The following is a 278,507-nucleotide window of genomic DNA, read 5'->3' as shown; positions in this document are numbered from 1 at the left end:
CTGAGGGAGGCTGATTGGGTAGTCAGCCACAGGTGTGAGTGTGGCTGAGTGTGGGGGCACTGCTGCGGGGCAATACCCTAAGGGAAGGGGCACTGTGGGCCGGGAAGGCCGCTAGGCCTGACGTGCAGTGTGGTGGAGATTTAGGAACAGGAGGTGAGAGCAGGAGAAACACCAGCCAGCAGGGGGCACTCTGAGCTGAAACTGAACTAATTCCCAGGAGCAACCAGCAGGAGGCGCTGCAGTGGTGAGTCTTGACTTGCTACAGCTGTAAATGAGGAAAAGCTGCACTGGCACAGCTCAGGCGATGTTGAATTTCTGCATCAATATCTGCCTTGGATGAGAGATGACTGCCAAGGTAGAGGAAATGATCGACATTCTCCAGTGCCACCCCATTGATTCTGATAGATGGGGCATGTGATTCCTCATTTGGAGAGGACTGATGGAGCACTTTAGTCTTCTTGATATTAAGAGTGAAACCAAGACGTGGGTAAGCATCAGCAAACACATTCAGGATAGTCTGAAGATCTTTCTTAGAGTGGGCAAAAACTGCGTTGTTATCAGCTTATGGAAGTTCCAGAACAGATGTGATGGAAATCTTACTCTTGGCTTTCAGCCTGCTAAGCCTGAACAGCTTTCCATCCATTCTGTGAATGATTTCAATGCCAGCTGTGAACTTCCCAGCAATTAGGTAAAGAATGATGGCAATAAAAACTGCAAACGTGGTTGGAACGATGATACAGCCCTGTTTGACTCCTGTTTGTACTTTGAAAGGTTCAATCTGGGAGCCAGTGCTGCTCAGAACAGTCGCTTTCATATTAACATGAAGCAACTTTAGGACATTGATGTATTTATCAGGACATCCAATCTTAGAAAGTACAGTCCAAAGGGCACAGGGATCCACTGAATCAAAGGCTTTAGTTAGATCAATAAAAGCCATCTACAGTGGTCGGTTTAGCTCCCGACACTTTTCTTGCAGCTGCCATACTGTGAAGATCATATCCGCAGTTCCATGACATGGTCGGAAACCACTCTGTGACTCCAGTAAAATTTCTTCTGATGGGGCAGAAGGCGGGTTGCAAGGATCCGCGCCAGAACTTTGCCTGCAATGGCTAGGAGGGCGATACCACGATAGTTTCCACAATCTGCTTTATCCCCTTTCTTGAAGAGGGTGACAATCAGGGCATCCCTCATTTCACTGGTTATCTCCTCCTTTATCCAGATTTTAAGGATAAGCAGGTAAAGCTGTCAAATTAGCTCAGGTCCTTCGTCTTTAAAGATTTCAGCAGGGATCCCATCTAGACCTGCTGCCTTGTTGTTGTTCATCTGCTTGGTGGCATTGTGTACCTCATACAAATTGGGAGGGTCTCCGAGCTCATCCCTAGTCATTGAGGGATTTGCTCAAGGACTTCATCTGCAACCATAGAGTTACGGTTAAGGAGATCTTCAGAATGTTCTCTCCCATGAGAACTGATGGCTATGTTGTCCTTCAGAAGTGTGGTTCTGTCCTTAGAGCAAAGGGGATTCATACCATGATGAATTGGCCCATAAACAGCCTTGGTGGCACTAAAGAAACCACATGTATTGTGGTAGGTTTCAGCATGGCAGCCGTGTTAGTCTGTATCAGCAGAAAGAACAAGGAGTACTTGTGGCACCTTAGAGACTAACAAATTGATTTGAGCATAAGCTTCCGTGGTCTAAAGCCCCTTTCATCAGATGCATGTAGTGGAAAATACAGTAGAAATGTGTGTGTGTGTGTGTGTATATATATATATATATACAGAGAACATGAAAAAATGGAGTTTGCCATACCAACTCTTAACGAGACCAGTCAACTGATGAGCTATTATCAGCAGGAGAAAAAAAAATTGTATTGTGGATGTCTGTGAGATGTTGGAGTTCTTGCACTTTCTCAGTCCATTTGTTCTTGAGTTCTCTAGCTTTACGTTGGACTTCCACCCTCGCCTTGGCATGGGCTTCTCTCTATATTACACATTGGAAAAAATAACCCCAACTATACATACAATATGATGGGGGCTAATTTAGCTACAACTAATCATGAAAGAGATCTTGGAGTCATCGTGGATCGTTCTCTGAAGACGTCCACACAGTGTGCAATGGCAGTCAAAAAAGCAAACAGGATGTTTGGAATCCTTAAAAAAGGGATAGAGAATAAGAAGGAGCATATCTTATTGCCGTTATATAAATCCATGGTATGCCCACATCTTGAATACTGCATACAGATGTGGTCTCCTCATCTCCAAAAAGATATACTGGTATTAGAAAAGGTTCAGAGAAGGGCAGCTAAAATGATTAGGGGGTTGGAACGGGTCCCATATGAGGAGAGATTAAAGAGGCTAGGACTTTTCAGCTTGGAAAAGAGGAGACTAAGGGGGGATATGATAGAGGTATATAAAATCATGAGTGGTGTGGAGAAAGTGAATAAGGAAAAGTGATTTACTTGTTCCCATAATATAAGAACTAGGGGCCACCAAATGAAATGAATGGGCAGCAGGTTTAAAACAAATAAAAGGAAGTTCTTCTTCACACAGCGCACAGTCAACCTGTGGAACTCCTTGCCTGAGGAGGTTGTGAAGGCTAGGACTATAACGGGGTTTAAAGAGAACTAGATACATGCATGGAGGTTAAGCCCATTAATGGCTATTAGCCAGGATGGGTAAGGAATGGTGGAGATGGATGGCAGGAGAGAGATCACTAGATCATCACCTGTTAGGTTCACTCCCTCTGGGGCACCTGGCATTGGCCACTGTCGGTAGATAGGATACTGGGCTGGAAGGACCTTTTGGTCTGACCCAGTATGGCCATTCTTATGTTCTTATGTACAGTTTGTCATTCTGCCAAGCTCAAAATGCCATTCTCTTCTCATTGATGAGTTGCTCGATTTCAGCATCATTCTCGTCAAACCAGTTTTACTCATATAATAAAATATAATGAAATGTTATGAATGTTGTTGTCTTTATTTACTCATAAAATAAAGACAAAAACATTGATAACAACATTTCACTACCCCTGCGTTCAGTACTAAAGTGATTTGTAAACCAGCACCAGCCAAAGTTGATCACTTGAAGCTACACAGCTCCTGCCTGCTGGATACCTACACATAGTAGGTGTTCATGTAAATGAAGTTTGCTCCTGAAGTTTCTCCCCCTCCCCAAGTAGCTGTCATGAGAATTCATTCACACCCTGCTTACAATAATTCAAATTGAATGAACTCTCTTCAGTGCTGCCTGGTGAGCGAAACATGAAATACTGTACTTGGCTAACAGCAAGTCAGATCAGGGATTTTGCTTGTTAAAGGACAGTCATGTCTCTGGTTAGGAACAAAGGACTTGGGGGAGGTGCAGCTCTCTAGTTCAGCCGTTCTCGAGCTATAGGGAGGGCCTTCTAAGGAAGGTGCAGGAATGTGTCAAGGGAGGTGTGAGGTGTGTGTGTGTGTTTGGGGGGGGTGTATTTTTTTTTTTTTAACAAGCTCGGCTGTCAGCCCTGGATGGCTGGGGCTCATGCAGAAGGGCTGTGCACACCCGGAAATGGGGATAAAGGGGACAGCCAGAGCCTTGCTGCCTGGGCTTAGACTCTCTTTCCCACCTCTCACTCCCACCCCCAACCCCTCACCAGGAGGCAGCCCGGGCTCAGGCTCTCCTTCCCTCACCTCCCCCACCTCATTTCGTCACTAAGAGTCAGATGGGCTCAGGCTGTCCTCCCCTGACCAATTCCTCACCTGTAGGCAGAGGGGCTCCGGCCTTCAGCCCTGGGATGGCAGCAGCAGCAGCGCAGAAGTAAGGGTGGCAATGGGGCTCTGAGTGTGTTGTGAAAAGTGATATTCCCATTGCCTCCCTTACTTCTGTGCTGCTGCTGGCATGGCACTGCCCTCAGAGCTGGGTGGTGGTATATGTACTTGTTGGGGGGAGGGGTAAATGACTACAGACACAATGGAGGGGAGCCTGATCAAATAAGTTTGAGACCCACTGCTCCAGATCCGATCCCAGGACTGTATCTGCTGTAGTCTGCACACATAAATATCTAAACGGGAAAGGAGAGGAATGTTCTACCCTTTGCTCTGGTTCCAAGAGGTCTCAGCAGCTCTGGGTGTGAGTGAGGGGAGGAAGGAAGTGCGAGCATGAGCCTTCACGTAGGAACGCTGAGTGCAGGTTGAGCCCCCGGTATGGGGGGTTGTATCCTGAGAGCCATAATTCTGAAATGGATTTTGGAGTCAGAGAGGACGAGCAACTCAGCATGAACCCCAATGTGATGCTGTAGCACAAATGGCTAAAGGAATCCTTCTGAAGTGTGAACAGGGGATAGTGAGCAGGGCTAGGGAGATGATTTTATCTCTGCGTACGCAGGCGCTGGCTTCTCATTTTCCCCAGGGTGCTCAACCCCTGCTCAGACACAGGCCCTGCACTCACTCTAACCCTTCCCCCAAATCCCCAGCCCCACCCCATCTCTTACCACTCCCACTCCATCCCCGGCCCCACCCCCAATCCAACCCTTCCCCCAAATCCCCAACCCCACCCCACCTCTTCCCCATCTCTTTCCACCCCCTCTGCCGAGCGCTCCCCATCACCACTCCTCCCTCTCCCTCCCTCCCTTCCAGTGCCTCCTGCATGCCGCTGAACAGCTGTTCCATGGCGCAGAGGAGGCACTGGGAGGGAGGGGGAGGAGTTGATTAGCAGGGCCGGCAGCAGGTGGGAGTAGGAGGTGGGAGGGGAGCTTGGCTACCGGTGGGTGCTGAACACCCACTAATTTTTCTCCATGGGTGCTCCAGCCCTGGAATACTGAGTCCAGTTCTAGTGTCCACATCTTAAAAAGGACAGTGAAAAACTGAAGAGACATAGTTCTGTTTGAGGGCTGGAGAAAAATGCCTTACAGGGAGATTTAAAGAGCTCAGGGATTACAAGTCCCCCCTGCTACCGCAGAGACTGGGAATGAGCAGAGCAGAGTCGGGGTTGGGCTGCAGGGCCCAGATCTTTGGCTCCTTCTGTTCCTGAAAGGAGCTTCTGTTGCACTTCTGCATTTCTTGTCTGAAACCTGCTGGAGAATCATGATGGTGCGAGTTAAGGGGTCGTCTCCGTGGGGAAGTTGCACAAGTTTAACTTAAATAAGCTTTTAGAAAGGAAGGATGGTGCAGGGTCAGCACCCTGGCCTGGACATTGGGCACCTGGTTTCAGTTCTCTTCTCTGTGAGAGACTCCATGTATGACCGTAGACAAGCCACTTAGTTCCTCTGTACCTCAGTTTCTCCATTTGTAAAATGGGGATAACAGCACTGCCCTACCTCAAAGGGGGGTTGAGAGGAGAAATACATGAAAATATTGAGTTGCTGAGATACTATGTTGACCTGCCAACATTTGCACAAACACTGGATACAAACAGAGCCACTTACTGCACATACCCACCCCACCCGTTCTATAGCCACCTGTGCCCCCTGCACACACCCATTCACATTCAATTCAGCGCACACATCGCCCCACTCGTTTCATGCAGACGTCACCCGATACACATCACCCCCATTCATCCTGTGCACACGTCCCATCACCTCCAGGTGCAGCTCAGCAGTTGCCTCCACCGTACCAACCCCCAAGCTACACAGGAACAGGAGAGCACAGCCAGAGGCCTGGCCCTTTACAGGCAGATCCCTGGAGAAGGAGGGGTTTTCATGTGTTCAGTGCAAGTCTTATCCTTCCCTGTGAGCATCTCAGCCCATGGCTCCCGCCTCTACCCCTGTGTCCCAATTCCATGGGCAAGAAACTGGCAGAGGCCTAGTCCTCCATGCAGCCCACAGGCTTGCCTCTCCCAAGTATCTGGTCTCCCAAGTTTAATGCCTGGTTCCCCTGTCTCTGGCCAGAAAATCCCCTGCTCCAGTGCCCCTCTATATCCCCCAACCGAGGGATCACTTAGCCTTGCTTACCCCAACCTTCCAGCACCCACATCCCCACTTTCCCTGTGCTCCTAGCTCCCTGCTTCACCCCCATGTGGGCTGGACTTTGCCAGTGAGGCCCCCAGGATCCCCACCTGAGGTGACTGCCAGGGGACTCCCAACCCCTGACCCCCTCTGTGTGGGGTGCGCCTCTGACCCTCGGTCCTCTCATCTGCCATCCTATGTGGCTCTGACCCACGGCTCTCATGTACCTGTGACACCTCATGTGACTCTGCTGCCCCCTCTGCTCCCCGCCCCACGTATCTGCACAGCCCCGTGCTGGGGGAGGTGTGGAGCAGCACTGCCCCAGGGCGAGGGCAGGGAGGAATCCTGGGTTTGTAGACAGACCACAGCACCTGCTGCCCCCTTCAAGGTGTGTTACACGCTCCCCCTCCCCCCTGCTATGTGCCAGTCCCTCTCTGTGGGCTGGTGCCTCAGCCCCACCTCTCCTGCTCCCTGCCCCCTGGGGTGACGTGAAGGGAGCAATCGCTGCACTGCCCTGAGCACAGGGGCTACAATTGTGCCTGGCCTCACACGGCTCCGGCAAATCGCAGGCTGCTGCTGAGAGCGGTGGTGCCCTCCAGTCCTCCTCTCCCTCCTCCCCTCCAGAACCCAAACCACAACCCCGCCTGTACCTAGTGCCACGTGGGGTGGCTGGCTGAACGGAAAGCAAGGCAGGGAGCCAGCAAGCACCAAGCACATGTGCAGCTGAGTCCACCTGAAAGGCAAAAGGAAAAATCAGGACCCAAAGGCAGCAGCCTTCCAAGCTTTTCTTAGCTCTGTGCTCTCACGCAGACAAGAAGATTGTGCAACTAAGAGTCAATCACGGTCTCGGGGGTGGAGGTGGGAATTTAAAAAAAAGCAAACCCCAAAATATGGCCGGCAGGTATCAGAGGCAGGGGGAGGCAAAGCCTCCCCAAACAGCCAGGTGAGGCCTGCCAACACTCCGCCCCCAGTCCCCCTCCTGCTTCCGGCTCTCCGTGACTGGCCACCCAGCCTGCCCGGTGCTCTGGGGCCAGGAAGGCTGGGGCCGTGCTGCTCAGCACTCCAGTGCTCCAGGGCCAGGGGCGCTGGGTCTGCGCTGCCCGGCCTCCCCGCAGTCTGGGGCCAAGGCCGCGCTGCACAGCCTCCCGGCACTTGCGGGAGACGCTAGCCTGCAGCAGGGGCCAGTGGCCACAATGGGGCGGGGGTTGGGCTCTGGTGGGCGCAGAAGGGCTGGGGTCTTGGGTGGAAGGGCAGGGCTGGGGGGCTAGCCTCCCCAAGCCAGCAGTTCACCCAGCTCCCATGCCTCAAAACAACAACAAAGTGGAAGCCACCACCCTTCAACAAAAAAAAAAGGCCCTAAAGTAGACAACAAGTTGTACAAGTTGCAGAAGTGCCTTGTGCCTCTCCCACTCTGTGCACCTGTGTAACAGCCAGGCTCAACTGAGCCCCGGGAGGACGGGGCAGCACTGAGGGTGAGTGAAGGGTTAACTCTCTGAGTGGGTTGCTCTGAGTTTCACTTTCACAGGTGAGTTTTCCTCACTCAGTGCAGATTCTGCAGGTGGGGTGAGAGGGAGCCAGCGCTGCTCGTTCCAGGTCTTGGGCTCTTGTCTCTCTATTTGTGGGTCTAAATAGTAAGAGAACGGAGGCAGAGAAAGGAAGCTGGATACCAAGTTCTGTCTGGACTCCCCCGTCTCACAGTAAGTGTCTCTGTGTTCCTGTAACTCAGCTCAGTACATCTTTGTATGGGTCAGCAGGGAATTAGTTTGTCCTGCCTGGCCTTTGTCATTACAAATGTCTGGCTGCATTAAAGAGGAATCTTTTATCTGAATCCCCTAACATCCTGTATCTTCCTGCTTCCCTGACATCTCTGCATGTGACAGAGACTAGGGAGCTATGGGTGCTGCTGTGCCCCCTCTGCCTGGATTAGCCCCGCTCTGAGCACTGCTGCTCTGTGATGTGGCAGCTGGAAGTGAGTTAAAGTATGTCTACACAGCAAAAAAAAACCTCATAGCTGGCCATGGTCAGCTGACTCTGGCTCGCAGGGCTTGAACTCCAGAGCTGAAAAACTGCTGTATTAGATGTTCGGGCTGGAGCCTGGGCCTAGCATTCTGCTAGGTGGGAGGGTCCCAGAGCTTTGGCCACAGCCTGAGTCTGAACCTCTATTAACTGCAATTAAACAGGGCCCTGTGAGCCTGGGTCAGCTGGCATGGCCCAGCCACGGGTTTTGAATTGCTGTGTAGACATACCCTCAGTGACCTGGATGCTATTCCCAGGTCTCTCTGAAGTGGCCTTGTCACTTATCAAAGTCTATGTCTACACAGCACAGTTAACCCAGGTGACTGGCACCCGCATTGGGTTAGCCTAGCCTGGGTATGAGTGTCCCCACAGTAAAGCCCGTGTTATCATGTTACTGTGTTCTCACTGTTTCTGCACTCATCTGTTTTTCATCTGGGGGGATATCCCAGGGCTCTCTGTGCAGAGACACTCTAGGACTTTTTCCTAATCAATTGTGGGAGAACATATTTGTCCTGCAGGGGATTTGTGGGAAGGGCGTTGGAGGACTATCAGCACTCAAGTGATTTTTGCCAGCATCCTTACAAGAAAGTGGGTGGGTTCCAGCCTGACTTAAAGCAGAGCCTGGGTTTCCCCAAGCCGGGTGAGCTCACCCAGCCTTACAGCACCTCCAAATCGAGGTCAAAGGTTTTACTGGGTGGATGTCGGGGAGGGGTTAAGGCTCAAACCTGGGTAAGAGCCTGGGTGAACTGTGCAGCGCAGACATTCCCTAACTGACAAATGATAGTGACCTCCAAGGTATGAGAGTTTGGCTTAGAATAAGGGTTAGAAAGGCAGGGGCCACTCTAGCTGTAGATAAACGAGGCAGCTGCCTACGGTGGCAGATTCTGCCTGGGGCAGCCAGCCAAAACCTGAGTGGCTCTGCAACCCTGTGTGTCAGGTCACAGGGCTGCTCACTCAAATGTGCCTAGGCCACCCTCTATCATGACCACACCTGAGCGAGTGGGGCTGCGACCAGGTGTTTTTCCCTCACCCTACCTTCTACCATAACCACTGAGCCATCAGAAGGCTCCCCACATCCCTTTGCCTGGTTGAGAACCCCCATTCTAGGGTGCAGGATGGGGGCACCACACTGAAGTTTTGCTAGGGTGGCAGAATGTCCAAACGATCTCTGTATAAAGGGTGCAGAAACATTAGCAGTAAGTGAAAGAGCTGGGAGTGGAAGTCATGGTTTTTCATTTTGCAGTTCAGTGTACTTTCCATGAGGCTACAGAACATTGGATGGGAAAAGGGTCTCTTGTTTTGCTTCCCAAAATTGTGAAAAGGCTGCAGTGATGTTTCACAACATCACAATATGGACTAAAGCTGGGGCCAAAATCACATTACTCACAATAAATTAATGAGTTAGCAACTCTAGTTGTTTTCTCCCTTCCAGCCCTTTCCTGTAAGGTGATAGTTTTTTATTCTGAAAGAGGCCATGGCGGGGAGAGGCTGCCTGTTTTTCTTACCACTTCACCAACAAAAGTCTTCCCTGTGACACCGCTGACAAAGGGTCTCCCAGGTTTTCACTTTTAAAAATAAGACCAATGAAGGCTGTGTGCACACTGTGGGTGGTACCTGGCTACCTGCAGGCCCACCAGTTATTCTGGACACCTGCTGACACTGCATAATTAACCTTATCTTCAATTTAAGAGTGTTTCTCCCTATCTGGGATGGGGCAAGGCTAGTTCTAATAATAACTGATTTCAAAATGTCAGGATATGCAGAGGCAATTTGCAAAAGTGAAACTATGCTCTGATCATAGCAGACTGCGGAGAACAGCTGTCCTCCATTTCTGGACGGAAAAAACATCTAAAACTCAGTCGAAACAAGCTGTCGCCAGTGCCTCAATGTGAGTCCACAATGTATGGTATTTTTAGTGAGCTAAGATCATATTACAGTCAATCAAATTCCATGGAGAAAGCCAGAATCTTCAATGCAGCTAGCAAAGGAAGATATGGGTGTGGCAAGCTCTCTGCTCCCTCCTGGAAATGGAGGGCATATGTTTGCAGGTTTATATATTCGTATTAAAGCCAGAAGGGAGAATAACGGATTCCATTTGCTCTGGTTCCAAAATATCTTGAAAGATCTCTGGAGCTGTGTTAGAAGAAGTAAAAGAAAGTAACTGGGATGGGGCAGTGGGGGTATGAGCTGTAACAGTATGAAGGATGAATTGTTCCTCTCTGTTTCCCCAAGTGAAGGGACAACTGAACCAGACATTCCAGCCCTAAGAGTGAAGAAGGGAGGAGCACTTGCATATTCCATCTTCCTCTTCCTTCCCTCCACTCCCCTGAAAGCCATTCTGTGCAGGTCTGGCTCCACTGAGCTGAAATGGGAGCAGTCATGCTTTATGAGCGAAATAGCTCATCTCTCTGATATTCTCCAAACCTACCAGGCAGCTTGTAACTCCTCCCTTTTGAAAGAATGTTTGTGGGAACTGGGGGCGGCAATGGAATGTACATATAAATTTTACCTTAGTAAGGACTGCAGGATTAGGTCCCTAGTTTGTTCTTTTAACTTTGTGTTTTGCAGATGAAGTAGTTAATGTTTAGGGTAGACTGATTTGCATTATCTCTACAGTTTTCTCTTAACATCTGTGATAGACCAGTCATCTCCACATTCCACTGCATTAAACATTGTGCATTTGAGAATTGGTAGGGTTAGTAAAATGGCCCCTATAATGGTGACAAGATGGCCACTGCAATGTCACAAAATAAACCCTGTCAGATTTTGCTTCAGGAGATTGAGAGAAAAAAAGCAAACATTCTTTCTACAATTTAAGCTTCCTCATCAAGAAATATTACAAAAGGAAAAGAAGTAGAATGTGTCTATTTTATTTTTACTGGAAGTAGAAAATTCTGAAAGTTCCCATTACAGGTCTTTCCTGCATTTTCTTTGCTAGTGCAGCAGGTACTGTGCCAAACACTGATGAGTGTTTATAATGTCAGATTATTCCGTCCTTACCACTTCCCTTGTTTTGTTTTTAAGGCATTTGTATAATAAGTAAGAAAAATAAAAACCACTCACATGCACAAATACTACAAATCTAAGACTTTGGACGAAACTAAAATTTGTGGAAATTCATATTAACCTGTAAATGGGCCATCAGTTTACTGTGGATGAATGAGCTCCATTCCATTTCCAACATTTATCTGTGATCATTAAATCCTAAAACCACTTCTCTCTGAAGACTTTTCCACAATATAATATGGTAGTTCTCACATTCAGGAAGGTTTTCCTGGGGTTCAATCTGTATTTTCCTATTCAATTTCAGCCCATTACTCCTAGTTGTATTCTTCTGGACCAGCCTAAACAAACCCTCTCTTTTGGAGTGTTCCTTTCTGATACAGTGTTTCCAGAGAGTGATCATGTTCTCATTTAGTTCAGGTTTAGTCATGCTCTACAGTTGAGCCATATTCTTGTGTCCAGCTGAGTTCCAGTTGTCATAGTACTCAAAAGGGTGTCAAAGACAGATGTTTGCCATGTTTCTGTCCCACTTCAAACCAGGGATTATCGGAGCACAACAATGCTCCAGATGTGCCTTCTTTTCCTGGCCATATGTCCTATATCAGGGCTAGCAGAGTGGTGGTATAGAGTCCCATCCTGGGAAACCCACCTGGCCAGGGCAATCCTGAGATGGCCACCTACGCTGGCTTTACAGTGCCCAGGGAAAAGATGGATTCTCTATCTCTTACAGTCTTCAAGACTGTGTGCCATTCTGGAAGATCTACTTTAATCAAATGCAAGTTGCTGGGCTCAATACAGGGGAAACTGGATGAAATTCAGTGGCCTGGGCTATACAGAAGGTCAGACAAGATGAAGTAATGGTCCTTTCTGGACTGAAAATCTCCGAATCTGTGTGTGGTTCAGTTTTCTCACCACTTTTTTTTTTTAACTGTTACGGTCCCTGTTGTACAATTTCCTTCTTTCTCATTTTGATCCTGGCTTCTTTGTACTGGTGGTTGAAATGTGGATTGTTTTGTAGTTCTGTGCAGAATTCTATTTAAGGGCAAAAATGCCTATGCTGGCTCTGCCAGGTCTGGCCAGTGCTATTGTTGTGTTCTTACAGCCCCTGTCTGGCCGAGCATTGTCAGGGCCGTACCCAGAAGGAGTTTGTTATTCAGGGGAAACATGATGTAAAACAGCTCTGTGGGTGCAGGGGGAAGCCAGGCAAAGCCAGAAAACCAGCAAGGGGGGCTGGTTTGGCCATGTGTGATGTTATCTGATTAAAATATGACCATGTAGATCATTGTTGCTACCACTGTTAAATAATTGCAACAAAGCTGATACGACGTGTGTCAAGTAAGGTGTCTATGGAAAGGTTATGATTTGCTGAATATGATTATGCTATTTGTATGCATGTATCATTTTTGTATCTGAAGTTATGAGTATTGGCTCTATATCTGTATTTCTAATGTGTTTGGTTCTGGGTAGCACCCAGAAGTTATTTAGCCTGCACATCATGAACGGACTATACAAGTTAAAAGGCTTATTAAGGAACACTTAACTCACAACGGACCATGGGAGAGGCCTATCTACACTTAATGGAATTTCATGAGAACAACTAGAGTATGGGTAGTGGCTTCTCGTGTGACTAAGCAAAATCATGCATGGACATGTGACTTGCCCATGTGACCCCAAACACCATCTTGTTCCCTGTAATTTTCCACAGTGAGAACAATGGGATTCCCTTCACTTGTCAGGGGCTATAAAAGGCGCTGGAAACATCTCCATTTTGCCTCTTTCCTGCTCAAGCTTCTGGACTATGAACATATGCTAATGGGAGCAGTCTAACCAAGGGACTGAGGTCCTTCTAATGATTTGGAAGCAACCAGAGACTTGACTTAAACCAGCAGTTTATTCCATCACTGCTACAAGCCTGATCCAAGAACTTTGCAATTATTGTATGTATTTAATTCCTTTAACCAATTTTAACTCTCATGTTTCTTTCCTTTTTATAACTAAACCTTTAGATTTTAGATACTAAGTGATTGGCAACAGTGTGATTATTGGGTAAGATCTGAGTTGTATATTAACCTGGGTATGTGGCTGGTCCTTTGGGATCAGAAGAAAAGAACGTTTTTGTTTGATTAAATTGGTTTTAAATAACCACTCACCATTAAGTCTAGTGATTTTGGTGGCGATTCAAGGACTGAAATCCCTAAGGAGGCTGCTTTTCTGACTTCTTGTTAGCCAGTGTGGTGCAACAAAAATTTACTTTTGTTGCTGGTTTGGTATATCTTATGGAAGAATAACCACCAGTTTTGTGGTGTATCTGTCTTATTTTTCAGCAGTTTGTCCTGAATTTGGTATTTTCAGTTGTGACCCACTGAGGCACGGTGACACCCTGTTCTACGGAGAAGGTGGGACTGTGATTGGCTGAAGCTGTCTGTGGAGGCCTAGCAGGAGAAGTCTGTGGGAGAAGTTTTAAGTAGCCCTGGGCCCCGTAAAGCATAACAGGTCAGAGTTTGAAGGTGGGCAGGTGCTCCATAACATGTGGTCCCACAGCTGGAGCCTGAAGCAGAGGGAGGGCTTAGGAACCAACTAGAGGTGCAACCGAGGGCTGAAAAACTTTGCCTTTATGCCAGAGCTCACAGTACCCCTGCAATCAATGTGTGTAGGTCTTGAGGAACCCCTGACAGAAAGTGTTAAGGTTTGTGGAAGTTGTGTGTTGAAAGATTGCCCCTCTCGTAAGGGGGCTGTGGAGAATAAAATCTTCTGTAACATGCACTCCTTCACCATTTCTCTTGGCTCTAATTTAGCCTAGAAGTTGGGAAAGTAGAGCTAATTACACAACACCATCATTGTTTTCTGGTTAAACAGATGGTACCATGTGGTGCTTACTTACGCACAACTCTAATTTATAAATTGGGTTTATGGCCAGTAGGAATATGGATAGAGGGCTTTAAACTTACCAAATATCCCCTGCTCCCTGTAACTCTAAGTATAATATTTTCTTTTCCTCCTTTAAAAAAATATTGTCCTGCTTCTAATACTAAAAAGGGGATAAAATGCACAAAATACCATAATCAATATTGCAGCAACTTATATAGAAGCACACAGCCTGCAATACCCTATAGCTTATAGTAAATTCATATAATAGTAGGCCACAAACCAGTCTCCACTTTCCAAAACTACATATAAAATGTGTAACTGGGAAGCCTTCCAAGGTTTAGAGTCTAAGAATCTGGACACTTAACCCAACCTACAGAGGCTCCCACCTGGCCCCGTGACCATCTCCATGAGGTCCTAGTGGACCTGGTAGAATTTTTGGGGGAGGAGAAGTTGCTTGCTACCCACTGTCTTCTGGTGCCCTTAGAAGATAGTGGGCCTGTGGCCTCTATTAAGGGTGTCTCTTCTCTCATATACCAGTAGGCTCCCTTGGTCTCACTCACAGACCAGACGTAATCCAATCTAGGTCCTTCCATTGCCCGACCCCACAGGGTCTTCGCTTCCCATCCACAGCCATGTGCCTTCTAAATAAAACCTCCTCAATGGTTCTCTTGCTCTTTCAGGCCTTGACATAACTTAACTATATAACACAACATATATTGTGCAGGAGTACAATTCAATTTAATCCACCACTAACAAGCCTGGCAAATTATAAACTCAAACCCCACCCAGTAATTCCCTATTCTTGCAGTTCCCCTCTTCAGATGCCCCAGGCAAAAGCTAAGCTTTGCTATGTACCCCAAAGAACATTAAATTTGGGTTATTTTGAACCAAGGGACAGGGAGAAAATTACTAAGTTGTGAGGCCCTCACAGAGAATGCTTTGCTAGCAGCCCCTTGTTTATACTAGCAGGGCTTCAGCATCTCTGCTCAACTCAGCTGAGGTGCTATGGCATGAGGAGAGATGGGGGTGGAGGTGTCTCATAGATAGGAAGCTCCTAAATCATCTAGTACTAATGTTTAAATTCCCATCCCACTGTTTTAAGGTTCTTTCATGATTTCACCTTGCTGTGAGGCAGATCAGTATTATTGTCTCCATTTTATAGTGAACCAGTGACAAAGCCAAGAATAGTACCCCGGAGTCCAGGTTCACAGGCCTGTGCATTAGTCACAAAATCATCCATCCCCTAATTTATCCCTGTTGGATTTCTTTTTCCCTTTTCCCCTGTCTTGATAGCAGTCTCTGTTTTTCAATCTCATCACACTATCGCTGTCTTTGACAAGGCTGAAGTTGGTTCCTTATTTCCTGTTCCTTATTTGTGGCTCCCTTATTCAAAGAACAAAATTTCCTAAATATTCAATGGAAAATTAATTTTTCAAAGATTTCACCATAATAGATGTGAATGAATCTTATAATAATTGATATTGGTGATTAATAAATTAATAATTTAAATAAAAAAACTGGGTTTTGACTGGCTATGACAAAATATTTCTCAGGTCACTGCAAGTGACATGTCGCTACAACCATTAGACTGCTCTGAAGTAGCTGGGGTAGGTCATTTCCGAACCTGAAGCTTTATTCCTGACCAATATGCTGACCTAGGTCTAGGTCTTCTTTTTTCAGGGTTTATTAATTTCATTTGGTGGGGGGGGGGCTTATTTTTTTTAGCAATTTTTGAGTCTTACGTAGATGTTTAAAAATTAGTGGGTTCCAGGTATTTTTAGTATATACAATAATGAGTAATGTACATTATACAGTATTATACAGTCAGATTTACTGTAATGAGTAATCACCTTATAATGTTCCCTAGTGCATTTTAACATAGTACTGTTTCAAACCTTTAGTGTCCACCAGCACGGTCTACATAGACCACTTAATGCACAACATCTTGGTGCGCTTTAGAAATTGCATGCCTGTAGTCCGCATTACTGCTTTTGTGTACACAAGCTCCTAATACAAGCAACCATATCCGGTGTTTTGGCTGATGTTTATTGGATAAACACCAATTTTAATCTTTTGTACTGGGGGTGTCTTTGTCTTTACTTATCAGTTAAAACCTAAAATCAGAAGTCCTACATATGTCACCCCCCCCCCCAACATTCCATTTTGTAAATGGTGCTTGAATAAGGAACTGGGTTTTGACTGCCCCTAAGTGACAAAACACTTCTTGGATCACTGCAATTGACACTTCCCTGCATCTGAAATGCATTATGAAGGCATGAAGCTATGCCACTCCCAGAACTGAAGTTTCATTTTAGGGCTCAGCTCTGCCAGATATTGTACTCCCATTTCTATTTTGGGTTTTCTTTCTTAGTATACATACAATATTCACGTAAAATCAAACAAAAGCATTATTCAATGAATTTGTTGAAAATCACGGAAATTATGTAGACAGCTGCAAATTATGACATCTATAGGAACCCGGGTTTGTTCATAGACAAATTAAACAGGAAAAATGGCTAAATTTATCAAAACTTGTTTGTTACAAATATAAAAATATTTGTTATGATTAGTGTTGTGTCTTTTGCTCATTACACAACAAACAAAATATGAAGAAACTCCATGGGCACAGCTGGCTCCTGTTGCGATGGTGCCAAATTGGTGTCGCTGTACTGAATAAGTGTGGTGAATATGGCTTGTCGTGGCATGACATGACTGAACTGCCAAAGGGGATGGGGCAGGAGTTCTTAGCAGCAGTTAATTTTGGAAAAGTACTGGCTACTCTGTGTGGATGATCGATATTGATCTTTGGGTCAGTAAATATGCCAACTTCAAGAGCAAATAACATGTGTAGAACATCTAAGTTTGACTTGACCTTACCTGGGGCATTGTATCCCCCTGCTGGAGAAACATCACATGGGGAACCAAAGTGAATGATTAATGAGTTGGTAAATGTGGCCTGGTCTGGCACCACCCCATAGTCTTCTCCCAAAACACTAATTAGGTAAAAATTAGTAATAACATGCCCACAGGGCATGTTTCTGGAACATGTGACTCCTTTGAGAGCAAAAGGTATAAATGTTAAGCAAAGCAAAGTGTGATGGGATGGTTGGTCCGCACTGGAATAAAAGGGGTTAAAAACTGCCCTGAGAGAGCGCTGCTCCAAGAGCCAATCAGAAGAAGGCTGAAGGCAGCCAATCAGGGCCAGGCTAGGTCCTGTAAGAAGGGCTGCTGGGCGGAGAGAGCTCAGTCTCTCTCCAGCTCTGGAGAGAGATGGACAAAGCTGCCTGGTAAAGTCTGATACCATGGACAGAGCAGTGATGGGAGAGGCCAGAGAGCCAGCAAGGCTCCAGCCTGATTAACTGACAGGCTCAGGCCCTGACTAAGGGACCTGAGGGCTACTAGGGCTGTAGAGGGCAGCCAGGGGAAAGAAACAGGCAGCAGGTCCACCCCCCCATCAATGATGAGAGTGGCCAATTCAGACAGCAGTTTGCCCCTGTGGCGAGGGCTTGCTTTAACCTGTGAATATCTTAGTTATTGAATCTGCAGTTAGTTTGCTATAGAATTGGCAGCTAGTGTTTTCTGTGGTGTGAGGTCTAAGGTGTGAATCGACCTAAGATAAATGACTGGCCCTTAGGGACGGGAACAACTTGTGTATTTTGTGATTTTTGGAGTAAAGCAACCATTTATGACATAAGTTGAGCTGACCAAGTTGGCAGGATAGACTGGAAGGATCAAGGACACTGACTTCATGGTAAGTCAATTCTAGTGCTTCAGGGGTTCACCTTTGTTACAGGGTTGGTAAAATCTAATCACAGAACATACATACTCTGAGGTTTCAGAAGCTAGGATTCCCAAACTTTGCAGAAGCCATAGATGTTACCCATGTGAGCATAACCTGGCCCAAAGAAGTGCAGATAGGTACACTGGCAGAAAGGGATATTCTCTAGTGTTGCAAACCTTGGAGGACCACTCAGAGAGATCCACTAACATATGTATTGATAAAGTACATGAAACCAGGGTGTTTAGAAACTTGAGACTCCTTGACAGTGGGCAGGAAGGTACCCTATTCCTACAGAACAAGGACATCAAAATAGTCACTGTTTCCACTATAATTCTAGGGGTCTTGGCCTACCCACTCTTCCCCTAGGAGGTTCTTCGAGTGATGTTCCCAGGGGTGCTCAACTGTAGGTGAGGCAGCACCTTCGCATTTGGAGTCAGAGATCTTCGATAGCGGTGCCCGTCAGGCACACCTCACCTCCCCTGCCCCGTGCACAGGTCATATATATAGTGCTGTGTGGTCCAATCAGCCTTGGTTCCTTCTCCACCACCTGCGGTCTGGAATGGAACACTTAGCAGAGCCCAAGTTGCTCTTTAGATAGTAGCTTTCCTGTTTTCCTCTCATAGTTGTTCATTTCCCTTTTCTCTTTTTTTCTCCTAAAACAGAAGAAAAAACAAAAATTAGTTCATTCTCCCATTTTTCCCTACTTTTCCTCAGGGAAGCTACCCCCTTTAATGCTTGGTTCACCTGGGTTTAAGCGCTATGTCTCCTGTGGAGCTGCCTTCTCTATAAATGGATGGCCACGCAAAGTGTATCTGCTGCTTAGGAGAGGGACACATTCCTCAAAAGTCATCCCATTGCCTGAAAGGCAGAAGTGGGGACCTTAAACTCAAATTAATTCTCATGGAAAAATCCCTGTGACTGACGTCGGACCCCGGTTCCTTTTCCTCACTGGAAAGATCCTCACGCTTGGCAAGGTCGTCTACTGAACCTCACTCCCCTCGCACCAGCAAGAGACAAACATCCTCTGATAGGTGTGAGGTAAGAAGAGACCATCCTCTTCCTCCGTTTCTGAGGCACAAACAACAACAATGCCATCCCCAACTTGGTCTGTGGCTTCAACGGCCTCTGACAAGGGGCACAAATCTGCACCCAGACTGACTCCCTCAGTGCCTCAGAGTCAGTCTAAGGAAGCAAATGGGGTGAAACAGTATCAACATCACCTTCTGTTGTTGGCAACCAAAGTGGGTCCTCTACCTCATTTTAGCTCCAGGACCATTTCTGGCACTGAAAAAGTCATTGGCACTGACACCGGCACCAGCAAAACAGCCGGCTCCAGTGAAGTCCTCAGCCCAGATGCTGCCCCACGGTACCGAAGCCCTATTCACACAAATCCTTGGCACTGAAAATGCCATCTGCATCATTGCAAATACCAACTAAACCTATGGTGCCAAAAAGCTCTCTGGTGCCATCTGCTGACTCTTTTCCATATCACACCTTGGCACCGTACTCTATATCGGTACTGAGGAGAACTTACTCACAAGACTTCACACATCTGTCAGATCTCACTATATCTGACCCACTGGATTCTCCAGTCCTCAGACAGGAGCTGTCAGGGTTCCTTCCCCGCTCTGAACTCTAGGGTACAGATGTGGGGACCTGCATGAAAACCCCCCAAGCTTACTTTTACCATCTTAGGTTAAAACTTCCCCAAGGTACAAACTATTTTACCCTTTGCCCTTGGACTTCCAGTGCCACCACCAAACGTTTGTCTGCGTTACTGGGAAAGCATTGTTTGGAAACGTCTTTCCCCCCAAAATCCTCCCAACCCTTGCACCTCACTTCCTGGGGAAGGTTTGGTAAAAATCCTCACCTATTTGCATAGGTGGCCGCAGACCCAAAACCTTGGATCTTAGAACAATGAAAAAAGCATTCAGTTCTTGAAAAGAAACATTTTAATAGAAGAAACAGTAAAAAAGAAAAAGGATCACCTCTGTAAGATTAGGATGGTAGATACCTTACAGGGTAATTAGATTCAAAACATAGAGAATCCCTCTAGGCAAAACCTTAGGTTACAAAAAGACACAAAAATCAGGAATCTATATTCCATTCAGCACAGCTTATTTTCTCAGCCATTTAAAGAAATCAGAATCTAGATTACTTATTAAGTTCTAAGACTCCATTCCTGTTCTGTCCCCGGCAAAAGCATCACACAGACAGACCCAGACCCTTTGTCGTTCTCCCTCTTCCCAGCTTTTGAAAGTATCTTGTCTCCTCATTGGTCATTTTGGTCAGGTGCCAGCGAGGTTATCCTAGCTTCTTAACCCTTTACAGGTGAAAGGATTTTTCCTCTGGCCAGGAGGGATTTTAACGGTGTTTACCCTTCCCTTTATATTTATGACAGGAGCTATCCCAGGTCTCACCCACTTCTTGATCAAGACACTCTTTACACTCTCCCACTACTTTCCCTAGTGACATCGACATCAGGACAATTGACATCCACTTACGGCTTTGCCCTGCTGCGGTTCAGGGCACCCAGCCTTTTCAGGGGCCCCCATGGATGCAACCACATGTTCCCTTTCCCCCTAATTGGCCATATTGGCCTGCAGGTTGAAGAGTGGCCATAAAGCAGACCACTTCTTCTCTTTCGCCTCACTGAATGAACTGACACTTTGACCCACCCTTTAACTGCCTCCAGAGACTGTAGAGACTGGACTATTGTTGTGGGCATCATGTGACTCATTGCTGCTTTTCCCCACTCTGTCCATAGGCTATCCGAAGGACAGAGGAATAAGGCTGATTGTGGGACTGGCAGCTGAGGAGAACAGAAAACTGCGGCCAATGGGAGCTGCGGGAGCGGTACCTGCAGGTGAGGGCAGAGCACGGAGCTGCCTGCCCGCCCCCACCTGCACAAGCCATTGCTGCACATGCTGGCCACTTCTGGGAGCAGCACAAGGCCAGGGCAGGGAGGAGCCTGCCTTAGCCCCGCTGTGTGCCGCTGCCACCCCTGAGCCACCCGAGGTAAGCAGTGCCTGGCCGGAGCCCACACACCAAACCCCTCCTGCATCCTGCACCGAGCCCCCTTTGGCACTCTACACCTCCTCCTACAACCCAATCCCCTGGCCCAGCCCCCTGCCCTGGAGCTCCCTCCTTCACCCCAACCCACTGCCCCAGCCCTACAATCATGGTCTGCCATACAATTTCCGCACCCAGATGTGGCCCTTGGGCCAAAACATTTGCCCACCCCTGGTATTATATGATACTTCTCACATTCTGGAAGGATTTTCTGGGGTTCAGCCTATATTTTCCTTCTTAATTTCAGCCCATTACTCCTGGTTTGTATTGTGCTCGACCAGCCTAAACAAACTCTCTCCTTTGGAGTATGACTTTCTGATACAGTATTTCTAGTGAGTGGTCATGTTCTTGTTAAGTTCAGGTTAAGTCATGCTCCACAGCTGAGCCCTGGTCTTGTGTCCAGCTGAATTCTAATTGTCACAGTACTTAAGGGGGTGTCAAAAGCAGCTGTATGCCATGTTTATGTCCCATTTCCAGCCAGGGATTATCGGATCACAGCAATGCTCCAGTTGTGCCCTCTTTTCCTAGCCATATGTCCTATATTGGAGGCTGGGGTGGTGGTGGTATAGAGTCCTAACCTGGGAAACCCACCTGGCCCAGGAAATCCTGTGATGACCATCTACTATGGCTTTAGAGTGCTTTTGCTTTACCAGAATGTCTCATTCCCCTTTACCCAGTCCCTAGTCTGTTCTAGTTCAGATAAAAACTTATTATACTGGAAATTCATGTTTCAAAAACAAAAAAATAGAAGGAATAATAATAAGGTAACAATTACATGAATTATGCAACACAGATCACGTTTATGTAACCCTTCTGCCAGGTGGAGCCAGTAGCAGCCAGGGTTGCGTTCAATATCTAGGGGTTCCTTTCCATCGACCCACCACAGAACTGGCTCGAGCCCCCACCCAGTAAACTGGGAAATTTACACACCACCCCTGGGTGCCTCTGAGAGGCAATACTTCCCCTCTCGCAAGCACAGAGTCTGAGTGTAGAAAAGAAACTTTTAATAAAAGGAGGGAAGTAACCTGGCATTAATTTGGAAAAACACCACAAACGGGGTTCATAAACATAAACCATAAGTAAAAGTCCCACTTCAAGTAGGTTGGGCAGTGTCCTTTTCCCCTCAGGTTCTTACATCCAGCAACCCAAATGTCCCCTTCACATGCCTGACCCTTCTCTGCACCCCACTCACAGTTGTTGGCTGTGGTCAGTGCAGACTCAGAGTTCAGAGGTGCATCTGCAGGTTTACCTCCCACCCTGCGTGGGGGAGATAAAGAGGCATCTTACTCGTGACGATGGCTGCTCGCCATAGTCACTGCTTTCTGCTGCCGCTCTGCTGGTTGCTTGTCGTGCCTCTCTGCCGCTGCCCTGCTGGCTGTCGGTCACCATCTGCTGCCATCCACCTCTCAGCTGTGATCTCTGCACTTCAGTCTCTTAGCAATTTTCAGTTATTTTTGCAGACTGGACAGAAATCCTGCCCCATCTCAAGTGATTTCAGCTCCTAGTGATTTTAACTCTTAGCAGGCAGGGCAGAAACACAGCTCTACCATAATTAAAATAATAAAAAGGCTCCTAATGAAGCCTATTTCACTCTATTCTTAGAACGGGGGTGGGGGGAAAACAGGTCAAACCAGTCCAGGCAGTACCCCCGGGAAGGGTGCATACAGGGCCATCCCTAGGCATACGCAGAATATGCAGTTGCTTAGGGCACCACAAAATGTGGGGCACCAAATTGCCCCAAATTTTGTGGTGCCCTTAGGCAACTGCATGCTGGTTCCACCACGGGCTGCTGTGCCCATTTCAAGGGCTGTCCCTAGGGTGGGTGCGGAGCCCGGGACATCTCCTCTGTCCCACCTCTTCCTGCCCCTGCTCCGCCCCCGCCCTGCCCCCATTCCACCCCTTCCCCTGTGCAACTGATGCAGCCCAGGGTATTAGCGGGGGACCTGGCGCTGGCAGCAGGGATCGGGCCTTCCCCCGCACTCACCAGCGGCGGCGGGAAGCAGAGCGACCTGGCCCCAGCCTGCTCCACTCTGCCAGCTCCCAGCCACATCAGTCCACTCTGCTTCCCACTGCCGGTGAGTGCGGGTGGTGGTCACGCCCCTCTTCCCCCAAGCCCTCTTCCCCGAGTGACGCGGCTGGGAGCTGGGGTGGGATTGCTCCGCTTCTTGCTGCCGGTGAGTACGGGGGGGGATGATCCTTTCCCCAATCTCCCCCCCCCCCCCCCGAGCGGTACAGCTGGGAGCTGGGGTGCGGGGAGCGGAATAGAGCAGGCTGGGGCTGGGTTGCTCCACTTCCCACCACCCGTGAGTGCAGGGGGGCAGTCCTGCCCCCTCCCCCGAGTGACATGGCTTGGAGCTGGGGCGGGGGGAGTGGAGTAGGCTGGGGCTGGGTTGTTTCACTTCCCACTGCTGGGGCGGGGGCAGGCCTGACCCCCGCTGCCAGCGCCAGGCCCCCCACTAATCCCCCGGGCCGCTCTGGGGCCCCCCCAAAGCAGTCCTTCCCAGCTCCTGCCTCCACAGCCCTGCAGCCCTTGAGTGCAGTCCCCTCTCCCAAGGACAGGCTGGACCACCCATGGACTGGCTGCCAAGTGCTCAGGCTGCCTAGGGCACCACAATTGGTAGGGATGGCCCTGGGTGCATAGCCTCCTTACCAGCATACTTACCCACACCTTTCTTACTCTCACAGGGCTCTGAGAATTGAGCCCCTGCTTAGGTTAGTCTCTAAGGTGCCACAAGTACTCCTTTTCTTTTTGCAAATACACTAACACGGCTGTTACTCTGAAACCTGCTTAGGTAGGTCCTTTCTCCTAAATGTGAGCCCTTTCCTTTAGAACAGATTAAGCACAGTTCTGCTTTTCTGTATTCCCACAATAATTACAAACATTGGTAACCATATTTCAGCTATTCCTGCATTCAATACAAACACAGCTGGTGTTGGGTCATAAATTAAGTTGATTACAATGAGCAAAACGTCACTCCATCTGCTGAATATCTAGCCAATCTAAGCAAAGCAGGATCAAACTGTATTTACATAGACACACCCAGGGTGTCTCCCCCCCTTCCAGCTAGCTGTCAGGGAAGCATTCTTTCAAACCCTGCTTACATCTACACCACGTTATGTATATTTAAATATTATCAACAGTTATTGAACAAAATACACACAAAAATTTACATCATGCAGCCTTAACTGTGCTTTATCCCTGTTGCATTGATTGGAATGTATATAAAGAAAGTAAGACAAGGTAAAAAAAAATTGCTTTCAAGCATTTTGAGGCAGAGACCATGTTTTGTACACATTTTTGAGATATCAAGCACATTTGGGGAGTACATAAATAACACAATTCTGAATTATATTTCAGATAAATCCTATATCAAGAGAAATTACTTTGTTTATTTAATTAGATTAGTTGGGAAAGATTGTTAGGAATCCTTCAAAAAGTGGAAACATGGACAAATTGCTAATGAGGAGTACCAAAGAATAGCACAAGCATGCGAGGATAAAATCAGAGGCGCTAAGGCACAAAATGAGTTACACGTAGCAAGGGACATAAAAGGCAATAAGAAGAGATTCTTTAAGTACATTAGGAGCAAGAGAAAGATGAAGGAAAGTGTAGGTCATCTGATTATTAGAGAAAGACAGCTAATAATGACATCAAGAAGACTGAGATGTCTAATACCTGTTTTGCTTCAGTCTTCATTAAAAAGGCGATCAGATACTCCACACAATAAGTATTAACAATGGGGAAGGAATGAAATTGAAAACAGGGAAAGAACAAGTTAAAGAAGATATGTTAGATGTATTCTAGTCGGTGTGGCTTGATGAAATTCATCCTAGGGTACTTAAGGAATTAGTTGAAGCAATATTGGAACAGTAAGCAATTATCTGTGAGAACTCCTGGAGGATTGGTGAGGTCCCAGAGGACAGGAGAAGGGCAAACATAGTACCTATCTTTAAAAAGGGGAGCAAAGAGGATTCTGGCAATTATAGACCAGGTATCCTAACTTCAATATTGGGGACGATACCGGAACAAATGACTAAAGATTCAATTTATAATTTATAAGAGGATAATGTGGTCATAAGGAACAACCAGCATGGATTTCTCAAGAACAAACCAGCCTAATTTCATTCTTTGACAGGGTTACTGGCAATGTTCCCTCTAATTTTTGACAGGCCGTGTGCGCAAAAAATTTCTTCTATGCAAATTGTTGTGCTTCTGTGCAAATATTTGTGCATGTAGTGTTTCACTGTGTGCGTGGGGTTTAGGATCTGTGTGCACATGCACAGCTTAGAGAGAACAGTGGTTACTGGTCTAATGGATAGAGGGAAGCAGTAGACTTGATATATCCCCCATGACATTCTCATATGCAAACTAGGGAAATGTGAGCTAGACAAAATTATTATCTGGTGAGTGCACAACTAGTTGAAAGACCATACTCAAAGAGTAGTTATCAATGGTATGCTTCAAACCGGGAGGGTATATATAGTAGGGTCCTGCTGGGGTCAGTCCTCGGTTCAGTACTATTGAACAGTTTCATGAATAACTTGGATAGTAGATTTCAGAGTAGCGGCCGTGTTAGTCTGTATTCGCAAAAAGAAAAGGAGGACTTGTGGCACCTTAGCAACTAACAAATTTATTTGAGCATAAATGCATCTGATGAAGTGAGCTGTAGCTCACGAAGGCTCATGCTCAAATAAATTTGTTAGTCTCTAAGGTGCCACAAGTCCTCCTTTTCTTTTTGGATAGTAGAGAGTATGCTCATAAAACGTGTGGATGATACTGAACTGAAAGCAGTTACAAGCACCTCAGAGGACAAAATTGGAATTCAAGGTGACCTTGCCAAATTGGAGAATTGGTCTGAAATCAACAAGATGAAATTCAATAAAGACAAGTGCAAAATCCTTTACTTAGGAAGCAAAAATCAAATATCCAGCTACAAAATGAAGAATAACTGGCTAGGTAGTAGTACTGCTGAAAAGGATCTGGGGGTTATAGTGGATCACAAATTGAATATGAGTCAACAATATGATGCAATTGTGAAAAAGGCTACTATCATTCTGGGGTGTATTAACAGGAGTGTTGTATGAAATACCCACGAAGTAATTGTCCTGCCCTACTTGGCACTGATGAGGCCTCAGCTAGAGTATTGTGTCCAGTTCTGGACACCACACTTCAGGAAAGATGTGAATACATTGAAGAGAATCCAGAGGAGACCAACATGATAAATGATAAGAGGTTTAGAAAACCTGACCTATGAGGAAAGGTTTAAAAAACTGGGCATGTTTAGTCTTGAGAAAAGAAGACTGAAGAGGGGACCTGAGAAGAGACTTCCAATATGGTAAGGGCTGTGTGATGCGGTGTTCCCCCACATTGGAAAGGAAGGGGTTAAAAGCAGCCGGGGCAGGGTGGGGGGGGAAGGGCTGTGCAGGGAGCAGCCAATCAAGGCCCAGCAGTATTACATAAAAGGAGCTGCAGAGCAGGGTCAGTGGCTTCAGGGAGCTCAAGGTGAGAGGACTGTCTTCCTTGTGGGGTGCAGGAAAGTAGAACCTTGGATAGAGCTGTTGCTGGCAGACACTGAGGGAGCAAGAGGGAGCTACTAAGTTGCTGTGGGGACTTGTGGGCTGGGGGCCCTGAGAAGAGGGTGAAGAAGGGGCTGGGGCTGGGGCTGCGGGGAAGTGGCCCAAGGAATAGAAGCAGCATGGAGTGGAGTTAAAGAGATGCAGCAGGAAGCTGCTACCTACAGTGTCCCTGAGTCAGGACCCAGAGTAGTGGGCAAACCTGGGTCCCCACCGCTCGGCACTGGGGAAGTGGCTTGTGTGACAATGGTGCCCGTGGGAGCCAGCTGAGGTCACTCAATTAGAGTGAACTGCAAACAGAATGGGGCGGACAAACCCCAAGCACTGGTGGATATTTCAATATTTAGATTTACCAAGCCAGAACAAAACAGCTTCTGTATTACCTCACTGGATACTCAGAAGTCCAAACAACACAGTTCCTTTAAAGTGTCCAGCTTCAGGCCTCCATCCAGGTACACATGTCCAATATGATGATGTCAAGGTTCCTTCCCCACTCTGAACTCTAGGGTACAGATGTGGGGACCTGCATGAAAACCTCCCAAGCTTACTTTTACCAGCTTAGGTTAAAACTTCCCCAAGGTACAAATTATTTTACCCTTGGATTTCCACTGCCACCACCAAACTTTATCAGGGTTCCTGAAAAAACATAGTTTGGACACGTTTTTCCCCCCAAAATCCTCCCACCCCTATCACCCCACTTCCTGGGGAAGGTTTGGTAAAAATCCTCACCAATTTGCATAGGTGACCACAGACCCAAACCCTTGGATCTTAGAACAATGAAAAAGCATTCAGTTTCCTTACAAGAAGACTTCTAATAGAAGTAAAGGAATCACCTCTGTAAAATCAGGATGGTAGGTACCTTACAGGGTAATCAGATTCAAAACATAGAGAATCCCTCGAGGCAAAACCTTAAGTTACAAAAAGGACACACAGACAGGAATATTCATTCCATTCAGCACAGCTGTTTTCATACCACTCCATTGACACAGGTAATGCTCAGCCAATTAAAGTCCAACCTTACGGGGTGTCTCCTCAAGCTAAGACTGCTATAGAACGGGAGATCCAGGATATGTTACAGATGGGTGTAATCCGCCCCTCTGGAAGTGCATGAGCATCTCCAGTGGTTCTAGTTCCCAAACCAGATGGGGAGATACATTTTTGCGTGGACTACCGTAAGCTAAATGCTGTAACTCGCCCTGACAACTATCCAATGCCACGCACAGATGAACTAGTAGAGAAACTGGGACGGGCCCAGTTCATCTCTACCTTGGACTTAACCAAGGGGTACTGGCAGGTACCGCTAGATGAATCCGCCAAGGAAAGGTCAGCCTTCACCACACATCTCGGGCTGTATGAATTTAATGTACTCCCTTTCGGGCTGCGAAATGCACCCGCCACCTTCCAAAGACTTGTAGATGGTCTCCTAGCAGGTTTAGGAGAATATGCAGTCTCCTACCTTGACGATGTGGCCATATTTTCGGATTCCTGGGCAGAACACCTGGAACATCTACAAAAAGTCCTTGAGCGCATAAGGGAGGCAGGACTAACTGTTAAGGCGAAGAAGTGTCAAATAGGCCTAAATAGAGTGACTTACCTTGGACACCAGGTGGGTCAAGGAACTATCAGCCCCCTACAGGCCAAACTGGATTCTATCCAAAAGTGGCCTGTCCCAAAGTCAAAGAAACAGGTTCTATCCTTCTTAGGCTTGGCCGGTTATTACAGATGATTTGTACCGCAATACAGCCAAATCGCCGCCTCACTGAGAGACCTAACCAAAAAGAAACAGCCAAATGCCATTCAGTGGACCGAAGAGTGTCAGAAGGCCTTTAACCAGCTTAAAGCGAACTCATGTCTGACTCTGTACTAAGGGCCCCAGATTTTGACAAACCATTCCTTGTAACCACAGATGCGTCCGAGCGTGGTGTGGGAGCAGTTTTAATGCAGAAAGGACCGGATCAAGAATTCCACCCTGTAGTGTTTCTCAGCAAAAATCTGTCCGAGAGGGAAAGCAACTGGTCAGTCAGTGAAAAAGAATGTTACGCCATTGTCTACGCTCTGGAAAAGTTACGCCCATATGTTTGGGGACGGCATTTCCACCTGCAAACCGACCATGCTGCGCTACAGTGGCTTCATACTGCCATGGGAAATAACAAAAAACTTATTCGGTGGAGTTTAGCTCTCCAAGATTTTGATTTCGACATCCAACACATCTCAGGAGCTTCTAACAAAGTGGCTGACGCCTCTCCGTGAAAGTTTCCCAGAATCAACTGATTAAAATCGTCCTTGAGATGTGGAAAAGATTGTTAGTCTTTATGTACTTGGCAGTATATTTAGAGGTGCGTGTGTCGTATTAACTCTGTTTTTTCCTAGAGCTCCAGGAAGAAATCCCAGCCAGCGTTTCACCCTAGCTGAGATTTGGGGTGTGTGTCATAAATATAAAGGAAAGGGTAAACCCCTTTAAAATCCCTCCTGGCCAGAGGAAAAATCCTTTCACCTGTAAAGGGTTAAGAAGCTAAAGGTAACCTTGCTGGCACCTGACCAAAATGACCAATGAGGAGACAAGATACTTTCAAAAGCTGGGAGGGGGGAGAAAAACAAAGGGTCTGTGTCTGTCTGTGTGATGCTTTTGCCGGAGACAGAACAGGAATGGAGTCTTAGAACTTAGTAGGTAATCTAGCTAGGTATGTGTTAGATTATGATTTCTTTAAATGGCTGAGAAAATAGCTGTGCTGAATAGAATCAATATTCCTGTCTGTGTGTCTTTTTGTAACTTAAGGTTTTGCCTAAAGGGATTCTCTGTGTTTTGAATCTAATTACTCTGTAAGGTATTCACCATCCTGATTTTACAGAGGTGATTCTTTTCTTTTTATTTCTATTAAAAGTCTTCTTGTACGGAAACTGAATGCTTTTTCATTGTTCTAAGATCCAAGGGTTTAGGTCTGTGGTCACCTATGCAAATTGGTGAGGATTTTTACCAAACCTTCCCCAGGAAGTGGGGTGCAAGGGGTGGGAGGATTTTGGGGGGGAAAGACATGTCCAAACTCTGTTTTTTCAGGAACCCAGATAAAGTTTGGTGGTGGCAGTGGAAATCCAAGGGCAAAGGGTAAAATAATTTGTACCTTGGGGAAGTTTTAACCTAAGCTGGTAAAAGTAAGCTTAGGAGGTTTTCATGCAGGTCCCCACATCTGTACCCTAGAGTTTAGAGTGGGGAAGGAACCCTGACACTGTTTGATCTGGAACTCTTCCCTTGATGCTGGAGACATCAGTTCCTCATTGGATTGTGGACCTATGCTTGGTTCCTCTGGAAGCGATGTAGGGGATGGGGCTGTTTCCATTGACTGTGAACCGCCCTCCGCTGGGACGCTATGTTGGGGTTCAGGCTCTGGCTGAGCCTCTTGTGAAGGGTTATGGGCTGCTGCCGATTCAGGTTCGGTGGGGCCCTCTGGTGTTGAGGTTGCAAGTACTGGGTTCAGTGCTGGCAATGCGTCTGGTGCTGGTTGTTGTGCTGGTTCTGGTTCTGGGATTGGTGCTTTCTGGGTCTCTGGGACTGGATCCACTACTGCTGTTGCAGACATTGGCCTGGGGTCCGGGTCCATCACCTCTGACCGGGTCCTGATAGAAGTTTCCAGAACAGAGCTAGGTGTCACAGCTTGTTTAGCCTGGCTGCGGGTGACCATTCCCACCCTCTTGGCCCGCTTTGCATGATTGGCCAAGTCTTCCCCCAACAGCATGGGGATGGGATAATCATCCTAGACTGCAAAAGTCCACGTTCCTGACCAGCCCTGGTACTGGACAGGCAACTTGGTTGTAGGCAAATTGAAAGAGTTGGACTTGAAGGGTTGAATCGTCACTTGCATCTCTGGGTTGATTAAATTGGGGTCCACTAAGGAAGCATGGATAGCTGACACTTGTGCTCTGGTGTCCCTCCACGCGGTGACCTTCTTCCTGCCCACACTCACAGTTTCCCTCCGCTCCAAGGGTATCTGGGAGGTATCTGGGCCTAAGGATCTCTGGTGTGATTCCGGTGCAATGAACTGTAATCTGTTGGGGTTCTTCGGGCAGTTGGCCTTTACATGCCCCAGCTCGTTACATTTAAAACATTGTCCAGCTGATGAGTCACTGGGGCGAGGCAGGTTGCTGGAGAATGGGGTGGTGGGACGATAAGGTGCCTGGAGGGTTCTTTGGGAGGTAGGTGGGGCCTTGGGCGGCCCCCGGTAATAGGGTGTGGTCTGGGGTTGTCCCTTCCGGTCTCCGCTCCAACTGCGACCAGTTTGCTTCTTCTCTGCCACCTCTACCCATCTGGCTCCAATCTCTCCTGCCTTGATTACAGTTTTGGGCTTCCCATCTAGGATGTATCTTTCTATTTCCTCAGGAACACCCTCTAAGAATTGTTCCACTTGCATTAGGAAGGGCAAATTTACTGGAGATTCAACACTTGCTCTGATATCCAGGCATCCCAATGTTTCACAATGTGGTAGGCATGTCAGGTAAATGACACGTCTGGTTTCCACCTTAGGGCTCCGAACCTCCGACGAGAATGCTCAGGTGTTATCCCCATTCTGACTCTCTCCTTGGATTTAAACAGTTCATACTTGTTCATGTGTTCTTTAGGCATTTCAGCCGCCACCTCAGCTAAGGATCCACTGAGCTGTGGCCTCAGCTCTACCATGTATTGGTCGGTAGAGACGCCGTACCCAAAGCAGGCCCTTTCAAAGTTTTCTAAGAAGGCCTCCGTATCATTGCCTGCCTTGTAGGTGGGGAACTTTCTGGGATGGGAAGTGGTACCTGGAGAAGGATTGCTAGGGTTTGTTGGTATATTCTGCTGAGCCTTTATCTTCTCCACCTTCTCCACATGCTTCCTCTCTTTTTCCTTCTCCTCCTCCACATGATTCCTTGCCTCCATTTCCCTCTTGTGGGCAGCCTCCTGTACCACCTCCTCCATCCGCATGAGTTCTATCTGTCTTTCATGTTCCTTTTGTTTTTCAGCAGCTCAAATCTGGCTAATTCCAGCTTTTGTTGAGCCATGGAGTCTGTCATCCTAACCTCTCTGTTTTTAAACTAACTTTACACCCAAGGTTTAGAAATAAAACAAACAAAACTTGGCTTGTAAAATTTTGCTGTGCTGGAATAGGATACCTATTCTCTGATAGTGATTGTCAGCCTACAGAAAAAGACGATTCCCTTTTGTCTCTGCTCTGGCCCCAAATCAAAGCAAAAAACCTCCAGCTACTTGGAAACCTGCTTTCCAGCAGCCTAAAGGAAAAAAAATTTCCTTTTCAAATCTGTGCTCCTTGTAAAAAAAAAAAAAAAAATCAAAATCCTAAAAAAAAACAAAACCCTACCACTTTTCACAGAATCATAGAATATCAGGGTTGGAAGGGACCTCAGGAGGTCATTTAGTCCAACCCCCTGCTCAAAGCAGGACCGATCCCCAATTAAATCATCCCAGCCAGGGCTTTGTCAAGCCTGACCTTAAAAACTTCTAAGGAAGGAGATTCCACCACCTCCCTAGGTAACTCATTCCAGTGTTTCACCACCCTCCTAGTGAAAAAGTTTTTCCTAATATCGAACCTAAATCTCCCCCACTGCAACTTGAGACCATTACTCCTTGTTCTGTCATCTGCTACCACTGAGAACAGTCTAGAGCCATCTTCTTTGGAACCACCTTTCAGGTAGTTGAAAGCAGCTATCAAATCCCCCCTCATTCTTCTCTTCCGTAGACTAAACATCCCCAGTTCCCTCAGCCTCTCCTCATAAGTCATGTGTTCCAGTCCCCTAATCATTTTTGTTGCCCTCCGCTGGACTCTTTCCAATTTTTCCACATCCTTCTTGTAGTGTGGAGCCCAAAACTGGACACAGTACTCCAGATGATGCCTCGTGTCGAATAGAGGGGAATGATCACGTCCCTCGATCTGCTGGCAATGCCCCTACTTATACATCCCAAAATGTCATTGGCCTTCTTGGCTACAAGGGCACACTATTGACTCATATCCAGCTTCTCATCCACTGTAACCCCTAGGTCCTTATCTGCAGAACTGCTGCCGAGCCATTCGGTCCCTAGTCTGTAGCAGTGTATTGGATTCTTTCGTCCTACGTGCAGGACTCTGCACTTGTCCTTATTGAACTTCATCAGATTTCTTTTGGCCCAATCCCCCAGTTTTGTCTCCAGGCAAATGGGTAGAACACCCCCCTATTTACTTTTAGGGGAAAAAAACCCTCAGGTTTGTGAAGACTGTGAATTTCCCTGCAGGAGGTTAACTACTCTGCCTCCAGGCAAAGAAAACCTGCAACTCACAAAGATAATCCGCTTTTGTCTCTGCTCTGGCCCCAAAGCAGAGAAAAAACTAGCTGCTTTCAGTTGGACCTCCTTTCCAGCAGCCCCAAAGGAAAAAATATTTCCTTTTTAAAAATCTGTTTTTCTGGTTCAGAAAATCTCAAATTGATCTCAAAAGGATTTCAGGTTAATCTCACCACTCTGCCACCATGTCAAGGTTCCTTCCCCACTCTAAACTCTAGGGTACAGATGTGGGGACCTGCATGAAAACCTCCTAAGCTTATTTTTACTAGCTTAGGTTAAAACTTCCCCAAGGTACAAACTATTTTACCCTTTGCCGTTTGATTTCCACTGCCACCACCAAACTTTATCTGGGTTCCTGAAAAAATGGAGTTTGGACATGTCTTTCCCCCCAAATCCTCCCAACCCTTGCACCCCACTTCCTGGGGAAGGTTTGGTAAAAATCCTCACCAATTTGCATAGGTGACCACAGACCCAAACCCTTGGATCTTAGAACAATGAAAAAGTATTTAGTTTCCTTACAAGAAGACTTCTAATAGAAGTAAAGGAATCACCTCTGTAAAATCAGGATGGTAGATACCTTACCGGGTAATTAGATTCAAAACATAGAGAATTCTTCTAGGCAAAACCTTAGGTTACAAAAAGACACAAAAAACAGGAATCTACATTCCATTCAGCACAGCTTATTTTCTCAGCCATTTAAAGAAATCGTAATCTAACGAATATCTAGCTAGATTACTTACTAAGTTCTAAGACTCCATTCCTGTTCTGTCCCCGGCAAAAGCCTCACCCAGACAGACACAGACCCCTTTGATGATCTCCCTCTTCCCAGCTTTTGAAAGTATCTTGTCTCCTCATTGGTCATTTGGTCAGGTGCAAGTGAGGTTATCCTAGCTTCTTAACCCTTTACAGATGAAAGGATTTTTCCTCTGGCCAGGAGGGATTTTAAAGGTGTGTACCCTTCCCTTTATATTTATGACAATCCATTAAATAGTTCATATACACGTCACCACAACCTTCAAAGAGACATATAGACAATAATACTATTTCACTTAAGTGTCATCATAAATGTTAATATTCCTTTTTTGGTCTTTGAATCAAAGCTATAGTAATAGACAAGAATTGTTTGCCTACATTAGAAGACCTGAGCAAACATCTACCCTTCTATCTCTAACAATGCAGGCTTGCATTTCAAAGTTCTATTCTAAGCTAATGCAATAACCCAACTATCATTTACATATTTTCCTAACAAGTCTTTAAAGTTTGGCCATGGGTCATGTCAGTCTATGAGTTAGTTAACTCTTTCTGGCCCTGTGTCACCTTTCAGTGAGATATTATATTACACTTATAACATCACAGCTGTACTATAGAACTGGGAGATTCTCTATCCACCTATGCCCTCCCCATCCCTGGAAGGGGGAAAACACGGATGGTGACACAGCTGTAGGGCTGAGTCATGAAAAGGACACTGCGGTTCCTGGGTTGAGATGGGTCTGCAGGCGGATGGCAGGACAGGCACCACCAGGAGAGGGTGTGCTGCCTGAAAGAGCTACTCCCCAAGACAACCAGCAGGAAGCGCTGCTCTGCTGAGTGAACCCCACCACAGATTCTTATAAAGGAGATGGTGATCAATTATTCTCCATGTCTGCAGGCGGTAGGACAAGAAGTAATGGGCTTAATATTCAGCAAAGGAGATTTAGGTTTGATATTAGGAAAGTATTTCTTATTGTAACAATAGTTAAGCTCTGGAACAGGCTTCCAAGAGAGGCTGTGGAGTCATTGGAGGCTTTTAAGAACAGGTCGAACAAACACCTGTCAGGGACGGGCTCGCTTTACTTGTTCCTTCCTTCATGCAGGGGGCTGGGCTTGACATCCTCTCAAGGTCCCTTCCAGCCCTACATTTCTATGATTCTGTGACTGAGATTCAAGGAGCTTGTTATATGATACAAGGTTTTAGAAACAAACTAGAGATACAGGGCCCGATCCGTCTATCTGATGGCTGGAGTGTGCATGAAAGGGAACAAGAAACACACCCTCCTCTCAAACAGAAAGTGAGTTACAGCAAACCGAATTCAGCCCTCACTTCTTGCCACAGACAAGGAGCTGGAGACAATACAAAGTACGGGGATTATTCATGTCTCTGGTGCTCTGTAAAAAGACATGTGAGCCTAATACTCTAGAGCTACTGTGTGCGCACAGTAATCGGAGTCAATGGAAACTGAGTAGTGACAGTAAAACAGCAAGAGGGTTGAGAGTGTGGGTTTCCAAAAAACTAGGCATGGCCAGAGTCAAGTCCCTGTACTCATTATGGTGGAATCCAGAGGCACTGGGATGTACAGTTAATGTTCAGCTTTAGATCTCTGCTGGGACATGGGGTGGGGGCGATGTACATGACAGAGCTGGTTCCACTCCTCTGGTATGAATATGATCCGTTTCTCTAACGGTAATGCTGATCTTTCACTACACATTCCTGCATATGGCCTTTCCTTTCCCATGGACATCAGTGAGAACACAGTTGAGGGTGATATACAGATACAGCAGACTCGTTGTTTAAAATGCTATTTGAGGAATCTTTATTAGTTGTTATCTGTGAACATTCAGATAAGTGCTGGATTATTCAGGAAAATAATTCAATAACGTAAAATGCAATAATCTGAAATGACAAATGTCTGGATAAATAATTATTGACTGGAAAATCTGTGTGGAAGCGCCTTAGTCATTATGTGATCTGTCTCCTGTTTAAAAAAATTAAAATATCCTTTCATGGAGCATGAACAGTGCCGCACAATATAGGTGACAAATAACACCCTGTAAATAATGATGCTGAACATTTGTGAAAAAACCCAGAGTCTGAAAATTGTGTGGCGAACAGTTACAAACACTGAATCTGTCAATACAAATCAGGGAAGCATTACGATTATTTGTTACCCCGAATGGGGGCTGGAATGATACAGAATGTTCTTTGTTCTGATTCATTTTGACCTCCTCTGAACTCATTAAACAGTAGGTGAACATTAAAGATATGGAGTCAGATGTTGCTTGCTTTCCTCTCACAGCTAGTACCATTGGCTTCAACAGAATTACTCTCATTAAAATAGCAGAGGATTTGATCCTAGACCTGTAATTCAGTGATTGTGGAGGAACTTATGTTTGACTCTTATATGGTTGACCCTTGTTGCTGTTTAGAAAGGACATGCCTCCTGTGCTGATGATACTGTAGAAGAACTTGCTGCCATTTCTGACTACACAGAAACCTTTTGTATTTGCTTTGATCAAGAACATCTGCACTTCTGTCAGTGGATGTCTGTCCTTCAGACCCATCTGAACAAAGCACCTGGAGTTTAGAAGACTTGTGTCTTATGCCCAACAACAATCTCTGGGCGTTGAAAGACTGACAGCAGGTTTCTTCCATTTGGTACCTCATCCATGTCTGGACTGAATCTCTGGGGAATGGAATTCTCTCCCTGGCAGGCAGGCAGGCAGGCAGTGCTTGCTCTGGTGCCCAAGAAGGGGGATCTCCATGACCTGAGGAATTGTCACCTGGTATCACTCCTCTATATGGACTAAAGCTTGCAGTGAAGGCTATTTTGCTGCAACTGCAGTCCATACTGATGGCAGTGATCCACCCTGACCAGACCTAAGCCCCCAAGAACAGACTGTATTTAACAATCTGTTTCTAGGCAGGGACTTGGTCTGTCATGCACTTCCTTGACTCCCAACCCCAGAATGATAGTAGCCTTTTTCACAATTGCATCATATTGTTGACTCATATTCAATCTGTGATCGTCGGAGCCCTGGGCGCATGGGACCCTGGTAATGAGCAAGTGCTGAGAGAATGTGGAGTCAGTCAATGCTACGTTCGGCTGATGTGGCAACTCATGATGTCAGACATCATCAGGTGGTCGGGGGACATCTACATAGGACACATCACCAGACAACGGCAATACCAGGAGTGATGAGTTTAGGATGACCAGATAGCAAGTGTGAAAAATTGGGACAGGAGGTGGGGGGTAATAGGTGCCTATATAAGAAAAAGCCCCCAAAATCGGGACTGTCCCTATAAAATCGGGACATCTGGTCACCCTAGATGAGCTGGAGTGCCAATGAGAAGCGCAGTCAGGAAAGTAACTCAAATACTTTCCTGATGGACTGCATTTTCTAACAGACAACCTGCCCTAAATTCTCAATTACTGAGGGACAATCTCCACTCATGGATATATTTTGCTTTCTGCCCCCAACTCTCTGTATAACTTTTTTTCATGAGTGATGTACCCAAATACTTGGATGCTAATATCTAAACTATATTGTTAAATCTATTCTCTAAATTTGGGTTATTGCTGATTATGTACTTCATGTATTTTTGACGTTTTAAACAAACTTTGTATTTGTGGATAATCTAAGCACTATACCTAAATGTACGCACACTCTTTTCCTAACCTGTGCATTATGTACATTTTTAACATTAGCTTTAATAAAATTTTTATACCCTGGCAACTCTGGGTTCAGCTTCGGGCCTGGTTTGTGTGGACCTTCTGGGTGCTGTGCACCTCTGTGCAGTGCTTGGTCAAGCTCAATTGGGCCCTGACTGAACCCATCACCTTCAGATGAGGGGTGTGTGTGTATAAGGGAGGCCTTCTGTACTGCCAGCTCTACTCTGTAGACATTGATCCCTCTACCGATGGCGTTGGTGCTCAGAGACAGCTGTGGCCAGAGCTTTGCCTGTGGCTGGTGTTTCAGAGAGTACCACCAGGTATCTTGTCTCTGGTCTGATCTTGGGTCACAGGGCTGCCAAGTATTGAATCTCTCTCAAGACACTCAGGCATCAGGCAGCCCTGTCCCACCTGCCCACAGCTCCCTCTGAACATCACAGACATTTGGCAGAGCTGTGGACAAGGGCTGCACTTGTGCATTGTGTCTTCTAGAGACCAGTGTGGCACCGGCTGAGCAAGCAGCCGGTCACCTTCTGTCCTGCTATTCCTTGCTCTGGCTGAGTCCTGGGTAGGAAGGAGCAAAGAGAGGTGGGAGCAGCACAAGCTGGGAGGCCCAGTATTGGTGCCCGGCCCCCACCAATCCCTGCACCAGAAGTGAACACCCTCCCTGCCCAACCTACCAGCAGCCACCCTCGCACAGTCACCAGCACCACCCCCTCCCTTCAGCCGTTGCCACCCTCATCCCAGCACCAGCCATCCCAGCACTGACCCAGCAGTCAGCAATGCCCATCTCCAGTAACCCCAGCACTCATCCACCCCATACTCCCAGCCATCCCAAGGTGCCCCAGCACCCACCCAGCGACTCAGAGAGCCACCAACTTCCCCCAGGCATAGCTGCCAAGTTTTGTACAGCAGTGTCATACCCCTGCCACTGCTTGGGCCAGGATGTGATCCCCACAAGCTGAAGCCTGTTATTATGTGAACTTATAAATGTACAAATTATCTCAGTAAGTAACTTGGATAAAATGTGACACATGGAATTGCACAAAACGTGGTAGCTGTGGGTAGATGGAAACGTGTTTTTGTGCAGTCACTGGGTGCACTTAATTGTTGGGATCACAACTTTATGATGTCCAGAATTTAGCATTAATCCTCTAATGTTCTTGTTCCCATTTCAGATAGTTCCTAATAGACTCATGATGAGCAGAAAGACACTGAGTGACGTCCTCATGCAGGCACTGGAGGATCTTGCAGAGCAAGACTTTAAAAAATTTAGACACAAATTATCCGAGTTTGCCTGTGAGGACAAATCCCCAATCCCCTGGGGTAAACTGGAGAAGGCTGACAGGATAGATGCTGCGAGACTCCTGAAAAAACACTATGGTCAGGAGAGTGCTGTGGACGTAGCTATCAAAATCTTCTCTACCCTCAATCTCAACAACTCTGCCTTGAAACTCGAACAGGGAAAAAAGACAGGTAAAAAAATCCAAAGTGACTCTGACTCCTGAGTTATTTCTCCATGCATATCCCCCACAGCAGCTGTAGCAGGAGCAGCAGCAAACTAATGACAGCTAAGAGATTCCACAACCTGAGGGGAGTCAGAGTGAATCCGGGGAAACTGCAGAGTAGGTGAGGCCTGACCTCCCAGATTACACATGCATTTTTAGGAATATAGGAGCTACCATGCTACCACTGGTCCATCCAGTCCAGTATTCTGTCTCTGACAGTGGCCCCTGCCAGATACTTCAGAGGAAGGTGCTAGAAATCCTACAGTTATAGGATAATCTGCCCATAGAGTGAGTTTCCTTGTGACCTCAATAGTAAGGCAGATATGGGGGGAGTTGGGGGAGGGATTAGGTCTTATGCCCTGAAGCACAAGTTTATATCCTTTCCAGAACTCTTGTTCGTTTTTTAAATGTTTACTATTATAACTAGATAGGCCTATTATCCCTATAAATAATAATTCTTTGTTTAATTCTGCTAAACTTTCAGCCTCAATACACTGTGGCAATAAGTTCCACAGGCTAATTAAGCATTGTGTGGAAAATTTATTTTTATCAGTTTTTAATTTGCCGTCTTTCAAGTTCATTAAATGTCCTCTTGATACTGTATCAGACTGGGAACTTCTATTCCCCCTGTCTTCTATCTTCTCTATACTAGACATTGTTTTGTCATTTGTCTTCTCTCAAAGGCAAAGAGTTCTAGTCTGTTTGGTCTCTTCATTTGAGTTTTTCCACGCCCCGAATCTTTCTTGCTGTTTTCTCTGAACTCCCTTTGATTCTGCTATGTATTTTTGGAGTTGGGATGAACAGTATTCCTGGTTAGGGCCCACCACTGATTTATGTAATGCCATGTATTTTGTGTATTTTTTCCACCCTGTTTCTTATGTAATCTAACATTTTGTCTGATTTTTGTACCACTGCTACACATTGAGCAGAAGTTGTCACTGAGCAATCAGCAGTTGCCATTGAGCTGTCCACAGTGAAGCCCAGGTCTTTTTCCTGAGTTGAAGGGGCAACTTGGATTTTCCAGGGCTTAATTTGGCTTTTGTGAACCAACTTGAAGATGGGGCTTTGCCTTCCCTCGAGCACTTTGATTTCATATGCTACAAGGGAGATTTTGCCTGTGGTGAGGTAACGCCCTTTCCAACTAGGTTGGAACTTTTTGACCCTTCTCGTCTTTTTGATATAGTCAAAATAAAATACCCTGTCTCAGTATGATGTTCCCTCAGAAGCGTTTGTATCATAACAAGGCTTTTGTTCCTGGGCACTCTGCTCTGGCTTCTGTCAAGCAAATGAAAATATGGTTTTGCAAGAGATGCTTTAATTCTACTAAGCATTGTTGGATGACCGTTGTAACTCTTGTGTCTGGAGTCTGGAATAGCAGATTCATGGGGAGGACTCTAGTCATACCTGTCAGAAGCTTGAAAGGGGTGACATTTGTGGATTGTTTGGAATTGATCCCATGGCCAATTAATGCTAGTGGCAGTTTCAGGTCTCAGCCAGTGGTGGGCATTTTCTGAGGCCAATATCTTCATGATAAATATCCTTGTCCGGTTCATGTACTTGACCTATCTGGAGGATTGAGGGTGATGTAGAATATGGAGCTTCTGTTTTAGCCCCGGTTGTCTTGCACAGCATATGTATCACCTCTGAGATAAAGTGAGATCCTCTGTCTGAGTTTCTGCCAAGGGGCAGACGCCATCTACTGAAAACATGATTGAATGGTAGTGTGGCTGTTGTATGAGCTGTATCATTGTCCGGTAAACCTTCCTCCCGCTCTGAGAACTGGGGCAGGTTATTGTGAGCATATACGGATTTCATTGGGAGGAACGGGTCTCTGGGAGTTTGAATGTCTGACATGGGGAAGGAGATTCCCTAGCCCTGTGGGGTGCACGGTGTGTAGGTTGTGCAGGCTGGAACTTAATGCAGCTGAGGCTTCCCTGGACACAGCTAGCTACTTTCTTACTCCGGTCAGAAGGACTCTGTTTCAGATGATCATACATGGTCTGGGGGCAGGGATGTCCTCAGCATGTCTCACTATGTGCATGGAGTAGCATAATCCCACAGTAGGACATGGATACCACATGCTGGGGAATGTGGTTTCATTCATGGCTGTAGGTCAGGGTTAGTCTGCATAAAAAATCCTCTCTCTTAGATTGAACATGGTCTCTGGTTGTTCATCCTTTTGCCAGTTTCTCAGATGTGATAGGATGGGTAACAGGGTCCTCTATGTATTGATAAAGCTTGGACACCATTAGGTCCTTTTAGATGTGCCTCTGCAAAGTCTTCATAGGCAAAGACCAGGGTGTTTTGAGAGGATCCTGTCTTCAGGAGTGACTACCATGGTTTCTGGTTCCCAGTGCTTAGCTTGCTCTTGGGTAACTATGGTTACTGTAGCTTTAGGAAGACCTTGGAAATCCAGGGAGTACAAGTCAGGGCTCTCACCCAGCTTAGCTGATCAGCCATATCATTCCCTGTTTGTCAGGGCCTTTCTTCTTCCAATAGATTCCCAGGTCATTATCCTGAACTGATTGATCCACTGTGGAGATTAGTTTGGTGCGAGCATGATCTTTAATTCGACTGTGGAACTTATTGCCAAGAATTTAGTAAGATTCACAGAAAGATGGGATGTTTATATGGATAACAGGAATATCCAGTGTTGTAGTTAATGCTAGAAAATGAGTTTTGGAAGGGATATAAAGCCTCATACTTCCTGGTTTAAATCAATCTCTACTAGGAACCAGGAGGAGCCCTTCATGAAGGGCAGAGGAGCCCACATCTGCTTACTTCATGGTTATTGTACTCTCCTCTGAAACATCTGGATCTGGCCTCCTTTGGAGACAGGAAACTGGACTACATGGGCCTTGGGTCTGATCCAATATGTGCATTCCTGGGTCCTTATGCTTCACTAGGGTGGGTTTCCATTTTCAGAAGGGTGTCTGTTTGGCTCCAGTAATCTTTCTCAACTTGCTGTTTAGCCATATTGGTTCATTTCTTGCCTTCCTGTTTCCTTTTATTTATGGCCATTCATGCTTTTTTGACTATCATGGTGTGAGGATGCAAAGCAGAGAAATTGCCATCTGGCACAGTGGGGGTTAAAGAAAATCTTTGGGTTCAGCTAGCCCCACCCCACTATACCTGCGTCCAATGCCAGGCCTGGAGAGGGGGAGAAAAGAAGGGAGCCTGGCTCAGTTGGGGACTAAGCATGATAACTGACAAGGAGGCAGGAGCTCTCTGCCTGCCTGCCGGAAGCGGTGGATCAGCAACCTGCCAGCCAGCACAGCCACTTGAGGCAAGTAAGGGCTCCCCTGCCAAGGGGAGGCTGCAAACAAGCCCCAGCACTCAGGGCAATTGGACTAGTGGGGCCATACCCCACACTGAAGAGACTTGTAGGAAGTAGCCCAGGGAAGCGGGTCTCAACTCCTCACCAGGAGGGAGACCCATCTCCCCTGTTTAGAGGGTTGATCTACACAGGGCCCTGGGCTGCGACTCAGTAGAGAGGGAGGGTCCAGGTCCCCCTACACTCACACTCCTAGCTGGTCTTTCAGTCTGTAAGGCCAGAGATCTAGCCACTAGGCCACTTTGCCACAGAAGATCCTATCAGAAAGGCTGAAACCAGTCCATCACTGCTCAAAGGTGGTCCAAATGAAATCAGACTCTGTGTCACAATTGTTATGACTTGGCAGGCATTCAGCCCCCTGAAAATATTGGCGTTTACTCAACTAGACCTAAGGCAATTTCCATAACCTGCTTTCTTACTGAATTCATTAGCGAGTTTACAAGGCTGCTATCTGAAAATCTGTACGTGCCTGAGGCCGTTTTTTCCCTTCAACTGAAATCTGATTTGGAAGAGCAAGGTTGCAGTTGTTACTAATAGTCTTAATCTGGGACCCAGAGCTGCTGTGTGCAATGTAGTTGTAGCCTCATCCAGAGCTGCTGCACATTGTTGACCTGGAACTCCTCAGCCCTGATTCCTGGGGTTGTACCGCTCGCTAAATGCGCACGGGTGGGAATGGGTAGAGGCACCCTGAAGAAGAAGGAGAAGTTACCTATCAGTAACTAGTTCCCTCTGCGAATTCACAGTCCCCACCCACCTCACTTCTTTAGAGTCGTAGGTTAAGTATTCCTGAATTAGTGGAAGAGCAGTGGGGGACACTCCCCACTTTATGCCCTAGGAACCCTGCATGAGGGAGGGAAAGAGAGGAGTGGCCCCAGTGAATATTGCTCTTTAGAGGATTTTGGAAGCTCACAGCACAGTTCCTTTGCAGGAACACGCTTGAACAACCCCCAGTTACTGTTCAATAATTTCTCTTTAAGCACCTGAAAACAGGGGCTAAGGATGAAAATTCTATCACATCCAGAAATAATAGCATTGTGTTAGCCACACAACATTCCAGGAGGATGTGGTGTTAGGAGCACACTAATGGGCCTGATTGTAAACTGCTTTATACTTTGTGTAGCCATTAATCTCTGCGTAAAATGAGCACTCAGTGGATGCTCAATGCTCCATTCAGTATACGCTGAGTGGAGATTTCTGATTTGGTAGTTATTTGTAACCCCTTTGCACTCACTGGGCTCAGTCCTCAGCTGTGCTAGAGCAGCACCTGATGCAGCTGATGGCGGGAAGACAAAGGTGGTTTTACAGTAGCTCATTCTGGCAGCGGAGCCATAAGGATCCATTCAGGCAGCTGGCAAGGCACACGCTCTTTCCCCAGCCACGCCCCCAGCACCGCTCCTACGCTGATGTGCAGTGTGGTACTGCTGGTTACATCGGCCTTCCCTGTCCCTCTCCCTAAGGATTCCCCCACACACTGGAAATCCCCAGGAGGCTGCTTACGATGGCTCGATGGCCCTCCGGTATCCTCAAAGAGGCACAAATAAGCCATATCAAGGCTGATGATGTGGTATGCTTTGCACAGGTATAAATGGCTACCCAAGGTGCAGGACAGTGGTGAATCAGGCTCCCTGTTTTCAGGTATTAAAAATTTCTATAAAATATTATTTGTGGATTAAATTCCTCATGCCATGTGACAGCCCAAAAATAAGTTTTAGGAAGTATCATAATAAATTTACCCTCTTGAGCTGCTTACCTGTGGGCGGAAATTGGTCTATTAAAAAAAATTCTGTCCTGCTTATTATATATAAAGAAGGCTTGAGTGTTTAAAGTGTTTTTTGTTCAACTGAAGCTTCTGATATACAGTTGCAAGAAAAGATATCTTCAGAACTAATGCCCCTTTAATTATAGGACTGAAAAAGCTTCCAAACCACTTCTCTGGGCTTGCAGTGAGACCCCTGCCAAAATTGGGGATGACTAAATGCAGCAGTATTGAAATTTCTATTTTTTTCTTTTTAGAAGAAAACCCCCACTTCGTTAATGTTATTTGTCTTGTTCTTTGGTGGGTTGCTTCCAACCCTTTCAGATTGTTTTTTTGTTTTTTATAATAATACCCAGCTCTAATATAGGGCTTTTCATTAGCAGATCTCAGTGCTCAAATATCATTAAGAAAGACACTATGGCTGTGTCTACTTAGAAATGTAAGCCTAGGGTTCGTGGGATTTGAGTCAGCTGACCCATGTCAGGGAACCCTGGGTTTGAGCACCTACACTGCATTTTAACTCTAGGTTAAGGATTTTCTGACCTGTGCTTGAACCTAGGTTCTAGACTCCACGCTGCAGTGCACAGACCTGAGTCAAAGTAACCCTATCCCTGAGTGCCTGGTGCCCCCCCCCCATCCCAGAGTCAGCACTCTAGCCCTACGAATATGTTCCATTGTGGGGAAAAACTAATGCCCACCCTCCCTATCTGTTAACTGTAATGGTGCTGTTGATGGGATTCAGGCTCCCATAAGGACACATGAGTACATCAACTGCATAATTAGAGCCTTTGGTGGCTGTCTCAGTAGAATGACTGCAGTTTGTGAAGGCTTGATACTGAACTACCATCTAATCTGAGAGTTGGGCTCTCCACCTCTCGGCTGAGTCACACTGGCAGGAAAATTCCCATGTGCTCCTGGTCTGTGGATAATTATGATGTCAGTCTTCAGGGCTGCCAAACTATTAAATGAAACTTTGCAATTCTTAATTTTTAAAAATGGGCTATTCAATGAAGCTGTTTTTGTTTGGGTTTTTTAATTTATTTTTGTCTGTTTTGAAGTTTGACATAAAATGACGGTATCAGAGGAAAAACACCTCCTCCCCCAGGCTGGCTGCTGCCGGCTACGGACTGCTGCTGTGTTTCCCCAGGGCTTGGGGTGAAGTGTGCTCCACCTCCCCACCCCGCCAAGGATCCCTTATCCCTGCCCCCACCGCACCCCGGGAGACAGAGATAAAGGATCCCTGGAGTTTGTGGGGAAGTTTTGGGACTGCTCCCACTCATTGATGGATGGTGTGGATGGTGTGCATTGCACTCTCAGCAAATTTGCGGATGATACTAAACTGGGAGGAGTGGTAGATATGCTGGAGGGGAGGGATAGGATACAGAAGGACCTAGACAAATTGGAGGATTGGGCCAAAAGAAATCTGATGAGGTTCAATAAGGATAAGTGCAGGGTCCTGCACTTAGGACGGAAGAACCCAATGCACCGCTACAGACTGGGGACCGAATGGCTAGGCAGCAGTTCTGTGGAAAAGGACCTAGGGGTAGCAGTGGATGAGAAGCTGGATATGAGTCAGCAGTGTGCCCTTGTTGCCAAGAAGGCCAATGGCATTTTGGGATGTATAAGTAGGGGCATAGCGAGCAGATCGAGGGACGTGATCGTTCCCCTCTATTCGACATTGGTGAGGCCTCATCTGGAGTACTGTGTCCAGTTTTGGGCCCCACACTACAAGAAGGATGTGGATAAATTGGAGAGAGTCCAGCGAAGGGCAACAAAAATGATTAGGGGACTGGAACACATGAGTTATGAGGAGAGGCTGAGGGAGCTGGGATTGTTTAGCCTGCAGAAGAGAAGAATGAGGGGGGATTTGATAGCTGCTTTCAACTACCTGAAAGGGGGTTCCAAAGAGGATGGCTCTAGACTGTTCTCAATGGTAGCAGATGACAGAACGAGGAGTAATGGTCTCAAGTTGCAGTGGGGGAGGTTTAGATTGGATATTAGGAAAAACTTTTTCACTAAGAGGGTGGTGAAACACTGGAATGCGTTACCTAGGGAGGTGGTAGAATCTCCTTCCTTAGAGGTTTTTAAGGTCAGGCTTGACAAAGCCCTGGCTGGGATGATTTAACTGGGAATTGGTCCTGCTTCGAGCAGGGGGTTGGACTAGATGACCTTCTGGGGTCCCTTCCAACCCTGATATTCTATGATTCTATGATTGCCCTCACAGTGCACGCTGCCCAGGCATCTCTAAACATGCAGCCCCAGGGAGGGCAGTAGGGGCCTGGGAGCAAGGGTCAGAGAGTAGAGTGGGACCAAGTGGCTGCCCTGCAGGGAAAGGATAAAGCTGAACATCCTGGAAGCTGGGAGCCATCTCCCACCTCTCAGCTTTGTTCCTGGCAAGCTCTGCACAGCGGCAAGGAAGAGCTGGAGCCAAAGCCACCGCCACCACCATAGGAGTGTGATGGGGTGCACTAGGCCCAGAGGCCCCCTGCTGGAGGCCTCAGGATCCTGCCACTCTTGTCCCAGGAAAGGAGTAGTAGAGGAGTCCTCCAAACAGCCTAAAGTGGCTTCAGGGGACACAGCCAATCAAGGCACAGGAAGGCTGTCTAAAAAGGACCTGCAAAGCCAGACACCGGCAGTTCCTTGCTGGAGCCAGAGGACTGGCCAAAGGGAACTGCAGCACCATGGACAGATTTGTGCCAGCTGGGACTGGGGGAGCGAGCGAGAGAGGTCCTGGCTGGCAGCTTAGTTAAAGGGACACAGCGACATGTGGCAGCTATTCTTAGGGTCGCTAGGCTGGGACTTAGAGTAATGGGTGGACTTGGATGCCCCCCATAGGCCACTGGGAAAGTGTCCTATAATTGGACAGCCATAACTCTCAAGAAGGGGATCTGAACTACGTAGTGGCCTGGCTGAAGAGCTGGGGCCAGAAGGGTGCACAGAGGATGTATCTATTGCTGCCAGGGAGGAGCCCTGGGGCTACGGCCTGATACCGGGACTGGAGCTATTTAAAGACTGAAGATGCACCCGACCAGAAGGGGCACTCGTGAGAGGTCAGTGCCAGGCCGTTACAAGGAGGCTGCGGGGAAGGTTTGTGGCTGGTTCCCACTTACCATCCTGACCTTGCCACAGCTGGGGCACCCCTGCACACGCAGCCCCAGGGGGCTCGAGAGCAAGGGCCAGAGAGCACCGTGGGAACAAGCGACTGCCATGCAGCAAGGAGGAGCTGGAGCTGCTACCACTGAGGGAGGCAGTGGGGGAATTTGGGGGGCTGACTCCCACTCAGTCCCCTGACAGTGCGTGCAGCCCAGGCAGCCCTGCACATGCAGCCCCAGAGGGGCTGGGGGCAAGGGCCAGAGAGTGGAGTAGGGACCAGGCAGCTGCCCTGCAGGGAAGGGGAGCAGCAGGGCTCCCGGCTCAGCATGGCCAGGAGAGGGAAGACTCCCAACATACCAGTGGCTGGGAGCTGCCTCCTGCCTGGCGGCTTTGCCCCTTGGTTCGGGGAAGCTCTGTGCAGCAGCGAGGAGGAGCCAGAGCAGGAGCTGCTGCCACTGGGAGAGGAGCAGGGATCGTGTTAGGCCAGGCAGTAATGGAGCTTCCAGCTGCTGGGCTGGCTGCCTGCAGCGCTGCTCCTCTGCCACCTGGATCTCTGGGATACACCCAGAGGGCTTCCAGGACCCAAGGCAAGCCAGGGCTCTGTGCACACAGGAAAGCAATAGGGCTTGGATCCTAGGTCCCAGCTTAACACGGGCTCAAACCCTCCAGCCCTGCAAGGTCCTGGGACCCTAGATCTGAGGCCTAGGTTAGCACAATTGGTGCATGGACACAAGGGAGATTAGACTGAGCTCAGGCTTACATTGCTGTGTAGACATACCGTACGTGGCTACTCCAGTGGTTTTAAAAAAAAGAGTATTGCTTCTGGTGGACGTTTTGAACAAGTCATTGAACCAGTGTCGCCAAAGAAATTCTCTTTGTCTGCCTCAATCGTGGGTTTACTAGGGAGCTTATTACTGCAGAGACCCCTGAATGAATGACTTGTCCCAATGTCCTGAACTGCGTGATACTCTGTGATTTTTGTTGCACTAACATTCATGTGAAATTTCTCTTTCAGCTTTGGGTCCTCAGCAAACACCTGAAACATCAGCAAATGGTATGTGACATTCAATAAGGAATTGCATTGCATGATTACCAGTGATTACCAGCATTAGGCTAGGTCAGCCAGACATTGGGTTTATTAGTAGAAATAATAAGTAACCCCTCAGAGCGCAGTCTCGTCAGATCACGCCGGTTACGCAGGGTTGGATGGGGGACGAGGAAATGCATGGGGAGATCTCCAGGAAAGAATCAGGGGCTGCAGAACATGGTGCTGGTGAGTAGGTGGAGCTCTTGTCTCAGGCAGTACTGACCCCGTGCAGCAGCATGATGCTGGAAGGCCCTCTCCTGCTAGGGACGCCATCTTTTAAATGAGGTGAAATAACTAGAGGTCAACATTTGTGGTCACTGAAGGTGCTTTGGGACTTTTTTAAACCTCTGAGCCCTGGACAAATTTTAAGTTATATTTAGTTCTGTTCTTTGCTCCTAAATTCCCATTACTGTTTCAGTTATACCTGTCATCCATTGCTTTGTTACAGAGTGCCATTGTGCACTGTTAAACACCTGACAGGTTTCATCCTAGATATAGCGACATTTCAGTAACTGATGAAGTGATTCTTATATATATAAATGCACAGAGGGCACGAGCCTATGCTTTTTTTCCTCATAAGACTAATTTCAGTGGGGCCACTGCTGTGAGTAAGGACTGGGTCCAGAGTTAATTTATATCAGGATATCTTATAATGAAACATGCACTATTGACTTACAGTATTATTGTTTAAATAGCATTATTGTAGCATTACAGTAATATCTAATGCTTCATGTCACTAACTCAGCTTACAGAGAGAAGTATAGAGAACATATACGAAACAAATACAGCGCAATAAAAGACATGAACGCTCGTCTTGGTGAGAATGTGAAGCTAAACAACAGATACAGAAAGCTGATCATTGTAAAGGAACATCGTCACAAAAAGCAGAGAGAAAATGAAATAACGGCCTTGGGACGGAGACATGCAGAAATCATGGCTGAGCATGCTAGTCCTATCACCATAGCCAATTTATTTGACTCTGAGAAAGATGAACAGTCACCACAAATTGTCGTGCTGCAGGGAGCTGCAGGGATTGGAAAAACACTGACAGCAAGAAAGATCATGGTGGACTGGGCAAATGAAGAACTGTATCAGAGCAGGTTTGATTATGTTTTCTACATAAATTGTAGGGAACTTAACTTTGTCAGTGAGCAGGGATGTGTTGAAGATTTGATCTTCAAGAACTGTCCTGATCAAAATGCACCAACTAAAGAGATTCTGATGAATCCAGAAAAACTCCTGTTCATAATTGACGGTTTTGATGAACTGAGTTTTTCCTTTAATCGGTCAGAAAGTAATTTCTCCTTTGATCCCTGTGAGAAGCAGCCAGTGGAAATTATACTGAGCAGTTTATTTAGGAAACAAGTGCTTCACAAATCCCACTTAATAATTACTACAAGGCCAACAGCTCTGGAGACACTCAGGCAGTGGTTGGGAGATGAACGTTGTGCATATGCAGAGATCTTGGGATTTTCTAAAGATGAGAGAAAAGAATATTTCTCCAACTTCTTTGACAATGAAGAACAAGCAATAAAAGCCTATAACTTTGTAAAAGATCGTGAAATGCTCTTCACCATGTGCTTTATTCCCATTGTGTGTTGGATCATCTGCACTGTTCTGAAACAACAGATGGAAGCAGGTGAAGATCTTGCACAAACTTCAAGAACGGTCACTGATGTCTACATGCTCTATCTCTCCAGTCTGATGAAAGGTCACAGCAGGAATTCAAAGCAACAGATACAAATGAACTTGAAGGGACTTTGTTCCTTGGCTGCAGATGGAGTAAAGAGGCAGGAAATACTCTTTAAGGAAGATGAAATCAAGCAGCATGGCTTAGATACAGCTGACTCTCTCTTTCTGAATGAGAACATGTTTCAGAAAGACATTGGCTGTGAATATGTCTACAGCTTCATTCACTTGAGTTTTCAAGAATTTTTTGCAGCTTTATCTTGTGTGTTGCAGAAAGAAGAAACAACAGTGGAAGATTCAGAAACTATTCTGAAAAATGTCAAGATGTTGTTGAAAAGGGATACAAACAATGGGAATTCTTCCACATTAACAGTGCGATTCCTGTTTGGTCTTTTAAATGATGAGAGAAAGGAGGATTGGGAGAAAATACTTAGCTGTAAAATTTCACCACTAATTAAAGAAATTTTACTAAAGTGGGTTGAAGAAAAACCCATTTTGTCATTGTTCAGTTACGTTGGTGAGAAGACTATTTCCTATCTTGAGGAGTTGCACTGTTTGTATGAAATTCAAGAAAAAAAATTTGTGCAGAGTGCAATGAATCATTACACTGAGCTAAAATTAACTGACCATTACTTTACCAAAATGGATCAAATTGTTCTTTCATTCTGTGTAAAGCATTGCTGTAAACTGGAGTCACTTCATCTAAGTGTGTGTTCCTTTCAAATGGAAGATGAAGATATGCCAAGACTGTGCCAGCAGCCACATTGGTGAGTGTTGTCTGAGCTCCAAAAACACCTACATAATTTAAGTAGTAACACATGCGTTATTTTTTAAACATTGATTTCCCTCCCCCCTAGATTTTCATAGCTCACAAATGGCTGAATGATCCACCATAAAAGTGACAGACATTAAGACTGTGGCAGGACCACTCCCCATTCACCAAAAATCTTAAAGCATGGAAATAAGAAGTTAAAGGGAAAGACTTGTGCACTCCTTTCCACCTTCTTGTTGCCTACACACTGTCAATAAGATACTCCAGTGCTCCATTTGGCTTTTACCTCCATCTCCAACAGCTATCACAAGCAATACATACCCCAACTTCATCACACTTACACTCCAGTGCAAAACCTTATGGAGTGCTAGAGTGTGGAGCTGGAGAGAATGAGATATGAAGAGGTTGTGGATGGCTATGATCTCTTTTAGAGATGGAACACTCTTCAGGACTTGAAATTAGATGAAGGTTTATAACCATCAGAGGAGTGAAGTTCTGGAATAGTCTTCCAAGGGAAGCAGTAGGGGCAAAAGACCTATCTGGCTTCAAGATTAAACTTGATAAGTTTATGGAGGAGATGGTATGATGGGATAACATGATTTTGGCAATTAATTGATCTTTAACTGTTCATGGTAAATAGGCCCAATGGCCTGTGATGGGATGTTAGATGGGGTGGGATCTGAGTTACTTCAGAGAATTCTTTCCTGGGTATCTGGCTGGTGAATCTTGCCCACATGCTCAGGGTTCAGCTGATCGCCGTATTTGGGGTCGGGAAGGAATTTTCCTCCAGGGCAGATTGGAAGAGGCCCTGGGGTTTTTTCACCTTCCTCTGTAGCATGGGGCACGGGTCACTTGCTGGAGGATTCTCTGCACCTTGAAGTCTTTAAACCATGATTTGAGGACTTCAATAGCTCAGACATAGGTGAGAGGTTTATTGCAGGAGTGGCTGGGTGAGATTTTGTGGCCTGCACTGTGCAGGAGGTCAGACTAGATGATCATAATGGTCCCTTCTGACCTTAATGTCTATGAGGACCATATCCTTCCCTATCCATGAGATACCCTACCCCATCTATTCTAGCGCAAAGCTGTCTGAGAGGGAAAGCTACTACTCTTCACATTTTCTTTGTCAAGGGGCAATGGTGGTCCTGTGCCTTCTTTCCCGGAGTGGTGGTGATGTGACAGTGAGTCAGGCTTATCCTCTGTGGCCATGTTGAGCAATGTTCCTCTATTTTTTTACGTCCATACGCAGAATGAATTTTGTTATGTGCACCAATACGGAGGTGATGTGTGGTGGGGGTGGAGCCAAGGGGTTTGGAGTGTTTGGAGGGGCTCAGGCTGGGGCAGAGGGTTGGGGTGCGGGAGGTGAGGGCTCCAGCTGGGGATGTGGGCTCTGGGGTGGGGCTGGGGATGAGGGGGCTGGGTTTCAGGCTGCCCTGGGGCTGCAATGGGGAGAGAGGACTCCCCCCATCCCTCTCTCTCCGCAGCACCCTGGGGTCGAGGGAGAGCACCTCTCCTTGCCTGCATGGCCCTTGATAACAAGCTGCGTGGCTGTGCAGCTTAGAGGGAACTTAGATATTGAGACTATCGCAGGGAAGGCTCAGGGACAGTTCACTAAGTTGGGCTTGTTGTTCCGGGCTGAGTTCCGGCCCCTCTGGCACAGAGGGAGGGTCAATGCCTCAGGTCCCAGTCTGGTTCTGGGGGTATCAAACTTTCCCAGGCTTTCTAGGTCTTCAGGAGGTTGTTGTGTTAAACAACCTTCTGTGGTGTGTCCTTCCGTTGCCTTGGCTGGTGGATTTTGTAGTTCACGAGACCTACCCTGGACCACCTCAAATGGCTTTTGCCACCAGGCCAGAAGCTTAGATTCCAAGGATGAGAGTAACAGTAATATCTGGTCACTTGGCTCAAACATCTGCAGTTGGGTCCCAGATTGTATAGGCCAGGGGTTCTCCAACTGGGGGTCGGGACCCCTCAGAGGGTCGCAAGGTTATTACATGGGGGGGTCACAAGCTGTCAGCCTCCACCCTAAACCCTGCTTTGCCTCCAGCATTTATAATGGCGTTAAATATATAAAAAATTGTTTTTAATTTATAAGGGGGGGTCGCACTCAGAGGCTTGCTGTGTGAAAGGGGTCACCAGTACAAAAGTTTTAGAACCACTGGTATGGGCGTTCTTCAGTTCTTTGGGTTCTCAGTAGCTTCTCCCTGGTAAACCCTCCCGCCAGTGGCTTGAGTTGTTCCAACAGTTGCCGTATATATGTTAACAAGCCTATGACCCAGGCCTCTTGCTCCTCCCAAGTTTCCTGTAGGAGGTCCAGAATCCCCCTGCGCTGCCACCTGTGCAGGAGCTCAAAAGGGGAAAAACCCATAGAGGCTTAGGGTACCTCACCTATGGCGAATAACAACACCAGTAATAGCCTATCCCAGTGTCATGGGTCAGAGTCAATGCATTTCCTTAGCATGAATTTCAGGTTGCTGTTGAATCATTCCACCAGCCTGTCGGTCTGTGGATGGTAGACTGATTTTCAGTAATTCACACGACTCTTTCATCAGCTGAGACAAGAGTTTGGACCCTCCATCCATGAGGATTTTCTTTGGGATTCTGACCCTGATGAAGACCTTCATTAGCTTGCACACTATGGCAGGTGCTGTTAAGAGGGCTTTCCCTTCACCCCCTCCCCTGGTTCTTGTCATTCAGACAGAAAGCAGAAGACCAGATGTCCGAAGTGCAGGCAATAAGATGTTTATTGGGGTTAGTTCCAAGTAAACATATCCATAGCTCTACACGCCCGCAGAGTCTGTTTCCCCAGTGTTCTGTTCCCAGCTCTGACACTGCAGAGCCTTGCCTGTGTCCCCATTCCCATTTGCCATTTCCCATTTCTCCCACCTCCTCCTTCTTAGCAGGCTCAAATATACCTGCAATGCACACCCCTAGTCACACCCCATACAACTTACGGTCATGTTCCATTTTGGATGGTCGTGAGTCAAGGGTCATTGTCCCACCTCTTTTGTATCCCACGTGAGGGGCAAGGAGTGAGGTTGTGTTCTGGCCAAGGCAGGCTTTTCTTTGGCTTTTAGTGTTTCTTATGCCTCCCCTACCCCATCCCCCTTTGCCCCTCCTAACTGATTGCTTGTCCTTGGCTTGAGAAAGGAGCCAAGCAGCCGTTCAGTTATGCTTATATATAGCACTCACACCATGCCCTGTAACACTTTAACTGCTCTATCCCTTATCTCTTCTCATTGTGTTAAAAGCCCCATCTGGTTGTGGAAAATGCAACACAGTGTCCTTCTTCACTGTTCTTCACACATATTAGTATAAGAGTATCAAAAAGTCAAACCCAAAAATCTCAGGCTGACAAACAAGCCAGTATTCTAACAGGTGCCTTTGTCGTGCACAATGGAATTGCCTCCAGATACCGGGTGGCATGGTCTACAATCACCAGTATATACCGGAACCCAGACCCACTCTTTTTCAGGGGTCCCACCAGGCCCATTCCTACCCACTTAAACCATATTCTCATTATGGGAATTGGGATCAGGGGTGCCTTGGGCATCCTGTTGGGCCCTGTCAGCTGGCACCCAGGGCTTGAGGCACCGAAATTGCACAAAAACCTTGTGGATGTCTGGCCAAAAAAACTGGAGGGCTACGCTTTGCAGTGTCTTCTCTCTCCCTAAGTGTCTGACACACGGCACTGAGTGGACAAGGTGTAATAGCTCCTGCCAGAATATCTTGGGACCTAACAGCTGCTGCAGCGTCTTCTGGGTTTGGGGGTCTTTTGTTACTTGGTGTCATAAATATAAAGGGAAGGGTAAACCCTTTAAAATCCCTCCTGGCCAGAGGAAAAATTCTCTCACCTGTAAAGGGTTAAGAAGCTAAAGGTAACCTCGCTGGCACCTGACCAAAATGACCAATGAGGAGACAAGATACTTTCAAAAGCTGGGAGGAGGGAGAAAAACAAAGGGTCTGGGTCTGTCTGTATGCTGCTTTTGCTAGGGACAGAACAGGAATGGAGTCTTAGAACTTTTAGTAAGTAATCTAGCTAGGTATGTGTTAGATTATGAATTCTTTAAATGGCTGAGAAAAGAACTTTGCTGAATAGAATGACTATTCCTGTCTGTGTGTCTTTTTTGTAACTTAAGGTTTTGCCTAGAGGGATTCTCAATGTTTTGAATCTAATTACCCTGTAAGGTATCTACCATCCTGATTTTACAGAGGTGATTCCTTTACTTCTATTAAAAGTCTTCTTGTCTGGTGGGCATTGCTGAATCACCAGGCAAGATTGAACAATTCCTCGTGTGGCCTTATGCAGGTGAGTGATTGAATTGTAACTCCCTTGCTGGACAATGGCTGTTGATTGTTGTTTGATACCCACCCGGGCATTGGTTACTTTCCTTGCTGTTGTCTCTGTGGAGCTAATATCTGGCCGATTCCCCAATTTATATCATGTTTTATTGACAACCATACAACACAATCTCATAACTTCATATGCCATGGCAGGTCTGAGCCAGGTCTCTGTTGGGGCCGGGGGAGGGGTGCCAAGAGAATTGAAAGATTCAATGACATTGTCAATTGAAGAAAGGGAGCAGAGGGCTGAGAGAAGAGAAGTAATCTGCATTGATGGACTCAAAGTCACAGAATGACCGGGTGGCAAGACCTTACGGAATGACAGTTGCGGATGGTGAAAGAGACCAGGGGATGGTCAGGGAGGGGAGAACTCAGTAATGGAGAGAGTAGTGTTTGGTGAAATGGGCCTTTTGGGGAGTGGAAGAGTTGAACTGGGTTTGCAGGTTGAATGAAGAGGTGAGAATGAGAAGCTGAGTGGCTAAGGGGTCAGATGGATCAGCAACATAGAAGTTGAAGTTACTGATGATGATGAGTGTGGGAGATTGTTAGGAGACGAAGAAGGAGCCAGGAGTCAAAATAAGAGGAAGACTGACAGGGAGGAGCTGAATAGGTGATAGATGACAACAATGCAGAGAGGAAAGGACAGTCAGACACAGGGCTCTTCAAAAGAGGAGAGACAATGGGAAGGGAAAGGAGGGAGGACTTGGAAGGAGTCACATGATGTTTCCAGAAAGATATTTGCTCCCCAGACTGGCAGCTGCTGAGTGAAATTGACATTTTTGACATTCGATTTCACTGAACAGCTTCTGGGGCTCCCAGAGTCTGGGAGTCTGATGCAGTCCTGCCGTTTAGACTTGTCCCAGGGTCAGGGACACCAGGGATTTGACTCCTGGGTTAGCCTCAAGACTGCAGCACCAGGGCCACTGATCCTGGGGCAGTCTGCATGGCAGGTGTCACCCAGAGCCATGGAGCAGTGAGACTACAAGTCCCCTAAGACCCGATACTAGTCAGCAGTCCAGGGCTGGCAGGCACCATTCTGAGGAGCTGTGGACCCTGGCAGAAGTTTAGTAGAATCTCTAATACATTCAGGGAAATGTTTCAGTCCAGCAAATCAGCGTTCTTGAATTAAACTAAGTTTCATGAGAAAATTTCTGACCAGCTCTACTTTCCAGGGCAGCCCTTATAAATGGTCATTCCTCTCCATTCAAGCAACATCTCTAAGGGGGGTCCATCTGGATAAATAACAGCCCAGGATATGTGCTTGGCTGGCTCTTAGCCCCCTGGAATAGAGCCTTATCTCTGCCTTTTGGTAATATACCTGAGGGTGATAGACTCCAAAGTTAGCAAAGGGGTAACTGGAGATACTAAAGGCACCCTCTTTAAGCAATTCTGTCAGATCTGTCACTGTGGAGTGGTGCCTATGGCCGTGCGGGACTCACCCCTGCGGCACCTCCTGCTGGTCATCCAGTGAATTACTGTTTCCAGCCTCCTGAGTGCCCTCTGCAGGCCGGTGTCCCACTTGCCGCTGGGCCCCGAGTCCCTTCCGAACCCCGGTGCCCCTTCTAGCTTAGGGTTCTGCCCCCCTGGCAGTACCGCCTCAGTCTCGGTCTCCCCTCCCAGGGGAACCCCCACCCTCTACCCCCACCTCGCCTCAGTCTTTGGCTACTCCCAGTCCGAATCTAGCCCCGTTCACTGGGGCGGACTGCAGTATGATTGCCACTCATCACAGGCAAGTGGGTTTTGGACCTGCTGCTTCTGCCTACCCTTGGGCTGTCCTCTGCAACCCCAGTACCCTTTTCCTAGGCCTTCATCAAGGCCTACAGCCTGGGGGTTTCTCAGGCCGGAGCTCCCCAGCTCCTCTGGCCTTTCCCCAGCCCTGCTCCACTTTAGGTACCCTGCTCAGCTCCCAGCAGTCAGGCCCATCCCCCTCAACATCGAGAGAGAGACTGACTGTTGGCGTCTGGCCCCAGCCCTCTTATAAGGGCCAGCTGGGCCTAGATTGGGGCGTGGCCGCAGCTGTGGCTGTTTCCCCAATCAGCCGAGGCTTGCTGCTTTCCCTAGCAGCAGCCCTCTCGCAGCTTCAGCCCTCTCCCAGGGCTGATTTCAAGCCCTTCAAGGCCGGAGCGGGTGACCACCCTGCTACAGTGCCATATCAATGGAGAATAGCCAATGTTGTAAGGGGAGCGGGAGAATAGTGATCTGGGCATCTACAGCTCTGTTACTCTGACCTCAATAGTGTTCCATTTTTTAGAATAAGTGTTGAAGGAAAGAACACTTACACTCATGGAGGTGAACGGGAAAGGGGATGTTATACAACATGGGTTTATCAAAGGTAGATTGTGCTAGACTACACTGATATTTTTTTGAGAAGATAACTATTTTTTAGATAAGGGAAATGCAGTAGATCTAATATATTTAGACTCCGTTTAGCATTTGACACGGTACCACAAGAGAAATGATTAATTACATTAGAAAAGATGGGGATTAGTATAAGAATTGTAAGGTGGGTAAGGAACTGGCTAAAGAGGAGATGACAATGGGTTATGCTGAAAGGTGAACTAGTGGCTTAATGTCCTTGGCACAAAGGCTGCATCTACACTTGGAACTAAGGGTGCGATTCCCAGCTCACATAGCTCTCATTGAGGTAGTGTGAGTATGTCTATGTGAGCTGGGAATCAGACCCCTGGCTCCAAGTGTAGATGTAAACTGACTGTGCACCTACAAGCCTGAAAGGAAGTTGTAGGTGTCTCATGACAGGGCTTGATGCTTCTGGGAGACGTCTGACTCATGTTGTTAGTGCTTTTTGAGTTTTTCACAAAATACGTGAGAGTAAAGCCGAGAGACTTTCAGATGGGTTGGAGGGAGAGTGGAGTGACTTTTGGTTTGTTATGAACAGCGAGAGAGCTTCCTCTAACCAATGTCTCCATCACCAGGGGACCCAGAATCAGGGATGCTTTGCCTTGTGCACATGTTTTGAAAGCAGAACACAGGGCAGTTAAATGTGGAACTATTAACAGCATGCATTTGCAACTAGAGCTCAGTGCAAGTACATGGATCCTGAGGCCATTGCCACAGCCATGCCCTGAGCATGGTCCTATGCTAAGGTCTTGGACTTCCCCTCTCTCTGGGCAGAGGATCATGTCCATTCTCATCTTTGTAGTAGTCACCAGGATGCCAAAAGTTACCAGCAGCTAGTGCAGCAAATGGGAGAGAAGGATACTGCTGGGTTGAGTTCCAGGAACATTAATATGATAAAGTCAAAGAATGGCAGCAGAAGTATAAAAGTAGCAAGAAGAACGAGGGCTCTGGTGATGTGCCAAGTGCATGTCCATACTATGAGGAGCTGAGCAAGATTTTTGCCTAAGACCAAGTGCCTGAACAGGAGGAGCACATACTTGGCAGATATGTGCTTTCTGGGGAGCTGTGCAGCTTCCATTGACTGGGAACAGTGAACCACGGCCACTGGGAGCTGCGAGCAGCTGTACCTGCAGACGTTCAGGTAAACAAAGCATCTCGCGGCCCACCAGAGGCTTGCCCTGAACAAGCTGTCAAGGTTCCTTCTCCACTCTGAACTCTAGGGTACAGATATGGGGACCTGCATGAAAATCATAGAATCATAAAATATCAGGGTTGGAAGGGACCTCAGGAAGTCATCTAGTCCAACCCCCTGCTCAAAGCAGTACCAATCCCCAATTTAATCATCCCAGCCAGGGCTTTGTCAAGCCTGACCTTAAAAACTTCTAAGGAAGGAGATTCTACCACCTCCCTAGGTAACGCATTCCAGTGTTTCACCACCCTCCTAGTGAAAAAGTTTTTCCTAATATCCAACCTAAACCTCCCCCACTGCAACTTGAGACCATTACTCCTTGTCCTGTCCTCTTCTACCACTGAGAATAGTCTAGAACCATCCTCTTTGGAACCACCTCTCAGGTAGTTGAAAGCAGCTATCAAATCCCCCCTCATTCCTCTCTTCTGCAGACTAAAACCTCCTAAGCTTACTTTTACCAGCTTAGGTTAAAACTTCTGCAAGGTACAAATTAATTTTATCCTTTGCCCCTGGATTTCCACTGCCACAACCAAACTTTAACTGGGTTTACTGGGAAACGTAGTTTGGACACGTCTTTCCCCCCCAAAATCCTCCCAACCCTTGCACCGCACTTCCTGTGGAAGGTTTGGTAAAAATCCGCACCAATTTGCATAGGTGACCACAGACCCAAACCCTTGGATCTTAGAACAATGAAAAAGCATTCCATTTTCTTACAAGAAGACTTTTAATAGAAGTAAAGGAATCACCTCTGTAAAATCAGGATGGTAGATACCTTTCAGGGTAATTAGATTCAAAACATAGAGAATCCCTCTAGGCAAAACCTTAAGTTACAAAAAGACACACAGACAGGAATAGTCATTCTATTCAGCACAGTTCTTTTCTCAGCCATTTAAAGAAATCATAATCTAACACATTCCTAGCTAGATTACTTACTAAAAGTTTTAAGAATCCTTTTCTGTTCTGTCCCCAACAAAAACAGCATACAGACAGACCCAGACCCTTTGTTTTTCTCCCTCCTCCCAGCTTTTGAAAGTATGTTGTCTCCTCATTGGTCATTTTGGTCAGGTGCCAGCGAGGTTACCTTTAGCTTCTTAACCCTTTACAGGTGAGAGGATTTTTCCTCTGGCCAGGAGGGATTTTAAAGGGTTTACCCTTCCCTTTATATTTATGACGCGCACCCCAAATCTCAGCTCAGGTGAAACGCTGGATGGGAATTCTTCCTGGAGCTCTAGGAAAAACAGAGTTAATAAGACAAATGTACGTCTAAATATACTACCAAGTACATAAAGACTAACAATATTTTCCACATCTCAAGGACGATTTTAATCCGTTGATTCTGGGAAACTTTCATGGGAGAGTGCATCAGCCACTTTGTTAGACGCTCCTGAGATGTGTTGGATGTCAAAATCAAAATCTTCGAGAGCTAAACTCCACCGAATAAGTTTTTTGTTATTTCCCATGGCAGTATGAAGCCACTGTAGCGCAGCATAGTCAGTTTGCAGGTGGAAATGCCGTCCCCAAACGTATGGGCATAGCTTTTCCAGGGCATAGACAATGGCGTAACATTCTTTTTCACTGACTGACCAGTTACTTTCCCTCTCAGACAGTTTTTTGCTGAAAAACACTACAGGGTGGAACTCTTGATCCGGTCCTTTCTGCATTAAAACTGCTTCCACAGCACGCTCGGACGCATCTGTGGTTACTAGGAACAGTTTGTCAAAGTCTGGGGCCCTTAGTACAGGGTCAGACATGAGTGTCGCTTTAAGGTGGTTAAAGGCCTTCTGACACTCTTCGGTCCACTGAACAGCATTTGGCTGTTTCTTTTTGGTTAGGTCTGTCAGTGGGGCGGCGATTTGGCTGTATTGCGGTACAAATCGTCTGTAATAATCGGCCAAGCCTAAGAAGGATTGAACCTGTTTCTTTGACTTTGGGACAGGCCACTTTTGGATAGCATCCACTTTGGCCTGTAGGGGGCTGATAGTTCTTTGACCCACCTGGTGTCCAAGGTAAGTCACTCTGTTTAGGCCTATTTGACACTTCTTAGCCTTAACAGTTAGTCCTGCCTCCCTTATGCGCTCAAGGACTTTTTTTAGATGTTCCATGTGTTCTGCCCAGGAATCCGAAAATATGGCCACATCGTCAAGGTAGGCGACTGCATATTCTCCTAATCCCACTAGGAGACCATCTATAAGTCTTTGGAAGGTGGCAGGTGCATTTTGCAGCCCGAAAGGGAGGACGTTAAATTCATACAGCCCGAGATGTGTGGTGAAGGCTGACCTTTCCTTGGCGGATTCATCTAGTGGTACCTGCCAGTACCCCTTGGTTAAGTCCAAGGTAGAGATGAACTGGGCCCGTCCCAGTTTCTCTAATAGTTCATCTGTGCGTTGCATTGGATAGTTGTCTGGGCGAGTTACAGTATTTAGCTTACGGTAGTTCACGCAAAAACGTATTTCCCCATCTGGTTTGGGAACTAGAACCACTGGAGATGCCCATGCACTTCCAGAGGGGCGGATTACACCCATCTGTAACATATCCTGGATCTCCCTTTCTATAGCAGTTTTAGCTTGAGGAGACACCTGGTAAGGTTGGACTTTAATTGAGTGAGCTTTACCTGTGTCAATGGAGTGGTATGCCCGTTCAGTCAGTCCTGGGGTGGCTGAGAATGTCGGCGCGTAGCTAGTGCACAGCTCCTTGATCTGCTGTCGCTGCATATGCCCCAGGGTCATGGAGAGGTTCACCTCTTCCACACCACCAGCACTTTTCCCTTCATAGTAGACACCTTCAGGCCACTCAGCATCGTCTCCTCCCTGGGCTGTAAACTGACAAACCTTTAATTCTCTGGAATAAAAGGGCTTTAGAGAATTAATATGGTCCACCTTAGGCTTTTGGATGGAGGAGGGGAATGCTATGAGATAATTAACAGCTCCCAGGCGTTCCTGGACAGTGAATGGCCCTTCCCACAATGCTTCCATTTTATGGGCCTGCAGCACCTTAAAGACCATGACCTGGTCCCCTACTTTGAATGAATGCTCTCTGGCATGTTTATCATTCCAGGCTTTTTGCTTTCTTTGAGCATCCTGTAAGTTTTCTTTAGCAAGGGCTAAAGAGGTTCAGAGGGTGTTTTGTAGGTTGGTTACAAAGTCCAGAATGTTAGTTCCTGGAGAAGGTGTAAACCCCTCCCATTGCTGCTTCACCTACTGTAGTGGCCCCTTAACCTCATGGCCCTATACAAGTTCAAATGGGGAAAACCCTAAACTGGGATGTGGTACAGCTCTGTAGGCAAAGAGCAACTGCTGCAACACTAGGTCCCAATCATTGGAGTGCTCATTTACGAATTTACGTATCATGGCCCCCAAAGTTCCATTAAACTTCTCCACCAGGCCATTTGTTTGATGGTGGTAAGGAGTGGCAACCAAGTGATTTACCCCATGAGCTTCCCAAAGGTTTTCCATAGTTCCTGCCAGGAAATTAGTCCCTGCATCTGTGAGGATGTCGGAGGGCCAATCTACCCTGGCAAAAATGTCTGCTACTGCCTGGCACACACTTTTAGCCCTGGTGTTGCTTAGAGCTACTGCTTCCGGCCATCGGGTGGCAAAATCCATGAAAGTCAGTATGTACTGCTTTCCTCTGGGTGTCTTTTTTGGAAAAGGACCCAGAATATCCACAGCTGCTCGCTGAAATGGTACTTCAATGATGGGGAGTGGCTGGAGAGGGGCTTTGACCTGGTCTTGGGATTTTCCCACTCTTTGGCATACTTCACAAGACCGGACATAGGTAGAAACATCCTTGCCCATTCCCTCCCAGTGGAATGACCCCCCCAAACAGTCTTTGGTCCTGTTCACCCCAGCATGGCCACTAGGGTGATCGTGGGCTAAGCTCAAGAGCTTGGCCCGGTATTTAGTTGGAACTACCAACTGTCTCTGAGGATGCCAGTCTTCCTGGTGTCCACCATAAAGAGTTTCCTTGTACAAAAGTCCTCTTTCTACAACAAACCTGGATTGATTAGAAGAGCTGAGAGGCGGTGGGTTGCTCCGTGCTGCCATCCAAGCTCTCTGGAGGCTTTCATCTGCTTCCTGTTCGGTCTGGAACTGTTCCCTTGATGCTGGAGACATCAGTTCCTCATTGGATTGTGGACCTATGCTTGGTCCCTCTGGAAGGGATGTAGGGGATGGGGCTGTTTTAGTTGACTGTGAACCGCTCTCCGCTGGGACACTATGTTGGGGTTCAGGCTCTGGCTGAGCCTCTTGTGTAGGGTTATGGGCTGCTGCCAGTTCAGGTTCGGTGGGGCCCTCTGGTGTTGAGGTTGCACGTACTGGATTCAGTGCTGGCAATGGGTCTGGTGCTGGTTGTTCCGCTGGTTCCGGTTCTGGGACTGGTTCCGTCTGGGTCTCTGGGACTGGATCCACTACTGCTGTTGCAGACATTGGCCTGGGGTCTGGGTCCATCACCTCTGACCGGGTCCTGATAGAAATTTCCGGAACAGAGCTAGGCCTCATGGCTTGTTTAGCCTGGCTGCGGGTGACCATTCCCACCCTCTTGGCCCACTTCACATGTTTGGCCAAGTCTTCCCCCAACAGCATGGGGATGGGATAATCATCGTAGACTGCAAAAGTCCACGTTCCTGACCAGGCAACTTGGCTGTAGGCAAATCGAAAGAGTTGGACTTGAAGGGTTGAATTGTCACTTGGATCTCTGGGTTGATTAAATTGGGGTCCACTAAGGAAGCATGGATAGCTGACACTTGTGTTCCGGTGTCCCTCCACGCGGTGACCTTCTTCCCGCCCACACTCAGTTTCCCTCCGCTCCAAGGGTATCTGGGAGGTCTCTGGGCCTGCGGACCTCTGGTGTGATTCCAGTGCAATGAACTGTAATCTGTTGAGGTTCTTGGGGCAGTTGGCCTTTACATGCCCCAGCTTGTTACATTTAAAACATCGTCCACTGGGACGAGGTGGGTTGCTGGAGAATGGGGTGGTGGGACGATAAGGTGTCTGGAGGGTTCTTTGGGAGGTAGGTGGGGCCACTCAAGGTAATAGGGTGTGGTCTGAGGTTGTCCCTTCTGGTATCCACTCCAACTGCAACCAGTTTTCTTCTTCTCTGCCACCTCCACCCATCTGGCTCCAATCTCTCCTGCCTTGATTACAGTTTTGGGCTTCCCATCTAGGATATATCTTTCTATTTCCTCAGGAACACCCTCTAAGAATTGTTCCATTTGCATTAGGAAGGGCAACAGTTCGTACTTGTTCATGTGTTCTTTAAGCATTTCAGCTGCCACCTCAGCTAAGGGTCCACTGAGCTGCGGCCTCAGCTCTACCATGTATTGGTCGGTAGAGATGCTGTACCCAAGGCAGGCCCTTTCAAAGTTTTCTAAGAAGGCCTCCATATCATCGCCTGCCTTGTAAGTGGGGAACTTTCTGGAATGGGAAGTGGTACCTGGAAAAGGATTGCTAGGGTTTGTTGGTATATTCTGCTGAGCCTTTACCTTCTCCATCTCCAGTTCATGCTTCCTCTCTTTTTCCTTCTCCTCCTCCACATGCTTCCTTGCCTCCATTTCCCTCCTGTGGGCAGCCTCCTGTAGCTCCTTCTCCAGCCGCATGAGTTATGTTTGTCTTTCATGTTCCTTTTGTTTTTCCTTAGCCTGAAATCTGGCTAATTCCAGCTTTTGTTGTGCCGTGGATTCTATCATCCTAACCTCTCTGTTTTTAACTAACTTTACACCCAAGGTTTAGAAATAAACAAACAAAATTTGGCTGTAAAATTTTGCTGTGCTGGAATAGGATACCTATTCTCTGATAGTGATTGCCATCCTACAGAAAACGACAATTCCCTTTTGTCTCTGCTCTGGCCCCAAATCAAAGCAAAAAACCTCCAACTACTTGGAAACCTGCTTACCAGCAGCCCAAAGGAAAAAAAAATCCTTTTCAAACCTGTGCTCCTTGTAAAAAAAATCAAAATCCTAAGAAAAAAAAACGTGCCACTTTTGTCTCCAGGCAAATGGGTAGAAAACCCCCCTATTTACTTTTTGGGGAAAAAAACCTCTGGTTTGCGAAGATTGTGAATTTCCCTGCAGGAGTTAATTACTCTGCCTCCAGGCAAAGAAAACCTGCAATTCACAAAGATAATCCCCTTTTCTCTCTGCTCTGGCCCCAAAGCAGAGAAAAAACTAGCTGCTTTCAGTTGAACCTCCTTTCCAGCAGCCCCAAAGGAAAAAAAAATTTCCTTTTTAAAATCTGTTTTTCTGGTTCAAAAATTCTCAAATTGATCTCGAAAGGATTTCAGGTTAATCCCACCACTCTGCCACCATGTCAAGGTTCCTTCCCCACTCTAAACTCTAGGGTACAGATGTGGGGACCTGCATGAAAACCTCCTAAGCTTACTTTTACCAGCTTAGGTTAAAACTTCTGCAAGGTACAAATTAATTTTATCCTTTGCCCCTGGATTTCCACTGCCACCACCAAACTTTAACTGGGTTTACTGGGAAACGTAGTTTGGACACGTCTTTCTCCCCAAAATCCTCCCAACCCTTGCACTGCACTTCCTGTGGAAGGTTTGGTAAAAATCCGCACCAATTTGCATAGGTGACCACAGACCCAAACCCTTGGATCTTAGACCAATGAAAAAGCATTCAGTCTCCTTACAAGAAGACTTTTAATAGAAGTAAAGGAATCACCTCTGTAAAATCAGGATGGTGGATACCTTACAGGGTAATTAGATTCAAAACATAGAGAATCCCTCTAGGCAAAACCTTAAGTTACAAAAAAGGCACACAGACAGTAATAGTCATTCTATTCAGCACAGTTCTTTTCTCAGCCATTTAAAGAAATCATAATCTAACACATACCTAGCTAGATTACTTACTAAAAGTTCTAAGACTCCATTCCTGTTCTGTCCCCAGCAAAAACAGCATACAGACAGACCCAGACCTTTTGTTTTTCTCCCTCCTCCCAGCTTTTGAAAGTATCTTGTCTCCTCATTGGTCATTTTGGTCAGGTGCCAGCGAGGTTACCTTTAGCTTCTTAACCCTTTACAGGTGAGAGATTTTTTCCTCTGGCCAGGAGGGATTTTAAAGGGGTTTACCCTTCCCTTTATATTTATGACACAAGCCGTGGCCCAAGGTTGAGAACCCCTGCTCTACACAACCACCCACATTCATTGCATGCCCCCCCAACTCATTTGTTCCCCTGGAAGTACTGAAAGTACCGAAGTTCCATTGCCAAGGGGTTGTGGGTGAAAATGGGATGCTTTGAAATGTTGAGTGCCGAGTGATATTTTGAAAACCATAGTCAATGGAACCAGTCAATAGTAGTGCAAATAATAATAATTGTGTCTTTATCTTCCAATTCAGGGTATGGCTCCCATTAATTTAGATACAAGTATGTTTAGTCACATGTGCTTTAGATGAGCCCATGGTTAAAGGCTAGCAAAAGTTCTTTACTAATTAATTATGAATAATTTATTAATAAAAAAGAAAAAAACAACATAAGCAAGCAAAGAGCAATAGGTAATTTCAGTTGCAATTGTTCAGACTTTGGACAGAAATTACACATTTAACAGTGAGTCCACTTGTGGGAGAGGAGGCACACTTTTTAAAGTTAAAACAAAGTAGATTATTTCCCCAAATTAACAGTGAATTTTGTCCCAGTGTCCTATATATTTCCAGAGAAAAAAGTTGACAATACATATCTATAATTTATGGTAAACTACATAACAGGGACGTTGAAATTATCCCCAAACTAAACTTAATCAAACCCAAGAACTTCAGAGTTAAGGTTAAACTTAACATGTTCGGATTTATTTTAAGACATAGAAATGAGGAAACCTCAACTCTGCCCTGTAGTGACACCATGCAATAACCAAATGATTATGACCTAAAGCACTTGTAATCAGTGTGTTTTGGGCTTCACAGTTTTGGGAGTGCAATCCAGACGAGTGAGGGGTTGTGTCACTTCACAATGCCTTGCTACTGTAGCTCCCAACCTGGGCTGCTCACAGACAGCCTACATGAGCGTGCAAGTCACACACTGAGTGCCTGTGTATAGCGGAAGCCTTGGTCCAGCAGACCCTGACCCCAGCAGCCTGCCAGCACCACACCAGTCACACTCTGGATTCCATGAGCCTTTGTTACAACCAGCAAGATGATTCCAATATACTCCAAGTCCTGAATTGCCCCAAAACCATGTGCCTATAATGTCCATCCCTCTCCTGGACAGTTCAGAGAAATAATAAGACTCATTTGTTCCATTAAGGAGACAAAACACACCAACTTGCCACATGAACTGGAGATGACATTCACTTTAGTACACTCACAGAACTATTGGTTTAGATTAGTAGTAAAACAAGTTTATAAACAAACACAGATTTCAAGGATTTCAAATGAGTTCAAGTATAAGGAATAAAGTTAGAAAATTAGAAGTAAAACAAAACAAAATATGGTTCTAAAAGCCTAAAACTTAATCTAGCAAGGTACAATTTTTGCCTAAGCAGTTTTCTCACCTATATTCAGTTCCCAGAGACATCCACCCTGCCCCACCTCGGCTTGAAGGACCATCTTTTTCAGTGTCAGCCAACTGGGATGAGGATAGTTTAGCCAAGTGGCCAGGGTCAGAGCCGTATCATAGAATCATATAATATCAGGGTCGGAAGGGACCTCAGGAGGTCATCCAGTCCAACCCCCTGCTCACAGCAGGACCAATCCCCAACTAAATTATCCCAGCCAGGGCTTTGTCAAGCCTGACTTTAAAACCTCTAAGGAAGGAGATTCCACCACCTCCCTAGGTAACCCATTCCAGTGCTTCACCACCCTCCTAGTGAAATCGTTTTTCCTAATATCCAACGTAGACCTCCCCCACTGCAACTTGAGACCATTGCTCCTTGTTCTGCCACCACTGAGAACAGCCTAGCTCCATCCTCTATGGAACCCCCTTTCAGGTAGTTGAAAGCAGCTATCAAATCCCCCCTCATTCTTCTCTTCTGCAGACTAAACAATCCCAGTTGCCTCAGCCTCTCCTCATAAGTCATGTGCTCCAGGCCGCTAATAATTTTTGTTGCCCTCTGCTGGACTCTCTCCAAATTTTCCACATCCTTCTTGCAGTGTGGGGCCCTAAACTGGACACAGTACTCCAGATGAGGCCTCGCCAATGCCGAATAGAGGGGAATGATCACGTCCCTCGATCTGCTGGCAATGCTCCTACTTATACATCCCAAAATGCCATTGGCCTTCTTGGCAACAAGAGCACACTGTTGACTCATATCCAGCTTCTCATCCACTCTAACCTCTAGGTTGTTTTCTGCAGAACTGCTGCCTAGCCACTCAGTCCCTAGTCTGTAGCAGTGCATGTGATTCTTCCGTCCTGCACTTATCCTTGTTGAACCTCATTAGATTTCTTTTGGTCCAATCCTACAATTTGTTTAGGTCCCTCTGTATCCTATCCCTACCCTCCAGCGTATCTACCTCTCCTCCCAATTTAGTGACATCTGCAAACTTGCTGAGGGTGCAATCCATGCCATCCTCTAGATCATTAATGAAGATATTGAACAAAACCAGCCCCAGGACCGACCCTTGGGGAACTCCACTTGATACCAGCTGCCAACCAGACATGGAGCCATTGATCACTACCCATTGAGCCCGATGATCTAGCCAGCTTTCTATCCACCTTATAGTCCATTCATCCAGCCCATACTTCTTTAACTTGCTGGCAAGAATACTGTGGGAGACCGTATCAAAAGCTTTGCTAAAGTCAAGGATTAACACGTCCACTGCTTTCCCCTCATCCACAGAGCCAGTTATCTCATCATAGAAGGCAATTAGGTTAGTCAGGCATGACTTGCCCTTGGTGAATCCTTCTGCATAATTGTACATGAATTCTGCCTGAGGTAGCAGCAAGGGCCAGTTGTTCCGGTGGAATTTTATGTAGCATTGAAGATACTGTTCCAGGATCTGGTTAGTTCTTTCCATTTGGTCTTTTGTCTGGGAATGGTAGGTGAAGGAGAGAGAGGAGAATGCCCAGAATCCAGAGAACTCCTCGCCAGTGTGGGAGATAAATTACACACTGCGGTCAGGGTTGATGTGCTCCAGGAAGACATGAAGGTAGACAATTTGATCCACCCAGAGCCAGGCAGGTGGAGGAGGAGGTTGGGCCAGGGCAGATGATGAAGAGTGCCATCTTTGTGAGGTGGTCCATTACTGTGAGAATGGTCATGAACCCACTGGACTCAGTGATTCTACTACAAAAATCCAGGGGAACTGTCCAGAGGCCGGATGGAGTCTTGAGGGGTTGAATGAGTCTGAAGGGTTTATTGTGCAGTACCTTGGAGTGGGTCCATGCATTTCAAGAGACCCATAGGCCTGTGCTCTGGCCCTCATACAAGAATATCAGAAGAGACAAGAGACTGGGCACACAGTTTTAAAGTGACCAAAATATCGTACCAGTGGGGAGTTATGACATACTTGTAGATCTGTAGTCCTTGGAGGCCGGTGGGGCGGGGGGGAACATGTATATGCCCCTTCATTTAGGTACCCTGTCTTGGACTTTGTGGAGTTCCTTGCTTATGGATTCTGCTTATCAGGAGGGATCCCATGGGCTGTATGAGGGTGAGCAAGTCTTGGTGGGAAGCCATGCCCAGAAAGTTACAAGGTTTGAGGACACAGGAGATTTTAGGGTTTGAGTCCTTCAGGTCAGCATAATATTCTCCCTTTTGAGACAGAGCATCAGCCATGCTATTTTTGGTTCCTGGATGATAGGAGATTAGGAAATCAAAGCACAGAAAGAATGAGGCCTACCTAAATTGTCATTGATTGAGGACTTTGGACCAATGCAGATATTCTAGGTTTTTATGATGGTGTATGCCTGAATGGGGTATCAGGCCCCTTACAGATAGTGATGCCACTCTTCAAAGGCAATCTTATTTGCCATGAATTCTTTGTCTAAAATGTTGTAATTTTGCTCTGTGGGTGAGAATTTCCTGGAGTAAAAGGCACATGGATGTAGGAATTGTTGAGGACTGTACTTTTGGGTTACTACCACTGCAATTGCCAATTTGGAAGCATCCACTTCAATTATGAAGGCTTGTGTGGTGTCCGGGCTGACCAATATAGGAGTGGTGGTAAACATGAGTTTTACTTCCTCAAAGGCCTGCTGGGCCTCAGGAAACCAGAGGAACCTGGTGTTTTTTTAGTGCAGGACAGTAAGACGAGTGATCAGGATGAACAGCCAATAGAAGCTTGCAAACCACAGGAAATGTTGTAGTTCATGGCAGCATCATGGAACGTTCCACTTGAGGCCTCCCTTTACCTTGTGCAGGTCTATTTCAATACCAGTGGGATGTAGGATGAACCTTAAGATTTCTATGGAGGACTGATCCAAGGCACGCTTTTCTAGCTTAGCATAGAGGCCATGTTAGTGCAGCCTCTTCAGGATGGAACAGACGTGCATGGTGTGTTGTTTGGTGTTGTCCGAAAAAATAAGTGTTATCCAGGTGTTCTACCAAATATTGATCCAGTATGCCCCAAAGTATGTCAGTAATAAAATGTTGGAACATTGTGGGTGTGTTTGTCAAATCAAAGAGCATCATGAGATACTTGAAGTGACCATAATGAGTTGGAAAGACAGTCTTCCATTCATCCCCTGTTCTAACACATACTAGGTTGTACATCCCCTGGAGATCTAGCTTTGTGTATACTCAAGCGGTGCTCACATGGTCCATTAGCTTGGGGATTAGTGGTAATGGGTATCCGTTTCTAATGGTGATCTGATTCAGGCCCCAATAATCCACACATAGTTGTAGGCTTCCATTTTTTTCTTTTCTTTTCTTTTTTTTTTTAAAACAAAGAGGGTGGATCTCCAACAGGTCAGGTGGACTTACAAATAAAGCTCACTGGAAGGCATCCGAATTGGATAGCACCAGATTTCAGGGTTTCAACAGGGGAGAAGCCCATCTAATGCCTGCCCAGGCAGCAGGATGATTACCAGGCCTACCTTGGCCTGGTCAGAAGCGTATGTCTGTGGCAGAAGCAAGAACAAGAGGCAGCATTGATTCATGAAGGCTCAGAACTTGGGGCTGCTCCCATCAAAGTGTTTGGGCAGTGGGATAGTAGGACCAAGCTCAGGTGACAGTGCAGATGGACGGGCCCAGAGCACAGCATTCTCTGTGTGGAGTTGATGGTCTTACTCTAGCAACGCCTGATTCTCAGCAGCTGGCTGCACCTTTTGTGCCTGTAATACTCAGTTGTCCGCCTAGAGATGGATCACCTGCTTGTGCAGTGCTGATGCCCTCTGAGGTACAGGGGACTCTGCTGGGTCCATCGTATGCTGGGCCCACCCAGAGGAGTTCCAGTGGTGTGAGCAAGCTATAAGGACAAGGACATGGGTGGTCATGCCTAATGGTTGGAGTCAGGAGCCAGGGTTGGACATGGAGATGGAGTGAGGAGTCAAGCTAAGGGTCAAAGGTGGAGTCAGAATCAAAAGTTAAGCCAAGGGTTAAAGCTGGAATCAGAGTCAGGGGATGAGCCGGGGTCAAACTGGAATCAGAATCAGGCATCAAGCCAAGGGTCGAAGCCAGAGTCAGGGATAGAGCAGAGGATCGGGAACTTCGGAGTGTGGATGTTTCAGCATGGGCAACTGGTCAGGCTAGCCACCCAAGTTCAAGCTGGCCTGACCCTCTGGGTGCAAACACAGGTGGCTAGCTTAAGCCACCGCTCATGCTGCAATGTCCACACTGCTATTTTTAGCACACTAGCTTGAGCAGAGCTAGTACAAGTCTGTCTGCCAGGGCTGGGAAACACACCTCCCAGTTGCAGTGTAAACATAGCCTTTGGTGTTTATAACCAAAACTAGCTCCTCAAATTCAAATTGGAAACCAGTAGGTAACCAATGGAAATTGTGGAGAACCCAGTGACATGTGCTGCCCCTGGGAAGCACTACTTAAGAGGCAGACTACTGCATTGTGCACTAGCCTAAGTTTCTGGATTGACCTAAGGTGTAGCCTCAAATAAAGCACACTGCAGTAATCCAGTTCTGGGGTGAGAAAGGCATGGATTATGGTTGTGAGGTCCACATCCGACTGAAATGGATACAATCTCCTTGCAGTTACAGCTGGTAAAAAGCATTCTTGGACATTATTGCCATCTGATCTTTCGGTGGCAGCTGAAGATCCAGTACATTCCCAGATTTAACGTTTCATGTTTGCAATCAAAGGGTGAGATATCTGCCTCATCATATCATCGAGTTGCTTCTCCCAGTCTGAGCATTACCTCAGTCTTAGCTAGATTACGCTTCAGACATATTGCTCTCATCCAGGCCTGGGCTCTATTCCCACGTTTACCACCTTCCTGTTGGGTGACTTTAACCCAAGTCACTTCACCTCTCTGTGCCTCAGTTTCTCATTCTCTACAAGTAGAATAATGGCATTTGCCTCCTTGAGATCTACTGATAAAAAGTGCTATGTAAGAGCTAGACGTTATTTGTTACCTGTGCACAGGAACATCTGCACTGCACACCTAAATGATAATTAAGATACTTAAATGACCACTAACAACATTTCTATTCTGTTAAAAAAAACTAGAAAATTAAATGGGAAAAAACATTGTTAAGGCTGCCCGGTGGTATCTTTGCCTTTCCAGAACATTAGGTTCAGCAAATCTCAAACTTGTGAATACCCAGGAAATGCAGTTAAGGTACATGCCCATGCAAACTTATGTGTATCCTCTTTGAGCCCTGCCCCAATAAATCCTTAACACATGCTCACACTCTGCCTTTGCTCTGTACTGAACAGGAGCTCCCTACACCTTCCCTCTTATACATGAGCTTACTTCACAGAACCACCACAATTACTAACTTTTACATCTTCAAGCCTGTTTTACAACATCACCCTTACGCACCCAATACCATCAAACACTGTACTTTCACTTACCTTTCATTAAACCTACAGAACACACTCATCTGCTACCTAACTAGTGATTATCCCCATGGTAAGAAGACCCCTGTGCCCTGCTAGTGAAATAGCCTACACAACACAAAACTGAAATGAGGCATACTGGATCTCCCAAGGTTCATATTCACCTGTTTCCTTTGGTTACTCACACAGGGGTCAGGAAGAGAGGCTCACCTCCCACCCACCTAGAAGGCCAGAGCCTCACAGATCACCTCATATCACAGTCACAGCTCTTTCAACCTGCACTAACTATCTCCATCATAATTCAATACAGCTACACCCAATCTAACAAGTGAATGCAGCTGGAATACATGGAGATAATTCCTAGTGGCTATTGCCAGCCTCAGAGAAGGTAGATTTATGGTTGTGTGGATGTGTACCTTCACTATGCATTTCCTGGTTTACACAAGCTTGAGTTTTGCTGACTTCAATGTTCTAGAAGAGCACAAGTCATCGCTGAGCAACCTTAACTCTGGTTAACAACTTTTTTGCCATGTAATCTTCGAGCTGTTATTCAGGAAGAATTGGCAGAAGTCAGATGCATCCTGGATGTGAAGATTTATAGAGAAGGCTGAGTCAAAGATGACCACTGAGGTTATGGGCCTGAGTGACAAAGAGGACAATGGTGCTGTTCACAGTGACTGAGAAAAAAGGAGGAGGAAGGCTTGATGGGAAGATTCAGGAATCTGTTTTGGCTATGTTGAGTTTAAACTGACAGTGAGACATCCACAAGGGAAGGTCAGAGACAGGCTGAGATTTTCGTTTGAACAGTAAAAGAAAGGCCCATAGCAGAAAGGTAGATCTGTGAGTCATCAGTATAGAGATGGTAGTTAAGTTTGTGTTTACAAATAAGATTGCCCAGAGACAAGATGTGGAGGGAGAAGAGGAGGAATCAAGGATGGGTCCCTGTGGAACACTCACAGAAAGTTAGAGGGGGATGAGGAGGCTCTTCCAAACAAAGCACTGAAGGAACCATTAGAGAGGTGGGGTAGAAACAGGAGAGGACTGAATCATGAAAGCCAATGGAGGGCAATATTTCAAGAAGAGCATGATTGATGATTTCAAAGGTGGCCAACAGGCCCAGGCAGATGAGCATGGAGTACTGGTTCTGAGCTTTGGCCAGGAAGAGGTCATTAGAGACTTTATCAAAAGTGATTTCTGGGGAGTGCAAGGGATGGAAGCTGGATTGAAGAGGGTCTAGGATAGAATTGGGGAGAGTATTTCCAGACAGCAATTGTAGACAACAAATTCAATGAGTTTAGAGAGAATGGAGATGGGGCAGTAGATGGAGGGGCAAGTGGGGCAAGGGTGGGATTTTGAAGAAGAAAGAGACTAAAGCATTCTTGTATAGTGAGGGCAAAAAGAGCCAGAGGAGAGTGAGAAGTTAAAAATAAGAGGGAGTGGATGAGAGAGAGGGAGCTCAGGAGATGGGATGGGATGGGGTCTGTTGAGGGGCTGGCTGTGTTCTCTGGGCTGGCAACATCACCTAATGGTAGGTGTCAAAGTGAAATAGAGCATTAACTTTCCTGAAGTCGATGCAAAACCTCATTGAGCCATCTGTTTTTGATATTAGGATGATGGGGCTCACTTCCCACTCACTACGGGATTCTTCGACAGCCCCCAGGACTAGAATTGCCTTAAGTTTCTTTGGCAAGGGGCGATGGCGGTCCTGTACCTTCTGTCCCAGAGTGTATTGGTGATGTGATAGTGAGTCAGGCTCATCCTCTCTGGTCATGTTGAGACTATCGCAGGGAAGGCCCAGGACCATTGACTCAGTTGGGCTTGTTGTTCCACGCTGAGATCCAGGCCCACTGGGAGAGAGGTTGGGTCTGGTAGAGCCAATGCTTGAGGTACCAGTTCTGGTGCTAGGGATATCAACAAACTTTAAATTTGCATCTCCTTCCATTGCCTTGGCAGGCGGATTTTGTAGTTCATGATCCCTACCCTCTGGACCACCTCAAACGGCTCTTGCCACCAGTAACAGTAATACTTGGTCATCTGGCTCAAACATCTGCAGTTGGGTTCCCAATTGTATAGGTGTTCTTGGGTTTGTTGGGCTCTCAGTAGATTCTCCCTGGTGAACCCCCTCACCACCATCCCGCCCAGTGTCTTGAGTTGTTCCCGTAGTTGCAATATATACGGTACTGAGCCTATGACCCAGGACTCTTGCTTCTCCCAAGTTTCCCATAGGAGATCTAGAATCCCCCTGGGCTGCCACCCGTACAAGTGCTCAAAATGGGGAAATCCCGAAGAGGCTTGGGGTACCTAGCCTTTGGTGAATTAACAACACTGGTAGTAGCCTATCCCAGTGTTGTGGGTTGGTGTCAATGAATTTCCTTAGTGTGGATTTCAGGCTGCCATTGAACCATTCCACCAGCCTGTCAGTCTCTGGATGGTAGACTGATGTCTTGAGGACCTGGATTTTCAGTAATCTACAACACTTTCTTCAACTGAGACAAGAAGTTGGACTTTCCGTCCATCAGGATTTTCTTCGGGATTCCAATCCTGGTGAAGACCTTCATTAGCTTGCCCACTGTGGTGGGTGCCTTCGTTGTGCACAATGGAATGGCCTCAGGATACTGGGTGGCATAGTCTGCAATCACCAGTATATACCAGAACCTAGACCTACTCTTCTTCAGGGGTCCTACCAGGTGCATTCCTACCCACTCAGGCGGTATTCCCTTTATGGGAATTGGAATTGGGGTGCCTTGGGCATCCCATTGGGCCCTTTCAGCTGGCACCCAGGGCTTGAGGCACAGAAATCGCACAGAAACATTTGGATGCCTGGCCAAAAAAAAAAATGTGGGCTACCTTTTGCAGTGTCTTGTCTCTACACAAGTGTCTGGCACATGGCACCGAGTGGGCCAGGAGTAATAGCTCCTGCTGGAACATCTTGGGAACTAACAGCTGCTGCAGCATCTTCTGGGTTTGCGGGTCTTTTGTTACTGGTACAGTCTCTTGTTGTGGATTTCAAAGGTAGGTCCCTGTGATGTCTGAGGTCCCCAGTCCCCTCCCTGTCAGGGGTAACTATCTGGTCCCAGGCAGGACTTAGGGTCTGGTCTTCTCTCTGCTCCCACAAAAAGTCCTCATTGTTCATCAAGCATTCTTGGCCTGTCTTTTCCAATGCCTCCACATCTGTGGGGCATGACACTGCTGGCTCTGCCTGGTCTGTGGGACTCTCATCTGAGTCCTCCATCTCCTTTTGGACCATGAAACCCCTCACTTTTGGGCCTGGGTTTGTTTCTGTGGGGTGGTTGCTGCTCCATTGCTTCAGGATCTCCATTGTTTCAGGAAACCACCTCTAGTCCCATCCCAGGATTACAGGATAGGCAAGGGTAGTCACTAGGCTGACCTGGCAGGTTCCTCATGGCCTTTTACTTTAAGCTGTACCTTGGTTTCTGAGTAGGACTGTCCATCTCCATGGATGCACAGATGATAGATATGGGCCTGTGCTGTGTCAGGGAATTCCACCAGGCTGGTCCGGACAAGAGTTTGGCTGCACCCGGAATCCACCAGGCCCATTATCTGGGTGCCGTTGACCCACACTGGAGCAGTAGATTGGGCGTGTCCTTCTTCTGAGCTTGTGGGCCTGTGGCCCATGCCTTTATATAGCTACAATCCATAAAGGGGCACTCCAACCTGAAAAGCCCCTCCCTCAAAGCATTGGCCCTTCGGGACCCCTGCCAGCGTGCTCCTTTCTAGGATGGTGTGTCTCCTTCTCTCCAGGGTTTTTCATCTTCCCTGTTCTTCTCTGTGGCTGAGTGTATCTCTTTCAGAGTGGTCAGGTCAGTGGTCCCTGTTCTTCTCACCTCACCTGACCTCTGCTGGTATTCGGTTCCTTACTCCCACGGCTTCCTGACTTGGGGCCGAAGGGGCCAGGTCCTTTTAAGTCATGCAATCCTCTATGAGCATCACCACTTCGGACAGGGTCAATGGCCTGTAGTGCTTCACCCAGACATTGGGCCACCACATGGGGTTGGACCTCAGGGGTGATTTCTCCTGATGAAACCTCTGTTGGAACATTTCTGGACTGATGCCCAAGTGGCAGCGTTTATCTTGGCATAGTCCAGCACCTCCATAGGGTCTAGGATCTGATATGTGGCTTGTGTGGGGTTGGTTAAATAGGAGACCACTTTGGTAGCCCAGTGTTCTGGTGGCCAGCATGTGGTGGTGGCCACCCATTTGAAGGTGACCAGGAAGGCCTAAGGGTCATCCACAGGTCCCGGTTTTGTGCGCTGATACGGGCAGCCTGGCAGGGGGGTTGTCTCCCACCAGCCCGGGCGTGGGGACATTGGCTTCCCCTTGCGGATGTAGTTGTGCTGACATCAGTTGAATCAAAAATTCTTGCTGCAGCTGGCGCTAGGCCGCCAACTCCTGCATCAGCTGTTGCTGCTGTTCTTGTGGCTGGGCCCTCGGTTGTTGCTGTTGGGCCGCAACATGTTGTAGCAGCTGCCCCTGATGCCGTTGGGCCACCTGCTGCTGCTGGCTCTCCAACAACCACTTCAGCAGCTTTCCTGTGTCCGTGGTTTCCTTGCCACTTAGTCCCCTTAACTCTCTCTCTTGCCTTTCTAACAGGACCCAGACAATGTCCGCATTCTCCACCAAGTGTGTGTGTGTGTGTGTGTGTGGGGGGGGGGGGGTTGGCTGTGTGTTCTGGGCCAGAAGTACTGCCTAAATGTGACACTCCACAGTGTAAAGCCTAACTGTGGGAGTCCAAGAGTCAATTTCCTTGGCAGTTACAGTTTCAGGTAGTGTCACCCACTGGCAAGAGTCCATAGGCCACCTCACTTAGCAGCTGTAGCTCAGGGTGGTGTTACCCTCTGGTAGAGTCCAAAGGCTGTTTTGCCTAGCAGCTATAGTTCAAGGTAGTGTTGCCTATTGGCAAAGGGTGGGTGGTAGGGGAACATGGGCCCACCCTACTCCACCAGGTTCTGACCTAGGGCCCTTCCAAACAGTGGCCCTTGCACAGGGCTCAAGGCCTGATGCCCCTAAACGAGTTCCCCGAGTCACTTCTTACCCTTGTTCCAGTCCTTCCTATGTCATCATGAGTTGGACTTGGGGTCTCTCCTGTGTTCCCCTCTGATCCATCTGCGGAGTCGCTTCCACTGGCCTCAGCGAGTCATCACCCAGCTCAATGGGCTTCCAGTCAATAGGCTTCCAGTGTCTCGGTCCTGTCAGCATGGAGCCCTGGCAGCTTCCCTGCAGGAGGCTGCTGCACCTGACTTCTCTCCTCCTCAGTCAGCCCAGACTGAGCTGAGAAACTCCCTTTTCAATGTGCCCTCCACTGAGAGCATACCCAGCAGAGGTGAGGGGCCCAGAGCACCTCTTTAACCCTTGCCTAACCAATGCGGTGTTGGTAAACCCTGTCACAGGGTCACTGCCACGGTTGGAGGGATTGGAGGAGAAAAGCAGACAAGAAATTTCTGTGTCAGTGGCTGAGGAGAAGGAGGGGTGAGTGGTAGCAGGGCAGTGTGAGGTGGGGCAAGGCGAGGGATCAGAATTTAGTGACATCCTGTGCCAAGGAAAGTGCGGTACCGGGGAGGGAAGAGGAAGTCAAAGGCGATGAATAGTTGACTGGGATTACAGGCGTGGGATTCAATTAAGTTGGAGAAGAAGAGTTGTTTAGATAGGAAGATGGCAGAACTGAAAGAGGAGAGAACAAATCTGTAGTGGAGGAAGTCAGGTTGTTCATATGATTTCTGCCAGAGACACTCTGTGACGGGTTCAGTCACAGAGACCCCCTTGGAACTGTCACCTGATGTGCTGAAATTACCACTGAGCCTGTTTTCCCTGCCAGCCTGGGCCCCCAGTACCCTGTCTTGTTGAGCCAGACATGCTAGCCTGCTGTAACACAGACCCAGGGTCTGGGCCATGCCCCTTCACTGAAAACAGGACAGCAAGATACCTGTCTCCAGCACTCAGATACCCAGCCCCAAAGGGATCTAAACCCCAGAAAAATCTGCCTTACACTGTATAAAATTTTATACAATATAAATTCATATTGTTCATCCTCTTTATCAAAGAAAGAGAGATATGCACAGTTTGCCCCCACAGGTAACAACTACTTACACTGGGTTTATTAATAAACCAAAGTGATTTTATTAAGTATAAAAGGTAGAACTTAAGTGGTCAAAAAGTAACAGACAGAACAAAGTAACTTACCAAGAAAAATAAAACAAACATGCAAGGCTAAACTTAGTAGACTAAGAAACTGGTTACAAATGATAGCTTCTCACCCTAGATGTTATTTCAGGTAAAGTCCTTCTCAGGTCAGTGTTGTCTTTTCTGACCTGAGTCCAGCAGTTCTCTCCCACCCCTGTGGTTACAATCCTTTTTTTTCCAGGTGTTTTCAGGTATCTCTTTGGGGTGGGGAGGCAGTCTCTAAAGCCAGCTGAAGACTCTCATTGTTTACTTCCCCCGCCTTAAACAGAATTTCCCTAATGCGGGAAACCTTTGTTTGATTCCCCACCCCCCTGTCGAAAAGTACCAAATTTAAGATGGATTCCAGTATCAGGTGACATGGTCACATGTCTTTATAAGATCCCAGTTTCCATTGTTCATAGGCTGGCCCATACATACACAGGAAGGCTTGCAGGTAAACAAAACCTTTCACGGCCAATTGTTCTGGTTCTGATTCTGGTAAATGGGAGCCATCAAGTTCCTAAAGCACCATTAATGGCCCTCACTTAGCATAATTACAATAGAACCTCAGATTTATACTTCATATTCAGATATAATAATGATACATGCATACAATAAGAAAATCACATTCAGCAGATTACAACTTTTTCAATGATACCTTACAAGGGGCCTTTCGCATAAGGCCTATTCCAGTTATGTCATGTTCATATTCACAAGCATATTTTCATAACACATATGAGTGCAATGTCACACACTCAGCTGTGTGGAGCAGGAGCAGAGGAAATGGATGTTGGGAGTGAGCCAGGGATGGGGGGTGTGGACCTTGTGTTGGGGGAGAGGGGGAAAAGAGCCAAGGGTGGCAAAGGGAGAGAATCAATGACCATGTTGATTGAAAAAAAGGGGGCAGAGGGCTGGAAGAAGAGAAGTAATACACATTGTTGGACTCAAAGTCACAGAATGACCCGGTGGCAAGACTTTACAGAGTGACAGATGCGGATGGTGAAAGAGACCAGGGGATGGTCAGAGAGGGGGAATTCAGTAATGGGGAGAGTAGTGTTTGGTGAAATGGGCCTTTTGGGGAGTGGAAGAGTTGAACCGGGTTTGCAGGTTGAATGAAGAGATGAGAGTGAGGAGCTGGTGGCTAAAGGGTCAGATGGATCAACAACATAGAAGTTGAAGTCACTGATGATGAGTGTGGGAGATTGTGAGGAGAGGAAGAAAGAGCCAGGAGTCAAAATCAGAGGAAGACTGACAGGGAGGAGCTGCATAGGTGATAGATGACAACAATGCAGAGAGGAAAGGACAGTCAGATACAAGGCTTTTCAAAAGAGGAGCAGGAGTGAGAAGGGAGAGGAGGGAGAAGTTGGAAGGAGTCACATGATGTTTCCAGAAAGATATTTGATTCCCAGACTGGCAGCTGCTGAGTGAAATTGACATTTTTGACATTCAATTTCACTTAACAGCTGCCCCAAGCTCCCAGGGTCTGGGAGTCTGAAGCAGTCCTGCTATGTAGACTGTCCCAGGGTCAGGGACATCAGGGCTTTGACTCCTGAGACAGCCTGAAGTCTGCAGCACCAGGGCCATGGATCCTGGGTCAGTCTGCATGGCAGGTGTTACCCAGAGCCATGGAGCAGTGAGCCTAAAAGTCCCTTGAGACCTGATACTGGTCAGCACATCAGGGCTGGCAGGCATCCTCCTGAGGAGCTGTGGACCCTGGAACACTAGCAGAAGTTTAGTAGAAGCTACAATAAATTCAGGGAAATGTCTCAGTCCAGCAAATCTGCATTCTTGAATTAAGTTTCATCAGAAAATTTCTGACCAGCTCTACTTTCCAGGGCAGCCCTTATAAATGGTCATTCCTCTCCATTCAAGCAACATCTCTAAGACGGTCCATATGGATAAATACCAGCCCAGGGTATGTGCCTGGCTGGCTGGCAGGCTCTATTCCAGGGGGCTATCTCTACCTTTTGGGAATATACCTGAGGGAGATAGCCTCCAAAGTTAGCAAAGGGGTAACTGGAGATACTAAATGCCTCACTTTTAAGCCATTCTGTCAGATCTGTCATTTTGGAGTGGTGCTGTATCACTGGAGAATAGCCAATGTTGCACCTATATTTAAGGGAGGTGGGAGAATAGTGATTGGGGCAACTACAGGTCCATTAGTCTGACCTCAATAGTGTTCAAGGTTTTAGAACAAATGTCAAAGGAAAGAACACTTACAGTCTTGGAGGGAAACAGAAAGGGGGATGTTATACAACATGGATTTACCAAAGGAAGATCGTGCCAGACTACACTGATTTTTTTTGAGAAGATAATTATTTTTTTAGATAAAAGAAATAATATATTTGAACTCCAGTTTAGCTTTTGACATGGTACTACATGATAAATGATTAATTACATTAGAAAAGATTCAGAGGGGTAGCTGTGTTCATCTGTTTCAGCAAAAACAACTAGGAGTCTTGTGGCACCTTAAAGACTAACAAATTTATTAGAGCATAACTGAATAGTACAAGAATTGTAAGGTGGGTAAGGAACTGGCTAAAGAGGAGATGACAGTGGGTTATGCTGAAAGGTGAACGAGCGGGCTGGAGGGAGGTTACTATTGGAGTTCCTCGAGGATCAGTCTTGGGGCTGATCTTATTTAATATTTTCATTAATGTCCTTGGCACAAAGGCTGCCTCTACACTTGGAGTTATGGGTGTGATTCCCTGCTCATATAGACATACAGTAGCTCAATGAGAGCTAGTGTGAGTATGTCTACGTGAGCTGGGAATCAGACCCAGAACTCCAAGTGTATATGTGACCTGACTATGCATGTAGAAGTCTGAAAGGAAGATGTAGGTGTCTCATGACAAGGCTTGACACTTTTGGGAGACGTCCGAGTCATGTTATTAGTGCTTGTTGAGTTTTGCATAATATATGTGAGAGCAAGGCCAAGAGACTCTCAGATGGGTTGGAGGGAGAGTGGAGAGACATTTAGCTTGTTATGAACACCCAGAGAGCTTCCTCTAACTGGTGTCTCCCTCACCAGGGGACCCAGAGTCAGGGATGCCTTGTGCACATGTTTTGAAAGCAGAGCACTGAACAGTTAAATGTGGAAGGATTAACAGCATCCCCAAAGCATGTATTTGCAAGTACATGGATCCTGAGGCCATTGCCACATTCATGCCCTATGCATGGTTCTGTGCTGAGGTCTTGGACTTCCTTTCTGTCTGGAGAGAGGAGCATGTCCAGTCTCATCTCTGTAGTAGTCACGAGGATGCCAGAAGTTACCAGCAGCTAGTGCAGCAAATGTGGGAGAAGGATACTGCTGGGTTGAATTTTGTCCCATGACAAAGCCAATGAGCTGTAGCAGAACTATACAAGTACCAAGAAGAACAAGGGCTTTGGCGATGTGCCAAGTGCATGTCCATACTATGGGATGCTGCCGAAGACCAAGAGCCTGAATAGGAGAAGCATACCCTTGGCAGATACATGCTTTCTGGGGAACTGAGGTGTGCATTACACAACAATGCATATTCACTGCATGCCCCCACCCCAACTCGTGCTCCCCTGGAAGTAGTGCAAGTACCAAAGTCCCATTGCCACGGGGTTGTGGGTGAAAATGGGATGCTTTGAAGTGTTGAGTGCTGGATAATTTTTTTTTGAAAACCATAGTCTATGGAAACAGGCAATAGTAGTGAAAATATTAATTATTGTGTCTTTATCTTCCAATTCAGGGATGTGACTCCCATTATTTTAGACACAAGTAGGTTTAATCACATGTGCTTTAGGTGACCCCATGATTGAAGACTAGCAAAAATTCTTAACTTATTAATTACGAATAACTTATTAATAACAAAGAAAAAACAACATAAGCAAGCAAAGAACAATAGACAATTTCAGTTGCAATTGTTCTGTCTTTGAACAGAAATTACATGAGTGGGTGGAGGCACACTTTTTTAGATACGTTAAAACAAAGTAGATTTCCCCAAATTAATAGTGAATTTTGTCCCAGTGTCTTATATATTTCCAGAAAAAAAGTTGAGAATACATATCTGTAATTCAGGGTAAACAGCATAACAGGGATGTTGAAATCATCCCCAAACAAAACTTTATCAAACCCAGGAACTTCAGAGTTAAGGTTAAATTGAACATGTTTGGATTTATTTTAAGACATAGAAATGCATAGTTAGGGGACCCCGGCAACCTCAACTCTGCCCTGTAGTTTCACCATGCAATAACCATGTGATTATGACTTAAAGCTCTTGTAATAACAGTGTTACAGGGCTCACAGTTTAGGGAGTGCAATCCAGACCATTGAGCGGTTGTATCACCTCACGATGCCTTGCTGCTGTAGCTCCCAACCTGGGCTGACACAGCCAGCCTACATGGGCATGCAGGTCAGACCCTGAATGTCTGTGTAGATCTGCAGTCTTGGTCCAGCAGACTGTGACTCCAGAAGCCTGCCAGCAACATGCCAGTCATACTCTGGATTCTACAAGCCTTGGTGACAGCCAGCAAGATGACCCCAACACACTCCCAGTCCTGAATTGCCCCAAAACTGTGTGCCCTGTAATGTCCAGCCCTCTCCTGGACAGTTCAGAGAAATAATAAGGTTCATTTGTTCCTCTAGGGAGACAAAACACACCAACTTGCCACATGAACTTGAGATGACATTCACTTTAGTACACTCACAGCACCGTTGGTTTAGATTAATAGTAAAACAAGTTTGTTAATAAACAGATAGGATTTCAAGTGAGTTCAAATATAAGGAATAAAGTTAGAAAAATAGAAGTAAAACAAAACAGAATATGGTTCTAAAAGTCTAAAACTTAATCTAGCAATGTACAGTCTTTGCCTAAGCACCTTTCTCACATATATTCAGTTCTCAGAGACATCAACTCTGCCCCACCCCGGGTTGAAGGACCATCTTTTTCAGTGTCAGGAACTGGGAGGAGAGCAGTCTAGCCTAGTGGCCAGGGTCAGAGCCGTAGTCAGTGGACAGAAGCCAAAGCCCATGGTAAAACTGGGAGGCAGAAACTGGTTACCAGAACCAAAGTTTGAGCTAGAGTCCATAGTCAGGAGCCATAGCAATAGGTCAAAACCAGAGGTCAGGAACTGGAACAGGAAGGGTATCAGGCAAGGATGGGTTCAAGGCAGGGGACAGGATAGAGGCAAGTTCAGGGGCAAGGCAGGAGCAGACACAGTGGTGGGCACAAGCACTGAGAAGCCAGCAGTCTCCTGCTATCACTGCTGGCTTAAGAGCTAGCCTGCTGGCCTCTGCAGCCAATCAGGTTGCGTGGTTAATCAGGCAGTCTACTGCAGGCCAGCTGTTGTGATGAGGCTGCCCAGAGATTAGCTTTCCTGCATGCCCAGATTCCTGACACTACAGTTCCTTTGAGGGCACTGTCTAGGGGCCTCGGGACCTGGATTCTCAGGGTAAGTGTTGTGGAAGACGTGCAGGAGGATCAGGGCTCTATAGGATCCCATGAACACTCATCTGGGTCATGCCCATGTCAGTCAACTAGACAGTGTAGTTTTCCTTGGACCTGACAAGAATCTAGAATCTGCCAAACCACATTTTCTTCTTGGCCCTGAACGGTTATAGATGGAGAAGAGGGAGCATGTAGTGGTTCTATATAGCCACCTTGTCTAGGGCCCAATAGTCAATACATGGACAGAAGAAACCTTTACAAAAAAGATTGGAGCATCTGCTGGGGATTTGGATGAGTAGATGAAACCCTTCTGAAAGTTTTCCCTCAAATACAGGTGGAGAGCCCAAAGTTTGGGTTCAGAGAGGGCAGATATCTTACCGAATAGGATCTCGGCTTCTGGCTGGAGATCAGTTGGGCAATTGTAAGTCAGATGTGGTGGCAGGATGTCTGCCTTCCCCTTCTCAAAAACATCAGCCAAGTCATGGCATTTGTGGGGGATCTTGGCCACAGCAGATGAGGCCACACAGGGCCCTGGGGGTCCTCGTGGTCCTGCCGTCTGTGGGTCAGGATCTTCCAGTGGATGACGTGTATCATAGACTGCAGTGGTGCGTTTCTAGGGTCCTGGGTGGCAGGATAGCCAGCAATGCCTGGAATTAAAATGTACGGTCCTCTTCTATGAGTGAATGTGAGGCTCATGGGTGGTAAGCCAGGGCATACCTAGGATAATGGGAGCATGAGGGGCCCAGATTAATCCAAATCATAGGGTTTCCTGATGCCCCCAGAGAGTGATAACTGTTACTGACATGGTCTGGCAGGTCTTGAGGAGAGGAGAGACCCATCAATAGTCTCAACCGGATCTGGAGGGTCCTTCCATAGGGTGTGAACCACATGGGTCTTAACAAAGTTTACATCCATGAAGTTACCTAGAGGCCCCAACTAGGGCCTCTAGGGGGATCTCAGAGCTTACCAGTAGTCAAATTAATAGAAGAGTCCAGAGCTGCGTTTGAAGCTGACTTGGGGTCTCTGCGCTGTGCTGATTATGGTGGGTGCTGGGAGCTTCTGGACAGGGGACAAGAACAGCTCAGTCTGGGCCCCGCCCCAAGGGCTGGGGACCTGGCATTTCCCAGCCCTACTTCCTCCCAAATCTTTGCTGAACACATCAAGGCAAGCTGGCTGGGTCTCCCACAATATAGGCACAAGCCTGAAACCCGGCATCAGTGCTTCTCCAAGTCGGAGAGGTGCAGGCAAACCTGGTGGTCCTCCATGAGCTCTGATGCTGGGGAAGACCTGTGTGCCTGGGGTGTCGGAGGCCTGAGGGGTGGCAGCTTCTGGAAAAATTGAGGTACACTCATAACACCACTCTGTGAGGCAATCATCAATTGTGATGCACAATTCAATCAGGCTGTCCAAACTGAATAGAGAGTCCTCCCAGGCAAGCTCGTCCTTAATCTCCTAGTTTAACCCCAGGAGTAAATGGTGACACTGTACTGCCTCATTCCACCCGGTGTCAGAAGCCAACTGACAAAATTCAGCAGTGTACTTGGCTACAGGCTGATCCCCTGCTGTAAGGCCTGAAGGGCTGCCTCGGTGGTCTGCACCAGATTGATGTCACCAAAGATGATGGACACAGCTTGAATGAATTCCTCTAATTGTTGCAAGAGGGGGCTGGACTTTTCCAGGAGTGGGGGAACTCAGGCCAAGGCTTCCCCAATCAACAAACTTAAGATGAGCCTCACCCGGGCCTGGTCCATGGGGAATGATCGGGGGTGTAGGAAGAACAGGAGCTGACATTGGTTCATAAATCCCCCAAAGTTGTCCCAGCCTCCATCAGATATGTCTTCGGTTTCAGGAGGGCACAGTAGGAGCATCCAGCTGAGCAATCCGTGCCTGGAGGGCCACATTCTGCGATTGCAGGGTTGTTACCACCACCTGCAGGTTCTGGATAGCGTTTGCCAGTTCTACTGGGGCCTTAGTAGAGTCCATGCTAGCGCTGAGACATAAATCTAACATCAAGAATTATAACATTCAAAAACCAGTAGGAGAACACTTCAATCTCCCTGGTCACTCAATAACAGACTTAAAAGTGGCAATTCTTCTACAAAAAAACTTCAAAAACAGACTCCAGCGAGAAACTGCAGAACTGGAATTAATTTGCAAACTGGACACCATCAAATTAGGCCTGAATAAAGACTGGGAGTGGATGGGTCACTACAAAACTAAATCAGTTTGTTAATCTGTAAGGTGCCACAAGTACTCCTCGTTGTTTTTACAAAAAACTAATTTCCCCTTGCTAAATACTCACACCTTCTTGTCAACTGTTTGAAATTGTCCACCTTGTTTACACTGGCCTCATTAACACTACAAAAGTGATTTCCACTCCTTCTTGTCAACTGTTGAGAATTGCCTACTTCCAACTTAAATTGAACTGGCTTGTTACCACTGACCCCCCACTTGGTAAGGCAACTCCCATCTTTTCATATGCTGTGTATTTATATCTCCCTACTGTATGTTCTACTCCATGCAGCTGATGAAGTGGGTTTTAGCTCGCGAAAGCTTATGCCCAAATAAATTTTTTAGTCTCTAAAGTGCCACAAGGGCTCCTCGTTGTTTTTGCTGATACAGACTAACATGGCTACCACTCTGAAATCTTGATCTTACTTTCACTGAGCTAAAGGGAAAAAAAAAGCTTGTTCAGTCTCTCACTGGCATTTTCTCCAGCCCTCAAATCATTTTTGTGGCTCCTTTCAAATGTTTCAACAACCTTTTAAAAATGTTGACATCAGAGCTGGACACAGCATTCCAGTATCAGTCTCACCAATTTACATTCATAAAAACACCACTGAGGAAGGCTGAAGAGGAGTGGACTGACATTTTTGATTCTTGTTGTCTTTGTTGGTTGCTCCATATTAAGTGTTAGGACAAGCTCAGCAATGAAGATATTCATAGCTGAACTCAGCAACCGCTTCCATCAGCACTGGTTTGGTTTAACGAATTACAAAACACATTTACCTAGGAATGCTACTACATGGTCAGTGGTCACATGGGTGCTAGAAACTTTGGTGGTGCAATAAGGATGCCAATAATGTACATAGATTGAGAATCCAGCCAGACCATCGTAAGGTCCTAGGTAGAGATTGATCCGGGTGGTGCTTGATCTGCAAGGAGGCTATGCCTGTTCGGGATTTGCCATTATGATGATAATCCAGCACTATTTCTTATACCTTAATGGTATAATTATATACGATGGTATAAATGGTATAATTATATAATGGTATAAATATACGATGCTGCCTTAAAATTAACTTGCCCTGTTACTCTCTTTGGTGTCAGGAGCTAATAAGCCACCATTTCCGCTTAGTTATGGTGATGTGATTTCACAAAATGCAACACCAATTACACATTGCTGAGTGAGAGTCATCATACTTAAAATTGTAAGCAAAGACTCCTCTTTTTGGGTAAATTAAAATCAACTCTCTTAGTTAGAGAAACACAATCATTCCTCGTGTATCTCCAGAACTGATTTGAAAACAACTGACCAACACAAGAGCGCAAAACCACTGGAGACATTCCCATTGGTGCGAGTTTTTAGAACTGCATGTGAATGCTCAGAGTACCACAAGTTCAAAAAATGAATAGGTTACACTGAGCAGAACCTATTCTGTTTGACTCTGTGTATTTAAATGTATATCTGTGTTTCTAAGCGTACTTGATATATTTTTGGTTTGGAGGATATAAGTGTGAATGTAATGAACTGAAATGGCAGAATAACTCCTATGCAGTGCATGATCATACCATATAAGAGCCTATTTTAGTATTCAGGAAATAGAATTAAAATTTGTCTCCAGAGAACAACATAGAAAGTGTCTATTCTCTCTTTTCAGGGCACATCATCAGGATAAGCCGCATCATTCTCCTATTTACCTGCTCTGCCAAGCACTGAAGGCTTCAAACTCTAATTTAAAGACTCTAAAGTAAGAAATTGTTCCTTCCTTTTTTAAAAAAAACTCCCCTTTTTACTGCTGTTATCCCAGAAATGCTGCAGCCCGGACAGCTCTTCACCATGGCTGCTCAGGAATTTGTTTAACTGTCCAGTCAATGGGGCAGATTCGCAGCTAGTGTAAACTGTCATAGCTCCATTGAAGTCAAGTTTCTCCAGCTGAGTATTTGCTGGAATACAGGTGGGTTTGGCTTATATGGCAGCCCAGCAGTTCAATGACATTTACCCCAATTCCCATAGCAACAAGTCAGCAGGAGAGACAGAGCTAAGCAGTGTGGCTGGGTGTGGTTTAAGGTCAGGATAGACTCAGGAGATTGGAGAGAAGACTTTAGGTATTTTAATCTTAGGTATTTCTAAGTTGCCTGTCACCGTGGTGTCTAAACCCTGTCAAACACTCCCCAGGTTATGCAAGACCCGACTTACGCAAATTCACACTTACGAAAAAAGCTCCGTAAGCCAGAAATAGAATTTTCGAGTCGTGGAAATTTTTGTGTAATGTATGGTATAAGTTTCAGACTTATGCAAAATTTGAGTTACGCAAGGCTTTCTGGAATGGAACGATTGCGTAAGTCGGGGAGCGTCTGTAGAAGTCTATTTGTTTACCATTCATGTATCCTGGTTTGATCTAATTTCTCCCTGATTCAAAGGTGGGGTTTTGGAAGGGAGCAAGGGATGTTTTTTCTCTCTCTCTTTGTACCATTGTGATGGTTCTCGGGGCACCCAGGACTGAGAGTCACCTCGGTACCCCCTGAGTCACTGAAGTCCTCAAATCATGGTTTAAAGACTTCAAGTTACAGAGACTCCACCATTTACACCATTGAAACCTGCAAGTGACCTGTGCCCCATGCTGCAGAGGAAGGCAAAACCCCCCAGCATCTCGACCAATCTGAGCTGGGGAAAAATTCCTTTCAAACTCCAAATATGGCAATCAGTTAGACCCTGAGCTTGTGGGCAAGACCTGTCTAGCAGATACCTGGGAAAGAATTCTCTGTAGTAACTCAGAGCCTTCTCCATCTAGTGTCTCGTGACCAGCAGTTGAGGATTTTTGCTACCAGCAGTCTCCAATGGACCATATGCCATTGTAGGCAGTCCCATCATGCCATCCCCTCCAGACTAACCTGATCTCCTTCATTGAAAAGATAACTTATTTTTTAGACAAAATAAATGCAATAGATCTAATCTACCTGGATTTCAGTAAGGCATTTGATACAGTTCCATATGGGAAATTATTAGTTAAATTGGAGTAGATGGGGATTAATATGAGAATTTAAAGGTGGATAAGGAACTGGTTAAAGGGATGACCACAGTGGGTCATACTGAAAGGTGAACTGTCAGGCTGGAGGGAGGTTGCTAGTGGAGTTCATAGAATCATAGAAGATGAGGTCTCTTCCAACCCTAAGGAGTTCATCTAGACCAACTCCTTGCTCAAAGCAGGGCCAACCCCAACTAAATCATCCCAGCCAGGGCTTTGTCAAGCTGGGCCTTAAAAACCTCTAAGGATGGAGATTCCGCCACCTCCCTATGTAACCCATTCCAGTGCTTCACCACCCTCCTAATGGAATAGTGTTTCCTAATATCCAACCTAGACCCCGCCATGCACTGCAACTTGAGACCATTGCTCCTTGTTCTGTCATCTGCCACCACTAAGAACAGCCTAGCTCCATCCTCTTTGGAACCCCCTTCAGGTAGTTGAAGGCTGCTATCAAATCCCCCCCACTCTTCTCTTCTGCAGACTAAATAAACCCAGTTCCCTCAACCTTTCCTTATAAGTCATGTGCTCCAGCCCCCTAGTCATTTTCGTTGCCCTCCACTGAATCATAGAATCATAGAATATCAGGGTTGGAAGGGACCCCTGAAGGTCATCTAGTCCAACCCCCTGCTCAAAGCAGGACCAATTCCCAGTTAAATCATCCCAGCCAGGGCTTTGTCAAGCCTGACCTTAAAAACCTCTAAGGAAGGAGATTCTACCACCTCCCTAGGTAACGCATTCCAGTGTTTCACCACCCTCTTAGTGAAAACGTTTTTCCTAATATCCAATCTAAACCTCCCCCACTGCAACTTGAGACCATTACTCCTCGTTCTGTCATCTGCTACCATTGAGAACAGTCTAGAGCCATCCTCTTTGGAACCCCCTTTCAGGTAGTTGAAAGCAGCTATCAAATCCCCCCTCATTCTTCTCTTCTGCAGGCTAAACAATCCCAGCTCCCTCAGCCTCTCCTCATAAGTCATGTGTTCCAGACCCCTAATCATTTTTGTTGCCCTTCGCTGGACTCTCTCCAATTTATCCACATCCTTCTTGTAGTGTGGGGCCCAGAACTGGACACAGTACTCCAGATGAGGCCTCACCAATGTCGAATAGAGGGGAACGATCACGTCCCTCGATTTGCTTGCTATGCCCCTACTTATACATCCCAAAATGCCATTGGACTTCTTGGCAACAAGGGCACACTGCTGACTCATATCCAGCTTCTCGTCCACTGTCACCCCTAGGTCCTTTTCCGCAGAATTGCTGCCTAGCCATTCGGTCCCTAGTCTGTAGCGGTGCATTGGATTCTTCCATCCTAAGTGCAGGACCCTGCACTTATCCTTATTGAACCTCATCAGATTTCTTTTGGCCCAATCCTCCAATTTGTCTAGGTCCCTCTGTATCCTATCCCTCCCCTCCAGCATATCTACCACTCCTCCCAGTTTAGTATCATCCGCAAATTTGCTGAGAGTGCAATCCACACCATCCTCCAGATCATTTATGAAGATATTGAACAAAACCGGCCCCAGGACCGACCCTTGGGGCACTCCACTTGACACCGGCAGCCAACTAGAGATGGAGCCATTGATCACTACCCATTGAGCCCGACAATCTAGCCAGCTTTCTACCCACCTTATAGTGCATTCATCCAGCCCATACTTCCTTAACTTGCTGACAAGAATACTGTGGGAGACCGTGTCAAAAGCTTTGCTAAAGTCAAGAAACAATACATCCACTGCTTTCCCTTCATCCACAGAACCAGTAATCTCATCATAAAAAGCGATTAGATTAGTCAGGCATGACCTTCCCTTGGTGAATCCATGCTGGCAGTTCCTGATCACTTTTCTCTCATGCAAGAATCAGGATTGATTCTTTGAGGACCTGCTCCATGATTTTTCCAGGGACTGAGGTGAGGCTGACTGGCCTGTAGTTCCCAGGATCCTCCTTCTTCCCTTTTTTAAAGATTGGCACTACATTAGCCTTTTTCCAGTCATCCGGGACTTCCCCGGTTCACCACGAGTTTTCAAAGATAATGGCCAATGGCTCTGCAATCACAGCCGCCAATTCCTTCAGCACTCTCGGATGCAACTCGTCCGGCCCCATGGACTTGTGCACGTCCAGTTTTTCTAAATAGTCCCTAACCACCTCTATCTCCACAGAGGGCTGGCCATCTCTTCCCCATTTTGTGATGCCCAGTGCAGCAGTCTGGGAGCTGACCTTGTTAGTGAAGACAGAGGCAAAAAAAGCATTGAGCACATTAGCTTTTTCCACATCCTCTGTCACTAGGTTGCCTCCCTCATTCAGTAAGGGGCCCACACTTTCCTTGGCTTTCTTCTTGTTGCCAACATACCTGAAGAAACCCTTCTTGTTACTCTTGACATCTCTCGCTAGCTGCAGCTCCAGGTGCGATTTGGCGCTCCTGATATCATTCCTACATGCCCGAGCAATATTTGTATACTCTTCCCTGGTCATATGTCCAACCTTTCACTTCTTGTAAGCTTCTTTTTTATGTTTAAGATCCGCTAGGATTTCACCATTAAACCAAGCTGGTCGCCTGCCATATTTACTATTCTTTCAACTCATTGGGATGGTTTGTCCCTGTAACCTCAACAGGGATTCCTTGAAATACAGCCAGCTCTCCTGGACTCCTTTCCCCTTCAAGTTAGTCCCCCAGGGGATCCTGGCCATCCGTTCCCTGAGGGAGTCGAAGTCTGCTTTCCTGAAGTCCAGGGTCCGTATCCTGCTGCTTACCTTTCTTCCCTGCATCAGGATCCTGAACTCAACCAACTCATGGTCACTGCCTCCCAGATTCCCATCCACTTTTGCTTCCCCCACTAATTCTACCCGGTTTGTGAGCAGCAGGTCAAGAAAAGCGCCCCCCCTAGTTGGCTCCTCTAGCACTTGCACCAGGAAATTGTCCCCTACGCTTTCCAAAAACTTCCTGGATTGTCTATGCACCGCTGCATTGCTCTCCCTATCAGGAAAATTAAAGTCACCCATGAGAATCAGGGCATGCGATCTAGTAGCTTCCGTGAGCTGCCGGAAGAAAGCCTCATCTACCTCATCCCCCTGGTCTGGTGGTCTATAGCAGACTCCCACCACTACATCACTCTTGTTGCACACACTTCTAAACTTAATCCAGAGACACTCAGGTTTTTCTGCAGTTTCGTACCGGAGCTCTGAGCAGTCATACTGCTCCCTTACATACAGTGCTACTCCCCCACCTTTTCTGCCCTGCCTGTCCTTCCTGAACAGTTTATAACCATCCAGTGGTATCCAACCACTGGACACTCTCCAATTTGTTTACATTCTTTTTGTAGTGAGGGGGGACCAAAACTGGATGCTATACTCCCGATGTGGCCTCACCAGTGCCGAATAGAGGGGAATAATCACTTCCCTCAATCTGCTGGCAATGCTCCTACTAATACAGCCCAATATGCCATTGACCTTCTTGGCAACAAGGGCACACAGTTGACTCATATCCAGCTTCTCATCCACTGTAATCCCCAGGTCCTTTTCTGCAGAACTGCCACTTAGCCAGTCGGTCCCCAGCCTGTACCAGTGCCTGGGATTCTTCCGTCCTGTGTGCAGGACTCTGCACTTGTCCTTGTTGAACCTCATCAGATTTCTTTTGGCCCAATCTTCCAATTTGTCTAGATCACTCTGGACCCTATCCCTACCCTCCAGCATATCTATCTCTCCCCCAAGCTTAGTGTCATCCGTGAACTTGCTGAGGGTGCAATCCATCCCATTATCCAGATCATTAATGAAGGTGTTTAACAAAACCGGCCCGAGCACCGACCTCTGGGGCACTCTGCTTGATACCAGCTGCCAACTAGACATCAAACTGTTGATCACTACCCATTGAGCCCAATGAGCTAGACAGCTTACTAGCCACCTTATAGTCCAATCATCCAATCCATACTTCTTAAGCTTGCTGGCAAGAATACTATGGGAAACCGTATCAAAAATTTTGCTAAAGTCAAGGTATATCATGTCTACCACTTTCCCCATATCCACAGAGTCAGTTATCTCATCAATGAAGGCAATTAGGTTGGTCAGGCATAACTTGCCCTTGGTGAATCCATGTTAGCTGTTCCTGATCACCTTCCTTTCCTCCACATGTTTCATAATGGATTCCTTGAGGACCTGCTCCATGATTTTTCCTGAGACTGAGGTGAAGCTGAGCGGTCTGTAGTTCCCTGGATTCTCCTTCTTCCCTTTTAAAAAAATGGGCACTATATTTGCCTTATTACAATCATCCAGGATCTCCCCTGATTGCCACGAGTTTTCAGAGATAATGGCCAATGGCTCTGCAATCACATCAGCCAACTCTGTCAGCACCTTTGGATGCATTAGATCTGTCCCCATGGACTTGTGCATGTCCAGCTTTTCTAAATAGTCTTTAACCTCCGCCGCATACTGTGGTGCCCCAGTGCAGCAGTCTGGGAGCTTTTCTTTGTTCCTCAGGGATTGGTCTTGGGACCAATCTTATTTAACATTTTTATTACTGACCTTGGCACAAAAAGTGAGAGTGTACTAATAAAATTTGCAGATGACACAAAGTTGGCAGGTATAGCCAATATGGAGGAGGACCGTAATATCACACAGGAAGGTCTCAATTATCTTGTAACCTGTAATAATAGATATGGGATGAAATTTAATAGTGCAAAATGCAAGGTCAGGCATTTAGGGACTAAGAACAAGAATTTTTGCCATAAGCTGGAAGTGACATAGGAGGAGAGATACCTGGGTGTATTGGTTGATCACAGAGTGACTATGAGCCATCAATGTGGTGTGACCAATAAAAAGGCTAATAGAATCCTAGGATGCATCAGGTGAGGTATTTCCAGTAGAGGTATTTCCAGTATTGCCATTATACAAGGCACTGGTAAAACCTCATCTGGAATATGGTGTGTAATTCTGGTCTCCCATGTTTAAGAAACATTAATTAATTCAGACTGGAACAGGTGCAGAGAAGGGGTACTCGGATGATCCTTGGAACGGAAAACCTACCGTATGAGAGGAGACTCAGGGGGCTTGGCTTGTGTGGCCTAAGCAAAAGAAGGCTGAGGGGAGATATGATTGCTCTCTATAAATACATCAGAGAGATAAATAGCAGGAGGGAGAGGAATTATTTAGGTTAAGTGAACACAGGAACAAATGGCTATAAACTCGCCATCAACAAGTTTAGGCTTGAAATTAGGCAAAGGTTTCTAACCATCAGAGGAGTGAAGTTCTGGAACAGCCTTCGAAAGGGAGCCGTGAGGAGCTGGCTAAGTGTATGGAGGGGGTGGTACGATGGGACTGCCTACAATAGCATGCGGCTCATTGGCAACTGCCTGTAGCAAAAATCTCCAACTGCTAGACACGAGACACTAGATGGGGAGGGCTCTGAGCTACTACAGCCAATACATCAGAAAATGATTATAACTTTGCAAAAGTACTCATTAATGTGACACAAAGGCCCAGAAAGGAGCCTCTTATAGCATCTGTACTTGCAAGGGCATCTATAAATAGGGAAATCAGGGAGCTGCAACAGGAGGAGTTTGGCTCCAATACGACACATTTCCGAAACAAAGTCTGACAACTCAGACAAGAAACAGAAAATGGCCAGCCTAACAACAGCACTGTGATGGGTTGGGTCACAGAAATTCCCTCAAGACTGTCACTAGATGTGCTGGGTTACCACTGAGAACAAACCCCCCTGCCAGAAAAGGGTTCCCACTGCTCCCATCTTGCTGGACTGGACACACCAGTTGGCTCCAGTACAGACCAAGAGGTTGGGCCACACCCCCCTGAAGTTCATAGAAACTGAGATTCACTCAGTTTAAGGGCTTCTTAGTTAACAGGGACTTTCCCAGTACCCAGTATTCAGTCTTTCTGGGAGCCTAAACCCCAAAAAAATCCGTTTTACTCAGGATAAAGCTTTATACAGGATAAATTAGTAAATTGTCTGCCCTCTATAACACTGATAGAGAGATATGCACAGCTGTTTGCTCCCCAAATTATTAATCACTTACTCTGGGTTTATTAATAAACCAAAGTGATTTTATTAAGTATAAAAAGTAGGATTTAAGTGGTTTCAAGTAATAACAGAGAGAACAAGGTAAGTTACTAAGTAAAATAAATCAAAATACGCAAAGCTAACTTAATACACTGAGGATCTAGTTACAGGTAATATCTCACACTCAAAGATGTTCCAATAAGCATGCTTCACAGACTGGATTCTTTCCTAGCCTGGTCCCAATCCTTTCCTCTTGTACAGTCCTTGTTAGTTCCAGCTTACATCACAGGTGATAAACAGGGGTGTTCTCCTGACTAGCAGCCTCTTGAGCCAGCTGAAGACAAAATGGAGGGACTTCCAGGGCCTTTTATATTTTCTCTCTTGTTGGCAGAAACCCCTTTGTTCTTCTGTGCAAAATCACAGCAGCAAGATGGAGTTTGGAGTCAAATGGGCAAGTCACATGTCCATGCATGACTCAGTGTGCAAATAGAACAGCCACTGCTCACATGTTACCTCAAACGTTCCCAGGAAGGCTCCTCAGATGTGGATTGGAGTCTCCCAAGGCCCATTGTCAGTTAAGTGTTTCTTGATTGGGCACTTACTCAGAATAGTCCTTTCTCAAGAAGTTGACAAAATGTTTCACTGATGCTACTCGGAATCAAACACATTGAGATACAAGCATAGAGCCAACGCTCATAACTTCCGATATACAAATGATACATGCATACAAATAGGATGAATATATTCAGTAGATCATAACCTTTGCAAAGATATGTTACATGGCATATTTAGCATAAAGCATATTCAAGTTATGTCATATTCATATTTACAAGCATATTTTCATAAAGCATATGGAGTGCAACGTCACAAGCACAACAAAGTAATTCTGGAGGACTGGCCAGGGGAAAATCCCAGGTGCCTCCACCGTAGAACCATATTGGTGCAACATATACTGTAACATCAGGGGTATTGGAAGGAATGAGGCGAGATCATGTTATATACAATCCAAAATGTCATGAGAGCCCTGACACAGCAGTGCCCTATGCTGTACCCGGAAATGGAAGGGCTGCAGGGAGAGGAACCACCTAGTCACTCTTGTGTTCTTCTCCTTGTTTCTGCGCATCCATTGGAGTGGGACGTGGTCTGTCACGAGGGTAAACCGCCGCCCCAGTAGGTAGTAGCGGAGAGTCTCCATCGCCCATTTTACTGCCAGACATTCCTTTTCAAGGACGGCATTCTTTTGTTCCCTGGGGAGGAGTTTCCAGCTGAGGTACAAGATCGGGTGTTCCTCCTCCCCTACCATCTGTGAAAGGACGGCTCCTAGCCCTACCTCCGAGGCATCTGTTTGTAGGATGAATTCCTTCTCGAAGTCTGGGGCTATGAGTACTGGATGGCAGCAAAGGGCTGTCCTTAAATCTGCAAATGCTCCTTCTGCCTCATCAGTCCACTTTACTATCTCGGGGCCCCGAGCCTTTATCAAATCCGTCAATGGCTCTGCTCTTGTGGCGAAATGAGGGATGAATCTCTGATAGTATCCTACTATCCCTAGAAATGCTCTGAACTGCTTTTTGCGGACTGGTCAAGGCCAACCTTGTATTGCCTCCACTTTGTTCCATTGGGGTTTCACCAAACCTCTCCCTACTACATACCCGAGGTAGCTGATCTCAGCTAGTCCTATTATGCACTTGAGAGGGTTGGCAGTGAGACCGGCCTTCCGCAGGGCATCTAGCACCGCTTCTACTTTTCCTAGGTGCATTTCCCAGTCAGGGCTATGGATGACTATGTCGTCTAGATAGGCGGTGGCATACTTGGCATGGGGTCACAGCAATTTGTCCATAAGTCGTTGGAATGTTGCAGGGGCCCCATGGAGTACGAAAGGAAGGACAGTGTATTGGAACAGGCCATCTGGTGTAGAGAAGGCAGTCTTTCCCTTGGCATTCTCAGCCAGGGGAATTTGCTAATATCCTTTGGTCAGGTCCAGAGTGGTTAGGTATCGGGCCTTGCCTAACTGATCAACTAGCTCATCAATGCGTGGTATCGGATAGGAATCGAATTGGGATACTTCATTCAACTTCTGGAAGTCGTTGCAAAACCTCAGGGTGCTGTCAGGCTTGGGGACTAGGATGATAGGGCTGGACCACTGGCTGTGGGATTCTTCGATAAGCCCAAGTTCCAGCCTAATTTCTTCCCTTTTAGCTTCCAGTATTCAGTACAGTCTTATTGTCACCCTTACTCCGGGCCTGGTGACAATATGATGTTGGACCAGTGTCGTGTGGCCCAGCTGTGTACAGAACACATCCTGGTTCCGTTGGATCATATCAATGACCTCTGTTCGTTGTTCTAGAGTTAACTCAGGAGATATCTTCACTTGCCCCTGTGGGTCGTCTGTCTGGAGTGGAGCTCCCTGAATGACCAAGCACGTCTCTCGGTCACGCCAGGGCTTCAGTAAGTTGATGTGGTAGATTTGCTCTGGCCTTCGGTGGTCTGGTTGTCTGACCTTATAGTCCACCTCCCCAGTGGCTTCCACTATCTCATATGGTCCATGCCAACTGGCTAGGAGTTTGCTTTCTGCTGTTGGCACTAGCATCATCACCCGTTCCCCCGGCTGAAATCTCCATACTTTCGCCCAATAGTTGTAATATGTCTGCTGGGCCTCTTGTGCTTTTTCCAAATGTTCTCGTACTATGGGGTTACTTGAGTTATTCGCTCTCTCATCTGTGTCATGTGCTCACTGACATTCTTTCCTGGGTTGGGTAGTTCTTCCCAATCTTCCTTGGCAATATCTAATATTCCGCATGGGTGGCATCCGAATAGTAGTTCAAAAGGAGAGAAACCAGTGGACGCCCGGGGGACTTCCCGTATAGCAAACATTAGATACAATAGAAGGGTATCACAGTCTTTTCTGTCCTGTGCTACCACCTTCTGGATCATACTTTTAAGGGTACAGTTAAACCGCTTGACCAGTCCATCTGTTTGTGGGTGGTAGACTAAGGTCCGTATGGCCTGGATGCAGAGTAGGGTACATACGTCTTTCATTAATTTTGACATGAAAGGGGTTCCTTGGTCTGTCAGGATCTCCTTAGGGATGCCCACTCTGGAAAAAACCTGGAGTAGTTCTTTTGCTATTGCCTTGGATATGGGGTCTCTTCAAGGAATGGCTTCTGGATACCGCGTGGCATAGTCAAGGATGACTAGTATGTTTCGGTGGCCCCATGCCGATCTTTCCAGTGGGCCCACTATGTCCATGGCTATCCTCTCGAAAGGGACTTCGATATTAGGCAAAGGTACTAATGGGGCCCGCAATTGAGGTAGGGGTCTATGCAACTGGCATTCCGGGCAGGAGGCACAATAGCGCTGGACCTCTGAACATATTCCTGGCCAATAAAACCTTCTTAGGACTCTATCCAATGTCTTGTCTACTCCTAGATGTCCCCCAAATAGATGACTGTGAGCTAACTCTAGTACTGCCCTTGTGTGTCTCCATGGGACTAAGAGTTTTTCTAGTTCTTCCCTTCGTATTTGCGCTATCCTGTACAAGAGATCGCATTTGAGCACATAATATGGCCTTGGCCCTTTGTTCTTTCCTTCCACGGGTATGCCATTTACTTCCACTACCTCCTCCCTCACATTCGCATATAGCAGGTCATTGGCTTGGTCCTGCCCGAAATGCTCACGTGCAGTACTGATCTGACCTAATTCCAGGGGGCCCGTTTCTACTCCACCCCCTGGGTGGCCCCTACTTGGGCTAGGAACCGCCTCCAAGTCCTCACTGGCCTGAATTATCTCCTGGCCTCCTGAATGGGTTCGCCTACCAACAAGGGAGGTTTTCTGGTTCTCTGCTAGAATCCTGGTCCCTAATCTTTTATCTGCCCTCCTTTCCCGCCTAGACTTTCGGGGTTTTCCAGGGGATGAGAATAACTCTGGGGCAAATTCGGCAAACATTGGGGTGAGGCTATCTGTAGGTGCCACCATCTCAGCCCAGGGGTTGCTACCCTCCCCTGGCTCTATTGGGGGGAGTAAGCTCTCAAACCCGGAGAAGTCCCTACCAATTAAGACAGGGTAGGGGATCCTGGGGACCACCCCTGAAGTCACCCTGGTAGTATTCCCCTGGATATCAATCCATACCGGGATTGTGGGGTAGAAATTTACGGTGCCATGAACGCATGTTACCCCTATGTTTTTGGCCCGGGTTAGTTGGTCTTGCCCCACCAACTTCCCCGAGACCAGCGTGACAGCACTCCCGGAATCTACTAATGCTATGGTCTCAATACCATTCATTTTACTGATCTTGTATACCCATGCAAGGTCATTGCGACCTCTACCAGGCCGATTAGACCACATTGCTCCCCGTGATCCCCCAGATTACATAGCATAGGCTCTTCCCTGTTGGGGCATTGGGCATATGCCCCAATTCCCCACACTCATAACACTGCCCCCTTATTGCAGCTGCTGCCCTCTGCCTGGGGCTATTTGACCGGCCCCCCAGCCCTCTCTTCCCAACCCCCAAGGTCCCTTCTTGGCCTCGGGCCATTCCTCGGTGTCTTTCCTCCCAGTTATGGTTTTTCTGTAGTTCTTGACAGTCTGGGGCTTTGGGTTTGGGACTGGCTTCCTGGTTTGCTGTGTCTCACCCCCTGGGGTCTGGAACAGTTCACAGGTTGCCAGCTGTCTTTCCACAAGGGAGACCAACTCATCATAGGTGGAGGGGTCATTCTGGCCAACCCAAGCCCGGAGACCTGGTGGTAGCCCCCTCATATACCGGTCCAGTACCAGGAGCTCCATCGTCTTCTCAGAGCTGAGGGCCTCAGGGCGCAGCCATTTCTGGGTCAGGTGGATCAGGTGAAACAATTGCAATCAGGGTGTCTTGTCCTCTGTATACTGCCACTCTTGGAACCTCTGGGCTTGTAATGCCGTGGTTACTCTGGCTCTGGCCAGGATCTCTGCCTTCAGCTGGGGGTAATCTGCTGCAGTCTCCACGGCCATATCGTAGTAGACCTTCTGGGCCTCCCCACACAGGAACAGGGCAAGGATACTAGACCACTGATCTTGGGGCCAGGCCTCCTGCAGGGCTGCTCTTTCAAAAGCCAGGAGGTATACCTCCACATCATCCTCCCGTGTCATTTTCTGTAGGCAGTGGCTGGCCCGTATGGTCTGGGTCCCGTCGCAGTTGCGGTTCAGCTCCATAAGGGCCGTCAGCTGGTTCACCAGCTGTTGCAGCAGGGCTCGGTCCCAGGCAGCCTGACTCATCAACAGATGATTAGTCTCCTGCTGCATCTGAGTCGCCTCCTGTTGGGTGGTTGCTTGGACCCGGGTAGCCTCCTGCTGGGCTGCAGTGGCTTGTATTAGGGCCTTGACCACGTCATCCATCTTAGGGATGGGAGGGTTTTGGCTAACCCTGGTTTAAGTCCCCAGCGCGTATATCCCACTGCTGATGCCACGTGTGGCAAATTGCCGGCACTACTATCTCTCTTCTTGGGGTGGGGGGTTCAGGACACCGTTTCTTGCCCCTGAACTGGGGTATTAACTGCCCCACTAGTGTCCTAGAGGAGGGGAGTGGAGAGGGAGGGACCCAGGCCTGCCCTCTACTCCAGGTCCCAGCCCAGGGGCCCTAGGGATAGCGGTAAACCACTTGAACTAGCGGTTCCTTCCCCTGGGCTACTTCCCTTTCCTGCCCTTCAGCTTGTGGGCTTCCTGCCCTCCCTCTGCACAAACCAGGTATCCCTTTACCTAGGGTCTTGGTCTTCTTAGCCCACTGCAGCACTTCTCCAAACTCTCCTCTGCTTCCCTCCAAACTGCTCTCTGCTCCCACACCAATCCACTCTGCTTCAACTCCTCCCCTTGTCTGATTGAAGCAGGGGGTTTTTATCAGGTGACTGGCTTCAGGTGCTCTAATTGGCTTCAGGTGCTTTAATTAATCTATAGCAAACTTTCTTCCCTCTACAGGGAATAAGGCTCCCTTCTAACACTCTCCTGCTACTGTAGGGCCGTTTTCCGATCCTTAGTACATTCACTTATCCGGGCGGAGTTCCTCTGGGTGGCGTCCACCGACTCCCTTGACGCCTTCGAGGAGCGGTGGGCGCTGTCCAAGGTTCTCTGCTCGGTGACCCCGTCCGGTTCCCTCCGTCTGACCCTTTGATTGAGGGGAAGAGCGAGAGACCCCAGCCCCAGCCGTTGCCGCTGTGGATACCATCATCACTGTCACCTAGGAGGGGTCCTATAACACATGGATGTACACCCCCGCCACCCCCAAACCGCCCACCCCGCAGCCGTGCCCATCTTGTCAGGCACTCTCAGGAGAGGAATAATCGGTGACACTGGGCGTGGCACTAGGTAACTCGAGGGGGTGGAAGACCATGAGTGTCGAGGAAGCCCCCCCACTCTAGGCCACCAGGTAACTCAGGAGGGTGGAAGACCACGAGTGTCGAGGAAGCCCCCCCACTCTGGGCCCAGGCTAGCCTGAACACTTCTCCCTCCTGAAGGCTGCTGTGTTATACCTTGCGTTTGCTTTTGTTTTGTTGCATAGTTTTGCTTTATCTTTTTTGGTGATTCTTTGTAAGTGTTATACAAATAAAACTCTTTTTTGCTTTAAAAAAAAACACTCTCCTGCTGCCCTCTGGCCATGCTGTATCACAATATATATTTAAAGATCACAAAGAGAAATACAATCTCTGAAATTGAATCTCACCGCTTCTTCTTCTCAGTCTTTGGGGCTAGTCAAATATCCTGTATCTTCTACAATGGTTCAGCAACTCTGGGGTCCCACACAGTGACCTCAGTCTTATATACCTTGATTTCATGGCTCATTGGCCAGGGCTACTCTCTGATTTTCTATTGGATGCTTGACCTGTCCGTGCTCAGAGAGAATGGGCAAGTGTGGATCTCCAGTAGATGGTGTCAGTGTACAACAAATCTCTCAGAAGCTTTTCTTAGTCAGAAGGATCTTATATTTCATTCATTTCACAGATTGTATTTCATTATTAGCCTAGATTCTCAACTGAAATTTCCCCCTTTAAGGAATTTCTGGTTAGGTGCTTATCTCTTTCAATATTCCTTTCTCCTTCATTTCTACCACTTCTGTAGTGCAACAATAGTTTAGAAAGAAAGCAACATTCTTTCGTTATATCTAATACCTTTCATTCCACGTCTTTCAGGACCTATAGTAGAACATGAGACATGACATGGGAAGAACAGGACAGATTATTCATGTACAGAGAGATGTACGTATCTGATTCCTAGGGTAGATAAATGTCAAGCTTTTAATTCAGGGTGAATGACATATTGAAGGACCAAAACAAATTATCTATGGTATGTTTGATTCATATGGGAAAGAAATGTGCATCTTATAATTTGGGATGAAAAAATGTGAATTGGACTTCTTTGGGGAATGAAGAGATTTGACCCACATATATATACATCCTTCTGTTTTCTGGGTTCACAGCAGGTTATTTCTAGTTAGTTTAATGCCTATAGTTTCCTCACCATCTCTTGACCTTGATTTACTCACTGTCTATAATGGGCCACTTTACATGATATGAAAGCAGAGTATTACTCTGTTTGGCAGCATTTGGGGGTATTTTTTAGCTAGGTTGGGAGGGGGAGAGAAGTTTTATCCACATGTAAATCATGTGAGATTCTTGCCTGGGTGCTTATAGCAGGGTAGCTGGCCCCTTACATGGAATAGGGCCAATATCTCCTGTTCCGATCCAGATGTGCCCTAGTTTGGTGTAATGAGGTGTGGGGACTGCCCCTAGAAGTTATCAATGAGAGTCCAGAATCCAGAAGCAGAGCAGAACTGGGCTGCAAGCTTCAGGGAGGGGATGACCCTGATGGAGGGGATGGTGAGCATTTCCTGGTTGAGCAGTGGAGACAGAGAAGGCTGGTGAAAGCTGAAGTCAGAAGGCAGTTAGTTGGGGGTTCACCTGCAAACTTCCCCAGGCCAGAGAGCCATGGCTGGTGAGGGCTGAAGGTGGACATTATATATATATATATATATCTGAGCTGCACAGCTGCAAACAGTGAGGGCTGAAGGCTGGGGAATGATGTTGGGGTGAGCCCACTGATGGTGCCAGGCAAGGAACCACAACTGGCAAAGAAACAGGGAAGAGAACCACCGCAGCTAGAGGGTCTGGGATGAGGTGTGGTGAGAGATGCATAGAATCATAGAATAACAGAGTTGGAAGGGACCTCTGGAGGCCATCTAGTCCAACCCCCTGCTCAGAGCAGGACCAATTACTTGAGACCATTACTCCTTGAGAAAAGCTGGACGAGCTTTAGAAAAGCTGGACGAGCACAAGTCCATGGGGCCAGATGCATTGCATCCGAGAGTGATAAAGGAGTTGGCGGATGTGATTGCAGAGCCAGTGGCCATTATCTTTGAGAACTCATGGCGACTGGGGGAGGTCCCAGATGACTGGAAAAAGGCTAATGTAGTGCCCATCTTTAAAAAAGGGAAGAAGGAGGATCCTGGGGACTACAGGCCAGTCAGCCTCACCTCAGTCCCTGGAAAAATCATGGAGCAGGTCCTCAAGGAATCAATTCTGAAGCACTTAGAGGAGAGGAAAGTGATCAGGAACAGTCAGCATGGATTCACAAAGGGCAAGTCATGCCTGACTAATCTAATTGCCTTCTATGATGAGATAACTGGTTCTGTGGATGAAGGGAAAGCAGTGGACGTGTTGTTCCTTGACTTTAGCAAAGCTTTTGACACGGTCTCCCACAGTATTCTTGCCAGCAAGTTAAAGAATATGGGCTGGATGAATGGACTATAAGGTGGATAGAAAGCTGGCTAGATTGTCAGGCTCAATGGGTAGTGATCAATGGCTCCATGTCTAGTTGGCAGCCGGTATCAAGTGGAGTGCCCCGGGGGTCGGTCCTGGGGCCGGTTTTGTTCAATATCTTCATAAATGATCTGGAGGATGGTGTGGATTGCACCCTCAGCAAGTTTGCAGATGACACTAAACTGGGAGGAGTGGTAGATACGCTGGAGGGTAGGGATAGGATTCAGAGGGACCTAGACAAATTGAAGGATTGGGCTAAAAGAAATCTGATGGGTTTCAACAAGGACAAGTGCAGAGTCCTGCACTTAGGACGGAAGAATCCAATGCACCGCTACAGACTAGGGACCAAATGGCTCGGCAGCAGTTCTGCAGAAAAGGACCTAGGGGTTACAGTGGACGAGAAGTTGGATATAAGTCAGCAGTGTGCCCTTGTTCCCAAGAAGGCCAATGGCATTTTGAGATGTATAAGTATGGGCATTGCCAGCAGATCGAGGGACGTGATCGTTCTCCTCTATTCGACATTGGTGAGGCCTCATCTGGAGTACTGTGTCCAGTTTTGGGCCCCACACTACAAGAAGGATGTGGGAAAAATTGGGAAACGTCAAGCAGAGGGCAACAAAAATGATTAGGGGTCTGGAACACATGACTTATGAGGAGAGGCTGAGGGAACTGGGATTGTTTAGTCTGCAGAAGAAAAAAATGAAGGGGGATTTGACAGTTGCTTTCAACTACCTAAAAGGGGTTTCCAAAGAGGATGGATCTAGACTGCTCTCAGTGGTAGCAGATGACAGAACAAGGAGTAATGGTCTCAAGTTGCAGTGGGGGAGATTTAGCTTGGATATTAGGAAAAACTTTTTCACTAGGAGGGTAGTGAAACACTGGAATGCGTTACCTAGGGAGGTGGTGGAATCTCCTTCCCTAGAAGTTTTTAAGGTCAGGCTTGACAAAGCCCTGGCTGGGATGATTTAGTCGGGGATCGGTCCTGCTTTGAGCAGGGGGTTGGACTAGATGACCTCCTGAGGTCCCTTCCAACTCTGATATTCTATGATTCTATGAAAAAGGCATCATAAGATTTAAAGTCATAAATGCTTCTCAATTAACTTGAAACACTATTAGAACACTGGCAATATGTAGTTAAAGCTGATGGATCTGCCAACCAGCTTTCATTCAGGCTAAATAGGATGACCAGTTAAATGTCCTTTTGTATAGTGATAGCAGAAACAATAGGAACCACCGCTTGAAACAACAGGCCACATGGAAAGGCAGATGAGAAGCTTAGCCATGCCGCCTGAGCAGTTTTTTGAAGTCTGGTTGCAAATGCAGGGGTAGGAGATTTGTTTGGTGGCAGCTGAGTCTGTGTGTGTTATAGCCAGTAGGGGACGTAAGCCATGAGAAAGTGATCGGAAGATGAGAGAAGCCGTGGGGAGCTTGACCCTGAGAAGGAGCCCTGAGAAACAGAGATCCTTGAGCACTGCAGTGGCTGGAAAGGCAGGCTTGGGGATGTCTGAGCCCAGACCTTTTTTAAAAGTGTGTTAAACTGTTTCTTTCCTTTATGTCTGGCAGATAAGTCATCAGGCTGTCAACATTTATATCTCCATTGGGAGCATACACTGAGCCCACTGTTGTTCAGAACCCTGCCATTGTGCCCTTTGTGAAAATTAAGTGTTCCTCCTCTTCCTTCAATTGGTCTTTAATCTGAAAGGGCATGTGTTTAGCAAATACAGTATTACGGCCCCTCCCCTTTTTTGTTTGTTCTGCTAAAGAAACAAATGTGCAGAAACTAATTTCCCACTCTCCCGAAAATCAGTCTCTTGAAGTAAAATGTTCTGGAAGTGGGGGCTTTTTTTCTCTTTTCTTTGATTTCTGCCAGTTCCTTTGACATTCAAGATGTTGTTTTAAAGGGCAGAACTATTGATAATAATGATTTAATTTTCTGAAGATTTTAAAAAGTGTGTGTGTGTGTGAGACATACTGTTGTATAATCCAGACTAATGAGCAGCTCTGTCACCCCTGCCCTGCGACCTTTGGTTCCTTAATGCCTTGCTGAAGTAGCTCCCACCTGGGCTGCTCAGAATCTGCTATCCAGCATTCAAGGCACACTCTGCAGCCTGCCAGCCACAGTTGAGTTACACTCTGGCTCTCACCAGCCTTGGTTATATTTCAGGGTGACACCAAAACACCCTCATTCACCTCGCATATGTGAATCATCCTAAATTATTTGTTAAGATAACCTTTATTTTTTTGAATAGGAAATAGGAATAGGAAAGTTAGGCAAATTCTTATTTTTTTCCAAACATGTCCCATATTGTAAGGGACCATTTAAGGCAAAGTGACATCTACAATCATAGAACAAAAAGAGGGGATTAGTGGACTACAGATTTTTGTAATAAGTCATAAATCGTGATTTTTAGTGTCTATCAGAGTAATGAATTTAAGTTCCCAGGCTCACCTTTTGAAAGTGTTGTGCAGGTTTCCTTTGAGGATGAGGGCTAGCAGAGGCTAGGTACCTGGGATATATTGTGGGAAGGGGCATAGTGAAGCCGCAAATGAATAAGCTAGAGGCAATTCAAAACTGGCCCCGGCCGACCCGAAAGAAGGAGGTCCGTGCGTTCCTAGGCGTGGTAGGCTGCTACCGATGTTTTATTTCCCACTTCGCCACTAGGGCAAGTCCCCTAACGGACCTGGTGAAGGCCCAAGGTCCAGACATGGTAAAGTGGACCGACGCAGCAGAGGGGGCATTTACAGACCTTCGGTCAGCCCTCTGTAATGACTCCGTACTCATAGCCCCAGACTTTAACAGGGAATTTATTTTACAAACAGACGCTTCCGAGGTGGGGTTGAGGGCAGTTCTGTCACAAATGGTGGGAGAAGAGGAACACCCGATCCTCTACCTAAGCAGAAAGCTTCTCCCAAGAGAACAGAAATACACAGTAGTCGAGAGAGAATGCCTTGCTGTCAAATGGGCTGTGGAGACACTGCATTATTACCTCTTAGGCCGGCGATTTACTCTTGTGATGGACCATGCACCCCTCCAGTGGATGCGCGGAATAAGGAAAAGAATGCATGGGTCACCAGGTGGTTCTTATCCCTCCAACCATTCCAGTTCCACATATGACATATGAGCCCTGATTAGGGGGCGGGGCTTCACTGACTAGGGGTCCTTTAAAGGTAGCAGCCAGTCAGGCAGCGGCACAGACAGCTGCAGCGGCACAGGAGCTAGCAAACAGAGCTGTAAACAGGGGAGTTTGAGTGGGAGTTCTGTTGGAGGAGAAGGTATTTGTGTTTGTTTGGTTTTGTATTGGTAGTATCTGTATGTGTCGAGGCTTGTAGGGGCTTTGTGCTGGGAGAGAAGCTGAGCCCTGATTAGGGGGCGGGGCTTCACTGACTAGGGGTCCTTTAAAGGTAGCAGCCAGTCAGGCAGTGGCACAGACAGCTGCAGCGGCACAGGAGCTAGCAAACAGAGCTGTAAACAGGGGAGTTTGAGTGGGAGTTTGAAAGGGGAGTTTGTCTTGTGGTGCTTGTGTGGGGTTTGGTTTTGCTGTGGGTGGTGTTTTGGTGTGGTTTGTGTTTCCCAGATTAACAGGATTTAGGTGGGAAGGCTATGACAGATTCAGAGGTGGCAGTGGGAGTGACCCATGTAGCAGATGACACAATGAAGATGACTGGATGTGGAAGCTGTGGTATGTACATGATCCTGGAGGGGGCACCTGGTAAGAGTTTTGTCTGCATGAAATGCCGTCTGATAGAGCTGATGGAGGAAAAGATCAGAGGTTTGGAGATGCAGGTGGAAAGTCTGGTAGAGTTTAGGAAGGGGTTTGAGCAGATTATGGAGCAAAGACATGAGGTATCTGAAGGGAAAAGCTCAGACTTGCAGATGGAAGCAGGACTAGGGAATTCTGAGGGGAGACTGGGTGAGGAAAGTGGTCAGTGGAAGCATGTGACTAAAAGAACTAGGCAGAGGAAAAGACGGGCTAGTGAAGGAGAAATAGAGCTTCAGAATAGGTTTGCAGAGTTGGAAAATGAAGAAGGGGCTCAGCCGGTAGTCACTGAAGGTGACAGGGCAAGGAAGAAGAGAAGAGCGGTTAGTCCTATAGGAAGAGGGGAACAGTTAATAGAGATTACACCAAATATGAGCCCCAGGAGGATACAGGATGGGTTAAAAAGGATTACAAGGGAGAATGGGAATGGAAAGAACTTGCAGCCAGAGGGAACAGGGGATAGACTGGAGAATAGCACCGTCACTAGGAAAAGGCAGGTCTATGTGATTGGGGACTCTTTACTGAGAAGAATAGATAGGCCTGTAACCAGAGCTGATCCAGAAAATAGGAGGGTGTGCTGTCTTCCAGGTGCTAAGATACGGGATGTAGACCTGAGGTTGAAAAGGATTCTAAAGGGAGCGGGAAAGAATCCCCTAATTATCCTTCATGTGGGAACAAATGATACGGCTAGATTCTCGCTGGAAAGTATTAAGGGAGACTATGCTAGGCTGGGGAGGACGCTTAAGGAAATTGAGGCTCAGGTGATCTTTAGTGGGATTCTGCCTGTTCCTAGAGAAGGGCAACAAAGGTGTGACAAGATTATGACTATCAATAGATGGCTTAGGCAGTGGTGCTATAAGGAGGGCTTTGGGATGTATGGCCATTGGGAGGCATTCATGGATAAAGGACAGTTCTCTCGGGATGGACTTCATCTGAGTAGGGAAGGAAATAGACTTCTAGGATGGAGGCTGGCACAACTGATTAAGAGAGCTTTAAACTAGGAATTTGGGGGAGATGGTTGGGAGATGTCCAGGTAATCTCCACGCCAGAATTTAGCATAGAGTGGAAAGAAAATGAAGTAAGAGTGGATACAGCTGTAGGTAGGAGGAAGGGCAGTGTAGATACAAGTCTAATAGGTTATACTGGTAGTAAAATAACCGTGCCTAATAGGGTACAGAATGTGAGTGAGGCCAAACAGCAAAAATTAAGATGTTTGTACACTAATGCAAGGAGCCTAGGTAACAAAATGGAGGAACTAGAGTTACTGGTGCAGGAAGTGAAACCAGATATTATAGGTATAACAGAGACCTGGTGGAATAGTAGTCATGACTGGGCTACAGGTATTGAAGGGTATGTGCTGTTTAGGAAAGACCGAAATAAAGGTAAAGGTGGTGGAGTAGCACTATATATCAATGATGAGATAGAATGTAAAGAAATAAGAAGCGATGAAATGGATATGACTGAGTCTGTCTGGGCAACAATTAAATTGGGGAAGATTACTATTAGAGCCTCCCCTGGGATAGTGCTTGGGGTGTGCTATAGACCGCCGGGATCTAATTTGGATATGGATAGAGCCCTTTTTAATGTTTTTAATAAAGTAAATACTAATCGAAACTGTGTGATCATGGGAGACTTTAACTTCCCAGATATAGACTGGAGGACGAGTGCTAGTAATAATAATAGGGGTCAGATTTTCCTAGATGCGATAGCTGATGGATTCCTTCAGCAAGTAGTTGCTGAACCGACTAGAGGGGATGCCATTTTAGATTTGGTCTTGGTGAGTAATGAGGACCTCATAGAGGAAATGGTTGTAGGGGATAATCTTGGCTCAAGTGATCATGAGCTAATTCAGTTCAAACTGAATGGAAGGATTAACAAAAATAAATCTGCAACTAGGGTTTTTGATTTCAAAAGGGCTGACTTTCAAAAATTAAGGAAATTAGTTAGGGAAGTGGATTGGACTGAAGAATTTATGGGTTTAAAGGTAGAGGAGGCCTGGGATTATTTTAAATTAAAGCTGCAGAAGCTATCGGAAGCCTGCATCCCAAGAAAGGGGAAAAAATTCATAGGCAGGAGTTGTAGACCAAGCTGGATGAGCAAGCATCTTAGAGAGGTAATTAAGAAAAAGCAGAAAGCATATAGGGAGTGGAAGAAGGGAGGGATCAGTAAGGAAAGCTACCTTATTGAGGTCAGAATATGTAGGGATAAAGTGAGACAGGCTAAAAGTCAAGTAGAGTTGGACCTTGCAAAGGGAATTAAAACCAATAGTAAAAGGTTCTATAGTCATATAAATAGGAAGAAAACAAAGAAAGAAGAAGTGGGACCGCTAAAAACTGAGGATGGAGTGGAGGTCAAGGATAATCTAGGCATGGCCCAATATCTAAACAAATACTTTGCCTCAGTCTTTAATAAGACTAAAGAGGATCTTAGGGATAATGGTAGCATGATAAATGGGAATGAGGATATGGAGGTAGACATCACCATATCTGAGGTAGAAGCGAAACTCAAACAGCTTAATGGGACTAAATCGGGGGGCCCAGATAATCTTCATCCAAGAATATTAAAAGAATTGGCACAAGAAATTGCAAGCCCATTAGCAAGAATTTTTAATGAATCTGTAAACTCAGGGGTTGTACCGTATGATTGGAGAATTGCTAACATAGTTCCTATTTTTAAGAAAGGGGGAAAAAAGTGATCCAAGTAATTATAGGCCTGTTAGTTTGACATCTGTAGTATGCAAGGTCTTGGAAAAAATTTTGAAGGAGAATGTAGTTAAGGACATTGAAGTCAATGGTAAATGGGACAAAATACAACATGGTTTTACAAAAGGTAGATCGTGCCAAACCAACCTGATCTCCTTCTTTGAGAGAGTAACAGATTTTTTAGATAAAGGAAACGCAGTGGATCTAATTTACTTAGATTTTAGTAAGGCGTTTGATACTGTGCCACATGGGGAATTATTAGTTAAATTGGATAAGATGGGCATCAATAGGAAAATTGAAAGGTGGATAGGGAATTGGTTAAAGGGGAGACTACAACGGGTCCTACTGAAAGGTGAACTGTCAAGTTGGAGGGAGGTTACCAGTGGAGTTCCTCAAGGATCAGTTTTGGGACCAATCTTATTTAATCTTTTTATTACTGACCTGGGCACAAAAAGTGGGAGTGTGCTAATAAAGTTTGCAGATGATACAAAGCTGGGAGGTATTGCTAATTTAGAGAAGGACAGGGATACCCTACAGGAGGATCTGGATGACCTTGTAAACTGGAGTAATAGGAATAGGATGAAATTTAATAGTGAGAAGTGCAAGGTCATGCATTTAGGGATTAATAACAAGAATTTTAGTTATAAGCTAGGGACGCATCAACTAGAAGTAACGGAGGAGGAAAAGGACCTTGGAGTATTGGTTGATCATAGGATGACTATGAGCTGCCAATGTGATATGGCTGTGAAAAAAGCTAATGTCGTCTTGGGATGCATCAGGAGAGGTATTTCCAGTAGGGATAAGGAGGTTTTAGTACCGTTATATAAGGCACTGGTGAGACCTCACCTGGAATACTGTGTGCAGTTCTGGTCTCCCATGTTTAAGAAGGATGAATTCAAACTGGAACAGGTACAGAGAAGGGCTACTAGGATGATCCGAGGAATGGAAAACTTGTCTTATGAAAGGAGACTCAGGGAGCTTGGCTTGTTTAGCCTAACCTAAAAGAAGGTTGAGGGGAGATATGATTGCTCTCTATAAATATATCAGAGGGATAAATACCAGAGAGGGAGAGGAATTATTTAAACTCAGTACCAATGTGGACACAAGAACAAATGGATATAAACTGGCCACTAGGAAATTTAGATTAGAAATTAGACAAAGGTTTCTAACCATCAGAGGAGTGAAGTTTTGGAATAGCCTTCCGAGGGAAGTAGTGGGGGCAAAAGATCTATCTTGCTTTAAGATTAAACTCGATAAGTTTATGGAGGAGATGGTATGATGGGATAACATGGTTTTGGTAATTAAATATTCATGGTAAATAGGCCTAATGGCCTGTGATGGGTTTTTAGATGGGGTAAGATCCAAGTTACCCGGGAAAGAATTTTCTGTAGTATCTGGCTGATGAATCTTGCCCATATGCTCAGGGTTTAGCTGATCGCCATATTTGGGGTCGGGAAGGAATTTTCTTCCAGGGCAGATTGGAAGGCCCTGGAGGTTTTTCGCCTTCCTCTGTAGCATGGGGCACGGGTCACTTGCTGGAGGATTCTCTGCTCCTTGAGGTCTTCAAACTACAATTTGAGGACTTCAATAGCACAGATATAGGTGTGAGGTCTTTTTTAGGAGTGGTGGGTGAAATTTTGTGGCCTGCATTGTGCAGGAGGTCGGACTAGATGATCATAATGGTCCCTTCTGACCTAAATATCTATGGCACAGGGCTGGATGCTGTCATGGCAACGCTGATGATCTGTCATGAGCATACTGCCTGGTGTCCCTAGTTGCCCAATTCTATGGTGTTGAGCAGAGGGGCGGGGGGATATGTGATGGGTCAAGGCCAGATGGCTATAGAAAAGTAGTGGGAGATAGATATATTAGCTCCAGGCTAAACAAATCCCTGGTACCAGGATAAGTGAAATGGTAGCTGCTCCAGGTCAATTAAGACACCTGGGGCCAATTAAGAACTTTCCAGAAGGCAGGGAGAAGGCTAGGTTGATTGGGACACCTGAAGCCAATCAGGGGCTGGCTGAAACTAGTTAAAAGCCTCCCAGTTAGTCAGGTGGGTGTGCATGTCAGGAGCTGTGGGAGGAAGTTGTGCTGTTGGAGAGGCTGAGTAGTACACACCATATCAGGCACAAGGAAGGAGGCCCTGAGGTAAGAGTGAAGTGGAGCTTGAGGAAGTGAGGGCTGCTGTGGGGAACTAGCCCAGGGAATTGTACATGTCATGTTTCTAAAAGGTCAGTTACCATAGCTGATACTATTAGGGTCCCTGGGCTGGAGCCTGGAGTAGAGTGTGGGCCCGGGCTCCCCCTGCCACCTTTGTCCCCTGATTAATCACTGAGACTGGGAGACAACAGAGACTGTGCAAGGAAGGATAACTTCTCACCTCCCTCGCTGGCTTATGATGAAAATGGCTCAGTAGACTGTGACCCATGCCTCTGGAGAGAGAAGGGTTACGTGCAGGGTCACAGTGAGCCCCTGAGGCTAGCGAAATCCGCCAGGAAACACGGGACCTATGGAGGCAAGGACAGAGCTTTGTCACAGTACTTTTAAATTTCCTTTCTGTAAAGAACTCAGCAGAGTGTTCAGATGATGTAAGATGTCTGCTCCATTTAGGTATAACAGAATAAATAACAGAAATAGCCAAAAAACAAGGCCTGGCAGTAATGGGGGACTTTAACTGTGAAGATATCTGTTGGAAAAGAAGCACAGCAACACACAAAATCTCTGTTAAGTTCTTGGAACATAACTGGGACAACTTCTTGTTTCAGAAGGTAGGGGAAGTGAGCCAGGAACAGCCATTTTAGACTTGATTCTGACTAACAGGGAGAAATTGGTTGTGAATCTGAAGGTGGAAGGCAATGTGGGTGAAAGTGATCATGAAATTATAGGTTTCATGATTCTAAGAAAAGGAAGGAATGGGAGCAGCAGAATAAGTATGATTAACTTAAAAAAACCCCCAAAAAACCACAACCCCACAGACTTGAACAAACTACAGAAGTGGTAGGTAAGGTCCCCGGGAAGCAAATCTAAGGAACAAAGGAGTTCAGAAGAGCTGGCAGTTTCTCAAAGAGGCAATATTAAAAACACAATAGCAAACTATCCTGATGGAAGGAAAGATAGGAATAGTGAGAAGTACCTGAAAGTCAAAAAGAAATCCTACAGAGAGTGGAAACATGGACAGATTGCTAAGGATGAGTATTAAAAAAATCACTTGCATGTAGGGACAGAATTGAAAAGGCCAAGGCATAAATGAGTTAGACCTAGCAAGGGATATAAAAGGCAATAAGAAGAGGTTCTATAAATACATTAGGAGCAAGAAAAAGACAAAGGAAAGTGTAGGTCCATTACTTAGCAGGGAAAGACAGCTAATAACAGATGACCTCTGTACCAAGCTAATCCCTAGATCTCCTCCTATCACAATCACAGCTCTTCCAAGCTGCTTCCTCCACCATTCAGTACAGTTGCACCTAACATGGTGAATGCATCTGGAGGACATGCATTTAATTCCCAGTGGCTATTGCTAGCTCCAGGGGGCAGAGTTAAGGTTGTGCGGGTGTTTACCTTCACTTCTGTATTTCCTGGTTTTCTGAAGTGTGAGAAGGGCATGAGCTATCACCAGGCAACCTTAACTCTGAATTAAACAAGATTTTTGTCATTTAATTATTAGTGTATTACAGTATTGCCTAAGTGCTCCAGCCACATTTAGGGCCTCAGTGTGTAAGGCACTGGACATGTTGCAATGGCAGGTGTCACCAGGTGGTTCTGTTTTAGTTTTCCAAGTTCTTTTTTTAGCACATAAGGAAGGTTTTAGTTTTGAGGCGATGTGTTATGTTAGTTTTATTAGGTTTTGCAAGATTTCATGGAGGTGCAGTTTTGGGAAGGAGGGAGCAGTGCAAACAGCGACAGAATTTGCTGTCTGCCATGCGCTCTGATTACAGTCCATTCTGGCGACAGGTTTCTCCTTGGGAGTTTGGTGTTGGGCTGAGATCCCTGAAAGAGGAGACAGACCTTTATGCTGTGTGACCATCTCATTGCAGGACAAAGGGAGGGAGAAGGAAATATTAAAATTCCCATTTTTCAGATGAAAAATAGAGACCCAGAAAAATGGAGTGACTTGTCTGAGGTCACACAGGTGGAATAGGAACTGAACACAAATCTCTCCAGTTCTGATCCAGGGCTTTAACTACACAACTGGGCTGTCTCATGCAGAGAGTTGTGCTCATTTTTGTGTTTCTCAGTGTCAGAAATGTGCTTTTTAAAAATGGATATAGTCTCTCTTTTCTATGGTTAAGGTTTTTAAGGCAGAGGTATTTAATAATCAGAGTGCCTCTTGGGCTTTGCTTTCTACCACAGCTGCCAGAAGCCTGCATTCAGGATAGAAACCAAGACCACAGAGCTGGACCTGGCAGCTCCCTTAAAGGGACAGTGCCCCCTGTGACAGCATGTTAATACGTCTCAGCAAATCCAGCTTTAACTTGTCACAATTGAGTGTTCTACTCAGAATGCTGCTTGAGGGCACTAGAGGATGTCGCTGGGATGACAGACGAGAAAAGCTTTAGGGAATTTTAAAAAATGTTGTCATGGGGCCCTGGTACTGAAGTGCTTTGAGATTAACAAAGAGCCTAAAATTGCAGTTGCTTCGTTATGGGTGGGGGTTTCTCCTCATGGACATTTGCTTTGAAAGGACTGAGTAAAACACAGCACAATTCTGCCCATGAAGAGACAAATACTGGCTGTTGTGTCTGGTGGTGTATTCTTGCTCTACTGATTTCTGACCATAACATGTTCATGAAATTTAAGAGCTGTAAGCCATATTACAGAATCCACTGTGCAAAGAACCACCTAGTGTTGCTAATTCTTGCCATTTTATTGCGAGGTTTACAATACTTGGTGGGGTTTTTATTCAGCCTCAGCTCCTGGAGTCATGTGAATATTTGAGAATTTCAGGTTACATTTGTATTTATAATTACGTTTCTAGGCCCTTGTGACTGTGGAGAAAAGATTAAAAATGTGAACCATGTGTAATTTACACACTCAGGAACTAGAAGGCTAAGAAATAGAAACACAAAAGCATTTATAAAAAGAAAAGGAGTACCTGTAGCACCTTAGAGACTAACGAATTTATTTGAGCATAAGCTTTCATGAGCTACAGCTCATGAAAGCTTATACTCAAATGAATTGGTTAGTCTCTAAGGTGCCACAGGTACTCCTTTTCTTTTTGCGAATACAGACTAACACGGCTGCTACTCTCAAAAGCATTTATTTTGATCATGATTTGGAGGGCCTGACTCGTGAGTTTTGAACATCTGGAATTGGCAATACTGCTTGTTTGTTAGAAAATGATGGTGACTTTGCAAAAGTACTTATTAATGTGAAATAAAGGCCCAGAATAAAGCTTCTTAAAGCAGCTGTGATTTCAAGTGCATCTATAAATAGTGAAATCAGGGAACTGCATGAGGAGGAGTTTGGCTCCAATACAATGCCTTTCCAAAACAAAGTTTGACACAGTCAGACACGAAACAACAAATGACCAACCTTACAGCAGCATGACAAAGTAATTGCAGATGGCTGGTCAGAAGAAATATCCCTAGTGCTCCTGCTATAGACCCACATTGGTACAATATATATTGTAACATCAGGGATATCGGAAAGAATGAGGTGAGACCATGTTATCTAAACTCTAAAAAACTATAATATCATAAGAGCCCTAACACAACAGTGCCTGCTTTCCCTGGAGCAGGTGATGGGCAGTACCACCAACCATGAGCACACTTTGTTTCAATTTCCCATTCCCGCAGGCTCTGGCTTTCGCCACAACCCCCTACAGCCCAGGCACTGGGGGAGAATAAGCCCATTACAATTTAATTAATAATAGTAATAGAGATGAAATTGCTGCATGTGCTGGGATTCTATACAAAGGACATTGGCCTAATACCCCACACTATGACATTAAAAATGCCAAGCATAACCCCACAGCTGTAAGTGTAAATGTGGGGCTATTTTACAAATTTCCCAAGGGACCAATTAGATTTTAGAGCTGAAATCTAAGAAATAGATTAGCCAATTTGATAAGTGTTGTAGCCAATGTTGGAATGGAATTTAAATAGGAGAACCTCTTTTTTTGAGTCTAGGGAGCGTTAGCACACTAATTTTAATGGTAGGTTCCTTTCAGGTCAGCTTTTACCTTGGACAGTATTTCTCAGATCAGGACACGTGGGGCTCTTAACTGACCAACAGTTTATTAATTCTCCCTGAACCACTTATGTATATATACAACACTTCATCAGTCAGGTATAGATACACAAATACTCTAGGTTTCAGAGTAGCAGCCGTGTTAGTCTGTATCCGCAAAAAAAAAAAAGGAATACTTGTGGCAACTTAGAGACTAACAAATTTATCTGAGCATAAGCTTTCATGAGCTACAGCTCACTTCATCGGATGCATTCAGTGGAAAATACAGTGGGGAGATTGATATACACAGAGAACATGAAACAATGGGTGTTACCATAAACACTGTAACCAGAGTGATCAGGTAAGGTGAGCTATTACCAGCAGGAGAGCGCGGCGGGGGAAGGGGGTAGTGATAATCAAGGTGGGACATTTCCAGCAGTTGACAAGAACGTCTGAGGAACAGCAGGGGGTGGGGGGGAGAATAAACATGGGGAAATAGTTTTACTTTTGTGTAATGACCCATCCACTCCCAGTCTTTATTCAAGCCTAAGTTAATTGTATCCAGTTTGCAAATTAATTCCAATTCAGCAGTCTCTCGTTGGAGTCTGTTTTTGAAGATTTTTTTTGAAGAATTGCCACTTTTAGGTCTGTAATCACTACATCCATAGTGGCTAGGATGGTGACCTAGAATCCTATTTTTGACGTCTCCGACTCAAGGAATATTTCCAACACACCTCTGAACAACATACTAACCCACAGAGACCTTCCTACCAACACTACAAAAAGAAGAATTCTGGGTGGACTCCTCCTGAAGGTTGAAACAACAGACTGGACTTCTACATAGAGTGCTTCCGCCGACGTGCATGGGCTGAAATAGTGGAAAAGCAGCATCACTTGCCCCATAACCTCAGCCGTGCAGAACACAATGCCATCCACAGCCTCAGAAACAACTCTGACATCATTATCAAAAAGGCTGACAAAGGAGGTGCTGTCGTCATCATGAATAGGTCAGAATATGAACAAGAGGCTGCTAGGCGGCTCCCCAACACCACTTTCTACAAGCCATTACCCTCTGAACCCACTGAGGGTTACCAAAAGAAACTACACCATTTGCTCAAGAAATTCCTGGAAAAAGCACAAGAACAAAGCTGCACAGACACACCCCTAGAACCCTGACCAGGGGTATTCTATCTGCTACCCAAGATCCATAAACCTGGAAATCCTGGGCACCCCATCATCTCAGGCATTGGCACCCTGACAGCAGGATTGTCTGGCTATGTAGACTCCCTCCTCAGGCCCTATGCTATCAGCACTCCCAGCTATCTTAGAGACACCACTGACTTCCTGAGGAAACTACAATCCATCAGTGATCTTCCTGAAAACACCATCCTGGCCACTATGGATGTAGAAGCCCTCTACACCAACATTCCACACAAAGATGGACTACAAGCCGTCAGGAACAGTATCCCCGATAATGTCACAACAAATCTGGTGGCTGAACTTTGTGACTTTGTCCTCACCTATAACTATTTCACATTTAGGGACAATGAATACCTTCAAATCAGCAGCACTGCTATGGGTACCGGCATGGCCCCACAGTATGCCAACATTTTTATGGCTGACTTAGAACAACGCTTCCTCAGCTCTCGTCCCCTAATGCCCCTACTCTACTTGCGCTACATTGATGACATCTTCATCATCTGGATCCATGGAAAAGAAGCCCTTGAGGAATTCCACCATGATTTCAACATTTTCCATCCCACCATTAACCTCAGCCTGGACCAGTCCACACAAGAGATCCACTTCCTGGACACTACGGTGCTAATAAGCGATGGTCACATAAACACCGCCCTATACCGGAAACCTACTGACTGCTATTCCTACCTACATGCCTCCAGCTTTCACCCAGATCACACCACACGATCCATTGTCTACAGCCAAGCTCTACGATACAATCGCATTTGCTCCAACCCCTCAGACAGAGACAAACACCTACAAGATCTCTATCAAGTGTTCTTACAACTTCAATACCCACCTGCTGAAGTCAAGAAACAGAGGGACAGAGCCAGAAGAGTACCCAGAAGTTACCTACTACAGGACAGGCCCAACAAAGAAAATAACAGAATGCCAGTAGCCGTCAACTTCAGCCCCCAACTAAAACCTCTCCAACGCATCATCAAGGATCTACAACCTATACTTAAGGACGACCCATCACTCTCACAGATCTTAGGAGACAGGCCAGTCCTTGCTTACAGACAGCCCCCCAACCTGAAGCAAATACTCACCAGCAACCACACACCACACAACAGAACCACTAACCCAGGAACCTATCCTTGCAGCAAAGCCCGTTGCTAACTGTGTCCACATATCTATTCAGGGGACACCATCGTAGGACCTAATCACATCAGCCACAGTATCAGAGGCTCGTTCACCTGCACATCTACCAATGTGATATATGCCATCATGTGCCAGCAATGCCCCTCTGCCATGTACATTGGCCAAACTTTATAGTCTCTACGTAAAAGAATAAATGGACACAAATCAGACGTCAAGAATTATAACATTCAAAAACCAGTCGGAGAACACTTCAATCTCTTTGGTCACTTGATTACAGACCTAAAAGTGGCAATTCTTCAACAAAAAATCTTCAAAAACAGACTCCAACGAGAGACTGCTGAATTGGAATTAATTTGCAAACTGGATACAATTAACTTAGGCTTGAATAAAGACTGGGAGTGGATGGGTCATTACACAAAAGTAAAACTATTTCCCCATGTTTATTCTCCCCCCCACCCCATACTGTTCCTCAGACGTTCTTGTCAACTGCTGGAAATGTCCCACCTTGATTATCACTACAAAAGGTTCCCCCTTCCCCCCCCCCCCCCCCGCGCTCTTCTGCTGGTAATAGCTCACCTTACCTGATCACTCTCGTTACAATGTGTATGGTAACACCCATTGTTTCATGTTCTCCGTGTATATCAATCTCCCCACTGTATTTTCCACTGAATGCATCCGACGAAGTGAGCTGTAGCTCATGAAAGCTTATGCTCAGATAAATTTGTTAGTATCTAAGGTGCCACAAGTACTCCTTTTCTTTTTACACATACTCTAGTCATATACTGAACATAAACAACACGTGCAATCTTGAAAGTGGTTAACATAGATCAGCATTGAGGTCCAGCAATTATACCAAGGAACAACGCAAGTCACCAACATTTCTTATTACAGCTACTTATAATCATTAGTTATCAATTCTTTATTCCCACTAATACATTTATCCCACTTTAAGTAATTCCAGTAATTCTCCAAGGAATAAGCATTCAATTGTCTTAAGGCACTTCTACTAATATGGTGCCTGCTAGTGCTATTTAAAGTGTATTTAAAATATGAAACGGACAGGTTTAAAATCTCAATCAGTCGCTTGAAGCTATATTTTCTGGTTCTCTTTGGCCAATTTACTTGAGCGTAAAAAGGATAAACACACAGACAGCATTATTTAGTAAAAATCCATAATATGGTTACTTGAAGTCTTACTAAAAAGAATGTACAGGCAGCAAGATAACATTCAGTTATATATATAAAGAATACAAAGACAAATGCAATCTCTGAAATTAAATCTCACTGATGCTTCTTTTCAGTCTTGATAATCCTAGGAGCAGGAAAGTTGGTCTGTGGGGCTGGTCAAGTGCTCGGTAGTGCTTCTGAGTCCTGAAGCTTCTTCAATGGATTCAGCAACTCTGGGGTCCCATACAGTGATCTCAATCTTATATACCCCTATTGCAGGTCTCATTGGCCAGGGCTACTCTCTGATTTTCTGTTGGACACATGACCTTTCCATACTCAGAGAGAGTGGCAAGTGTGGATCTCCAGAAGGTGATGCTGATGTACAACAAATCTCTCAGAAACATTTCTTAGTCAGAAGGATTTTATATTTCATTCATTTCAATGATAGTATTTCATTTTTATCTCAGACTCTCACTTGAAATTTCCCCCTATTTAAGGAATTTCTTTTAAAGTTCCAATGTTATGCCCTAATTAGGTGCTTTTCTCTTTCAATATTCCTTTGTTCTTTGTTCATACCACTTCTATAGTGCAACAATCATTTAGAAAGAAAACAAATTTCCCTTATAGTTCCTAGTCTGTACATTCTTTGGTTACATCTAATACCTTTCATTTAACCTCTTTCAGGGCTTGTAGGAGAACACAGGGCATGACATGAGAGGAACAATATAGATAAAATTCTTACAGATGTAGAGCTTCTAAGTCAGTACAAGTAATGAGGCATAAAGGTCAAAAATGGTTACAAGAAAAATAAAGATAAAATATTTACTAATGCCAACTTAACAATACATTAGATTGAAAGCGGTGTTTTCCCACCACATGCTTCAGCAAATTACTGACCAAATTCTTAGGTCAGAACCCCTCCCCCAGTCCAATGCTGCTTCCTTTGTCTTTCAGGTGCCATGAATTCAGTGGGCAGAGAGAGAGGGCTATCCCTGGGGTGTTTGCTCCTTCTTTTTATAGTCTTGTTCCCCCTTTGAGAAGCATTTCCAGTTGGGATTTGGGAGACAAAGTCTATGTGGAAGGATGTGCCCTGCTGCTTTTCCCTCACATGTCTGACCCTTCTTTATCTCCACTTCCTCCTTGATCATTGTTTCCTGCCTGAATGCAAATTGCGCAGAGAAGACATTCCTTTGTTTGAGGCTGATCTGTTTGCCAACCTCCGTTTGGAATATGTGTTAGTAACACCATACAGTGGAATCTTATAACTTCACACACAATGTTGCCACACACATTTTACCAGAACAATAATGACCAGCAAATCATGAGTTCTCAAATGATACCTCACAAAACATACTTTGGACAAAGATTATTACAATAGAGTGCAAGATGTGGACAAAGGTAATCTTGGCACAGTTTTGGGTGGTGAGCAGTTGTTTTTGTTTAGTTTTTTCCCTTTCTTTTCACTAAAGACTGCAATCCAGCTAGTCTTTTCCTCTAATTTATAATTAAGAATTGTCTGCAGAGAGGCTGTCTGATGCGTTGAATTCTATTGTGGCAAATATCTCTCCCATTTCTTATTAAATTGTATTAAAATGGTGTGCCTTGATATGGCATGATTTCAGTTTGTAGACTTCCACACCTATCCCATATTATTTTTCCTCCCTGATCCTGCATTCCCCTTCATTTAAATCCAAAAATAAAATACCAAAATGTCATATAAATCTGTCCCCAAATGACTGTGTTTTCCCAAGGCCCTGTACTCTCCCAATAACATTTGGACTGAAAGGGAAACAATCCAAGTGAAGTAAATTCTCCATATATGGGACCTCAGCTCTCACCCCCAGGGATAAATTACCATCTTATCATTTGAGTTACAGGGGGAGGATTTACACAGAACCCCAGAGGGCCCCTCTGATTCCCTCTCTATTTTCTCCAGTCTCCTCCATCTCTGAGACCCTCTTATATGCTCCCCCTTCATAACCTTTATTTTCTCTATTTTTTAATACAGAACACAGGTACCACAGAGTTTTGCCCACTCCAATTAAACCATCTCCAGACTATTTGCTTTACAGTGTTGAGATAGTTACTGCTCAGCTGCTTGTTCTAGATGACTTCCAGTGATTCCCTTCTGGTTAATCTATAGATTATTCTTCGGGTGTCTGGGTTCTCATGTTCTGTTTCACTTCTGCCATTGCCGGTACATTCCCTGTGCCTTTCATCTCTAGTGTCTTTAATCTCTTCTTGTCTTATTCTCCTTTTCATGGTTTCACCATTTGTTAGGATTTCTTTCAGCAATTTATTATTAGTTTCTACCTCTGTAGTGTCTTTTTTGTGTCTGAGATTAGAATCATACTATCCCAAGCTATTGGAGTGTCATTTTTCCTTGTTTAAAGTCTCTTTGTCACACTTTCCATGAAGCTAATCCCCACCTAACAAACCTCACCCAAAGAATTTAAAAAAAAAGAAAAAAGAAATGCCCGCAACAAAATAATAAACAAAGTGAGACTTACAAACAATTGTGCCATTCATTCTGCTTGTGTCTTCTGTCTCTGTCCCCTCTATTTGTCTGTCTTAATTACATTTTAAACTCCTCGGGGGAGGGACTTTATAGCAAAACTCTGTACAGTGCCTACCACAATGTGGCCCTGTTCCTGGTTGCTCCACAGGCACTACTGTAACCCAAGCAATAAAAACCTAGTGGCTCTAGCCCCAGCGACATGAGAGATCAAATTTCAATCACTGAACTGCTGAAATTTTTGTGCTGTTCTGCGACAAAGCCGATTGCAAAACCTAGGATGAAACATGTGAGAGCTGGAAGCGAAGCACTCTCAGCCTCAGCAGTGCTATTTCTATTCTGTGTCCAGCCCTAAAACCCAGCTGGGTATTGCCAAAGGACGGATGACATTGGACGCAGTTATTCAGCAGCTTCTTGAATAAGTTGCTCAGAACTGGGAGACCAGATGATACCCAGTGATGAGCCAGCTGGAACAGGTGGTTATGTTGGGCAGAGGCTCCTGTTAAGCAATGCTGACCAGTAATAATTAAGATACTGAATGTAGCAGAGCTCTGTCAGACTCCCTGGCTCTGCATGATCCCTGAACAGCACAGGAGGTAGCTTGTAAGTCCGGCTGCATCAAGCAACGGATTTGTAAGTGCTGGCCAGAGTGCTGCATGCTAAAGAGTTCGGCGGGTTAGATTTCCCTCCTCAGTGGCAGTTGGTGAGAATAGTTGTTAATACATGTTCTATGTGCTCTAACTTCATCAGCCAACAAGATGAAGGATCCGAGTCATAAGTGGAGGCTTAGATTTTCTCTAGAGTTTCTAGGATTCCTCTTTTGCGAAGGGGGAAAATTCTGAGAAGGAGGGTGTCATGTTAGCCCTGATAGCCACAGAGCTGAAGAAGTAATATCAAAAACATTTTATAAATAGGGGGTAGGAGTCTTCTTGTCCGCATGTCTTCATAAAAATTGCAGGCGGAAAAACCGTTCTGAAATCAGTCCAGTCTACAAATGATGACTTTTTTTTTTTGCATTTCATGGTACAAGCTCACATTGTTCTATGATTTCAGACTTTTGCTGTATCCAAAAGGAAAAAAAGTATGGGAAAATGCATACAATCTATCACCTGGGTCTAAGTATTTCCCACACTTTCAAAAACAGAGCTATTTTGAGTACATAGTTGCATTATAAATCATATTTAGAAGATTTCTGCAACTTTTTGTGACAATTAAACACTTTTTATGAGTTGTGGTCATTTTTGTGATTTTCTAATTTTTTTTTTGATGGGATAACCAATAACGTTTAATCATGAGAGAAAAAACACACCACTTTCCACATCTATGTCCCCCCTGGTGATGACCACCAGATATGTGCCTAACATGGTAGCAATGAAAATTTTCTAGCTGATGGCTTACCCCTTAGTGCCCAAAATGCGTCTGGACTGGTAATCTAGTGAAAATAAACGGTTTTCACTTCAATCCTGCTTCAAGTGTAAATCCGCATGGAAACTTAATCATGGAGCTGCTAATGTCCCTGCATACATTCCTGTCTCCCACTGAGTTGATGTTGCTTTTGGACTGTGTATGCATCTGCTGGGAAATAATCAAATCTATTTTGGGGTCACATGGTTTTGATGCACCCACATCTCTTAACAGTACATCATAATATGACACGCTAGCAAGCCATCCTAGTACAGAATTCCAGATGAAAACCAAGAATGCACTTGTAATTTTGATAGAACACAATTTTGCCCTTGAAATGTATGACACATTTCTAAAATGCTGGAAATGGCACCTGCCCCCACACTCACACACACTGGAGTTCCTCACTTCATTTTGAATTTTTGTTTTCCCTCCCAACAGCTCTTCAAATGTTTGCTTGGGTCAGGTCTGGTCAGTAGTTAGATCTATCTGAATTCTTCCAACACACTTTAGCAAATCACAATGGGTATCATGGTAAGAAGCCTCATCAGTAGCTCAGGCCCTAATGTTCAACACCTGATTGGTAGGTAGCTCTTGCTTAAGAGCCTCAAGTATGGGGGGGGGAGAAAAAAAGAGGTCATGTTGGTTAAAAAATATGGGGGCACTTCTGAAACTGAGAAACACGAGGGACTAAGCACAGCTCTATGCAAGAGAAAGGATGGTCGTGTCATTAAATCACTAGATCAAAACTCAGACTCTCTGTGTGACCTTGGGCAAGTCATTCAATCTCTTATAGGTCTCAATCCTCCATTTGAAAAATGACAATAATATTTCCTTTCCCTACCTTTTGCCTGTCTGGTCTATTTAGATTGTAGGATCCTCAAGGCAGGGACTGTCTGTGTGTAGTGTTGCTCCTTCTTCTAGCACCAGTGTCCTGCTCTGACACCAGCATTACCCTCAGCCAAGTAATGGCAGGTGTCCTGCACCTTCCAGATCGGAGGAGAAACCAGTGACAGGGAGTCTGAGTAAACTCTAAGTGAAACCTGTCATATCTAATACTGATATTTAATATTTAAATTACATATGTATATTTATTCACCTGTTCTGAAATGAGATAGTGACACAGCAAACAGGCTTGGCTCTTCTTCCAGAGATCTCAGCCCAGCACCAAATTCCCAAGGAGAAACTCTGCCTGAAGAATGGACTCTACTCAGAGGCCAAGGCAGAGAACAAACTCTCTACTGTTGGCACAGCTAACTCCTTCCCAAAACTTATTACCAACCTTTCTCCTTGTTTGTGGGAGTCTGTCCTTTATTATCCTTGTTGTTGTCCTTCTTTCCCTTTACGTGTCGTCTCCTCAATTTGGGGAGTCTTCCTCGTCAACTTATCACTTGTCTTCTCTCCTTTCTTACCTTTAAATCTTGTGGAGCATTTGTTGCTTCAAGAACACCCTCTCCCCACCTCCCCCGACTAGGGCTTATCTCCATAGTTTCCCACATACACCCATGACATTTTTTCTTCCGCTGTTCAACACAAACTTAGAGTCTCTCATCCCACTGGGGGCACCTCTCTTCCTGACTCCAAAATATCTCAGGGGCTCTACCAACCCTGTCTGAACCTGGGGGGGCCCCCAGGGAGTGGGAGCTTCTGTCCCTCATATAAATACAGGGCTCTTTTTCTTTGTCAAACATTGGGACTCCCCTCCCCATTTGGCAGAGTGACCATATTTTCAAGGCAACTGTAGTGATGGAGGAGGCTGTGCAGGTGACCGTTCTGGTGGGAGGGGTGTTTCAACATATAGGCAATATTTGGAAGCTGTTGGGGGTGCAGAGGGTTCCCTGTGAGCCCTGGAGGGAGTGGGGGGAGTAGCAGTATGTGACAGCCCTGCTGGGGCCTAGTTATTGAGATGCACTGGGGTGTCTGGGCCACTCACAGTGCTGACTAGTCAAGAGTCAAGTGCAAAGGGTGGGGCTTAGACAGGAAGTTCCACCCCACACTGGTTCCGCACTGGCATAGGGTGGGGGTTGGGACAGGCAGTGGAGCAGGGCTTCTACTTCATTCGTCACGTGGATTGGTCAGGGAGAGGGGCTGGTGGGCGGGGCCGCCTGTCAGAACAGCTGTGACGAGCCCCCTTCACACTGTGATCCCCCTTCTCTGTGTTTCTCTCTTCTGCAGCTTGTGGATGTGTGATCTCTCAAGTGCTTCCTGCATGGATCTCGCCTCTGTTCTCAGCACCAGCCAGAGCCTGACAGAGTTGGATCTGGGTGCTAATAACCTGGGAGATGCCGGAGTGAAGCTGCTGTGTGCAGGACTGACACACACAAACTGCAAACTGCAGACACTGGGGTACGTCGCATTTGGCCTCCTCTATGTATTTAAAGGTGTCCTGTATGTAAAGTGCTCAACACAGTGAGGCACGGTGGGGAGGAGAGGATATTTTCTCTCTCTGTCTGCCCCACGCTGGTGGCTCTCAGGGACTGAGAGTCACCTCTTTATCCCCCACCTACAGCAAGAGGGTAGGTCTTACCTGTAGTACCTGGGCAGCAGCTGCCTACCACCACCAGCCCTTCACTCACTCAAGCACTCTCCTCTCAGCTTATGCCAGCCCCGACTTTGCCTTGTAGACTGACAAGAGGGGCACCCCAGTCACTGAATCCCTTTGAATCATTCCCGTTATACCCAGCCCCTGACTCTGGCTAGTCACAGAAGTACCAGATCCTCTGCATCCAAAGATGCCATGTAATCACTGCTCCCGTACAGCACGCAGAACTTTTGAACACTTATAATAGAACAAAAGTAGGTTTATTTAAGAAAGAATAAAGATTTATCTAGGAAGGAGAGAAGGTGATGGAAACAACTTGGTTGTAATGCAAAACAAAGTCCTAAAGCATCAACCCTGATCTAATGAACTAGGTTTTCCCCACAAAGTTCAGTCAGTTGCAGACTAACTGGTTTCATAAGAACCAGGATCCAAATATTCAGGACAGCTCCTCAAAGGCTTTCCTCAGTAAATACAGAGTGCCTTTGCCTACACTCTGTTATACTGAAAACTGACATTTGCTCTATTCATAGCCAAGGCAACCTCCTGCCTGCTGTGATGTTCCTTTTCACCTCCAAGTGGTTTTGCTAGTTTACCATGGTCTTTAATAGTTTTCCATTGACTGTTCTGGGATGTGGCAAGGGTAGACAACACAGCTTTCTGTAGGTACATTACATGTTATACTTGATGAATAAATAGCCTATAAGACGTGTTTGGTGTATTGAGTTTGTCAGGTATGAGGTGAGAGCTGTTTGCCAAGGGTGCTCTGTGTCACACCCACTGCATTTTAGTTTCTCTTATTCTTTATCTTTCCTCTTATTAGACAAACTCCATCTCATGCTGACCCTGGTGTCATTGCTGGCAAAGGCTTTAGCAAAGAGGTGATCTTGCATTTTGCTCAGACCATGGCCAGGCCAGGGCTCAGTCTGATCCCCTCTCAGAAGCAGTTCTACAGCCGAGTTCTAGCTGTTGAGAACACTCTGCTCCAATGCCCTGGAGTCTGAACCTGGGCATCTTCCAGTGGGATTGTCCCTGTGGAGCACAGTTGAGACTATGTCTGCTACAGGCCGTTGGCCATGGCAGCAACAGCACAACTCCGCACCATACCTCTAACGCTGCCCAGCCACACACAAAGGTGCGCACAGCCGTGCGCAGGGATCCCATCACCTCTGGTGCTTAACCTGCTCAGAGGAAATACAATCACATATTTTCCACCGCCACGTCCCTCTGCTCTGTTCTAGCAGAAGCACTGGCAAAGCAGCTGCAGTCGTGCAACGAGTCTTCTCCCAGTGCAATTCCACATTGCCCCTGCTCATCCTTCCACGAGCCCTTTGATCACTCAGAATCTCTGGGCTCAACACAGGGGACTTTAGGGGAAATGTAATGGCCTGTGATGTGCAGGAGGCCAGACTAGATGAGCTAATGGTCTCTTCTGGCCTTAAACTCCGTGAAGCTGATTCTGTCACCTGCCAAGCCACTCACTGGAGTTAGTTGCAAAAATTCATAATTTTGGTTCAAAAATGGATGAAGCATTAAGCAAAATATTCCAAAGAGAATTGTTTCCATTTTTCTGTGAGCTCTGCCACTCTTATCCCTGCTGCATGCCAGCCCCAGAGCAGCTGAGGGGAGACTTGTTGGTCTCTGATTGGCCTGGCCCCAAACACCCACCTCCCAGATTAACAAAGACACAATGAATGAAAAATACAATGTTATAGCATTAGAACTTCGAACACATGTCAACTTAAAAACATTGTTTGGTGCATTGGGAATTCTTGTGCAAAAACACAAAATGCTACACTATGGCCGTGCTGTCTAGCCCCTGATTTATGTGCATGAACACAGACACTCCACAGTGCACAACAGCTGCATATTGACAGCATCCACAGCAATTTCCACACTCCTGAGATGTGCTAAAGAGAACACAGAGCAGGGTAATTAGTTAACAAATCAACATCCGGATGAACCCTACCCTCTGCACTCCCCCACCCCAACTAAATCCTCTTTTCCATGGTTCTCCATCACCCACTTATTGTTCCCATCCTTCCAGCCCCAAGGGACTCCACTATAGCAGCTGAGGAAGAACTTCGGGGAGGATTCGCTGGGCTGCGTGGAGGACCCCCAAGGATATTCTTCCTTTGGGTCCAGAGCACTCTCCTCTCTAGCTCCTAAAGGGAAACACAGGGTAGAGGGGAACTGAATTCAGCTACTACACACACAAAAAAACGGAAAAATTAACAAATTTAAATAAACAAGCAAACTCTGTCTAAAAAACTAACAAACATGATTGAAGACATGACTTAAAAGAAAAATAATCCAGCTCCTCACTGCCATGAGCATCAACATCCAAAGCTGCTGGTGTTCTTCATGATCCACTCTGGGCCTCCAGGCCCAGAAACTGAATGGCGGAGTGACAGTAGGAGCTGGTGACTCTCTGTCGTGGCGTCTACAAGTGCAGGGTGTTGCTGCTCACAATGCATACGCAGGTCCTTGTGCAGGACACAACCATTTAAAGCTGGCAATGCAGCAGAGCAAAGAGTGACTACGTGCAGACAGACACTATAAGCCGTAGACATTATGCAGCTGCTCCAGGAAGCAGCGCGAGGAAATGCAGGGTAGGTACAACAACCCACAGGCCCTGCAACTTTTACAGAGTGCACTCTTAGGGAACAGTGCATTGTGTGCCCCAAAGATAGAATGGCTGGTGTGGATGCACTGCATCATGGCAGCTTCCAGTTCAGTCACACTGATGCAAGTTGCAATGTGCAGTTCTCTAGTGTACACGTTAGATCATAACCTATTTAGGGCCTTGCCAATTAGTACGAGGACTTTGAATTCAGTCTGGAAGGGAATGGGAAACCAACTGAGTTTGTGGCGCATCAGCGAGGGGCTCACATCAGCCATTGTTTCTTAAAAAAGGAGCAGCTGCCATCTGAACGTGCTATTTATCTCCCTTACAGGGAGAGTGACTTGTATCAGTCTAACAATATTCCCAGAGGTCTAGGCAACACTTGTGGTTCAATATTACAAGTATTTAAGAGACCAAATAACCCAGCTTAGCTTAGTTTATTAATAAGGGACAAAGCAGTACAAATATGAAAAGGAGGCATACATACACTCCTTCTGGGAAACAATTAATGTCACAGCACGTTCACCTCACACAGAAGTTGTGCTTCAAAAATATGCACCCAAGATCGCACAGCATGGTTATTTAAATATGTCACCCAGGACTAGAATTTAGCAGTCAGCTTTTTTTCTTTTCATCTTGTATCATGGTGTAACTTTCTCTTTCTTTGTAATATTACATTACAAGAGCTATGAAGGCACTACCTAACCTGTACTAGGAAGTAAAAAGGATGTATCGTGCCTTTGATAGGTTTTATATTTGCTAATGACAAAAGCTATGTTTTGCTTTGTGCAGTACATATAAGTGAAGCTGGAAGTGCTACCTTCAGTTACTATAGCCTGAAACTTCCATTGGTAGACCCTGTTTTCTGTTGCCTATAACTTTGCTAACCTTAACCATTTTGACTTACATTTTCCATGCTGGGTGTCTGCTTCAAGCTGGATATTTTTGTGAAATTTCAGCCTAAATGGTTCATCATCCATTTTCATCCATAGGCTAGGGAAACACACTGTTTCCCCTAAGTAATTCTGGTGAACTTTTCAGTGAGAAGTTCCATCCCCCCATGCTTTGGAGCAGGAACTTGAAATTTGGCAGTGGGGAGCATTTGTGCCAGGGATGTGCCTATTTCTGTTCCTGTGAACATCTGCCCCAATTTTCAAAGTTGTAAGTTTTTGAAAAATGTCAGTGTCGATGCTCAGTGGAGACTTATTTCAACTTTGCAGCTACAATCTCCAAATGTCCCTTCTTCACCAAGCATGCTCCACCCTGTGGCTCCAGAGGGTTGAGCCGACCCTGATTGGGACTAGTGGGGAAATCAGGAATGGATTGGGGGATCCCGACTTCCGTCTTGAGGTGGGGTATGTGGTGGGACAGATTTCCACCCCAGTCAGGAAGGGGTTAAATAACTCCTCCAGGCACAGTCAGCCCCAACATGGCAGACCTCTGAGACCTGTTGCACCTGGAGAGGGGTGGCTGCTTAAAAGGGAGGATCCAAGCCCAGTCAGTGCAGGGTGGCATTCAGAGGAAAGCAGAACTAGTGCTCCCTAGCCCCACAGAGCAGGGGCTGCTATCCAGGGAAGCTGCAGAAGAGACTGTACTGCCTGAACCCTCTGGAGAAGCAGAGGAACCATCTTTACTCTGCTTTGCTTTTCATTAGCACCCAGGGCACTCAGCCTGGATCTCTCAGACACTCAGGGTGTTAGAAACCCAGCCCCCTTCTCAGCGACTATTTAGCTGTTAGCTTGCGAGGAACAGCGGGGTGAGCCCAGGCTGTTTTGTGGGTTGCAGGATTATTTTCTTTGGTTTTTTCTGTCTTTGACTGCGGCCATGCCTTAAAGGAGGAGGAGACACACCCCAAAGACCAACAGCTAGGAGACAGCACCCTGTAATCCAAACCAGTGCTATAGCGACACCTCCAGCCAGAAAGGGACCTTAGGGATGAGAAAGGTGCCCACCGTCACCCCACAGGGGTGCTCTAGAGAAACGACCTATGACAGAGTTTGAATAGGAATCAGCAGTTTGCTCAGAAACTTCACACATTCTGCCCAGACAAGGACTTAGCCAAATAGTTCAATCAACTCATCGCCGGACCAGATCACTGTAATTCATTGTGCTGAATCTAACAATCCATATGTTGCAGCTGATAGAAAAGGACTGTCCACCTCTTCTGTGGTTTATGCCACTACAACCACATCACGTCAGTGCTCCAGTCCCTCCATTGGGTCCCGGTCAGCTTCTGCGGTCAGTTTAATGCCATGGTCTTAATCCTCCATGAAACTCCAGAACCAAGCCCAGGACCAGAGATGACTCCCAGCCAGTAGGAGCAGACAGAGAAGCAGACTCAGCAGGGCTGATGGACACTGATGTCGTCAGACAGCCTGCTACAAGTTGTCACTCTCGACATTCTGTTCCTTGTGCTGATTGGCTACGTGTTGCAACCCTGTCCTTTCCCCTCCCCTCACAGTCAGTGCATCTCAGCCACTTTCCATGCTCCATTCATTCCTTCCTCCCCACCCCCTTTCTATTTCCTTCCATTTAGCTAATCCCCACCTAGCAACTCCCATCCATCATAAACTCTTCAGGGGAGGGACTAGCTACTACTCTGAACAGCTCCTAGCACAATGAGGCCCTGTTCTTGGTTGAGCCCCAGGCACTGCTGGAGTTACTACATTATGTGATTACATCCTTCCCTTGCCATTGTTGGCACGCAGGGTGTAAACCAGTCTCTTCCATTCCTCTCTGTCATTTGCTGCTGCTTCCATTTGCTCTAAAGTGTTTAGATGGACTATTCTGCCCTCCCTGCTAAGGTTTCTTTTCAGATTTTCTCTTGGACACCCTTGTGTTCTCACAGCAGTTGATTTTCACTTGATAACTTCATGTGGGAGTCTGTGTTGGCATCTGCAGTACATGCCCCAACTATGTCCAGTGTGCCCTCAGATTGTGTTGGAAATGAGCTGCTAGTTGGTGATTTCTCAGATCTTTTTGTTGATGACGACATCTTTCCAACCAATGCCAAGAATCTTTTGCAGGCACTTATTTTCGAAGGCATCTAGTTTTCTGTCTAAAGTTTTGGTAGCTCTCCAGTTCTAGCAGCCTTATGTTAACACCGAGATTATGTTTGAATTGAAGATTCTCAGTTTTGTTCTGGTGCTGAATATCTTTGGTTTCCATAAATTGCTGAGTTTAGTAAATGCCTTTCCTATACTTGATGTCACTTCCTTCTTGAGGTATCTGTTGATCAATATGGTCGTGCCCAGATAGACGAATTGTTCTACTTTTCTGATGTTTTTGTATTCTAACGTGCTGTTACTGCTTGACCTCTGGGTTTCAAGGATGTTTGTTTTAGCATAATTAACTCTGAGCCCTGCTTGGCCTGCTATTTTTCCCAAGTTGTCTGACTTTGTAACTTTTCAGGGCTGTTGCTCAATAGCGCAATATCATTAGCTAAGTCTCGGTCTTCTTGGCATTTGCTGTCTACCTATGCTAGACTGGTATTTGTGTTACAAATACACTTCTGCATTGCTGCATCTTGTGGGATGTGTCTGTCAGTCCCAAGCCCGGATAAAGTGGGGAGGGTTGAGTGCAGAGCTAAACATGTAGTCTTGTAAAAACACCTCACCAGTCATAGAAACAGAACCAGGCTACCGTTCCGGTAAAAATGAACACTGCTGCCCCTTTGTGCTTCAGGAAGGCTCCCGATGAAAGCCAGTCTCTGGAGGCCAAGGCCCTGAAAATTTTGATGCTGACAGCAAGAAAACACTTCAGAGTTGGTTACTGGAATGTGAGAACAATGTTTCAAAGATCAAAGATCTTATAGATCATGAGAGTTATGGACAACTATAGACTTGAAATCCTGGCATCGGTGAGAGCAGATTGAGAGATGTGGATAAGAAGTGCTTCAGGCAAGAGAAGAAACATCAGATTTACTGAGGGCATAGTGACAACAAGCATTCAGAGGGAGTAGCTCTCATTATGACAGATTCTGCAGAAAAATCACGTATGAACTGGGAACCTACTAATGAGCCCATCATATACACCAGACTCCAAACCAGTAAAAGCAGGTTTTTCATACATTTCAGATGCAAAATTCTATTCACTTAGAATAAGAAGATCATTCATCTGGTGTTCATCTGAAACTCTGCACTAGTGTATCAAAACACAAATTGTTATGGGAGATGTGCACCAAAACCACATGACCTCAAATACATATGATTGTTTGCCAATAGATGTACGCACAACTGTATTCTAAAACCCAGCATGAAATTTGTTTAATTTGGAAAACGTCTAGAGGGGTAGTAGCATCTCCATTATTAAGTATGCATTAAGATTTACAGTTAAATCAGGACTGAAAACCCTTTATTTCACACTTAACACTTTGTTATAAACAAAGAGTAAGGCTATTCCTGACTCAGATCTCAGAAATGATGGACTCACATTCCTCTACCTTTCCCTGAGACCTCTGAGACCCCTTTTATCACAGAGAATGATACTGTCTTATACAGGATAATGTTGAAAATTTCATGATTTTTAAAGCCAGATTTGTGACTGTTTTCAGTTAAGATTCTTTGATACCTGACTCATTATTTGGTAACATTCAATGAGTAGCTATATTATTGCAACCCTTTGGTTGCAACCTTTCTGCAAAATAACTTAAAAACACACTGAGTTCCACTATTTCTCCTCTCCCCCACCCCTGTTTTTTAAATCTTTTCGCTTATTTCTCTTTGCTAGGGTATTTTCTTGTCTCTTTCTTATTTTCCTTCTCTACTGTTGTGGGAACAGGGTTTTCTCCTTTGGGATCCAGTTGGGGTCCTTCTTTCCCCTCAAATTTCCTCTCCCCACTTTGTGGTCTCTTTCTCCTCACCTTCTCAGGTGTCTTCTCTCTTGTTTTATCTGTAAATTTCATGGGGATTTTCTCCATTGCTTTATCTTGAATGCTGTCCTTGCTCCCCAGCTCCTGCCCCACAAGTTAGGGTTTATCTCCCCAATTTTGCCATATACCCATGGGGTTTTTCTCCGCATCTACACCCCAACCTTAGAGTCCCTCGCCCCAGTGGGGGCTTCTCTCATTCTGCCTCCAAAACATCTTGGGGCCTCTGCTCTCCCTTACAGAACTTGTGGGCTCACCCAGGGATTGAGGGCTTCTCTCCCTTATACAAATTCAGTGACTCTTTTTCTCTCCCAAGCACTGGGCGCTCTGCTCCCCCTTCAGTAGGATGACCAAGTTTCAAGGCAACTGTAGTGATGGAGGAGTCAATGCCATGTCCAGTTCTGGTGGGTGTGATGTCTGGATGTGTGTACAGAATTTGGCAGCTGTTGGGGGTGGGGAGGGCTCATGCTTGGGTGTGCAGGGGGCTCCCTTTGAGGCCTTGAAGGAGGACAAAGACAGCCATGCTTGGCGGTAGTCCCTGAGGTGCACATGGTCATCGTCAGCCTGCTGCCATGGATACCCACTGAGATGGTTGGCAGCTTTATCAGGAGCCCAGACTCTGCTGGAGCATTACAGAAACAAACAGAACGTCTACTTTTATAAACTCAACAGGGAGTGTGAAACAGGCCCTACCAACAGTTTCACATGGTCGCCCCCTCTCAGGGGCTCTTCTCTCCCCAAATATCAGGGATCCCCCTTACTGTGAGGTTCTTTTCTCCTTTGTCTTTCTCCGCTTTGATCCCTGGTCTCAGTGGGAAGGTGGGTGTGATGTCGCCAGTTCTGGGCCTGGCAGCTGCCTCTCCTCCCCAGGTCTAATTGTCAGAGTTTGGAGCTGTTGTGACCATTAGGCCTAAAAGTTGTATCCGTATTGTGAGCTCAAATGTAAACAGTATGTGAGAGTCCACAAGATGTTAATAACCATGAAAAACAGGCCAAGCTATTTACAAAATTGAATCTTGTCAGAGGTGCAAGAAAACCAGATAGAGAAAATAGATTAATCTAAACCAAAAAGTCCATATTAATATAATCCAAGGACTGCTGAAATTATGTTTGTGAAAAACAGATGATGTGGAGTCAGATATTGGTGTGAAGGATATTAGGCCTAATTGGTGGACAAAATGGTAAGGGAGATGAACTATGAAGCCCACTTTTCCCATTTTTGGGTTCCTTAAAAAAAGACTTTGGGAAAAAAATATTCAGATCACTTCAGATGAGCTTTCCCTCTCATCTCCCATCCCACCTTGCATACCAGCTCACCCCCCAGACTGCCAGCACTGCAACTCATCTTGGCTCATCTAAAGGACTTTCTTCCTGAGAGGAAAGCCGGCTGGCCTTAAACTTGTTTGAGGAACTTTGTTTTCACCTGTGAGTGCTGAACGTCATCACATTATCATGACATCCAATCCCCAGCCCATCAGTGGGGTATGTAACTAGCAGCACCACAGAAGCACATAAGATCCTGCATTGTTCTCCCTTCCTTTGTTTTGTTGTTTTCTGCCCCCCTTTCTTTCCTTCTGTTCTCTTTTGGCTTTTCATCAAATCCTGAAGTTAGATATGTTGTATTCATCCAAGCCTGCCTTGTCCAGGAAGAAAAGATCCACTCAACTAACGTCCCTGACCAGATTGTAAAACAGAGTCCTGGCGGTTGGTGTCGTGGTCGATTTGCCAGCCAAAAAGCATCCATATATAAATAACCAGCAATACTGTGTTCCAAAAACATCCACAAAACCAATATTTCACTCTTCTTTTCTATCCTATCTCTCTTCCACCTCATGTCTGTCAGTTTGTTAAAAAACAGGACAAGTAAATGCCTTTTATACATCAGGACCGAGAGTAAAATTACTCCTTTCCTCTTCATCAAGGAAAGGTTGTTCTGGAAATAAGAGACTGATATTTTGCCTCCAAAAAAAGAAAGACTTCAAAGGCTTTGACTTAGTGTGTTTTGCATAATCACTCAGCCACATTTTCAATATAAATGACTGTTTTGACTTCTTGTTCTTTCTTTGTTTAATCAATAAACTTTTAATCGGAATGAATGTTTTTGACTGTTTGCCAAATAACTGAATAAAACCAAGGCCTCTTCTTAAAATAACCTCAAACCTACTGTGATGCATGACCAGAAAGGGTTAAGTGTTCTGCAGGATAAATAACTCAGATTCAACCCTTAAAGACATGCGGGGAGATAACGTTTGTGTTTTTGTGTATTTACATATATATGGGTAGTGATCAACAAAATAAAGAATAGCCATACTGGGTCAGACCAATAGTGTCAGGCAGTGCCTCTGAAAAGCAGGCCTAGGGGTTGGAGTGTAGGCTGCAGGTAGGTGTACAGTTGGGCTTAGGCCAAGGGTGGTGTTGCAAATGAGATCCAGGAACAGGCCGGGATCAAAACTGCGATCAAAGTCTGTAGATGAACCAGACTCTGAACTGTAACTGAAGTCCAGGGGCAGGAGAGAGGTCGAGGGCAGGTGGTCAGAGTCCAGGGACAAGCCAAGACAGTATTGAAGCCAGTGTCCATATACAGGCCAAAGGTTGAAGCCGAGTAGTCAGAGTCTGAGGGTCTGGGGAGGATCAGCAGGCAGAGGCAAGGCTGGAGCAGGTCGGTGACAGGGCTGGAGCAAGGTTAGAGTAGGCCACGGACAATACTGGGACAGGGCTCAGGCAAGGCTGGGCCAGGAGTAGGTTGGGAGTCTCCAGAATCTGATGCACTGCGAGGCAGCAGGAGGGTTCCTGGCCAGGTAGTGCTGTTGTGCAGACTGATCTGCAGCTCTGGTGGGCCTGTGGAAATACCTGAGCCTGGGAGACACGTGACCCAGGCTTTGGTCAGGGATAGCCCTCAGGCATGCAACAACAACCTGAGTCAGTGCAGACACTGTGGGAAGGGCAGTTGAGCGAGTAACCCTGGTTTGCCTGAGAGTTTGGCTCACAAATGGTCCATCTAGCCCAGTATCCTGACCTTTTGACAATAGCCAAGGCCAGGGGCGTCAGAGGGCTGTGCTTTGCAGAGCTAGTGCAAGGGGCACGGAGGATCAGGATCTCTCAACTCCTGCTCTGAGCCTGGCCCAGCTGCCTGCGGAGGGGGCTCCCCCTACAGCCTCCCTGTAGCGATAGGCCTGCTCTCATTGGGTTGCACCATTCCTGGGCTGATCTGTGCCAAGTCCAACCTGATTGGTTGAGAGCTGAGTGGGCAGGACTTAAGTGAGAGCTGAGTGGGCAGGACTGTGCCCATCCTGAATTCTGGTTGGTCAGTAGAAAGGGCTGGGGGGCTACCCAGGGAGGAAAATCTTATTTCTTACTGAAAATCTTATTCCTCATTGGTCAGTGACAAAGTTTTGGGGATTTACATATCTGGGCCATTCTCAGTGCTGACTGGTTATTTCTGAAGGGGAAGCAGTGGGGCTTAAGCAGGAAGATCCATGCAACATTGGTTACTTATTGGGTAAGGGGTGGGGCTTGAGACAGGGCCTAGGGTAGAATTTCTGGCCCATTCTCAATGCTGATTGGTCAGGGAGAGGGGCTGGTGGGTGGGGCCGCCTGTCAGAACAGCTGTGATGAGTCCTGTTCACACCGTGATCCTCCTTTTCTGTGTTTCTCTCTCCTGCAGCTTTGAGGAGTGTGATCTCACAGACACTTGCTGTGGGGATCTCGCCACTCTTCTCAGAACCAACCAGAGCCTGACAGACCTGAAGCTGGGTGGTAATAAATTGGGAGATGCCGGCGTGAAGCTGCTGTGTGAGGGACTGAAACAAAACTGCAAATTACAGAGCCTGAAGTAAGTAAGATTTGGGTTCATCTGTGTGTTTACAGATGTCCTCTGTCAGGGTTCCCTCCCCACTCTGAACTCTGGGATACAGATGTGGGGACCCTCATGAAAGACCCTCTAAGCTTATTTTTACCAGCTTAGGTTAAAAACTTCCCCAAGGCACAAATTTTGCCTTGTCTTTGAACAGTATCCTGCTACCACCAAGTGATTTAGACAAAGATCAGGGAAAGGACCACTTGGATTTCCTATTTCCCCAAAATATCCCCCCAAACCCTTACACCCCCTTTCTTGGGGAGGCTTGAGAATAAACAAGGTGAGCACAAACCAGCTTTGGATTTTTAAGACCCAAAAAACCCAATCAGATTCTTAAAAAACAGAACTTTATTAGAAGAATAAAAAAAAGATAAGAGAACAACCCTGTAAGTTCAGAATGGAAGATAATCTTATAGGCAGTCAGATTCAAAACATAGAGAATCCCTCTAGGCAAAACCTTAAGTTACAAAAAGACAGAAAAACAGGAATACACATTTCCTCCAGCACAGCGAATTTCACAAGCCAAAACAAAGAAAACCTAACACATTTTCTAGCTAGATTACTTACTAACTTTACAGTAGTTGGAGGCCTTGATCTGTTCCCGGCAAAGGTATCATACAGACAGACAAAAGCCTTTCTCGCCCCCCTCCTCCCCGCCCCCAGATTTGAAAGTATCTTGTCCCTCATTGGTCATTTTGGGTCAGGTGCCAGCCAGGTTACCTGAGCTTCTTAACCCTTTACAGGTAAAAAGACTTTGCCTCTGGCCAGGAGGGATTTTATAGCACTGTATACAGAAAGGTGGTTACCCTTCCCTTTGTATTTATGACATCCTCTATGTAAAGAGCTTGACAGGGTGCATGGCTGGTGGCTGGTCCCTGCAGCTACATGGAGAACCTGAGAGTTCAGTGTCTCCAGTACATGGGTCACAACATGTCCCGGCCTGCCCTGTTTGGAAAATGGAAACTACATAAATCTGAGCCCACACCTGACAATTAGCTCCTCAGCCCCCTGTTTTTCAGGGAATATATGTATGTATATAAACAACTTTTAATAAAATGCATTTATTAAAAAGAGGTCACTGTTACCTTTCAGCTAACAGCCTATTTTATAGATTATTCTAATAATTTTGACACCTTGAATTTTCATATACAGTAAAAGCTGTTTTATCCAGCACTTCACCAATAGGAAATCTCTATAAACCAGCATTTCTGATCTTCATTGAAATGCCAGTTCATAGTCTGGTTGGCATGGGACCATCAGGGATTTGGGGCACAAGAGGGGGTGCGAAGCGTGGGCTCTGGGAGGAAGTTTGAGTGTGGGAGGGGGTTTGGGGTGCGGGAGGGGGTGCAGGGTGCTGGATCCGGGACCTGCTCAACTTGGACAGCTCCCCTCAAGCGGAAACCTGTCCCGGCTGCTCCTAGGCGGAGGTGTGGCCAGGCAGCTCTGCATGCTGCCTCTGACCACAGGCGCCACCCCTGCAGCTCCCATTGGCTGTGCCTCCTGCACCCAAACTCCCTCCCTCTTAGTTAACCGGCATTTTTCACTTTCCAGCACCCCCCTCCCCCATTCTCCCAACATGCCAGATAAAACAGCTTTTACTGTATACAATGAATAAAAACAAAAGAGATACAAGGGATCTGAGGATTCTAAATCTCCCCATCTGAGCAGAAATACTCAGTTTGGGTTTAAGCTTCAGCCCCAGCCATGGTGGCTTCTGCCTTTGATGTCCCCAGGGCTGGGGCTGACTGTGCTCCCAGCTGAGAGCCACCACCAATTTCAAGAAACACCCTCTGAAGTGCAGCCTGTTGGGGATGGGGATGTGTGTTTACAGTTACAAACAGGGCAGGTGAGAGCAGGTGCCAGTGTTGGACTCATTATAAGAAACTAAACCTTTTGGGGAAAGCTGTGGCTCTTCCTTTTTGTCTTTCAATACATTTCTGCTCTGTTTCTTCTGCTTTCAAGATAGAAGCCCCATTCCAGGCCTCTGAGGTTCTGGTGAACTCTCAGGACTTGACGCCAGATTTTCAAGAGAGCTCCGCACCCAGCAGCTCCCATTGTGTTACTTGTGACCAGATTTTCAAAGGATCTGCAGATTGGATGCTGAGCCCCCTGGAAAATCTGCCCCCAAAGCACCAGCAGAGTCATCTGCAAAATCAGCCTTCTGTTGCACCAGCTGCTGTCCCTCACTGGAGGTTTGGGGTTAATGCCCCTAATTCCCAATGCAGGTTCCCCTTTGTTGTCGCAGGAACATCAGATCCATGGCCTGGAGTGCTGAGGTGTTTCTGTCACCATCTACCCCACTAAGCCGCTATCACAGAATCATAGAATATCAGGGTTGGAAGGGACCTCAGGAGGTCATCTAGACCAACCCCCTGCTCAAAGCAGGACCGATCCCCGACTAAATCATCCCAGCCAGGGCTTTGTCAAGCCTGACCTTAAAAACTTTTAGGGAAGGAGATTCCACCACCTCCCTAGGTAACGCATTCCAGTGTTTCACCACCCTCCTAGTGAAAATTTTTTCCTAATATCCAAGCTAAATCTCCCCCACTGCAACTTGAGACCATTACTCCTTGTTCTGTCATCTGCTACCACTGAGAACAGTTCAGAGCCATCCTCTTTGGAACCCCCTTTCAGGTAGTTGAAAGCAGCTATCAAATCCCCCCTCATTCTTCTCTTCTGAAGACTAAACATCCCCAGTTCCCTCAGCCTCTCCTCATAAGTCATGTGTTCCAGTCCCCTAATCATTTTTGTTCCCCTCCGCTGGACTCTTTCCAATTTTTCCACATCCTTCTTGTAGTGCCAAATACAATGAATTCAGGATATATATATTTTTTAAATCTCATGAGTTTTAAGACGGTCACATGACGATGCTCAGTTTAAGACTTTTTGCGGCCTGACTTGTCATTTTTGAATATTTGGCAACATACACTGAGCGTGAATCTTAATGCAACGTTTTAACATCAAACTTACTATAAAATATTTTATAAAAAAATTCTAAGTGCCACTCTGTCTTCCCTTTTTTAAGTTTGTTTTGTATTTGTTCTGTTGTTTCTCCCTTTGCTCAGATATTTTCTTCTCTCTCTGTCTCTTTTTTCCTTCAGTCTTTTGAGTGTCTGTGTTTGCCCTCAAATTTAACCATTTTCTTTTTCCTACCATTCCTCCCTCTCACTCCATCTTCTCCGTTTTCCTCCTGCTGCTCCCTAGAGACTCCCTCCACGATTCATTAATTCTTTCTGTCTTGCTCTCTGTATCCTTATTAATTCTCCTCTGTCCTTCATATTACTTTCCAGGAGTGTCCCCTGTTTCCTTTACAGTCTTTCCCCACTTTCAGTGCTCTTCTTTGGAGGTCTCCTTCCTCTACACCATGGTGGGTATTTCCCAAACCTGCCTTAGCCTTATCTCTGTCATTGAAGATATCAGGGTGTGTATATGGGGGGGGGTGTTCTTTCCTTACTCCCTTTATTACCACTGAGTGGCAGAAGGGGTCTCCTTTTAATTCCAAGTAAGGTCCATTCCGCTCAAAAGTCCTCCCCACACTTTGGGGTCTCTTTCTCCTTACCTTCTCAGGTGTCCTCTCTCTCTCTCTTAACCTTTAAATTTTTTTTTTGGGGGGGGGGGGGTTCCTCTTCTGCTTCAACTTGAATGCCCTCTTCTCTTCACACCGCCCCAAAATAGGGTTTATCCCCTAAGATTCTCACATACACCTTTGGGGTTTTTCTCCCCCTATTTGACCCAATCTTAGAATCTCTCCCCTAACCCCCATTGCAGGCTCCTCTCTTCCTGCCTCCAAAATATCTTGGGGGTTCTACAAACCCTGACAGAACCTGGGGACTCCCCAAGGAATGCCTGCTTCTCTCCCTTGTATGAATTCAGCGGCTTTTTCTCTCCCAAATGTTGAAGTTCCCCTCTATTTGGCAGAGTAACAATATTTTTAAGGCAACTGAGGTGATGAAGGAGGCCGTGCAGGTGACAGTTCTGGTGGGAGGGATGTCTCAACATGTGTGCAAGATTTAGCAGCTTTTGGATGTGGGGAGGGCTTGTGCTTGAGAGTGCAGGGGGCTCGCTGTGAGCTCTTGAAGGAGGGCAAAGACACTCATGTTTGCGGGTGGTCTTTGAAGTGCACATGGTCATAGGTGGCCTGCTGCCATGGTTACCGACTCAGCTGGCTGGCAGCTCCATCAGGAGCCCAGACTCTGCTGGTGAGTTACAGAAACCAGCAGAACTTCTGCTTTTATCACCCCTCCAGAGCCTCTGGAACAAGCCCTGCCAACAGAGTAGGGTTGCCAATTTTCTAATTTCTGAAAACTGGACACTAAAGCAGGAGTGCTGGAACCTCCCACCGCTCAGCCACTTCCCTTGAGGCCCTCCACTCACTCCTCTCCCTGCCTTCCCCCATTGCTAGCTGCTCTTACCCTTCCCGCTTCCTCATCATTCAATTCCCTCCACCGCCCCATCTCCCCCCCGACTCCCGAGCTTGGCTCCCTGTGCTCCCAGGGCTGGGATGTGAGCTTCACTCCTCGATGTGGAGCCTGACTACCCACAAGATGCATGTAGGAAGAGGTCCTGAATGAGCAGGGGCTGGCATGGGTTGACAACCTGTCACCTCCCTGCACCTCCTCCCCACCACCTGCAGTATCTGGACTTTTTGTGTCTTGTGACGGATACGGTACAGGTCCCCTTTCGACTAGACTTTCCAGTTGAAAACCGGACACCTGTATAACTGGGTCACACAGTCGCCCTCCTTTCAGGGATTCTTCCCTCCCGAAACCTAGGGGAACCCCCTGCCATGGGGATCTTCCACTCTTTGTTTCTCCCCCACTTTGGTCCCTGGTCTCAGAGGAAGAGAGGCTGCCAGTGCTGGGCCTGCCAGCTGCCTCCCCGCCCCATGTCTGAGGGTCAGAGCTGGGGTCAGAGACAGGAGACAGCTGCACTCTGCAGGGGAGCAGCCAAGCTCGTGCCAGGGGCGTGGAGGGGGCAGGATATTCCAGCTCGTCCTGCTCTGAGCCTGGCCCAGCTGCCTGGGGTGGGGCCTGCTCTGATTGGGTCACACCATCCCAGGGCTGATCAGTGCAAAGTCCAAGCTGATTGGTCAGGAGCTGAGTGGTCGGGACTTAAAGGGCAACTTTTTACCTTTTCTGAATTCTGGTTGGTCAGTGGAGAGGGTGAGGGGGTGGTGCTCAGGAGGGAAGGAAGGAAGGAAGGAGTCTTACCCCAAACCTTATTCCTCATTTGTCAATGGCAGAGTTTTGAGGTGTCAGACCATTGTTATTGTTCACTGGTGAAGGGTAAATGGCAAGGGGTGGAGTTTAGACAGTGGATAAGGACGTGGGCTTGAGTCAGTCTGTAGCGGGACTTCTGACTCATTCTGGATGCTGATTGGTCAGAGAGAGGGGCAGGTGGGCAGGGCCGCCTGTCAGAACAGCTGTGATGAGCCCGTTCACACCCTGATCCTCCTTCTCCGTCTTTCTCTCTCCTGCAGCTTGGAGGAGTGCGGTGTAGCAGACGCTGGCTGTGGGGATCTCGCTGCTGTTCTCAGAACCAGCCAGAGCCTGGCAGAGCTGGACCTAAGTGGTAATAAACTGGGAGATGCCGGCGTGCGGCTGCTGTGTGAGGGACTGACACACCCGAACTGCAAATTAGAGAAACTGCGGTAAGTAACATTTGGCCTCCTTTATGCATTTATGGGTGTCCTTTATGTAAAGTGCTCAACAGGGTGCGTATCTGGTGTCTGCTCCCTGCAGTTACAAAGAGAATCTGAAAATCAAGTGTATGTACAGCACTTGCAGGAAGGACTCACAATGTGTCCTGCCTGTGAGAGTTGAAAATGTAAGTAAAGCTGGGCCACCCTAGACAACTAACTCCACGGCCTCTTGGTATAAGTTTTAAAATCAATGCATTTTAATTAAGAAATGGTTTTAAAACTTATATCAGCAGAGTGAATAGCAAAATCAGCCTCCTTTTGCAGAATCTGTCCATACCACTGGGATTAATGCCGCTAACCTCTAATGCCCGGACTCCCATTCTCTCCCAAGAACATCAGACACACTACCTGAAGGGCTGAGGTGCTTCCGCTGCCATCTAACCCCATCAGCCCACAAGCAAGGCCTTGAAGCTCCACCTGGCAGCATGTAGATGGATATGATTCATCTCGGGGCTAGTTGTTGGACTAGATGACCTCCTGAGGTCCCTTCCAAACCTGATATTCTATGATTCTATGCTGTTACTTTTTGAGTCTTTGGCTTGTTGTTCTTCAAATTATGTTTTGGCCTTCCCAGTTATATTTTTACGCTTCACTTGCCAGAGTTTAGACTCCTTTCTGTTTTCCTCAGTAGGAATGCCTTTTTGCCTCTAACTGTTTCTTTTACTTTGTTTAGCCAATGTGGTACTTTTTTGATCCTCTTACACCATACAGGAAAGTCAACAAGGTCTGAGTTACTTGAGTTACAGAATAAATCACAGAAGGCAAAGGATCCCCTGAGGGCCGTGTCTGTAACAGGCAATCTCTATGGCATTTTTGGTGTTTTTAAGGGGTCCAGATTTTAGGGTCTTATCCTGGAATAATGAGGCCAACACAGTGAGTTCATCCACAGAACTGGCTTGGGGAATAACAGGACATGTAGGAACAGCTGCGTCTTCTGCTGCAGCTGGAAGGTTCCCATCTTGGGTTATTCTTATAAAAGCATTTGTGACTCGTATGTACTGTGCAAATGGGCCCAATCTCCTTGTGCACTAGCAAGGGAATAGGTCTCAACCCTTTGCACATTATCCCGTCCAAGGAGGAAGAACAAAAGAAAACAGCTCTCTCTAGTTTATTGTTCTCCTCCCCTATGGAAGGAGGCACCCATGGCTTGGGCAATTGCCCAAATGTTCTGTTTACACATCGGGATACCCCAGTGTGCACAGCTGCCCAAAACTCTGATCCTGGTTTCTCCGCCTCCCCAAGTGAGTACCTCTCCGTAAAGCTGTAAAAACAAATTTATATCTTCTCATACTTACCAGCAGGGGCATCATTTTCTAGGGGGCAGTTGTCCCTGCTTCCCGCTGGACTTTCTGTAGGTCTGTATGCTCCATTATGTCTTCCACTCCCCGCCTCTCTAGGATGTAATATATCCACATATATTGTTCTATATGCTGACACAACTTCGCTCCCCATCCCCTGGAATTTTTCTGAGAGGAGGCCCCTGCTGACTAGCCCTGTCTCAGACTTTCCACAACACACTAAGGGCTTAGTCATCTGGTTTGATAAAGGGTGGCCTGTGTTTTCAGGGTATGCCCTGAAAAAATAACTTATAACTGGGGCCATTACGCTGTGTATCATCTCTGAGAAGAGAAGAGGAGCAGGCCTGCTTAGGCAGACTGTTGTTTGCTGAGAATAACAGAGTGATGGCAGGGAACTAACTGTTCAGCCTGAAAATACCCAAGTGAGAAAGGAGAAAGACATGGGTCTCCTCCCAGGAAAGGCAATGGCCAGGTGAGCTGGAAGCCTGAGTGGGGGAGACCTTGCTGGACCAATGAGGGGAAATAACAGTGCAGGTCCCTGAACTGTGACAATTAAAATCAACTTCATCAGAAGGGTCACTGAGTTAACTGTGTTATATAATAAATCCCCTTTTCTTCAGCTTTTACCAGACAAAGTGGTACTCAGAACTATTCCAGAATTCCTGCCTAATGGAGTTCTCCTTGTCATTTCCATCAAAACACCTCTCTCCTAAACCTACCATTGTGTTATTCATAGTGGTAAGAATGACTATTAATTAATGACAGTGAATAGTCATTGGGCCAGGGAAAGACAGTGAGAATGACTCTACTGCCCATGGATGAGTTGGGGCACTCAGCTAGCAGGTTGGAGACCTCAGTTCACGTCCCTGATCCACTAGCTATTTAATTATTTATAAAAAGTGGAACTTCAATAGGAGAGACTGAGAAAGGCCCACACCAGAATATCCTGTAGTCCCAAATTCAAATCCATTCTCCATTGGGGGCTGTGGGGAGCTGTATCTAGGACTCACAGATCACACTGGACTAACACTTATCCAGAGGACACCACCAGCACTTCCTCCAGCCATATGATTAATCTAGTCCTCCCTTGCTATTGGTAAAAGTGCCTGAAATCAAAATGAAAAAATTGAGATGGGTGAACATGAAACGTTTCAACTTGAATTTTTTTTTTCTGACTTTTCAACTCATCAAAAATTTTGAAAAGTTTCATTTTCCATTCAACTCTAAATGAAACATTATTGTAATTGTTTGAAGTTGTCAGCAAACTGAACAATCCATTCTATGCCCAGCTCTAGCCTGGACAGCATCCTGCATTTACCTGGGGTGGAGACCCCTGTGTCCCAGCTCTGAAACATACTAAAAGGAGCACTCTCTGGGATTCATTGTGAATCCCTTCATGCTGCAAGCCCTGTAAACCCACCTCGAGCCATGGTAGGTGGGGCTGATACAGGGAAGGGACAAAGATCATTTCTCACACACCCAGAAAGCCCCTCTGGAAGCGGGGAACCCAGTTGTGCTAAGCAGATGGGCTGGGAGGGGTACATTTGAACATCAGCAAGACACATAGCTTGGAATTTGAGTCTGAGGGTATGTCTGTGCTGCAATTTGGAGACTGTGCAGACAGAGCTTTAAAGTTGGGGCTCAGGCTCTGAAGCCTAGGGTTTTAACATGAATGTAACACTGGCTCCCACTCCCAAAGAGACTGGGAAGAAAAAATACCATCATTCTTCAGAACCAGCTGTAAACATAAATAATAAATGGGCAAATAGAATAAATATTTGTGTGTTAGCTATGGGAAGGGCTAGATCTCCTCACCTGCTCTCTGATGGAGCTTCAGACAAAACCTGCAGCATCGACACAGCTGAGGAACTCAGACCTTCCAAGGAATCTATTATTGAGAGCCTGGTGTCTGAAGCATGGGGTAGAACCTTGGTCCTAGCACTGAGAGATACAGTCATGCTGCTTCCAGGGATACATTCTTCAGATAAAGAAAGGAAATTACTAATCAATGACCTGGGTTCAGACTGGTGTGTTTGTGGGGACAGGGAGGAAATGCTCTGTATTACTACTTGGGCTTGTGTAGTGAAAGAGGCTGTTGTCTGTATAACCCACTACTCAATGTGTGTGAGTGGGGGAGAGGGGGATAACAATAGAAAATGTGGAAATGGCAGAGGTGTTTATTGACTTCTTTGTTTTGATTTTCACCAAGAAGGTTTGTGGTGATTGGATGTCTAACGTAGTGAATGCTAGTTAAAATGAGGTAGGATCAGAAGAGGCTAAAATAAGGAAAGAACAATTTAAAAATTACTTGGACAAATTAGATGTCTTCAAGTCACCAGGGCCTGATGAAAGGCATCCTAGAATACTGAAGGAGCTGACTGAGGAAATATCTGAGCCATTAGTGATTATCTTTGAGAAGTCATTGAAGACAGGAGAGATTCCAGAAGACTAGAAAAGGGCAAATATAGTGATAATCTATAAAAAGGGAAATAAGGACAACCCAGGGAAATAAAGACAACCCAGGGAATTACAGACCAATCAGCTTAACTTCTGTATCCAGAAAGATAATGGAGCAAATAATTAAGTAATCAGTTTGCAAACATCAAAAAGATAATAAGGTGATAAATAACAGTCAGCATGGATTTGTCAAAAACAAATTATGTCAAACTGACCTGATAGCTTTCTTTGACAGGGTAGCCAGGCTTGTGGATGGGGGAAAGCCGTAAATGTGGTATATCTTGACTTTAGTAAAGTTTCTGATACAATCTTGCATGACCTTCTCATAAACAAACTAGGGAAATGCAACCTAGCTGGAGCTACTACAAGATGGGTGCAAAACTGGTTGGAAAACCATTCCCAGAGAGTAGTTATCAGTGGTTCAAAATCATGCTGGAAAGGCATAATGAGTGGGATTCCGCAGAGTCCGGGTCCGGTTCTGTTCAACATCTTCATCAATGATTTAAATAATGGCATACAGAGTTGCGGACAATACCAAGCTGGGAAGGGGTTGCAAGTGCTTTGGAGGATAGGATTAAAATTCAATATGATCTGGACAAACTGGAGAAATGGTCTGAAGTAAACAGGATGAAATTCAACAAGGACAAATGCAAATTACTCCATTTAGGAAGGAACAATCAGTTGCACACATACAAAATGGGAAATGACTTCCTAGGAAGGAGTACTTGCAGAAAGAGATTTAGGGGTCATAGTGGACCACAAGCTTAATATGAGTAAACAGTGTCCCTTGCAAAAAAAGGGAACATCATGCTGGGATGTATTAGCAGGAGTATTTTAAGCAAGACACAAGAAGAAATTCTTCCTTTCTACTCCATGCTGATTAGGCCTCAACTGGAGTATTATGTCCAGTTCTGAGCACCAAATTTCAGGAAGGATGTGGACAAATTGGAGACAGTCCAGAGAAGAGCAACAAAAAACATCAAAAGTCTAGAAAACATGACCTATGGGGAAAGATTGAAAAAAAAAACTGGGTTTGTTTAGTCTGGAGAAGAGAAGACTGAGACATGATAACAGTTTTCAAGTATGTAAAAGGTTGTTACAAGGAGGAGGAAGAAAAATTGTTTTTCTTAACCTCTGAGGATACAACAAGAAGCATTGTGCTTAAATTGCAGCAAGGAAGGTTTAGGTTGGACATTAGGAAAAACTTCTGAACTGTCAGGGTAGTTAAGTAGTGAAATAAATTGCCTCGGGAGGTTGTGGAGTCTCCATCATTAGAGATTTTTAAGGACAGGATAGACAAAACACCTGTCAGAAATGCTCTAGATAATACTTAGTCCTGCCATGAGTTCAGAGGACTAGACTAGATGACCCCTTGAGATCCCTTCATGTTCTATGATTCTATGACTACAGAGGACACCAAATAAAAAACAGGGAGGGGAGTAAAGGTCATATGGACAAAACGAGGGATCTGGAAGGGAACACCGAGCAGAGAACCCCAGATAGTTCTCATCACACCATCAAAGGAGTCCAAGGAGCCAGTGAATGCTGTTCAGAGGAGCTGCCCAGAAATGTGAGGAAACATGGGACCAGAAACAGGTCCCACAGTCACAGAGCACTCCCTTGTCAAGCTCCTTCCTCCTGGTCTGAGGAAGGCCATCTTCGCCAGTGCCAGGAGGCGGCTGAGGAGGACATCTCCATTTGTGGGGCCATGGATGGGGTTTGCAAATACAAGTGGGGGTGCAGCCAGAACCTCAGCTGGAGGATCCAGAATGGGGGCTGCAGCCCGAGGCACTCTGTGTAGACATGGACTAGGGTCTCCCTCTTGTTGAAAAAGAATCAAGTGTCCCTTCCGTGAACCACACCAATCACACGCCATGCTCAGCGCCATGGAGGAGCCACTAGCTGAGATCTCTGGTGGGCTGCCGCACTGGGGTGGAGTACAGGCTGGCCCATCAGGGGTCCCTGCCCTCCACAGGTGGCAGCTGGTCCCACCACTTGGTGTCAGGGTGGGACAGGAGGGCGAAGTGTGGAGCATGAGTGTGTAGAGATGTTCTCAGAACACAGCTCAGAGATGGAGTCACTGGATTGTGTTCATCCTGCTCAGAAAACCTGTGGAGGCAGCCGAGGAGGCTCCCCGGGGAGAGGCCTGACGACAAGCTCTGGAGGGCCGGGGTGAGTAGTGAGATACACAAGAGACGCAGGGGGCAAGGCAGCCCACACCTCCTGGAGCACACAATGCGAGATGCTCGGGGTGGTCAACCCCATGCTCTGGCCAAACACCAGAGGGCCCACCCAGTCCCTCTCACAAGAATTCAGGAGGTCTTCAATTCTGGTGACACCAGCCAGGACCATCCTCTGGTGCACCAAGGGGGACTGTACCACCTGAGGTCTTCCCCCTTGGTGATTGCTATGTACCAGGTTGCTGAAAATAACTCCCAGGTCCTGCTTGGACCAGCAGCTAGGACAAGTCTCAAGGGAGACTTCTTGGATGGATATAAAAGAGCTTCCAGTCACACCAGAGCCCTCAGAAGCGGCGGAGGAATGCGTGCACCAGCACACCTCATGCCAGACTACGAGCACCATAAAGGAGTCTCTGCAGAGCTTGAAGGTGGAACATGTGGGCCTGGCTGAGGATGAAAACTAGGCCTTGCCTGCCCTCTCCCAATGGGAGGCTCAGACACCCAGTGCTTTCCCGGCAGGCTCAGGTGTTAAACAGGTGCCAGAGCATGGACAGAATTAGTTGGTTGGTCAGCAGTGCCCTCTCCTGAAGTGAAAGGCTCTGGAGCAGCCCCATCCATGTCCACAGCTGGTCAGACACCCTAGCCTCCAGATCAATCCAGTTCTCCAGTGCAGGAAGATTGATGTGTCAGGCGGGGGATTCCCAGAGTTGAGAAAGGGTCACAGGTACCAGCCATGTGTCTCTGTATAAACACCAGCCATCCCTCCTACGGGGTCTGAGTCACAACACTTAACAATAGAAAAACACTTTTATCTTAGCCGGGCAAAGCCAGGAATACCATCTCCACCTGGCTAGGCTCTGTAGCAGGAGTTACACAGACTCCCTTGCCTTTGGCACAGCATACAGCACAGAGCCCTCCCTCATGCCTGGCTAGACACACACAGACTCTCTGTCCTGTACCCATGCAACACCCTGAACGCCACCTGGTTGGGTCAGTCCAACCTGTCCACGCACTCTGATGCTAGCATGTGCTCTGAGCTCAGAATGGTGGGTCTTGCTGTGTGGGCTCAGCTGTCCTGTTGGCTCCAAGCTGTGTGTCTGTAAGAGTCCCCTTTTGCAAACACCAGTGCAGCATCTGGCTTTCCTCAAAGCAGCTCCTGCTTCAGACTCTATCTCCCCAGCTCAAGGCTGCTGCTCCTTCTGCTGCTCATCTCTTCCTTTCTTCTCTCTCCAAATTTTCCTGGGCTTGTTCCTCATCCTACCCCTTGTCTGTTCCTTGGCTCTAACCCTCCCAGGTGGTCTGTAGTGAATTCTGTGTCATTTCGGACAGGCACCCATCCCCCAGCCAATCAGGTTTGCACAGCATAGCGGGGAGGGGGAGGGGAAGGGGAAAGGGCTCTCTACCCAGTCCCACAAGTGGCAGAGAGGTTAAACACAGAGATAGAGCAGCAGAGCTTCTCCCCACGGGATGGCATGGAGTGGAGGTGAGAACGAGCCACATGTCCCTGACTATCAGGTCACGGGAGTTGACCTGAGCAGAGGAGGCTGCTGAATCAATGCCTGAACAAGCTTCCACCTTTACCAGGTCTCCCAGGTCCTGTGCCACAAGGAGTAAGTCATCAGCATACACCAACACAACCATCCATGGGTCCAACTTGTGGAGGTGGAGAAGGTCCTGGAGCAGCTAAAGGTTGCTGAGGATGGTCTGGCTCTGGACAATGTAGGTCTGGTCAGGGTTGATCACGTTCACCAGCATGGACATCAGCTGCAGCGAGATGGCCTTTGCTATGACCTTATACTCCGTGCTGAGCAGGGAAACTGGGTGCCAATTCTTCAGATCATGGAGGTCCCCATTCTTCTGCAGCAGAGCAAACATGGCCCTCCTTCATGACAGGGGGAGCACCTTGCTCCCCAGGGACTTGGCCAGATGATAGCAAGGTCCAGGCCAAGGACGTCTCAGAACATTCAGTAGAACTCCATGGTCAGCCTGTCGATGGTTGGAGACTGGTTTATGGGCATCACAGGGAGGGTTTCTGAACACTTGGCCAGAGTGAGAGGAAGCATCAGCTGGTTCTGGTTGCCTACACTGACCAGAGGGAGTTCATCCAACAGGACCCTGCATGCGTGAGCATTGGTTGGAACCAGGGAGAAGGTTGGTGTAGAAAGCCTTTGCCCTTCCCTGCATCTCCACCAGGTCCATGAGAGGGGTGTTGTCCTCCTCCAGGTGGCTGGTGACACCCCTCTTCTCCAGGCACAGATGAAGCATGAGCTGCAATCCATCTCTCAAAGGAGCTAGGAACTTGACCAAACAAAAGTGCCTTGGGCCTGTTGTTGATGGCCTAGACCTTATCCTGCTTTTCCTGACACTCCCTGCAGAGCTATGGATCCCTGGGGCAAACAGTCATGCACCAATCCAGCTCCAAAACCTCCCTCTCTGACTGCTCTATTATCCTATCCCTCATTTAACTGGCCACCAGGGTGTAGACATGATGGAAAAGCCCAACGTGCATCTTCCCCATGTCTCAGCACCTCAGCGCTGAGAAAAAGGCATTCTCCTGCCCCTTCCCCCACCAGCCAGAACTCCCAGAAGGAAGCTATAAAGTCTACCCCTTCAGCAGGATCTTGTTAAAATGCTAGTAGGCGAGCACTGGCCACTCAAGTGTTAAAACAACCATCACAGCCACCATGTGGTGACTCGAGAACGGGGCTGTCCAGAGGAGTTGGCCTGCAAGATGGTAAAACAGGAGACATAGATACGGTCCAAGCAGGAGTGCCATGAATGAGACTCCTCCACCTGGACACAGGTCACAGTGGTGGAATCATCCAGGCGGTGATTGTGCCAGACTTCGACCAGGGAAGGATGGTCGATGATCTGCCTGAGGGTGTCTGTGGGGGCCTGACAAGTCTATCTGCCAGTGAGGATGCACGCATCAAGGATAGTGTTAAAGTCCCTACCCAGGATTGAGGATCAGATGCTACACCTGGATGCAGTGATCCAGCAGGTGAGCTGGCAAAATTTTGATGAAAACAGGGTCACCATCCATCCCAAAAACTCAGTGATCTGTCTGGTATACACCGTGCACCCCCATTCCAGCTACCAGCTGGCTTTGACAGCTGATTCGGATTGAGACTCCTGCAGGAAGATCAAAGAGTATCCACCCCCTTTGCGAAGGTAGGACAGTACCTGGCACCTGTGGAGACTCACACTACAGCCCCTGATGTTGAGAGTGTGATGGTGTAGATATCATTACCGGAGCTGAAGATCCTCACAGCTGGTGGTGCTGCCTGTTCCCTCAGAACCACACAGCAACCTGTGCTCGATCCCAAAGGTGACTAGGGAGTCATGGAAGTTGCAGGCCCACTGGTAGGCTGCAGAGCACTGCCCTTTGCTCCCTTCATCCTCCCCCAATAAGACTGTCACACTGTGGAAGACAAGATCAAAATCCTCCCAATGCTAGAGAGTGAGCTGCTCCTTCCTCCTGGATCCTTGTGAGTCTTTCAGGAACAATTACAGCTTGTCCCGTGGCAGGTTAGGAGCTGAGAAGTCTGCAGAATCACCAAGTCCACAGACACCCCATTGCCCTCCAGCAGCACTGGGGAAGGGATGTCAGCGGGACGGGGAGCCGCAGCTGATAGCCGGGCTGCAGCAATTGCAGCCAACACCACAGCGGCAGGAGCCTTCTGGGCAGGGCTCTTTCCCTCTTTTCTGCCCTGGCCCTTCTTCCTGATTGAGGGGCTCCCTGGGTGGTGGTGGGTTTGGCAGCAGAGTCCCTGGCTGTGCCTTCTGCTGCTGCCCCAGAGGGAGTGACGATGGTGGTGACAGAGGTGTTGATGGTAGCCGTAGGGGCAGAAAGGGGAGAGAGCCTAGGGGGTGTGTGAACAGTGGTTGGGGATTCCCCTCCCTCAGTCCCAGGCTTCCCGCCATGGACCAAGACACCACAGCAGAAGCCTTGCCCAAGGCTGGGGCGGGCTCTCCCATTGAGGACAGGTGACAGGAAAAGCCACTTGAGAGGGATATATAAGGAAGGGGCTGGGGGAAAGCTAATATCTTCTCCCCACTAGATCACAGAAGCGTAAGGAGGGAGCAAAGTTTAAGTGGGGAATTAATCCAATAAATGAAGAGCTGAGGGGGATTGTTCTAAACAGTATGTGTGGTGGGGTCTGCTTCTCCAGTCGCACTGGGAGTGAAGGGGTATGTGGGCGGCGGGGGGGGGAATACAGTTGAGTAGAAATCAAACAAAATGGGGGGAAAACACAGGCACACATGAGTGTGGGCAAGTGGGGCTGGGTGGGGCAAAGGGCAACAAGTAGCGAGGGGTCTGGCTGGGAAGGGCAGGGGAAACAGGCAACACAACATGGGAGAAAGTGGATCACAAGGTGGACCACATGAGAGAGGGGCAGCGAACCGCAAGGGGGACGTTGTGTGTGTGTGGAGCGGGGAGTGGAAGGGACTGCTGGGCAGGCAGAGGAAAGAGAAGGAGGCCCACCAGTCCTCTAATGCAAACTGAGGGGAGAAAGGAGAGGGAAGTCTGAGGGGGGACACATGCACCACAATGCACTTGCAAAGAAGAAAGGCAATGATTCCGCAGCAGCTCCAGAGCAGGTGGAAGTTGGCAGGAAGGCGGATGGACAGCAGGAGAGGTATGGGGGAGGAGGGAGAGCTCCACACCACTTCTCCCCACCCCCAGCCCCAGCAGCAACAAGAATTCCCTGCCCAGACTATATCAAAATGCACACATAGAAAGGAGCTAAATTAAGGTTGCCTAGACAGCCTAAAGCTTGGCAGTTCCTAACTTTTGGGTGCTTAATCTTGCATCCTTAATATTCTCTTGACATACGGGGGTTTCATATAGTTAATTATATGTTAAAGGGATGCAGCTTTCACTTGGCATCGTTTTATGATTATTTCAGTCAAAATAAGTAGATAACATTATTCCTAGCCACTGTTTCTGAATTAAGAATCCCTTTGGAGATACACATGGTTCTTAGTGAGGGGAGATGCAGAGAATGGGGCATACACAAGTCATTTTACTCTGTATATATCTGTCTCCTGCAGGCTGTGCGATTGTGGTCTCAGTGCTGCATGTTGTGGGGATCTCTCCTCTGTTCTCTGCGCCAGCCAGACCCTGACATACCTAGATCTAAGGCAGAACAAACTGGAGTATTCAGGAATGCAGCAGCTGTGTGAGGGGCTGAAACATCCAAACTGCAAACTGCAGAGACTGGGGTAAGTAACAGCTGGGTCCCTTTAGTGCGTGCCTGGTATCACTGTGATATTATGAGTTAAACTCAGTGTACCATGACCACAATAGCCTACAGTGCACGTAGTTGGCTCAGGCTTCAGCCCCTGTTGAGCAGGGAAAGCAGCTGGGCAGCTGCCCTAAAGGGACAGCCAAGGATCCCCCTGACTCAGGGCAATCCTCAGGTCGTAGAAAGCAGGTACAGCTAACTCTGTATCACTGACTCCCCACATCGCCCTGCCTCCATGTAGGGGGTGTGGAGGAGCATGGAGGTTTATGTTCAGGGCAGAGTGCTTGGTGCTCCACCTATCCTAGGCTGGCACAGCATAGGGGATAACTTAGGGCAGACGCAGCCCTGAGGTTCCTCTGTGTTAGACCAGAGGCCGTACTGTCTCTCACCTGGCCCAGGATCAGGGGAGTGCAGAGGTGGCTTATAACCAGTTTCTCCAGTCTCCTCATTAGCGCTGAGTGTGAACTTTGTGCAGTTGAGGACAGAGTCTGGTGGATTTTAGCAAATCCCAGATGCAGCATATTTTGATGTCACAGACAGAATTATTTTAAGACAAAAGAAATCCCCAACAACCCAGTATTGCCAACATGAAGACATGAAAAATTATGAGTTAGACCCCACCAAAATCATGTGATTGTAAAAACAATCTGTGTCTTTTAAGTCTTTTTTCTTTTTAACTCCACTCTACTCCTTTGCCAACATTTGTGAGATAATATCAGGTTGAAAAATCAGTCCGTCTTTAATGTACACAGAAATTCATGCCTCTCCCTGGCTGTTCAGATGGAGACTGCATTTAATTTCTCCTCATCCATAATGCAGAGGAACTTCTATCCCTTTCCAATCACTGTCTTGACTTTCTCCCCTCCATGTTTATTTCTTTGGATAAAAGAAGGGCTGGATTGTAAATAGTTGGAGAACCACTGACCTAATTAATGAATCACGATTCACACTCGCACATAGACCTTATACTACTTTTTAGGGTTGATGAGTTACAGATATGCATATTAAAGAACTTGAAACTTATTCTTATAAGGGTATAAGCGACAAAGTCCCTGTAAACATGCTATGGGATTTGTTTAGCCTTTTCCAAGAAGCAGCACTTCGCTGATCTCCCAACCACCACGTCTCCGCCAGAAACTAGACCGCACTCCACCCCCCAAATACTACTCCACTTCCTCCAGACCCCCCTGCAATCCGCTCCCTGCTGTCCCCCACATCACCCTGCAGCCCATTTTCCTGCACCCCTAAATCTGCCTCCTTCTCCCCCCCCCATTGCCCTGCTCCCTCTCACTTGCTCCATCTACTTTTAGCACTGTCCTTAGAGATCTTCACAGTCCTTATGTCCCATCTAGCCCCCAAACAAGAGTGGCAGACATTTTGCCTGTGGGCATGGCTTCCATCTCATTGAAAACAGTCGGAGGTGGCAGCCAGCTTTATCAAGGGCAGCCTCACTTCCACGAGCAGATGAAATGTAGGGAAATGGTAGCCATATTGCTGGCTTCAACCTTGTTGGCAGTAATAGGAGATGGTGACCAGTTGTAGTTAGGGAAAATTTGTGAGTTTTTGCCTTTCATCGTGTTTTCAGGTCGAGGTGGAGAACTGTCAGTATTGCAAACTCTAGTGATTTTAGCACGACTCTTTCATGTGGTCCAGCCACTAGAGGGAGACACAGCCATGCTGGGTAAGGGTGGGTTACACTAGCACATCCCTTTCTTTAGACCAGGACTATCAAGCTGTCTGGGGGGGAATTAGGAGCGTGGACAGCTCCCAAGAGACACGTCACTCACTGGAGTTGATTTGTATCATAGATCTCACACCAAAGATGCTGGCAGCCAAACCTATAGTAAGCTATTGACAGGTTTATTACTAAGAGTATATCTACACATCAATCTAAGCCCAGGCTCAAGCCTTATCTCCCTTGCATCCCCACACCACTTGTGTTAACCTAGGGCTTGAACCTATGGTCCAGGACCCTGCAGGGCTGGCAGGTCTGAGCCCGTGTTAAGTGGGACCTATAGTCCAAGCCCTATTGCTTACCTGTGTGCATGTGGCCGATTTGACTCAGGTCCCAGAAGTCCTCCAGATGTATCCCAGAGTTCCTTGGGGCAACTTCCTTAGTCCTGTCTGTGCGGACAATGGGTGGTGCAGTCTGTTGCACTCTGTTACAAACAGAAGCCACATCGCCCTTTGCAAACCGCAGCAGCTCAGATCAGCGTTAACCCATTATCTGCTGAACAGCGGTCTGCCAGCACACTGTCAGAGAGCCTGCAGGGTTTTCAGTGGAGACTGATCAGAAGAAGGTTTTTTGCAAGGAGAGCTGCTTCCTGGTCCCAAGAGCACAGCCAGATTTTGGTGCATGCTGCCCAGATGCCCCTGCACAAACAGCCCCAGGGAGGGCAGAGCTCCTGGCTCAGCATGGCTGGGGGACGATGACCCCTGACACCCTGGCAGTTGCCCCTCCCTACAAGACAGCCACTTGGTCCCCGCTCCGGTCTCTGGCCCCCCTGCACTCCCTGGGCTGTGTGTGCAGGGGCGCCTGGGCATAATTCACTGCTAGGGCAGCGAGTGGGATCCAGCCCCAAAACTCCCCATAGCCTCCTGCAGTGGTAGCTCTGTCTCTGTCTCCTCCGCACTGCTCTGCAGAGTTCTCTGAAGCAGGGAGCAAAGCTGACAAGTGGGAGACAGCTCCCAGCACAGGCATCAACTCCATGGGTGCTTTGGTACTCAAGCACCCACAGAAAAAAAATGGAGGGTGCTCAGCAGCCACCAGCTATAATGGTTCCGGGCCCCAGGGATGGCCACTGATCACTTGCCAGGGTGGGCCCCTTTGGAGGAAAAAATAAAGTCAATGCCTGTGGCTACCAGGATGTTCGAGGTCATCCTTCCTCCAGCCATGCTGAACTGAGAGCCCTCCCTCCCCCTCCCCCTTGCAAGACAGCTTCATTGTCTTCTCTCTGTCCCTTTTTCATGGGCTCCTCCTGCCCTTCCTGGGCTGTGTGTGCAGAGTTGCCCAGGCAGCGTGCACTGTGAGGGTGGTGAGTGGGACCCAGCCTCTAAACTTCCCCACAGACCCCCGGGGACCCCTTATCCCTGCCTCCTGGGCTGCGGTGGGATGGTGGAGCACACTGCACCCCAAGTCCTGGGGATACACTTCACTGCTCCATCGCCAGCAGCAGCCAGGCTCCGATAGGGGTGTGTTTTTCCCCTGAAACCTACATTTTATGTCAAACTTCAAAACAGACAAAAATAAATAAAAAACCAACCAGACAAAAACACCTTCATTTGAACAGCGCACTTTAAACATTAAGAATTGCAAAATTTCACTTAATAGTTTGCCAGGCCTGGAGACTGATGTCCTAATTATTCTCAGAACAGGAGCACACAGGCATTTTCATGCCACTGTGCCTCACCCTGGAGGTGCAGAGCCCAATTCTCAGATTAGATGGTAGTTCAGTATAAAGCCTTCACAAACTGCAGTCATTCTATTAAGTCAGGTTTCAGATTTACTGTATTTATACAGATTTATACTGTATTTTCCACTGCATGCATCCAATGAAGTGGGTTTTAGCCCACGAAAGCTTAGGCTCAAATAAATTTGTTAGTCTCTAAGGTGCCACAAATACTCCTGTTCTTTCTACTAAGTCAGACACCAAAGGTGCAGGGAGAAGAGCTCAGATCCCCCAGAGGAGCAGCCCCCCCCCACCCCCAGGTCCCAGAATATCCAATGGGCAAGGAGAGGTGCTCAGGCCGCTGCAAAGGGGTAGGGCTCCCCTGCACACACACAAAAGGTGAGATTTCAGGGCTGACAGGCCCCCTCACTCCTAAACCCCCAACTTCTTCTGCTGCCACTCACATTCTCCAACCCCTCCCATCTTCTCCTCTCCCACTCCTGCAATCCCTATCCCCTCTTACCCGAGCCCACCAAAGCCTCTTCCCCACTCCTGTTCCCATATGTCCCCCTCCCCATAATACCCCCATCCTTTGCTGCAGACCCAAACTCCCCTTCCTGTATTACTACCTGCTCTTGCACCCTTAATCAGCCTTCCCTCCCCCCCCGCAGCGAGCAGTCACATGTAATTTGTTTTCTTTTCAACAATAGTATCAGTGCCTTCTGAATATTCTGCTGTGCTTAGATGACATTTCTCCAAAATAATAACCACAAACCAAAAAAACCCTCAACAGAGGCGGACTTTTCCAAAATGTTGAAAGTAAATTCTTGAGATCTCTGCCCAGGGTGAGTGTCAAACTTCAGTCTTACGGACTCAGAGAAGTGTTAAGCACCCCATTAATCTCAATGAGATGTTCTCCCCATGGAGATGGACACAGCCTGAAACAAAGGCTCTAAGATGTGTGAACTGGTCCATTCGTGTCAGTGGGTGTCCCTTCCTGCCCCACCAGTGCGAGACAATTTATGATATGGGACAAGCACAGTACCGGGTTTACAATGTCTGCCATTCTCACACTGGGAAGGGGCCCATTACAGACCTGTCTAACTCATCCACATGGCCGGGTCTGGCCCCTTGCCCAGGGCAGTCCAGCGCCCAGGCATTGCTGTGTGAGCAGCTCCCACCCAGCAGGTCCCACTCACCTGTAGGGGGCTCACTGCCCAACAGCAGGCTCAGCTATGTGGGCTGGCCGGAGGGCGGATGGATGCGGCTGGGCAGGGTGAGCTCTTGGGGGTCACATCCCAGGGGTCTCCCCGCTCCACAGTGCAGTTCTGGCTCCGAGCTCTGCTGCCTGCCACCTGTGGGGCCCTGCCCGCCTCCCCGGGGCCGAGCCGCCTGGGAGCGGTGCAAAGTCTGGGCCGGTCTCAGCCCGTTTGTGTATGGGGGGAGGGCAGCATGGAGGGCTCAGCCGGGCCCCACCAGGCAAGTGGGTCCTGAGGTAGCCCAGCCTGCACAAGCCCTAGTCCTGCTCCGGCCTGGCTGATGGTCCTGCCCCCAAGGGGCTGGCTCCAGCCAGTCGGAGTGTGAGGGTGCTGAGGGTGGGGGGCCGTGGTGTGCAGGGTGCAGTGCAGTTGTGGTGGGAGCAGTCTGGGGGGGGTCTCTTAGCATGGGGGTGCTAGCCATAGCAGGTCTGTGTGTAGGGTCTCTGGGTGGGGGGGGGCGTGTGGTGAGGCACGGGCTCACCCCTGAGGGGAGGGGTATGCTGGCAGCGCAGGGCCAGGCAGGCCAGTGTGCATCTGGCGGCTGCTGGTTTGTAAACAGTGCCCTTACGCTGGGCTGTGTGGAGCAGAACTGCCCCCACTGCGCTGTGCCCCATTGCCCCCAGCCAGCCCCTCACTCCAGAGACCGACCCCCACAGCCCATGCCCATTGCCTCCATGGGGGCCCACAAATATGTTTGGTGTTGGACCCACAAAAGGTTAGTCCGGCCTGGTCAAGTGTACTTGTGCCCGGCTTCTCACCTCAGTCTCAGCCATGTGTTCTTGGTGCTTGCTCTGAGCATGCTTGTTCTACGCTGCCCACCCAGAGGGGCAGGACTTCCCCTGATCCTGGCATACACGAAGGGAGCGGGACTCAGTCACCCTTAGAAATGCAACCCTTCCAAAAGCTGGCTCACATGAGAGAGGTAGGGATAGAGGTCAGACACCCCAGATCCTGGCACACACAGAAGGGGAAAATGTGGGTCTGACAGGCACCATTCCCCCCATTCTCCCCAAGCACCTTGCTACTTACCTTATATATCCTTCCCCCTCACCTCCCCTACCACCCATCCACTTTTATCCCCCTCCCCTCAATGCAGCCCCAAATCCCTCTCATGCTTCTTCCCCCCACTCATGCACCCCTAAAATGCTCCTCTCTGCCAGCAAGCATTCATGTAACTAATTTTTTAACAATAATCCTTTGATTACATTTCCCCAAAATAACAATCTCCCCAGACACACATTTTGGCAATCTGCTATCCTGCCTTTTCCAATTGTCTCCACAAGTAGGGGTTCAAACTGACCTGCGGTCAAAGGGCAACTGACTATTCCCTGGAACTATCCAGTAAAATAGCGAAATAAAATAACCTGGTCTAAACCTTAACTATAGCATCACCCTGTTATATGGGACCAAAAAGACAAAGGATGGGGGAAGAAAGTATAATTATTCCAATTTTTCACATGGAAAATTGAGATCCCAAAAGATAGAATGGTAGAGCCAGGACTTTAACAACAAGAGCCTCCTTTCTCTTTCAGAGAACTGTGATCATTGTCTTGTGGGGGTTTTTTTTGTGTGTGGGGGGAGGGGGTTTGGTCTTAGAAAAGTGCTTTTTGGATTGGACACAGCCTCTCTTTTATATGGTTGTGGTTTTTAAAGTAGAACTACTTAATAATCACCGTTTAAAAATTAGTGCCAGTACTACTGATGAATTTTACACATTGTGTAATTTGTTTAAGTGTGTCAGGAAAATTAAAAAGCTCTGACTACTGACCAGACCAGACCCAAACAATCATGTGAAAGCTATGAAGAGGCAAAACAAAATCCAGGTAGGGTTGCCTGGAGGTGAGGGGTGAAGGGTGGCACCTCCCAAACATTTTTGAAATATCATGTGCCATTTCCAGTATATTTGAAAGTCTTCAGACATTTCAAAGGCAAAATTCTATGCAATTAGAATAATAAGAGCATTCATGGTGTTCATCTGGAGTTCTGCACTAGAATAACTTTCTAGTGTCTCAGATTACATATTGTTAATATAGAAGTACATCAAAACCCAGTCGACATGATTATTTGCCAACAGATGCACACACAACTACATTCTAAAACCCAGCCTCAATTTGAGTTGATGGGAGAATGTATGGAGGGCCATGAGCAGCGCCAGGATTAAGTTTGTATTCAGATTTACAGTTAAATCAGGACTGAAAACCCTTTATTTTACACACATTTTGTTAGAAAGAAAAATCAGGTTATTCCTGCTTCTGACCTCAGGAACAATGGACTCCCATGCCCTCTACCATTCTCAGGCAGGCCCCTGAGATCCCTGTTACACCAGAGAATCATGTTGTGATATATGACAATGTTGCCATCTTGAGGTTTTATCACAAATCTCTTGATATTTCTTGTTTTTCTGGAAGTCCTAGCTCCCAGAGTCATATGACTAAGGAAGACTCTCCATTTTTTTTTAAAAAAAAGCTAAGTTTCTATTCTAATGGTTGCAGAGACAGCCTGAACATGAACCCTAAAGTCTGAAAAACCAGAAGCCAAATTAAAGGAATTCAGTGTATTCCTTAAAAAAAATCTCACGAATTTTAAGACAGTAACATGACTATGCTCAGTTTAAGACTCTTTGCAGCCTGACTTGTCATTTTTTAACATTTGGCAACATACAGTGAGTGTGTATCTTAGTGCAACGTTTTAGCATCAAACTTATATAAAATATTTTTTAAAAAATTGACATGCCTCTATCTCCCTTTTTTAAAATTTATTTTGTATTTGTTCTGTTGTTTCTCTCTTTGCTCAGATATTTTCTTCTCTTTCTGTCTCTTTTTTTCCTTCAGTCTTTTGAGTGTCCATGTTTGCCCTCAAATTTAGCTGTTTTCTTTTTCCTACCATTCCTCCCTCACTCCATCTTCCTCCTGCTGCTCCCGACTCCCTCCACACTTCATTAATTCTTTCTGTCTTGCTCTCTGTATCCTTATTAATTCTCCTCTGTCCTCCAGGGGTGTCCCCTGTTTTCTTTACAGTCTTTCTCCACTTAGGTGCTCTTCTTTGGAGGTCTCTCTTTCTTTGCACCATGGTGGGTATTTCCCAAATCTGCCTTAGCCTTATCTCTTTTAATCGAATATCTCAAGGTGTCTCTATTGGAGGGGTGTTCTTTCCTTACTCCCTTTATTACCGCTGAGTGGCAGAAGGGGTCTCCTTCTAATTCCAAGTGAGGTCCATTCCCCTCAAAAGTCCTCCCACAACTTTAGGATCTCTTTTGCCTCACCTTCTCAGGTGTCCCCTCTCTCTCTTTTAACCTTTAAATTTGATGGGGTCCTTCTCTTCTGCTTCAGCTTGAATGCCCTCTTCACTTCACTCCTCCCCAAAGTAAGGTTTATCCCCTCAGATTCCCACATACACCTTTGGGGCTTTTCTCCCCCATTCAACCCAATCTTAGAATCTCTCCCCTAACCCCCATTGCAGGCTCTTCTCTTCCTGCCTCCAAAATATCTTGGGGGCTCTACAAACCCTAACAGAACCTGGGCACTCCCCAAGAAGTGTGGATTTCTTTCCCTTGTATGAATTCAGGGGCTTTTTTCTCTCCCAAATGTTGGGGTTCCCCTCTATTTGGCAGAGTAAAAATATTTTTAAGGCAACTGAGGTGATGAAGGAGGCCATGGAGGTGACAATTCTGGTGGGAGGGATGTCTCAACATGTGTGCAAGATTTAGCAGCTTTTGGAGGTGGAGAGGACTCATGCTTGGGAGTGCAGGGGGCTTGCTATGAGTCCTTGAAGGAGGGCAAAGATTCTCATGATTGCAGGTGGTCTTTGAGGTGCACATGGTCATAGGTGGTCTGCTGCCATTGTTACCCACTCAGCTGGCTGGCAGCTCCATCAGGAGCCCAGGCTCTGCAAGGGGGTTACAGAAACCAGCAGAACTTCTGCTTTTATCACCCCACCAGAGACTCTGGAATAAGCCCTGCCAACAGAGTAGGGTTGCCAATTTTCTAATTTCTGAAAACCAGACATTATAACAAGAGTGCTAGAACCTCCCCATACTCCGCCTCTTCCCTTGAGGCCCTCCACTCACTCCTCTCCCTGACTCCCCCCATTGCTAGCTGCTCTTACAACTTCCCCTTCCTCGACACTCAATCCTCTCCACCACCCCATCTCCCTCTGCAAGCTTGGCTCCCTGTGCTTCCAGGGCTGGGATGGGAGCTTCAGCTCATGATGTGGAGCCTGACTACCTACAAGATGTATGTATGAAGAGGCCCTGAATGAGCAGGGTCTGGCATGGGTTGACAACCCATCACCTCCCCGCACCTCCTCCCCACCACCTGCAGTAACCAGACTTTTTGTGTCTGGTGAGTCCATTTGACGGACACGGTACAGGTCCCCTTTCGACTGGACTTTCCAGTTGAAAATTGGACACCTGGCAACTGTATAACAGGGTCACACAGTTGCCCTCCTTTGAGGGACTCTTTCCTCCTTAATCCTTGGGGACCCTCCTGCCATGGGGATCTTCCGCTCTTTGTTTCTCCCCCACTTTTGTCCCTGGTCTCAGTGGAATGTGGGTGTGATGCAGCCAGTGCTGGGCCTGCCAGCTGCCTCCCCTCCCCAGGCCTGAGGGTCAGAGCTGATGGGGTGGGGGCAGAGACAGGAGACATGAGTTTACTGCAGGGCAGCAGCAGAGCTAGTGCCGGGGGCGTGGAGGGTCAGGATCTCCCAGTTCCTCCTGCTCTGAGCCTAGCCCAGCTGCCTGGGGTGGGGCCTGCTCTGATTGGGTCGCACCATTCCCGGGCTGATCAGTGCCAAGTCCAGCCTGGCTGGTCAAGAGCTCAGCGGCAGGACTTTTTTACTCTTCTGAATTCTGGTTGGTCAGTGAAGAGGGTGAGGGGGCAGTACTCAGCAAGGAAGTCTCATCCCAAACCTTATTCCTTATTCGTCAATGGCAGAGGTTTGAGGCGTCTAGACCATTCCCACTGTTCATGAGTGATGGGTAAAAGGCAAGGGGTGGAGTTTAGACAGACAGTTCCACCCACTGCTGGTTTCTCAGTGGATAAGGAGTGGGGCTTGGGTCAGTGTCTGTAGCAGGACTTCTGGCTCACTCTGGATGCGGATTGGTCCCGGAGCGGGCCTGTCAGACCAGCTGTGATGAGCCCGTTCACACCGTGATCCCCCTTCTCTGCCTTTCTCTCTCCTGCAGCTTGGAGGAGTGCAATGTCACAGCCGCTGGCTGCGGGGATCTCGCTGCTGTTCTCAGAGCCAGCCAGAGCCTGGCAGAGCTGGACCTGCGTGGTAATGATTCTCTGGGAGATGCCGGCGTGCAGCTGCTGTGTGAGGGATTGAAACAGCCAAACTGCAGATTAGAGAGACTGCGGTAAGTAACGTTTGGCCTCCTTTTTGCATTCACAGGTGTCCTTTATGTAAAGTGCTCAACAGGGTGCATATCTGGTGTCTGCTCCCTGCAGTTACAAGGAGAATCTGAAAATCAAGTGTCCCTCCAGCACTTGCAGGAAGGACTCACCATATGTTCCCAGCCTGCCATGTTTGTAGCAGGGTGGAGGATGAGTAAATCACTGTTGGTGGCATGGGAGATGGGGAGGAAAGATACACCGCTTCACTGCTGTGTTGCTCTGACAGGTCTGCTGTGAGATCTACTATCCCATAAAAATAGTCTCCACATAGAACTGATGGAAGCTCCATCACTTGGGACATCTTAATTCTCCACTAGACAATTCACAGGAAAACATGTTGTAGAGAGCAATCCTGCACTAGCAGGGGGAGGTACTAGGTCATCTAATAGGGGTGGCATGTAAGCCTGGTGCAGTGCCCCTTTCCACCCCTCCCCCCATGTTGTGGCTTTAATGTGCTGCAGAGAAGGGGGTCTCTGGAGAAAGTGGAAGTGACAGCTCACTCCCCACCATCACCCACCAACCCTTGATTGACAACAGCCACAAAAAGGCCTGCAAATCACGTATGAGGCCTGCAAATCAATTATGAAGCCTGCAAATCACCAGCCAGGCAAGTTGCTGCTTGTGAGGAGAAGGGTGATGGACTGTCCAAAGGTTAATTTTATATATGTCTTGGCAGACCCACCAAGATGTGTGTGGGGGGTGGGAGTGGGAAATGTGATGTACTTTCAGAAAGGTCAGTGTCCCATAGCATGACTGGGTGAGGGGGGAAGAGAATGAGAGGAAGGAAAGAGGGATGGAGAAATAGCGGTGTAGTGTGAGAGAAGAGAAAACTCACATAGAGATCAGGGACCAGGATGGGGTATTGACAGATGGGCAGCTTTGCCCATTCAGGGACTAGAAGACAGAACTTCTTACCGATGTGACAGAAATATAGTGTGGTGTTTGTAACCCAAAGATGTTTAGCTTGGTGAGCTGGGAATTATCATCATTCTAGGTCCAGCCAAGCAATAAAAGATAAGCTGAATTTGGAGAAGCTGAGATAACGCCACATTCCTGAGCTGTCGGAACATTTGGGAACAGTGCAACTCCCTTCACTGGGCTCCTGATATCTATTATCCCAGCTCCTTCCCCTTAAGAAAATAAGAATGGCCATACTGGGTCAGACCAAAGGTCCAGCTAGCCCAGTGTCCTGACTTCAGATAGTGGCCAATGCCAGGTGCCCCAGAGAAAATGAACAGAACAGGGAAATTATCAAATGATCCATCCCGTTGCCCATTCCCAGCTTCTGGCAAACAGAGGCTAGGGACACCAACCCTGGCTAATCTGGCTAATAGCCATTGATGGACCTATTCTCCATGAATTCATCTAGTTCTTTTTTGAACTCTGTTATAGTCTTGGCCTTCACAACATCATCTGGCAAAGAGTCCCACAGGTTTATTGTGCATTGTATGGAGAAATACTTCCTTTTGTTTATTTTAAACCTGCTGCTTATTCATTTCATTTGGTGACCCCTAGTTCTTGTGTTATGAGAAGGAGTAAATAACACTTCATTATCTACTTTCTCCACACCAGTCATTTTATAGACCTTTATCATATCTCCCCTTAGTCATCTCATTTCCAAGCTGAAAAGTCCCAGTCTTGTTAATCTCTCCTCATATGGAAGTTGTTCCACTAATCATTTTTGTTACCCTTTTCTATACCTTTTCCAATTCCAATATATCTCTTTAGAGATGGAGGCGACCACATTTGCATGCAGTATTTATATAGAGGATGGATATACCATGGATTTCTATACAGGCAATATGATATTTCCTGTCTTATTATCAATCCCTTTCTTAATGATTCCCAACATTCTGTTAGCTTTTTTGACTGCTGCTGCACAATGAGTGGATATTTTCAGAGACTACCCTAAAGAGACGCTAAAATCGCTTTCTTGAGTGGAAACAGCTAATTTAGACTCCATCATTGTATATGTATACTTGGGATTATGTTTTCCAATGTGCATTACTTTGTATTTATCAATACTGAATTTCATCTGCCATTTAGTTGCCCAGTCACCCAGATTTGTGAGATCCCTTTGTAACTCTTCGCAGTCTGCTTTGGACTTAACTATCTTGAGTAGTTTTGTATCATCTGCACATTTTGTCTCCTCACTGTTTACCCCTTTTTCCAGATCATTTATCTCTATGTTGAACAGTTTTGGTCCCAGTATAAACCCCTGAGGACACCACTATTTACCTCTCTCCATTCTGAAAACTGACCATTTATTCCTATCCTTTTGTTTCCTATCTTTTAACCAGTTACTGATCCCTGAAAGCACCTTCCCTCTAATCCCATGACAGTTTCCTTTGCTTAAGTAAAGTAATTGTGTTATTTGCCATAGTTTCTACCTATTTGCCAGGTACTGAAGTTAGGTTTACCAGCCTGTAGTTGCCAGGATCACCTCTGGAGCCTTTTTAAAAAATTGGGATCACATTAGCTATCCATCAGTCATCTTGTACAAAAGCTGATTTAAGTGATAGGTTACATACCACAGTTAGTAGTTGTGCAATTTCACATCTGAGTTCCTTCAGAACTCTTGGGTGAATGCCATCTGGTCCTGGTGATTTATTACTTTTAATTTATCAATTTGTTCCAAAACCTCCTCTGATGACACCTCAGTCTGGGACAGTTCCTCAGATCTTTCACCTAACAAGAATGGCTCAGGTTTGGGAATCTCCCTCACATCCTCAGCCATGAAGACTGATGCAAGGAATTCATTTAGTTTCTCCGCAATGGCGTTCTACTCCTGGAGTGCTCCTTTAGCACCTCGATCGCACAATGGACACACTGGTTGTTTAGTGGGCTTCCTGCTTCTGATTTACTTTAAAAAAAATTGCTGTTACTTTTTGAGTCTTTAGCTAACTGTTCTTCAAATTCTTTTTTGTCCTTCCTAATTATATTTTTACACTTCACTTGCTAGAATTTATGCTCCTTTCTGTTTTCCTCAATAGGATTTAAATTCCACTTTTTAAAGAATGCCTTTCTGCCTCTCACTGCTTCTTTTACTTTGTTTAGACAATGTAGCACTTTTTTGTCCTCTTACACCATACAGGAAAGTCAACAAGCTCTGAGTTATCTCAGTTACAGAATAAATTACAGAAGGCAAAGGATCCCCTGAGGGCCGTGTCTGTAACAGCCAATCTCTATGGCATTTTTTTGGCATTTTTATGGGGTCCAGGTTTTGGGATCTTGTCCTGGAATAATGGGGCCAGCACAGTGAGTTCATCCACAGAACTGGCTTGCGGAATAACAGGACATGTAGGAACCATCTGCTTCTTCTGCCGCAGCTGAAAGGTTCCCATCTTGGGTTATTCTTATAAAAGCATTTGTGACTCGTATGTACTGTGCAAATGGGCCCAGTCTCTAGCCAGGGAATAGGTGTCAACTCATTGCACTGTATTCCGTCCAGGGTGGGGAAGTAAACAAAACAGGTCTTCCTAGTTTATTGTTCTCCTTCCCCATGGAAGGAGACACCCATGGTATGGGCGATTGCCCAAATGCTGTTTACACATCAGGATACCCCAGTGTGCACAGCTGCCCAAATCTCTGATCCTGGCTTCTCTCTTCTCCCCAAATGGGTACCTCTCCATAAAGCTGTAAAAACACATTGATATCTTCTCATACTTACCAGCAGGGGCATCATTTTCTAGGGGGCAGTTGTCCCCGCTTCCCACTGGACTTTCCATAGGTTTGTATGCTCCATTATGTCTTCCACTCCCTGCCTTTCTAAGATGTAATGTAACTCCATATAATGTTCTATATGCTGTCACAACTTCACCCCCCACCCCTGGAATTTATCTGAGAGGAGGCCCCTGCTGATGAGCCCTGTTGTGTAAGTTACCACAAGGCATGCCTCAGACTTTCCACAACAGACTAAGGGCTTAGTCATCCTGTTTGATAAAGGGTGGTCTGTGTTTTCAGGGTATGCCTTGATGACAGTCTGTTGCATGAACTGGAAAAAACATGGGAACAACAAAGCTGTGAGAATGAATTTTTGTATTGTGTCCTCCAGGCTAACAACCGCAGGAAAATTTGAGAATGTCATTTAAGATCTACTCTGTCCACAGTCAATTGATTTTGCTCTATGTGCACTGGAGTAGGGTAGTTTTGATTATAGATGTCAAGAAGTGAATCCACATCTGAACTGGTAATATGCTCATCTAGACTACCCTGTGGAAGTCCGTACCAGCAGCGTAATCTTAATTATACGAATATGTCCATTTTTCTACTTCTTTAACAATGCTGGCATAAGTCCTACTGGAATGACAATGAAGCTGTGAGTAACAGTTATCTACCAAGAATTCTCTGCACCTCTCCCAAGAAAGGTTCATCTGAGGCTTGGGGAATAGCTAAGGCTGCCTACAAGATGAGCTTTTAGATTCTACTCTTACTGATATCTCAGTGCAGTACTTAGGCAAAGTGCATCAAACAGATGATGTTTCCTGCTTGCTTTAAACCAGGGCAACCTGGACAATGTATCTGCCCACCTAGGAGAGAGCCCTGACTCAAATGCATGCTTGCATTGGTGTGCTCCTAAAAGCAATTCCCACCTCTGGAGCCCTGATGTAGTCAAGAGGCACTCTCTGGATTTAGGGCCCAGTAGTTTTAGAAGGGGTTTCTGTGACTAAACCCAATCTCTGCCTGTAGTTGGATTAAAAAGATTTGGTCACCCCAGATTGTAGATAGAGCCTGGACTTCCTTCTCAAATGCTGCCCTGATTTTTGTCCATGATTCACATTTTAAGGACATAGGATTTTAGGGTTTAACTTGAAGACACCCAACTTCTCTTCCTCCCCTTTATGTCCCACACAACACAGACTTGCATATTTTATAATTAAGGTTAAACTCTGTAAAATCTGAAGACCTGAGTAAGAAAATTGAATTACTCTAATTTTAAGTAACAAATATTTACAATGTACTTCAAATATGTCTTCTCCAGAATCCACTAGTTTGGAGACTGAGGGATGGGAAGTATCAGGCAGTCTATCAAAAAAAAAAGGGGGTGGGGGTGGGGGAGGGAAAGCAGAATGAAATGAGAAGACAAATCAAGGAAGAATAGCAGTCTGAAAGTCCTGGAGACCAAAGGCAGCATCTAGTGACTATGGATCTACTTGTAGTGTCTGGTCATAAGATGCAGAGATTGTCAGGCGGTCACTCTATAGACCTCATCTATCTGCTGAGATTTAGAGACTGATCTTATTGAACATGCTCTGAGGTTTGATAGCAGTGTCTTTTGAGCCTTCCTATAGGCTTCCAGATTTGCAAATCTGACCCATCTGGAGTTGATTGCCTTATAAGTTTTTTGAGACCTTTGTTATTTCCAACAGAGGAGAGGAACAAGGCATCAGATTTTGTCCTGCATGGGGAGAATTTGATGGCCCTGTAGACATCTGAACTCTTAAGAAGGGTAGGTTCAGGAGAGCAGTGTTTTGATGGAAATGACAAGGAGAACTCTGTTAGGCAGGAATTCTGGAATAGTTCTGGTACTAGTACTATTTTACCAGTACTTTGTCTGGTAAAAGCTGAAGAAAAGGGGATTTATTAGATAACACAGTTAACTTCTGGAGAAGTTGATTGGAATTGTCACAATTCAGGGAATTGCACCATTATTTCCCCTCAGTGATCCATCAAGGGCACCCCCTCTTAGGCTTCCAACTCCCCTGGCCACTGCCTCTCCTGGGAGGAGGCCCATGTCTCTCTCCTTTCTGAGTGGGATATTTTCAGGCTGCACAGTTCCCTGCCATCACTGTGTTATTCCCAGCAAACAACAATCTGCCTAAGCAGGTCTGATTCACTCCTCTCCTCAGAGACAATACACAGCATAATAGCCCCAGTTATAAGTTACCATGCAGTTCTTTCTAAGCAAACATATTTTATTCCGAAGGTCAAAGCACTATAGAGAAAACATATTACAAATAATAAAAGAACCAACATTCATGCTAATAAGTGTAACAGAGATCACCCCCTCCGACATGGGTTCTGGCAGTAGCAGTCCTTCAAAACCCCACCCAGGAGTTTTCTTGTATCCTTTGCTCAGAATGAGAACTCTGTTTTTTGGGGTCTCACTAGGCCAAGTCCTTCTACCCCTCCCTAGGGATTGGGACCCTCAGTGGACCAGAGGTCCTATCCATTTGCTGGATCAGGAAGAAGGCCCTGAATCAGTTTAAACACAAGTTATTTATGCCAAAGTCTTTTCTTTGTTTGTGGGTCCCTGGAGATTCCAGTTTGAATTAGTATATGCAAACTTTTGCAGACAGTGGCTTCGAAATGCTTCTGACTGGAGGAATTACATTAGCATACCCTGTCCCCCTAGCAAAGTTATATGCAATCTTCACAGTAACACAAACAATTACACTTTAATACAATGGACCCCAAAGGTATTACATGTAATTCAGTAAGGTTTATTTTAATTCAGTATGATTTGTCCATGGTATTACAGGACTGCCACTACTTAAAAAAGCAACATATCTTGAATGGAAGTATAGGGATGAGGTTGCCACTGATACAAAGAGCTATTCCATTAATATGTGGCAGAACCAAGTTAAATGTCCAGCTACTGATAGGAGCTTCCAACCACAGGAGAAAGGTTAGCCATGGCCTTCTGAAATCTGGCAATGTGAAGGTGAGATTCCAAACTATCTTTACTAGGAGAAACCCTTCAAACTCCCAAGGGGCTACTTGTACTCAAAAGATGCTGAGGCTAAAACCTTTGATGGAAGCCACCATACAAAAATCTGTGAGAGTTTTTGGAAAGGCTTGATTTGGGATTCTAATAGCGTTTAACTCCCCAGCATCAGAAGACTTTCCACATACAGTAGTAGACTGCAGAAGGAGTCTTTCCTGGTGTAAGGATGAAAATCCACCTACTGTTATAAGAAGTCAAACTGCTGGCGGTTCACCTTCTCTAACTGCAAACTGACTAGAAAACAGAATCCTTCATGGCATGCCTGGTACCTGATCCTTTTAGTAGCAGCCTGCCAGGAAACAACAAGAGATAGCAGGGGATCCGTACCAGGAAAGTGCTTCAACCCTTAAATTGCTTATTCCTTTTCCAGGGAAATCTTCTCGCGCTGAGCACCACTGCAGCTTGCCCCGTGCAAGCCCAAACTTCCTGTTTAATATGAAGATGAGGGAGTAAACATCTAAGCCGTAATCACCAGACCCAGTGAAAGAGAAAAGACCCTTGAGAGGAATCAGAGGACAAAGGGAATAGTCCCTCATCTTTGGGGGAGAAGGAATCAGAAAAGTTTGGTCTCACCTGAGAACATGCACAGTAACACAACACACACCATGTGCTTCACAATCACACTATAAGGCAATTTTTTTACTGTGATCTCAGGAATGTGTGTCTGCCAGACATCCATGTGCAGGTGAACTGCATGCTGCGCTATTTACCCCATGGGAAAGTAGGAGGACAGAGTTAGGGATTGCATTACAGTGTGACTATGAGGAATACGGTGTGAGTGTATTGTGTTATTCTTAGTGGTAAGAATGACTATTAATTAATGACAGTGAATAGTCATTGGGCCAGGGAAAGACAGTGAGAATGACTCTATTGCCCATGGATGAGTTGGGGCACTCAGCTAGCAGGTTGGAGACCTCAGTTCAAGTCCCTGATCCACTAGCTATTTAATTACTTATAAAAAGTGGAACTTCAATAGGAGAGACTGAGAAAGCCCCACACCAGAATATCCTGTAGTCCCAAATTTAAATCCATTCTTCATTGGGGGCTGTGGGGAGCTGTATCTAGGACTCACAGATCACACTGGACTAACAATTACCCAGAGGGCACCACCAGCATTTCCTCCAGCCATATGGTTAATCTAGTCTTCCCTTGCTATTGGTAAAAGTGCCTGAAATCAAAATGAAAAAATTGAGATGGGTGAACATGAAACGTTTCAACTTGAACTTTTTTTTCTGACTTTTCAACTCATCAAAAATTTTGAAAAGTTTCATTTTCCATTCAACTCTAAATGAAACATTATTGTAATTGTTTGAAGTTGCCAGCAAACTGAACAACCCATTCTGTGCCCAGCTCTAGCCTGGACAGGAGCCTGCATTTACCTGGGGTGGAGACCCCTGTGTTGCAGCTCTGAAACACACTAAAAGGAGCACTCTCTAGGACTCACTGTGAATCCCTTCATGCTACAAGCCCTGTAAACCCACCTCTTGCCATGGCAGGTGGGGCTGATACAGGGAAGGGAGGAAGATCATTTCTCACACACCCAGAAAGCCCCTCTGGGAGCGGGGAACCCAGCTGTGCTAAGCAGATGGGCTGGGAGGGGCACATTTGAACGTCAGAAAGACACATAGCTTGGAATTTGAGTCTGAGGGTATGTCTGTGCTGCATTTTGGAGCCTGTGCAGAGTCTAACAACTTCTCCCCACTACACTGCTCCCCAGCCTTTGCACTACACTGCTGTGTGGTGAGGAGGGAGCAAACGTCAACGGTGGGATCAATCTGATAAATGAAAAGCCAAGGGAGCTTGTTGTAAACAGTATGGAGTGGGGCCTGCTTCTCCAGCCACACTGGTAGTGAAGGGGTGCATATAAGTGGGTATGTTTGGGGTGCAGTTGAGTAGGAATTAAACAAAATGGGGAGAAACACCTACACAGGCACACATGGGTGCACAGGACACGTGGGGCTGGGTGGGGCAAAAGGCAGCAAGTAGCGAGGGGTCTGGTTGGGAAGGGCAGAGGAAACAGGCAACACACCATGGGGGAAAGTGGATCACAAGAGGGACCCCCTGAGATGGGGTCAGCAAACTGCAAGGGGGCACTATTGGAGGTGGGGCGGAAGGGACTGCTGGGCAGGCAGAGGGAAGAGAAGGAGGCCCACCAATCCACTAATGCAAATTGAAGGGAGAAAGAAGAGGAAAGTCTGAGGGGGAGCACATGCACCCGCATGCCCTTGCAAAGAAAAAAGGCAACGATTCCACAGCATCTTCAGAGCAGGTGGAGGTAGGCAGGAAGGCGGATGGACAGCAGGAACAGTATGGGGGAGGAGGGAGAGCTCCTCACCACTTCTCCCCACCCCGACCACCAGCAGGGACCAGAATTCCCTGCCCAGATTGTATCAAAATGCACACACAGAAAGGAGCTAAATTAAGGTTGCCTAGGCAGCCTAAAGCTTGGCAGTTCCTAACTTTTGGGTGCTTGATCTTGCAGCCTTAATATTCTCTTAACACAGGGGAGTTTTATATAATTAATTATATGTTAAGGACCTGTAACTTTCAGTAGGTGTCTTTTTATGATTATTTCAATCAAAATAAGTAGATAACATTATTCCTAGCCGCTGTCTCTGAATTAAGAATCCGTTTGGAGATACACATGGGTCTCAGTGAGGGGAGATGCAGAGAATGGGGCATACACAAGTCATTTTACTCTGTATACATCTGTCTCCTGCAGGCTGTGCGATTGTGGTCTCAGTGCTGCATGTTGTGGGGATCTCTCCTCTGTTCTCTGCACCAGCCAGACCCTGACATACCTAGATCTAAGGCGGAACAAACTGGAGTATTCAGGAATGCGGCAGCTGTGTGAGGGGCTGAAACATCCAAACTGCAAACTGCAGAGACTGGGGTAAGTAACAGCTGGGTCCCTTTAGCGTGTGCCTGGTATCACTGTGATGTTGTAAGTTAAACTCAGTGTACCAGGATCACAATGTCTTACAGTGCATGGAACCCAGCCATGGACCAGCCCCACTCTGCTCCCCAGGTGAAGAATAGAGACCCACCGATGTGTTCACTGCTTGTATTTTACTAGTTAGACAATTGAACAATGTAGTGGGCTCAGGCCTGAGTCCCTGCTGAGCAGGGAAAGCAGCTGGGCAGCTGCTTTAAAGGGGCAGCCAAGGATCCCCCTGACTCAGGGTAATTCTCAGGTGGTAGAAAGCAGGTACAGCCCACTCTGTACCACCCACTCCCTGCATCACTCTTCCTCCAGGTAGAAGGTGTGGAGGAGTATGGAGGTGTATATCCGGGGCAGAGTGCATGGTGCTCCACTTATCCTAGGCTGGCACAGCATCCTGTATATCTTAGGGCCCTGAGGTTCCTCTATGTTAGACCAGAGGCCGTTTTGTCCCCCCACCCGGCCCAGGATCAGGGCAGTGCAGAGGTGGCTTCTCACCAGTTTCTTCAGTCTCCTCATCAGTGCTGAGTGTGAACTTGGTGGAATTGAGGACAGAGTCCAGTGTTTTTTTAGCAAATCCCAGATGCAGCATATTTTGATGTTACAAACTCAATTACTTTAAGACAATAAAAACAACCCAGCATTGCCAACATCAAGAGATCAAAAATCATGAGTTAGACCCTTGAAAATTTTTTAAAAATATCAAATTGTGGTTTTTTTAGTGTCTTAACTTTTTAACTCCCTTCTACTCGTTTGCCTAATGTAGTCACATGTTTGGCTGCGTGTGTGTTCTGTGTGCTGTCCCAGCTCTGTGCAGATTGTTGCACAGCAGACCTCAATGGAACCGCCCAATGAGAGACCAAGACCCGTTTCAATAGCGGAGGCACCCGGCCAGGTTTATTACCAACGAAGCATGGTCCTAACTCCCCAGATCAGTGTCTACAGTTACACTAACACATGTGTGCCCGGGATAATGCACACAGCTCAGTGAATGGCGGGACCTTCCATTCTGCCCTTGGTGGGCCAAAGACACGCCCTCTGAGACTCCATTTTATACACCGATACAAACAAGTTACGTATTGCCCCTCTGATGTGGCTAGGTGCCACTTTGTACATGTTGGTTTGATCAAAACATCTCTATTCATCGTGCTGTCATCCTGACCTTATCTTTAAAATGGGTCAGTGTGTTCCTGTTATCTTTGGGGAATGTGTTGGTATCGAGGTGTTTTGGTACCACCCTTCTGGAATGTGCTTGTGTGTGTGTGTTCACTGCCTAGCAATTCTTAGGAATGTGTATTTCTGCAATATCAGCCCTGTTCTTGCCAAATTCTGTCAACAGGGCCTGCCTCCAGGTCACAGCCCTATTTTGCTTTATATTAGCAAAGCTTTGACGACTACTTTAGCCCAGGCCTCAGGCCTCTGATACAAGGGCTGATGTCTCAAGCTCTCTTCCTACTACACCAACGTGAGTGAAATAACATCAGGTTGAAAAACCAATCTTCAGTGTACACAAAAATTCGTGCCTCTCCCTGGTTGCTCAGACTGGATTTAGTCTGTCTTCACCCATAATATAGAGGAACTTCTTTTCCTTTCCTGTCACAGTCTTGATTGTCTGCCATCCATGTTTATTTCCTTTGATAAAAGAAAGGCTGAATTGTAAATAGTTTGAGAAACACTGACCTCACACTTGCACATAGAACTTATACTACTTTTTAGGGTTGATGAGTGACAGATATACTTATCAAAGAATTTGAAACTTATTCAAATAAGGGTATAAGCGACAAAGTTACAGTAAATGTACAATGGGATTGGTTTACCGTTTTCCAAGAAGCAGAACTTCCCTGAGTCCCCAACCACCATGTCTCAGCCAGAGACTAGACAGCACTCCACCACTTGCATACCCCACCTCCTCCTTCAAACTCCTGCAATCCCCTCCTTCCTGCCCCCCACATTGCCCTGCAGCCCATTTTCCTGCACCCCCTAAATCTGCCTACTTCTCCCCCAAGTGCTCTGCTCCCCCTCACTTGCCCCATCCGCTTTTAGCCCTGTCTCTGGAGCTCTTCACAGTCCCTGTGCCCTGTTTAGCCCCCCGAACCAGAATGGCAGCCATTTTGCCTGGGCCTCCATCTCATTGTAAACAACAGAAGGTGGCAGCCAACTTTATCAAGGGCAGCCTCACTTCCACATACAGATGGACGGTAGGGAAACGGCAGCCATATTGCTGGCTTCAGACTCAATGGCAGTAATAGGAGATGGCGGCCATTTTTAATAAGGGAAAATTTTCAAGTTTTCGCCTTTCGTCATGTTTTCAGGTCGGGGTGGGGAACTGTCAGTATTGCAAACTTGAGTGATTTCAGCAACAACTTTTTCATGTGGTCCAGCCACTAGAGGGGGACAGAGCCACTCTGGGCAAGGTGGGTCACACTAGCACCAGTACCGGATTTACCATGGCACCGAGCCCACTCTCCAAAGGGGCCCTGGCCTGGCCGCTCTTCTCCGCCCGCCCCGCTCTCTCCGGTGGGGGCAGAAGCTTGGTGCTGCTGGCTCCTGGGGCTCTGTCCTGCTGCAGCAGGGCAGGCTCCGCCGGCAACCAAGCTCCCCCCACCCCCGCCTCTTCCCCCAGCATGCTGGGTTCCCACCCCTCCCCCTCTCACTCCCTCTCCCTGCCGCTGATCATCTGTTTGCCGGCACGAGGGAGGGGGAGGAGGCGGAGAAGAGGTGAGGGTGGGGCCTTGGGGAAGAGGGGTGGAATCAGGGCATATCCCCTCCAGCCCCCTGCCATGAGCCACTCGAGGCAGGGGGCTGGGAGCACCCCCATGACCCCAGCCCACACACCCAGCCCTCTGCCCTGACTCCTGCACCCCTCTCTCACACACCCTGCCCTGACTCCTGCACCCCCCTCACACCCCCCCCAGCCCTCTGCCCTGACTCCTGCACCCCCCACGACCCCAGCCCTGACTCCTGCACCCCCACACATACCCAGCCCCCCCACACCCTATGCCCTGACTCCTGCATCTCCACACACACATCCCCACCCCCACCCTGAGCACCAAATGGGAGCTCCTGCACCCTCCCCCCCGCATACCCACCTGCACCCCTCGCACCAAATGGGAGCTGCCCCTACTCCACACCCCAACCTCCTGCCCCAATCCTGAACCCCCTCCCTCATTCTAGCTCCTGGCCAGACCCTGCACCCCAACCCCCAGCCTGCTCCTGCACCCTAACTCCCTCCCAGACCCTGCATCCCCAGCCCTGTGCTCAGTGCACCCCCACCCTCAGCTCAGTGCAGAGAGAGATGAAGAGAATGGGCTAGAACCAGGGAGAAGGTAGGTACCTGCTCTATGTGGGCAGGGCTGGTGGGGAGGATCCTGTTTACCCCCTCCCCAGCCCTGCTGTGCTTACAGTTTACCCCCAGCCCCTCCCTTGCTCCAGGGACCAACCCTAGCTCCCGCCCCACTGTGTTTTTGCCCCCGGCACCTGCCTTGCTCCAGTCAGCAGGGACTAATCCTCCCCCCATACCCCACTGTGCTCATCTTGCCCTGGCCCCTGCCTCGCTCCAGCTGGGGACCAATCCTTCCCCCCCACCATGCCCAGCTGTCAGGTTGGATAAAAATCAATGGCTTTGTAAAAAAAAAAATCGGATTTTTTTATTTAAATCGGATTTTTGAGGAAAAAAATCTATCTAAAGATAGTTTTAATTAAGATACATTATATCTCATCATGGAATAGAGATTATAAATTCTGATTCTATAGTATATTTTAAATAAATAAATAATATATAGAGGCAAGAAATAACAGACCTTAACTTTATTATTCCTCTGCAAATTTGTGTACACAGAGTCAACCCCTTACCTCTCTTTAAAAGTGAAAAGTTTCCAAAAGTTCAATGAATAGAAGATTGTTGGGGGTGGAATAGATCTGGCCAAGGAGAAGAAGTCTGGAGATAAATGTGAGAAGCGAGGGACATATGCTTTTTTGTTAAAATATTATGTTTGCTGTTGAAGAAAAAAATCCAGAATACTTAATGTTGTTGTTTTAGTTAAATAAAACAATTTAAATGTCTGTCTGGTGATGTTCTCCTCCTAATTCAGCATGGCAAGAAAATCCTCCAAATATTAATGATTAATCTGTTGAATTGGAGATAGTTCACCTCCCAATGACTTCATAAATATCTGCTTCAATTATCTTTGGTAAACGAAATAACCAAACAATCATTCATTTTCTGATATAGCTGTAAAACTCATCTGAAAAGTTTTCAAAATAAATCACTGTTTAAAAATGTATAGTGTGTACCTTCTAAAAATGAAACCTATATGTATTAAGGTTATAACAACCAACAAGAATGCACTTTTATGTAGAAAACCATGATTAAATCGAGTCTTCCTGACTAGTGATTTAAATCATGATTTAAATCAAATCCACCCTGCCCACTGTGCTCTTGCCCCTGGCCCCTTCATTCCCCAGGGGTGCCCACAAATATGTTTGGCGCCGGGCCCATAAAAAATTAATCCGACCCTGACGAGCACTACCCTTTCCTTAGACCGGGATTGTCAAGTTGTATGTGGGGAATTAGGAGCGTGGACACCTCCCAAGAGAGACATCACTCACCAAGGTTGATTTGTATCCTAGATCTCACACCAAGGAAGCTGGCAGCCAATCCTATAGTAAGCTATTTAGAGATTTATTACTAAGGATATGTCTATACAGCAATGTAAGCCCAGGCTTGTGCCCCCTAGTCCCCCTTGTGGCCACACACCAGTTGTGTTAACCTAGGGCTTGAACCTAGGGTCACAGGATACTGCAAGGCTGGAGGGTCCAAGCCTGTGTTAAGCGGGGACCTAGGGTCTGAGTCCTATTGGTTTCCTGTGTGCATATGGCCCTGGCTTGACTCGGTCTCAAAAGTCCTCCAGATGTATCTCAGAGTTCCCTGGGGCTGCATATGCAGAGGTGCCCAGTCAGTGTGCACTGTGAGGGTGGTGAGTGGAGGTCAGCACCAAAACTTCCTCACAGCCTCCCGGGGATCCCTTATCCCTGCTTCACAAGGTGCGGGGGGAGGGGGGGCAAGGATAAGGTATCCCTGGGGGAAGCTGGAGCACGCTGCACCCCAAGCCCTGGGGATACAGTGCACCACTCCGCAGCAGCAGCCAGCCTGGGGTGGGTGGGTGGTTTTTTCTCTGAAAACCTTATTTTTGTTTTGAAATGTTATGTCAAAACAAACAGACAAAACCAGCTTCATTAAACAGCTCATTTTGAAAATTAAGAATTACAAAGTTTCATTTGACTAGTCTGACAATCCTGGAGACTGACGTCCTAATTATCCTTAAAACAGGAGCACATGGGCATTTTCCTGCCATTGTGATTCAGCCTAGAGGTGCAGAGCCCAACTCTCAGATTAGCTGGCAGTCGTTCCATTGAGACAGCCACCAAAGGAGCTAATTATGCAGTTTCTGTACTCGTGTGCTCCTTACGGGCACCTGAATCCCATCAATAGCACCATCACTGTTAGGAAATAGGTGGACAACAGCGTTTTCCAACAGTGAAACACATTTGTAGGGCTAGAGTGTCAAAACTGGGGCAGTGGAGGTGGAAATGCACTCGGTACTCAGGGATAAGGTTACTTTGACTGGGGTCTGTGCACTGCAATGTGGACGACAGAGCCTTAGGTTTGAGCACGGGTCAGAAAATTCTTAATTTAGGGTTAAAATGCAGAGTAGATGCTCAAGCCGAGGGTTCCCTGACACAGGTCCACTGGCTCAAGTCCCACTAACCCTAGGCTTACATTGCTGTGTAGACCTACCCCAAGAAAAAGAAATGGAAGGTACTGAGAGGTTAAAGCAGATAAAATGTATGTACAAGTGAGTTACAGTCTATCATTTCAAAAAGTAGCACAGATGGAGGTGATCAGATCACAGAACAGGGAACCAAATTGATCACATTTCAATTCAGCACAAATGGAGAAGAACTTTAGAAGATGTACAGAGCAGGAACGAGGCACATATGAGTGTAAACCACTTACTAGTGGTAACGAAAATGAGAATAAAAATAAGAACAAATAAAAGATTCTGTCCTGCTAGAATCCAAACCATCAAGAAATGAAGAATTTTTCCGTGGGTCTGTATTTATAAGTTCTCACAGAAACCAAGCTGACTGGACGTGGGTTCTTTCTTCGTGGTGGGAACAGGGCTGCCAACAGAATTGCCAGGCCCCTGGGAAAGGTTTGGGGGCTGGAAGGGGTTGGGCCTCGTGCAAAAGCCAGCCCTACAGCACTACCCGGCCTGCACCGCCCTGAGCTCCAGCAGCGATTTAAAGGGCCCGGGTCTCCAGCCGCCGCCACTGCCCCTTATGCCCCCGCAATCCCTATCAGCGGCCCTGGGAAAAGAAGAATGCTCTTAGAGACTTTGAACTCACACACAATGACCATTTGTTTTGAATGCGCAGGATTTAACACCTTTCTGCTAGAGTTCTTCATTTGCATTACACAAGACTTCTTTTTTGTTTGATGAGTTACTTCGGTATATACAATGCAAATGTTTGCTATTACAGTATAACAGGGTACAGACAAGTTAAAACAATCCATGCACCGGTTTTTCTTTAAATTTAAACACAAAACACATTTAACATCTATTTTGAACTATACTACAGCACAAATCAGCTGGTCTGGCTTCCAGCTATGAGTTTGTCAGTTCTTAGCTGACGCCTATGGCCTTGGCCAGAGCTGGCCCTTGGTTTATCAGCATCACAAGCACCATGCTCTGAACTGGAGCACTGGCTCCTGCTCTCCCAAACTGGCTGCAGACAGACAAACCCCATTCTCCTGAACTGGCTGTAACAGTAAATACAAGAGTGACATATTACTGTCTTCCTGTAGCTGGGTGGAGTTTCAGCAGTGTCAGGCCAAGGCTGCAGCACCACAACAGCAGATAAAAACTCACCCCCTGTGGGGAGGGGGCGTGAGGAGCCCCCGCAGCACTGAGAGCAGAGATCAGGCTGCTTCCATGGAGAGAGTCTCTGAGCTGGATTTTGCAGCCCCTGCTCCCTGTGTGCGCTGAGTAGCCCCACAGCGATCCATGGGACTGTCCGTGTCAGTCAGTGCTCCCTGCCCTGAGCAAGGGCTGCGCAATCCAGCCCTTTATGTGCAGAAAGGACATTGCTGTCCCTGCCCAGAGCTCCCAGGGTGAGTGGGGTGTGGTGGTCAGACCAGGCTACAGACTGTACCAGCGCTTCTCCTCCCCCCCCACCCAAGGGAAAGGCACCTGCTGGCAGTGAGCTCAGCAGGCAGGGCCGTGACAGTGACACGGATCCTGTGAGCTCAGACAGCAGATGGGAAAGAACCCAGTGGTCGGCAGCACAGTGAAAGGGACTGTGAGCTCAGGTATCACGTCTGCAGAGAGAACTAACATCCTTTTCTTTCCTTATTTTCCCCACAGGGTGGACTTTGGCCATCCAACTCCAGAGATGGAGGCAGAGCTGGATGCTGTGAAAAAGATAAAACCTGGTTTGAACATAAAGATATAGCTGGAGGACTGAGTGGGAGCCATTGCACCAACATGGCTCTGGGATTATGAAATGGAGGGGTCTGGTAACACCCCCCCACACACCTTTTTAGTTTCTCACTGCAGGGGGGTGACCCGGGAACCATCTTTGGATCCAGATCCTGTTCCAATAGCTCAGTCATTATTTGTTGTATGTTTCTTCCCCTACCCCTCATGTCATAAATATAAAGGGAAGGGTAAACCCCTTTGAAATCCCTCCTGGCCAGAGGAAAAATCCTCTCGCCTGTAAAGGGTTAAGACGCTAAAGGTAACCTCGCTGGCACCTGACCACAATGACCAATGAGGAGACAAGATACTTTCAAAAGCTGGGAGGAGGGAGAGAAACAAAGGGTCTGTGTCTGTCGGTATGCTTTTTTTGTCGGGGATAGACCGGGAATGGAGTCTTAGAACTTTTAGTAAGTAATCTAGCTAGGTATGTGTTAGATTATGATTTCTTTAAATGGCTGAGAAAAGAATTGTGCTGAATAGAATAACTATTCCTGTCTGTGTGTCTTTTTTGTAACTTAAGGTTTTGCCTAGAGGGGTTCTCTATGTTTTGAATCTAATTACCCTGTAAGGTATCTACCATCCTGATTTTACAGGGGTGATTCCTTTACTTCTATTTCTATTAAAAGTCTTCTTGTAAGAAAACTGAATGCTTTTTCATTGTTCTCAGATCCAAGGGTTTGGGTCTGTGGTCACCTATGCAAATCGGTGAGGATTTTTACCAAACCTTTCCCAGGAAGTGGGGTGCAAGGGTTGGGAGGATTTTGGGGGGGAAAGACGTGTCCAAACTATGTTTCCCAGTAAACCCAGTTAGAGTTTGGTGGTGGCAGTGGATATTCCAAGACAAAGGATAAAATTAATTTGTACCTTGGGGAAGTTTTAACCTAAGCTGGTAAAAGTAAGCTTAGGAGGTTTTCATGCAGGTCCCCACATCTGTACCCTAGAGTTCAGAGTGGGGGAGGAACCTTGACATCTCACCTCAATTTCATACAATTCCCGTCATTAAGGCAGCATTCTGTGTCTGTCTCCAACATTTGTTTATACCAAATGGATGTTTCTGTGTCAGTTTTGCTGCAGTTCAATAAAGATCATGAATCAAGAACTAATGCTGCACTTCAGAGTTTGTATTTCTTGCCACAGTTTGTGCTTCTCCTGTGCACAAGAATTCTCCCATTCTTCAAGGCTGGGGGAGTCCTCAGGGTTGCTTCCAAGACGACTTTCTCAGGGTCCCAGTTTCTTATCCTTTATGGTCAAGAAGCTTGTCCAGGCAAAATGTCTGTTTGGGCAGCTAAAAGAGGGTTTGTTTACCCTTCTCTGGGTGTTCATGGCTTTATCAGAAAGGTGCTGTAGGTGGCCATAAAGGACCATGAACACCCATTTGGGAGTGGAAAACAAAACAAAAAAACTGGACACGGAGATGATTAAGGCATGGCCAACCTCCTGGTTGATGTGCCCATACAGATGCTGCTTTCCAGCTATGCCTGGTGCGTGACTAATATAGCAGCATAAGTGAAGACATTCACCTCACAGCCACTCACTTGCTCACACAGCTACACACACCTGCAGACCCTATCACGCACTGATTAAAATACCCCCAAACACACAGACTATGGGGTGGAGTGAGACACAGAGAGCTCATATGTGCTTGTGGGGTTGGCCTGGGAAGAAGCTGGACTGGGCTTTGCCTAGCTCTGAGCTAAAAAGAATTAGAAGAAAATACACATTTTAAAAGCAGGTCATGTTGGAGAGGGGCAGGCTGGTGATAGTGGGGGACTGTAGCCCGAAAGCCCCTTGACCAAATGAGTTGAAGTTTCAACTGCCAACTCCACCCTAGGATCTCTACTGGCCTAGCAATTTTCAGGCCAAACTGACAGTGCAGGTGGATTTTATATAAATTTTATATTAAAATAATCCTGAGACATGAGATATTTAAGGGAGAGCCCCAGGACCACTGGAAAAGTTATTGGCCAGAAATCTGAGCTTCCCATGCTTGTGGAGACAGAATTCAATAGGCCATGTCTGCCACGAGGTGCTTGGTGGCTGGTAATGCCTGGCTGAGAGGTAACTAGCAGTGAGAGTGCAGAGGTCACCCACCTGTCTCCAAATGCTCCTCCTCTCCCCTTGTTCCATGGGGGTTACCGCTTATGTTTGTCTTTTGATTTAAAAATATTTCTGTCAGAAGAAACATGTTTGTTCCCTTTCATACTGAGGGCAGCTGAGCTCCGAGGCCCTGAATTGGCTGTTTCAGTGTGTGAGTTTATAGCAATTGGAGCAGCCGTGCAGCAGTTTATCCTGCTAACCCTGGGTTGTTTTACGTGGTAATTCCTCTCTTACCAGACTAGGGTGGAGACAATTGGTTGCTGTGACACAAGGGCCAAATTCTGCTCTCAGTTACATCTGTGCAGCTTCACTGAAGCACAGACGTTACATGGACAAGACCTAGGATCTTAGGGCTAGTGCAGGACAGTTCCTGGAGAAGCCAAAGTTGTTGCACGGGGGTAATTGACGGTGGAATTTGACCCTAACACATTAAGGGGTGATTCTCCCCTGCACGGCCCCATGTCCAGACAGCTGCGTCTGAGCAAAGCTGGTGTGAAGAGCAAATTAAACCTTACTAGGTGTAGGGAGCCAGGGTGGCTCCCCTCCAAACCAGAGGGTAAAGAGCCACCCTCTCAGCCTGAGTGGGCGGGGCCAGACCAAGCTTAGGCCAATCCCCGGAAGGGGAGGGGTGGGACAGGAAGTACAAAGGGCGGGGCCCTCTGCCCAGTGAGGAGAGCACCGGGGGGGAGACAGACACAGGCTGCTCCCTCGCGATCCTGCTGCCGACCCAGGGGAGGCCCTGGGCCAGGAGGAACCTGACCGGGAGGAAGGCCTGTGGCAACCAGGACTGCCAGCTGCTGAATACCCAGAGGACCTGGAGGGGCCCGGCTGTAGCCCGGGCCAGTGAGAGCCCAACACAGAGAGGGAGCTGGAGCTGCCCGCAGCGGATACCCGGACGAGCTGGAGGGACCGGAGAGACCCGCTTGAGAGACCAGGGAGGAAGTAGCCCAGGGGCAGAACTGCACCGTGGGGGGGGGGTGTGGTCAGCGGGCGCGGACGGCCCCCGCTGACCCGGTGGCGGGACCTTCGCCTCCCGCCACTGCCCGGGCCCTGGGCTGGAACGCAGTGGCGTTGGGTGGGCCTGAGTTCCCCTACCCCGGCCAGCCGGCCTCGGGTAGCAGAACTGTGCGCCTTCCCCGCTAATTCCCCAGCGCCCGAAAGGTGTGACGGAGGCCTGCCAGTGGGGCCATAGCTCTCCATCGCCCCCTAGGGGCTCGGAGGACCGACTGAAACCTGTCACGCTAGGGAATTTCGCCTGCTCTATAGGCCTAATACTGCTGCCATTGGAGTCAACTGCAAAACTCCCTTTGACTTTGTCTGGTCAGGAATAGGCTTTACGGGTCTGCTTCAAAGCCCACTGAGGTTAAAGGGAATCTTCCCCGAGCCTTGGATTCAGCTTTATGGGGAAAAGCAACCTCTGGAGTAATCACCACGTCATATCCGCATTGGATCTTTTTTTTTTAATGTGACTGGTCTGATTTAGAGCTTATGTTGGTGAGAGTTTTTCCCCCTCACTCTACGCCTATGCCCCCATGGGCTTCACCTACTCGTGTCCAAGAACCCACATATGCTTTGATGGAAACAGGTATAACACTGTGTGATGTTATTAATATGAACTGGGACCATATAGATCATTGTTGCAATCAAGGGTCTGTAGTGGCACCAAATCTTGTATAAAGGGGGTCAAATAAGGTGCCTAAAACGAGGTTATGGTTTGCTGGTTATGATTATGCTATCTGTATGCATGTATCATTTTTGTGTTTAAAGTTATAAGTATTGGCTCTATCCTGTCTATTTCAAACTTGTGCTATGCTTCTGGGTGACACCCCAGACAATTTGGTGTCAGCACTGCCTAGCCTGCTCGATGGCCCATTAAGGACCATCAGCTATACAATTGACCCATTAAGAGAAGGCAGATACACCTTGGGACTCAGCAAGGCATGCAGGGACATGCCTATGGACAGAACTATGAGGTTTTTCCAGGCCAGTTGCTGGATAGCTTGTCTTTGGAACAAAGAAAGCAAGAGACTATAAAAGGCTGCTGCGTCTCCTCCATTTTGTCTTCAATCCTGCTCCATACCTCTGGAGGGACTTTGCTACAAACTGAAGCTCTGAACAAAGGACTGAATGACCCATCCCAGCTGTGGATGTCCTCCAGAGACTTGATTTGAACCTACAGTTTATACTATCACTGCTACAAGCCTGAAACAAGAACTTTGCCATTACTGTATGTAATTGATTCCATTTAACCAATTCTAGCTCTCATGTATATCTTCTTCCTTTTATGAATAAACCTTTAGATTTTAGATTGTTACTCCCTACAGAACTGGTTAGAAGACATGGAGCAATTGGAGGATGAGCTGGTTTGTCTCCTGTTCCTTATTAAGGGATAAATGGTTATGCGGTGAAGTGGGTGCTCAGCAAGATGCTGGATGCGCCACAGAAACCAGCACCAGTGTATCTGTTGGATGGCCGCTCTGCGCCAGTGGCCAGCCCTACTTCCAGCCCGTCCTGCCGGGCACCAGCGTCACTGCCACATCCAGGGAAAAAGCACAGCATGGGCACGAGCACAGCATTTCCTCCCCAAGCCGTGGCAGGTCAGGTGAGACATCTCACACCAAAGATAAGGCTCCCCCTGCGAAGAAGTCTCATTCTGAGCATAGATCCCAACACCATGCTCCAGCAATGATGACGTCGGCCCCAGTACCAGCCCTGCAGCCTTTGCCTCCATGGACAACCAGTCTGCTGGGACCATCTGGTATCTCCTGCCTGGTCCCATGCACCCCAGGATGCCTGTCTCCCTTGACTCCTACAACTGAGCTGATGCTGCCATTTGCTGGCTCTCCGCCGCACTGCCGACCACCCACGGTCCTCCATTCCTACTTGAGGAGCCTCTCTTACTGATGAACCGCCCTCCATTGCTTCCCACTGCTCTGATGGTCTCGGACACTTTGCCGATCCGTAGTTCACCTACCCAGAAGGGACCACCAGTTCCGAGCGACCCTTATGCTTGGCCCTGTTGAGCAGCTTGGGACCCATAGCGCACTGTATGCACTGCCGCCAGTCTCCATCTGCTACCACCGCCCATGGGGTAGCTCAGTGGTTTGAGCATTGGCCTGCTAAACCCAGGGTTGTGAGTTCAATCCTTGAGGGGGCCATTTAGGGATCTGGGGCAAAAATTGGGGATTGGTCCTGCTTCAAGCAGGGGGTTGGACTAGATGACCTCCTGAGGTCCCTTCCAACCCTGATATTCTATGATTCTGTGGATGGAATTTGGGCACATTTTCTGACACATCAAAGATGGCTGACCTTGTGAGGCACTGACAAGTCAATTCTGCTCACACTGTATAGATATGTGAATGCCCGTATTGTCATGGTATGCCCTTTTAGTGACTGTCGCATCTGGCGAAGGAGAACCAACACAGTGGTGGTAGGAATGAAGTTTTGTGCCGAATGAGACTATAGACCTTCATGGAGCACAGTGATGAGGTTTCACTAACTCTCCAGCACCAGAACACTTGATTCAGGGAAGCTGTACCAGTTCAGAAGTGGGTGACTCCAGCCCTGTGGATGCTGGCTACACCAGACAGCTATAGGTCCATTGTAAACCACTTTGGGGTTGACCCATCCACTGTCAGGGTTGTGGTTGTGCAGGTTTGTGAGGCAATGAACACTGATTTACCCACAGGTGGTTGCCATAAGAAAAGTTCCAGCACTACGACTTGGTTTTCAGAGAATGGGGTTTCCGAACTGTGCAGGGCCATCGATGGCACCCATGTCCCAGTACTTTGCCCCTTGCACTGGGCAGGTGAATCAGTGAATTGAAAAGGTTACCAGTCAATCGTTCTGCAAGGCTTAGTGGATCACAGAAGCAGATTCCTGAATACAAACGTGGGAAGGACTGGAAAGGTCCACAGTGCTGAGGAGATCAGGATTGTACCTGGAGGGGGGAAAAGGATCTTTATTCCCCAGAAAAAACTATGGTTCTGTATGGTGTGTCTTGGACAGCTATTATTTGGGGGGACCCCACAGGCCTGAGCCCCTGACTTGGCTCATTGAACCTTGGGTCCAACATTGATGACCCTGGAACATTCAATTATTACATGCAAAGTAGCTGCAAAATCGACATGGAGAGCGCATTTGGTGGGCTGAAACATTGGTGTTGCCGATGCAGTCATCTGCCATTGTGGCAAACATCATTCATATAATTGTCACCTGCAGCACACAACATAACTGTTGTGAGGGAGAAGGGGATGCTTCCAACCAGAGTGGGCTCAGTGCAGGTCTGGTTTATAAACACCTGCATGTGCACAGTCATCCTGGCTCCCAACGGGCACGGGCATCAGGGCTGCTGTATTTTCACAAATCCTGGCGCAGCAGGGAGGCAGAGGCTGACATCTGCCTGTGCCCAGGGACACCTTCCCACCCTGGAAATGCACAGAAGGGAACATTGGTACATACTTATGGGGCTATGTAGCTTTGGGAGGGTTTTGTTCCCTTGTAGCGGAAGGGCATTAGCTGTTCGTTCAGGAGATACTGCACACATTACAGACAATTCTAACAGGGCCCCTCCCTTGGATGATCACCCTGGGGTTGCGTTTGTGCTGTTGAGGGTGCCAGCTGAGTTGTTAGGCAGTCATTGTTTAGTGTTTTTGTCTTCACTAGTCACACTTGTTTAGAACACTCTTGCAGTGGGAGCACTTCAGCTTTTTTAATGAGCGGATGACGGGATACTTTGGGTGGGGAATATACTGCAGCCATTGTGGGTTTTTTTACTTTATTGTCAACAGCGCAAAGTGCAATTAACAGCTGTGAACACTAAACCTGATATTGCTAAAGGTTTTGGGTGGGGGTCATAGTGGGTACAGATCGATGCTACTATTGCCAGTGTGTTCCTTCTGTCTTTGTTATTGTTCTTGCGGGTTGATTTTCAACATGTGTAAAAAAGCCCTTAAGACACTGATCAACCCCTTTTGTGTGTTTTAGACATCTGCTCTGTAGAGAAATAATAATGCTTTTTAAAGCGCAATGCCATACACTGTGCTTTCCCCATCCAGCCTGTGTATCTGTGAGACTTAAGCTGTTTCTGAACCACCTAGGGAATACTGAAAATATTTGCACTATGATGCACCAGATTTTTACACACTATTCCATTATGTGCAGTAGGAAGCGTGAGACCCCTTCAAAAATGAAAAACCATATTCAGTCCATCATTAGGATGGAGGACCAACACATAGTTAAAGCATAACATTTATTAAAAATATGTGGTATTTTTAATGGAATTAATTTTTAATGGTTTAATGGAAAGATTGTGAAATCTTGAGAACTGGGGGTGGCCCGTGTGAGAGGTTTCCGGGGACAGAACATGGTGGTGTTCCAGGTTTCCTGCAGGCTCAGTGTTCTCCTCCTGATCAGTCGTGACGGGTGTCACTGTAACAGGATCCTCTGAGTTGGCAGCACCTGGATCGGCAACTGGAGGAGGAGGTGGATTATGGAGTAGTTCTGGAGTCTTGACAGCAGATGGACGGCACACACTTTTTATCAATGTTAAATGAGCCTCTCCTCTAGGGAACACTCCCATTCCCTATGGCATGTCTCTGTGTCCATGAAATGGTTTATAAGTGTCTTCTCCTGCCGTGCCCTGAGGAACTCGAGTTGCTCCAGGTCTCTCCTCTCCATCCCTACAAGCAGCTCCTCCAGGGTCCATCTCTGTATATCTCTGCTGTCTCTGGGGTGCTGCTCCTGCCCTCCTGGTGGCATGGTTTCACTCTTGAGCACTGAAGGTTCTGCCAATTGAAAGAGAAGGAAAGCACGATACTTTTGGTCTTTGAAACATGCTGAGAAATCCCCCCATATTACATGACTTTGCTGCAGAGGCCAAAATTTTGATACTTTTCAGCATTCCAGAAATGTCATTCTCTCACAATCCTGCGTTCTCAAACCTTTTGCAGCCCATGAGGAAGGAGCAGAGGCTAGTCATGGTAAGAAAACTCTACTAGGCTTTTTAACAATTTAAAATGTTCATGGTGTTTCAACAGGGGTGGGAGGAGGTGGAGGTAATTTCTTTCTGGGGCTAAAGCACTAGTTTACAATTTCTTCCCTTAAGGCTGGCCAACATTTGGAGAACATAGCAGTTTTCAAAGTACAAAATGGAGAAGAGAGGTGGCTTTCCAGTCTTGTGAAAGAGATCTGGCAATCTATGCCAGAGAGATGGTTCTGCTAATGGTTAACCCTTCTGCATACTGCTGAATAGAGGGATTTGGTCATCTATGAAGGTGGACCAAGCAGACTGGCACTGCCGGTGAACCTGAAGGATGAGCTGGAGTTTTTGCTGCCACAGAAATTGGCTGAAATATGCTTACAGGGAGGAAAAGTCAGTGCACAATACTTTAAGTGCCCTTGATCTTAAAACTGAGAATTCAACACCAGAACAAGAGGGAATATCAGTGAGGGGGCATCGTAACTTACAAGCCTCAGGTTCTGATTCCTGACACAGCTCAGGGTCTTCTTCAGTTTGTCATGCCGGGGGGGGGGGGGGGCTTCTTCAACCTGCTCTTGCAGGTACAGGTGTAGAATAACATGCTCCTTGTCTTCTGGGGGTGTCCTCCACAGTCCCTGCTGCCTCCTCTCCCTGGCCCTCAGCAGTGTCCTCTTGGAGAATGAAGCCAGCGTGGTGGAGCAGGGGATCACGAGCCCTGGACAGCACCTGGTTAAGCTCCTTGTAGAAGGGGTATGTACGATGAGCCCTCCTGGGGGAACTGCTTAAGTCTTTGTCAGCCTGTACAGGAGCCTCAAGCGCTTTATGCATTCATGGCATGGGGGACGGAATTTGCTGAATGCTTCCTGCTCCATCCTCCGTGAAAGTTCCCGATACAGGGAAATGTTCTTGCTGCTCTGGGAAATTCATGGAGCACAGTGTGCTGCACCCATGCATTGATCAGCACTCGGGTATGCTTGGTCGGCCAAGCGGCCGCTTTCAGAGCGGGATCCATTTTCACCTATAAGGTGCGCAGTGGAAAGTCCTTCTCCTTTCTGTGGCCAGTCAGTGCCACACGCTACCACCAGTGCTCAGGGGGCAGGGACCTAGACTGGGAACGGTCAGGAGGAAAAGGGTCATTGTGGGAATGGGGGTGGAGGACTAATGAATCTCAAGAGCTGGTACATTCCCCCTGTTCAGACTGAAAACTGGCCCATGGGTCTGGCCCCACGCCCCTGTTAAGGCATGTGCTTACCCACGCCCCCTCAGGCTTGCTAGCTCCCTCGCCCACTGCTTGCCTTGAGACAGGTGCTGCTGGAGTTTAAGTGTGGACAGTAGGGGGCTATAGCACAAGCCAGAGCATAGACATATGTGGCGTCACTAGTGTAGCTGCACCCTAAAGCAGAAGTCAGGGTGAGTTGGGGGGTGACAGTCTCATTCTCTGGCTGTGTTAGAACATCCCCGTCACCAGGGTGTCCCGCGTTCTATGCAGTCTGGCAGGGTGAGGGCACCTCTTCCAAAGTGCAGCCAAAGAGCATCTGGTGACACCAGCAGATAGGAGATCCAACCTGCATTTCACAAACGGCTCGAATGTCCCAGTCCTGTGAAAGTAAGGGGGAGGGGGCAGGAATAATAGCTAGGAAGCTGTATACCCTCAAGGATTCTACTTAGGGTGGTTTAACCTGTTTCCTTCTCTCCTGTTCAAAGAATAGGGCTAAATAGGCTTTATTAGGCATCTCTTTTGTTATTTTCATTGCTCAATCAGAGCTGAAATCACTTGTGGCAGGATGGTGTTTCCTGCACAGAGCTAAAATCTCTAAGAGTCTGGCCAGCAGGGGTGGCCGGCGAGAGCAGCGATGCAGGGCGTGGGGGCAGCAAGCAGGTGGCTGGCCAGCAGAGAGGCATATGAGCCAGTAAGATATCTCTTATCCCTGCTTTACCCCCTACCCAGGGTGGGAGGTGAATTCTGCAGATGCACCTCTGGGTTTGCACTGTCCAAGGGCAGCAACTGTGAGTGGGGTGTAGAGAAGGGCAGGGCATGTGAAGGGGACTTTTGGTCACTGGACTTAAGAACCTGAGAGGAAAAGGACACTGCCCAACCTACTTGGGGTAGGTCTTTTACTCATGGTTTATGTTAATGAACCCTGTTTGCAGTGTTTTCCCAAATTAATGCCAAGTTACTTCCCTCCTTTTATTAAAAGTTTATTTTCTACACTCAGACTCTGTGCTTGCAAGTGGGGAAGTATTGCCCTGGGGGGATGTGTAAATTTCCCAGGTTACTGGGTGGAGGCTCGAGCCAGTTCTGTGTTGGATCGATGTAAAGGAACCCCAAGATATTCAAGCCGGCCCTGGCTGCTGCTGGCTCCCCCTGGCAGATTGGTTACACATGCCATACCAGAATCCTATATCAGAGGTGTGGAGGAAAGCAAATGTTGGACCCATCTTTAAAAACAGTGCTAAGGGTGAACGTGGGAATTACAGAACCGAAAGCCTCACAACTGTACCTTGTAACAACACGGTTTGTGCAAAGGAACAGTGTGCTGCACTTGCCTATTGGAATTCTCTGGCATGTCAATAGAAGAGCAGGTAGAGGAGAACCAGCTGAAATATTATTTCAAAATAATAATTTCACACATTCATTGAAAGTCCCTCCCAAAAGACTATGAAGGAAACGAATTAGTCCTAAGGTGAGACACAATATATTGTCACAGATGGAAAAACTGGATAAGAAACAAAAAGCAGAGTAGAAATAAATCACCAATCTTTGCTACCGTGAAAGATTCACAGTTTCAGCGGGTTCCAGAGGGTTCTGTGGTCAGAACATGGTTTAGCATATACATTACAATCTGAAGGAGGGTGAGAATAGCGAGATGCCATTTGCAGAAGAGAGAAACTTACTGGTGTTAGTCAAGCGTAGGGGGGAAGGCTGGTGAATGGGCAACATGATGGCAGATGAAATTCAGTAGTGACAAGTGCAAAGTAATGCACATGGGAGGGAATAAGTTGAATTACTCGTACACATCGCTGGGTTCTAAATTAATTGCAGAGCTAGTCAAAAACAGCCAATTTTTTCCTGTGAAATAGTTTATTTCAAAATGTCTTAAAATCTTCTCCTCATTGTCCTGGATTCTGCTGATGATACATTTCTCCTTGTGCCCCTTCACACCCCTTATACATTATCTACAGTTCATATCTTCTGATTTATATTCATTACTGTCAATGTCCCCTTTCTTCCATGTTTTTTATAGCTGCCTTCACTTCCCCTCTAAACCAGGTCCATTTTCGAGAAATGTTTGCAAAGCTCTTTAGTGGATAAAAATAACGGAGTCATAGAAATGTAGGGCTGGAAGAGATCTTGATGGGTCATCTAGTCCATCTCCATGGTGAGGCAGGACCAAGTAAACCTAAACCCTCCCTGACAGGTGTTTGTCTAACCTATTCTTAGAAACCTCCAGTGATAGGGATTCCACAACCTCCCTTGGCACCTGATTCTAGTATTTAACTATCCCTTTGCCCCTGCCCCAGTCTGTGCACATCAGGCTTAGTGATCAGAGCAGTGCTGGTTAGATGCCAGGAACAGCCCTCAGGAGTCTGGACTGGAGTCAGGAACCAGGAGTCAGAAGCAAGGGTCAGAGCCAGAATCAGGAATGAAGTAGGGCGGAAGTGGACAGGGGCAAGATAGGAGCAGGACTGGAGCAAGAATCAAGCAAGGCTAAGAGGAGGAAAGGTACAGAAGAGATCACAGCTGCGGGCGTGTGCGTTGAGTAGCCAACAATCTGCTGCTGCTGACCTTAAAAGCAGGCCTCTTGGCTCCTTTCAGCCAGTCAGGCAGCCTTACTGCACCCCGGCTCAGCTCATTAATCTGCCTCGAGGCTGGGCTGGCTAATCCTCAGGCTCAGCTGAAGGAGCTCACTCCTAATCATATCCAAATCTCTCTAGGGTCCTTCTAAGGGGCCTGGGCCTATTGGGCTGAGCTTGGTGGAAATCCTGCAGTAAAGCTGGTGCATGGACGTTCTCTGCTGACTCCCATGACCAGTCAACATGACCATAACCTCCCCAATCTCCTAAGCAATAAAGCCTACCCCGCACTCACTTGGAGGCCAGAATATGTCAGATTCGGTCTTCCTCTTGGAGTGTTACAGGTAGTGGTGGCAGGTTGGACCGACCAGGGAATGGGTTTTCTACATAAGGTAGAATAAGAGGCACCATGCAATACTGGATGGGTTTTCACTGACTCTGCTAGCTTCAGTTTGAATCTCACCAGGTTGATTTGCTCCAGATTCTTGAATGGCCCTATGTATTGATGGTCCAACTTGGCAGACAGTCCTGTTGATTTGAGGTTTCTGGTTGACAATCAGACCCTCTCCCCCATGGTAAAGTTAGGTATGGCCTGATGGCCCTGATCAGCAGAGTGCTTGTCATAGGCCTCTTTGGAGGCTTCCAGATGTTCCATGAGCTCCTGCGTGGTGCAGATGAGTAGCTCGATCTGCCACTGCATGGACCAGGGAAACTGTTGATAATGCTGGATGGAAACAGGGGCAGAAGCTGAAGTTGGTGTAGAACAGGCTCTGTTGGGTAGAGGCACAGACCAAATTATTATAGGCCATTTCCACAAAAGGCAGCAGGGAGACCCACTTGTCCTGATGATAATTTAGGAAGCAGTGGAGGTATTGCTCCAGAATCTGATTTACCCATTCTGGCTGTCCATTAGTTTGTGGATAGCATACAGTTGAGGTAAGAAGTTCTACGCCTAGGAGCTCAAAAAATGTGCTCCCGAACCGGACAATAAATTGTGAGTATTAACACAATGCCAGTTGGAAGTCTGCAGAGCTGGAAGGCATGATCTTAAAAAGAGGTGGTCTGTCTCCAGGGTGGATGGGACTATGCGTGAAGATACAAAATGTGCTATCTTGGTCAAAGATCAACTGCCACTAGGACCACCATGCAACTGTGGAAACAAGGCAGATCTGCAGTCAAGTCCAGAGACATGGTGAACCAAGGTTGGCATGGGGTGGGCAGGGACTGGAGGAAGCCAAGTGGCTTCATGCTTGGGTTCAGGAGCAAAAAGTTGGAAGAGCTAATGTATTTCTTAACAAAGGAGTACATACCCAGCCACCCGAAGTTCTGAAACCAAGCTCCATGTTTTAGTTTGGCCAACGTGATAAGCGAGCGGTGTATCATGGCAAAGTTTCAGCATTTTGAGTCGAGGCAGAGCATCGGGACATAAATGTACTCTTCATGATAGAGGATACCAGGCTGCAATTGGAAACACGATGGACTGAATAGCTGCATATTGTCCAAGGCCTGATGGATCTGGGTAGCGAATGTGTCATGAGGAGCAGGGACTGAATGATGGACATTAGGCTCTTGTCCACAGTTCAGGTGAGAAAATTGGCTGGCTTAAGGACCGTCAAAAGAGGCTTTGTGTGTGATTTAGCATATTCATCCTTGTGGGACAAGACGTCCATCTTTCCATTTCTAGCACCCTGACAGTAAGTCACAATGAACTCGAATCGGGCAAAGAATAGTGACCAGCAGATCTGATGCTGATTTAAGTTTTGGGGCCATGAGGAGATATTCCACGTTCATTGAATCAGTAAGTTCCTTCTAAGAGGTGGCACCACTCAGCAAAGGCAGCCTTCATTGCCAGTCGCTCCTTAGCCCAGATATCATAGCTCCTTTCTGCCAGGTTAACTTTTGTGACTAAAAGGCACATGCGTGGCGCTGATTATTAAGGGAACAAATAGGTCTGTACAAAGCAATGGATATCTATAACTGTACATAAAATGAGGTTAAGGGATTCTCATCCCTTTTTATTATTGCCCTTAGGCCTAAGTGCTTAACCAATATTTGGGGCCTTGCTGGGTTGTGTCTGTTAGGACAAGAAGTTGATTATAGAATCAGGAATTGATTCAGTGCAATCTTGTTTATTTACAAAGAATGTACACAAAGTTCTGATTCCTGAGCACGGGAAGAACAAACAGGAGGCAGTTTTGCTCAGAAATCCATGCCCTGCCTTTGAAGCGAGTCCTGTGCCCCAAAGACTAGGTCCCTGCATCTCCTACCGGGGCTTCTCGTCTCTCTCTTGACTTTGTGGTTGCTTTTGCCTCTGACACAACAATCCATGCCTCAGTCCCAGGTTTTGCCATAAGTGTACAGGAAACCCATCTTATTCTCTCTGAGTTAATTCTCGCTCAGTCTTTCCCTTGTGGCTCAGGGTCTTGAGCAGTGTCGTCCATTTTGCCTGTCTTACGCCATAATTCCTTCCATTTGGCCTGAAGGAAGGGCGACTAGCACACCTCCCAGTTTCACAGAAGTCTTTGCCTACAGATCAAAGACATGCTTGCTGGCAGGCATTAACGCCTTCCAGCATAACAGTATTCTATTGAAGTTCACCACATTTCCCCAAAGTTCACCGCATTGACATCATGTTTTGTTTACCTATAAACGCTGACTCCGCACCTGGGAACCATAACGATTACATTGAGAAATGGAAACAGCAGATATAAGGAGGTTATGAACTAGCATCATAGAGCTTGTCTACATGGCTATGCAGATTGTGTGGATGGGAGGACTTTGGCTTCCTCGACTATGGAATGCTGTTCTCATAATAAAGTCTGCTTGGAAGAGATGGGCCCATCTGACTAAGAAGGGGAACAGCATCTTCATGCACCGACTCGCCAACCCAGGAGGACGGCTTTAAACTAGATGCAAAGGGGCCAGGTGACAAAAGCCCACAGATAAGCATTAAAAAAACAGATGATCTTATTAGAGGGCTAATGTTGGGGAAAACTACAATAGGGTCATAGGAGCAAGAAGAGGGGAATTAATGGGGGAATCTGTTCAACTTCTTGCATGTGATTTGTCCAAAGGCCTTCACGGGAGGTGCTGCGAGGTAGAATACATAAGATTTGCAAACTTCAGAACCCAGGATAAGGCTAAGAAGCCTCACCTTTCAGGTCAACAAGCCACCTGAGGGAAGATGGGCATTGCAGAACATGTGGGATCCCTCACCTTGGGGAGAAGAAGTCCAGACATCAACAAACCGGCTATGCCAGGCTTTCACCAGTCTCCCTGCACCCTGTAATATCACTCTAGGAGAAGTGCTGTGCCATCAACATCACTGTCAGGCTCCTTAACAGCAGTTCCACATTCTAAGTGATGAGAATCCAGACAACTGCGAGCACTGAAGTGTTCATCACCGCTCCCCCCCATCATCTTAAATGTCTTATTTTCCCCTTTTTTTCTATTTTTGTCTTGGTTGTGTTAACTGGGAGATGTCCTAGCCCTTTTTTATTCTCTAACCTGATGGTGTGAAAGCGTAGTTTTGTACATGCATGCAGCATGTGCGTATGAGCACCAGTTGAATCCACATCAGGAAGCCGCCTTAAAGAAAGTTTCCCAGATGTAAGTAGCCCTAAAACAGTCTCAAAGACATGTTCTGTGCTGTATGTGTTTAAGGCCTGAGAAACAAAGCTGTCCGCTGTAAATTGCTAAATAAGAGATGTCAAACTTCTGCTTATCAGAGTGTGGTTTTTTAAAAGCCTGAACTGTAACAGCTCTGGGTGAGGGGAGGAATGTTTTCACCACCACACACTGAAATGTCAGGAGGAAGCTTTGTAATCGGCTCTGAGCTTGTGGTTCAGACATTAAATAATAAACTGCCTACAGTATTAAGATAGTTAACCAGCACCAAGTTATAGATTTAATTGATTGAGTAAAATTCTTTAGTTGGGATTCATACCCAAAACAGTCACCTTCTTAGATCCCTTCTTAGGATTAATACAACAAATAATCAGTTCTTATTAATCTGATGTAACTAATTTGGTGACATAATTTTGATCCAACATTGAGACTAATTTAATTGGGGTTTGATTTTGGTTGGGTAGTTGCATTGCTCTAAGCGTCATTTAGTTTCATAGTACGATTAGTAGCTTCGCTTTGGTGATACAGTTTGTTGGTGTAATAGTTTAAATACAATTTATAAAACTGATACCAAACATTTCTTTCAATAAGCAACATGGGTCTACAACCTTGAGGATGTGCGCAGATATAATTGGGTGAACCTAAAAGCCTAACCAGCTCCACATAATAAGTCTTTGGGTCTCACAACCCTGACAGTCTCTTCCACCCCTGTGCCTATGGAGGCTGAATGTGTAAATTCAACAAGCTCACAGAACGGGAGCATATTTTTCCCCATATTGTGAGGTTCTCACTCTTTACACCAGTCAGGAGAATATACATCCGGAGTCCTTGGTGATGGCAGAGATGCCTTAAAAGAGGCAGGTCCCATCCCTAGCTGTTCTCCCAGCTAGGACGAGAGCCAGGCCAGAGCGGTGTTGGTGCAATGGCTTCTGCTCACCAATTCTTCCATATACGTATGACCATATCAGGTTTTCTCTTTTTCACAGCATCTAGCTCTCTCTGTGTTTCTTCATTTACATTGACACTGCTCAAACTGTGGGGGAAAACAAGTCAAGAAAAAGTGTTAGATATAATAGCCTGAGAACACAGTCCCTTTGAAGCACAGTTAGCCGCACTCCATTGGTTTCAGTGAAATCATCTCTGGAATGGAGACGAAAGACTATTGCAATGAATGTTCAGACATAACTATCTGGGCCCTTCTTCTGTCCCCATCCCAGACATTTTTGGTCCACCCCATCTGCACTGGATTCCCTCGGGAGTCTGACCATGCCTGTCCTTTCCTACTGAAGAGGTTGCTGTTGAGTGACATGCGGAACTCTCGGCCCACTTAGAGGAAAGGAGATGCCAGCATGTGAAATTTATAGCAAGCAAGAAAACAGACTTCAGCGAACTTTTTTGTTCCTGAATTATTAATCTAAAAAGTTATTGTTTTAAATCTAAATCATCATGTGTTTTGGTTGTAACATTCCAGAACCAAAGGCTGTGTGGGGGAAATTGAGGACTGTGTAGAAAACTGGACGTTGTTTAAATGTATTTGCTATCTCAATGCGCCACAGAACTTACTTCCATTTTTTAATTCCCATCAGTCTTTTATCTTCCTTTATTTCTGGTCCTTTTAGTTCTCTCTCTTTTATAGATTTGCCTTTCCCCCTTCAGGCCAGTGGTACAGAAATTTCAAAACATTCTCTTGTAGCTGTTGATTTAAAACTCCTAGCTGGCTGGCTGTGCTGGATTTAACTGAAACCCTGGTAGTTTTTATGAACTAAGAAGATCTTAAAAATGGTTTAAAACTGCCTGACATTGTTCTGGAGGAAAAGGCAGATGTCAGTTGCCTAAGGAGCCAGCTGGACCTTCCAATCCTACCAATATCTGTATGATCTGCTGACCAGAGAGACAACCAAGATGAGGAGGAGAGGAGTGAAGGAACGGGGTTGCCATCATAGACAGAAAAAGAAATTAAACAGAAACAATGAGGTGTTCACTTTGTATCCTTTCCCTTTTTTCCTTTTTCTTTTTCTGTTTGTCTGTTTGGCTTTGTCCCAGAATTATTTGTTGAAATGGTGGTAAATTATCCTTTGAATGGAGGGCTATTTTAATTCAATTGTGAAACACACCAGACTTCTATTCTCAGTCCTGCTTCCTGAGTAAAATAACTGAGATTCTAACATAAAACTATGCTTTTGAGTGCTCAAACAGCCACTTTATTATCCCACATTTAAGCTAGTTGACCTGCATGAATAATACATTTTTCAGGTTGGTGGCTGAACTGGGCGAAGGGGAGGGGGAAGGTCCATTTTGAACCAAAACCGCACCTTTCCATTTTTTTTTCTTGAAAAGAATCAAACAAACAATTTTTTTTGGTGCCAAATGAAAATTTATTTGATCTGAAAAAAAAATGCGGGTCTTTTTCAAAAAAATTCTCCCAGCTCTACTATTATCACAGCAGAGGATCTCTCTTCCTTTCTCTGTGGGAGGAGACTAGGTGCCAGTTCTTGGGTGCATGGAAAATAACAATGTGACCCCAGGAGAAAGAGCTTAAATCACACCACTATGTGCCAGATTTTCCAAGGAACTCAGCACCCACAACTGGGGCTGGATGTTCAAGGGGACTGAAGTCCCATTTACCCAGGGTGCTGAGCTCTTCTGAAAATCTGACCATAAAAGTCACAAGCTACTGCATGCTGAGCACTTTAGAAAGCCTGGCCCCATGTGAAAGGAACACCCGCGAAAGGAGCCCACTTGTAACTTACCCCAGTTTCTGCAGTTTGCAGTTTGGGTGTTTCAGTCCTTCACACAACTGTTTCACACCTGAGTTGTCCATTGTTTTCTCTCCCAGGATCAGCTCTGTCAGCGTCTGGTTGGTGCTGAGAGCAGAGGCGAGATCCCCACAACAAGCAGCTGTGAAATGGCAACCACTCAGTCTGCAGGAGCCAGAGATATACAAAGATTTGTGACTGCCTATTTTTGCCCCATTCACTGCCATCAGCAGTCTTCATTCTAGACATGTACAGATAAACCATAGTACTCTGAGAGGAGGCTTGGGGATTATTCATAAATTCTAAGGCCAGAAGGTTCTCCACTTGTGAGGTAACTCCCTTCTCTTCATGTGTCAGTATAATAATCCCTGCATCTGTAAGTCTCACTCCATGCATTTGAAGAAGTGGGGTTTTTACCCACAAAAGCTTATGCCCAAATAAATCTGTTAGTCTTTTAAGGTGCCACCTGACTCCTTGTTGTTTTTGATAAATAGCGTGTAACTCTCAACACCACCATGTTAACAGGCACAGACTAAAGGGAACCAGCTGGTACTTACTGCAGTTTCTGTAATTTGCAGTTTGTATGTTTTAATCCTTCACACAGCAGCTGCACTCCTGAATCTCCTAGGTTGTTCCACTTTACGCCGAGCTCTGTCAGGGTCTGGCTGGTGCTGAGAACAGAGGACAGATCCCCACAGCAAGCAACTGTGAGATCACAATACCCCAGTCTGTAGGATATGAAGATATACAGAGAGCAAAATGACGACTCGTTTATGCCCCATCCTCTGCATTTCTCCTCCTTGATACCTGTATGTAACTCTAAAGTGATTCTTAATTTAGAAGCAATACAGAAATCACTTCATTTTGATTCAGATTACAAAAAGACCCCCTATACGAGGCTCTAGACCAGGGGTGAGCAAACTACGGCCCACGGGCCATTTTAAGCCAGCCCTCGAGCTCCCACTGGGGAGTGGGGTCTGGGGTTGTCCTGCTCTGGTGCTCTGGCGCTCCAGCTGGGGAGAAGAGTCGGGGGCTGCTCCATGCGGCTCCCGGAAGCCGCGGCATGGCCCCGCTCCAGCTGCTGCGCACTCCAATGGCCCCCTCTGGCGCTCCCATGGGAGCTGTAGGGGTGGTACCTCCTGCACCCCAACCCCAATTTTGTGAGCATTCACGGCCTGCCAGACAATTTCTATTCTCAAATGTGGCCCTTGGGCCAAAAAGTTTGCCCACCCCTGCTCTAGACCTCTAACACACAATTAGTGCTACAACCAAAACCCCAGTAGCATTAAATTAATTATTCTAATAGGAACTCATCCATCCAGCTACAGAAAGCACCTTCCCACTCCTCAACCCTCTCTAAAACCCCGATCAACCAGAGGCTCTTTGCAGCATGCCCAGAAGGTCCCTAAATGTGGGGTATTTTGGACTGGGGGGAAGGGCAAGTCCCAGAGCCCTCACAGAGGCCAGCCATCCCTTCTCTTTTATAACAAACGGGGGCTCAGCTCAGGCTCCCATGCTGACTGCAGTTGGGACAGTCTGGTCTAGTGACAGATACAATCCCTCAGGTAGGCCAGTCCCAGATCATTTAGGGCTTTACAGATCAGAATCAGCCTCTTAAACTCCACCCAGAGACTAATGGGCAGCCTGTGCAGATCCTGGAGCCATGTGCTCCCAGCAGGATGCCATGCTCAGTAAGTGACCTAGTGCTGTCTACACTGGGGCTTAGGTCGGTTTAACTGAGTCTCTCGGGGTGTGTGTGAATTTTTCACACCCCTGCATGACATAGCTGAGTCGATCTAACTTTCTAGTGACGACCAAACCTTAGCGAGTAAAATAAGCAGAGGATCTACAGAAAATGTCTATGGGGCATGAAGAGGCTCTGTGTGACCCAACTTCTATCTAGTAAAATACGACAAATCTACAGTGCAGTGAGGTCTCTCAGCTGTACGTGGGAGGAGAGTAGGTGTTTTTGGGAGGTCATTAGACGAACCAGTTGGGATTTTTTCAGTGAAATAGTTTTTCCATCAGAAAATGCAGATTGGTCACAAACTTTTTATGGGCATGTCTCAGTGTTGATGAAAGTTCTGTCGGGAAGGTCTTTCCGAGCCAGGCTGGACTTTCTGGGCAAAACTACAGCGAGAGCAAGACTAGAATAGCCAGTAGCTCCGTGGTTGGGGCATTCACCTGGCTTGTGGGAGGCCCAGTTTCGTCTCTTCACAAATCAGGCAGAGCAGTGGCTTTGCCCCTGTGCCCCCCACACCTCAGTGAGTGCCCTAACCAGTGGGAGATTGGCTAGTTTAGCTCCTCTCTCTCTCTAAGAAGGTGTTTTTTTCATCACAATGAAGAACAGGGGGAAATACTGAGTTTTCACAAGATGGAAAACAGTTTCCCACAGCTGTCAGGCGTACGGATGTCCCAGTAGAAAAAGCTCAGGTCACTGTAGTACAATGTTAATTAGCACTGTCATAAATATAAAGGGAAGGGTAAACCCCTTTAAAATCCCTCCTGGCCAAGGGAAAAAACCTCTCACCTGTAAAGGGTTAAGAAGCTAAAGGTAACCTCACTGGCACCTGACCAAAATGACCAATGAGGAGACAAGATACTTTCAAAAGCTGGGAGGAGGGAGAAAAACAAAGGGTCTGTGTCTCTCTGTCTATATGTTGCTTTTGCCAGGGATAGACCAGGAATGGAGTCTTAGAACTTTTAGTAAGTAATCTAGCTAGGTATGTGTTAGATTATGATTTCTTTAAATGGCTGAGAAAAGAATTGTGCTGAATAGAATGACTATTTCTGTCTGTGTGTCTTTTTTGTAACTTAAGGTTATGCCTAGAGGGATTCTCTATGTTTTGAATCTAATTACCCTGTAAGGTATCTACCATCCTGATTTTACAGAGTGATTCCTTTACTTCTATTTCTATTAAAAGTCTTCTTGTAAGAAAACTGAATGCTTTTTCATTGTTCTCAGATCCAAGGGTTTGGGTCTGTGGTCAGCTATGCAAATTGGTGAGGATTTTTACCAAACCTTTCCCAGGAAGGGGGGGTGCAAGGGTTGGGAGGATTTTGGGGGGAAAGACGTACCCAAACTACGTTTCCCAGTAAACCCAGTTAGAGTTTGGTGGTGGCAGTGGATATTTATCCAAGGACAAAGGATAAAATTAATTTGTATCTTGGGGAAGTTTTAACCTAAGCTGGTAAAAGTAAGCTTAGGAGGTTTTCATGCAGGTCCCCACATCTGTACCCTAGAGTTCAGAGTGGGGGAGGAACCTTGACAAGCACAGACTGCAGGAAACCATCTGTTACTTACATTAATTTCTGCAGTTTGCAGTCTGGATGTTTCAGTCCCTCACACAGCAGCTGCACGCCTGAATCTCCCAGTTTGTTATCCGCCAGTTCCAGCTCTGTCAGGCTCTGGCTGGTGCTGAGAATAGTGGAGAGATCCCCACAGCAAGCAGCTGTGAGGCTGCAACTCCCCAATCTACAAGAGACAAACACACAGAGAGGGACCTGATCACTTGTTTCCTCCCTGTTGGGTGTAGTTCCCTCACTGATGTCGGTGTCTGTCTGGAGAAGGTTTCATTTCCATTCTGGAGGGAGGGAAGGATGGCTCTTGCCACATGTGCCACTAGCCAAATACTCGGGGGCTAGGGACACCCCAGATCCTCAGTGACTGAGGGGTTAATTCTGGCTTCCTTCCATCTATCCTTGCACAGGTGCTCAGGGAAAGGGCTATCAAAACAGCTGCTGGGCGCAGAACAGCTGTGGGTTGAGATGGCCGCAAATCCAGGCTGAGCGAGCCTCAGGCTGGGGTGGTTTATGGTTTGATGTGTTTAAGTTGTTTTGCTTTGCTGACTTAGATTTGTTTCTGCTGAAATATCCTTCTTGATTACCAGTCTTGCTGCCGCACAGTGCTAGGACCATGGTACCACCCTGGACACCTGCTGCTCATGCTGCCTCTTCCCGACTCTCAGTAAGACATTTGCTGTTGTAGCTGAGTCTTCAGAGCTTTAATGGCCCTGCAAGTTTCGCCTGAAACTACCTCTGGGAGGATATATATCATATGGGGTCCCGAAGGGGTCTGTCCTGGGTCCAGTACTGTTCAATATTGAAAAAAGGCTAATTTCAGTGTAGGGTGTATTAGCAGGAGAGTTGTAAGTAAGGTATGGGAGGTGATTGTCCCACTTTACTCATCACCGGTGAGGCCTCAGCAGGAGTACTGTGTTCAGTCTGGGGCATCACAGTTCAAGAAAGATGTTGACAAATTAGAGAGTCCAGATGAGAACAACAAAAGTGAAAAGAGGTTTAGAAAACAAGCTCCACAAGAAAAGGTTGAAAGAATTGGGCATGTTTAGTCTACAGAAGAGAAGGCTGAGGTGCAACATGATAACAGTCTTCAAATATGTGAAAGGGTGTTATAAAGAGAATGGTGATCCATTGTTCTCCATGTCCACCAAGGGTAGGACAAGAAGTAATCAGCTTAACCAGCAGCAAGGGAGATTTAGGTTGGATATTAGGAAACACTTTCTAACTATAAGGATAGTAAAGCCCTGGAACAAGTTACCTAGGGAGACTGTGGAATCAACGTCCTTGGAGGTTTTTAAGAACAGGTGAATCTCTGTGAAACACCTGTCAGGGATGAGCTAAGTTTACTTAATTCTGCCTCTGCACTGAGGGATGAACTCGATGACCTCTTGAGGTCCCTTCCAACCCCACATTTCTATGGAGTGGAAGGTGCAGGGCCTGGGGCTGATGGGAGCGCAAGCATTACAGTTCTGTAAACACAGCAGCCAGAGCTACCATGCTAGCAGGTACAGACTGAAGGAGACCAGCCGATACTTACAGTATTTTCTGCAGTTTGCAGTTGGGATGTCTCAGTCCTTCACACAGCAGCTGCAGTCCTGAATCTCCCAGCTTCGTCCCCCAAAGGTTCAGTTCTGCCAGGGCCTGGCTGGTGCCGAGGGCAGAGGAGAGAAACCCACAACATGCAGCTGAGAGTCTGCACCACTCCATCCTGCATGAAATGAAGAGAGAATGGAAAACTACTCATTTCTGACCCATGCACTGTGTTCCCCTCACAGATGTCCATGTGAGTCTAGAAAGATCTATTATTCTTGGAGTGCAGGGAGAGACGACAGCGCTGTGGGAAGAGGCCGGGGGGAATAAAAACACGAAAGGTCATTAGTATAGATTTCTTTCATGCACATCTGTCAGGCAGGGTTTAACTCTCATTTATGTTGGTGTAACTCTGGAGCAAATCCATTGTAGTCAATAAAGACAGGCTTGCAAATACAGAGCAGCTGAGAGCACAATCTGGCCCGTTATGTTGGTTACCCAGCACTCCACAAGTGACTGTTCAGTTGAAGTGAGGGGAGGGGGCGGGTTGTGAGGGTAATTTTAGTGGGTTGGGAGGTGTAAGGTCATGGCTGGAAAATAGTTCAAACGTTTTCATTGCTAGCACTCTGGATCCCTTCTAGTTTAAGCAGATGGAGCCAGAATAAACTCTCCAGCCCTGAAACGTTCCCCAGGGCCACGAATATTCATTACCTGTCCCTTGTAAGAAGAGACACCCTTAATCCCAGAAGACAAACTACCTGATCATTCTCACCCCCCACATTGTTGAGGATACAGTACCTTCCCCCCCGTTACAGCCTCTGTCTAGCACAATGGGAATCCTCAAACCTCTCAGCCCCCACCCTGCCAGTGAGTGACAGACGCAATAGAAATGTGTGACAATGACTGGAATGCGGAACACTGGGGTCTTGCTTTACATGGCACTGTGACTGAGCAGATTAACTATTTTTAACTATCCGTCTGCTTTTAAGGCTGTTTCTTCCCTGTATGAATTAAATAAACTAGTTGTTTATGAAGAAAACTAGAAAAAAAAACAAGAACTCAGTCCAGTGGCACCCGAAGGACCCTTGCACAGGGCGGCAGCCAGGTTTGGATCAGAGACTTTCAAGTACACAGAACAGATTGTTGCCACCTGAGATGAAATACTAACTATTTATCCTATGCATGGACCAGCCTGCAGAGAGGGGGTTTCCAGTGGGTCACACAGCTATTGACCATATAGCAGTAGAAGGCTGGATGCTATTTGACGTTCAGATAGCAGGCAGCTCCCTGTGATGATGCGCCGTGTTGCTATCAGTGGATATGTGCTGAGTGGGACACCGGGGTACAATGAACAGGTGTCCCAGAAGTTGTCATTTCCTTGCTTTTAAGGATTTGTGTTGAGCGGGTGTCCCACTCACCCAGCCATAATCCTTTCTAAATAAAGATTTAGTTTATGGAGTATCCCGGTTTAATACCACAAATGTAGGAAGGTTTGGGGGGGAGGGGCGAGGAAAGGGGGAGCAGGGATATTTGAAGTGGGGTTAATGGTGTGTATGGGGTCCCAGCAGGTCCATTTCCAACCTAACTCCAGCACAAAGGGGCCTGTGTTCTTCGTTCCTACCTGTCAACTGCCGCCTCTGCTCTGCCTGCCAAGACGTGGCTCCTTGGAGCTCTGAAGCTTTGACAGAGGCTCTTCTGCTCCCAGTCATCCCTCAGAGTAAGCCCCCAAACTGCCACAGCAAACTCCTTCTCCGAGCAGCTCTGCCCTGTGTGGAGGGAGCTGGGCCGCACACCCTTTGATTTTGGCAGCAGCACCATTGCTTCTCCTGCTTCTCCTTCCTCCCTCCCCACAGGCCGTCTGGACCTGGATGAGAAATTGCCTAAAAATGGAAATCCCTTCCCACAAAAAAATTTCCATTTTTGAAAATGTTCTGCACCAAATTGGGACAAAAATTCAAAATATTTTGTGGGAAAGAACTTCCAGAAAAATTCCATTTTGGGAGAACCAAAATGATTCCCTAGCTGCCCGCCTGGCTCCAGGGCTGCCTGGCTTCCCAGACGTCTGGAGAGGATACTAGCTAGGGAACTGGGCAGACCAGGAGAGCTGGCTGTTGATCTGAGAACCTGGGAAACCTAGGGTCCTGCAGTCTCTCCAAGCAGAGAGGCTGGAGCTGACTTCTCCATACTTTTTGCCACTGTTGTTGGGGTTGTGTGACTGCCAGGTCACGCACTGTGCCTAGTGCGACAACAGCTGGGAGATGTACCTGGCGGCAGTTCTGGGAGGGGGTCACCTATTCTAGAGCCCTCTTGACAAAGGCAACATTGAAAACCTTAAAGCAGGTCAGTTCGGCTTTTGGCAAGGAAGCTGTCAACTTTTGCAAGCTCCCTACATCCCAGGAGAAGAAGAAAAGCTGCCTTTACATCCAGGGCAAACACCACAAGTTCTCAGCTACTGTCCTGTAGCTGTCACCTCTGTCTGGGCAGGGACCCACGTCCCTCTTCCTCCTGACCAGGGGTTTAGGCTTTCTCCTTTTTCAAGGCAGACGCTCACTGTCCTGCCATGACAGCATCAAAGCAGCTGAGTGCAGATACCCCAGGACAGTGAGTGACACAAGCTGCCTCTGTTTGAGACAGTTGTCAATCAGAGTGGGGTGGGTGGTGAGGTAGGAGTGATCTGTCACTAACACAGTCTCCAGAGATCCCTTCTCTGCAGCACATTAGATCCAAAGCTGGTGGGGGGTGGGCACTGCACCAGGTTCACAAGGCCATTATTTCACCTTGTTCCCTGCTCCCTACAGTGAGTTTCTCCATCAGTTGTCTAGTCTACTGTGATGACATCCCAAGTCATGGAGCCTCCACCCCTTCCAGGTGGAGACTATTCCATGGGCCAGTAGAACTAACTGAGCAGCACAGCAGTGAAGCAGACTCACCCTTCAGCTGTGTATCTTCCCTGCCCCCCCCCATCACTATCAGTGAGTTACTGAGTCATTCCTCACTCTCCTCCGAGCTGTGAGTGAGAGTCGAGGCAGTTGCCACCAGGGAGAGGAGCCACCATCACTCTCTGCAGGGCTGTGGGGGAGGAGAGGCAAATCATCCATGATGGTGGGAATAAAAGGAGAAAAAAACCAAGAGCCCTGAGACGAGTCCTCTCCACCTACATACTGACAGGCAGAGCTGTGAGGTCCTGCTTGGGGGCTGGTGGGGAGAGATGGGGACAGAAGCAGCTCAACATGGGTCCTGACATGGGTCTGATGTTCTGGGGAGAGAATGAGGGTTCCTGAATTAGGGGTTGGTGGCTCTAACCCCAAACCGCCAATGATGGGCAGCAGCTGCAGTAAAAGAAGTCTAATTTTGACTTTCACTTTGCTGGTGCTTTTGGGGCAGATTTTCAAGAGAGCTCAGCATTCAATGTTGAAGGCTTCAAAATCTGGGCAGAAAAGTATTAAAATTCTGGGCAGAAAAGTATTAAAGTTAATATGTAAAGGTGTCAAAGTCATTAAAATTATCTTTAAAATGGGATGTTAGTGGAAGGGTAAGAGAGTGCTCTTTTTTTAAAAAAAGCCAAATATTAAAGAATTGGTTTTAAAACATTAAAATATTTATTTTCCCAAAATTGGGACGGTGTTACCAGCCGTCTGCTGTGGGCCCACCTTTGCTTAATATTTCCATTTTCCAAACAGGGCAGGCTGGGTGCGTGTTGTAAGCCATTGACAACGGTGCTGGAGAGACATTTAACTCTCATCTTTTCCATATACCTACAGGGGGCAGACACCAGACACAAGCTACAGCCCCTGTGAAGCGTTTTACATAGAGGTCACCTGAAAATACACAGAGGAGACCAAATATTACTTACCCCAGTATCTGTAATTTGCAGTTTGGATGTTTCAGTCCCTCACACAGCAGCTGAACTCCAACATCTCCCAGAGAAAAATTATAACTGAGCTCCAGCTCTGTCAGGCTCTGGCTGGTGCTGAGAACAGTGGAGAGATCCCCACAGCAAGAGCCTGTGAGACCGCAACATCTCAACCTGCAGGAGAGACAAATGCAGGGCAGATCCATCAGAGAGTGAATGAGGCTCATCACAGCCGTTCTGACAGGTGGCCCTGCCCACCATCTCCTTTCCCTGACCAATCAGCATCAGGAATGAGCCAGAAATCCAGCCCTAGACTCTGTCCCAAGACCCATGCCTTGACCAATGAGAACCCAGAACCAGGTTTGGGTGTGACTTCCTGCATTAGTTCCACTGCTTGCACTATAAAGAGAGAGAGAGAGAGAGAGAAATTTCAAGGAAGGCTCTAGGAAAGGGTTAGGAAGAGGAAAATGGGGAAGATGGACAGAGAAGTTTAGAGGGTGGAAAATATCAGAAGAGAGAAGTTAATTGGAGGGTAAAAACAGACACTACAAAACAATGAGGAAAAAAGAGTCAGAGAGAAAAGGAGAGAAGAAAACATTCAAGCAGAGAAAAACTAAAAATAGTAAATGGCACTCTGTTACATTATTTTATATCAAGTTTGATGCCAAAACATTGCAATAAAATATGCTCATGGCATGTGGCCAACCCCAAAAGTTCCAAAATCATGAGTCAGGCTCCAAAAAAATCACAATATCGGCTTAGAATTATGGGGATTTTTTTTACAAATACATTTTGGGTTCTTTTTCTTTGTCTTCTGGTTTTTGAGACTTTAGGGTTTGTGTTTTCAGGCTCTCTCTGTAACCACAGGGGCTAGAAACTTAGCTTTCATTTTTAAAAAGTGAGGGGCTCACTTATTCACATGACTCCAGGAGCTGTGACTTTAAGAAAAACCATCAAATATCAAAATTTGTGATAAAATCATGAGATGGCAACAATATTATATATCAGACAACATGACTCCATAGGACAACCGGGCTACAGAGACCCCATTAGGAATGGCAGGTGGGCATGGGAGTCCATTTGTCCAGAGATTAGAGGAGGGAATAACCTGATTTTTGTTTACCTCAAAATCTTTACTGTAAAATAATGGGTTTTCAGTCCTCCTTTAATTGCAAATCTGAATGCAAACTTAATTATAGAATTGCTAGCACTCCCTCCACAGGTTTTTCCCCAGTGTTGGTGCTGGGTTTTAGACTACTTCATGCTTGCATCTACCTGAAATAATCATATATATTTTGGAGTTCTGTGATTTTGATGCACATCTGTTTTCGCAGTACATTACCTGATGCATTCGCAAGTTATCCTAGCACGGAAGTCCAGATGAACACCAGCTGTCCTTGAATTATTGATTGATTTATTATTATTATTATTAATTATTGCACAGCATTCTGACTTTGAAACATATGAAAAGCTTCTAAAATACAGGAAATTGCACCTAACTTTTCAAAAATGCCTGGGTGCAGTGGCTAGTTCATGCCGCTGCTCACCGCTGTCCGTGCTACCATGGCTACGCTACTATTTTTAATGCACTATCTCAGATCAGCACTAGCATGAATGTCCGTACGTGAGCTGGGAATCACACCCCCCCAGCTCCAACTGCAGACAAAGCCTCAGGCTTCTAGGGCAGAGAGCTACTTATCAATGGATAGAGAGTAGGGGCGGTAAGGAGGGGTCCAACCACGGTATCTGATCTGAGGAACTGTGTCTGGGAAATTTCAGGAAGCTGTCTACCCAAGGCCTGGAGCTAACCAAGCAAACATGCAAAAGCCATGAAGAGCTGTGGGGAGGTGAACTCCTGCCGCCCCCCAGACCTCATGGATGCGTACTTGGAACAGCTAGCCTATGCCGCTGCTCGTGCTGCCGTAGCTACATCACTAAATTTATCACTCTGGGTCGATGAGAGCTAGTGTGAGTATGTCTAGTCACTCTGGGAATCACACCCCCAGCTCCGAGTGCAGACGTAGCCTTCGTGTGGGCAATAGACTGTGGGAGTGTCTCATGGATATGAGACTTTTCCACTCCAATCCAAGATTTACATGGAAGACGCACAAGAAATACAAGCCAGCCTCTGGAAAGCAGTACTCTAGGCACCAGCCACCAAACCAGTGCAAACGAGTTTCAGCCACGGCACACAAAATTACTACAGACACAGGTACACCTCAGGATCAAAGCTTGTGTTGAACAAAGCAAGGTTAGTGGCTGAAAAGCCCTTTATCGGCTTCGATTAGATCCCTGACCTGGTCTGCATCACCAGAGCCTGGCTAGATGACACTGCAGGCTGGGAGCTGGATCATTTCATCCTTCCAGGTGACACAGTGCCCTACAGACCCAGACCAGGCAGTTCCACTGGCAGAGAGCCAATTTTATTGCCATCCAGTTTCAAATGCAAAAGAAGCTCCTTTGTAACAAAATCCTCTGAGTGCATCTACTTAATCTGAGAGACCGATGATGAGACCAATAAGACATCCCAATAGCACAGATCTATTACTACAGAAAGCTCAAGTTTTCTGGAGGAGCTGACAGAGACACTGGCTGACATGATGTCAAGGTTCCTTCCCCACTCTGAACTCTAGGGTACAGATGTGGGGACCTGCATGAAAATCTCCTAAGCTTACTTTTACCAGCTTAGGTTAAAACTTCCCCAAGATACAAACTATTTTACCTTTTGCCCTTGGACTTTCGCTGCCACCACCAAACGTCTAACCAGTATTTATTATTGGGAAAGAGCTGTTTGGAAACGTCTTTCCCCCAAAAATCCTCACCAAACCTTGCACCCCCCTTCCTGGGGAAGGCTTGATAAAAATCCTCACCAATTTGCATAGGTGACCACAGACCCAAACCCTTGGATCTTAAGAACAATGAAAAAAGCATTCAGTTTCTTACAAGAAGAATTTTAATAGAAGAAAAAGTAAAAAGAATCACCTTTGTAAAATCAGGATGGTAAATACCTTACAGGGTAATTAGATTCAAAACATAGAGAATCCCTCTAGGCAAAACTTTAAGTTACAAAAAGACACAAAAACAGGAATATCCATTCCATTCAGCACAGCTTATTTTCTCAGCCATTTAGAGAAACCATAATCTAACGCATATCTAGCTAGATTACTTACTAAATTCTAAGACTCCATTCCTGTTCTGTTCCCGGCAAAAGCATCACACAGACAGACACAGACCCTTTGTTTTTCTCCCTCCTCCCAGCTTTGAAAGTATCTTGTCTGCTCATTGGTCATTCTGGTCAGGTGCCAGCGAGGTTATCCTAGCTTCTTAACCCTTTACAGGTGAAAGGGTTTTTCCTCTGGCCAGGAGGGATTTTAAAGGTGTTTACCCTTCCCTTTATATTTATGACACATGGTGATGCAGTTCCTGAGGCTCATCATTCTTGGAGGCTTAACGATTCACACTGAAAATGCATCTGATCCAATGCACAAAACTTTCTATTTGCCCTGTTCACCTTTGGATTCTCACAGGCAGTCTCTTAAACACAGACACAGTTGGTCACATCCTGACCTTTATAATGAACGTGGATCACTCCCCGATGCCAGTCAGATTACCACCTCCAAAAGAGAAAGAACATAAGAACGGACATACTGGGTCAGAGCAAAGGTCCATCTAGCCCAGTATACTGTCTTGTGACAGGTGCCCCAGAGGGTATGAACAGAACAGGTAATCATCAAGTGCTCCATCCCCTGTCACCCGTTCCCAGCTTCTGGCCAACAGAGGCGAGGGACACCATCCCTGCCCATCCTGGCTAATAGCCATTGATGGACCTATCCTTCATGAATTTAGCTAGGTTTTTTTTTAACTCTGTTATAGTCTTGGTCTTCACAACATCCTCTGGCAAGGAGTTCCACAAGTTGACTGTGCGTTGTGTGAAAAAATACTTCCTTGTGTTTGTTTTAAATCTGCTGCCTCTTAGTTAATTAATTTCCAGGCAAGAAGGTCTTAATGTCATGGTCCATCCTAGAGAGCTCATTGAGCCAGTTAGATCCACAAAGCACTGATGCCCTAGCCCAGCAGCAAAGGACTAGAAGAACCAGTGTGTCATCACAGTCACTGACTGACCACAGCCATGAATACTTTGGTTCTAAAGCACTTCCTTCCCGTATGGCCCTCACAGAGCTTTGTGGTTTCTTCTTCCTGTGACAGATGATGCAAGGAGGCAAGAAAACCAACCGTCAGTGTTGAGAACACTCAAGAAGAAACAGATGTCTTAACAACGAATTCTTCTTTGCCTGCTCCTTGGCCATGGAGGAGACCAAGAAATCCTCCTTCTCCTCTTCCATAGCAACCACCAACGCTACATCGATGCAGTTGGACTATGGGGTGTGAATTGCAACAGCACAGCATTCTGGTGCATGCAGCTACCCAACGTGGATGGTCCTAGTGTGAACTAAGAGGTACCTAGCTTGTGTTAACATAGTCCTCTTCAAACAGGACTACATTAGCGTGCACTAGGTACCTTTTTATTTGCACCTGCATTGTCTATATGGGGGAGTTACAACACAGCACTTTGATGCATGCTGCACTTAACACCCCTGTAGTCTGAACTGCAGGGCTGTGTAGACAAGTCCCAAGCCACACCCCACAGAACTATTCTGGATTGTCAATAACATTGCTAAACTAGATGTCTCCTAGCTCCAGAGCCCAGCACCACTCAGCGTGAGGAACTGTACCCACTTCATAGAGAAGATCTTCCACATCCAAGATGGCCTCTATGGCCCTCGGGGATAACACAACACGCTCCTCAGAATTCTGTTCATTTACAAAACAGAAATTCTAGACATGCTAGAGGAAATCTGAGCCTCTGCCTATGACTCTGATCCTTGATCTCTGTGGCTAGTGCAGGACAGCAAGAGCAGGGCCATCCCTAGGGGGGTGCGGGGCCCGGGGTGGATGTGATGAATCCATCACTTCTGGGACCGACCCGTCACTTCTGGGAGCGACCGCACTGGCCAATTGCTCAGGCCTGCAGGGCCCCCCAATGCGCGGGGCCCAGAGCGGTCGCCCTGATTCGCCGTACCCTAGGTACGGCTCTGAGCAAGAGCATCTAGAACCCCTACTAACAAATACTGTCATCGTCTGCTTTTGAGGATAGAAATCTGCTCCCCCGACCTGGGGCATGCAGTACCCTGGCCAGGACTTAAGAATCCATGGCTTGATGCAACCAGCCTCACAAGCGAATGCCCGGGATCATCAGGTCTCCTGTTTCTGAGCAATCTAGTCAAGCAGCTACTGAACAGTTGCATCCAACTTCACCTGTCCATTGGCAGTATCCAGCTGGGTTTTAGGCCTAGACACAGAATAGACACGGCACTGCCAACACTGCTGGAGAACCTCCTCCTGTCCACAGGCGAGAGGATTTTTGAAGCTTTTTACAGTCAGGATTTGCAGAATGGGGACAAACCCTGTTCTTGTTGGAGTCAACAGTAAAACTTGGAGATGGGGTGGGGGAGCGCCTTAGTATCGGGATGCTGTATGCAGCAAAAACTGCTTTCATCAGGCTGAACGATGACGGGAGGACATGGGATGGAGAACAGAGAAGATTCAATGGCAGCCTGGGTGTAGGTGGGGGGACTTGAGAAAGTAAAAATCAACAGGGAGGTCACAAGCCTGGATGGTGGGGTAGGGTCAGGGGCAGAGGGAGGAGCAGGAAGGGATCAAGGCAGCAGGAACTGGCTTAAATGAATCTTACATTCTTTTGTGTCCAGTTGGCTCAATGGGGTGGGAGGTGAATTCCCTCAGCTCTGTAAGTGCTTTGAGATCCTCAGCTAGACAGTGCTCTAGGAGGGCATGTCATTCGGCTTCAGGGATAGAGACTGTTCCTGTCCCTCCCACCACCTACCCTACAGACCAGGGAGAGGGATGAGAAGTGGATGCGGGAGTGACTGGACATGAGGAGAAATTGTTAACAGAGGTGGTGATTTTCCTTCACTGAAAGGGTCCTTATGGGTAGTGGCTCGTTCTTGCTCTCACATGCTTGGTGGTGGGGAGAAAGTATCCCCAACTGAGGCATTAATAGGAGAGACTCAGCTTTTAACCTCACCATGTACCTGCAGGAAGTTGATCATACCCCATCATACCTCCTGCCAAGGTCTTTACATAAAGAAAACTGGTCAATACTTACACTAATCTCTGCAGTTTGCAGTTTGGCTGTTTCAGTCCTTCACACAGCAGCTGTATTCCCATGGCTCCCAGTTGATTATCATTCAGGTCCAGATCTGTCAGCAACTGGTTGTTGCTGAGAGCAGAAGAGAGCTCCCCACAACAAGCAGCTGAGAGTTTACAAGCCTTCAATCTGAAAGAGATAGATGCACAGATTAGAGAACGAGCATGTCTGTCTATCCGGTCCTCTCTTCTCAATAGAAATTCCAGCATGGGAAGAATTTACCATAGTCCCCATGACCCTTAATCTAAGGATTTGCAACATATCAATAAACAAATGCATAGAGACTGGTGTGAAAAATGAAGAATAAGAGAATTATATAGGAAGCCAGTTGTAAATTAGAGTTTCTCTTTCTTGTAGACTAAAAGTCTCAGTGCTTTAGAAAGAAATATCACTCAGATCAAGGAGAATATGACCAAAATAGACAAATGGAAGATATATTGTCCTCTTGTATCAATCTAGCTGCATTTACACCAGGGGTTGAATTTTTAATTTAATTGACTTTTCCACAACTCTGAGCCACGTAGCTATGTTGACCTAAATTTTAAGTGTAAATCAGGCCTTAAACATGATGGCTAGTGTGACAAAGTTCCTGCTCTACCTTGGTGGGTCTTGCGCTTATTGGCAGATTTGCTCGCCTTGGAGCTTCACGGCAGCCCTCAGCTTGGCCATTTTTCTGAACCCACAGTCCAGGTCGACTCCTCCTGTGTCTGACCGGGAGTTGGGAGGATTTGGGGGGAACCCGGGCCCGCCCTCTACTCCGGGTTCCAGCCCAGGGCCCTGTGGAATGCAGCAGTCTAGAGGGCCTCCTGGAACAGCTGTGCGACAGCTACAACTCCCTGGGCTACTTCCCCATGGCCTCCTCCCAACCCCTTCTTTATCCTCACCACAGGACCTTCCTCCTGGTGTCTGATAATGCTTGTACACCTCAGTCCTCCAACACTCTGCGTTCTCACTCTCAGCTCCTAGTGCCTCTTGCTCCCAGCTCCTCACACGCACACCACAAACTGAAGTGAGCTCCTTTTTAAAACCCAGGTGCCCTGACTAGCCTGCCTTAATTGATTCTAGCAGCTTCTTGATTGGCTGCAGGTGTTCTAATCAGCCTGTCTTAATTGTCTCCAGAAGGTTCCTGATTGTTCTGGAACCTTCTCTGTCACCTTACCCAGGGAAAAGGGACCTACTTAGCCTGGGGCTAATATATCTGCCTTCTATTACTCTCCTATAGCCATCTGGCCAGACCCTGTCACACTAGATACTGAGGGCTTGTCTATACAAGGACATTGACCAGAATAGCTCCCTGTATGGACACACTATTCCAGAATCAAAGTCACTTTTCCTTTAGAACAATTGCTCTGCTTTGCCAGCTATTGGGATTCTCATCTGTTGCAAGCTGCAGAGTTGTCCATTAGCAGCCTGGGGATCCGAGAGCTGCTCTAGTTTACACTAGGGAACCATTCCAATATCTGGAGCAGCCCTGAATCTGGGAGGCATAAAGGTCGTTTAAATCCATTTAGCCCCACCCTCTCGCTGGAATGTGAGATCTTTGCTGTCCCTCTTAGAAGCTCAGCAATAAATCTTACCCTTGGTATTGGCAGCAGTGAGATTGTAAAAGAGAAGTTTACACTGAGGTGCTTCTATGGGCATCTGTTATGTCCATTAGCCTGTGTGCCAGAAGTGTGTGTTCAGCTAAGCTGAAGGTGAGGATAGAGCGTGGCTGCATTTTCAGTGGGCTGGTGAATCCTGAAATTCAGCTGTGAAAGTGTTCAAAACTTTTTCTTGGTGAGCTTGGAGGGGCCATGGGAAGTGCCTAGCTTCTATTTGCCAGAAGCTGGGAATGGGCGACAGGGGATGGATCACTTGATGACCTGTTTATTCCCTCTGAAGCACTGGCATTGGCCACTGTCAGAAGACAGGATTCTGGGCTTGATGGACCTTTGGTCTGACCCAGTATTGCTGTTCTTATGTTCTTATGTGGTGTGGCTGTGAGGAACCCCAAATGTGGGCCTAGTGTATGAGGAAGGGGCTCTACACATCCATCAGCAGCATAGTAGGCTCAGAGAGGTGTGAAGTGGCCCATTCATCTCAGTGAGACGTTCTCAGCTGAATGAGAACACAGCATGGAGATGAAAACAGCCTGAAACAATAGCTCCAAGAGGTGTGAACTGCTCCATTCATCTCAGTGGGAGTTCTTATCCCCCACGCTGTCAGGTATTTAGCATTCCTGTTTACACATGGGAGGCAGGAAGCTGGGCTCAGATCCCCCAGAAGTTTCAAACATAAGTAACGTAGGCTGGATCTGGCCTACAAGCTGCTTTAGTGTCTCGTGTTTGAGTCTTCCTGTGTTTGAGGAAAGGGGACCATGTGCAGTCTTCATAAACAAGACTGCATCAAAGATGCCTGGATCCATCACCAAATTTTGGCTAAATGCTCAAGTCAAAAAGGGGTGACACATCCCTGTCCTTGTGTCCTGTGCTGGGCCTCCCCATGAACTCAGTCTCCTTCTTCTTTCCCTACCTTAGGGACAGAAGAATAACTAAAGGATGCAGGGAAGAGCAGAAAGGGGCCATGATAAAATACACCTGTATGTAATGGCCAGCAGAGCTGACTGGGTAAAACAAAAGAACATGCTGCACCCCCTGAAGCGGGGTTAGCTACAGGCAAATCCCCCTCCTTGGCACATGAAGGAGTTACAGGAAAAATTCTTCCTTTCTGAGCCAGAATCCCTCCCACAGTTCCCCTGAGACGCACACCACTCCCAGCATGGGAATGTGTCTATAAGGGACGACTGGGAGATTTAGGGTCATCAGGCTCATTTAGGGTCATTGTGCTTTTATTAGTTATAAATCAAAATAAGTCTAAAATTATTTTAAAAATCATTACAACGATGATAAAACGGGGCTTTTATCAAAGTGATTAAGATTCTGCATTAGTTTTAAATGCCAGGCACACATTAGGAATCATTTATACACAACGACTTATTCTTCAGATTCAGGGGGATTGGAACTACTGCTCCAGTATGTGCCCATCTTTATTTATAAATTCCATTTACCGAACACCATCGGCTAGCGGACTGTTGGGAGCCACTGACACACCGGGGGCTGGAGGGACACTCAGCATTCAGCCTCTCTGGGTGTGTCTGCACTGCCGTGAGTCCCAGAGCCTGGGTTAACTGACTTGGGCTTGCAGGGCTCGTGCTACAGAACTAAAAATAGCAGTGTAGATGTTCCTCCTTGGGCTGGAACCAGAACTGGGGGTGGATCTTAGAGCCCAGGCTCCAGCCTGAGAAGGAACATCTACACTGTTATTTTTAGTCCTGTAGTATGAGCCTGGATCAGTTGATCCGGGATCTGAGACTTCGCTGCTGTGGGTCTTTTTTGCAGTGTAGACACCCCCTTCATGCCCCTGCAGCCAACATCTTACACCATCCTCACACTCCATGGAGTCCTTTACAGAAAAAAAAAACAGTAAATACTCACCTCAGAGTCTGCAGTTTGCAGTTCGCATGCTTCAATCCCTCACACAGCAGCTGCATTCCTGATTCTCCCAGGCTGTTTCCTGCCAGGTGCAACTCGACCAAGGTCTGTTTGGTACCAAGAAGAGAGGAGAGATCCTCACAGCAAGCAGCTGTCAAATGGCAATCACAAAACCTGCAGGAGACAAGCAGAGAGGAAAATGAGAACTTCTGTCTGTCCAGTCCCCTCCGTGGGTTTCTAGAAAGATTCTTTTATTTGGGGGTGGTGGGGTGGGAGGGGGGAATCACAGAGCTGTAGTAATGGATGCTGAGGACCACATGATCTTGTGTGGATTTCAATCCACGTGCAGCTGTAGCTCTCATTGATCCCGTATTCCACATATGAGTGTTTTCCATCTCTGAGCAGACACACTTGGGCGTCTGCTAATAAGAAACTTTATTATAAGTGAGGAAAGGAAAGATGGGTGGTGGGGGGAGGAGAATCTCACTGGGAATTAATGACAATGGTGATGCACTGGAAGGTATATTATAGTTTTATGGATGGGAGGAGCCTTTTATTCTCTCTTGCTGCATCTTTTCAGTTGAGGACTCAGCCAATAAGCCACCATCTATGGTAGACTTAGTATTGAACATTCAGGATTCAGGGATGGCTCCACTTTGCCAAGTCTAAAGTCCCCCCCACCCTCTCTTGATCATACACTAGTAAAGGCTGGAATTTCCCTGGAGAGCCCCATCTCAGAGGGCACCAGGCAGAGGGAGGTCTCTCTTTGCCACATCCCTGAACAAGAACCTACCAGCCGTCTGCTGATAGCCCATAGAATAGATACTATTAGCAAGGGGGCTCTCTCTACCTCCGGGAGAAGAATGCTCCTGTGGACCTTGATACCAGCTCCTGAGACACAGACACCAGCACATCTCAGAAGAGACAAGGGCTCTATAAGCTTCATAGCCTCACACTGGCTACGTCAGGTTTGGCTCTCAGCTCTGGGGCAGCTGGCCAAAGCCTTCTGCCTTTCGGAGACCACCTTTTTTTCCCCCCCAACATGGAATTACTTTAGGCCGTTGGGGCCTGGAAACAGTAAAATGATGTTCCATTTAATTATTTTCTGCACTTCTATTCCCTAGTCCTTAGCCATGGTTGTCCATGGCTTTCTCACCTTTATTTTAGACTGTCACGACTCACTCTCTCTCAGGATGGTATAGGCTTCCCATTCAGCTGGCAGCAGATCACTCCTTAAGCTACAGAGGCCAAAGTGAGCATTATCACTCTGGTACCCTATGTCCACAAACAGCATGCTCTGCAAGTGCTGCAGGCCTGTGGCTTGTTGCATCCGACCCATACTTCTTAACACAACTTCCTGAACCAGGAGCATAACGTCTATGGCTTACAGTGTATGTTCTCACTTCATATTTTTAGTTTGCTGCATTGCCTCCTTTAAATGGTTCCGTCCTGCCCTAAAATCCACACATATGTTGTGAATGGCAACATCCTCTCACTTGCAGATGATGTGATGGGGGTCAGCAGCTCCCACTGCCCCTCTGCCATGCTGCTTGTGGGCCCGCAGGCCCAGAATGTATCCTGAAAAGCACCAACAGCTGTGGGTGTCTGTGCACATGAGGGGCTGGATTTTATTCATTTGTTCAGTAGTTTTGTTATGTTTTCAGTTCTTGTTTTGTGGTTTGTTCTGGAGCTGAACTAGCCATTCCTTTGCAGGTAGCTCTTTGGGAGCTTGAGATGGCCATGCTCTGGGCTCAGAGGGAGAATATCACTCAGGGCCCCTACTCCATGCAGCCCAGAGACTTCGGAGTTCTTCCCTACCTCCTGTTGTGCAGGCCCTGGGCATGTGCAGCTTCCCGGGCGGAGGATGGGAGCAATGAGAACCATGGGACAGTAAATGGAATTACTTGGAGGTGCGGGAGTGCAGAGGGTAGCGCTTGTCTGGCTGTTCATTCACTAGTTAATTATCCTGCTCTGCGGTCTTGTTTGCAGATCTCAGCAGTATGGACGTTGCTGCTGCGGCAGTGAACACACAGTGCGATGTGTGCGAATGTACGTGCACACGCACCAGAGCAATGTTCACGAGCTGCTGCTTTTCCCTTTTGTGATTTTCAGAAGAATCCGCAAGGGACCAAATAAAACCAAGATTTCTGTTTTAAAGCTGAAATTCAGATGTAGTCACAGTGTATTTCTGGTATTGTTAACCTGAGTGTGGGGGGGGAGATGTTTGGGGCCAGACAGAGCAAAGACCAGCCAGTCTCCCTTCACATGCTCTGGGGCTGGCAGGCAGCAGGGGTACAAGTAGCAGAGCCGACTGGAACTCGGAAACAATTTTCTGTTGATATTTTTGCATCACCTTTTGCTAATTCATTCACATTATGAAATCTCCTGCCTAGCTTCAGTGAGAGGCTTGTCACGATGGCGCCAGTAGGCTGAGCTGTCAGAGACATCATGGGGCATTGTCGGATTGCACGGGGAGTATTCATTACCCTATTATTTATTTATTATTTATTATTCCTAACAAAACATCAATTTGACACAAATTTTGAAATTTTGTTTCAAAAACATCTAAACTAACTATTTTGACTTTTTTGGAAACTTTTCCCCCATTTTTATTCTGTCAAAACTATTCATCAGATTCAACCTGAATTTGTGAACAGTTTCAGTTGACCTGGAACGGCATTATTTGCGAAATCAGCTATTCTCCATGTAAATTTCACCCAGCTGTAGTGACAGGCACCTTAGAAATATCTAAGATTAAAATGCCTCAGCTTCTCTTTTCCACTTCCTGAGTCTTTCCTGATCTCAAAAATATCCCCTGGCCACACTGCTTACCTCTGTCTCTCAGGCTCATCTGTTGGTAAGGTAATTGGGTTAACTGTCATTGCAGCATTAGGCTGACTAAGCCAAACCCACACGTATTAACTGCAAATTTAGACATAATACTCAAAAGTTACACAATTCTATGTGGTCGCTATACCAACCACAGTGAAGAGCTGTACTGCTGTAGAATTTCTGGGATAGCAGCAGTAAGAAGAGGATTTAAAAAAAGTCATGAATAGTTACTTACTCTAGTTTCTTTAATTTACAGTTTGGATCCTTCAGTGCTTGACAGAGCAGGTAAATAGGCGAATGCTTTGGCTTATCCTGATGGTTTTTCCTTAAAGAAAGTAGAGAAGAGAAATTTTCTATGTTGTTCTCTGAAGGCAGATTTTAATTCTATTTCCTGAACATTGAAATAGCCTCTTAGACAGTGTGATACAGTGCATACAGGTTATTCTGCAGTTACAGTTAGTTGTAAGCCACACACACACACACACCCCCCGCTCAAAACTACAGCTCGTACTTTGATATGTATTTTAAGTACATGGAGCCAAATTGAATACGTGCGACTACGATTAATCCATTCATTTTGTGAACCTGTGGTACTTGGATTCTCTGAATATTAAAACCCAGTTCTAACTACTCAGACAAACGGGAGTGTCTCCAGAGCTTTTATGCTTGTGTGTCAGCCAGTAACTTCAGTATGATTTCGGGAGATACAATAGAAATTATCGTGTTTATTTAACTAGGAATGCTGTCTTTCATTTGCCCACAAAGCTAAAAACCTAATATAAGTATTTGCTTAAAATCGTAAGTATGACAACTGTTGCTCAATATTGTATAATTGGGCTTATGCTTAGTGAAATTACATCCCCAGGAGGAACCAGAAATGGAGCTCATTGGTTCCTGACAGCAGAATGTGTAAAATGGCAAGTTAATTTTAAAGCAGCATCTGTATAAGAAATAGTGCCGGATGAATAATTAAACAACTAAAATTCAAGAATATTCTGATGAATTTTAAAGTGAATTTATTTCCACTGTGTTCACACATCTTTATTTTGTGCTTTCCAAATATTCTAGCAACGGGAATTTGCAGACAGGAATGTTGTTGAAGCAACACGTTTAAGTCACTATTACAGAATATTCCTGTGAAAGCAAAAGTTGTATTTGTAATCCTGAGCATTCGTACTAGAAATCTGGTTCTCGTATTTATGTTAATTGATTTACAGAACCAAAATATCTATGACCTGTGTGTCCAATCAAAATGAATAATTTAGAAAAATTAATATTTAAAAGAAATAAAATTGTTTGGATAATTTGTGAAAAAGGCAACATTCATTGAGTGAAATATTTATTATTATCTGCCCAGCTCTAATAAACAGGTCTTTCTTAAACAGCAGTTGTAGAAGACTTGGGGAGACAGGGTGATAACAGGAGAGACAAATGGGGTCACAGGAAGGATTTTTTATCATGGGGACAAATAAATCACACATATGTTACCAAGGAAATGGACCAGAGTTTGAGAGGGGAAAACATGAGGAATGGAAGGGTATTAGGGACAAGGTAGATCAGAAGATAGGATGGGATGGTGGGTAAAAGGAGAGCAGGCCAAATCCCTTGTCTTTTGTCATCCTGTCCAGTCTGGCTTCCTCACCACTGAAGCTGCCATCTTAGTTTTTATTAACCTCACCCTAACCAGAGTTCAGATTCTATATTCGGTCCTCCACCTCCTCAACCTCTCCACTGCCTTTAACATCTTTGCCTACTCTCCTCCTCTTGAAATCTCTTCTTCCCTCAACTTTCAGGAGTCTGTTCTCTCCTGCTTCTCCTCCTACCTCTCTAGTCAGTATTTCATGTGCTGCATCCACCCATCCCCCTCCACCTTTCATTGGCACCCCACAGGGCTCCTGTCAAGGTTCCTTCCCCACTCCGAACTCTAGGGTACAGATGTGGGGATCTGCATGAAAGACCCCCTAAGCTTATTCTTACCAGCTTACATTAAAAACTTCCTCAAGGTACAAACTTTGTCTTGTCCTTGAACCCTATGCTGCCACCACCAAGTGTGTTAAACAAAGACCAGGGAAAGAGCCCACTTGGAGACGTCTTCCCCCCAAAATATCCCCCCAAGCCCTACACCCCCTTTCCTGGGGAAGGGCTTGATAAAAATCCTCACCAATTTGCACAGGTGAACACAGACCCAAAGCCTTGGATCTTAAGAACAATGAAAAAGTAATCAGGTTCTTTAAAGAAGAATGTTAATTAAAGAAAAAGTAAAAGAATCACCTCTGTAAAATCAGGATGGTAAATACCTTACAGGGTAATCAGATTCAAACATAGAGAATCCTTCTAGGCAAAACCTTAAGTTACAAAAAGACACAAAAACAGGAATATCCATTCCTTCCAGCGCAGCTTATTTTACCAGCCATTTAACAAAAGGAAATCTAACACATTTCTAGCTAGATTATGTACTAATTTAAGGAGTTATGAAGAGCATTCCTGATCTGTTCCTGGCAAAAGCATCACACAGACAGACAGACCCTTCCCCTCCACCTCCAGCTTTGAAAGTATCTTGTCTCCTCATTGGTCATTTTGGTCAGGTGCCAGCAAGGTTATTTTAGCTTCTTAACCCTTTACAGGTGAAAGGGTTTTGCCTCTGGCCAGGAGGGATTTTATAGTTCTGTATACAGAAAGGTGGTTACCCTTCCCTTTATATTTATGACACATCCTTGGCCCCTCCTTTTCTCCACTTACACCTTTACACTGGGGAATTTCATTCAAAATGTGGCTTTGACGGTCAAATTTATGCTGAAGACTCAGATTATTATAAGGTCATCCAACACCGTGGTGTCCCAGTGCCTTCCACAAGACATCTCTCCTCCAGCAGGAAAGAGCATGGTTATCACTGGGGTTATTTTTAAAGAACATGTATAAAGTGATGGTGCTGGTGAGAGCTGATTCTTGTGGGAAAACTCAGTCAGAGACGTAGGGTTTGTATTTAGTTTTGAGGCAGTGTGTGTGTGGGGGGGGGCGGGGGGGCAGGGGTTCCATTCTTATCTCATTGGGCAGTGAGTTCCACCGTTGTGGCACCGCAGCTGAGACAACTGAATCTCCTGCAGAGATGAGCTTTTCCTTCCTTGTCAACAGATTGGTTTTTCTTGTGGAACAAAGCCACCAGGCCAAGTCACTGTCATGGAGGGACAGGAGCTCTCTCTTTCTCTCTCTCAGCTGGGGCCAGCACCGTGCAATGCTTTGAAAAGAGTCAGCACAACCACGTTTAACTCATGTTCATGAGTCAGCACAACCACGTTTAACTCATGTTTCATGTTCTCTCCACAGGTATCGTTGCGGAGAGTGGACCAGATGATATGTCTGGGGCGAGAAAGCAGAAGGAGACTCCGCTGGTTGGAAGGCATGAGATGCGCTGTCCTGAGGTTGGGAGTTCCACGACCACCACTCCCAAGAGGAGAAGGCGGGTGGTGGTGGTCGGGGACTCTCTCCTCCGGGGGACTGAGTCATCTATCTGCCGCCCTGACCGGGAAAACCGAGAAGTCTGCTGCTTGCCAGGGGCTAAGATTCGCGATGTGACGGAGAGAGTGCCGAGACTCATCAAGCCCTCGGATCGCTACCCCTTCCTGCTTCTCCACGTGGGCACCAATGATACTGCCAAGAATCACCTTGGGCGGATCACTGCTGACTATGTGGCTCTAGGAAGAAGGATAAAGGAGTTTGAGGTGCAAGTGGTGTTCTCGTCCATCCTCCCCGTGGAAGGAAAAGGCCTAGGTAGGGAGCGTTGAATCGTGGAAGTCAACGAATGGCTACGCAGGTGGTGTCGGAGAGAAGGCTTTGGATTCTTTGACCATGGGATGGTGTTCCATGAAGGAGGAGTGCTGGGCAGAGACGGGCTCCATCTTACGAAGAGAGGGAAGAGCATCTTTGCCAGCAGGCTGGCTAACCTAGTGAGGAGGGCTTTAAACTAGGTTCACCGGGGGAAGGAGACCAAAGCCCTGAGATAAGTGGGAAAGCGGGATACCGGGAGGAAGCACAGGCAGGAATGTCTGTGAGGGGAGGGCTCCTGCCTCATACTGGGAATGAGGGGCGATCAACAGGTTATCTCAAGTGCTTATATACAAATGCACAAAGCCTTGGAAACAAGCAGGGAGAACTGGAGGTCCTGGTGATGTCAAGGAACTATGACGTCATCGGAATAACAGAGACTTGGTGGGATAACTCACATGACTGGAGTACTGTCATGGATGGTTATAAACTGTTCAGGAAGGACAGGCAGGGCAGAAAAGGTGGGGGAGTAGCACTGTATGTAAGGGAGCAGTATGACTGCTCAGAGCTCCAGTACGAAACTGCAGAAAAACCTGAGTGTCTCTGGATTAAGTTTAGAAGTGTGTGCAACAAGAGTGATGTAGTGGTGGGAGTCTGCTATAGACCACCGGACCAGGGGGATGAGGTAGATGAGGCTTTCTTCCGGCAGCTCACGGAAGCTACTAGATCGCATGCCCTGATTCTCATGGGTGACTTTAATTTTCCTGATATCTGCTGGGAGAGCAATACAGCGGTGCATAGACAATCCAGGAAGTTTTTGGAAAGCGTAGGGGACAATTTCCTGGTGCAAGTGCTAGAGGAGCCAACTAGGGGGGGCGCTTTTCTTGACCTGCTGCTCACAAACTGGGTAGAATTAGTGGGGGAAGCAAAAGTGGATGGGAATCTGGGAGGCAGTGACCATGAGTTGGTTGAGTTCAGGATCCTGATGCAGGGAAGAAAGGTAAGCAGCAGGATACGGACCCTGGACTTCAGGAAAGCAGACTTCGACTCCCTCAGGGAACGGATGGCCAGGATCCCCTGGGGGACTAACTTGAAGGGGAAAGGAGTCCAGGAGAGCTGGCTGTATTTCAAGGAATCCCTGTTGAGGTTACAGGGACAAACCATCCCGATGAGTCGAAAGAATAGTAAATATGGCAGGCGACCAGCTTGGCTTAATGGTGAAATCCTAGCGGATCTTAAACATAAAAAAGAAGCTTACAAGAAGTGGAAGGTTGGACATATGACCAGGGAAGAGTATAAAAATATTGCTCGGGCATGTAGGAATGATATCAGGAGGGCCAAATCGCACCTGGAGCTGCAGCTAGCCAGAGATGTTAAGAGTAACAAGAAGGGTTTCTTCAGGTATGTTGGCAACAAGAAGAAAGCCAAGGAAAGTGTGGGCCCCTTACTGAATGAGGGAGGCAACCTAGTGACAGAGGATGTGGAAAAAGCTAATGTGCTCAATGCTTTTTTTGCCTCTGTTTTCACTAACAAGGTCAGCTCCCAGACTGCTGCGCTGGGCATCACAAAATGGGGAAGAGATGGCCAGCCCTCTGTGGAGATAGAGGTGGTTAGGGACTATTTAGAAAAGCTGGACGTGCACAAGTCCATGGGGCCGGACGAGTTGCATCCGAGAGTGCTGAAGGAATTGGCGGCTGTGATTGCAGAGCCATTGGCCATTATCTTTGAAAACTCGTGGCGAACCGGGGAAGTCCCGGATGACTGGAAAAAGGCTAATGTAGTGCCAATCTTTAAAAAAGGGAAGAGGGAGGATCCTGGGAACTACAGGCCAGTCAGCCTCACCTCAGTCCCTGGAAAAATCATGGAGCAGGTCCTCAAAGAATCAATCCTGAAGCACTTGCATGAGAGGAAAGTGATCAGGAACAGCCAGCATGGATTCACCAAGGGAAGGTCATGCCTGACTAATCTAATCGCCTTTTATGATGAGATTACTGGTTCCGTGGATGAAGGGAAAGCAGTGGATGTATTGTTTCTTGACTTTAGCAAAGCTTTTGACACGGTCTCCCACAGTATTCTTGTCAGCAAGTTAAGGAAGTGTGGGCTGGATGAATGCACTATAAGGTGGGTAGAAAGCTGGCTAGATTGTCGGGCTCAACGGGTAGTGATCAATGGCTCCATGTCTAGTTGGCAGCCGGTATCAAGTGGAGTACCCCAAGGGTCGGTCCTGGGGCCGGTTTTGTTCCATATCTTCATAAATGATCTGGAGGATGGTGTGGATTGCACTCTCAGCAAATTTGCGGATGATACTAAACTGGGAGCAGTGGTAGATACGCTGGAGGGGAGGGATAGGATACAGAAGGACCTAGACAAATTGGAGGATTGGGCCAAAAGAAATCTGATGAGGTTCAATAAGGATAAGTGCAGGGACCTGCACTTAGGACGGAAGAACCCAATGCACAGCTACAGACTAGGGACCGAATGGCTAGGCAGCAGTTCTGCGGAAAAGGACCTAGGGGTGACAGTGGACGAGAAGCTCAATATGAGTCAGCAGTGTGCCCTTGATGCCAAGAAGGCCAATGGCATTTTGGGATGTATAAGTAGGGGCATAGCGAGCAGATCGAGGGATGTGATCGTTCCCCTCTATTTGACATTGGTGAGGCCTCATCTGGAGTACTGTGTCCAGTTTTGGACCCCACACTTCAAGAAGGGTGTGGATAAATTGGAGAGAGTCCAGCGAAGGGCAACAAAAATGATTAGGGGTCTGGAACACATGACTTATGAGGAGAGGCTGAGGGAGCTGGGATTGTTTAGCCTGCAGAAGAGAAGAATGAGGGGGGATTTGATAGCTGCTTTCAACTACCTGAAAGGGGGTTCCAAAGAGGATGGCTCTAGACTGTTCTCAATGGTAGCAGATGACAGAACGAGGAGTAATGGTCTCAAGTTGCAGTGGGGGAGGTTTAGATTGGATATTAGGAAAAACTTTTTCACTAAGAGGGTGGTGAAACAGTGGAATGCGTTACCTAGGGAGGTGGTAGAATCTCCTTCCTTAGAGGTTTTTAAGGTCAGGCTTGACAAAGCCCTGGCTGGGATGATTGGTCCTGCTTCGAGCAGGGGGTTGGACTAGATGACCTTCTGGGGTCCCTTCCAACCCTGATATTCTATGATTCTATGATTCTATGAACTCGATTCTGGTCAATAGGGAGCCAGTTCAGGCAGCACTGTTTTGGGGAGATGTGTTCCTGGTGACCTAGCCACCCCTTCTCCACTGAATTGAACACAAGTTACTCATCTTTACCCTTTAGCCCTTTATGGCTTAGCCTTGCCCTGTCTGTCAACTGTAGTACACTATCAAGATGTCAACCTCTGCCTCTACTTTGCCGACCACGCCAGCTTTCATTACCCATTAGTCCATAATATTTTCATGCTTTCTCCCCTGCTGTCCCTGATGCCAGGGAGGAACATGTCATAAGTCCATTACTCCTCTGCAATAGCCTCCTTCAAATCCCCCCTGAAAACTCACCTCTGCTGTGAATCCTGCAACACAGTTGACAATGGCCGGGCAGCCGGTGCACATGACTCCTGCTTCCTAACTTTGGCTCATTAGACTAAACGTGATCATTTACTAGTTAGTGCAACACATGGTGGTGAGTTTGTGAGGTGGGGCCTGGAACTGACCAATCTCAATTCATTCTGGGGCCACCAACATCCTTATTAGTGGGGAATAGTGTTTAATCCCCAGCACTAGGCTGTTGGGTTTCAGGATTGTTAGGCTGGGTTCTCTTCCTTGCTCTGGGAGGAATCTAAGCTCTGCTGGTTAGAGACAGCAGAGTCATTGCAACAACCCTCCTGCTTGGGTTGTCTTCAGTAGAACTGGGTTAGAGAATGTTCAACAAACTTTCCTTAATACCTGTGGGGAGAGGGAGAGAGAGCGAGCTCATCCCAGAATAGCTCATAACCCCACGGTTAGTGGTTTTTTCTCTGTTGGAGCTATTCCACTTTGTGCAAATCCTTAAATATTCATTGGGCCAGAGAGAGCGAGACTGATTCTGTAACTGGGTAGTTAGGACACTGACCTGAAATGTGAGAGACCAGGATCAGGTTTGTTCCCTGCCTGATTTGGCCGGCCGTGATCTGCAGGGAGTGGTCCTGGGCTCTCAACCTCAAAACATGAGCATCTGTCAATTGATTTAAAGGACACTCCCGTGAAAACAGAGGCTATTAGAGATCCCTGAACCGCTCGCTGTACGATCTAGTCACTAGACAAGAACAAAGAGCCACTCTGTCTGACTAACACGGCTGCTACTCTGAAATCTGACTGTGGATTACACACAGAGATATTTTGGCTCTTTTCACCTTATAGGCAGGGTGCCAAAATGGATGAGCCTTAGATCCATGCTATTAGAGGCCTGGGTTCTATCCTCAGCTCTGTTGAAGTGAACTTACCAATCTCTCCATTATCTTAGCTGTAAAATGGGTGAGTGATAGTTATACCTCCCCTAAGGCATGGTTTTGAGGCCTATGTTAATAAGGGATGAAAAAGGCAGAGCAATATCAAGAGCAGCCAAGAAAACAGCTGGGATTAGAATTTACAGGCCTTTAGCCTCAATGCACCATCTACTAAGCTCCTGGGTATTGTGGCATCTTCGCTCATCCAGAAAAAAACAAAAAAACTCCACACTCCCATGCATGACGTTGCACTGGTTATGTGGAAACATGTGACAGTCTTGCAAGATGTGCGAGACATGGTAGGTCGGGTTAGGATGGTTTTTGGAGACCTGCCAAGCAGTTGTTAATACCAACACCGAGACACACCACCAATTATTGAATGCACTTTTTTGTTTGTTAAAATCCAATTATACTGATAGGAAGAAACTTCTGAAATATTTTTCAGATCCTATGTAAAACTGATTTTTTTAAATGGTCATTTTAGTTTTATCCACATGCAGCAAATTGTGGCGAAGAGTTCTAGCGAAAACAATTGTTCTTTGTTATTTTAGAGCACTGCAGCGTAGTCAGGTGGCGACAACACCCGTCTTCTGGTTGCAGCTAGAGCTGGTTGAAACTCAGAATTTTGTGGGAAATTTCAAGTTTTGGTTTTGTTCTGAATTTTTATTTTAATATCAGCGAACTGTTCAAACACACTGCCTTCTACACACAATAGCACAGTAAAACTACATGCTGATTTTCAGTTGAGGCCTGATCAACACACGGTTTTAGTACTGTTATAAATATTTTGGTTAGGAGACAAATTTTTACCAAAATGTTCTAACCAGTACAATCCCTAAGGTGGATGCAGTTTTACCACTATAAAGGTGCCTTAGTTGTACACCGGGCATGTGGAAGCATGTTTTGTTTCCTAGTGATTTCCTCATCATGGAAGGTCTCAGTGAGCAGCTCTCAACCTTCCTTGTACAACCGTTGACACAAAGCAGGCTTCCCTCCCCCGCTCTTTTGTCTCACCCTGTTCAGATCTGTACACAAAACAGTACAGCAAACATTTCAGTCATTGAGAGGGCAGAGCAGACCAAACAATCATGATTTTTTTAAAAAAAGGTCATTTTTTTTCGGTAGTCTGATAACTGTACCATTAGCTTACAATAACAGTAGACTTGTTCTCAGGTAGGTCATTCAGCCAATTATTAGTTATCAAGACACAGGGAAAACAACATTTAATCTGTTAAAGAAATTACAGATTTTTCAGCTCAGATAGTACTTACTTATGTAGCCACTTTTGTCGTCTAGGGAGTTCTTCCTCATGGTCTTCTAAGCTAAATGTACAGTCATACATACAAAGTGACTCCAGATTACGACAATGCTTTACACAGAATGAAAGAGCCCTTTGATCCATCTGAGTAAATTTACTGTGATTTAACTTCAGTTCAGTGAAGTGATCCAATGCATTAACTGCAAAATCTTCTTCATACATCTCATACACACAGTGAAACAACTCAAGCTGATAACTTTGATAAATCCCCTCATGAACACAGGGCAAGGTTAAATCTGTTTGTTGGTTTACTTGAACCCACTTCAGTAAATCTGCCTTAATTTTAGGTGAAAATTTACACCCAATTTTTTTCTGCAGGTCCTTCATTCTTTCTTCATTTAAGAGCCCAAACAGGAATCGCACTGTTAACATTAAATAATTTTTAGAGTTTCCATAGTTTTCTAACAAAGTTTTCACATCTTTCTTGGGAATTCCTGAAGCTGTTGTTGTTTCATCTTCCTCTAGGACATATAACATAGCTGCGAAAAACTCCTGAAAACTTAAGTGAATGAAGCTGTAGAGACATTCACAGTCAGTTTCTTTTTGAAAAATATTCTCATTCAAAAAAAGGGGGAGAGAGTTTTCTTGATCTAAGCCAAACTTCTTGATTTCTTCTTCCTCAAACAGTATCTTTTGCTTCCAGATTCCATCAGCAGCCAAGGAGCAAAGTCCCCTCAGATTTCCATGTAAGTGTTGCTTCGTATTGTTGCTGAGAGGCTTGACTAAACTGGAAAGGTAAAGCATATACACTCCAGTGACCGTTTTTGAAGTTTGTGTCAGATTCTCACCTTTTTCAAGCTCTTGTTTCAGAACCGTGCAGATGATCCAACATACAAAGGGGACAAAGCACATGGTGAAAAGAATTTCATTTGCTTTCACAAATCGTAAAGCTTGTCTTGCTTCTCTCTCATTTCCAAAGAACTTGTGGAAATATTCCTCCCTCTCAGCTTCAGAAAACCCCAGGATCTCTGCATAACGTGAACACTCCAAACACTGCCCGAGTTTTTCCAGAGCAGCTGGCCTTGTAGTGATCATCAGGTAGGATTCAGGAACAACTGTTCTCCTAAATAAACTGCTCAGGATGATTTCCATTGACTTCTTCTCCCAGAGATCAGTGCACAGATTATCTTTAGGCTGATCAAAGGAAAATCTCAGTTCATCAAACCCATCTATTATAAACATGAGTTTTTCTGGCTTCACCAGAATGTGGTTAACTGGTGCTTTTGTATTAAGCCAATTTTTAAAAATCATGTCAGCCACACTTCCCTGCTCGTTAAGAAGGTTCATTTGCCTACAGTTTATGTAGAAAACATAATCAAACTTTTCCTTATAAAGTTCCCCAGCTGCCCAATCATACATGATCTTTCTTGCAGTCATTGTTTTCCCAATCCCTGCAGCTCCCAGGAGCACAACGACTTGTGGTGTTTGTCCATCTTTATCAGGTTTATATAGGGTGGCCAGTGTAATTGCAGAACTAGCTCGTTCAGTCATGATTTCTGCATGTCTCCATCCTACAGCCATTATTTCATGTTCTCTCTCCTTTGCCTGACGAGGTCTGTCTACAATAGTGAGGTTTGTGTATCTTCTGTTTAGAATCATATTGTCACCAAAACGACTGTTCATATCTTTTATTAGCTTGTATTTCTTTTTAATATCTTCTTTATACTTCTTCTTGTAACCTGTATCAGGAACATGAGACATTAGAAATATTGAACTGAAAGTTCAGAAAACAGACAGACTAATCTCAGACTAATCTCTTAAAATAGTCCTACTGTAACAACAATAATGGTTCTTCACATTTATAATGAAACCTTCTTCAAAAAGGATCCTGAAATCACTTAACTATGGGTGAGATCCTGCAGCCCTTACTCAAATACGGCCTCCCACTGAAATTATTCATTTGAGTAAAGACTGTAGGCATCACTTTATCCCCAGTGAAATGCAGCCACCCCTCTGGTGAAACCCGGCTACTGTTTGACAGAGCACAGCAACACTACTCAGCAAGGTAGGTCACAAGTGGAGGAGAATATCATATGCAGTTGAAACAATACTGGGAATTTAGGTAGAAAGAATGTAACTTCATAAACTAGAATTTGTTAGGACACATGGGTTTACAAGAGAGAACATCACGGGATCTTTAATTACGACAATGGAGAACCTCCAGTTACCTTCCTCACTTAAGACACAGTGCCCCTACAGCAGAGTGTCCTCCACCACCAGGCTAGTACATTCACTCAGTACTGACCCAGAGGGACATTTTGCACACGTGTGTACTGGAAGTTGCCCAAGGTAATAAAAGTCCCACTCAGCCCATTATATAAAATTATTTGTAAAACAACTGACACAAACTGGATCATTTAAGCTAGAAAAACAATACTGAGGGGTCTGCAAAGCTCCTGGTAAAGTCATAGGTTGGCATGACAATGAGCCAAGAGATTCTAGAAATAGGAAAAATGTTTATAATTGAAATCACCAAATTATTTTGATCAGTTTGTTGTAATGGCATGAGGCTGCCGCCCCATTTTGTACACAGTTTGTCTGGGGGTCACTAAATGGAACAGAAGAACACATGAAATAGAAGGAGCGAACTTTCCCATCATGGCTGGGATTCCCATCACCTCCTGGGATCCACCATGACACAAAGCGTGGAAAGACAGACAAATTGCTTCAGATGAGTACAAAAGAATTGCACAAAGATGTAGGGACAAAATCAGAAAGGTTAAGTAAGGCACAAAATGAGTTACACCTAGCAAAGGGCATAGAAGGCAATAAAAGGTTCTACAAATACAATAGGAGCAAGAGAAGGACAAAGAAAAGCATAGGTCCACCGCTTAGCAGGGAAGGAGATCTAATAATGGATGATACCTAGAAGGATGAGATGTTTAATGCCTATTTTGCTTCAGTGTTCACTAAAAATGTTAATTGTGACCAGACGGAAACACAATTATTATTAACAACAAGAGGGAAGACCCCAAAGCCAGAATAGGGAACGAGCAGGGTAAAGACTTCTTCGATAAATTAGATGCATTCAAGTCAGCAGGGCCTAAAAATTCACCTTAGGATACTTAAGGAACTAGATGAAGCAATCTCTGAACCACTATCTCTGAGAACTCATGGAGGACAGATGAGGTCCCAGTGGATTGGAGAAGGGCAAATATCTTTTTAATGATGGAACAAAGACAACCTGGGGAATTATAGACCAGGCAGCCTAACTTCAATGCATGGAAAGATATTGGAACAAATTATTAAACACTCAATATGTGAGCACTTAGAGCATAATAGGGTAATAAGTAAAAGCCAATGTGGATTTTTCAAGAACAAATCATGCCAGACTAACCTAATTTCCTTCTTTGACAGGGTTATTAGCCTACAGGATTGGGGGGAGCCATAAATATCACTTATCTTGATTTTAATAAGGCTTGAGACACAGTCCCACATGACATTCTCATAAGCAAAATAGGGAAATGTGGTCAAGGTGAATTTACTATAAGGTGGGTGCACAACAGATTAAAAAAATGCATTCAAAGAGTAGTTATCAATAGATTGCTGTCCAAATGGGAGGGCATTCTAATGGGGTCTCTCAACAGTCAATCTTGGTCTAGTACTAGTCAGTATTTTCATTAACGACTTTGATGGTGAGTGGAGAATATACTTATACAATTTGTGGATGACACCAAGCTGGGAGGGGTTACAAGCACTTTGGAGGACAGGTTTAGAATTCAAAAGGACCTTTATAAATTGGAGAATTTGTAAAAAATCAATAACATGACATTCAATAAAGAGAAGTGCAAAGTACTACACTTATGAAGGAAAAATCAAATGCACAAATACAAAATGGGGAATAACTGGCTAGGCAGTTGTATCGCTGAAAAGATTTGGGGGTTATAGTGTATCACAAATTGAAAATGAATCAACTGTGTGATGCTGTTGTGAAAAAGGTTAATATTCTGGGGTGTATTAACAGGAGTGTCCTATGTAAGACAAGGGAGGCAACTGTCCTGCTCTGCTCAGCACCGGTGAGGTCTCAGCAGGAGTATGGATATCACTGCCCTTTGGCTAAATCCTGAACACTACCCAGGATGTGAGCCTGAGGCTCCTGATGTCACCCTGCGTCCCGTCCCCCCCAATCCTGTCATTTGCCTTCCCCTCCGTGTTTCTTTTATCTAAGGAAAGGTTTCAGAGTAACAGCCGTGTTAGTCTGTATTCGCAAAAAGAAAAGGAGGACTTGTGGCACCTTAGAGACTAACCAATTTATCTGAGCATGAGCTTTCGTGAGCTACAGCTCACTTCATCGGATGCATACCGTGGAAACTGCAGAAGACATTATATACACACAGAGACCATGAAACAATACCTCCTCCCACCCCACTGTCCTGCTGGTAATAGCTTATCTAAAGTGATCATCAAGTTGGGCCATTTCCAGCACAAATTTGAAAATATGTCTTCTGCAGTTTCCATGGTATGCATCCCATGAAGTGAGCTGTAGCTCACGAAAGCTCATGCTCAAATAAATTGGTTAGTCTCTAAGGTGCCACAAGTACTCCTTTTCTTTTATCTAAGGAAAGTCTGGCTCAGCTGGCCAAGACAACTCCATCTGTCCCAGCACTGCTGTCAGCCTGAGACCAAGTCACGCCTTAGTCCGACATTGGTAAAAGTTTGCTGGGTCTCGGGGGGCTGATCAACACACTTGCTGCCCCTGTAACTCGGCAGCAGGGAAGCTGCACGGGAACATCAGCATCAGAGACCAGCGTCATTTTCTCTTGGCTATTTGTCTCTCCCCTTTGTGGAAGGGAACAGGATTGGACCTCAGCAGCACCATCAGCACAAAGGCATTTCCGGGGGATTGATGCTGGCTGCTGCCCATTAAATCCTAGGGAATGCTCCTCACCTCCAGGGCCATTGCCACAGTCACCATCAAAATCTTTACAATATGGCCTTTGGGAATAGGTAGCGTTACTTCAGTTTCATGGTGTTCGCTGTTCTGGAGAAGTGACAGGTCGCTCTGTGCTAATGGTGTCACCTGGAAAGGCACTTAACAGATTTTGTTCCCATGCAAACTGTTCCTGTTTGTTTCACAGCAATAGATCTGGGAACGTATCCAGCTGCATAAGCAGGAACCGCTGTCCTTAGGTAACATCCTGGGTAGCCATCACATACCTTTTGCCGACAACTCTGATGGGTTTTGACTCTGATGAAACCCTGAAAGGGAAATTGCATTTAAATAACAGTGTAAGAAGCTACAGTGTATTTCAATGCAAGTGCGTTTCTGTTCCGTACGGAGGCAGCAAGTGGCCAAACGATGCAATTTCATCCTGTGTTAATGAAGTAATCACCAAGGAGAGCATGGCTACCAGCTGTCAGTGTACAAAGTTCATTTTGGGGAATACTGTGAAGGGAGCTCAGTTTCTCGGACCTCCCCCTGCCTGGTTCTACTGATGACTAGTATGCACTTTACATGATGAGCCGGCCACATGGTCAGAGAAACACAGAACAATTGGCATTGGGACAAAGAGTCAATTCAGGAGCATTCGTGGGGAGAGGGAATGCCTTACAAACACTCATGTTCTCACACAGATTAGGTGAAACAACTAAAGGGTCCATGGGAAGGACAATTCTGCCTTCATTCAGGGATGGGCTAGGTGGCTCAGGAGAGCCTTTAAAACCTAGGGATCTAAGACAGACACTGAGGACAGTCAGACGGAATTTCCTCATTTGGGATAACCTCCATGTGGGGCAACCCCTGTCCACCGTCCCCCCAAGAACTCCGAGCTTTTCACTAGATTCAGTTATTGATAGAATGCTGACTGGATTAAAAATTGCATAGGCAGCCAGAAATATTTGCATAATATTGCCACTCCTTTTGCCAAGCATCTGTTACTAACTTCAGGGAACAAAGTACCCTTTCCCCACCCCTCAATAATTATTATTTTATTACTGAGTTATGGTAGGATCTAGAGCCCCAATCAGGGGCCCATTGTACTAGGTCCTGTGCGTACACAGAACATGACAGTCCCTGTCTGACAGAGCTCTAAAGCAAGTCTAAAGCAAGTAACTGCCCCGTGCATTGCGCTCTGGAGGCTGCTAAACTGTCCCCTGGGAGACTCTCCAAGGGTGTGAATGCCAAAGGCCTCTAGGGAGAGCCCCGCTGCCAGCCCTGGAGCGTTCCATCCCAGGGACCCCGGGCAGAACCAACCCAGCTGAGCTGCTCTGTCACCGTGGGGTGCAGGGAAGTGGAACAGGAATGACTGTAACAGGGTTGAGTTTAGCTCCATCACAGAGCACGTGGATTCTAACATTGCTCCACTAAAGAGTGGCTCCCCACTGGCTCTTACACTTTTGTGAGACGCTGCAAAGTGATCTGGAGCCTTTGGAACTGCAGGATTGCTGGTTCCTTGTCTGTTTGTATTGCACTGAATTTGTTTCTTTAGTTAAAAGATAGCCTTGGAGATAATAAAGATCCTGCCTGGAACCCCAGGAATGTCTCATGTTGTCAACCAGCTGTTTGGGGATAACATACTCTGCTGTGATCAGTTACCATTTACAAATCCCCAGTTCTCTGTCCCAGCTCTGGCACAGGTTAGAGCAGCCTGGGGGCTGTTCTTACTTGCACTAGCTGCTAATGGTCACCAAGGAATGACCTCCGAGCTGGGGATGCATTTCGGTTACTCCTCCTCCCCACCTCTCCCTGTCCATGACACTCCCTCTGCACCAGTCTGTTGGCTCTACACCCACTGGGGACTCCTTCACACTGGGGATATCCTCAGAGGGAGAGTTAAAGGCTGACTCTGCTCCCCTTGTGCCAGGTGAGTGGTGAAAAGGGAGTGGAGCAGGTGAAAGAATCTGGCCCACTGTGGGCATCTCTGCTCTGAGTCCCCCAGGCTTCCTGCTGGGATTTAGAATTTGTCATTCCTGCCATCACCCTCTTTCTCCTTCTGCTCCTGCTGCTGCTTCCCTGGGGGAGATTGTTGGGGCAGACTCCCAGGTTTTACAGTAACTTTATGTCTCTTACCTTTCTCTCTTTCTTCTCTGAGTTTTGCAGCAGAATCTCGGAGATCGATCTGAGTGAAAACCTCTATGGTCACATCTACGGCAGCCTCTCCACCATAGAATTCCATCAGGAGGTTCTTCGTATCTATCCTGTCGGCATTCTCCAGCCGACCCCAGGGGATGGTACCTTTCCTCTCAAAGTCAGAATGTGATAGTTTGTCTTTAAATTTTTTCAAGTCTTCCTGAGAAAGGTTGTCAAGGGCTCGTAAGAGCAGGTCACTGATTCTGCTGCTTTGGTTTCCCATCACTGGGCACCAAGAGAGAAGCTAAAATGCAATGTAAAGTCTTGGTGTTAATCATTAATTGTGTATAACAACAATTATTCCCATGTAGAGGAAAGAAGTGGTGGGAGAAGATCACTGGGGCTCATAACTCCTCAGTGTTTCTCTCTCACAAATGATTCTTTGTGCCTGTGTCCACATCTGTAAAATAGAGATAATCCTACTGATTTAACTCACAGGGGCGTGGTGCAGCTTAGCCAATGTTCGTAAAGCCAGGAGAGTTTTTAGGAAGATGGGGCTATGGTAATAGTATTTGTCATCCAACTGGATTTGAAAATAGAGGTGGGATACCCTAATTTAATTAACATTTCAAAATATAAACCCAGAAAATACAGTCCTGGAATATCAGGCCCTGCATCCTGAGATCCAGTGTTAGCTTGAGAGAACCTCATGGGTATTTTGGATATCAGAGCAAGATGAGGTGGAGCAGCAGTAATTTCTGACACACGGTGCGTCTACACAGCAACTGCGGGGTGCTGGTCCCATCTTGGGCAGACAGACAGATGTGACATTCAGCTCTACTTGAACAAGGGCCTAAAAATATCAGTGTGGGGGCAACACAGGCTAGACGCGCAAGTAAAATCCCGCCCGACCTCCTGGATACATGCCCGGGTAGCTAGCTCAAGCCACTGCCCACGCTGCTACTTTGAGGCGGGAGCACAAACACAGCTCATGCACATATGTCTACCTGCACCGGGAATTACACCTCTCAGTTGCTGTGTAAACATCCCCATGGGCCCCATTCTGCCAGGTCTCACCACCCACATGTATAAACTACAACTAGTTCAGATTAAAGTCAGCCCATCCCAAGAGAAAATGCAGAAAGTGATGGACTTACTGTTAGTCAGAAAGTTCACACAAACATCATCTGATGGCCCTGGTTTGATCTGTTTCTCTCAGTCTTGTTTGTGTTCAAACACAGACATCCAAAAAAACCCTAGGAAGAGGAACAGGAAACTGCTCAAAGTTTATTGTGCAATACAAAGAAACTAAAACACCTCCAGCTAAAACTGAACTTCAGCACTTTCTGAATTTCTCTACCAACCCTCATACCACAGCAAGTAGGATTTAAAGCCTTCTTAGTCCATGTATATATATTGTGTTGTTTTTTATTCCTTTTATTCCTTTGGCTTCAGCAACCTGTTTCTCTGAATATTGATGTCATGAACTCCATAGACATGTTCACCACTTTTCCCTTCCCAAGTGCAGCAGCTTTAACCAAGACAAGCCACATATGAATAGTGTGCAACAGACAGAATGGAGTTTGGACTTTGCATCATCTTGATACATAAATAGCAGTGATATTAGCAGGAGTTGGGACTTACATCCTGCAATAATTTAAAGGGAAGGGTAACAAGCCTTATGTGTGCGGTAACATAAAATCCCTCCTGGCCAGAGGTACAGAATCACTTACCTGTAAGGGGTTAATCAGTTCAATTAACCTAGTTGGCACCTAAACAAAAGAACCAATGCGGGGGGGGAATACTTTCAAATCTGCGGGAGAGGGAAGGTTTTGTTTGTGCTCTCTTTGTTTTGTTCCCTCTCGGGACAAAGAAAGAGACCAAGCAGGTAACCCAGCTCCTAAAAAAATCCTAAAATAATACATCTAAAAGTACAAAAATTGTAAGTAATAGCAAGAAAATAAGTTAGATTATCTTTTGTTTTAGCTTGTAAATTTTCCCTATGCTAAGAAGTCATTTTATTCCTGTTTTGTAACTGGGAAGCAAAGTTAGAGGGGAATTCTCTGTGTTTTAAATCTTTTTATTTACCCTGTGAAGTTATCTTCCATCCTGATTTTGCAGGTGTGATTCTTTTACTTTTTTTAAAATAAAATTCTTCTTTTCAGTGTCCTAAAAATCAGGGATTTGGTCTGTGCTCACTTTGTTAACCTATTGGTTGCTACATTATTCTCAAGTTTCCCCGGAAAAGGGGGTGAAGGAACTTGGGAGGATATTTTGGGGGGATAGGGCTCTCTGCCGTCTTTCTGGGGCAATTCTCTTTAAGATCAAATAAGCAGCAAACTCTGAGCTGGCTCACACCCCACCACCCGCCACCATTTGGGGCTTTGTTGCCTCATTTTAAGAATTTCTCACTTTTTTGTTTTTGTTTGCAGTTGCCAGAAGCCCTTGTCCCAGCTGAGAAGTGGAAACGAGAGTTTTGCTGTTCATTTCAGCAGAGAAATAAGAAAAGTGGGAACGGGAATCCGTTGATCCCATTCCTCTTAGGATGGAAGGAGAGAGAGGGATTTCCGCCTGGTGGCAATCAAACAAACAATCTCACTCAGCTGGTGTAAGTCACCTTAGAACTACTGCCATGGGATGGCCTATATACGGGTCCCTAAATACCAGTGGCAGATTTAGAGTTAGTGGGGCCCTGTGCTCAGCTTCATTTTTGGGGTCCCCTCGGGACCCAGCCAAGAAAAAGAACATTCTCTCTAATCCCCCTCCCCGCCCGTTTTTCATTCTTTTTTTCTTCTTCATCCTCCTCCTATAAGTAATAGGAAGTAAATGAAAATAAAGGGAGGTACCTTGATTGTTTTTGTAGTCTAACTTATTTTTCCATAGACCACTTGAAAATCGTGGAGGGTCTCAGTGGACCACTTAATGATCTTTCCAAATGTTGTTTGTACCGTTAGCTAACTATTGTAAAGCACTTTGGATAAGAGCGCTTTATAAAAAAAAATGCAAAAAAACATTGGGGTGCGGGGTCTGGCCAGGAATTAGGGTGTGGGAGGGGGCTCAAGGCTGGGGGTGCAGGGTCTGGAGGAAGTTAGGGTGCAGGAGCAGGCTGGGGGTTGGGGTTCAGGGTCTTCCCAGGAGTTAAGATGCAGCAGGGGGCTCAGGGCTGGGGAAGGAGGTTGGGGTGTGGAGCGCTTACCTGGTGCAGCTCCCATTTGGTCCGAGGGGTGCAGGTGGGAATGTGTGTGGGGGGGTAGGAGCTCCCGTTTGGTGCTCAGGGTGGGGCTAGGTATATGTGGGGGGTGCAGGAGTCAGGGCAGGGGGCTGGAGGTGTGGGCTGGAGTCGTGGAGCTGCTCCCAGCCCCCTGCCCTGAGTGGCTCACAGCAGGGGGCTGGGGGGGCTGTGTCAGGCGAGTGAGAGGGCCCCGCCCTTGCTCTGCACTGCCCCGATTCCACCCCCTTCCCCAAGGCCCCGTCCCGCCTCTTCTTCACCTCCTCCCCTGAGCACGCTGGGGCCCCTCCCTGAGCACTGGCAAACAGCACCCTGAGCACTGGCAAACAGCTCCTCGGCGGCAGGGGAAGCGCGGCGGAGGGGCAGGGACCTGGCACACTTTGGGGAGGAGGCAGGGGAGGTGGAAGCTTGGCTGCCAGTGGGGGAAGAGCCTGCAGCAGGAGCTGGCAGGACCAAGCTTCTGTCCCCGCAGCTGCCTGGCCCTGGGGCCCCCTGTCATTAGGGGCCCTGTGCCAGGGCATCCTGTGTTTTACTGTAAATCTGCCCCTGCCTCAGGACGTCCTTCACGCCCTTGTACCTCAGGCTGTAGACAGGGGGTTCAGCATGGGGATCACCAAGGTATAGAACACAGCCACCATTTTCTGCCAGACCCTGAGCTGTCAGATGAGGGTCGTAAATACGTAAAGATCAGGGTCCCATAGAAGATGGAAATGACAGTCAGGGGGGAGGCGCAGGTGGAGAAGGCTTTGTGCCTTCCTGCAGCGGAGAGGATCCTCAGGATATCAAAGATGAGGTAAATGTAGGAGATGAGGATGATGAGAATGGTGCCTATTGTTTCTATGGCTGCAAAGATGAAATGCATTAGCTTATTGATGTGAAAGTCAGAGCACGAGATTTCTTGGAGTGGGCGAATATCATAGAATCATAGAATATCAGGGTTGGAAGGGACCTCAGGAGGTCATCTAGTCCAACCCCCTGCTCAAAGCAGGACCAATCCCCAACTAAATCATCCCTGCCAGGGCTTTGCCAAGCCTGACCTTAAAAACTTCTAAGGAAGGAGATTCTACCACCTCCCTATCGAACCCATTCCAGTGTTTCACCACCCTCCTAGTGAAAAAGTTTTTCCTAATATCCAACCTAAACCTCCCCCACTGCAACTTGAGACCATTACTCCTTGTTCTGTCATCAGCTACCACTGAGAACAGTCTAGAGCCATCCTCTTTGGAACCCCCTTTCAGGTAGTTGAAAGCAGCTATCAAATCCCCCCTCATTCTTCTCTTCTGCAGACTAAACAATCCCAGTTCCCTCAGCCTCTCCTCATAAGTCATGTGTTCCAGTCCCCTAATCATTTATGTTGCCCTCCGCTGGACTCTTTCCAATTTTTCCACATCTTTTCTTGTAGTGTGGGGCCCAAAACTGGACACAGTACTCCAGATGAGGCCTCACCAATGTCGAATAGAGGGGAACGATCACATCCCTCAATCTGCTGGCAATGCCCCTACATATACATTCCAAAATGCCATTGGCCTTCTTGGCAACAAGGGCACACTGTTGACTCATATCGCAGAAGAAAAGATCGAGAACATTGGAGTGGCCGAAGGACAGACTGAATACAGTACACATAGGCACAATGGCATTGAAACTGGCACATAGTTAAGAGCCAGCCACCAGCTGGATGCAGACTCTCTTGGACATGTTGACATTATAAAGCAATGGGTTGCAGATGGCCACGAAGCAATCTATGCCGTCACAGCCAGGAGGCAAAGCTCATTGTTGGCACAGAAGGAGAAGAGGAAAAACTGAACCACACACCCAGAGAAAGAAATGTCTTTACTCTTCGCTAGGGAAATGACCATTGCCTTGGGGGCAATCACAGCGGAGTAGACAACATCTAAGAGTGACAAATTGCTGAGGAAAATGTACATGGAGCTGTGGAGTTGGGAGTCAACCCTAATCAGCACAATCCTTCCGACATTCCCCACCAGGGGGCAGAACTAAATGGCAAAGAAGAACAGAAAGAGGATGTTTTGCAGCTTTGGACTGTCTGTTATTCTCCAGAAAATGAAGCCAGTCACCCTGGATCCATTTCTCCTGTCACTGTGCTCTGTGTCAAAGAAGAGGCAGAAGAGGGGATAGAAGCAATGGGTACCACAACAATAAATCTGATGTACAGTGGAGACTCCTATTATCTCTTAAGAGGTGCCTAAATAACGGAAATTTAATTTAGTCATAGATTCCAAAGCCCAAAGGAACCATTTTGATTATCTAGACCAGTGTTTGTTTGTTTTTCATTTGTGGACCAATCAAAAATTTTGAATGGAGGCTGAAATCTTAGACATAATCTGTGGTCCCCTAGGAATCCATGGACCACAGATTGAAAACCAGTGTTCTATAGTAACAACAACCTTTTGAGGACCCCTTAGATATAGTCTGTGGACCCCAAGGCATTTGCAGATGACAAATTCAAACCCCTCAATCTAGTCTAATTGCTTGTGTAACACAGGTCATCATTTTTTTCCAATATTTTTCATTGTAAACTAGAACATATCTTTTAAAAAATCATCCAATCTTGAGTGAAAAATTGTCCATGAATGAAGTATCCACCATGACCCTTGATAAATCGTCCCAAGGGTTAATCACCCTCACTGTTAATAGAGGCCTTTTATGAAGAGCTGGTCAAAATTCCCACTTACCCCCTTGGAAATTTAAGTTAGACAGTTCTACATGTGGAATCCTCAGTATTGGAGGTGTTTCAGAGCAGGTCAGAAAAAACCACCCATCAGGATGTTAACTTGGTGTTACTTGGTCTTGACCCCGCACAGGGAGCCTAAATTGACTACGTGAGGTCCCTTCCACCCTACATTGCCAGGATTCCTGAATAAAAGTATTTGTATTTATTATTATTATTTTATTTTATTTTTTTGCAAAAATGCTGAAATTTCCATGGAAAATTCAATGAAAAAGAGATATGTTTGTTTTTGCAGGAGGAGGGCAGTTTTCATCTATTTCCTAGGAATTTAGTGTTCCCACTCACTGTAGGAGGGTCTGATCCAAAACAGACTGACACCAAGGGAACTTTTCCATTTATTTCAGTGCACTTCAGGTCAGGCTGTTTGGGAAGATGATGAAATCTGATATTAACAGCTATCAGAGTGAGAAGCAAGGAAAGGTAACATGCTATGTATTTGAAACTTCTGCACTCCCTACAAGAGGATATCTTCAAGGCAAATGGATTAGTAAAGTTCACAAAGAATTATAAATTTATATGAACTCAAAGGGGAAAAAACATTACCTTTTTTATTGAACTACTAAATATGAGATTTTGAATGCACCGAAGTCAGGAAATGGAAAGCAGGGTCTAAAATCCCAAAATGTTTGTGATAGCTTCACCTGCCTTTAACTGATGAGTAGAAACAACATCCGTAATAAAATGGCATAAGCAGTGCACTGGCCAACTCAGCCCATGCAAATACAGCCAGACCCACCCAAACATATCTCTACTTGGGCTCTTACCTGAAATCTCCGTGAAGGTAAAGTTATGGAGCCAGATCCTGAGCTGGTATAAACTGGAATTGCTGGAGGATTTTTAAATCGAGCACTTTAATACTTTGAGATCATTTTTGTTTAAAGTCTTACAAATAAAAAATAAAAACATGGTGAACAATATATTTGCATGAATATTCAGTCATTTTCCTGAGATATGGATCTTTTGCACAAACTGGTCTCCTTTGGTTGCTTTTTATTACAGCTCCTAGTTTTTTTCAGATTTGCCCACCTATGGTTATGAACAAGGTCACCAAAAACAAAGTTCTTGCATTTCTCTATGAGACAAAGAAACACCAAAGATAAGAATCAAAATCTCCATAGGGAAATGGAAGCATAAAGTCACACTCATCTGGAAGCCCGATTTCCTAGTAATGTGTCTATTTTGGTACGCGATTTCTAGAATTCTTTACCTTATCAATGTGAAAAATTAAAATGCACATGCCTGCGCACACGCACACACACATTTCAATTGTCCTGTGTGGATTAATCACATTTCACCATAATAGGAAACCACAAGAAAACGTCAAGAGAAAAAAATATATTAAACAGACCATTGAAAAATAAAGTATTTTTCCACAAAATGTAATTTTACTGTGTTATTATATCCTTTATATTTTCCAGGTTTCAGAACTGATCCTAAAACATCATCAACTCTTACCTTGTTATAACATCGCAATATCCAGAACACTTCCAAATGCTGTGTTCCCTCTTAACTATGATGTAATGTGAGATAGAAAATAAATTAATTCAAGAATCATTTTCAGGTAGAAAGAGCCAAAATTGCTAGTAAAGTAAAAAAAAAATCTAATTTCTAAGTGAATCACACTAATACTGTAGCTATTTAGAGAAACTGAACTGAAAAACAATGGCAGAGAAAAAGAATTACTTTAAATAGAAGGAGGTGAGCATTATGGAATTTCAAAAGTGGGGAAGCAGAGGCAGCAAGCGAGTTTGGAAAAGCTTCCACCTCAAGAGGAAAGGACCCTAATGAATATTAAGGAAAACATCTCTCTCTCTCCCCCGTGCTCACCATGCAGTATCTTATCATCATGTATAATATAGGGCTACAAATCTCTATAATTTACTATGAGTGAGTGGAGACAGTGGGAGGACCAGCCTGTCCTTCTCAGAAGATATTTCTTTAGCAGAGTCATAAAGCAGCTTCAAAGAGAATAGCCACTGATCTCCACCTAACGGGCCACAATGAGACACTCTGGTCGTTGGAATTGCAGGTCAAACAGCATCAAGAAAGATGGTTCCCTTGGAACCTAGGTGGGTCCAGATGTCCCTGTTCTTTCTCCCGCTTCAAACTAAAAAGAAAACTGAACTATGCAAGAGATATTTCATTTCATTATCAGTGTGTATCCACCCTAAACACATGAGACCTTCCATGGGGGCAGAGAATGGTGCATTGGGGAAGCCAGTGCTGCCCGTTCCATTCTGTACTGTCTTTTTTAACAATCTTCTCTCTCCAGGGCTGTCAACTGGGAATATTTCACCAGCACAAAATCCACTCTGGGAAATTTTAAAGGAAAATGTTTGATATTCAAATAAATGAAACACATTTTTAGAAAAAGAAAAAAAAACCTCTGTAACCCTTCTGCCTGTCAGAGTTGGCAGCAACAAGGGCCGGGTTCAGTATCTAGGGGTTCCATTCCAATAACACAATGCAAAACCGGCTCGAGCCCCCAGCCAGTGACCTGGGACAAATATATACCACCCCCGCTGGGCGCCTCCAAGAGGCAATACTTCCCCTCTCGCAAGCACATAGTCTGAGTGTAGCAAAAAGCCTTTTAATAACAGAGAGAAACAACCTGGCATTATGTTGGGGAAACACCACCGACAGGATTCATAACACAACCCATAAGCAAAAAACCCACCCCAAGCAAACTGGGGCGTGTCCTTTCCCTTTGGTTCTTGAGTCCAGCAACCCAAAATCACCCAAAGTCCCAAAAGTCCAATGACCCAAAAGTCTCTGTCCCTGGTCAGAGGAGCCCCAGAGTTCGAAAGTTTATCTGCAGAGTTTTACCTCCCAACCTGGGTGGAGATTGGGGGTTGGGGTTAGGGGCACCTTACGTGGTCCAAAGCTGATGGCTCCACCTCTCCATGGGGCTCCGCTCTGCCAGCCACCCCATGAGCTGCTCTAGGCATCCGACAAACTGCTCTGCTTCACCAGCCGCTCTGATTGCTGTCCCGCAAACTGCAATGCTCTGCTCTGCCAGCCGTCTCGCAAACAGCTCCACCATATAGCTTCAGGCTCCCCCACTACTTAACACAACACTCAGTGATTTCAGCTCTTAGTAAGTTTACCTATTTTGTGATTTCAACTTGTAGTAGGGGAGCCTCAGTGCTGGTGCACCATTAGCCCAAAGTGAATTCAGCTCAGCAGCCTGCAACTATACTCCTGATGGAATCAAAATTAGCTCTGATATTCTACCGTGGAGAGAGGAGGAAGTGCAATTAGCATGTAAAACCCTCACCAGAGGCCCATACCACATAGCGTTAATACCCCAATCTCTCTCAATTCACAGAGTTTTGGAACCCATGTCCCTTGCCTAGCGAGTGCTACTTAGTTGATGGCGAGTCCCTCCATCATAACAAAAGGCCAAGTACAGTTCCACTGTCCTTGATTCCCATAATCAGGGTAATAACAATTTATTCTTCCTGCCCCAATAACAGAGACACTGGGGATCCCACAGCAGCCAAAGTGACCATTTGGGCAGCTATGGCCTCATTCTAGGCGGGGTGGGTGTGCCTATGCAAATGAGATCAGCCCCTGAAGTTCTTTTCCACAACTTGCCACACTTCACCACCAGATGTCAGGGTGGAGCTCATCCTGACTCTGCTTACACCTCCATTAAACAATATTCTTTGAAACCAAGGGGTAATTTTAAACAGACTATTTTCCTCTTCGTTTAACTCATTAAAGCACAATGGGCTAGATATTCGGTTGGTATAAATCAACATAGCTCTGCTGATGCTGATGGATCCATGACAACTGACACCAGATGATGATCTATCCTGATATTCCCAAACACTTGACATGCAGCGTTCAGGATAGTTTAGGCAGTTGGTCCCATTTCACTGCAAGTTATTTTGTGAGAGAAAATGAAGACAACATTTTGGTGTCAAAAGCATCAGCATTTTGAGAACAGAAAAACAATCTTCTTTCTTGGCAGACAGAATGGATTTTGGAGCTTTCCCCAGGTATCAGAACTGAAAGAAAAATAGATGAATCACCTTATTCTTTTCCTCATAATATTAAAACTTGTTGCAAGAGAGAGATCTCTCTTTCTTGAATTCAAATGGATTGGGTAAGGGGTAATTGGAGACACAGTTTATTTGTTCTGCATACACGAGGGGACAGAATTCCTCAGAGCTCTGAATCTCAGGTCAGGCACAAGTGTGTGGGGGGGGATCATTAAAATACCAGTTACATCTCCCGGCAGCAGGAGAGAGTTAGACACCAATATATGGTCTTCAAATGTAGTTCAAGTTCCTGGACATGTTGATGTTTCTCTTTATCTTTCCCTCTGTTTTATGCAGTCCATAAATCTGAAAATCCCCCTAGCAAGAGGCACGTCCAATCACAAATACACTAAGAGGAGCCCAGCAAGATTATAATCAATATCCACTAGGATTATAGCTGTGAATACAGTTTCCTTCAGAGCAGCAGGACTAGACATCTGTATGTTGCACAGCCAAAAGTCAATGAGCATTCTGCTGTTCAGTGCTGAGAGAGAAGGAAACATTTGAAGTAGAAGCACGAGAGAGTCCAGAACTCCAGTAAAAATTCAGGAAATGCACCTGCATGTGCCCGTCTGATTCAGATCTAGATTGGGCGCTGTCAAGGGCCCTCAGCAAAGAACCTGGCATGACACATGCTATTTAGCTGAACCCTTATCAGGCAGGATAACTAGGGTGATACAGCAGCTGGGAAGAATGGAGATCCTGTCAATGTCCCTGAAGGCCAGGATGTGAGCTCAGATTGTATCAGGACCAGTTTGGAGAAGATATCAGTGAAAACCCTGGAGAGGGGGATGCGCCTGGCCAGAGACTGGAAGTCCAGGCTGGTTACTGCAACTCTCCATCCCCTCCCTCCGATTGTTTTCTGAAAGTGTACTTTCAACACTGAGGTCATTGTAAGTTATGGCCAAATAATTTGCTGTCCTGGATAATATACCATGCATTGCTGTGTGTGTGTCTGTGGTGTAGTGGAGACGCTATGCCATTTCCACAGCCTCCTCTACCTTCCCCTCCCCTCTACCAGCTTCTGCTGGGCACAATCCAAAGTGGATGCAGAGCACTGGGGGAAATGGTTTCTGAAAAGCCAACTTTGCTGTTTAACCAAGAGTTCAGAGTATGGGCTATATGGCTTGTGCTGAAGCCCATGGTCTCTAGCAAGTTCACAAATATAAATCAGTGCCCCTCTGTCCAGTTCACCGCAGGCAGGCAGGTGGGGGTGGAGAGGTTCAAACACCACTTGGATCAATGCTCTCCAGCCAAGCTCAGGCTTTGGTTGGTTTCCTTCATTTCCCCCCAATCCTGGTAGCTTATGCTGGGAAATTTCTCAGGCAGCATGAATTCTCAATGGTCTTTCAGGAGCACTGGGGGTGCAAACCTGCTAAGGCCTCCATAATAGCTAGGGCCCTACCAAATTCACGGCTCACTTTGACTAATGAAAAAACCCTCTGACCTTGAAATTGACCAGTGTCACCATTTCAGATGTTTCCATCTGAAATTTCATGGTATTGCAACCAAGGGGGTCCCGACCAAAATGGGATAGTGGGAGAGTTCAAAGGTTGTTGTAGGGGGGTCACAGCATTGCCACCCTCACATCTATGCTGCCTTCAGACCTGGACTCTGAGGGCAGCATCCAGCAACCTTTCTGAAGCTAGAGGAGGTTCCCAGATGTGGAGGTGGGTCCCTGCTGCTGGGAGCACCTCAGCTGGGGCATCCTACCTACTAGTTCCTGGCAGATCAAAGCAAGGGCCTTGGCCAATTTGGGGGCATCCAGAAAAATGGACACCTGAGCCCCAGAAGGAACTGCAAGGGAAGCCCCGAGCCCCAGCTGCAGATGCCTGGTAGAAGCCCCAAGCCCAGGCATCAAGAGTGTCAGAAGGAATGGGGAGGGGCATGAAAGCCCTGAGCCCGGGCACCCAGAGACGTGGTTGGAGCAGGACCCTTGTCAGAAGCTGCCAGGGCCAAAGCCCTGAGCCCAACGCCAGGATGCTGCAGTGCACTGGCTTCTGCACTGCCTCTGGAGGTGCGTCTGATATCCCCACAGAGAGCAGCCATACAGGGGACGTCCTGTCCCCAGCCCAGCAGACTAACAGCTAGGAGGCCCCTACTGGGGGACTGCCAGCAGGATGGGGACATCAGATTTCACAGGGTGGGTGTAATGTATGATTTGTGACACGTTGTTCACTGCTGTGACATTGGTAGGGCCCTAGCTATAGAAGAAGATCGAGAGGTGGCTTGGTTATGGTATAGAAGTCCCTTCATGAAGAGAAAAAAATGAATACCGTCTACAATCTAGCCAAGAAAGGCACAACAAGAACCAACACCTGTCAACTGAAGCCAGAGAAATTCAAATGAGAAGTAAGGCACACATTTTTGACAGTGAGGGAGACTAACCACTGGAACAAATTACCCAGGGAAGAGGTGGATTCTGTTTCCTGGTGTCCTCACATCACAACTGATTGTCATTCTGGAAGGTGCCTTTTAGTGAATTACAAGCTATTGGGCTTAATATGCTGGTAAGTGTGTGAAATTTCATTGCCTGTAAAATAGAGGCCGGATTAGGAGATCAAATAGTTTCACAACCGATGCCTCTATGGAAAACTCAATGTGGGCTGAGGAACAGACTCTGCTGTTTTACTGGGTAGCCTGCTTGCTCCCCAGAATCAATAATGAGCAAGTGGGGCGATCCAGGGTGCAGTTCAAACATCCAACCGGGCTGGCCAGGGGCAGACATCAGGCCTGCAAAGGAAAGGTGAGTGTGGCAGTGACTTCACAAAGGCCTTTGGCAGGAACTCAGCCTATTGGGCAAAGGTGGTGAGGCGGGTGTGACCCCACAGAGCTCCCTTGACAACAGCCCGGCAGGACAGGGGTGCAGGGCAGGGGGAACCTCGGAGACCCCTGTGGCCTTGCTGCAGCAAGCCTCCATCTCGCGGTCTCTCAGTGGGGACCAAGAGAGGATTGGTGTGGAGGAGATTCTTTGGGAGTGTTTGCATTTCTGTGCGGATTTTGTCAAAAGAAGTCATCATCTGTGTCGAAGGTAGGCTATATGTACAAAATGGGGGACTCTTTCCTGGGAAGCAGTGACCCTGAAAAAGACTTGGGGTCATGGGGGATAATCAGCTGACAATGAGCTCCTAGTGGGATGCTATGGCCAAAGGGGCAAATGTGACCCTGGGAGCCGTACATAGCAAAATCTCAGGTAGAAGTAGAGAGGGTCTAAATCTCTGTACTGGGCACTAGTGCAACCACTCCTGGAATATTGTGTCCATTTCTGGTGTCCACAATTTGAGACAGATGCTGATAAATTGGAGAGGGTTCACAGAAGACCGACATGAATGATGAAAGGATTAGAAAACATGCCCTGTGGTGACAGACTACAGGAGCTCAATCAAAGAGAAGATTAAGGGATGAGCCTAAGGGAACAAATATTTACTAATGGGCTCTTCACTTTAGCAGATAAAGGTTATGATCAGACAATGGCTGCAAGTTGAAGCTAGACCAATTCACACTGGAAATAAGGTGAGCGTTTTTAACAGTCAGGGTGTGGAGCAATTCACCAAGGGTTGTGCTGGATCCTCCACAACTGGCTTTTTTTTAAATCCAGATTGGGTGTTTTTCCAAAAAATCCATTCTAATTCCTATGGGAATTATTTTGAGGGAAGTTCTATGGACGATGTTAAACAGAAAGTCAGACCAGAGTGGTTCCTTCTGGGCTTGGAATTTATGAATCTGTGACTCGCTGGGGGCGTTTGAAATTTGTCCCTTTTTGATTCCCTCTTCCTCCTTCCCTCTTGTCTCTTCTCTTTGCTCTGCAGCTCTTCTTCCTGAGGAGGGTGGGGCTCTGCTCCTGCTGTCATTGTAGGGGGCCTTCACAAAGAGGTGGGGTTGGAATTGTTTGCTGATGGTGATCTCCACTATCCTGCTCTCCTGTGGTGACTAGTGCTGTCTTTTGCCCGTCTGTTGAGAATGCTCAGGCCCCAGGCCCTGAGAGTCTCCGCACTGATTGGCCAAGCATGGGGTTATTGCTAAGTCAATAGGGAGGAGACTCAGGCACTCTTGGCTGAGTACAGTGAGGCCTAAGGCTCAATTCAATGGCATTTCTTTGTCTGCCTATAAGGCGAAATTTTTTGAAGCCTGCTTCCAATTCATTCCAAAATTTCAGGGAATTTCTAGGCATTGGTGGGAAGAACCTTGTTGATTCTAGTGACAACTGGAAAACAACAGCGCCAGAAACGCCTGATTTCCACACTGGGCCCCTTACATTGGTGCTGTAAGCTGAAGAGCCTTGTGACTTCAGAGTTAATTCAGCCAGTCAGTGCTAAATCTCCGTGGACGGTTTGCATAAATCAGCACATGAACCTGCAGGTTTCAGCGGGAGCAATGGCCAAGGCAGGCCGCAGGGTTCGGGTTCATGCTCAGGGTTAGCGGAGTGAGTGAGCGACAGGTGGCTGAGTTACCGCTGATGTCACAGGGTTACTGCTCAGGCCGCTCTGTCTGCAGCACCACCTGGGCAGTGACTGTCAAGGGGAAGGTTTTGTTGATTTGAAACTTATAAACCAGCAAGTGCAGGAGAGGAACGGCTTGGACGATTTGGCAATCAAACGTAGGTTTTGTGGCAGCATCCTGTGCAATTGGTACTGATGCAGGGACAGAGACAGCACTCCTGCCCCTCCCCCCACCTCTTAGCTGGGCCTACATAAACCAACCAGTGTCCAAAACTCTAGTTAGTCTCTTTTAAGACTGAGCAAATAATTCACAACTAATTATTGATATGATGAATTTTGCTGCCTCCTCTCCTTTCATAGAATATGAGCAGTTTATGATTCCCTTGAATGAAGTCGTTCTTCTAAAATCAAAGTGCATACAAAGCAATGGCTGTTTCAAAACCAAAAATCCCAAAAAGGATTTAAAAATGCAAATTGTAATTTTAAAATATAAATTTAAAAACCATTTTATTTGTTTTAAAAACCCAAACTATCAGGGATAAAATTTGAAACTATGACAAGCTATGTTAAGGCCTATAGTTGCTATAACCTATTAAACTAATTTAAATTAAATAAGAATTTAAACTAATTTAAATTAAATAAATAATTACATGAAGAAATCCATGTTTGCTGCCAAGTTTCAGAGGAAGTCAAACCACTGAACTGTTGGAAGTCACTGCCTAAGCACCTGGCTCCAGAGTTTGTTGAAATACTGAGCCTGATTTTGGCAGCAATAACCTCTTCCGTGGGTGCAGACAGAATATTTTCTTCATTTCAGTTGATGCAGCTTCTTCATTCAAATTTAAGAAACTGATTAGGAGATGAAAAAGAATAAACGCTTCTTTTCCTCTTGTAATATATGAATAAATGCTAGAGAGGAGGAGATGTGAGCTACTACTTCTAAAATCTTGAAGGACATTATGACGAGGAACAATCAGTTCAATTAACTAACTAGAGATACTTCTTTACCTTAGTTTGTTTTAAATGGAAAAAAAAATGTTTCAATCAACCTTTTTGTTTTTATGTATCCTGCAAAACCAGCAAGTCAACATGTTTTAATGGTTTCCTATTCATAGAATCCTAGAAGATTAGGGCTGGAAGAGACCTCAGGAGGTCATCTAGTCCACCCCTGCTCAAAGCAGGACCAATCCCCAACTTAATCATCCCAGCCAGGGCTTTGTCAAGCCAGGCCTTAAAAACTTCTAAGGATGGAGATTCCACCATCTCCCTAGGTAACCCATTCAAGGTCATCACCACCCTCCTAGTGAAAAAGGTTTTCCTAATATCCAACCTACACCTCCCCCACTGCAACTTGAGACCATTGCTCCTTGTTCTGCCATCTGCCACCACTAAGAATTTCGTGAGAATCAATCTTTCATTAGAAAAATACTCAAAAATACAAATGCAAAACATTTTGAATTAAATCAATCCACCCTGATCTTTAGTGTCTTGGGGTCTGGGCCTCTGAGTCCTGACTGAGACCCTCATTGGCTAGGAACATCCAGGAAGCTGGTAACAAATTCCAGTCCTGTTAGCATCCAAGCCTCTATAATCCAAGGAACATCTGATGGCAGTGGGAGACAGAGGGGCACTGAGAATTTCTAACTCATGATTGCAAACACAGAGATGTGTTATTGTCTTTGAATGGGGGACAAGTAGTAAATCCGTCAGGATTCTTGCCCCAAATAACAATCACCCACTGTCCTTTTGAGCACAAGGGCTCTAAAACTCCTGACATGCTCAAATCTCTCTCCTGCTAGGACTTAGAGAATTTTCTCCTTCCCCATAATAGAGGGGTAAAGAGAAAGGAAGTGACCTATCTATGGTCACACAGCAAGGTCATGCCAGAGCTAGAAAGAGAAGCATGAGAAAAGAGTTGTATCAAAAATGTTTTGCATTTAAAACTAACTGATTTCTTAAACAAAGGAAATGTGAAGTGTAGTTAGTGAATTGAAATGATACATTCTGGTCACCATGTGTTTCTAGATTTATGAACTAGTAGATCACAGATTATTCATAGATTGAAAGAGGAAAACAAGTTTGCCTGTTTTGTGAACTCCAAATGGTGTTCTTAAATTTCAACGAACTGGTCAATTGAATGGAACTATTTGAATAAACTGAAATGAAGAAAATATTTTCTGCACCTTTCAAGGAAGCTATTGCTGTCCAAAGCTGGGTTAGCATTTCAGCTAACTTTGGTTCCAAGGGCTTAGCTAACACATCATTAATTTTAAGTAGATGATTTTTAATAAAGAAGCCTGTTGTTAATTTAATTACAAATCCAGTTAATATTTTTTAAAAATAATCTATTTTTATCCACCCCACTAGGTATGAAAGGGCCTCTTAGCTCATCTCCCAACCCAGAAAGGGCTGATCCTCCTCCATCCAAACTCTAGGGTGGGCACCTCTCTCTGTACTGGGCTGAACTGAAAGCCAGGATCCAAACACTCCTCACTCTAGGATCATAGAATCATAGAAGGTTAGGGTTGGAAAAGGCCTCCGAAGGCAATCTTGTCAGGACCAACCCCAACTAAATGATCCCAGCCAGGGCTTTGTCAAGCTGGGCCTTAAAAATCTCTAAGAATGAAGATTCCACCACCTCTCAGACTGGTCCAGTCCACACAAGAGATCCACTTCCTGAACACTACAGTGCTAATAAACGATGGTCACATAAACACCACCCTACCGGAAACCTACTGACCGCTATTCCTACCTACATGCCTCCAGCTTTCACCCTGACCACACCACACGATCCATCGTCTACAGCCAAGCTCTGCGATACAACCGCATTTGCTCCAACCCCTCAGACAGAGACAAACACCTACAAGATCTCTATCAAGCATTCTTACAACTACAATACCCACCTGTGGAAGTGAAGAAACAGATTGATAGAGCCAGAAGAGTTCCCAGAAGTCACCTACTACAGGACAGGCCTAACAAAGAAAATAACAGAACGCCACTAGCCGTCACCTTCAGTCCCCAACTAAAACCCCTCCAACACAGTATTAAGGATCTACAACCTATCCTGAAGGATGACCCAACACTCTCACAAATCTTGGGAGACAGGCCAGTCCTTGCCTACAGACAGCCCCCCAACCTGAAGCAAATACTCACCAGCAACCACATACCACACAACAGAACCACTAACCCAGGAACCTATCCTTGCAACAAAGCCCGTTGCCAACTGTGCCCACATATCTATTCAGGGGACACCATCACAGGGCCTAATAACATCAGCCACACTATCAGAGGCTCGTTCACCTGCACATCCACCAATGTGATATATGCCATCATGTGCCAGCAATGCCCCTCTGCCATGTACATTGGTCAAACTGGACAGTCTCTACGTAAAAGAATAAATGGACACAAATCAGATGTCAAGAATTATAACATTCATAAACCAGTCGGAGAACACTTCAATCTCTCTGGTCACGTGATTACAGACATGAAAGTTGCGATATTACAACAAAAAAACTTCAAATCCAGACTCCAGCGAGAGACTGCTGAATTGGAATTCATTTGCAAATTGGATACAATTAACTTAGGCTTGAATAGAGACTGGGAGTGGCTAAGTCATTATGCAAGGTAACCTATTTCCCCTTGTTTTTTCCTTACCCCCCCCCCCCGCCCCTCAGACGTTCTTGTTAAACCCTGGATTTGTGCTAGAAATGGCCCACCTTAATTATCATGCACATTGTAAGGAGAGTGATCACTTTACATAAGCTACTACCAAAAGGAGAGTGGGTTTGTGTGTGTGTGGGGGGGGGGGGCGAGAAAACCTGGATTTGTGCTGGAAATGGCCCAATTATCATACACGTTGTAAGGAGAGTGATCACTTTAGATAAGCTAGTACCAGCAGGAGAGTGGGGTGGGGGGAGAGAAAACCTTTTGTAGTGGTAAACATCCATTTTTTCATGCTTTGTGTGTATAAAAAGATCTTCGATACTTTCCACAGTATGCATCCGATGAAGTGAGCTGTAGCTCACGAAAGCTTATGCTCAAATAAATTGGTTAGTCTCTTAGGTGCCACAAGTCCTCCTTTTCTTTTCACCACCTCTCTAGGTAACCCATTCCAGTGCAGGAATTTGGATCTGACCTTTGATGGTCCAGTGCTGCATCGCACTTACGGAATGGCTCTTTCTGGGTAAATCTCACAGTGCTTTGCAGTAATGGTAAGTATTAGATCCTCATTTTATTCCTGGGGACAGAAACAGAGAGGGGGAATGGCTTGCCCAAGGTCCCTTAAGTGAATAGGAGAACCACGAATGAAAGCCAGGAGTCCTGACTCCCAACACCCTGTCTCAGTCACTACAAGAAGTCACACTCAAAGCCAGGGACACTAGGAACAGGGTCCTGCTTGCACTTTCCAGGTCGAGAAGGGAGTGTTCCTCTAGTGGCTAGTGCAGTGGTCTGGACACAGAACTCCTGGGCTCCATCCCCGGCTCTATCCCTGACTCCCAGTGCGACCCTGGGGCAGTGGCTTCTCCTGCCCAGGCCTCTGTTTCCATCAGTGGGGTTGGGGTCCCTCCCCTACAGCCCTTGGGTCGTCACACTTCAGGAATGTGCGTGAGGTACTGGGAAATCTTGAGATGGGAGGTGTCCTGCTGGCTTCCAGTCAGTGTTCTGGACCCCAGGCTGCTAGCCTGAGTTTATCCATCCCCTGGCAATAAAACATTGTCTTGTTTTCACAGCTGCTTTTGTTCTCCTGGTTTCTACTCCCTGCCCTGTTGGCAGGGCATTGTGCAGCACCCTTTTCCAGCCCACCCGGGTGCGGGAGATCAAGGAGGAGGGCAGGGGACCGACCATCAGTGAGCATCTGCCATCCAGCTCCATCCCATCTAGAGCAAGTGAGTGGCAAGTGAGCATTTCCTCAGAGGCTTCCCTGTTCTGCTTGGGGAGGGGCAGAAATGGGGGGAATCTCCTCTTAATGAGACTAGATTTCCTAACACAGAGCCCTGCAGCCCTTCGCTCAGCCTGGGCAGCTTGTTTCTTGCAGGGTGTTCTCCAGAGCCCTCCCCAGTGTGGTGGGAATGGCCCAGCAATAGGGCTCCCTGCCCATCCCTTTTCAGAGATTGTTCCCCAGGTCGAGAGTCTTTGGGGAGGGCAGAACCTGCCAGCTGCTGACCACCCACACCCCCAGTCAGTGAAATCAATGGGAACTGAGGGCAACCCATGCCTCCTAGGATTGACACCTTGTGAATTTTCACTGGGGACTGTCTGAGTTCTGCTCTTTCTCTGGCCTGGGAGGGAGCGTGGTCTATTGCGATGGAGAGAATTCTTTGCCCAAACTAACTGAGAGCCCCATTGCTCTGAAAGGATGAGACTCCCCCGGTGTCACAGGGCCCCAGTGGTGAGGGGAACGTTGGGAGCAGCCTGTGCTGTGAGCTGCTGCCAGTGCGTGTGGAAGGCACCCCCTGTGCCCTGTGGTGGGGTGTGCGGTGTGGGAGACTTGCCTCAGTGGAGGAGAGGTGGGCAGGGGCTCAGGCAGGCCCGTTAATGAGAGGCTGCCTTGATCCCAGACTCATGGCTGCTCCCCACTCAGTCTCAGGATGGAGCCGCAGAAGCGGATGCTGAGGAGGAAGGCTGGGCAGGTGGCTCCAGAGCCAGTAGGAAGAAGAGGTCGGCTTGCCCAGGAGGAGAGTGGACTCTCTGTCCCCGGGGGCAGGGAAGAGGCTTGTGGCCAGGCAAACAGGAGGAGCTGCCTTGCTTCTGGAGGAGGAGGAAGACACCAGCTCCCATAGCAGGCCCTGAGGCACCTTCTGGGCCCAAATGGAGGTGGCCCAGAGTGCAGCTATTCAGGAGGGATCCAGGAGAGGGAGAGAGCTGGGCAAAGCGGCTCTGGGGCTTCCTTTTGTCACGGAGTGTGGGGGAGTCCAGGCCCTGCACCCCTCTTCCTGGGATCCACTGAGACTCTCAGCCAGCCAGTAAAACAGAAGGTTTATTGGACGACAGGAACACAGTCCAAAACAGAGCTTGTGGGTACAACCAGGACCCCTCAATCACGTCCTTCTGGGGGAGCAGGGAGCTTAGACCCCAGCCCTGGGGTTCCCTGTGTTCCTCTCCCCAGCCCCAAACTGCCAACCAACCTCACCCAGCAGGTTCCCTGCTGCAGCCTCTGTTCACATTCCTGGGCAGAGGTGTTACCTCCCCCTCCCCTTCCTGGCTCAGGTGACAGGCTCTCAGGTCTCCCATCCCCAGGGCACATTCCCAGGTCAACACTCCCCCCTCCCTGCTGAGTCACATCGTCACATCTCTCCCCCCTTCCAGACTGAACTGAGCGGGGTCACGCTGACCAGTGACCTGGGGAAGTTCGGGGCCCCCTCTCCGGGACAGCGCATCCGCTATCAGGTTGGCACTTCCCTTCACGTGGACCACGTCCATGTCGTAATCCTGCAGGAGCAGGCTCCATCTCAGGAGCTTGGCGTTGGCTCCTTTCATCTGGTGCAGCCAGGTCAGGGGAGAGTGGTCGGTGTAGACGGTGAAGTGTCGCCCGAAGAGATAGGGCTCTAGTTTCTTGAGGGCCCACACCATGGCCAGGCACTCCTTCTCGATGGCCGCGTAGTGTTGCTCCCGGGGTAGCAACTTCTTGCTCAGGTACACGATGGGGTGTCTCTCCCCCTTTTCATCCTCCTGCATTAACACCGCCCCCAGTCCCGTGTCTGAGGCGTCGGTGAACACCACAAAGGGCTTGTCAAAGTCTGGGTTTGCCAGAACTGGGCCACTGACCAGAGCCTTCTTCAGCGCCCGGAAAGCCACCTGGCACTGCTCGGTCCAGACCACCTTGTCTGGCTTCCCCTTCTTGCATAGCTCCGTGATGGGGGTGGCGATGGCGCTAAAGTGGGGCACAAATCTTCGGTAGTATCCTGCCATCCCAATAAAGGCTTGGACCTGCTTTTTGGTGTGGGGAGCGGGCCAGTCTCTGATCACCTCCACCTTGGCTGGTTCCGGCTTTAGGCGGCCGCTCCCCACCCGATGGTCCAGGTAAGATACTTCCGCCATCCCCACTTTGCACTTCTCCGCTTTTACAGTCAGCCCAGCCCCCTGGAGTCGGTCCAGCACTTGTCTAACCTGGGACACGTGGTCCTCCCAGGTCTGGCTAAAGACACAGATGTCATCAATATACGCCACGGCAAAACTCTCCATCCCCCTCAGGAGCTGGTCCACTAGGCGCTGGAAGGTGGCCGGCGCTCCCTTGAGGCCGAAAGGCAGGGTCAGGAACTCATAGAGCCCCAGAGGGGTGATAAAGGCTGATTTCAGTCGGGCATCTGCATCCAGCGGCACTTGCCAGTAGCCCTTTGTAAGGTCCATGGTGGTAAGGTACCGAGCTCCTCCCAGCTTGTCTAGGAGCTCGTCCGGCCTGGGCATGGGGTAGGCATCAGATACAGTGATGGCATTGAGCTTCCGATAGTCCACACAGAACCGGACCTACCCGTCCTTTTTGGGGACCAGCACCACCGGCGAGGCCCAAGGGCTGGCAGATGGCTGGATCACCCCCAAAGCCAGCATGTCCCGGACCTCTCTTTCCAGGACCTGAGCAGTTTTCCCTGTGACTCGGAAGGGGGAGCATCTTATCGGCGGGTGCGACCCTGTCTGCACCCGGTGGACAGATTAGTGCATCCAGGCTGGTTGGAAAACAGCTGTCGGTACGGATGCAGCACCTCCCTGACCTCAGCTTGCTGGGCAGGGGTTAGCTGATCAGAGAGGGGAATTGTTTCCAGGGGGGAACCAGCTCTGGTCCCAGGGAATAGATCTACTAAAGGGTCATCTCCCTGCTCTTCCCACTGTCCACGCACGGCCAACACCACATTCCCCCTGGCATAATATGGCTTCATCATATTCACATGGTACACCCGGCGGTGGTGCGCCCGGTTCGACAGCTCCACCACACAGTTTACCTCATTGAGCTGCTTGACGACCTTGAAAGGGCCCTCCCAGGCGGCCTGTAGTTTGTTCTTTCTCACTGGGATGAGAACCATCACCTGATCCCCGGTGGCGTAGGCGTGGGCCCGCGCCGTGCGGTCATACCAGACCTTCTGCTTCCTCTGGGCTCGGGCCAGATTCTCCCTGGCCAGGCCCATGAGTTCAGCCAGTCTCTCTCGGAAGATCAGGACATACTCCACCACTGACTCTCCATCGGGAGTGGCCTTCCCCTCCCACTCGTCTCTCATCAGGTCCAGGGGGCCCCTCACCCTCCTTCCATATAACAGTTCGAAAGGCGAAAATCCGGTAGACTCCTGGGGCACCTCCCTGTACGCAAACAGCAGGTGAGGTAAGTACTTGTCCCAGTCCTGCGGGTGCTGGCTCATAAAGGTTTTCAGCATCATCTTTAGCGTCCCGTTAAACCTCTCCACCAGCCCGTTGGACTGGGGGTGATAAGCTGAGGCACAGTCGTGCCGGACCCCACATTTCTCCCACAAGCACCGGAGCAGGGCCGACATGAAGTTGGAGCCTTGGTCTGTCAAGACTTCCTTGGGGAACCCCACTCGGCTGAAAATGGTCAGGAGCGCATCGGCCACGGTGTCTGCTTCAATGGAAGCTAAGGGCACTGCCTCGGGGTAGCGGGTGGCAAAATCTACCACCACCAGAATGTATTTCTTCCCCGACCGGGTCGTCCTGCTGAGAGGCCCCACGATGTCCATGGCCACCTTCTGGAAAGGCTCCTCTATGATGGGCAAAGGTCTCAAAGCTGCTTTCCCCTTGTCCCGGGCCTTCCCCACCCTCTGACAGGGGTCACAGGATCGGCAATACTGCCGGACCGTGGTAAAGACCCCGGGCCAGTAAAAGTTCTGTAGCAACCTCTGCCGGGTGCGCCAGATTCCCTGGTGCCCTGCGAGGGGGATGTCATGGACCAGGTACAGTAGCTTGCGGCGATACTTCTGGGGGACCACCAGCTGCCTCCTGATCCCACAGGACTCTACTTCTCTTGTGGGAGCCCATTCTCGGTACAGGAACCCCTTCTCCCACAGGAACCTCTCCTGGCAGCCTCTCCTCATGGTCCATACCACACCGAGGTCGGCCAGGTCCCTGAGCTTCCGCAAGGAGGGATCTTTCCTCAACTCGGCCTGGAACTCAGCGGCTGGGGAAGGGATGGGGCCTGGTTCCCTCTCGCTGGCCAGGTCTGAGGCCTCCGCCTCTCTGAGCCGTGCCCCTCGGCCCTCCTTCCCCACCATGGTAGGGTCCTGCGCCTCCGGTGTGATACCCTCCCCGAGGTCAGGGCGCAGTGCCCCTCGCCGGCTCTGGCTACGCGTCACAACCAGGGCGGTCTGGGGCTTGCTTGGCCAGTCCTCTAGGTCTCCCCCCATCAAAACTTCAGTGGGCAAATGGTGGTGTACCCCCACATCCTTGGGGCCCTCCTTGGCCCCCCATTTCAGGTGTACCCTTGCCATGGGCACCTTAAATGGGGTCCCGCCCACCCCTGTCAGGGTCAGGTAGGTGTTGGGCACCACCTGATCTGGGGCCACCACCTCGGGCCGGGCCAGCGTCACCTCCGCGCCCGTATCCCAGTATCCACTGACCTTCCTCCCATCCACCTCCAGGGGAACAAGGCACTCTCTCCGGAGGGACAGCCCCGCGCCCACCCTGTAAACTGAGCACCCTGAGTCCAGAGCCTCCAGCCCTCTGGTGGAGCTGGCCTGGGGTACTCTTCCCTCCGGGGCAGGTGGTAAACTGGTAGGCCCGCTTTCCTGGGTCGTCTGCCCCTCGTCCAGCTGGGTCCCTACCCAGTTAACCCTGGGTAGGTTGGGTCTGCTCAGTTTGTCCCTGAGCCCGGGGCACTGGGACCGTACGTGGCCTCTCTGGCCACAGTGATAGCAGCTCAGGTCACGTTGGTCCCCTCGAGCGGGTCGGAGGGGCCCGACGCCAGGCGTTCCCCTTGGGAGGGGGTTCTCCCTATTTCCCCGCTGGGAGGCCCCCTGGTGACTCTCTCTCTGCATCGGGGGGGGCCTGTTCTTTTGGGACTCCTCCCGGCTACCCCCTGACCGACTGTTCACAAACTCGTTGGCCAGCTGCCCTGCGTGCTGGGGGTTCTCGAGCTTTTTGTCCACCAACCACAGCCTCAGGTTGGAAGGGCACTGTTCATAGAGTTGCTCCAGTACAATTAGGTCAAGCAGGTCCTCTTTAGCTCGGGCCCCAGCTGTCCACTTGCGGGCATATCCCTGCATCCGGTTGACCAGTTGTAGGTAGGTGACCTCAGGCGTTTTACGCTGACTCCGGAACCTTCTCCGGTACATCTCGGGGGTGAGCCCAAACTCACGGAGCAAGGCCTGCTTGAACAGTTCATAGTCCCCTGCCTCTGCCCCTGTCATTCGGCTGTACACCTCCACGGCTTTGGGGTCCAGTAAGGGGGTGAGGAACTGGAGCCTGTCTGCAGGGTCAACCCTGTGCAGCTCACAGGCATTCTCAAAGGCCGTCAGGAAGCTATCTATGTCCTCCCCCTCCTTCCGCTGGGCCAGGAAGCACTTATCAAAGTTCCTTGCAGTCTTGGGTCCCCCCTCACTCACCACAGTCGGGGCCCCACCGCTCCTCAGCCTGGCCAGCTCCAGTTCATGCTGCCTTTGTTTCTCCTTCTCCTGACGTTCCCTCTCCTTCTCCTCCTGCTCATGTTGACGTTGTTTCTCCTTCTCCTCCTGCTCATGTTGACGTTGTTTCTCCTCATGTTGACGTTGTTTCTCATGATCCTCCAGCTCCCTCATTTTCATCTCCCTCTCCCATTCCAGCCGCCTCCGCTCCAGGGATGGGGAGCTCCACCGGGAGGATCCCCGGCTGGGTGCCGGGGTCAGGGTGCCCTCGGTATTCGCTGGGCTTCCCCCAACCCCTCCCCCAGACATAGGTAGGAAGGGTCTCGGGATGTCCTGGGCAGCAGTCTGACCCCTCCCAGCCCGGTCAGGCCCCAGGGCCCACGCTGCGTCTGCCCGGCGGCTCCCCTCAGGGACAGGGATCGGGTCATCCAAGCGATCCCTCTCCTCCAACTGGGTAATCAGCTGTTCCTTGGTGGACCTCCCGATGCGCAGCCCCCTCTGCCTGCACAGCTCCACCAGGTCGTTCTTAAGGCGTTTAGCGTACATCTCCCTGCTGGCCACTCGCAGGCCGGGCAGCTTCCCACGGTTTCCAGGAAAAGCCCCTCGTGTGCCAGTCCTTCTTGAGGTCACCACCTCTTTGCCAGGGTCGAGCTGCAGACTCCTCCACCCCTGGGACCGCTCACTGCAATCCCCCGGGGGACCCTGTTACTGCAAAAGTCTTTCTCTCTGGTCACACATTCCTAGGGGTTAACCGCCCCCCGAAACCGTCTCTCTCTGAATCTTCAGCACACCTGGTCCCTGTCAATTCCCCTTCGTTTTACTGCTCCCCAGTCACTTACTGCAGGAAGCACCGTTCACGGGGTGCAGTACATCCCACCACTGCCACCAGTTGTCACGGAGTGTGGGGGAGTCCAGGCCCTGCACCCCTCTTCCTGGGATCCACTGAGACTCTCAGCCAGCCAGTAAAACAGGTTTATTGGACGACAGGAACACAGTCCAAAACAGAGCTTGTGGGTACAACCAGGACCCCTCAATCACGTCCTTCTGGGGGAGCAGGGAGCTTATACCCCAGCCCTGGGGTTCCCTGTGTTCCTCTCCCCAGCCCCAAACTGCCAACCAACCTCACCCAGCAGGTTCCCTGCTGCAGCCTCTGTTCACATTCCTGGGCAGAGGTGTTACCTCCCCCTCCTGGCTCAGGTGACAGGCTCTCAGGTCTCCCATCCCCAGGGCACATTCCCAGGTCAACACTCCCCCCTCCCTGCTGAGTCACATCTTCACACCTTTACAGGAAGCAGAGGAGCTGGGAGCTGCGTCCCAGAGCCCAGGAGGAGCTATCCACCAGCCTGGCCACTGAGGAGCCCCCAGCCAGCCCAGAGCAGGAGATGGGCGACTCTGGCACGGGGACCAGCAGCTCCGCCAACTCCCGCGGGGCCAGCAGCCCCTCCGTGGGGCCTGACAGCCCTGAGGTTGAAGGCTCCCTCTGTGCAGGTGAGGGGAGACCCAAGGGAAAGGGAGGAGGATTGGGCGGTGGGGGACTAGTAACACCCTGTGCCCATTGGTTCGCCAAGGCACCAAGACAGAGCCACGTGAGCCCCACTGACACCAGTGGAGTGACACAGCCACGCCCTGCGGCAGGGGATGCTGGGCGGAGTTGGGGGAGCTCCAGCCTCCCCAATAATGTTGGGGGCGCTGACTGCCACGGGACCCTGAGGCTGATGGGTCTGAGGGCGTTTCTGGGAGGGGCAGGGTGGGGCTCTCTCTGCCATGGGGTTCCCTGCAGAGGAGGGGGGAACATTGAGCCTTCTCTCTCCACTGCATCCCCCCAGCAGCAGCAGGAATTATCCTTTCTCCTTCTCTTCCTGGGGCAGAGACCCACAGTGCCCAGCTGGAGGACGTGGAGGAGAAGGATGTGTCCCCAGAACAAGCCTCCATCAGGGTCATCCAGCAGCACCTCCAGGGCAGAGATGAGGTACAAAAATCCCACATCTGCACTGCTACCGAGTCTGTCCTGCCCCTTGTTCCATCCCCACCTATGCAGGGGGGTCTTGTCCCAGAGCAACCATCACCCCAATGGGGGGCACTTCTCCTCTGATATCTGAGACCCCAAAGTGGGGGTGTTTGTCCCACATAGGCCAAGGTGTCCTCTCCCCACAGACACTGTCTCAGTTACAACCCCTGTCTGTGCAGGGTGACACTGTGGTTTCGGGAAGCGCGAGGGGGGGTGTCTTTCCCTGTCCAACCCCATGGAGGTCCTGAGCCCTGAAGCTGGTCTGGGTGTGGCAGGGAGGACCCTACCTAACAGGCTCCCTCTCTCTCCCCAACCCAATCCCACTCTTAGTGGGTGCAGAACAGGGCCAAACAGCTCCGCTTTCTCCATGCTGTCCCGAGTCTGTGCTTCTCGGTACAGCGGCAGGGGTGGGACACCCTGGAGCAACACTTCTCAAAAGCAGCCCTTGTGGAGAGCATTGCGGTGAGTGGGGCCCCGTGCCCGGCCCCGGGAGCAAGGGAGCCAGACATGGGAGGAAGAGTTAGTGGGGCTGGAGGGGGAAGCAGAGGACAGGGGTTCCTGGGGCTGAGGGCTGGGGAGCAGGGAAGGGGGAGCTTCTAACACAGATCAGGAGCTGGCAGTGGGGGAACTATAAGGCCAGAGGGGCAGCTGAGGCTGAGGGGAGGGAGGAATTGGGTGGGAGAGGGGGAAGGAAGGCGTAAGTTTGATGGGTGGGAGGAATGGGGGGCCCAGCTGGTTGGGGGTGGGGGTGATACTGGCTGTTTCTGCAGAGCAGTTTAGCCTCCTCCCTGGGAAGCGCCTGTGGGTCTGTGGGGCCTGAGTCTCACACACGGCTTTGTCTCCTTGGGGTCTCCTAGGAGCTGACTGAAGATCTCCCCCTGGAGTCCAAGTCAAGCTCCACCCTGTCCAGCTCCATGGCTACGGTTCGCAACCTCAGGTACCAGGACCCTCCTGTCCAGCTGCCCAAACCCTGGTGCTGATCAGGCCCAGAGCCTGGAGTCACAGATCCTCCCCCACCTAAGTTACCCCCCGTTGTGGCTGTTCGCATCCCCCAGCAGAGGAGGTGGGAACGTCCCCTGTCTCCTGGCTGGGTGGTTGATTTCACTCCAGTAACGTTACAGTGGCCTTACGGAGGGGATCACTGCAGGAGAGGGGGGTCATGCCCATGCTACTGCCAGGGCCACTCCAGTGCTGCAAACGGTAAGACAGACTCCTCTCTCCTGCCAGCAAACTGAAGCCACCGCTTGCATTGGAGCTGGAATCACGCCTCCTGAGGGCTGTTCTTTACACCATTTTCACCATGGGCACTGGAAAGGACACCACCCACTTCCGGTAGGTCATATCCTACTTCTCTGTCCCATGAGCGGCCTCTGGTCCCTGCTCCCTCGGTTTGATGAAGCTGCTGAGAATAGGGGAGAGGTGAGCAGAGCTGGGAACAGGCCCAGGTTGGGTAGGGGACACAAACTGCCAGGGAGGGCCCCTTCCCTCCAGAGGGGATTGCGTTACCCCTCTGTGGCTGATCCCAGCCTTCCCTCCTCTCCTCATTCTGTGCTCTGCTGCCTGGACTCTCCCGGAGATCCTACCTCCCACCCATTGCAGTTTGGCTGTTCCATACTCTGCTGGGTACCAGGCCTGTGCAGAGAACTGCTAAGGGTAAGGATTGAAGAGCAAGCAGGCATCTGGCCATGAGCTCTTCCTAAGTGTCTCTGGAGTAATGTGAATGGGAGAAACCAGGATGTGTCTTTTGGGTCTTGCCAGGAGTCCCCAGAGAACCCACCGTAATTGTCCCCTGCCTGGTGTAGCCCCAGATACAATGACTGATCGGTGCACCCTCTTCTGCACAAGACCTGTTCACAGACGCTGGACACCATGCTCAGGAGCCTGCTGACAGAGACGCCCACCAAGGACAAGCTGCAGCACCTCTTGGAGGTGAGCAGATTGGGAGGTCCTTAACCCTGTGGGAGGGCTACAAAGGAGAGACTAGAAGAGCCATGTTTCCATTGTGTCCTCCCATCTTGGACCGAGCCGGCCACACTTTCCCAGAGCAGAGCAGTGCAATGTTGGGGCCCTTCCACCTCCCAGGATGGGTTGGGGGAGAGGCAGAGGGAAGGAACTGGGACGATAAGCCAGAGCTCTCTATAGTTCCATTAAGCACTAACACTGAGCACCAGGCCTGGCTGCGGACTGAGGGACTGAAACCCCTGTGGGATCCAGGACACGGACTTCTGAGAAAAGTCACTGGCTCCTTTCTAGGGAGACCCTGACTCACAGGAGGAGCCCCAGGGAATCAGCTCTTCTGTCCTACGCACACTGCAGTTCCCAGAGGGATTGTCCTCATGCCCACTACATCCATCCCACCAAGGACTTTGCAGCTGTTCCTGGATCAAGGGTTCGGAGCAAATAGACCAGCCCCAAGGCCAAACGTTGTCTGAGCCTGGAGAGAAAATGACAGCTTGTGCCCAGCAAGATGTGGGCAGAGTCATGAGCTCCCTTTTTTAAGCTCTGCGACCAGGGGTCAGCTATTCTACCCTGAGCACAATGTCTCATCCCCTTGGGGAGGGGGAGAGGCTCATTTGTAGAGCATGTATGCCTGTCCGTTGACCCTCCCCTGCCTCCTTCTCCCGCAGCATGTCCATTTCTGGCTCCACTCCAGAGAAACCCAGGAGAGAGCTAGGGCCATACAGAGCAGCACTGCCCTGCTCCAATTCGCCACCTCCCTTCCCGGGTTTGACGTACATGACCTTTGACCCCAGCATCCTGCATAGGCAGGAGTGGATCTGACAGGCTGTGGGACGAGCTGCTGTAGGGGTTGTACATAGAGAGGGCCCCCATGGGGAGGCAGAGTCAGAACTGAGCCATAGTTGACTATGCTTGAGTCAAGTTCCTCTTCCCCTGGCTAAGTGGTTCTCCCGGGGTCTGTAAGGGACTGCCATGTTCCATAGGCCACTGGCGGGCAGGTTCGTGCCTGGCCTCAGGGCCCTTGTTATTCTGGAGCATCTGGGCATCGAGTGCTCATAGAGGGCCCTTGCCCTGGTCCCTTTGCTCCAAGCTCCATTGGATGAGCCCTAGAGAATGAGGGCTCTAGCGGCGCCCCCCCCCCAGCGCCTCCTACAGATGGAGTGGGAGAGGGGAAGAGAAAGAAAGTGCCAGGAATCTGCTTTATCTCAGAGCCCAGCTCTGTTCCCCAGCCCAGGGAAATCAGCCCACGGTGGTGCCAGCCCATGAGGGGACAGGACTGGTGCTGTTGAGACACATGGAGAGAAAGAGCCCATCATGAGGGCAGGGGCAGGAGCAGGGACCACAGGGGATGGACACAAAGCTTGTAGGATGTCACCAGTTGGGTAGCTAGGGCCAGATCCTGACTTCAGTGGGCATGGAGGGTTCTCAGTATTAGACGCCACCATTAACAGGCGCCCACTCCCAGAGCACAGAGACCATAAGGGTCACATGATCACTGTGATGAATGAGACGACAACCCCTTCAGGTACTAAACCGCTTGGTGGGGACCCTGCGAGTCCATTGGGCCGTGGATGCCATGAGAACCCCAGCCAGTGTTCACCCAGCAAAGGGAACAGAAGGAAACAGGCACTAAAGCCAGATGCCAAACCTCCCCAATGGGTGTGTCTTTCTCCCCCAGGGCTGAACATCAGAGAGGAGAGCGATCTGTGGTGTCGGGACAGGCTCCAGGACACCGAGCGCCTGGGCTATAGGAACATGGCCAGGGTGGGGGAGGTAAGGACTCCCTGCCGGTGCATTGCAGGAACTCAGGTGTAGAGCTGTCTCCCCCTGCAGTGAGTGTGCCATGGATACGGGGCAAGAGCCTGCTACTTATTTCCAGCTGACAGTGTTCGGCTGCGAGAGGCTGAGGATCCTGGGTTGGAGCCTTGCTAACAGCCCCGGTTTGTGTGTGTGTCATAAATATAAAGGGACGGGTAAACACCTTTAAATCCCTCCTGGCCAGAGGAAAAACCCTTTCACCTCTAACAGGTTAAAAAGCTAGGATAACCTTGCTGGCACCTGACCAAAATGACGAATGAGGAGACAAGATATTTTCAAAGCTGGAGGTGGGGGAAACAAAGGGTTCTCTCGGTCTGTGTGTTGTTTTTGCCGGGACCAGAGCAGGAATGCAGGTCAGAACGCCTGTAAAAAGTCAGTAAGCAATCTAGCTAGAAATGCGTTAGATTCTGTTTTGTTAAAATGGCTGGTAAAATAAGCTGTTCTGGAAGGAATATATATTCCTGTTTTTGTGTCTTTTTGTAACTTAAGGTTTTGCCTAGAGGGATTCTCTATGTTTTGAATCTGATTACCCTGTAAGGTATTTACCATCCTGATTTTACAGAGGTGATTCTTTTACTTTTTCTTTCATTAAAATTCTTCTTTTAAGAACCTGATTGCTTTTTCATTGTTCTTAAGATCCAAGGGTTTGGGTCTGTGTTCACCAGAGCAAATTGGTGAGGATTTTTATCAAGCCTTCTCCAGGAAAGGGGGTGTAGGGCTTGGGGGAATTTTTGGGGGAAAGATGTTTCCAAGTGGGCTCTTTCCCTGTTATATTTGTTAGATGCTTGGTGGTGGCAGCAATAAAGTCCAGGGACAAAAGGTAAAATAGTTTGTACCTTGGGGAAGTTTTAACCTAAGCTACTAAAAATAAGCTTAGAGGGTTTTTCATGCAGGTCCCCATGAAGGATTCATGCAGGGTTCATGCGCTTGGCAACATTCAGGGCACACCCTGAGTGTTTTGTGGGAGCGGTGCACACACGGCTCCTCTCAAGGGCATGAGCCTTGGAATCTCACCCTAAGGACATGAACCGTGGGAAGCCTCCCAGGACTGGGCTCAAGGCCCGAGAGCAAGGAATGCAGTAGATAGAAATTGGTAAATAAGTATAGTAAACAAAGCCAGTATATATCTTTTATCTGTTGGAGTATGTAATGCACAGGAGGGAGGCAGAAATAAAAAGAGAGTGTGGAAAAGCTGACAGGCTGGAACACGGGAGCCGTTGGCAGACCAGCTCGCTTGCTAAAAGTTTTGTCTGTCTTGTACCTGAACCACAACAGCTGGCACCCAACGTGGGGCCCTCAGCACTCACCTCGCCCGGCAAGGGTTTCAGATGCGTCACTCATCCGCTTCGCGGATCCCGGTGAGTATTTTTTCGTCGTGGTAATTATGGGAAGCTCCCTCTCTGCTTTTCAAGTGCAACACCGCAATGAGCTACAGTATTTGCTGCGTAAGGCTCAGCATGATTGCTCCACTCGAGACCTCACTCTCCTGCTGCAGGAGGTGAATGCTCAGTGCCCATGGTACCCTGAGGCTGGGACCCTTAAGCTAGCGGACTGGGAGCGGTTGGGCCAGACATTGCACAAAGAGCCTCAGGTGCCCGTGCAGGCTTTACATGCCTGGTATCTCTGCTGTGACGTGATACAGCGTGTCGCCTCGGAAAGGCCCTCCCTCGTGCCAATAGAGAGGCTGCTGATCTCGCCACTCCCGTCCGCTCCTGCAGCCATCCCTCCTCCTGGTGACACGATACAGCGTATCGCCTTAGAAAGGTCCTCTCCCGTGCCACGGATCTCGCCACCCCCGTCCGCTCCTGCAGCCATCCCTCCCCCTGCTTCGCCCCCAGTGCCTCAATTACTGCCGCCTCCCTTGTCTTCTCCTCTGGAGCCGGTGTGTGATCACCATCCCCCCATGGGGCCCCATGCTCCGGAGCCCCCCGGGGGGTCGTCCGTGTCTGCTCAGGGGCTTTCGCTGGGCAACAAATGGTTCACACAGCGAAGACTTGCTCAGATCTGACAGCAGAGGAATTGGCTGATCTGGTCTGAGTTTGCCCGGTGACCTGGCAGGATGATGGCCAGGGCAACCAGCTTGCAAGCTGGGTCAGTTTGCCTTACTCAGTGATCCGAGAGATAAAGAAAGCGATTCGCGAGTTTGGCCTCACTAGCACATATGTACGTGGTCTTCTTGAAGGGCTAGGTTCGGGGTACACCTTGGTCCCTGAAGATTGGAAAGCGCTGTTGCGCATGATGCTGACACCCAGTCAGTATGTTATTTGGCTTAGTGAGTATCGGCAGATGGCGGAACGCCAAGCCCAGGTATATATAGCGCAAGGTGTCACTTATGAGCAGTTAGCAGGGGAGGGCCCGTTTGCTACCGTTCAGATGCAGTCTCAACTCCCTCAGGGCCTCTTCCCCATTATTTTGGACTGCGCCCAAGCACGCCTTCCAGAAGGTCCCGGATTCAGGCAAGCCTACCAAAAGCTTTGCCAGTATCCGTCAGAGTGCATCAGAGTCCTTTATGGATTTTATCAACAGATTGTGGGAGGCTATCCTCCGACAGGTGGATAACCCTGCGGCAGCTCAGGAGATTCTGTTAAAAATGGCAGTTGAGAATGCGAACGAGGATTGCCGCTGTGCTCTCCAGGCAGCGCAAGCCTCTGGAGTTCTAGAGCTGTCGGACATGCTGCGGGCGTGCCAAAACATTGGCACACAAGCACATAAAGCTGGGGTTCTGGCCGCCGCCCTGAGGAAAAGCGGGAAGGAGGGGAAGCGTTGTTACCGCTGTGGTAAGGAGGGTCACTTTCAGCGGGAGTGCCGCTCATCGACGGGCGCCCGCTCGCCCCTCAAAGAAGTGCCCCAAGTGTCGGAAGGGCTATCACTGGGCTAATCAGTGTCGTAGCGGGTCGGGAAACCGCACGAGGGGTCCCCCCCCGAACCCAGGACCAAATGGGGGTGTTCCCCACTCAGACAACTGTTCCTCTGCCTTAAGATCCATAGACTCCATGAGGGCAGCAACTGCCAGGAGTGCTGGGCTTGATTTGATTATGCAGGAGGACACTGATTTTCAGTTGCCAGGGGAGGTCTGCGCCACACCTACACAGGTGATGGGACCTCTCCCTGCCGGGTTTGTGGGTCTGGTTCTTCCTCGCTCACACACGGGGAAACAAGGTTTTTTTGTCATCCAGGGGTCATTGACGCCGATTACACCGGCGTTATTAAGGTTCAGGTGTGGACCCATCTTCCGCAGTCACTCCCGCGTGGACGGTCAATTGCACAGCTGATTTTAGTCCCCTATCAGGTACCAGCTGCAGAGGAACGGACCCGGGGCGGGGATGGCTTTGGATCGACGTCTCAATTGCTGCCTCACAACACATCCTCTCCACTTGTTGCTCCAACAATGTCGCTCCGCCCCTCAAAACCTCAGTTAACACTTCTTATAAATAATGTTCCTTTTACAGGGCTGGTGGACACTGGAGCTGATGTTACGGTGATTTGTGATCAGGAGTGGCCAGTCAATTGGCCAACGGTACCTTCTACAGAATTGTGGGGGATCGGGGGTAGCAAACCCGGGCGCCAAAGTTTATCTTGGATCACGGTCTCTAAACCAGGAGGCCGTGCCCTTGCTACGATACGCCCTTTTGTTCTCCCTGTCCACCTCAATATTTGGGGCCGTGACTTACTTGTAAAGCTGGACACCACCCTCGATATTAATATATAATGGCCCAAAACCCTCCCCCACCCACCTTGCCATCCACATTACCTTTGGTATGGCAATCCTTAGAGCCTGTATGGATTGATCATTGGCCCCTCCCCCTAGAAAACTGAAAGTGCTTTATTCACTTGTACAATAATATTTGCATGCACAGCGCTTGGAGAGCTTTACTAGTCCTTGGAATTAGCTGCTGTTATTTTGGCCTTTCAACCTTTTGCTGATTGTCCCTTTAATTTGATTGTGGACACGCATTATGTTTATCAGGTAATCGATCATTTACCCCTTGCCCTCATTACCCCTCAGATTGATGCGGACCTCTTCCGCCTGTTTTTGTCCTTACAGTATTGCCTTACCACTCGTAATTTCCCTTATTTTGTTGCTCATATTCGCAGTCATACCCCTCTGCCTGGACTGCTCACTGAGGGCAATGCGTGCACCGATCACGCGTTGTGTGGTCAGGTAAATTCCCTTTTTTCTGACCCCATCGAAATCCATTCCTTTTTTCATCAGTTTGCCTCTGTTTTGGCCCGACAATTTCACATTCCTGCTGATCATGCAAGTTCTATTGTTCGTTCCTGCCCCCACTGCCCCTACCTTTTCTTATGCCGTTAACCCCAGAGGTACCGCAGTGAATCAGCTGTGGCAAATGGATGTCACTCACGTGCCACAATTCCGCCCCTATTCGTTTTTACATATTTCCATTGATACCTATTCAGGCTTTCTCTGGGCAACCCCACAGCGTGGGGAGGCCACTTCCAAAGTTATCCACCATTTACTCGCCTGTTTTGCTGTTATGGGTTGCCCGAGCCAGATTAAAACGAATAATTGCTCCACAGCCCTCTCCACCTTTTGAGCCCAATGGGATGTCCGTCTCAAACACGGGATCCCTTATAATTCCACAGGCCAAGCTATTGTTGAACGTGCAAATCGCACGCTAAAAACCTTGCTTGACAAACAATTAAAACAAGGGGAGCTGAGTCTCCGAACCTTAGGAGACATTCAGCAACAATTGCATATCCTTTTGTTTACTTTAAATAACTTAACACTGAATACAGGTCAGCAGACACCCGCGGATCGGCATTTTCACAAATCCGAGGACCGTTGTGGGTTCCGGCCCGGTGTGTGCGACCGACACTGAAACAGCATGGCGTGGCACCAGGGGCTGTCGAACCCCATACCGGAGTTTCAGCTGACCTTGGAGGAGAACGCGGTGCCTCCTGGGTCGACAATGGCGGGATGGAGACAGAGGAGATGTAGCGTCTCAAGCCAGCCCGTGACATGGGGAGCAGTGAAAGCATTGGTCGCTGTGGCTCAACGAAGACTGGCAGCAAACCAACAGCCAGAGACTCCTGAGACTTTGTTTGTGGCAATCCTCGCCCATTTCACTGCTAATTCTATAATTATGGGCCCGAATGACATATAACCTGGGAAAGATTGGCTTCAATAGCAAATGTTACCCACTTTTCTTTATTTGATTTTGTAGCAGCTGAAGAATTGTTAGGTACGTGCCTTATTCCAGTATGTCATCACCCTGAGGAAATAGGGAATGAGACGATGCTCGCTGCTTACGCGAACCTCTCTTCCCAGGACTCTAGCATGGCTAATTGGGGCCCGGCCAACTACACTTTACCTTTTTGGGCTTATTTGTTGCTGTTGCTGTGTGCAATGTATTTCCTCTTTGTTAAGGCTTTGTCGAGACCCGCTCTGGCAGGCTCCACGAGTTATGACCTTGTCTGTCCAGGAGTTAATTGGCTTGCAAAAGCAAATTGATGGCTACCATGAGTTGGCCGAGCACAAATAAACAAAAAAGGAGGGGATGAAGGATTCATGCAGGGTTCATGTGCTTGACAACATTCAGGGCACACCCTGAGTGTTGTGTGGGAGTGGTGCACACATGGCTTCTCTCAAGGGCATGAGCCTTGGAATCTTGCCCTAAGGACATGAACCGTGGGAAGCCTCCCAGGACTGGGCTCAAGGCCCGAGAGCAAGGAATGCGGTAGATAGAAATTGGTAAATAAGTATAGTAAACAAAGCCAGTGTATTCCTTTTATCTGTTGGAGTATGTAATGCGCAGGAGGGAGGCAGAAATAAAAAGAGAGTGTGGAAAAGCTGACAGGCTGGAACACGGGAGCTGTTGGCAGACCAGCTCACTTGCTTGCTAAAAGTTTTGTCTGTCTTGTACCTGAACCACAACATCCCCACATCTGTACCCTAGAGTTCAGAGTGGGGAAGGGACCTTGACAGTGTGTTCCATAGATCCATGGCTACATGGCATAAAAGGGATCCCCTGGGGATTTGAGTTAATGGAGGATTGTATCTCGGGGGATCAGGCTCTGCTCACTCTCTCCCTGGCTGACACCCTAGTGTCTGAGAGGGGAGCCACTGGGCCAGTGAGTTGGGAAGCTCACACCAGCTAGTGCCAGACCAGATTCTTGTTGGATTCCCTGAACCCTGTGGAAGCACAGGCAGGGTGTGGGGTTTGTCCAGCACCATTGCGAGTCAGGAAGCAGAACCTGCCCCTGCGCTGGGCGTTGGGTTAGGGACACTGAGCTATTGCCCTCGGCTGAATTACTGCACCGAATGTGAGGCTTGTGGGAATGTCAGTGGGGTGGGGAGTGGGAACAGAAGCAGATCTAAAAGGCCCCTACCTCTAGCGGGTGAGCTGCAGGAGATATCGCTGCTGGGAGCAGAAGGGGGTCCTTTGTTGTCTTTGTGAGCGGCGTTCCAGAGCACGCCAAGCTCATGCACAGGCACGTTCCCAGCATGTCACGGCACCTGCGGTGAATCCTGCTCCAGAAAGAGTGATTTCAGGCCTCAGTGCCTGCAACCTCTTCCTGAAGGGGGTTCCTTGGTCCATGGGACTCCAAAGGTTGGCTGCAGTAGGATTCTTATCCTCCTTGTGAGCCACTAGAGAAATTTGGAGCCTGGTTCTGGGCAATTGCCAAGGACTCAGGTGCTGTTGGTTTCAGGTCTTTGGAGAGATCTTCATGGAAGGCCAAAGAAGAACCTTCCTCCAGGCGGCACTGCTGGCCATACACGACCCCCAGCTCCGTGTCAGCCAGGCTGGGCTGGTGCTGACGTATTCCATCCCGGAGGAAGCTGATAGAAGATGAGGTAACCAAAGAAGGATCAACTGGGGAGGGACCCCCAGGGCCTTTCACCTCCAGGCCATTGAAAATCACTCCCATCCCATCCCCATTTGCTGACCAGGGAGCAAGGAGAGGATGAACCCAGGCAGGTGCCTTTGGTAGGTGCCAGCTTGTCCCCTGAGCAGCTCAAAGCAGAGCAGACCCAACTCTCCAGCAAGGCTATTTCCTAACAGGCATCACATCAACACGACACGCTGCCATTGCTTATGCTAGGGGCTGCCAACTTCCCTAGCGACCTCTGTGAGCCTCTCATACCCCTCAGGGCCTCAGGCTGGTTTCTAGGGCCCTAGTATCATGTTATCCCTGCTACCTCCTACTCTGAGGGAACTGGAGAAGTCAGTCAGCAGAGGCTGCTCAAGTGCCCCATTCACCAGAGCTACTGACCATTGTGTCACCTTAAGAACGGGGGTGGGGGGGTGTCCCTTGGGGAAAGATGTCCACTTGCTCTCACCCCACTGCACTACTGCCCAAAGCCTCCCAACCTCTCAGCCGGAGGGGGAGAGGGTGGCTGAGGGGATTCTGGGGAGCTGAATCCCCAGCTGGGTTGGGAGGTAGAACAGCTCTCATGGGGGGACTGAGAGGAATGGGGGCAGGAGTTCATTCCACAATGGTGGGAGTGGGGTTGGAAGTCACTGGAGAGGAGACAAGATTTCGCCTCGGGGGTTGGGTGGGGGAATCCATTGCTCAGATGTGGGGAGGGGTTGGGTGGAAATTTTGCTGGCTCCCGGTGCCGTTAATGCCCTTCGTTATCAGGGGTGTCCGATTCTCTGATTGATTCTTTTTTCTTTGCAGCAGGAGGATGTTACAGCTCAGATCATGTCCCACTTCTTCTACCTCAGGTGCTTGCACCAGGTGCCCAAAAATTGCAGGAGCTGTGCTCCGTGGGACACCCTTGAAGGGCCCACCCTTCGCATTCCCAGAAGCTCCCACTCCCTGCAGCAGGTACTGCTCTTTCTCACTGGGCCTGGGGGACAAGGGCTGGGGGGAGTGGCCGTAGAGCCCACAGCACTGAGAGAAACCCAGGCCGAGCACCTTGCTCTCACCACCATGCCCCACCCTGACCCCTGGAGCTGGGGCCAGGCCAGATACTGTCCCTGCCCCCATGCTCAGAGACCAGTTTCAGAAGCATCAGGCTGTCAGGGCTATGGCCCGGTGATGCCCCTCCTGGAATTGTGCAATGGAAATGACTGAAAATGTAGGGGTTTCTTTAACCAGCCTCCGCCCCTGAACCTAGTCCACCATTCTTGACTTGGACACCCGGCATTCCTGATCCATACCAGGATTACACGGATACCTTCGAAAGAAATGTGGACTCATTGCCTCTACACCAGTACTATGGCTGCCCTATTGACCTACAACCTTGGTCAAGAGTTGCCTTCTGCTGTATTTACACGTTGGCGGAAGAAGAATTTGCAGCTCTTCCTGTGTACAGTGATGAAGAACCGTTACGCTCCTCTGGCAATGAGGGATGAGGAATCCGCTCTAAAAGGTGGAAGAGGAGAAGATCTGTATCCCCAAGGCTGGGAGGATTATGTGGCCTTCTGCCTAAATGAATCTAGAGCCCTGGGTTGGGCGGCCAGGCTCTCTATACAATGCATGGGGAGAGGCAGGAGCCTTAGAACGGGATCTACAAAAGCCATCAGAAAGGGATGTGCTTAAGCTAGCCAATAGGAAATAGAGGTGAGGGATGTGACCTAAATCCCAGGCCTCAAGGGGCCATAGGCAGTGGTGGTGATCCCCTGAAAACCTTTAACCCAGTGGGTCGAGCACTCAACCATGATAGACTAGATCCAGGCTCAAATCTCTCCCCCACACCTGCTGTGGAGCAGGGATTTGAACCCACATCTCTGGAGAGTGCCCTAATCACTATGCTATGGGATGTTTTCTTGTGGATCTCTCTCCTCCCTCCCCCCCGGATTGAAGCCATCCCACTCTGCACAAATAACTAAATATTCGTCAGGCCAGAAAAAGCATGAGAGTGACTCTATAGCCAATGGTCCGAGCACTCACCTGGGAGACAGGAGACTCAAGTCTCTGCGCCAATGACTATTTCAATACAGGAGCCAATCTGCTTCTTGTAGCTCCTCTGTCTCCACTCAGCCCTTGCTGGCTTTTCTAAAAGGACCAGTGCTCTTCACCAGGCTTTAAAAGCCTCCCTGGGAGGCAGCTAAACAGCCACACGTGGGGCTGGGCCCATCTCCCCTTAAAAGGGCCAGTCACCCTGTGACAGCTGAACTTAGTACTTGAGACATTACATCCTTCCTGTGCCAGTGTTGGCAAACCGGGTGGAAACTAGCTTCTCACACGGAGGAGGGAGAAATATTGCTCTCCTTAACTTCGGAGGTTAGGACAAGAAGCAAGGTGCTTAAATGGCAGCAAGGGCGGTTTAGGCTGAACATAAGGAAAAACTTCCTGTCAGGTTAGTTAACCACTGGAATAAATTGCCAAGGGAGGTTGTGGATCTCCATCACTGGAGATTTTTAAGAGCAGGTTAGACAAACACTTGTCTGAGATGGTCTAGATCAGGGGCAGGCAAACTTTTTGGCCTGAGGGCCGCATTGTGTTTCGGAAATTGTATGGAGGGCCGGTTAGGGGTGGCTGTGCCGCCCCAAACAGCCAGGCGCGGCACGGCCCCTGCCCCCTATCTGACCCCCCCCCCGCTTCTCGTCCCCTGATGCCCCCCCCGGGACTCCTGCCCCATCCAAACCCCCCTGTTCTCTGTCCCCTGACCGCCCCCTGGAACCTCCAGCCCCGAACTGCCCCCCCGCCACCCCATCCAAACCCCCCTCTCCTTCCTGACGGCCCCCAGGACTCCTGCCCCATCCACCCCCCTTCTCCCTGTCCCCTGACTGTCCCCTGCTGCCCCATCCAACCCCCCTCCTTCCTGACTGCCCCCCTGGGACCTCTGCCCCCATTCAACCCCACTGTTCCCTGCCCTCTGACAGCCCCGACCCCTATACACACCCCACCCCCACCCCTGACCACGCCACTGAACTCCCCTGCCCTTGATCCAACCCCCCCACTCCCTGCCCCCTTACCGTACTGCCTGGAACACCGGTGGAGCCAGCCACGTGCCGTGCAGCACCGAGCACCGGGTCAGGCCGGGCTCTGCAGTGCGCTGCCCCAGGAGCTCCCAGCCCCACCGCCCAGAGCATTGCGCCGGCGGCGCAGTAAGCTGAGGCT

General features: G+C 47.3%; 2 protein-coding genes and 1 pseudogene across 3 annotated transcripts; 1 reads left to right on the top strand and 2 right to left on the bottom strand.

The window, feature by feature from the left end:
• Nucleotides 1–37,206: 37,206 nt before the first annotated feature.
• Nucleotides 37,207–182,133, top strand: LOC311522778 (NACHT, LRR and PYD domains-containing protein 12-like; the record flags this gene model as incomplete). The annotated part of the gene is made up of 12 exons (XM_084632244.1): nt 37,207–37,278; nt 38,137–38,434; nt 47,665–47,703; nt 48,482–50,192; nt 87,451–87,540; nt 125,820–125,990; nt 137,341–137,508; nt 143,012–143,182; nt 154,224–154,394; nt 164,248–164,421; nt 173,908–174,078; nt 181,554–182,133. 12 exons carry the CDS (start codon nt 37,207–37,209, stop codon nt 181,639–181,641), a joined length of 3,324 nt encoding a protein of 1,107 aa, XP_084488370.1. The 3' UTR covers nt 181,642–182,133.
• A 15,629-nt stretch (nt 182,134–197,762) lies between these two features.
• On the bottom strand, nt 197,763–238,892 carry LOC311522138 (NACHT, LRR and PYD domains-containing protein 3-like). The gene is made up of 13 exons (XM_084631132.1): nt 238,826–238,892; nt 237,669–237,972; nt 235,817–235,858; nt 230,613–232,338; nt 221,369–221,458; nt 218,305–218,475; nt 214,790–214,960; nt 208,606–208,779; nt 204,760–204,930; nt 203,227–203,397; nt 200,480–200,650; nt 199,917–200,087; nt 197,763–198,199 (listed from the first exon to the last, which is right to left on the bottom strand). Exons 2-13 carry the CDS (start codon nt 237,949–237,951, stop codon nt 198,100–198,102), a joined length of 3,441 nt encoding a protein of 1,146 aa, XP_084487258.1. The 5' UTR covers nt 237,952–237,972; nt 238,826–238,892; the 3' UTR covers nt 197,763–198,099.
• A 2,503-nt stretch (nt 238,893–241,395) lies between these two features.
• On the bottom strand, nt 241,396–256,288 carry LOC311522777 (olfactory receptor 5G9-like; annotated as a pseudogene). Its single transcript has 3 exons — nt 256,267–256,288; nt 242,454–243,001; nt 241,396–241,806 (listed from the first exon to the last, which is right to left on the bottom strand). The product of its transcript is annotated as an olfactory receptor 5G9-like (transcript).
• Nucleotides 256,289–278,507: the final 22,219 nt, after the last annotated feature.

This window comes from Lepidochelys olivacea, assembly GCF_965140295.1.
Source record: "Lepidochelys olivacea isolate rLepOli2 genome assembly, chromosome: 6".
Taxonomy (NCBI): domain Eukaryota; kingdom Metazoa; phylum Chordata; order Testudines; family Cheloniidae; genus Lepidochelys; species Lepidochelys olivacea.
This window is presented reverse-complemented; position numbering and strand designations above follow the sequence as displayed.

Coding starts and splice junctions, on each gene's coding strand:
- LOC311522138 (XM_084631132.1), bottom strand. CDS start 237,951: ATGGGAAACCAAAGCAGCAGAATCAGTGACCTGCTCTTACGAGCCCTT. Junction 221,459..230,612: donor CGACAAAAGTGGCTACATAA/GTAAGTACTATC, acceptor ACTTTCTTTAAG/GAAAAACCATCAGGATAAGC. Junction 200,088..200,479: donor TGCAAATTACAGAAACTGCA/GTAAGTACCAGC, acceptor TGGCTCCTGCAG/ACTGAGTGGTTGCCATTTCA.